General features: G+C 35.2%; 29 protein-coding genes and 2 long non-coding RNA genes across 58 annotated transcripts; 22 read left to right on the top strand and 9 right to left on the bottom strand.

Moving 5' to 3' along the window:
- Positions 1-2,779: 2,779 nt before the first annotated feature.
- Positions 2,780-7,844, bottom strand: LOC122300866 (pectinesterase-like). The gene is made up of 2 exons (XM_043111803.1): positions 6,711-7,844; positions 2,780-3,701 (listed from the first exon to the last, which is right to left on the bottom strand). Exons 1-2 carry the CDS (start codon positions 7,765-7,767, stop codon positions 3,010-3,012), a joined length of 1,749 nt encoding a protein of 582 aa, XP_042967737.1. The 5' UTR covers positions 7,768-7,844; the 3' UTR covers positions 2,780-3,009.
- Positions 7,845-10,891: 3,047 nt separating this feature from the next.
- On the top strand, positions 10,892-19,007 carry LOC122300864 (pumilio homolog 23). Of its 5 annotated transcripts, none has more exons than XM_043111797.1 (11): positions 10,892-11,049; positions 11,724-12,006; positions 12,128-12,491; positions 12,828-13,124; positions 13,838-14,005; positions 14,461-14,604; positions 14,941-15,060; positions 15,308-15,493; positions 16,505-16,653; positions 17,783-17,965; positions 18,215-19,007. In XM_043111797.1, exons 2-11 carry the CDS (start codon positions 11,738-11,740, stop codon positions 18,702-18,704), a joined length of 2,370 nt encoding a protein of 789 aa, XP_042967731.1. In that variant the 5' UTR covers positions 10,892-11,049; positions 11,724-11,737; the 3' UTR covers positions 18,705-19,007. The 5 variants fall into 5 exon arrangements, with proteins under 5 accessions (XP_042967731.1, XP_042967732.1, XP_042967734.1 ...); XM_043111798.1 differs by having other exon boundaries at positions 10,905-11,049; positions 11,731-12,006; XM_043111800.1 differs by having other exon boundaries at positions 10,921-11,049; positions 11,760-12,006.
- A 1,454-nt stretch (positions 19,008-20,461) lies between these two features.
- Positions 20,462-25,280, top strand: LOC122300863 (ubiquitin-conjugating enzyme E2 34-like). 3 transcript variants are annotated; one of them, XM_043111796.1, is made up of 12 exons: positions 20,462-20,601; positions 20,714-20,782; positions 21,375-21,446; positions 21,544-21,672; positions 22,108-22,162; positions 22,799-22,837; positions 22,965-23,028; positions 23,155-23,216; positions 23,318-23,357; positions 23,528-23,555; positions 24,093-24,184; positions 24,735-25,280. In XM_043111796.1, the coding sequence occupies exons 4-12, from the start codon at positions 21,616-21,618 to the stop codon at positions 24,997-24,999; spliced, it is 702 nt and encodes a 233-aa protein (XP_042967730.1). In that variant the 5' UTR covers positions 20,462-20,601; positions 20,714-20,782; positions 21,375-21,446; positions 21,544-21,615; the 3' UTR covers positions 25,000-25,280. The 3 variants fall into 3 exon arrangements, with proteins under 3 accessions (XP_042967730.1, XP_042967728.1, XP_042967727.1); XM_043111794.1 differs by lacking the exon at positions 21,375-21,446 and having other exon boundaries at positions 20,463-20,601; XM_043111793.1 differs by lacking the exon at positions 21,375-21,446 and having other exon boundaries at positions 20,529-20,782.
- Positions 25,281-27,380: 2,100 nt separating this feature from the next.
- On the top strand, positions 27,381-28,651 carry LOC122295194. The gene is made up of 2 exons (XM_043104307.1): positions 27,381-27,784; positions 28,022-28,651. The coding sequence occupies exons 1-2, from the start codon at positions 27,698-27,700 to the stop codon at positions 28,436-28,438; spliced, it is 504 nt and encodes a 167-aa protein (XP_042960241.1). The 5' UTR covers positions 27,381-27,697; the 3' UTR covers positions 28,439-28,651.
- A 2,173-nt stretch (positions 28,652-30,824) lies between these two features.
- On the bottom strand, positions 30,825-32,794 carry LOC122300862 (RING-H2 finger protein ATL3-like). Its single transcript, XM_043111792.1, has one exon. It carries the CDS (start codon positions 32,165-32,167, stop codon positions 31,253-31,255), a length of 915 nt encoding a protein of 304 aa, XP_042967726.1. The 5' UTR covers positions 32,168-32,794; the 3' UTR covers positions 30,825-31,252.
- Positions 32,795-38,910: 6,116 nt separating this feature from the next.
- On the top strand, positions 38,911-44,844 carry LOC122300861. Its single transcript, XM_043111791.1, has 7 exons — positions 38,911-39,188; positions 39,593-40,021; positions 40,128-40,180; positions 41,360-41,397; positions 41,636-41,954; positions 43,379-43,695; positions 44,041-44,844. Exons 1-7 carry the CDS (start codon positions 39,176-39,178, stop codon positions 44,651-44,653), a joined length of 1,782 nt encoding a protein of 593 aa, XP_042967725.1. The 5' UTR covers positions 38,911-39,175; the 3' UTR covers positions 44,654-44,844.
- Positions 44,845-50,440: 5,596 nt separating this feature from the next.
- On the top strand, positions 50,441-55,151 carry LOC122300859 (26S proteasome regulatory subunit 7A). The gene is made up of 10 exons (XM_043111790.1): positions 50,441-50,632; positions 51,442-51,523; positions 52,092-52,183; positions 52,268-52,345; positions 52,942-53,003; positions 53,381-53,525; positions 53,638-53,856; positions 53,951-54,132; positions 54,291-54,466; positions 54,712-55,151. Exons 1-10 carry the CDS (start codon positions 50,546-50,548, stop codon positions 54,867-54,869), a joined length of 1,281 nt encoding a protein of 426 aa, XP_042967724.1. The 5' UTR covers positions 50,441-50,545; the 3' UTR covers positions 54,870-55,151.
- An 832-nt stretch (positions 55,152-55,983) lies between these two features.
- On the bottom strand, positions 55,984-63,364 carry LOC122300858 (protein STRUBBELIG-RECEPTOR FAMILY 7-like). Its single transcript, XM_043111789.1, has 16 exons — positions 62,977-63,364; positions 61,977-62,109; positions 61,804-61,875; positions 61,652-61,717; positions 61,488-61,559; positions 61,327-61,398; positions 60,817-60,888; positions 60,664-60,729; positions 60,492-60,554; positions 60,099-60,397; positions 58,857-59,137; positions 58,431-58,702; positions 57,763-57,895; positions 56,819-56,955; positions 56,536-56,692; positions 55,984-56,384 (listed from the first exon to the last, which is right to left on the bottom strand). Exons 1-16 carry the CDS (start codon positions 63,074-63,076, stop codon positions 56,241-56,243), a joined length of 2,139 nt encoding a protein of 712 aa, XP_042967723.1. The 5' UTR covers positions 63,077-63,364; the 3' UTR covers positions 55,984-56,240.
- Positions 63,365-69,742: 6,378 nt separating this feature from the next.
- Positions 69,743-71,595, top strand: LOC122295188. The gene is made up of 2 exons (XR_006237883.1): positions 69,743-70,588; positions 70,903-71,595. It is a non-coding gene; the product is annotated as an uncharacterized LOC122295188 (long non-coding RNA).
- Positions 71,596-72,208: 613 nt separating this feature from the next.
- On the bottom strand, positions 72,209-88,220 carry LOC122300857 (ATPase 10, plasma membrane-type-like). Its single transcript, XM_043111788.1, has 22 exons — positions 87,953-88,220; positions 87,165-87,247; positions 86,952-87,071; positions 86,462-86,560; positions 86,226-86,363; positions 84,778-84,912; positions 84,397-84,576; positions 83,889-84,095; positions 83,495-83,614; positions 78,126-78,245; positions 77,892-78,014; positions 77,525-77,629; positions 77,212-77,356; positions 76,015-76,176; positions 75,311-75,549; positions 74,858-74,890; positions 74,673-74,754; positions 73,845-74,005; positions 73,534-73,707; positions 73,196-73,378; positions 72,925-73,088; positions 72,209-72,732 (listed from the first exon to the last, which is right to left on the bottom strand). The coding sequence occupies exons 2-22, from the start codon at positions 87,228-87,230 to the stop codon at positions 72,639-72,641; spliced, it is 2,850 nt and encodes a 949-aa protein (XP_042967722.1). The 5' UTR covers positions 87,231-87,247; positions 87,953-88,220; the 3' UTR covers positions 72,209-72,638.
- A 10,460-nt stretch (positions 88,221-98,680) lies between these two features.
- On the bottom strand, positions 98,681-100,413 carry LOC122300856 (mitogen-activated protein kinase kinase 5-like). The gene has a single exon (XM_043111787.1). It carries the CDS (start codon positions 99,885-99,887, stop codon positions 98,820-98,822), a length of 1,068 nt encoding a protein of 355 aa, XP_042967721.1. The 5' UTR covers positions 99,888-100,413; the 3' UTR covers positions 98,681-98,819.
- A 12,349-nt stretch (positions 100,414-112,762) lies between these two features.
- On the top strand, positions 112,763-115,414 carry LOC122300854 ((R)-mandelonitrile lyase-like). The gene is made up of 3 exons (XM_043111785.1): positions 112,763-112,966; positions 113,396-114,911; positions 115,115-115,414. Exons 1-3 carry the CDS (start codon positions 112,861-112,863, stop codon positions 115,161-115,163), a joined length of 1,671 nt encoding a protein of 556 aa, XP_042967719.1. The 5' UTR covers positions 112,763-112,860; the 3' UTR covers positions 115,164-115,414.
- Positions 115,415-115,952: 538 nt separating this feature from the next.
- On the top strand, positions 115,953-120,527 carry LOC122300855. The gene is made up of 6 exons (XM_043111786.1): positions 115,953-116,354; positions 117,069-117,402; positions 118,966-119,050; positions 119,240-119,326; positions 119,818-120,054; positions 120,194-120,527. Exons 1-6 carry the CDS (start codon positions 116,191-116,193, stop codon positions 120,268-120,270), a joined length of 984 nt encoding a protein of 327 aa, XP_042967720.1. The 5' UTR covers positions 115,953-116,190; the 3' UTR covers positions 120,271-120,527.
- A 12,034-nt stretch (positions 120,528-132,561) lies between these two features.
- Positions 132,562-139,477, top strand: LOC122300852 (myb family transcription factor PHL6). Of its 4 annotated transcripts, none has more exons than XM_043111784.1 (8): positions 132,562-132,973; positions 135,275-135,995; positions 136,326-136,533; positions 136,667-136,743; positions 136,844-136,883; positions 138,382-138,454; positions 138,609-138,678; positions 138,899-139,477. In XM_043111784.1, exons 2-8 carry the CDS (start codon positions 135,342-135,344, stop codon positions 139,229-139,231), a joined length of 1,455 nt encoding a protein of 484 aa, XP_042967718.1. In that variant the 5' UTR covers positions 132,562-132,973; positions 135,275-135,341; the 3' UTR covers positions 139,232-139,477. The 4 variants fall into 4 exon arrangements, with proteins under 4 accessions (XP_042967718.1, XP_042967715.1, XP_042967716.1 ...); XM_043111781.1 differs by having other exon boundaries at positions 132,563-132,973; positions 134,845-135,995; XM_043111782.1 differs by having other exon boundaries at positions 132,563-132,973; positions 134,833-135,995.
- A 1,976-nt stretch (positions 139,478-141,453) lies between these two features.
- Positions 141,454-145,569, top strand: LOC122300851. Its single transcript, XM_043111780.1, has 3 exons — positions 141,454-141,937; positions 143,140-144,955; positions 145,059-145,569. The coding sequence occupies exons 2-3, from the start codon at positions 143,221-143,223 to the stop codon at positions 145,436-145,438; spliced, it is 2,115 nt and encodes a 704-aa protein (XP_042967714.1). The 5' UTR covers positions 141,454-141,937; positions 143,140-143,220; the 3' UTR covers positions 145,439-145,569.
- Positions 145,570-150,079: 4,510 nt separating this feature from the next.
- On the top strand, positions 150,080-159,538 carry LOC122300850. 7 transcript variants are annotated; one of them, XM_043111774.1, is made up of 14 exons: positions 150,080-150,418; positions 150,998-151,100; positions 151,641-151,851; positions 151,962-152,067; positions 152,486-152,575; positions 153,814-153,927; positions 154,866-155,051; positions 155,917-156,045; positions 156,251-156,771; positions 157,371-157,470; positions 157,618-157,677; positions 158,522-158,614; positions 158,703-158,822; positions 158,920-159,538. In XM_043111774.1, exons 3-14 carry the CDS (start codon positions 151,811-151,813, stop codon positions 159,238-159,240), a joined length of 1,881 nt encoding a protein of 626 aa, XP_042967708.1. In that variant the 5' UTR covers positions 150,080-150,418; positions 150,998-151,100; positions 151,641-151,810; the 3' UTR covers positions 159,241-159,538. The 7 variants fall into 7 exon arrangements, with proteins under 7 accessions (XP_042967708.1, XP_042967707.1, XP_042967710.1 ...); XM_043111776.1 differs by lacking the exon at positions 150,080-150,418 and adding an exon at positions 151,327-151,426 and having other exon boundaries at positions 150,425-151,100; XM_043111773.1 differs by lacking the exon at positions 150,998-151,100.
- Positions 159,539-160,907: 1,369 nt separating this feature from the next.
- LOC122300848 lies at positions 160,908-165,151 on the top strand. 3 transcript variants are annotated; one of them, XM_043111770.1, is made up of 5 exons: positions 160,908-161,042; positions 162,236-162,502; positions 163,369-163,520; positions 164,427-164,563; positions 164,765-165,151. In XM_043111770.1, the coding sequence occupies exons 2-5, from the start codon at positions 162,243-162,245 to the stop codon at positions 164,930-164,932; spliced, it is 717 nt and encodes a 238-aa protein (XP_042967704.1). In that variant the 5' UTR covers positions 160,908-161,042; positions 162,236-162,242; the 3' UTR covers positions 164,933-165,151. The 3 variants fall into 3 exon arrangements, with proteins under 3 accessions (XP_042967704.1, XP_042967705.1, XP_042967703.1); XM_043111771.1 differs by having other exon boundaries at positions 160,921-161,064; XM_043111769.1 differs by having other exon boundaries at positions 160,936-161,091.
- An 8,136-nt stretch (positions 165,152-173,287) lies between these two features.
- LOC122301884 (protein FAR1-RELATED SEQUENCE 5-like) lies at positions 173,288-174,133 on the top strand. The gene is made up of 2 exons (XM_043113246.1): positions 173,288-173,483; positions 173,607-174,133. The coding sequence occupies exons 1-2, from the start codon at positions 173,288-173,290 to the stop codon at positions 174,131-174,133; spliced, it is 723 nt and encodes a 240-aa protein (XP_042969180.1).
- Positions 174,134-174,709: 576 nt separating this feature from the next.
- On the top strand, positions 174,710-175,579 carry LOC122301883 (protein FAR1-RELATED SEQUENCE 5-like). Its single transcript, XM_043113244.1, has one exon. It carries the CDS (start codon positions 174,710-174,712, stop codon positions 175,577-175,579), a length of 870 nt encoding a protein of 289 aa, XP_042969178.1.
- Positions 175,580-182,606: 7,027 nt separating this feature from the next.
- On the top strand, positions 182,607-186,665 carry LOC122300844. Of its 2 annotated transcripts, none has more exons than XM_043111763.1 (4): positions 182,607-183,932; positions 184,181-184,597; positions 184,825-185,030; positions 186,131-186,665. In XM_043111763.1, exons 1-4 carry the CDS (start codon positions 183,485-183,487, stop codon positions 186,377-186,379), a joined length of 1,320 nt encoding a protein of 439 aa, XP_042967697.1. In that variant the 5' UTR covers positions 182,607-183,484; the 3' UTR covers positions 186,380-186,665. The 2 variants fall into 2 exon arrangements, with proteins under 2 accessions (XP_042967697.1, XP_042967698.1); XM_043111764.1 differs by having other exon boundaries at positions 182,608-183,929.
- Positions 186,666-187,941: 1,276 nt separating this feature from the next.
- On the top strand, positions 187,942-190,760 carry LOC122300846 (reticulon-like protein B22). The gene is made up of 4 exons (XM_043111767.1): positions 187,942-188,451; positions 189,174-189,315; positions 190,282-190,351; positions 190,496-190,760. Exons 1-4 carry the CDS (start codon positions 188,222-188,224, stop codon positions 190,609-190,611), a joined length of 558 nt encoding a protein of 185 aa, XP_042967701.1. The 5' UTR covers positions 187,942-188,221; the 3' UTR covers positions 190,612-190,760.
- LOC122300845 (probable mitochondrial adenine nucleotide transporter BTL1) lies at positions 190,698-193,637 on the bottom strand. 2 transcript variants are annotated; one of them, XM_043111766.1, is made up of 5 exons: positions 193,213-193,637; positions 192,566-192,660; positions 191,904-192,237; positions 191,460-191,697; positions 190,698-191,355 (listed from the first exon to the last, which is right to left on the bottom strand). In XM_043111766.1, the coding sequence occupies exons 1-5, from the start codon at positions 193,372-193,374 to the stop codon at positions 191,105-191,107; spliced, it is 1,080 nt and encodes a 359-aa protein (XP_042967700.1). In that variant the 5' UTR covers positions 193,375-193,637; the 3' UTR covers positions 190,698-191,104. The 2 variants fall into 2 exon arrangements, with proteins under 2 accessions (XP_042967700.1, XP_042967699.1); XM_043111765.1 differs by lacking the exon at positions 193,213-193,637 and adding an exon at positions 192,763-193,027.
- A 5,186-nt stretch (positions 193,638-198,823) lies between these two features.
- LOC122300847 (auxin-responsive protein SAUR72-like) lies at positions 198,824-199,392 on the top strand. The gene has a single exon (XM_043111768.1). It carries the CDS (start codon positions 198,824-198,826, stop codon positions 199,376-199,378), a length of 555 nt encoding a protein of 184 aa, XP_042967702.1. The 3' UTR covers positions 199,379-199,392.
- Positions 199,393-204,664: 5,272 nt separating this feature from the next.
- On the top strand, positions 204,665-205,175 carry LOC122295677 (auxin-induced protein 6B-like). Its single transcript, XM_043104759.1, has one exon. It carries the CDS (start codon positions 204,665-204,667, stop codon positions 205,091-205,093), a length of 429 nt encoding a protein of 142 aa, XP_042960693.1. The 3' UTR covers positions 205,094-205,175.
- A 4,059-nt stretch (positions 205,176-209,234) lies between these two features.
- Positions 209,235-210,338, top strand: LOC122300843 (auxin-responsive protein SAUR72-like). Its single transcript, XM_043111761.1, has one exon. The coding sequence runs from the start codon at positions 209,480-209,482 to the stop codon at positions 210,032-210,034; it is 555 nt and encodes a 184-aa protein (XP_042967695.1). The 5' UTR covers positions 209,235-209,479; the 3' UTR covers positions 210,035-210,338.
- A 17,265-nt stretch (positions 210,339-227,603) lies between these two features.
- LOC122300842 (auxin-responsive protein SAUR36-like) lies at positions 227,604-228,254 on the top strand. Its single transcript, XM_043111760.1, has one exon. It carries the CDS (start codon positions 227,604-227,606, stop codon positions 228,156-228,158), a length of 555 nt encoding a protein of 184 aa, XP_042967694.1. The 3' UTR covers positions 228,159-228,254.
- Positions 228,255-229,158: 904 nt separating this feature from the next.
- LOC122300840 (pyrophosphate-energized membrane proton pump 3) lies at positions 229,159-239,128 on the bottom strand. Of its 6 annotated transcripts, none has more exons than XM_043111755.1 (15): positions 238,926-239,128; positions 238,196-238,370; positions 236,472-236,675; positions 234,851-235,002; positions 234,600-234,747; positions 234,391-234,523; positions 234,106-234,278; positions 233,125-233,245; positions 232,848-233,035; positions 232,204-232,641; positions 231,934-232,098; positions 231,654-231,809; positions 231,456-231,567; positions 230,541-230,760; positions 229,159-229,675 (listed from the first exon to the last, which is right to left on the bottom strand). In XM_043111755.1, the coding sequence occupies exons 2-15, from the start codon at positions 238,286-238,288 to the stop codon at positions 229,576-229,578; spliced, it is 2,403 nt and encodes an 800-aa protein (XP_042967689.1). In that variant the 5' UTR covers positions 238,289-238,370; positions 238,926-239,128; the 3' UTR covers positions 229,159-229,575. The 6 variants fall into 6 exon arrangements, with proteins under 6 accessions (XP_042967689.1, XP_042967690.1, XP_042967688.1 ...); XM_043111756.1 differs by having other exon boundaries at positions 238,196-238,373; positions 238,931-239,128; XM_043111754.1 differs by having other exon boundaries at positions 238,931-239,128.
- Positions 239,129-245,099: 5,971 nt separating this feature from the next.
- Positions 245,100-248,107, top strand: LOC122300838 (vacuolar-processing enzyme-like). The gene is made up of 10 exons (XM_043111750.1): positions 245,100-245,260; positions 245,378-245,557; positions 245,647-245,811; positions 245,937-246,093; positions 246,371-246,456; positions 246,565-246,764; positions 246,874-246,922; positions 247,203-247,412; positions 247,552-247,758; positions 247,843-248,107. The coding sequence occupies exons 2-10, from the start codon at positions 245,405-245,407 to the stop codon at positions 247,990-247,992; spliced, it is 1,377 nt and encodes a 458-aa protein (XP_042967684.1). The 5' UTR covers positions 245,100-245,260; positions 245,378-245,404; the 3' UTR covers positions 247,993-248,107.
- Positions 248,108-248,131: 24 nt separating this feature from the next.
- On the bottom strand, positions 248,132-250,530 carry LOC122300839. 3 transcript variants are annotated; one of them, XM_043111751.1, is made up of 4 exons: positions 250,388-250,530; positions 249,585-249,759; positions 249,160-249,260; positions 248,132-248,763 (listed from the first exon to the last, which is right to left on the bottom strand). In XM_043111751.1, the coding sequence occupies exons 2-4, from the start codon at positions 249,680-249,682 to the stop codon at positions 248,294-248,296; spliced, it is 669 nt and encodes a 222-aa protein (XP_042967685.1). In that variant the 5' UTR covers positions 249,683-249,759; positions 250,388-250,530; the 3' UTR covers positions 248,132-248,293. The 3 variants fall into 3 exon arrangements, with proteins under 3 accessions (XP_042967685.1, XP_042967686.1, XP_042967687.1); XM_043111752.1 differs by having other exon boundaries at positions 250,376-250,490; XM_043111753.1 differs by lacking the exon at positions 250,388-250,530 and adding an exon at positions 250,326-250,363.
- A 1,886-nt stretch (positions 250,531-252,416) lies between these two features.
- LOC122300837 lies at positions 252,417-257,982 on the top strand. Of its 2 annotated transcripts, XR_006240088.1 has the most exons (4): positions 252,417-252,930; positions 253,033-253,178; positions 253,259-253,872; positions 254,603-257,982. It is a non-coding gene; the product is annotated as an uncharacterized LOC122300837 (long non-coding RNA). The 2 variants fall into 2 exon arrangements; XR_006240087.1 differs by lacking the exon at positions 254,603-257,982 and having other exon boundaries at positions 252,424-252,930; positions 253,259-253,962.
- LOC122300836 (U-box domain-containing protein 35-like) lies at positions 254,170-266,747 on the bottom strand. Its single transcript, XM_043111748.1, has 10 exons — positions 266,295-266,747; positions 265,538-265,653; positions 265,270-265,388; positions 258,853-259,067; positions 258,718-258,766; positions 257,637-257,934; positions 257,150-257,251; positions 256,650-257,078; positions 255,071-255,826; positions 254,170-254,277 (listed from the first exon to the last, which is right to left on the bottom strand). The coding sequence occupies exons 1-10, from the start codon at positions 266,470-266,472 to the stop codon at positions 254,200-254,202; spliced, it is 2,340 nt and encodes a 779-aa protein (XP_042967682.1). The 5' UTR covers positions 266,473-266,747; the 3' UTR covers positions 254,170-254,199.
- Between the last annotated feature and the right edge of the window lie 18,206 nt (positions 266,748-284,953).

The raw sequence follows: 284,953 nt of genomic DNA, 5'->3' as shown, positions 1-284,953 counted from the left end.
ATCTCATCTCATCTTAACATATCTCAAAAATTTTTATCTCATCTCATCTCTAAAAACAAACACATATTTTATCTAATCTCATCTCATCTCAACATATCTCAAAAGATTTTATCTCATCTTATCTCATTTGTAAAAACAAACGAGGCCTAGTCTCGTGTAGAGTGTGACGCCCTCAACTTTCGTTTGGGATTGGACGGACATTTGAAGCGTCGAGACATGCAACACAAGGTTACCTGCCCCCGTTCATGACATATAAGATCCAATGTTCCTAACATGCATCTAATAATATGCAATATTCGCAGCGGATAAATTTTTTTCTTTAACAATACTATGCACTAAATTGAAAATATCTCAAATGCTTAAAACATACTTCATACATAAAAACCCATTGAACAACTAAGATCACAACACTAGTCCAAAATGGTTATGATCTAAAAAATACTAGAGATGCAACTCAATCGTACAAGTAGTAATTTACGTTAATTACTATATTAACATTGATGTCGCACCGTCACTTAGTCAACTGTGTCTAGTTGATCAGCTCTTGATTCTCTTTCAGGTCCTGTAACAAGATTTACCATTCGGTAGGAATGGTAGTTGGGACTACCAAAATGAGATTTGATTACAAATCTCAGTAAATTAACAAAAAACTTCCACACAAGCTAATGATGCATGGATGACAGTAAAAGCATAAATGCATAATCAAATTCATAAGTAATTAAAGCATAACTTAGCGTACAACATAGCATAATTGACATAACTTAAATTGAAACATGAACTGAACTTGACTTGACATGAACTTGATTTGAAACTTGACTTAGCATGAACTTGCTCTGAAACTTGAATTAACATGAACATGATATGAAACTTAACTTATCATGAACTTGTTCTGAAACTTGACTTAACATGAAAAATACATACTTCACAGTTGTTGTGGCCCCATGTATTCTACGTGTAAATACATACTCCACAGTTGTTGTGGCCCCATGTATTCTATACAAACTTGACTTAACATGAAAAATACATACTCCACAGTTGTTGTGGCTCCATGTATTCTACGTGTAAATACATACTCCACAGTTGTTGTGGCCCCATGTATTCTACGGAAACTTATTCTTTAACTGTTTAAATACACACTCCACAGTTGTTGTAGCCCCATGTATTCTACGTGTCACAATTGCTGTGTCTCACGTAGTGTATGCATAACAATTGCTGTGACCCCATACATAAGTAATCAAGATGAAATGCGACTGGAATACGAAAGGACTGAAGCCCTGACGTAACATAACGTGACTTGAACATAACTTGAAATACATGACCAACTTGAGATAGAAATATTTCGTAACATGGCATAACATATAATAGACAACATATTTAACATGACATATTTGCAACAGTGAATATTACATGACTTGACATACATGTAATAGATGGCATGCTTAGCATGACGTACTTATAAGGTACAGTATTACATGACAGAATATATTATATAATAGATAAAAAATTGATGACAGAATAAATTCTGTATAATAGACAATTACGTGATAACTTGGCATGGCATGACATATATGATAACACACATACATACACTGTAGTTCCTTTACTTAGCACACATACACAGTAGACTACTAGTAAGTTAAAAGCTAACTTACCTCGATCTCCGCGTTTCTTATAAAATTTCAAGTGCGACCACGAGGAAAAAAGCTTCGAAATGGGTGTGCAAAAGACCTCCTAAAAGCTGTCCGAGAGAGAGTGTTTGATATTCTTTCAATGGAAAGTGTAAATGAAGATAATTTCGTGGGGAGAGGTGGCTGGAGATACTTATGGATGAGATATGGAAGAGATGAGGCTGGAGTTGAGAGTTGAGTGTAGTTTTCTCCTACCCAAAATATCTATAAAAGATTATCTTATAATATTCTATCCAATAGTATCTACAAAAAATCAACTTAAGATATTTTTATCTAATAATATCTATAAAAATCAACTCAAAATATTTTTACCCAATAATATTCATGAAAATTACCTCAAGATATTTCTTTTTATCCAATAATATCTACAGTTTTGAATAGACGTTTTGTCCGAAGATATGAAAAAATGTTATTGCGCCATAAGACTTTAAATAACCCTCCGAGTCTAATGGCACAAACCATAATACATTTTGATACTTCTAACTATCTCCAATAATCAAAAACATACTTCTGATACTATAGTAAATAATAACACTAACTATGTAGTTAGACAAAAACCTATACGATTAATGGATTCGTGAAAACTTATGGGATTTTCACGAGATTCCTAAAGTTAATAGAAATTTCACAATTGAATTTCTAACGGGCTGTTACATAGAGAGACGCAGAGAATAAAACAATAATCGTGTTGGGTAATATCCGATTCGGTTCGGATTTCTATTTTGTTTTTCAGAATTCCAGAACGGAAGTTGGAAACTGAGATATGCCATTTTCAGATCAGGTTGGAAAGGCTCAAATTCAGGCCGCGTTGGATGAACAGTCATTTTTCCATGCTTTTATTTAAAAAAAATATAATTACAAATATAATTACATATTAATATATACACAAATCTAATATAATTGATTAAAAAATAAATTTTATTAAAAATAATACTAATTTAAATTTTAAATATAAATAAATCAATATTAATACATAATTTTACTTATATATAGTAAAATTCTTCTATTTTAATTGTTTTCATAAACCTGACGTACCAATTTTATTTCTTATTTTAGAAATAATATCACGAAATTACATAAGATTTCCCAAATGGCAAAATGCGCTCTATTGAGCTAATTAGCATTGAAAATTTGAAAGCCATACACTCTAGCTATGCCCGATCGAAGACAATTGATGATGTCGGGCGGACCTGATTCGCAGGCACTAATTCTTACGTCGAATTTATGGTAAACATTGCCACAGAGGACTCAGCAAACTAAGCCTTGCTACTTCTACCTCCCTTATTGGCACCACAGGCACAACAAAAACACAGGCTTTGGATCAAAGTCCAAGAGAAAATGGGAAACCGGTGGATCCCAACCAACTACTGCCAGCAAGGAAGCTTCCAGGAGTGTAAGCTTGGGCCTCGGTAGCGCTGGTGATCACCTTGAACCCTTCCCATGTCACCCTGTTCGCGGTTCCAGCGCCAGCCCCGGTGTTCTGATACTCCCCATAGAACAACGTGGCAAGTGCAAAAGTCCCGCTCCACTCGTGCCATCCGGCAGGGTGGATTACATCGCTTATCGCGGTCTGCATGATGACGGTCCTAGAGTACTCCTTCCATGGTCGGCCGAGATACGTGGGGAAGCTACTCTGAACGGGTAGAAGATCAGAAGTGGCTCCGATTCTGCTCTTTTGGATCACGATTCCAGTGTTCTGATTGGGGTCGGTTCGCCCTTGGGCTGTCACCATGTTCTTTTGACCGGAATTCGGGCGGCGTGCGTGAATGTCGCAGTCTTGGAGCACGGCGGCGGCATTGCCGAAGATGAAATCGACCGTGCCGGCGACAAGGCAGCCCACGTAAAATTGACGGTTTGAGTGCACGTAAAGAGTGTCTTGGTACGCAAGCATGTCGCATCGGTAGAATGCTGAGAGGTCAGCACCTACACGGAGAGCTACAGCTTGGTGCTTCGAAGGACCGGCCGTGTTTTCGAAGGTTATGTCACGGGCTAGGAATCTCTCGCCGACCGCGGCTGCAACAACATGCATGGAAACGTGATTAATTTATGTAAATCGATCAAGTTTATATATGAGATATTAATCAAGCAGATATATATGATCATATAAATAATAAAAAACTAGATATATGAACATGTGCTTTCAACTGCATCGATCATAAGTCCGGCCCCATGCATTCAAGAGCTGTCAGATGATGCTTATCCTCTAGGTAAAAGATGATCGTGGCTTCGTTTTATTCAAGCAGGCCCTGTAATGCAATGTCGAGGAAATCCGAAATTGCCACCAAAATAGTAATATTCATCATTAACGCGTCGTGCATCGTCAGAGTAGATTGTGACTGCTCATCTAGGGAGAACCAGGGATTAGGGATAAAGCATCGAGGCACCCCCCAGAGTTCAATGGCGGGGCCGTTCCTGTTGTAATCGGACTCCGAGACTTCACGTGATGGAGGAAGACTGGAAGAGGCAAATTAAGGGCAAAGGACAAATTGTTACGTGAAGAGAGGGCTGATGACATGTTTGGATTCAGAATTGACGTTTAAAGACTTTTACATATTATTTCATTTTCAAACAGTCTGAAATTAATGAAAAAACAACCTCATGATCTCCAATCATGTGTAAACAAATTTTCAAAAATTATATAATAAATATTAATAAATTAGTTATTAATAACACATAATATTATTGAAGTGACATCATACACGTTTCATACAAATTTGAAAGTCAAATTAGATGTTGAATGAGTGTTACCTTTTGATATCTCAACGTTCGGTTTGAAATTTAGAGTGCTCAGTTTAATCAATATTTTAAATTGATTTTAACATCTGAATATCTAATTCTCATATGATTAAATTTATTTTAATTTAAAATTTTTTTACACGTAAAAATTACAATCTTTTTAATTTAACACATCTTTATATATAAGATTTATAATCTTTTTTAATTTTTTATAAATATATCTAAACACATCTTAATATATAAATACATTTAAATTTATTTTAGACAGATTTTATAAAATTTAATCTTCTATATCAACTCATCACTATAAATAATTCAATTTAATATACAAATGGACCCACTTCTAAAATTCTACTAAAGATTTCAAATTTTCCAAAAAAGAAAATAAAACAAGGGAGTTCCCTAGAAGACGGTCGGCTTTTGGATCAAATATTTTCCACCCTAATAATTTTAAATTATAATAAAGTAATTTTTAATTATCCAAACATCTTATTCTAATGTCTCAATTAAACATTAAAAACTAATGAAAAACTTGACTAAACTCTCAAGTACGAAATTAAACAGCGGTCCGGTTTTCCCAGAATAAATTATTAGAATTAAAGGTCGAGGAAGCATCCATCGGCATGCTAGCTTTGATGCTTTTAGGAAAAGTCCAGATACCATACGCTTTTCAAAGTGAAAGCAACCAATGGACAGCTGTAAAGAATAGCACACTTGCGAGCGACGCTCCAGCATGTTAGCATTTGAATTCCAGATAGTCTGTTTGGTTATTAGAATTTTTTATCTTAAATATAAAATTTTTATTTTATTATTATAATTTTTTTAAATTTTTATATAAAATATAATAAATAATTCAAATTTTTTTTAATTTTAAAATAATAATATTATTAAAATATAATATTTTAATATTTAATTTTAAAACTTAAAATTCTCATTTAAAAATTCTAAATGCCCAATCAGAAAAGTAGGAGCTGCCGCCATTGACACATTTGAGAAGACAATGCAGTGTAGAACAAAGAGGTTGGTTCCTTGGTTTTTAGGTAATGTTCAGAACAGATAAATTACGTTGATTACACGCAACAGATCAGAGTGTTTTCTTCGTAAACGTGGGACAGCATCAATGGACGAGTGTTCCATCGTGTATATATGACCAGTTTTGATTACTGACTAAATTATACATACATTACTTGTGGTGTTCAACGAGAGAGATATAGCTCTGTCCCCCCCCCCCCCCCCCCCCCCCCCCCCCCGGCTTCGTCTGCCGACATTATTATCGGAACGATAATTCATTGAACTTTTTGTTCTGTTTTTTGACCTTTTTCAATGAAGCCCATGTGCTAGCTCTTCGATTCTTGTGGGCATCATATAATAAATATATTGAAGTTTATAGATATGAGTTTGACCCCTAGCTCGAATTATATCCATACTTCCTATTGAAGTATATATATCCTAACGTCCCGTTTGTCTAGTTGGTGGGGTTTCCGGATGCTGCCATTACGTGCATTATTTTGCACCAAAGGGCGGCCCCAACAGCTGGTGATGCCTCGACCCACCATTCTTTAGCTAAAATTGTCAACAGTTCAAAACTTTAAACTCTGTTCCAAGCCAGGAACAGAGGAACCGGACCCAAAAAATAAATTTTAAGCCTTCAGATTTTCTGTAACCAACATAATCTTAAAATTTTTTAGAAGTTACAAAAAGGCAAGCAATAGAAATGAAGAAATATTTTTAAAAAATAAATTTATAAATTAGTTTAATTTAATATATTCTATAAAATATTATAATTATGTCATATATACTGTTATGTTACATTTGCATATTTTTTAAATTTAGTTAAAATAATTATTTTATATTAAAAATTTTGATTTAACCCGTAGTAAAATACGTACGATAGTGAGTCCATATAAAATTTTTAAATTTTTATTTAACTGAAAAGGTAATAAGCAGTGGGCCTTTTGGCATTAATATTTCTGTCCGCCAGTTCTGACACTGACCCAGTCCTCACCATCATTTAATGGTAGCAAACGGCAAAACATACCCAACTTATCTCGAATTGCGCCATTTTTTACCTACGTATCCATATACTAAGAATTGTGCAATAATTACGTACCAATTACCTAATATTATTATTAGCCCATCACAGCATATTCCTTTACGATACTATAGCTATCTACCAGATTATTCAAACAAATTAAAATCCTGATGAACAGCTTAGAAATTTGAACAGAATTATTAAAGATGAGTAATTAAAGTACAATAATGGACAGTAGTGCTGGACATACGTACCTACTGTGGCGGAGTTGAAGGTGGTACTTCCATCCACCACGTTTCTGCTTGCTGTGATGATGGTGGTCTTTCTCCCATCTCCCAGAAACATGATGTTCTTCTTCTTTTTTGTCACGTCCACATTTTCCCTGTATACACCCGCCTTGATCCTGATCACGTACCTCGTGTTACTGTCATCCGGTGCAGCCGCCACTGCTGCCGACACAGTTTTGTAGTCGCCACTGCCATCTGCAGCCACCACCACGTTCGGTGTCACGGAAGATGATTGCAGAAGCCGCCTGTCCGCTGCCGACATCCACTCCGGCCACTTTATTTCATCCGCGTCGACCTCCTTAAGCTTCCGATTCGCCGTCTTACTCTCGTTGGCTATGTCGGTATCTGTCATGTTCTTGATCATGGCCAGCGCATTGCTACACAGACGTTCTACATGGATCTCACCTGCTAGCAAAACCTTCCGGACTTTTTTATCGGCTTCATCGTGCGAGAACCCGTCTAGGCAAGTTTCCTGGTTGGTTATTGCAGAGCTAATCAGGGTTTTGAGGTCATCAGCATGGAGGGACAAGGATTTCTTGTTGGGGTACTCTTGGAGTTCTTCCAAGGCCTTTTTGATCTCGTCCAGAGTTTCATCAATGTTCTCCAGGCAATCATTGAGAGCTGTCTTTTCACGCTTGGTGAGATTCTTCCTGGTTTTGATCAGCTTCTTTACGGCCAAGTAGTTGTGTTGAACGGCTTCTTTCGTGAGGTTCAAAGAAGCTTCAATGACGTCCCTTTTGCTGGATAATTTTGCGGTTGCGCCGGGGACAGAGGCAAGAGACGAGAAGCATAAATCAGGGTACAATGTGCTGCTACATGAGCTTTTAAGTAAGGCATGGGAAGCCGAGTGGACGCCGTCGTCGGAATCCTTTCGGGAATTAACTCCGGCGACGATGCCAACAATAGCAGCAGCAAGCAAGAGAGTTGCGAAAAGAGCCAAGAAGAGCTTCTTGTTTCTCTTGGCGACGGAAATGTGGTTGCCGGAGTGCCATTTCTCCGACAATAATTCCTTGACCTCAGTCATTATGGGCGGAAACGATATGACGGTAAGTAGCTGAAAGAGCTAGCCGGTGGGATGGAAGTACTGGAGGGATGTGAATGCTATATAAAGAAGCGATGGCACAGTCCACGTTGGAGTGGAATCTTCTCTGTATAGGGCTGCTTTTCAGTTTTCGTTGTGTATGTTTTATCAAAAGTAATATTTTATATATTTTATTAAAATATTTTTAAATGTATGAAATAGATTTGTAATAAATTTAATTTTTTATTAAAAATTAAAAAAAATTCCATCAATAATTATTTTAAAATTAATTGAGTTGATTTTAATCATCAAACACATTCTAAAAGTCTTCATTTTTAATTTTTTTTTATAATTTAATGTTCTGATAAAATTTATAACAGTTTTTTAATATTTTCTAAACTTGAATTAATAACTTTTCATTTGGTCAATGAAGTCTCTTTATACGAAACTAAATTACTATATATTAAATTGCTATTAAATTAATATTTCAATGGGGAAAACAATGGACGCACGTCGCACGCACAAGGTGGACGTACGTCCGCGTGGCAACCCCCTTCATGAGACCTTATTTTATTGTATTTTTCTGATCTGTAATAATGACATGAACCAACCATCATGAATGAAAACACTGCTACAAATTAAATTAAATTAAATATGTCTCTCTTTTTTCGTGGCCTGGATAACTGTCGTAGTCTGGCATTACTGTCACGCATGTTCCCAGCGTCATTGCCCTGTCTTTTGTGTGTGTGTGTGTTTTTTTTTTTTTTTTCAAGTTTTGGTTTTAGAATTTATTTTATTTTATTTAAAATTATCATCAATAGGATATTTTTTTTTGTGAGGAATAAAACATTTTATTCAAAGTACAGTGCTACAGATACTGCTGGTGGGGAGTCACTTTTAGTTAAAACAAAAATTTTGTTTTGTTTTTTTGTCAAATTACTTTTTAATATTTTTAAATATTTTAAAAAAAATATTAAATATTTATAATAATATTAAATAATTTTTTTAATCATTAAAAAAAAAAGAATTTGACGAGCGGTGACCTTAATGTTTTCCTTTATTCAAATAATAATTATATTGGATGAATACAATGGGAGAAAACCAGTAATGCTCTCCGTTAACTAAATTATGGGCCACATGATTACAAGTCCTAAGAATAAAACTGAACAGACTAATCTACATTTGCTTTAGCAGCTCTTTGAATTCACTAGGTACGGTTTGGTAATATAAACTGTTGAGATGAAAATTTTAAATTTTAAGAAGAAATATTAAAATATTATATTTTAATATTATTATAATTTTAAGATTTGAAAAAATTAAATATTTATTATATTTTATATAAAAATTTGAGAAAGTTATAATGATGAGATGAGAATTTTGAATTTGAAATGAAAATTTTCAACTACCAAATCGAACCTAATTATCATAGCTGATGTGTTCCAATTGTCATGGCTGCCTTGGATTTCATTAAACACCTGTTGTGCATCCCTGAATGATTTATTCCAATAGACTCAGCCAATTTTGCATGAGGAAATTTGTTCCTCTGGACTCTTAAAGAAGCCATGACCCTTCCATGCGAATCTCAGATTACAACTACAATGCCAATTCTGCAATGTACCCTATCCACAGCGTGTCCCAGTTTGCTTTGTAGACATTTGATGGAGGTGCTTTCCATTGAATCTCAGGGGGAGTGTTTCTGGTTTGCTTCCTTAAGGTTAATTGACTGCTTGTTGAGCTAGCTTTACCACAAACTCTGAAGTCCAAAATTTTTCTTCGAAGATAAGGTTATTCCTCCTTTTCCATACCTAATAAATTGTTGCAGCAACCTCAAGCATAGTTTCCTCATCTAATACTACAAACAAAATCATAGTCCAAATAAATAATCATATTCAAGAGCACGATGCTTAAAACATGCAATAAGACTAGAAATAAAAACCAATTAATTAAATATAAGTCACAACTAGAACATAATTGTATTTAATATTACTTTGTTTATACTACCTATAAAGACAAGATATTAAGGGGTTGTTGATAAATTATTTCATCTCATCATTATAATTTTTTTAAAATTTTCATAAAAAATATAATAAATAATTCAAAAATTTTAAAATTTAAAATAATAATATTAAAAAAATAATATTATAATATTATTTTATTTAATTTTTAACTTTTTTTTTTAAATTATCTTATCTCGTATTACTATCCTGACATCTCTAAGAGGAGAAGAAAAAATCCTATAAATGAAAAATGATATAATGAGAACTATGTTACAGTTGGTTTACAACTGAGTATTAAATAATTATTTTTTGCTTGTACCTTAAACTGTTGCTAGTACAATCATTTTGAATAAAAGCAAAATAAGATAATTTTTTAATATAAAATTGAAAATAAATTGTAGAATGAAAATTTTATATACTATATTATAATTTTATTTTTATTTCATTAAATACGATGTGATATATTTATTATTATTAAATGATCATTTATTACATATTTTATTTTTATGTAATGGTGATAAATTAGCTACATTTTATTTAATAAGATGAAAATAAGAATATAGTTTATAGCATTAGTCATTGTAGATAGTAGGTGATGTATTTAAAGGGACATGCTACGTCCATCGCTCAAGCATTTCAGTTCTTTCAAATACCTATACAATCTACACCGTCCAATGAATGCACCAATTTAGGGCAATTAATCTGTAGGCGTCTCCTCCCGTTGTTTAAACATTTAATTTTTTTTTTAATTATTTATTTGCAGACAGAAGTTAATGATTGGTAGGTGCTGGAATATTGTAGGTCTCCACCGCCAATCTCGCTTTATAAAATGCTTAATTCAATCATTTATAAGTTTATTATAACATATGGGAATATTTTTAGAATATTTAATATTATTTTTGTTTTAAACTTTGAAAAATTTAAAATTTTTATTGTATTTTGTGTGGAAATTTAAAAAATTTATAATTATTAGATGAGATGATTTGTGTAATTAAATGAGATCTTAAACAACTTGGGCCAATATTGGGACCATGGAGGCCAGCTCTGACGTTAGGCACAGCTTGATGGTTGGGGCCCAAATGATAGGCCCGAATCCGATCAGGAATAGGCCTATCGTTTGTTCAAACGAAGCCGTTTCAGGGTGGGGTGAGTAGCAGCGAATACACCAAGTTAATTGTGAGCTCTTTTGCCAATCTCTATCGCTTCTCGTTCTCTCCTCATCTGCGCGTCCGTCTCCGCACCGCTTAGCAGCCAGGTTTCAGAGCTCAAATAAAAGGGGGAACACGAAGTAAGTTTTGCTTCGTCCTCTTTGTTGTTTTTTTCCTGTTGTATGTGCGTGTACAATATATTATCGTCTCTCCTACGAAGCTGTACATCGATATTATTGGTACTTAATTTGTACTGTTTCTCCACTGAGAAGGCCAATTTGTTGATACTTCGGCCGAATGTGCTTTGGCCGTTGATACGTGGTTTATAGGGTCCTTAGTTCAGAAATAGTTCTCATTTATTTATTTTTATCATTATATTTTTCATTTTCCATTAACGTTAAAGCTACGAAGCTTGTATTTTGATTTTTGTTTAAAAAAAAGGGATTACCCAATGTAGCATCACAGTGACTCATGGACCCAATTGAATGAAGTGAGATCTTTCATTCAAATTTTATTTTATTTTTTTCCCCCAGTTACTATAAAACGGTGGCATGAATGGCATCATACCAAGATCACATGAAAAAGTTGATTTTTTAGGTTAGTTTTTCTTCGTGCAATATTGGTTGAGTTTAAAATATATTCTTTCATTTTCCAGACTCAGAATCAATTGCATGCTTAAGAAACCAGTTTTCATACCTCTCTCATTCACCGTTTTCACTTTAGTTTTCAACATGATGCTTGGCATTGCTTTGATTTTCACATTCTTTATGGTTACTTTGTCTATCTTACCATGGATTTTTTGGTCGTCAACAAGTTGACAGGGTGCTTATGGTTTCCATTGGTTCAAAAGCATTGCCAGCAAGAAGACATAGGACTTGTGGCTTTGTGGAGGACAGCTTAATGGTCAAGGAGGATGCATTATATGAACAGGGAAAAGGGAAGAAGGGTATGAATAGAAAGGATCGTGGAGAAAGACATGGGTTTGATGGGGGCAATTCCAAAAAAACTATATCTGGACGAACCAATGATCAATCTGTGGCAGGCAGAAAATTCTCAAAACATCAAAGTACCTCTGCATCACAAACAGCACACGTCAGGTATCATGACTTTATTTTTTCAAATGATTCATCTTTTGAAGCTTTGTTAATGTTCGTACCCTGCATGAGTTTCATAGTTGTGGTGCATGCAAGGATCATCCGACTTGACTACTTTTTGTAGGAAACAGGTTGACCCTGAAATGGCAAAGTACTTCTCTGAAGTGTCAAATCTTTTTGAAAGTGATGGAGTTGACATTGAGGAACGGTCAGTTATATGCAGTAATGCTCTTGAAGAAACCAGGGGAAAAGAATTGGAACTTGCAACAGATTATATTCTAAGCCACACTATGCAAACCCTTCTCGAGGGCTGTGATGTGGACCACCTCTGTGGTTTCCTTCAAAGTTGTGCCGAGGACTTCCCTTCTATTGCAATGGATAGATCTGGGTCTCATGTAGCTGAGACAGCTATCAAGTCTTTAGCTAAGCTTCTTGAAGACAATGATGTCTACTCAGTTGTTGAAGAGACTTTAACTATTTTATGCAAGGTATCTATGGGTTTTCATGTTTCTGTAGGATGTGAGTAGTGTGTGAGGATTTTCTCAGTGGAAATACATTTATTAGAAATTTGGTCTTGGTTACCCTTGAAGCATTTTTGGCTACAAACGTCTCAGTTAGTCACATTATGTAGCTTGGCAATTGAATGCCATTCTGCTCCCAAATAAAAAACTTTTTTTTTTTTTTTAAAATTACTTTTTTTTTTTTTGGTCTTGCCTTTGATATACTATGAGTTGACATCAAGTACAAAGATCTAACACTTGAAAAAAAAAAAAAAAAAAACAAATTAACACGCTCTTTCTTATGTCAATTCTTTGTTCTTTCAGGTCGTTGTCACCAATCCGGTTGATTTGATGTGTAGCTGCTATGGATCTCATGTTCTTCGTAGTCTTCTTTGCATTTGTAAAGGAGTTAAAATAGATTCAGACTTTCATGTCACAAAGTCGTCGACAGTTCTGGCAGAGCGATTGAATTTGACAGCATCTCGGGTTGACAGAGATTATTCACATCTTCAACAGGGATTCCCTGATTTACTGAAATTCCTTATGTCTGGAATGATAAAGCGTACTAGAAAAGAGATTAAGACTCTGCAAGTTGATCAGTTCGGCAGTTTGGTTTTGCAGGCATGTTTCAATTATTGTTTATATCTTCTATTTTTGTATGCTAAGTTAACATTTTTATTATTTGAAAGCAATAATGCTTGGATAGCTTGATATGTCAAAATTTGTATCTTGAATTTAATATACATAATTTGATTCTTGAGTAGTGTGTAAGACGAACCATAAGACAGCTTTCTGCTAGAGATTAGCAAAGCTTTTCTAATGTTATAAGATTTTAGTCGATGGGTCTAGGTCCGACTAGTCAATTAAGTTTATGAATAATTGAAAGACAACTCTTTCTTATTTCACAAGATTTCAGGTTGTGAATCTAGATCTGTCTAGCCAAGTAAGTTTATGAATTTTAGAGTGTAGAAATGTACTTCAATCTTTGTTTCTTTCAGTTCCGGTGGGTGTCTATATTTGTGCTTATTTTTCAGTTTTTATTTTGCTACTTGGATTTTTCTGCTCTACCTGTGTAGGTGGGTGCTAACATGCCACGGATGCATGCGCTTTCTCTTGTATATGTCCTATGTACTTGGACCAAGCCTACTTATTTATATCAATAAAGTTTTTGTTTACCCATCAAAAAGTATGCCATGGATGTAATGTGCTTTTACAATTTATTAACAACTTTGTTATTTCTATGAGAATTTTTTTATTTTTTTAAATTTTTTTTTTTTATTTTTTTTCAAGGAAGGACATGCTGAAATGCATTTGTATTCTATTTCACGTGGCAGACAGCTCTGAAGTTATTGGCGGGAAATGATGAAGAGTTGTTGCATGCAATTCCTATCCTTCTTGGCTGCAACAAGGAAGCTATCCTGGAAGGAAATTACATAAAAATGGATATCGTGCGAGATGTTGTTAAATTGATGAAAGAACCTGCGTTTAGCCATTTGATGGAGGTGAGTGACCGTATTGAGAGCCAAGGGTGGTGCATATTTGTGTCGAATACATATTATTTACAGGCATCTATTATTTTATGATGGGTTGTGTCTGGTCTCAGAATAGCTTACTTTGTATTTTTATTTGTAAGTATGAATAAAATAGCATACTTTGTATTTGCATACATGCATGAGTTTTCTTTTGAAATCAAGTTAATGTCATACAACACCACAAGTTTTTCCCAATAACTCTTACAAGTAGACATGCAAATGTTATTCCACTATAGATAATGGACTTACTACAAGTGTATCTCGAAAACGTGCTACTGTTCCCTAGAATTATTAACTCTCTTTAGCAATTTACAAATGCAGTCACAATGTTATCCATTCTATTCCTTTTTTTTTTTTTTATCTTGCTAACTGTTTTCTAATGTTAGCTTCTATTAGTTTTGATTTTCATTGTGTAACATTTGCAGGTCATTCTGGAAGTGGCTCCTGAAGTATTGTACAATGAGATGTTTACAAAAGTTTTTAAGAATTCCTTGTTTGAACTTTCATCTCATCATTGTGGGAACTTTGTTATTCAAGCCTTGATTTCTCACGCAAGATGTCAAGATCAAGTATGTGTCTTGACTTTTAACTATTGATACACTTATGTTTTGTGTGATTCTCAAGACACTCCATCCTACTTCAGATTAACTGTTTTTTGGGTAGTTGATTAAAAAAAGTTCAATTATCCAGTATTGGTGCCAACATCTATATGCATAGCTTAAGTGCGAATGTAGTTTAAATTATTTACGTGCATTTATTTATGTTGTGTTTTATTATTTTTGGCTCCCTGGGCATATTCATTTTACAACAAATGAATAACATCCCTTGCATTATTTTTGTTTTATTTTCTTTCCTTTTCTGCATTTGCTTTTGGTTCTTTATTAATTTTTTCATTTTACCACAAGATGGAGTTGATCTGGGAAGAACTAGGTCCAAAATTTGCGGTTCTTCTTGAAATGGGAAGATCAGGAGTTATTGCTTCACTTATTGCATCAAGTCAAAGGCTTCATTCTCACGAACATAAGGTTTATAACTCTATCTTCGTTTTTTTCTTATTTTTATTTATATACTTCATCATTTTTATTTTTTCATCCTGAAATAAAATTACGTCAAGAAAATTGAGTTTTCCTTTTCATTCAGATATTTAAATATGATTGTTACTTATGACTAAGAGTCGTGGAAAGTAATCTAATTGCAAATTTTCCTATAATTATGGCTCCATTATCTGAGTCCTCTTTCTGATTTTGGTCATGTTTGATTGTTCTTTTGTAGTGTTGTCAGGCCCTCACTGCTGCAGTATGTTCAGCAAATGAGTCCCCCAGATTCATTGTTCCTAGAATACTGTTCCTTGATAATTATTTCTTCTGTGAAGATAAATCTAACTGGAACTGGCCCAGCGGTGTCAGAATGCATGTCATGGGTTCTCTGATTCTGCAGGCGGTATTCCGATATCAAAGTGTATGCAACTTTGTTTGCACTTTTTTTTTTTATTATTATTTCATCACTTGTTTTTATATGTTTATGGTGGCTCGCTATTATCCCCACTTCATAGTTTTGCTCAGTCCAATAACTAAATCTTAAACCCTTCTTGGGAATGGTTATTTCCATATTGTAGGTAGAAGCTGTGAAATCAACTTACGCAATATGTAGAATATTGCATATTAGCTTCATATAATTTCTATTTTGTTGCTGTTGCAAATTGTTGTGGCTGGTGCTCTTTTTCACTTCTTGTTGTCTTAGAGAGGTTGTTTTCCTCATTTTTATTTTTTGTTTTACTGCACCACATAAATTTTTTTTTTCCATCATGAAACCTTGTTGAGCTTCTAGTGCTGTTTATGGTGCATTAAAAGGGGTTCCTTCCTCTCTGTGTGTGTGAGAGAGAGAGAGAGTAGCTGTCGGATCTTGCTGCGTTTTCAGCAACTTCTATGGTGTGAGTTGCCAGGCTGTTCTGTTTGAATTTTTAACCTGGTAAAATAGTCAGTTCTCATATAAATATTTGTCACCAGTAATATCTGGGCCTTGAACCTTCTGATCAGATTGATTTATATGATACTGTAGTCAGGTAATTTTTTTCCACGGGATGTGACTTCTATTTCTGGTAGAAATTCGGCCATGCTGATGATCTTTCTTTTTTTTTTTTTTTTTTTTTTTTTTTTCCTAATAATAAGTAAGCCGTGCTGATGATCTTTTAGAGGTAAAAGATAAAGATTAAGTGGAATATCATATATGGTCTAATATTTGCATTGTACATTCATATTATTATCTTATGAATGTACAACATACTAACATCTTAATCTTGTTCCTTATCTTGGTTTCGGTGAGGAAGAAAGAGTTTTCTGAGAAATATGTTCCACCGTTTCATACGATGACACTATAATTATAAATGAAGCTCATCTTGATCTACTGTGCCATTCATCATGATTTATGAGCTTATACTAGTACACCATATAATGCATTTCTGTTTCACAGGAATACATACAGCCTTATGTTACGAGTATCACATCCATGGAAACTGATCATGTACTTGAAGTAGTGAAAGACAGAGGGGGAGCACGTGTTGTTGAAGCTTTTCTAACTTCAAATGCTTCGGGAAAACTAAAGCGCAGATTAGTTATGAAGTATGTCTTGTAACTGTATTGGAAGCTTGTATTCTCTTCTGAAGTTCTTATTTAAGCTGCTAAGGTTCTCTTATTGAATGTAATTGATTGGGAAAGATGATGACATGCTTTATTATTAATTGTCCTTCGTATGTCACTCTGTCTCAATCATTATATTGACCGGTTTCAAACTTTGCCATTGCTATATATGTTCAACATCAGAAGTAGTGATATAAGCCGAAATATTTTCTATGTTCACATCCAAGGATTGAACTGTCTTTACCGTGCCCTAAAAAAGGAGGAATATGTCATAATTATGGATGATACCATCTCTATGTGAAACGATTAAGTCCTACAATGAATTAAGTATGGATATTTGTACAAGTGTGATAGACTTGGGTTGCAAGTAATAAATAATTACAAGGCTAAGATATTCTTATGAATACTTTTTTTTTTTTTTTTCTTTGATGATATTTAACATCAACGGCCGTGCTGGACTAGTTTGAGAATGCAGGGTAGTTTCATCATAGAGCCTCTGCTGTTTCATATAAAGGTTTTTGCTTCTTATCATCTCGCCACAGCCATTTACTCAAGGGTTTGAAGGGTTAATATCAAGATGTGCTTTGCTAAGCTTCAACAAATTGTAGTACTATAGGACTCCGATGGTGTTACTTAGCTCACAAAAATGGGAACCATTAGGAGAGAAAAAAATTTATTTGAGGCTATGATTACTGGTTATGGAAAAATTTTTTACTTGTCACTTGAAGTGATGGGTCTGGTTACCAATCAAAAAAGAAAAAAGAAGCGATAGGTCTGGTCATGCTGAAACATGGTCATTACTTTTGTTGCTTATTCACATTCTTGATCCTGACTTTTCTTCTGACAAGTATTTAGATGTTAAGAACAAAAACTCAGGTGGCTTTTTGCCCTGTTTAACAGCTGATATATCATTGGAAGCATATGCTTGTTTCAATCACAAACTATTTTATTTGTTATTTGTGTTTATAATGTTTTAAACCTGATTTGCTTTGCTATTAGGTCTTTTTCTGGAATTCAAAATGAAACTCTTGGAAACAGTTTTAATGCATTCTATTCTCAATCTGCTTTCTATCTACTTATTTGTTCCTTTTCTCTGTTGCTTGGTTTGGAGGCTTCGGGGACACTTTGGAGAGCTCTCAATGCACTCATCAGGTTCATTTACTGTAGAGAAGTGCTTCACTGTTGGTAACTTGTCACTAAGAGAGGCCATAGTAACTGAGTTAGTAGCTGTGCAAAGTGAACTTTCCAAGACAAAGCAAGGCCCTTATCTAATAAGAAAACTCGATGTTGACAGGTAAGCTGTTGGACATATTCTGTTTTTGTTTACTGAGAATTATTGTAGAAAACCTGATGGTAGGTTTGCATTGGTTTTTGCTTGTATCTATGTTAGTCTCCACAGGAAATTATCTTAGAAGAAAGGATAGGATAGGATAGTCGGTTAATTTGCACAAGTTATTCTAGCATTGCTTTTCTAAAAATGATTTTGCCAGTTTTTTGTTCTTCTTAACCATTGCGTGTTGATTCATTTGGCTTATTACAACAGATTTGCCGCCCAACCTGATCAGTGGAGGTCAAAACTAGCATCAAAACAAACAGCTTATGATGAGTTTTATGCTACGTTTGGCTCTGGTGAAGCCAAGCCACTTAAGAATGAGGGTTTTCTTGCCGACATCTCCAAGCATTCATCACACCCAAAAGACCTGAAGGAAATGAGGAAAGAGATCGACAATCACCTTTCTTCTGGTGTACCATTTTTGAGCACGTCTGGTTTTAAGAGCAAGCCAAAAAAAGCTGATCAGCACAGTAGAAAACATCCAGAAACCTCAGTGGACTATAATATAACCCAGGTGAAAAATAAGAACTTGAATAAGAGAAAAAGTCACGCTGGATCTGATAATGTTGCAGCAGTGGGTAAAATGACTGAAAATGTAGGCTGGAGCAAGGAACTGGACCAATCTGTCAGCAAGAAGGGAAAGAAAAGGGAAAGAAAAGATGCCCAGTTGAACACTTCCAAAAAGAAGTTGAAAGCATGAAGTTGTGGTTGCTCTACTTTCCGTTTTCAGGATTGTAAATTTTGACCGAAGCTAACTAATCAACAACTCAAGTTAAACATGCTGTGAAAGGATAATTTACGTGTGGCCTTTGATTTTGTGAAAGTTTCCATTAGCTTCATAGAAGCAAGAGAGGAAATTACTTTAGTTGTTTAGTTCTAGTTGTCGTTCTTGCATTTGAAAGAAGCTTCTGTTGAGCTTCTTGGTCTTTTGACCCCAAGTTTTGCGCCTTCGCAGACACGGCAGTTCTGTTACTTCTAAATGAAATACTACAGATTTTCAGCCGATAGAGGATCAAATTACAGCCAATATTACCAACAAAAGGGTGATTGCATTGCATGTTAGATCATTATTTAATGATACATTTTGGAAGTCAGACTGTTGAATGTACTCTCTATATTACTTACATGATAAGATTTGATTTGTAAAATTTAAAATTTAAATTTTCTCTCTCAAATTAAATTATGTTATGGAAACCTTTTAGTTAAAAAAAAAAAAACTTGGGACCTTGCCATCAAGACCCAGAAATACATTTCATACACTGGTCAGTTATCTAAAAATATTGCAGTTAACAAACATGGCCGATCCATTTACTAAAAAATTCCAGTTGAGAGAGCATTAATCCACAGCTTGTGTTATAAAAAAAAAAAAAAAGATTTGTGCAGTCTTAAAATGTCTAAATTTTGCACACTTTCTTTAAAAAAAGTGGGCAATAAATGGTGGGTTTGTTTATTTTTACAAAGAGTGTTTGAAAGTTGCACATCTTAAAACTATATTATTACTAAAAAAAAAATTGAGGATGTAAATTATCAATAATCAATTAAAGGTAAAGATAGATGTTTTTATAGTTTTCAATTCAAAATGTAATTTCACGTGCCAGTAAAACTTTAAAAGAAAAAAATAACTTTATATTTGCGAGAAATGTAACAAAGAAGTTTTACACCACACATATTAGTCTAATCAAATATGTTTCGTTATTTTTATTATTATATTTAAATATACACATATTTAAGCATTAAAATAAAATGAAAAAAATAAAAAATTATATATTGATTAGATAGAAGTGTATGTGTAAAACTTCTACATAGAATTTCTCTTTTATCTACTGGTTAGTTATCGGTCCTATTTGAAACTTAGACTCAACTGAAATCAATTTTGTTCAATTTAGTTTTAAGTTAAGTGTAACATCCAAATACTCGATTTTTAAATTACTAAACTTATGTCAACTCAAAACTTTTTTATACGTGAGATTAATAACTTTTTTTCAATTTAACATAATTTTACATACGGGATCTACAACATTTTTCAGCTTCCGATAAATACATCTCAACTCATCTTAATATTCAAATACATTTAAACTCATTTTAAATAGATCCTATAAAATTCATTCAATCAGTTCTGCTTGGTAAGTGAGATGAAAATTTTGAATTTAAGATAAAATATTAAAATATTATATTTTAATATTATTATTGTTTTGGAATTTAAAAAAGTTAAGAAAAAGTTAAATTATTTATTATATTTTATATGAGAATTTGAAAAAATTATAATAATGAGATAAAAATTTTAAATTTAAGATAAAAATTTTTATCTACCAAACGGAACCTAACTCACTGCTGCTCAGAATTTTAATATCCAAACGAGTGATAAACTTCCGCGGCAAGAAATGAAAAATTAAAATTAAAATGGGTTGTCGACAGAAGCTAAGCAAAGTCGTGTGGACGAAACTGACCGCACCTTACAACGGACGCGGACTCGGAAGGGAGTACCAGAAAAGGAAAAAGAGGGGCAAGAACGTCTTTATGAGAGTTTCCCTTGAACGAAGCCGGTTTGCCGAAACGAATCCTAGTGATATTTTCCTTTTCGATCACAGCTCTCACTGGTAACTGTATAAACTTTCGAAAACCCCTAATTCTTATGCATTGATTGATTCAATTAAAACCTAATCCTCATCCGTAACGGCCCCTTATTATTTTATCCATTTCGGAATATAGAGAATAATAAGAGAGAGCATCCAACAAAGTCCTGAATTTTGAAGCCCCGGCCAACCCGATCTCTGTCTGGTAAGAATGGTTTCCGTTTCATTTTTTTTTTCTTTTTCTATTTGGTGTGTACTTGCCTAGCTTTTATTGTTGGATCATGGTTTTGGCTCTTTGATATGGTTTCATTCTGTTCCGTTTATTGGGATCGAATTTACTATTATAATGAATCAGCGGGGAAAACATATATCGTATGTTAAATTAAGGAGTTTCTCTGTGATTTGAAGAATTCCATCATACAAAAGGGTTTAACTGCTGGAGAGGAAGGAATGAATGCTTTTTACATTTTATTTTGTGTCCCCCTATATGTGCTCCTCTGAGGGGCATCAAAAGGCACAATTGAATGATTGAATCTAAGCGAATTTCTAGAAAACCGGACGTGATTTTTTCCCTAATATTATGCTGGATTATTTTCTTAACTAAGACACTTTGGAGGAATCGTATTGCCAGTAATTTCTGGTACTATCACAAAGCCCGGATTCTATATTATGAGTATATGCGCCCAGAAAATCTATACTTGATACATGACCTTTAATAACCTTGATTGGATTGTTTGTTTATTTAGCTACTTCCCAAAAGCCTGTTGTCTCAATCGCTTTTCTTCTTTTTACATCAGGTCAAATAATTTGCTGTATGGTGGGCTGCTTGCTTTTTTTTCCCAACACACTAGAACCTGCTCTTTATCTTTGTACGATTGTGTTATTTTCTAAAGGTTCATAGTCTAAATATATTGTGGAAACATTTATAAATATCTAATAGCCTTAATCTGCTTTTATGTTTATCAGGCACAACTAGTAGATTTTGTATTAAAGAAAATATCAGCTAGGGCTTCAAAGACTATTATTGGTATTTCTGAGATGGCGGAAAAGTCATGTATCAAGCGCCTTCAGAAGGAATATAGAGCACTTTGTAAAGTATGTCTCCCTTGAATACATCTAAATTTTTATGTAATTATTGTCATAATTTTTTTTTTATGTAACTATAATTTTCATAGGTCCATAATATGTGGATCTGTAGAGTGAACTTTGTTCCTCTCCAATATACCTTGTTAAGCTTAAGTTTTGCTGGAGTACAGCTGAATCATCCATGTCTGAAAAATGTTTTGGCCTTATGGTGATCCACATCCACTATTTGGTAGATTCCATAGATTCAAACCAACATCTGACGTAAAACTAGCAATTGAAAGTAGAAAAAGAAAGGTTTAAGGTTTTACGATCATCTGTCAGACCGTCCATTTGTGAAGTGAAAGCTTCATTGCTATTGTTTTCCATTTCGAACTGGATATTCTTGGATAATATATGCCCATTGAAAATGCATACGATGTTGATTATATTTTCTATGACTTGTAGGAACCAGTTTCCCATGTTGTGGCCCGTCCTTCACCAAATGACATTCTTGAGTGGCGTAAGTTTATTCCAAATGCTATTTGTTCTGAACTCTACCACCACTTTTGTTTTTCTCTTTTGCATACAACATAAGGAGATGTTATTAAGGCTTTTGGCTAATTTAATTGAAGGTAAAGAAGATAAACTGTTAGACTGTTTGTCGTATATTCTCGATAAGATTGGCCAATAGGTAATATAAAGAATATATTTTCTAATTGTTTGGAATCTTTGGATGGATCCCTGTTCAGCTTTTAAATTTTTTAGCACCTTTGGGATGGAATTTACCAACATAAATAAAGGTTCTTTCTAACTGAATGTGAATGGTCCACAACTGCACTCTTTTGTAGCCAATGTCACTGACCTGTATCTCATGTAAGGAATAGGGTATTCCTTAACATATCATCATATCATACAATTTGCTTGGTAAATATTTTTTATAAGTAGTGTTTCCTCTTTCCTCAGGGTTAGCTCATATATTGTGACACTTGCTTCGCTGTGAATAGAGAGGGTTGCTACTGTATCTGGTGGTGGATTTATTTACATGATATTCCTTATCTGCTGATCTCACCTTTGCCTTTTTGTTCTCTTATTTAGGTTTTATCATTATACTTACATTTTTGTGACCTTGTTTTTATATTTCATCCTTCTATTCCAGATTATGTGTTAGAGGGAAGTGAAGGAACACCTTTTGCAGGTTTGTTAAGTTTATTATTGGAGTGTGAGATCAGGTTCTCAACATATTTTGTCCTATCTTCATAGACTCCTAATCATGGCATTTATCTAATTTTATTGTGGGAAACTTCTCTGCTCATTGTGATCAGGTGGATATTACTATGGAAAGATCAAGTTTCCTCCACAATATCCCTATAAACCACCAGGAATTAGGTAATCTATTATTCAGATTCCATAATTTTCCAAGAAATATGGTACTTGCAGCATTGGTATTCTGATTTTCTAAGTGCATTGATATTGATTGCTCCTAATTTTTATTCACCATTTTCTGCCTTGTAGCATGACCACCCCTAACGGACGGTTCATGACACAAAGGAAAATATGCTTATCCATGAGCGATTGTAAGTTTTTTCATGGAACTGGTTGAAGAAAACCTTTCTTTCTTTCTTTTTTAATCTTTGCTTACTAATTTTCTGTTTGCCTTTCGTTTTTTGTTTTGCAGTTCATCCTGAAAGTTGGAATCCAATGTGGTCTGTATCAAGGTACGACAGATTCCATTTCTGAAGTACTCTTTCCGTGTGTGTGTTCTCTATTACCATGCAATACTATTATTTGCTTGTTGACAAGCTTCATTGTTCCAAGGAATTGTTGTGGTAGACTATATTTCTTTTTCAGTCTTTCATTAATATTTTTTTCTTCCTCAATAATGCAGCATACTCACAGGGCTTCTTTCATTCATGGTGAGTTACAGTTTCATATGTTATGATAGAAGCTGGATGATACAAGTTCTGCTCCTTTACATTCAACAACTAAGACAGTTGGCTCGTGATTTTTTGTTTTGTTTTGTTATTTTCTCCATTGTGAAATCCAATTGTACATTTGGTCACCCTGATTAGTTGATGAGCAAGCAATTAATGGTAATAAATATCAATCAATGGAAGATTTGAGCTGGCTTAAGGCTTAATTGAGCTGAGTTGAGTTTTGTTTTTTAATAAATAATTTTTTTTAATTGAAAATTTGCAAAGGCATTGCTCAAATATATAGGACATATACAAGAGGAATAGCTAATTGCACATAGAAAAGATACTAGAAAATATATGAAAACTCAGCCCATTAAAACTCAGTTGTGTGAAATTGTGAATTATCTTTTATGGGCTGGAAGATTCCAGTGGTTAGATATCAACGGTTCTTATATTGGAATATACTTGAAGAAACAGCTGGAGTTCTCGTAGCTCTTTGACAATTTGTTTATGACTCGATGCATTTTCCTCATGCAGATGGACAACAGTCCTACCACTGGCAGTGTGAACACTACTGTTGCTGAGAAGCAAAGTCTCGCCAAGGCTTCCCTTGCTTTTAATTGTAAGAAGTAAGTAATTTGCACCATCTACATAGGACTTTTCTCGTCTTTTTAACTGTTCCAAGTCTCACTTGAAAGTCGTTTTTTGACCTCCACTTTTATGCATATACCATTGCGCACCGAAGCCCATGACATATGGGTGAATGGCCTATGAGTTACATTTGCGCATGTGAATGGGTCATGAGCAGATGTCCAGATACATCCCTTTTATCTCTTTCCAAAATGCTCCCTGAATAATATTAAATTGCAGCCATTTATATGGTAAAAGTGGTGCTTGGACTACAACATATGTTTGCTTGGAAGGAGGACTAAATCATGCAATATAAGGAATGAATAGAAGCTAGCTCTGTGCACCGCTTGCCACAATTGCTTTAAACTTAAATTGTAATTATATTTTTCCTTTTTTGCTGCTTTCAGACATCATCCACTCCTCGGTAGGATTGGTACCAGCAATTGGGGAATTTGCATCAGTTTTTTATTTTTAAAATGTTTTAGGTTTTTTTATGACAGATAGTTTCACTCCGAACCTAATTGGCTCTTGTTTTCTTTATCATAACAGCCCCACATTCAGGAAAATGTTCTCTGAGTATGTAGACAAGTATAACCAGCAGCAGCTGTCCAAGAAGCTTGCTGCAGAGCAGGTGACACCAGGACTATCTCAAGAAATTTCCACACCCATGAAACGAGTGGGAGAAGATGGGAAAAGAGTTGATGCTGTGAAGGATATGAAAATCGATAGGAAGCAGTCACTCCCAACTTGGTTGATGTTCTTGCTGGTTTCCATCTTTGGCATTGTAATGGCCCTGCCTCTGCTTCAACTTTGATATATAGGTGACAAGTGTAATATTTATAGGGGTCAAGTGACATAAAGGCTTCGCAAGTATAGAGCGTCCAACATAATTGTGTATAGTGGTGTTGGAGCAATCTTTGATGATGTTTTCTCGTTTTATGTCAATGCCAGTCAGGTTATCAGCTGATGGTCAAACATTACACGGCTGTCGTGTTATCTGAATAGACTGAGTTTTAGTTTTTGATCAAACAAACAAACAGCACACGGCCGTCACGCTATCTTAATTTTGTTGGAGTTTTATTTTTGGTGCTCTTACTTCTGTTTGTTCTTATTCTCTCATCAATTTTTTTTTTTTTTTTTTTTTAATTTTTATGTGGACTGCCATACTGTATTTGACAGCCAAGAGATAGTGTTTTTGCTGGAGCGTAAATACTGTAAATGGCTCAAGAAGTCTTCAAATTTTCAGTAAACCAGGGATGCCTCAACAATCATGAGAAGCTTTTCTGTTTTTTCTTTTGTTTTTTGGATATTAATATGGCCTAAATCATTTTGTGTTTAAACCTAGGAGCTTTATTTCTTAGTAACACAAAATTAAACTATCTCAATTTATCTAATTATTATAATTTTTTTAAATTTTCACATAAAATATATAACAAATAATTCAACTTTTTTAAATCCTAAACAAAATTAAGTTTAAAAATTATATTATAGTAATATTTTATTTAATTTTTAATAACACATTTTATTTAAATTGTGTAATCAAACCTATTTCCTTCTTGGTTCAACTTTTACCTCAGGGTTATTTTATTATGTTGATTACACAAATCGTATGGAAAACGACAAACATTATGATTAACATCACCATTATTGTAGCGTCGAAGGGAATTATTATATATAATTGGTGTTGTGGAATGAAATCATAATTCCTTTGGTGGGGTCGGAATTTGTTCTCTCTCGGCATTGTTTTGAATGGTGAGTCCCATAAAGAATCACTTTACAACCTAAGCACATACAACAAAAATTCTTAAGAGTAATGATACACGCTTAATCACTTTTATAACTATATTTTTTAAAAATTAGGTATTTAGATAAAGTAATATTACTTTTATAATTTATTTTATAAAAATATTTCTTTTTTAAATATAATTATATATCTATCATTGTCTAGAAGATTTAAATGGACTGATTTCTTGAAAACTAAATAAGTACCTAGATTCAACCCTGCTACACCCTTACAACGCCCCTTAAACCATGGATGCAGTCTCCCCCATTCATTTTAAAATCATGATAATAAATAAAGAGTAATGTTACTCATTATTTATTTTCTCATCATCGCATAATATGATATTAAATGATAAGTCACACTAGAGATATAGTTATATTAAAACACCACTTTATAGTTTATGCTTTGCTTGTTAAGTTGGGAGTAATGTTATTCATTATTTATTTTATTATTATCGATTTATTATTTTATAATATAATATTAAATGATAATTTATAATGAAAATATAATAAATATTTTTTAATTATTTAATATCACGTTTTAAGATAATAAGAAGACGATGAAAAAAAAGAAAAAGATAATGAATAAATAAATTTTGAAACACCCCACCGTGAAACCTTAAGGGGTCCGCAATTGTAGCAAGATCCCATGAACAAAAAGACAAAGTTTGCCCTTTGATTTCCTCTTTTTTCTATAAATAATATTTATATTACAAATTTTAAATAAAAATGTATTTCTTTAATTGTAGTTTTTTATTTAATGACTGGTGGGTTATTCGGTCCCATGAGGGATACATTTATATTATATTAATACACCACTTTTATAGATTATGCTTTGCTTGTTAAGTTTGGAATAAAAGGCTGAGCAACTCCATTCCATATCTTTTACTCTTTTAATTTGTTACTAGCTCTTACAGCAATAGGAGTGGTGTATGCACGTGCAAATGTAAAATGAGAAAAGATATTTGTAATCGTAAATTGTGTAATCATCGTATAATTATTTAAAAATAAATAAATAATGTAACTTATATAAAAAAATTAATTTTTTAATAACATACTATATTTTTTTTTAAAAGTGATTATTCAGTGTTTATGTACTTTATAGTTATATATAGAATAACTTTTTTTTTTAATTCTTTTAGCTCAAAATTATATAATTTAATATGAGAGTTTTTCTTAAATAACAAAGGTAATCTCTAAATAATGTATAAATGTCATATAATTATTTTAAAATATATAAATAAATACGATATTTGTGTGAAAAGAAAAATAATTTTTTAATTATATATTTTATTACATTTAAAAACGACTGCATGACAACTAGATACTTTACAACGACTCTGGTAACATTCTCCAAAACCATCGCTACTAGACAGATGACAGTATTCTTTCATGAGTAATGTAACATACAGTCATTTTTACGCACTCCCTGCGCACTCCACTGATATGATTGGTTGGATTAATTTTTTTTTAATACACAACCAATCATATTACTGGAGTGCACAAAGGAGTCTGCAAAAATGACTACACATAGAATTTTCCTACTTTCATAAGATAGTCATTTTACTCCAAAACCCTTTTCATGCTTCGAGTCATTATCTTTCAAAAATTGGAGGATTTATAATCTCAAGCTCTCCTGAACTGTATAGCCGAATGCATGTTTCTTTTTTAGATTCCTTTAACGCTTTGTTCTATGAGTGAGTTTTTGGACAAACTACTCGCAGGCAACGATGAAGAAATCTCCAGTATACCCGAAACATGAAACGAGTGCTTTCGGGGCCGATGAAATATTTGATCCTAATGTGGACTTTTCTCAGGTGATTGTTTCTAAATTCCTTGTTCCCGTCAATTTCCTGACGTTGCAGAAGAATTAAAAGGTTGAATCTTGGTCAGTGTATGATATTGTCTCTCTTTTCTCCCCTACTCTTTGTTTTGGTACTTTTACTGTCATTGTTAATCATCTATATTTTCATAAAATGGCTTCCACATGCAGTTTTCTGTGCGTAAATGCCATTTTTTAAAGATTTTAGTTGGATTTTACGTTTGATCGGCAGTTCTTGGAAGAAGCAAGGCACCACGGAAGAGTTGTAGATTTCCAGAGCTCACCACTTTACCCAGAAGAAAAAGGAAAGAAAAGATTGGCAGGAGACAAACAGGCCAGCAAGAAATCATGGAAAAACCATCTATTTTCATGGTGGAAAACTGAAAAAAAGAGCGAGCCTCGAGTGAAATCAACAAGCAGCTCTTACATGAATTCTCTTCCAAAACGGCATCTTGTTTCTGGTCCAATACATGGCAGTGGCAAGACCAAGAACAATGATGGCAGGCACGGGCGACCGTCATCCGGACCTCTCACCGGTCTTTTCAACCCCACAAAGAGAGTGGAGAATGAGATACCTTACATGTGTCTGGACGAAGTAGATAGACCTCAGGCCCTTCAAACCTATGGCCCTGTTTACCTGGTAACCTAAGTGCATGGAAATCATGGACATCAGCAACAAGTTTTTTGGCCCGAGCTTGAATGTGGTGCATCTGCATTTTCCACATTAAAATGTTCATTGATCTTGTTGCGGAATTGTGTGAAATTTGAGGACGGGATTTGCTTTCTGGACATTTTCTGTGATTCCATTTAAATGGTTTCGTTCTATTTTTTTGTTGATTTTGGTGTATTTTTAATAGAATTTTGAAGAGATTGAGGTGAAAAGACTTCGAAAATTTTAAGGACAAATATAGCCTATAAAAGTTAATTTCTATTATATTATATGATACAATATGTTAAATCATAAAATTATTTTTATTATAATAAAAATTTTATATGTAATTATTTTTATATATTCTATTAATGTAATTAATTGTATATCAAAAAATTAATGTAATTAATTATATTAATAAAATATATAAAAATAATTGTGCCTAACACTTCTTATATTAAAATAAAAATAACATTTAACTGTGGCAGTGGTAGGGCTGTACATCGATGGGTTCGGCGTATGTTTCGACGCTAAACAAACCTATGCCGAACCGAGACACCACCGACCTCTTCAAAGTTCCTATTAAACCGGCCGAAATCGAAGGTTGTGAGAGAAAACCGATTATATCGGTCTCAATTAGCGTCCGTGTTGTGGTCGGTCTACTGTCGATGTCTTCTGTGAAGGAGGAAGAGCTGAGGAAGAAGAATGAACACTGGTGCCGTCGTCTGCCATGGATGATGAACGAGTTGCAGAGAGGAATAATAGATGCCAGAAGAAGAAGAGGGGTGGGGGTATAAACTCATTTTGAAACGACGCTGTGTTGTTCTATTATATTTTTTTTAAAACATACATATTCTAAACAATGCTGTTTCACTTATTTAAGTAAAATGATGCCGTTTTATATTCATATATTTGAAAAAAAATAAACAAATCGGTTCAGTAATTTTTCAAGAGTTCAAAACCGGCACCGAATCGTCGATGTCGTTTTGCTTCAATTTTTCTCGCTGCCGACCGGTTCTTTTCTGTATTCGGCCGATTCCGTACTCTAACTGTCGGTCTAATCAATTCACGGCTAATTTGGTCGCCTGTACATCCCTAGTGGCACGCCCACCGGCGGGGCATTATCCTTAAAGTGCTGCTTTTGTGCTGACATGTTGTCAGAAACCAAATTTGTAATCCCTCGAAAGATGTGTAACTAACCTGCCGTGATCAGGCAGGCTTGCGAACGTGGAGAAACTTTTCTTTTTACGAGGAATGATATATGCATAATATATTTTTTCAATATATTTTACAATAATATTATAAAATAAAAATCCTTCGTTTAAAATATAATTATATGAAATATTATGAAAATTATTTTTCAGAAAGAATGCCTCTACAATTGTCCTGGAATGTCACTCACTCTCTCTCACTCTCTCTCTCTATGATTGGATACCTTGCTATCCAATTACAATTACTCTATGACTCTTAATAAAATAATATATTTTAAATATTTAAAGATATTGGATCAAAACAAAAGACAAACTTAAATTTTAAAAAATTTATTATTTTAATTATATAAATCGTTAACAAGTTGTAAGCTATCATTTTTGTCGATTTATACGTACGGTATCATCCTCGGCAAGTTGTTTATGCATGTCTAATTGTAAGTAAAAGTAACGGATCGTGTCGGACCAGGTCTAAACGGGTCAAAAATTTTCTTTTTGGAGGTTTAGCCCAAGCTTCTGCTCCATGGTTCAAACCTCGTTGAGAATCCATCAAAAAATCATAACGAATCCTTACTGAATCAAATAGTTAAATTGAACAACTACAAACACAAGTAGGCTACACACAAAGACGCCTAACAATTGTCACTCGCCAACTGCTGAGAAAAGAGTGTTGTATATATGCACTTTCTATACTTTGGAGACTTGCTCGGCAGTACTGCTGATTGGATCTCAACACTAAATACACTTGGAACCCACTATTGTAATCTATAATCATCAAACTATAGAAAGTATCTGGATCAAAAAATTATAAGAAATTCTTATCTGTGGGTGGACAGGGAAGGTGGGGGGTACTAGACGGTCATGACAAATCCTTCAAAATTCAGACCTACGAATTTTGGGAAGACAGACATTCATAATTGAAAGGAGCCAATTGTCTGTAGGCAACAATAGCATTGTGACAAGCGCATCCCAAGAACAGGCGCCCTTTATCACTCCACGCCATTTGCTTCAAGCTGCTTAAAGGTACAACTTAGATTTCCAACCAACAACCTTACCTGAAATTAAAGTGTATGAAACTTCAAGCTGATGATGCTTGAGTCCAATTACTCAAAGCTATGTATGGATCATGTAAATGCTACTTTTTTCTGTTCTTCACATGCAAATTTGCAAACTTCAAATGAGCAATGAGTTGGGGCAGGGGTGCTGTTGATATTAATCAACGAGAAAACAAGAATGCATCATAACAACTCTAGTTGTCCACCCTCTCTAAAACCCAGAAACCTATTTTACTTTCACGACAATATGGGCATTTCAAATAAAAGAAAAAACTGTTCACTTCTGTTCCAAGACAGATATACAAACTTCTTGTATAAAACAAGAGATTCAGATTGTTGAGAGAGCAACCTCGAGCTCCTAGGTATCCATGTCAAGATCAAGAATGAAATTGAAGAAATTAACCCGGGGGGATCTCCCCCAAAAGAAGTAGCAACTTTCAAGGATGGAAGATCTGGACTCCAATCATCTCTTCCAATAATCTTGAGCTGATTTCTCAGCAATACTCTGTACTAGCCGATATGTTCAATCTAACTATTAAGGGACTCGCTCTCTAGCTACCTGCTTGCTCAACATCAACAGAACCGGGAGTACGAGGACTCGTCCTTCTATCCCTGCTCAAAAGCCTCTTCAATGACCTGAGTCTTGCAGTCACCGGCGACTTTGATTCCTCCTCGGCAAACCTGCTTGCCGAAGGAGATAACGATGACAAGTTCTCGGTCATCTGCCTTGGTATATCAATCACCAGCATTCCGTCGGTCGGCCTACTACTACCAGCTGATGACGAAGAAGATGATGGATTAGGAAGGCATTGAGAAGGACCTTCCTCCAAACAAGCGCCCCTAGAACTTACCTGAGTCTGGTTTCCCCAAAACAAGACGTTTGTGGGGAAATTCGGAGATTCTGTGGAATACCCAGCAACTAAGTTCTCTCCTGATGACTCGAAATCCTCTGCTAACTCAGCACTAGTATCGTTGCTGGAATTGGAGCTTTCAGGAGCAACTGGGTTCCGGCAGAGCGGACAGGTGGAGTGGGACTGGAACCACATATCGATGCAATCTACATGGAACCCATGATTGCATTTGGGGAGCAGCCTAGCTTTCTCTCCTTGCAATAGCTCGGAGAGGCAAACCGCACATTCCAACCCTTCTTTGAAATCATTTGGATTGAATATCAATACGGGGAGTGAGCGGAGGACTAAGGGGTCGAGGCCTCTTCGCAGGGTGGCGGAGATCGCCGGTTCTTGGCCGGGGGCAAAGACGAAGCGGCGGCGGCGGCGGCGGGGATGAGCAGAAGGGTTGGCTTCATCGGTGCGCCACCATAACCATTTGGCGTAGAGATGGAGGAAAAGGACAAATACCACAACAACGAAGAGCACTATTACGGCTACCACCATTATTTTTCCTGTCAGTTCCACGGCCGGTGAGTCGTCCAATGCCGATCCACTCGGCCTAGAGGAATTCTCCATGATTGTCTATCAAAGTTGCTACAGAATCTTTTTTTCTTCCCACAGCAATGTATCAGCAACTCAAGATTCACTCGAAACCCAACACAAATTCGGATTCCCAAAACTCAGAAACTCGAAAAAAAAGGGGACTAAAACCCAAATGGGATTTCTCTTCCAATTGTCAAAACCCAGTGGTAAAAACTAGCCAGGACTCGTGGGTGATGAACGAATGAGCAATATATAGATTCTAGAAGTAGAAAGAGAATAAGTAATGGGAATGAGGAAGGGAAAGTTAGACTTGTTCTTCGGGTCGAGGAATAATGTAGGCAAAGACGCGAGAGTTTTCAAAGAAGTAAACCAAAAGAATCCTCCACTTCAGACTCAAAGACTTGACTTTTTTTGGAAGGAGATGAATGGAAACCGAGGAGGAAGAAGAATGAAGAAGAGCGAAGGCACACGACGGCGATGAAACGCGACAGTGGATGAGGAAAAAGCAAAATGGTCGCTTTCCTCGCGCCTTTACGTGTCTTCTCGGCGCTTTCCCTCATGACCGGTGTTATGGCCAAATTCCGTATTTTGATCCCCTCTCTCTCTCTCTCTCTTCCTAACCCATTTTCACTTCGGATTCTTCCCTTTGGTCTGGTACCCTCGCAATTCATACGCGCACTTTTAAACCCATTTTTCTCTTAGATTTGAATGGAAATTTGTTTTGTTGCTGACAAAGATTAAGAGTAATTACATGTTAGATTTTTTAACTGTAACTCTTTCTATTTAAATTTTACTATTTAAATTAAAGTAATCTCAGATAATTTATAAATATTAATTAAATAATAATAATAAAATAATAAATAATAATAGAGTGATCTAAACAATGAACAATCCACATAAATAAAAGGGTTGTTCAATTTTATTAAAAATAAATAAATGCGTACGATACTTCAAATATTTAATAAAATACTATAAATTTTATTTCCTATTTACTCTTTCTTTTTATATGGGAAGTCTAGAGGCTATAAAAAAAATAAAAATAAAAATAAAAAGGAATTATGGGAAAGCGTGGCCAAGATTTCAAAGGATTTGAGTGAATAATTTGAAGACAAGTAGAAGTAGGAATAATGAGAGAGTGAGTAGAGTGGGGCCATTGTCACATGCCTTATAGTTTACCATAATTTTTAACACAAATCTCGACATTATTAATAATTATTAATTAGCCCTTCTTTTTTTAAAAAGAAAAAATAGTAATAAAGGGAAAGAACTGATTAATCATATCCCGTGCCCGTGGAATACGCAAATTAACACCCGCTCCTGATGGTGATGTCCAATGCACAACAATTTCGCTCCTTCCATATTTTTCGAAGAAGATAACTCTACCAACTCTTTTATTTGTTACGACTTTTTTGTCCCAAACTTTAGACAACTAATTGATTATGCAAGAAATTAATACCATAAATGATATTTGTAATTATGAAATATACAAGTAGTACGTAATATTTTTTTTAAAATAAGTAAATATGAAACGTATATTAAAAAAAAATAATAGTGAACCATATTATTTTTCAAAATGATTACATTGCGTTTGCGTACTTCATAACTATATCAACCCCGCACAAGCAGGGGGCTATCCATATGAAAGGGACGCTACTGAGGCGGAGGATTTGCAGAGCGGGGCTAAGCTCCTAGCTCGTATGAAAGGGACGCTATGGAGGCAAAGGACGAAGGGGGCTTAGCCCCACTCCGTAAATCCCCTGCTCCACCCTTGCATATATAAGGGAAACCCCAACCACCACCCCCCAAAAAAAAAAACTTTAGTTTTCCTGAATCTGATTTTACAACTCTCTTCTTTCTCGATCTCTCTCATCTTTGTTTCTCTCCATCAAAACCCTCTTCGCAAATGATGTCTCTTGGTCTCTTGTCTTTGAGCCCCTACCAGTTCTAGTTAGATGAATCCACTGCTTCAACTCTCTCCATCTTCTTTCTCAAAACCTCCTCCTTCTGACCAGTTTCGTTTGCAAGGCTCTCTTTCATTTATAGATTCTTGGAGCTTTTGTTTTCCTTACATATATTTCAAAAGAAACCAGATTAATAAGAAATGGAAAATAAAGGGAAAAGAAGAAACTATCACATTCGCGAGTTCCACAGACTATAAAGGATAAAGCCTATTTCCAGATCTTCAAACGAGGTTGTTTTGCTCATTCGAGTTCGCTCAATGCTAAAATATTTATTTTTGGTCTTTGTTTTCACTCTCATTTTCCTTTGGGGAGTTTGATTCCGTCTACGAGTTTTGGATTTGGATTTGTTGTTGCTGTTGGAAAAAATGGTAGACATTGGATATGGTAGTAATCGATTGGAAAGGGGAGGAGAGAGGCGGGGGGTGGACGAATGGAGGTCCACCCTATACCTGGTGCAATGGACGGGGTACCCCACTCCCACATGGACAAGGGCGGATTGCAGGAAAAAAATCCCTATCCCACCCATGTGGGGGCGGGGTTGCGGGTAGCACCTCTATCTAAAATGACCAATTGGTTTTTTGTTACAAGCATAAGTAATTATTTTATAAGTGTAAAATTGTTAGATATAAGTTCAGGGTAGGTTTAGATAGTGAGATTTGAATTTTTGATTTTTAATTAAAGTTTAAAATATTATTTTTTAATATTATTGTTGTTTTAAAATTTGAAAAAGTTGAATTGTTTATTATATTTTATGTGAATATTTTAAAAAGTTGTAATGATTAGATAAAATGAAATAAAAATTTTAGGTCTCATCTCACTTGCCAAACATGCTTGAGTTAGATTTTGCCTTGTTCTATTTAAAGATAAAAGTGGTGTCTACCTTATAAATAAAAAATAAAAAATTCAAGTGAATTCCATTTTTTTTCCACGTAGACAAAGCAAAAATTTGTACTAAAAGAGAGCCCAGAAAACAAAGTTATATCCTTTAAAAATAAAAATAAAAAACGGAGTTGCAGGACCCATCGGACCCATCTTCCCATAGTTCTCCAGATTTTAGACCTTATGTCTAAATTTGATTTTTGACTATCCAACACATAATTGAAGCAGATTTTATAACCATAAAAATATCTATATTTAAATTATTTTAAGATAATTTAAATGATAATACTTAATTTATAAAATTTAAATTTTAAAATTTATTTTTAAGGTAAAATTATGACATATAAATAATTTATTTAAAATCATTTAATAATATAAAAGAATGGCATTACATTCTTGCATGTCTCGATAAATTTACAATTTTTTTTAATTGAAAGTCTGATTGGTTGATGGCATATCACTGGATTATTTAAATAAAAAATTTGGATTGAAACTTCCACTCTCTTTAATTAAAAATATAAATATATATATATATATATATATATATATATATAAAGATTTTCAGGATTTTGACGTTGTTGAAAGTCAGACTCCACGTCATTTTTGCCTCAATTTTGGGCTTTTAAGCAAATATGGAATTAGCACCTATATACTACTATATATATATATAAATTATATATATAGGTAAGAAAATTATATAAACAAAGACACAATGATTAACAGGGAATGATTTTTTTGAAGTAATGATGCCCATTGGTGTCAGCTTGGTAAAAGCACAGACAAACATGTACGAGTGGCACCGCCATAAGTTTTTACCCCCTCCAGCTTTTTGATAAAATGCCTGAAAGAAAGGAGATTGTAACTCACCAAATAAATATACAAACTGCTGCATCTTTGATTTGTTTTTGGATTGAGAAAGAAATGCCGCATTGTACTGCTACGAGGCAGAAACTATTGACTCTTTGTGCCGCGCCGCATGGCTTTCGTATTTAACCGATCAAGGTCACATGTGCCCAACCAGCCATACTCGTGACTCGCTTTTAAAATTCATAGGTAATCTTTGCATTATAACCTGCTTCAATTCATTTCAGTAACCAAAACCAAAATCAGAGTAAGTTTTTATCTCTCTCTCTGTTTTTTTCCCTTATAATGAATTAAAAAGTTGGTGGGAGGCAATCGGAGTATCTAAGCGTGATTATAGTAGCACCTTGCCTACTGATAACCTGACTATATAAGCTTAATTGACGGGAACTCACAAACAATCCCTCCATAAATAGTTTAAGCCGTAATTTAGACACCAAAAACTTGAGAGAATTGAATAAATCTTTAAACAATTAATATCAATATTCTAAGATTCCATTTAGATGTTAAATTGAATTAAAATGAATGGAGTTCTTTATAAATAGTAATGAGTTGATATGATGGAGTGAGTTTTGTGAGATCACTTAAAATAAATTTAGATGTGTTTTGATGTTAAGGTCAGTTTAAATATATTTATGAAAAGTTAAAAAAAAGTTACGAATTTCGCGTGTAAAGATATGTTGAGTTGAAAAAGATTGTAAATCTTATATATAAAATTTTTTTAAATTGAGATAAATTTAATAATTTAATAATTAAGTATTTAAATAGAAAACTCAATTTAAAATTATATTTAACTTTAAATTCCAAAAACATAACTTAAAATGAGTTCAAATAAAGTAGGTCAATGACTACTAAACCACTGCTTGATGATAAAAGTGGGCTCTACATGACCAGTAGGCAAGTACAATACTGTTTTATTTTTAGAAAAATATAATTACAAGCATAATTGTGTACTAATTTGTACACTAATACGATGTGATTGGTTAAAAAGTAAATTTTATTGAAAACAGTATTAATTAAAATTTTAAGTATGAATGAATCAGTATTAATACACAGATTAGTACGCGACTGTGCTTATATATAGCAAAATTCTTTATTTTTTATTTCTGCAGTTCTGATTTGGATGATGATGATAGTTGACACTATGGTCACAACATACGAGTAATGCACTCGAAGTAGATGAATTATGAAAAGCTGAACTCAATTAGGTCGCATGCGAATGTGTACGTGAAACTTAAGAGTGGAATGTCTTCCATTATTATGCACAGAACTTCAATTGACAGTAGAGATCAATAATAATGAACTACTTGGATTATCTACGCAACAATTTCATCCAAAATCAAGAAAGATGGCTAATGTAAGCTCTGGGGGTAAAGGATTTTCTATCCAACTACAAATCCTATGAGATAGAGAGCAACAAAGAAAGATGCCAAAGATTTAGGTACGGTTTGGTAACAAAATTTTTTTTAATTTAAATTTAAAATTCTCATTTTATCATTATAACTTTTTTAAATCTCTATATAAAATATAATAAATAATTCAATTTTTTTTTAATTTTTTTAAATTCTAAAATAATAATAATATTAAAATATAATATTTGATCTTAAACTCAAAATTTTCATCTCGCTTACTAAGCAAAACGTGACATTATTGGGTTGGAAGAGGGGCGACTCATGTCTTCCTATAGAGAGGTCATGAAAACATCTCAATCAAGAAAATAACTTCTTATCAAATACTTAGAACCTGATTGGTTGGGCTGCTTTGTGTCTGGTCTGGTTATATAGTGGTAACAACAAATACTCTGTAGTTTTGTTGACATAAGTACATTTGCAAACTATGTAAATCTTATATTATGTGTGATTGATTCTACCTTTTATTTTATTTTTTCTCTTATTGTTCCTAATATGAGACACCTACTTTCAACAAGCTTGTTATTTATCGATCTTTCCACATCTAAATGGGGAGGCATTTTTGGATAAATTTAGTGGCAACCCTTTTAGACTTTCTTGGAATGGAATTGTGGGGACGATAGAATTGACTATTAGGAGACTCTAAAAAGTTGAAAAACAGTTGAGATTAATCTTTCTGCTTAGACACTCATATTATCGATTATTCCTATTAAGAAAGTTGGTGCAGTCATTTAAATTAGAGTAATGATACACATAACACTTTTTATGATACTTTTCACGACATATGATACAAAATAAAGGTATTTTTGTAAAGTAATATTGCTTTTATATGGTATTTTACAATAATATTTTTCATTTTAAAACATAACTGTGAAATATGACGTAAAAAATATTGTGTGTTTATCATTTTTCTTCATATTAATGAAAGAATACACGTGTGTAAGTGTCACTTGTGTTTGTTATTGGTCAACTTGTTCAGAGAACATGCATTGGGCTAGTTGTTGCTATGTTAACCAATGCACATAATTCTCTGTAGCATCTGCGTCGAGGTGCCCAATCGTCCATTCAAACCATTTGACTATAGCAGTTAGGCACATACAACTTCCTAAATTATGCGTGTTTTCTACCCCTTTCTTTGGTTCATAAATGGGAATTGTATAAGTGGATTAGCATAAATTGCAAAAGTTGTCATCTTGACGTGTTAAGAATCGGAGGGATTAATTTGATCAAAGTTGTACAAAGACTGCTTTGTAAAAAAGGCAAACCAAAAGAATAGAAGTGACCTTCAAATTCAATCTATCATTATTTTCGTTTTAGAAATATTTTAATCATAAAAAGATCTCAAAAAAATAAATTTACAAACTTACCTAACTTGATATCATATATTAAATTATAAAATTATTTTTATTATAATATAAATCTATCGTATCATATAAAATTATATAAATTTATATTTTTATTTTTTCAATATTTCTCTCTGTCTATGACGCTATAGCATTACACTTCTCTTTTTAATTTTCTCTACGTGGACCTTAAAAACAAAAAGATAAAAAACTGAACACTGCCGGAAAGGCCTGCAATATCCTAGGTGTGTTACATAGCCAGCCCACGATCCTCATGGGTTGGCCTACCTCGCAAAATATCAAAGGTTTCTCTACTCTCCAGTTTTGTTGGTCTTTTGTATTGGGATTGTGGCCTTCGTTAGCGTCGCTCTTTCGTTATCCCGCGCCTGCATTCTGTGTGGCTCTCTAGCAGTGTTTCTTCTGGAGCCACCCAGATTGTGTTTTTGCCGGTGACCATCGTTTCGACAAGGAGAGAAGGAGCGAGTGTTATCCCCTATAAACGAAATGCTTTCTTAACAGATGCTATGCAGTCTCTACATTTCACCGAGCTATTGACATTAAAGCCTGGATTTGGCTGAATGAGCCCCCATGCCTTTACTGGGTACTTACCCTCTCCTCTACTTTATGGGTTCCTCTTCCATCTTTGTTTGTTTTTTTTTTTTAATCTGAAATCTCAATTATTACGTTCGATTTCTTGTTATTTCTATTCAATAAATTTTCTTTTTTTCCCCATTTAGTTGAAAACCCAGTAGCGAATTGTTCATTTTATCATGTCACTGGAGTATGCCCAAGAGGCTAGGTTTTCAAGCGTTGTTTTCAATTTCATCTCCACGAGTTGCTCTTAAATAAAACCAAGAGGCTGGGTTCATTTGTTAGTTATATGATGATGCCACGTGCTCCTCATAATTTAATACCTCATACAGCAACTGAATGTAGAATATGCTGTGTTCTTGCACTCCCCTCGGCGATAACCACTGAGATTGTTATGTTTGTATCTTTTGGTAGAGCTTGCTACTGCGCAGCCTGCCTTGCAAAGCCATTTATGCGCGCTCAGGGCTCAAAACCATATTCATGGTAAACTTTCACCAATTCCCATTACCTTTGCCAACGATAAAAGACTGTCCGGTGCTTGGATATGCTTGGGTCTCTCTAAAGAACTAAACTTCAATGTGAGACACTTAGAGGTACGAAGGGGTAGATTCCTGATCAAGGCAGTCGCTACTCTTGAACCCAAGGGTTTGGTTCAGAGTAAAAATGGACAGAAGCATTGCAATGTTTCACAAGATGTTGTCGATTCAAGCATACCGAAGATGGAACCTGAGTTTTCAAGTGAAGAAGGGGAATCTGATGAGAGAGAGAGGTTGAGAAGATCGAGAATATCCAAAGCAAATAAGGGAAACACGCCATGGAACAAAGGCAGGAAGCACAGTGCTGGTAATAATATATTTAGAGATCATGTCTTGTTGATCTATCATTCTGTTTCCATTATTTGATGTACCTTTCCATTTTTTTTTTATGTACTTACCAAAAAAATGTGCAGAAACAATTCAACGGATCAGAGAGAGAACAAAACTTGCAATGCAGGATCCTAAGGTGATGTCATGTAAGAATAATTTTACACGTTCCTTTGAACTGACCTTACCATGTTTAGAATGAAGAGATTATACTGGTGGATCCTTCACTCAATTTTTGAGTCTTGATCTTCAGATGCACCTGTTTCATCAATCAAATGAATAACGGGACCATGTACTTATCTTATGGCACACATGGAGGGTGAATGGTGATTGGTCATTAGTACATAATCCTTTTTTTTTTGTTAAAAAAAAAAACGTTAGAATATGAGCTGTGATGGATTGGTAAGTGAAAAATGCTGGGAAATCCTGCTGTCACTCTTTTAAGTCCCTGCCGGTGACTCTGAAAAGCCCCCTTAACCTTTTGCTTTGCTACTGGTGTCAGATATAGGGATGCATGGCACGTTTGTTGGCCTTCCTTAAATTCCTTTCAGTGTACTTCTGATCTGGAGAATCTATAATGATATCAAATGCTGGTGTCAAAGTAATGCATGTATCTAACAACTGTCATTGAATAAATTGAGTTTTCTTTACCCACTGCAATGAGATTTCCAGGTTAGTTATAAAACATTCCGATGCAGAAGCTAATTCTTTATGTTGGTTAAGGAGTTAGTGGCTGTTTGATATTCAATGGTAGACTCATTATCTGGTCAGTGTACACACTACACACTTCAATAAAAGCGTAAGCAGTTAATTCTCCAATTTCCCATATAATCTCTGGGGCTTTCCATCATATTACCCTTGTAAATTGGAATATGCTTTTTTGAGCCGGTAGTTTCTTTAGGCCAATGATATTTTAGATGGCCAAACCAAAGGATAGGATATCAATGGCATGATTTAGACTCTTAGGCTTTTGATGAGCACAAGAGAAGATGTTTTCCAATTATCAATGGAGAGAAAGGAACGAGAGAATTTTCGAGGATCATGAACGATCCTCGGAAGAGTTTCGGAGTTCCTTCTGGAAGACCTTATTTCTGTGGGCCATTGCTCTAGATTTTAATGGCCTAAGCTTCCATGATTTTCTTATTTCTGTTTCTAGTACTTAAATAGGTGTATGCTCATGTATACCTCCAGTGTACCTGGGCTATGCCCATCTTTTATTAATAAAGCTTCTTATTACCTATCAAAAAAATAAAATAAAATACAGTTCATTTAGACAAAATTAGAATTTCTTATTTCTTAATGGAATTTGACTGTGCAGGTCAGAATGAAGCTAAGTAACCTTGGACATGCTCAGAGGTAGGTCTTACGCCATCATGTTTATTTGTGTTTTAATTTACCATGAACATTTCCTCTTGTAATTCTAGCAAACTCCCCAGTCATCTAAAGTACTGTAATAGTCCTTATTTGGCTTATATTAGGGTCTTCATGACTATGGGAGAAATTCTGAGTTCACAAGTTTGTTTTCATAATATCCCCTCCATATCATTACATAATTTTTTGTACTTCATTTTCTTTCTTTTCGCTGACTGTACAGCACAGAGACAAGGATGAAAATTGCAGTTGGAGTACGAATGGGGTGGCAAAGGCGACGTCAGAAGCTGATTTTGCAGGAAGGTTGCTGCTTTGAGTGGCAGAATCTAATTGCAGAAGCAGCTAAACGAGGCTTTGTTGGTGAGGAAGAGCTGCAGTGGGGTTCCTACAAGATCTTGGATGAACAGCTCAAGGCTGAGTGGTTAAAGAGTGTTGAACAAAGGAAGATAATGCCTAGGCCAAAAGGTAGCAAGAGAGCACCCAAGTCCTCTGAGCAAAGGAGGAAAATTTCAGAAGCAATCTCTGCAAAATGGGCCGATCCTGTAAGTAGACAGAATGGTATCAAGAAGAAGTTGCATGATTCATGTTTTTTGCATTAACCTTGCTAGGCATGTCCTACCTTGGAACTTATGGATTATTTCTTGAAGGTCATGACTGCTCTATCTTGGAACTTAAAACAACATAGGAAGAGAGTGGTTGTGTTATCCTTAAAAATGAAGTGCCAGGAGTAAAACTTGGTCCATACCATAACATCTCTATTTCATTATGACTTCTCAAAATAAAATACTTTTTGTTTTTTTTAAAAGGAACTACTGCCAATCAACCCATGATACTTGTTGCATACCACAGCACCTCTATAAATTAGAGGATTTCATGGATATTATTCATTGTTTTTTGCTAATCCTATGAAACTCAAGTGTGAAGGCTGAGTTTCATTATAGTGTCTACATGTCCAAGTGAAAAGTTAGGCCCTTAAGTTGGGAAACAGTTAAAGGAGTTGTATTTGCAAAATCCGTTCTGAATTAAGTTGGTTCTGGAGATGAAAAGTATGCTTAATAAATTTTCCTTTTTCTCCAACCTGAACCTGAAATATTCCCCATTTTGTGTCCAACATTGTCTAGCCTATATAAGGGGAATTAAAACAGTGGCTCAATATCCAACATGTCAATTGCATTTGAGCTCGACATCTATGAGTTATATACTTCATTTATTTGAAGCTTATGTCCTACTAGAAATTTGGTCCTCAATCATGGTACTCCTGTGTACCATCTTGGCTTCGAACCTTATGGTCTGCTAAGGCCTTGTTTAGATAATGAGATGAGATGAGAAATTCTCAGAACTTCTCACAATTTCTTTCCCAAACATCACTTAAACACAAACACTTTATAATTTCAATTCTTCAACTTTTTCATCTAATTATTACGCAATAATTCAACTTTTACAAACTTCAAAACAAAACACGAAAATCAATACAACTTTTTCAAACTTCAAAATAAAAATTATATTAAAAAATTATATTCAAACAAATTCAACTTTATAATATTTTTTTCAACTTTTTCTCATTCTATTCCCAAAACCTAATAAATACATCTTAACTCAAACTGTTTCACTACTATTCACATATAATTTCACTACTATTCATAGAATTATGAGATACTCCTGGTGTACTTATCAAAAAAATTATGAGATACTCCAAGTGTCCAAACGAGTCCAAACTTTGGGCTGCTCAGTCATGGTACTCCTGTAGACTCCCTTAGGTCAATCATATATAGTTAGCTGGTCAGTTTCAGCTCAAAACCTTGGGCTACTTGAACTGAATCTTTCAATTTTTCTTAGAAGCCGAGTTCCACTTGACTCAACATGATGCTACTTGGTAGCAATTTTACTTCATATGCATGCTTTGTGCTATTAGTTGTTCACCTGATCAATTTATTCTCCAAATTTGTATTTTCCTGCATTTCACCAGGAGTACCGTGATCGGGTCTGCTCTGGCTTGGCTAAATATTATGGGATTCGCCCTGGTACTGAAAGAAGGTCAAGGACAAGGCCAAGTGGTGGTACGCGGACGTCTAGAAGAGACCCCACAAAGAAAAGAGCTAGTGATATAAAAAATTCTTCTATGGGTGAGACTAAAATCCAAAAAAAGCGATTAAGGTTGAGGAGGAATAATGCACCCTCATACAAAGATCCCCTGGCAAGTTCTAAGCTGGAGATGATAAAAAACATTAGAGCAGAGAGAGCAGTTGCAGAAACAAAGAAAACTGAAGCAGTTGAACGAGCAAGGTAAGTTCATGTCTCTACTCGAACACTTAAATTTGGTTAATGTAAAGACCTATAAAAAATGATTGGTAAAGAACCATTCAATTGAGAATAGAAGACATCTGGCCAGCAATTTAGCTGTAGAGGACAATTGGCCCACCAACATCACCTTGACTAGTTTAATGGTCTGATTACTGCTGCCACTGCTCACCTGATCAAAGCTTGAGCATCGGTACTCTTATATTACTAGTTGCCCAAAAAAGTAATGCTTCCCATCTGCTAAGAAGGTACTTATTTCTCATTCCTTTGATTGTTATTAACCTAGATGGTTTAAAATTATTGAAAAATCTTCACCTAAACAATCTGCAGGCTTTTGATTGTTGAAGCTGAGAAGGCTGCCAACGCACTTGAGGTTGCTGCAATGAGAAGCCCTATTGCTCGAGCTTCCCTGATGGAAACCAGAAAACTTATAGCTGAAGCAATTCAAACCATCCAATCCATAGAGACCGGTCAGATCACTTCTCATGAGAATGGCGGATACCCTTCAGCGGCATCAAATGGAATAATTAGCCAGGTTGAGAAGGATACAAGTTCAAAAATTGAAGTTTTAAACCAAACAGACCTGAGAGAAGTAAACGGGACCCCATCTATGCCAAGGCAGGATGAGGACTTCAACTTTAGCAAGTTTGCCCTACATGATTTGTGGAACAAGGAGGGAGAACTTCTCCCAACCAGCTTCAACGGCGATGACTCGTCTGGTTTTAGTTTTGAGAGTCTAATGAATCAATCTTGTTCAAGAAATCACCATGAGCAGACACAACAACCAAATTGGAACAGCGATAGTGACCATGGAAGACAGCTGCTGCCAAATGGGGAGAAAGTTGAGTCCCTGAAAGAGGAAACACAGTCTGCATCGGTTACTATAACCAAAAAATGGGTTCGTGGAAGGCTCGTTGAAGTGGCAGAAGGAGCTGAGTGCTAGCGCAAGAAACATCATCAAATTAAAATACAGCTTGTGGTTCAGTTTGTGGAACATGGGAATGTATAATGCAATTCTTTATCACAGCCGTACAACCCAATGGCCTTTCTCTGGTTAACACTTCTACATTCTATGAAGTGAGATAGGTTTTTCATGTTTTTGTCTACTGGTGAAATATAAGCTTCGTTCCTAAATGTCTTACTCCGATCCACACTGACACTTCCATGATAGCCTGAAGAGTGGAAAGAGACCTATAGCAATTTGTAATTAAAAGTTAGCCATAGTATCCTCACATATTTATTTATAAATTGACCTATCCTTATAGGTCGAATGGAGGACACATCAATTTATAATAAAATTTTATAATTTAATATATCACGTCAAATTAAGTTAATTTATAAATTTTTTTAAAATGTGAGAGATATGAAAACAGAAAGAAAAACTTCTAATTCTAGTTGAAATAACTTATATAATACAAATCTATTTTCTATTGGGATCTAAAAAAAAAATTATGCGAAAGTGTTAGGCCTTATTTGATTATACAGATGAGATAAAAGTTAAAAATTGAATAAAATATTATTAGAATATTATTTTTAATATCATTTTTATTTTAAAATTTAAAAAAATTGAATCTTTTATTATATTCTATATGAAAGTTTGAAAAATTTATAATGATTATATGAAATAAGATACGATGAAATAATTTCATTTGTGTAACCGAATAAGACTTTGAATGAATGATAAGTTATATATAATTCTTCTTTAAAAAATTTAAGGGTATGAAATATTATTTATCATCGCTTAAATCTTCATCTTCTTATATTATTTAAAATTTTAATAATTGTTATAATAATTTGTACAAATTTTAAATGGATAAATTTTATATAAATCTATTTAGTTTCATTTAATGATTAAAAAAAAAAGGAAGAAAGAAAGAAAGCAGAAAAAGAAAAAGGTCCACTATTGCATTTCTCATGTCATTTTCCATGCTCCGATGCAGATGGGTACCCCCACCGGGCCACCGTGTCATTTTCTTTCCTTCCTTTCCTCTCTTCCATCCCGATCACTCTCATCTTCTCTCTCTCTCTCTCTCTCTCTCTCTCTCTCTCTCTCTCTCTCTCTCGTATCATATGCACTCCGGCAATTCAAACAATAATATTAATTTCGGCGTCCTCACTCAGTAATTCTGTATCGCGTTCCTCGGTTGGAAACTTGGAATGTGATTTCCGGGGAACAGGAAGAAAGAAGTTAAAGCGAAATGGAGAGAGATTCATCGGCGGAGGACGAGGAAGACCGCCGGAACCTGATTTCACAAGACGAAGACGTCAAGCACCTCCATTCCCCCACTCGCTCGGCCTTCCGCATTGACGAACTGCATTCCTCGGTACGCCGCCGTTTTCGCCTCCACTTCAATAAGAGGTACCTACTCGCCATCCTTCTTCCTCTTCCCATCCTCATCCTCTACTTCTCCACCGACGTCCGCAACCTTTTCCCCTCTGACAGCAGATTCGATCATTGGCGCGAATCCGAATTGCGCGCTCTTTATTTGTTGAGGCAACAGAAATTAGGGCTTTTAAGTTTATGGAACAACTCCCAATTGGGAACCGAGAACCTTTCATCGACCTCATTGCTTGAAGATCTTAAATCCAACGTTCTCAAGCAGATTTCCTTGAATAAAGAGATTCAGCAGGTACTCTTGTCGTCCCACCGGTACGGGAACTTGTCCGAGTTCCAATCAGATTTTCAAGATCCTAATTTCGGGGGTGGTTATGGTTTTGGTAGGTGTAGAAAGGTGGACCAGAAGACGAGTGAACGAAGAACCATCGAGTGGAAGCCGAAATCGAATAAGTACTTGTTCGCGATTTGCGTGTCCGGGCAGATGTCCAACCATTTGATCTGCTTGGAGAAGCACATGTTCTTTGCAGCTCTACTCAACCGGGTTTTGGTCATTCCGAGCTCCAGAGTAGATTACCAGTATCATAGGGTGTTGGATATTGAGCATATTAACGAATGCTTTGGAAGAAAGGTTGTTGTTTCGTTTGAAGAGTTCTCTGAGGCTAAGAAGACTCATCACATGCACATAGATACGTTTATATGTTATTTTTCACTGCCTCAGCCTTGTTATGTGGATGAGGAGCGTATCAAGAGGCTGAAATCGTTGGGAATTTCGATGGGGAAGCCTGAGCCTGCTTGGGTCGAGGATATTAAGAAGCCAAACAAGAGGACTGCTCAAGAGGTTCAGTCCAAGTTCTCCTCAGACGACAATGTTGTTGCAATTGGAGACATTTTCTTTGCGGATGTGGAGCAAGATTGGGTGATGCAGCCAGGTGGCCCCCTTGCTCATAAATGCAAGACACCCATCGAACCGAGTCGTCTTATTATGCTTACCGCCCAGCGTTTCATTCAGACATTCTTGGGAAAGAATTTCGTAGCACTTCACTTCCGGAGACACGGCTTCTTGAAGTTCTGGTATGTTATACGTTTTCCCTTTCCCACTTCAATACTCAAATATTATGAATACGTGAAATTAGGTTTGACATCATGGAAATATGCAATTTTCTGATAGCTATGCTTGTTGTAATTGTTCCTTGACATACTGATTGATCCCTGAAACTCCAATTGATCTTTACCTCCTTGATTTTACCCCCTTGCGCAATTTATTTTCATCCAAAGGCAATCTGGTTCTAAAAATAATTTCGCATTGTTGCCTATTAGCTATGGTTATTCATTATATGCACCGTTTTTGCCAAGAAATCCTAGCTTAAGTCTGGGAGGAAAGGCAGATTATAATCTGGAAGCATTTGCTAGTGATTTGCATTTTGTTATGTTCACATCTTTATTGTAGATATTGCCACCACCTCCTTAGGCTGGACATTCCATTTATCCTTGTTGAAAAAGATGGAAATTCTGGGGTCTATTACTTACCTATATAGATTCTGTTTGACCTTCCGTTGGGTTGAGACTTGTCTCTGATTTTTTGCATTCATATGACTGATGGAGTATATTATAATCAGTTGGGATAAGCTATGCAGACCAATTTCTTCAGGTGGGTTAGGGATAAAGAACTTAAGAAAATTCAATCGGGCACTACTTGGGAAATGGTTATGGAGATACAATAGAGAACCGGAAGCATTATGGAAATTAGTAGTCGAGAGTAAACATGGCAGCTTATGGGGGGGATGGTGCACTAGAGAGGGGCCTGGGCCTTATGGGGTGGGGATTTGGAAGCATATAAGAAGAGGGTGGGGGTTGTTTGTCAACCATACGAAACTATTGGTGGGGGAGGGCACACGTATAAAATTTTGGAGAGATATCTGGTGTGGGGAGGAGGCTTTGAAGGATTCCTTCCTGTTGGTTTTTCGAGTGGCTTGTGATCCAGAAGCTTCGGTGGCAGATCTTTTAGTTCGTTCAGGGGATCAAGTCCATTGGAACGTCTCTTTCTGTAGAACAGCACATGATTGGGAAGTAAATAGCTTCACAGAGTTTTTCAGCCTAGTGTACTCTATGAAGATGAATGGAAGACATGAAGATAAGCTATGGTGGAAACTGGTGGGTAAGGGTACTTTCTCAGTCCGCTCTTATTATAAGGCCCTTACAAATATACCAAATCCTCCTTTCCCATGGAAAAGCTTGTGGAGGAATAAGGCGCCTTCCAAGTCACTTTTCTTCACCTGGACAGCAGCGTTGGGAAAGATCTTGACTACCGATAATTTGCGTAAGCGTCGGATCATCATCACTGATTGGTGTTGTATGTGTAAGAAAACTGGAGAGACAGTGAACCATCTCCTGCTTCATTGTGAGATAGCAAGAGCTTTGTGGTGTGAAGTTTTCAGTCGAGTAGGGTTAAGTTGGGTAATGCCGGAGTCAGTGGTAGAATTATTGGCTAGTTGGGTGGTGCCGGGTGGAGATTCACAAATCAAAGCGGTGTGGAAGATGATCCCTATTTGTATTATGTGGTGTATTTGGCAAGAGCGCAATGAGAGAACTTTCGAAGATAAGGAACGGACAAAAGAGGAGCTTAGTTCTATTTTTTTCAGTACTTTATTCCTGTGGACTCTAGCTATAGACTTTAATGGTTTAAATGTACATGAGTTCCTTGCAACTTCTATAGCGACCTAGATAGGTCTTATCTCTTGTATACCATCTTGTGTACTTGGGCTATGCCTTTTATTATTAATACTACCGTTTTACTTATCAAAAAAAAAGAAATAACGTTAAAGCAATATTTGTTCATGCTCCTATTAGAAGGAACAATATGAGTGATTGGATTGGGTGCGGCATGTTGGTTTTGAGCAAATGTGGCTTTTATTTGCATATTGTGCATGCACGTGTTTGTGTTTACTTGCTGAGAAAGACTTTAGCCTCGGAGTACCTCTAATAATTCTTGTTTAATTTTCTAGCAATGCTAAAAGGCCTAGTTGCTTTTTCCCCATTCCTCAAGCTGCAGACTGCATCACTCGAGTAGTTGAAAAATCCAGTGCATCAGTTGTATATCTATCAACCGATGCAGCACAAAGTGAAACTAGTTTGTTGCAGTCACTTGTTGTGCTAAACGGGAAGCCTGTGCCACTTGTTAAAAGGCCTCCTCGTAACTCAGCTGAAAAATGGGATGCTTTGTTATACAGACATGGCCTTGAGGACGACTCGCAGGTAAATTATGCTTCTCTTCTCCCATTCATACATCTCTTTAGCTAGGGTGATACTGGTTGATGAATGATAGGAGGAACACGGAGAATTGACCCCAGACTTCTGACCCTGTAGGGATTGCATTTTTCTACCAAGAAAAAAACCCATTTAAGTTTTGCACATCCTAGGTGTTATAGATCTATTGGATGGTGAATTGAACGATTCTATTTGTATGAATTTTCATATTGAAGGTGCAAGCTATGCTTGATAAGACAATATGCGCCATGTCTAGTGTGTTCATTGGAGCATCTGGATCGACTTTCACAGAGGACATTTTGCGACTCAGGAAGGACTGGGGTTCAGCATCTACGTGCGATGAGTACCTCTGCCAAGGCGAAGTCCCAAACTTCACAGCAGACATGGAATGAAATAAGACAGACACAAAACTGTCATGCTCTGTGACGTAAGAGGTCCATTTGTGTACGCAGAGTAGGCAGGCACCTGTGTCTTATGGTTTACACCAAAGTTTGTTAACATGTATTCATTATAGTGTATGATAATAGCATTTTTTTTTTTTAATTTTTGGTATTTTTTTGATGACGTGTTAACCTCGGTGCGTCCAAATGGTGCTTGTAAATCAATCTACCCTCTCTGTACGTCCGTTGTCTAATAAATTAGCACTTATTAATTACTATGTAATTAAAGAACTAGAAGATTAATGATCCTCTTCGACGTGAATTTCTCATTTTTTCGTAACACTAATTCTATAATTTCATTGGCTTATTATTTCATTTATTTTTTAAGATTCAATTAAATCGTGCTGAAGATATAAAACGGAAGAAAAAAAAAATGAAATGATATTTAAAACTGTGAGTGTATAAGTATCGTAATCATTTAAAAAAAAGTGAATAAATAAGAAAATTACATAAAAAGAAAATTAATTTTTTTAATAATAAATTATATATATTTTTAAGTGACTGTAGCACAACTAAATCTAACACTATTTTTTGAAAAAATAACAGCCAGTATCGTGGAGTGGTTTGCAAGCCGGTAGCCGGTCTGGATGTAATTAGCTCATAAAATGGTGAAAAGACCAAAACGGACACGAATGCTGGGCCCTGAGCTCCACTTTTAATAAAGGAAGCCCAAGGTTTATAGCTAAATAAAACCATTGAGGTCGGTTTGGCGAACAAAGCGTTGAACTCTCTCCCAGTTACCTCTTCCTTTCTTCTTCAGTTACAAGAAACACAGACATATCGGCAGATCCGAATGGCGCCTGAGCCCGAAGATGATTTCAAAGACGAGAAGAATCCTCGTCCGCTCGATGAGGATGACATTGCACTTCTTAAAACTTACGTATGCTTTCTTCATTTTCAAACCCTAGTTTCTGTCGTTTTCCAACTTTTCTCGATTAGCCTCCCCCAGATTCCTAGGCTTTCCGATTTATCTATTTACTACTTCCGGATCCCCTTTTAATTTTGGTTTTTGGTCTCCTTAGTTTTTTCACCGCTGATACCGGCTGTTCCTGATGTTGGCCTACTTTTTTTTTTCTTTGTAGCGATGATTGTCGATTCGAGTATGTTTAGAAATTTAAGCCTTATTCGTTTCTCCTTTGTTTTCTGTTTCCAAATTAAAATGGAAGAAGAAAATTAAAAGAATTAAAGGAAGTTTTATGGTCCGTATTCCACGAGTTTGCAATTGTTATTGAGTAGGAATTTATAATCAGGTTACTCCTTTTTTGTTTATGCTGAAGATTGGGTCTGTTTCTTCTTTTTCTGTCTGATTGATATGCGCGTTCATGATTTGAGTGTATGCTTTGTCTTTGCAATGGGTTCACGCTGAAGAACAATGCTGTCAAGCACCCTGAAGTTTTGAGCTTCGCGATTAATTCTGCGCACTGCCTCATTCCAGTGGTTCTCTAGTGTTAATCGCTAGTAATATATATTCATTGTTAGTCTTTAGTAATTTTTGACTTATAAAAAGAACTATCGAGTCTGCTCAATTCCATTTACAGGGAAACTTCAGACCAATTACGCATGGGATAAATGATATACCTTACTCTCTCACTCTCTCTCTTTATCCCATTATGGGGCCTGGTCCGTCAGTGTGTTGTATGTGATGATATTTTTTAGATTCGTTTTTACCAATCTTAATGCTTTGTGCAGGGTTTGGGTCCCTATTCTACAAGCATCAAGAAAGTAGAGAAAGAAATTAAGGAAATGGCTAAGAAAGTCAATGATTTATGCGGTATGCTTCCCCTTCTCTTTTTCGTGTAACTGACTTGTAAAGGGATTGGAATAAGTTATAGAATAAATAGTTTAAATGGTGTGCTTTAGAATATTGCAGATACATATTACATAGAGTTGTTTAATTTGTTAACTGGCAGATGAAAAAAAAACCTGTTAACTGTATGACAGTTATATGTGAGAGCTATGGAATATTATAGTACAAATTTGTTCTCTAGATGTCTTCTTCAATCCCCAATCCCTTAATTTGGTCTTCTTTTTAATTGCCTGATAAATGGGTTTCAGTTTTACTTATGTGTACCATCAATTCTTTTTGAAGATTCTTACTTTCAACTTATCTGGTTGCTGTATTTCATTTATTAGTTGTTAGGTTATGATTATCTTATAACATTGAACTTTTTTTCAGTTTTGAGAATGTGCTGCTAATGCATTCTTGGACATGTTTGCATGTCACAACTTGATCTGTGCCCCTTCTTTGTTGTTTTCTTTCTGTTCGGTGTCTTCTGGCCAGTCCAAATTATATAAATGATTAAAATTGTAATGTTGATCTGCACTTTTTTTTTTTATAGGTATCAAGGAATCTGACACTGGATTAGCTGCACCAAGTCAGTGGGATCTAGTATCTGATAAGCAAATGATGCAGGAGGAGCAGCCTCTGCAGGTGTGTGGTTTGCTTCAGGTTGTGCCTAGCAATAGAGTTTTCTAACTGTACAATCTGAGAAGCATTAAATGGGTTATCAATTAGGTGGCAAGATGCACGAAGATCATCAATCCAAACACTGAAGATGCCAAGTACGTTATAAATGTTAAGCAAATTGCTAAGGTATACTTTTACTCTCAAGGTTTCCTTTGTGTTACATTGTTTCTTTTTTCGTTTAAAATGCTTAATTTTCCAAAACACAGCAAAAATAAACTTCTCATTCGCAAGTTCTGTCCTATTTTCAAAGTTTGATAACTTTTCTAAAGTGTGAACTTGTCCAGAATTTGTACCAGTCTTTTGTTTTGTTTTTTGAAATATAAACAATGGATTTTTTAGAAATATATTTTAGAGAACTGCTACAGACATAAAGAGATTACACAAATGTAAACCCACAAATTGACATGGCTTCACGTGATGCGTTAGATCTACTTTACATTAAAAGTAACTTTACAATCTGATGTACTGCATCGAGCCACATCAGTTTGTGGATTTAATTTTGGGTAATTCTTTTGTGGCTAAAGTATTTCTCTATATTTTATGGTGCCTTTCTGAAATTTCTGTTTTATATTTTATCCCTTGCAAGCGTGCTAGAACAGGATTTTATGGGGATTCTTTGGAGTTTTAACTTGAGTAGACAAGATGCCATCTTGATTATGTTTAACTCATAATATCATGCCAGTAACAGTTTGAAATGTGATTTCTACTTTCCCAAACTGCAGTTTGTTGTTGGGCTGGGTGACAAGGTTTCCCCGACTGACATAGAAGAAGGCATGCGTGTGGGGTGAGTTTTTTATTTTTTAAATTTTCAGATTTATCTATAGAAGTTGTGTCATGCATGTTCTAGTGTTCTCTTTTAAAAATATTCCATTTTTGTATTCCCCTTATTGCATTCTTTCAGCATGAGTATCTAGAAGTTAGTTGCCCAGGGGAGGTGGTTTGTGACATTTTATTCGATACTTTGTGTATAAGACCAAACATATTGCTTTAAGATGGATGTCTGTGGTGTGGACTTCCAACTCCTTGGCTTGTTAACATGATTATCTTTTCTGTTTCTTCTCTTAAGGGATGTGGGTGACAAAGAGTTAGAACTTATGCTCCATCAGATTTGTGGGATGTATTTGTCTTCTCCTTTGATTGACCTTTATTCTGTCATTGCAGGGTTGATCGCAATAAATATCAGATCCAGATTCCCTTGCCTCCAAAAATTGACCCAAGTGTGACCATGATGACAGTTGAGGAAAAGCCTGATGTGACCTATAATGATGTTGGTGGATGCAAGGAGCAGATTGAAAAGATGCGAGAAGTGCGTATATAATTTTTACCCGTGTCATTTTTATTGTGACATTTCTTCTTTGTTGAGAAAGACTTTCAGGTGGTTGGCATGCATGCATTACCGATATTGATTGTTTTTCTAGGTTGTTGAGCTGCCCATGCTTCATCCTGAGAAATTTGTGAAGCTTGGAATTGATCCTCCCAAGGGTGTTCTCTGCTATGGTCCTCCAGGAACAGGTAAAACACTTTTAGCTAGAGCAGTGGCTAATAGAACTGATGCTTGCTTCATTCGTGTTATTGGGAGTGAGCTTGTTCAGAAATATGTTGGGGAGGGTGCTCGAATGGTTCGAGAACTATTCCAGGTTAATAATTGTGCCTGCTCAGTAGTTTCAAAACTTCTTATCATTCACATATTATTGTAAGTATTGTCATCTAACAAGTCTTTTTCTGCTGCAGATGGCACGTTCAAAAAAGGCTTGTATTGTATTTTTTGATGAAGTTGATGCCATAGGAGGTGCACGTTTTGATGATGGTGTTGGTGGAGACAATGAGGTTCAGCGTACAATGCTTGAAATTGTGAATCAGCTTGATGGTTTTGATGCTCGTGGAAACATCAAAGTTCTAATGGCTACAAATAGGTTGGTTAAGTTGCCTACCTATTGTTACAGCAGTTCTGGCCCTTAGTCAACCTTGGTTTTTATTTTTGAAATGGAACTGATTCTCTCGCTTTGGATGTATTTATGAGCTTATAACAATAGGCTTGCTTATGTTTTGGATTTTGTATGTCGTTTTTTAGGCCTGACACCCTAGATCCTGCTCTTCTACGTCCTGGACGATTGGATCGTAAGGTTGAATTTGGCCTTCCTGATCTGGAGAGTAGGACGCAGATATTTAAGATCCACACACGAACAATGAACTGTGAAAGAGATATCCGATTTGAACTTCTGGCCCGGCTTTGCCCAAATTCCACCGGTGAGAATTACTTCTCTTCCTATCCCGAAAGAGTTAGAAGTTCAATTGCAGTGCTATAAAATGCTTTTCATTGTTATAAACTGGTTAATTTGATGGAATATCTTTAGTATACCTTTAATCAATTTCCACTTCCTCCCTCCTTACTTTGTGCCATTGTCTTCTTCCATGGCCTTATTGTTTGTTATTTGTTCACAATGCCAAAAGTAGGTTTGAACATTGGTATTTCTGACATTTGTCTCTCTCAGGAGCCGACATAAGGAGTGTGTGCACAGAAGCTGGAATGTATGCTATCCGAGCACGGAGGAAGACTGTGACAGAGAAAGACTTCCTTGATGCTGTGAACAAAGTCATCAAGGGATACCAGAAGTTTAGTGCAACGCCCAAGTACATGGTCTACAACTGAGCATTGCTGTTATGCTTCTTTCCCTAAGAAAAAACCTTGAAAGCACTTGCCACACATTTTGAAGTGGGGATGATATGAACCACCTGGTTCATTTCAGGGCTGTTACAGTTAACATTTGGAACTTGCATCTGCTCGGACTATATAATTGTTCTCATGCTGCATAAATTATTGGCGACCTATACTTGTGTAGGTTTTGCCCTGTCAAAGTTGTGAAAGTGTATCAAGCTATGTTTTATGATTTTTTTGCCATTCGATCGACGTCTGAGGAATGGCCGTAACCTACACAATGTCCAATCTTTTTCTTTCCTTTTTTATCTGTTCACTGAATACCAGAATTTCGTTGACTATACCAATTGCTGCTAAAATTGCTATGCACAAGTGATCACTCCAAGACCAAGTCAGCCTTTTCACTTTGATTAAAAAAAAAAAAAAAATCAATATTCTTGTCTCGAATTTGCTTAAATGATGATGAACGTTGATCGAAATACTCTTAGATACAACAATAAATTCTCTTTCCTCGAATCCTTATTTTGAGGTCTTGTAACTGCAGCATGGCAACCAAAGTTATGATTCAATTATTGCTCAAAAAGATGGATCTTGAAGTGGTTGATGCAGATAATCGAGACATTTTGAGTCACTCTCCTTACCGCTTTCACTATCTGACCACAATATCAGTCTCTTAAAACGCTATACAAAACACCAACGGTGGACTCTCCAATTATTTCTACGGGCAATGTATTGACAGCCCTGTCAGCAGCTACCATTCAACTGTTGCTTTGAATCGATGAGACTTGTGCATGATATATATATATATTTATACATATATATATGGCTTTGGATTTTTATCCCACGACATGGAGAACAACGACAAAGCAACCATTCATGTTGTGCTTCTGGCAACTCGTTATTTCTTCCATATTTCAGAATTCAGCCACGAGGTGGCACCACTTACATCATTTTGTAAAACCCCATAATCCCAAGCCCGGCTTCCAAACCTTGTCCCCCTTTTAGTAAATAAAATGTTCAAATTGCTCTATGCTTTAGTCTAACACTCTCAATCACCCGCTCACTTCAAAAAGTAGAAGAAATCAAAAAAGAATTTAAGATCTCCACATGCTTCAAGTAACTTTCTGCGTCCAGTTCGATTTTTGAAAAACTATAGCAATGACAGAATTGTCAAACATGTAATATCAACAAGCATATTGCACAAGCTTCTACTTCTGGTATCAAAAGGTGCAGCAGGCGACATAAGCTCCATCCAGGGAGTAAAAAGGAAAAAGGAAAAAGGAAAATAAAAAAGGCAAACCAGGTAACTTTACTTTCCTGATCTGCTTTATCAAACAACAATTTTGCAGCCATTGGATGAATGGTTCACTCTTGCGTGTCTAAGTTTTCAGTTCTTGGGGATGCTCCTTGATCACTTCCAATTGTTCTCTTACTCATGTTTGTTCGTTGCACTAACCGAACAAGCGCTTGAACCACTTCTGACATAGGTGGTCGGAACTCAGGCTCCGGCTGCCCCATAAAAATGAAAACGATGATTAAAAAATTAAAATCAGTACAGATTAATTACTGTTCTTGTATCATTTCCTTTAAAGAAAGACATTTTGGTGTCCTTCCTGCTAATGAGGTTTAAACATGCACTTCATACTTTACTTTGCATTACCTGGACGCACAGAGCTACAACATCAGCAAACCGGGAGAGAGATTTAACTGGGTAGAGCCCTTCAAGTGCTGGATCAACCATTTTTCCAAGAGCATCAATATCATGGAGCTGAGGTGTAGCCCATCTAACCAAGGATTGCTCAGATCTAGGCCTTGTGCTGTCGAAAGTTTTCATATAAAAATCAGACAGATCACATATTAACTATATTTGCATTTTACCTCGAAAAGTATATATACTACTACATAGATCAGATAATGACATTATTGGCATCGCAATGCTTTACCTATCAAATGGTTTACGCCCACTAAGAAGTTCTAACATTACCACCCCAAAACTGTAGACGTCACTCTTAAGAGTATATTGGCCAGACATAGCAACTTCAGGTGCACTGTATCCAGACCCTGCATTCTGGTTCAAAACCTACGCGTGAAAGAAAGACATTTGAGCACTTGTCCACACAATTGACCATCAATACAAGTATTCAAAAGTCGATTGATCATGCAAAATGCACGCAAAGATACATTAGAAACGATTATTCTAGTTTTTTTTTTCTGCTACCATTTACAATCAATTGCCCTCAATCTGCATTTAGTAGGAAAACAAACGATATGAACCACACTTAAAAATGTCCCTACACTAAACAGTTGATTATTATTATAATTGTAGCAACTAAATTCTTAATTTTGAAATTAGCTCTTCCCTTGTGTATACTCCTTGTATACTTGTGCTATGCCTCATTACTTGTTTTAATAGTTTTACTTATCCAAATCATTTTTTTTTCTATTTTTGTTTTTTTGTTTTTTTTAAAAAAACAGTACATACGGTTTGAAAGACCAAGAACTGATAAAAGCTTAAAAATGTCTGTGCTACTACCACACGGCAGTCATTGCTGCCAGATATTAGACCTCCAGACTTAACTTTCTCAAGTGTAGAAAAACATAGATATTAGACCTCCAGAATCAACACTGAGAAAAGTTTTATTATGATTGATCATACAGGTGATGAGTTAACAATAAGTGAAGAAACACACGGGCAAATTTAGCGACTGTAAAATGTGACCCATCTTGACTTAAAAATTCATTTGCACTAGGAGAAGTCAGATCATGAGGAAGTTTCGATCAAGTCGCCTAATGCCTACTGAAACATGAAAGTCCTCCTTTTCATCAGTAGAAACATAAATTTCTTCCCGTTACCAATTTGTAAAATTATAAAAGGCTCATAATTCACCTGATCTGCATTTGGGATATGGCTTGTCAGGCCACAGTCTGACAGGTGAGGATTCAGTTCTGCATCCAGCAATATGTTGGCTGACTTGATATTTTTGTGAACTACTGATGGAGAACAACCTTCATGTAGGTACCTGAACAGTTCCTTCACGAGTATCAGGCAACTCATAGACAATAATAACACAGAAAAATGTATGCTATGTGCTGCAAAAATCTTGGTTGTCCTAGTTTATCTCTTCTGTATGGCAGAAGGCAACAAATTAAACCTCACACGGTGCAAATTATACTTGTATCTTAAATATAGTGGACACTGGATATGCCTTTGCCAAACGCATAGTGAGATGGCACTCCTTCCAAATATCATGCAAATATGTCATCCATAAAGTGACTAAGAATTGCCGGCCATTTTCTAAACTTAGTAATGGCAGTTAATGCTCTGACTTGGCTTATGGCCAACAAAGAAATGGTTTTTCAGGTGATGAAATTGCTGGCATTGGCACAGGTACTATTACTCACAATCAAAAGCAGTAAAGAATAATGATATAAGCTACAGTTAGTAATTTCCAATGCTTAAGGAAGGAACCAAAGACATCATGTACATCTCTCATTTTTTTGCAGTTTTAATGGGACCCATACTTTCTTATGCCCCTCAATCCACTATTAACTTACTCCAATGCACGTGCAGTTCCCAAAGAAATCTTGACACGAGAGTTCCATGTCAATGGTTTGCTGTAATCATCAGATAGATGCAGAAAGTCATGAAGTGAGCCACTTTTATGGAATTCATAAACTAGCAGGTGCTGCCCATGTTCTGAACAATAACCAACTAGCTCTGTGACATTTTGATGATGCAACTGTGAGATGTTTGAAACCATCTCTGTGAATTCTTCAGACAAGTCACCTGGAAGGGCAGATGAATCTATTTTCTTCACAGCAAGAACCTTTAACGTTGTCAAAAACAAGTAAAAAACAGTAGAGATCAGTAACATATAATAGACAAACTACAACTTCTTTACTTGAAATAAAGCAAGAATACAAATGTATGTGGCACTGAACAATTGACATGGCAAACGAAATTAGCAGCCAAGACTATACCTTGTTCTCAAATCGAGCTCGATAAACACGTCCAAAAGACCCCTCCCCGAGAAGATTTTCTACACTAAAGCTGTCAGTAGCCATCTGCAGGTCTGCTATCGAATATGATGTCGCATTTATAAGAGCTGTATTAGCTTTCTTGGCAACAATGGGCTTCTTTGGGAAATCATCCTCATCAAATGATTTGTGACGATCGATGGGTGGGGGTCTAAGATTTATTGAGGCAGTAGTATCAAAAGAATGTGTCTTGATTATGGATGAAGTTTGCATCGACTTCATTTCTGTAATAAAATATTAAAGGTAATTAAGAAGCGTTGAAAATCAGATTAAGAAATACACCAAAGCCATTGAAGCAGAATTGCTTGAAAGTGAAAGACAAAGTTAAAGCACCAACTTCAATATAAACCAGATTAGCAAAGTAGATATTGACCGGTAGGCAAGAAGTTTTAAATTCTGGAAAGTCCAAATAGGTTCAATTAAGAAACAGGCTAGTAATCACATTTCATAGTTATTCTCAGTTTTCTTGGTATTGCTGACTTCTAAAGGCTAAATGTTATTCCATTTACAAAATCCGGTTCAGTGATACCAGGTTAAGGTAAGTTAGTTTATGGAGAATTTGAATAAAATCCATGTACAGACAACAAAATGGATCAGGAGCAGGCATATTTCTCGGGAACTCTGTAGTTGAGCAATTCCTTAGTATTTGTAATTTCTTTCACTCTCAGGTATGTAAATCTAAATTCTAAATTTACATCTTGTGTCAAGTAATTAGCACCAGAAATCAGAAACTCTAAACCCAACTTATCAAAAGGTGGAAATCATTTTGAACTGCCCCAATCACACTTTATCTTCTTAAGGTCAGGTCAACTTTTGAAGGGAAAATCATTTAATGAACTCGTATGAAATCCATAACTTTCAGAAAATGCCCCTCAAGTATTTTCCAAAATCACCTCTTATGTTCATTTCTACTAAAAAAATTAGTAGATTAATCTAAATGGTACATCCCAAAAAACAAATAAGAAAAGGTGAACAGGATGGAGGGGGTAAAAAGCATGTACATATGAGAAGAGACCCTGATTTATTCTAATAAATGCTAAAATAATACTCTATTTCCCATTAGGATAGTCGAACAATTGCATACACCATCAAGCAACCTAATAAAACTGCACTAATAGCAAACTGAATCAGAATAGGAATGAATTTCCAATGGTGCTTAACCGACACGTGAGATGCAGATCTAACCTTGGACTTCATTTGAAGCAAGAGGGGCGAAGGGCTGATTATCAAGCTTTTCAATATCTGACAATGACCTCTTGGATCTTCTCTTAATTAAAAAGAATGCAACTATTGCCCCAACAAGCAAGATGGATATCACTATTCCTGCTATTGCACCACCCCCTATTCCTGACTTATTGCCACCTCCCGCACCATCTGATGGGCTGTTATTGCTGCCAGATTTGTGATTAGGATTTTTGCTGGCTGGTGGTGTACCAGGTGGAGGTGGAGGTGCAGACCCTGAATTCCATGAGTTGCCATCCTTACTGTGTCATGAAAATTGATCAGATTCAGATTGTATTAACTTTGTTTTCAAACTAAGAATTGTCATGACAATTGACAATACCGTCAGATGCTTACAGCAGATTAATGTTTTTCAACTGATCAGGAATCCAGCCATTGAAATGGTTGTTTTCAACATTCCTAAGAGGCATAGAGACAAATACTTTATCAGGATGAAATGCGGGTTGCTCCAAGGAAACATAAGTATTAGAGTTTCCTACTTGGCTTGAGTTATATGCTAATTACTCACAGAGTCTGCAGGGGAAGAGTAGCAAGGACATTAATGGGGCCTACAAACTGGTTGTTCTGCAAATACCTGTGTAAAGGTAGATAAGATAAACCGGAAAGGGTCAGATTCTTTACCAAGTACAAGAAGAAGAGATGATAATTGTTCAACACTTACATTGAGCTCATACTTGTGAGGGAGCTAAAAGTCTCTGGAAGGCTGCCCGACACAGAATTGAATGACAGATCCCTGAGGCAGGGAATAGACATTGTCACTGCCTCTTTTCAAGCAAAGGCAACTTGAATATTTTTACAGTACCTCACCACAAAAAATGAGGTGGTGACTGGACCTCATAAATATTTAAGATAATAAAAAGATGAAACTAAGAGAAAGAACAGATAACTCAAGCATGAGATAAAAAACAAAAGCTTCAAAAATATTCTGAATGAATATTTTCTAAGGAATGATGCCACTTGCAATGTAATGTTGTATGATTGTGTGCGCGCGCGCGCGCGCGCGAGAGAGAGAGAGAGAGAGAGAGAGAGAGAGAGAGAGAGAGAGAGAGAGAGAGAGAGAGAGAGAGAGAGAGAGCCAATTTGCTTTGAACTCTTCAGTTCAGCCAAAGTAGAAAATTATCTTGATTGGTTTGTTACAATTTATATTGTAGAAGGGAAGAGAGGATCTCACATTGTGGACAGAGAAGAAAGTTGCCCAAACATGTCAACCAGTTGGTCATGTAGCTGATTGTGACTGACGTTTCTACACTCCCATAAAACATATTAACAAAAATATTTAGTTTGAATGCTCGGAAAGTTACATAATTATATGAACAAGAGAAAACTACCCACAGGTATGTAAGAGAAACCATTTGAGAAATGGAATAAGGGAGACCTCCATTAAAGGAATTAGAAGCAAGATTCCTGCATACAAAATAAAAGCTTCATAATTCATCATATATCTTACAGGAAAGAGAGAACAAAAGACAGTAAACAAGTACAAATATGAAGCATACAGGCGCGTCACATTTGGAGGAAGTGAATAAGGTATCCCGCCTCCAAGATTATTGTTGCTCATGTCTCTGCCAGATTTTTCAAATCATCCAATCAAAACAATTAAGCTTAGAAAAAAATGGGTCAATATGACATATAAGACCTTTGATCTTACAGGTTGGTTAACAATGTCAAACTTGAGAGCTGGTACCCCATTGATCCAGAAAGTCCAAGCCCAGATAATTTACTGTATAAAATTATAACAGATCAGGGATAAAAAGATCAGCACTCGTATTGATGCCTCAGGGACAAAATGTATCAAGGGATGAAAGGGACTTGTAGAATCACATTTCAGTTACTCGATTGCCTGAACAAGTAACGCCTTTCCATGACTGCCCACATGGATCATCACCAGTTGAACTCCACTGGGTTAGCTGAGAAGGTGAATTTAAACTACTATACATACCCCTTAGAACAGCAGCTGTTCATAAAAAACGTCACAAGTTGAATAGAAATAAAATATAATCAAAATAAAATATAATCAAGTCTGCATTTAATTTTCAGATTAATCATCAAACATTTGATTTCTGGCAATCATTTGAAGTTTCATTTACAGTTCGATGAAGCTTTGATTTCTGCACTTTCAGTGTTGGTAATCATATTTGATGGAGATGTATAGCTAAAGGCCTATGCTTTGTGCGGATCTCCACCTCTCTCAAAGAACCCAACACCCCCCCCCCCCCCCCCCCCCCCCCAAAACAAAAAAAAAAAAAAACAACAAAAAAAGACGAATATTTCAATCCTAAATCCGTCAGAATAACGGTTGAAGTTCTGGAAAAAGCCCACACTTTCCGACGGGTATCAGGAAACTAAATATATTAAACAAAACGATAATAAGATTGAGAATGCCAAGAGAAGCAAATTCATTTATACAAATCTTATTTAGTCGAGTATACAGTATTTAGCAAAAGAACTCCTTCCCAACTACCATGCGTGAGAGATACGAGCTATGCCCGCATATATAGCCTACCAATCATATCAATACCCAGAACTTAAACGCAGGCCATACAGCGAGTGGTTTTGCAATTTAACTGAAAAGAAGCAACTTTCCTCATCAGATAACTCCTCTCCAATTTATCAACACCATTATATACCCCTAAAATCAGTACAAACACTTTACAATACGCATAAATGAAAAGAAAGGTGGAATCTCTACAATGAATCATTGTAATCCTAACTATCGTACAAGCCAAATGAAACCCAGAAGAAACAAGCAGAGAAGTACAAAAATAATGCAGATTTGATTCAAGATTAACATAATGGGTTGGAGATGGGGCGAGGCACCGACCGTCTGCTGGATCTGTGGCAGCATTAATGGAACTGGGCCTCCATCCCAAAATGCAGATGCAGAAGAACACCACAACCAGCCCCCTCCAGCTCTCCGACATCTCTTCTCTGAATCTCTCAGTCACACACTCTGAGCTCAGAATTTCCCACCCAGATGTTCTTTCCTCCCTCTTTTTTTCTAACCTTTATTTTTCTCAGATTTTACCTTGTAATCCTACATTTGCAGCCAACGCCCGAGAAAAGCTGGCAGGCACGATTTGCCAGAAGAATCCAAAGCCACAGAGAGCTTTCTTTATTTTTATTATTCTAAAATTTTTTTTATTTAATCTAAAATTATGACACCTGTTGCTTTGCTTTTCCTTTTCTTTTCTCATCTACGAAAATGAGGCCATGGCCATGGACATGGACATGGACATGGGTAATTTATCTTCCCCTTTAATGCCAAACCATATTATTCTCTTCCTCTCGTTACAAAGAAAGAATGTAATAAAAAAAAAAAAAAAAGTACTTGAATTAAGCAGCAACAGCAGCTTTCATATAAATTTTAACAGCAAGTAATCAGTCGCTTTCGTAGCAGTGAGTGATTGAGTGATTAGTTTGTAGCCATAATCGAGTCTTTCCTTCTTTTAAAACGATGAAGTAGACTTCACTTGACAGTGAATGGGGCGTACCCCTGATGTTACTGCCACTCACTCTTACATACCATTACATATCATCTATCTTTAATATTATATAAATAATAGTTGAAATATAACCGTTACTCTCAAAATACTAACAAATTACTTTTGAATAAATAATAAAAACTTTATGTACAATTAATTTTATATATTCTTTATATATTTTAGTAATGTGATTAGATACATTATTTTTTTAAAATAAAATAATTCTTTTAAATAATTAAATTAATAAAATACGTAAAGAACAAATAAAAATAATTATATCTAATCGAATTTTTTTTATATAAATCTTAGATTTTTTATACTATTACGAGAAGAAGTGCATATAACTTACCGTTTATAAGAGTGTATTTCATTATTCATAATATAACATCGATTAAAAAAAAAAAATTAGGAAAGTAGATGCAGAATTCACATGGCCATTATTTTAGAGATCTAACGGTTGTAAATGGAGAAAATGAAACCACAAAATATATATTATCTGTCGGCGAAAATGAGAGCTATATACGCGTATAAGGAAATAGGATGACAGGTGTATGTAATTGTAGGTGGGGAAGTGTGTGGAACTCAGCTGCCAACCACCACAAGATCATCCAATTAAAGATATCATGCATTTTTAAAGGAAATAAAATTTAAAAAATAAAATAAAATAGGTTTAAAAAATATATTAAAAATTTATAAATTAGTATGATTTTATATAATCTGTGAAATTTATTTTATAATAAAAATAATTTTATAACCTAATATATCACGTTAAATTAAATAAATTTGAATAATGATGTTATCGTTTGGTATATATTTATTTTTAGTTGACAAAAATAGGTGAGAAAAGTCAAGAGTTTGTTGGGTGCACGCCGTGTGGGTAGAGAAGGGACCCCACACCACCACACAGCTGGTCCGCCACTAGCCGTTAATTAGTCATGTGTCGGTAGTCGGTGTTGGCCTTTTCCTTGTCTCAGCTCTCTCTCTCTCCCCCCACGAAAAGAAGAAGAAAAAAAAAAAAAAAATACAAAGTTGATATATTGCCGAAGGGGGTTTCACATTATTTCTCTTGTATTTGGAGATGAAAATTTTGAAAGTTTTCTTTAGCTTTATATATGACCTTCTAGAGGGCAGGAGTCAAATAGTTACCTTTTGTCTTTAACAACGTTCAAGATATGGATTTGAACCAATTACTTAGACATATTGCCAATGAATTTACGGTCTACCCCATTAACCGCTCGGGCATCGATTCAAGAAGAATAAATTCTAAGCTTATTGATAATCTATTATCAGCTTCCTTTCATGGTACCTTACCTTCAGGGGAATTCGAATCCATGAAAGAGAGATGACAAGAAACACTAGAAGGTGGGGGCATATTTGCCCAATTGTCATCATATTATATTCATAGTATGAATAGTTTTTTGAAATTGTCAATATAATGTGGTATGATTAAAGCTGGGCGTCGTTTACTTTTATAAAAATATTTTATCTCATCTCATTTCATGTCAATATAATATGATATAATTAGATATAATATTTAATTGTTTAAGTTTTATATAATCTTTTTTGTAAAAAAATAAAATTTCCTAGGAAATATGTTTTTTTCTTAATGTTTTTTTAGGATGGAACCTATACGAAACCATTGTCATATCATCTACTTATTATAACTTTATAAAATTTTTACATAAAATAAAATAAATAATTTAACTTTTTCAAATCATAAAATAAAAATAATATTAAAAAATATATTCCAACCTTATAAAAACAAACGAAAATTATTATACTGTATTTTAAAATATGGGCACACAACATTGTATACTCTTTGTGGATATTATATTTTCAAACTATATATATATATACTTTTCCATATAATTATAACTAATTTGTATATCAATTTATTATCAAACCGAATATAGACTAATCCCGGCCAGCTACTATTTAAGTTTTTTCAATTGGCCGGTCAAGAGTGGTGAAGAATAAGAACCTTCAAGCAAAGAGAGTGATCAAAACGTACGTGCCTGCCTCCAATATTATTCGTTCGATCTTTTAGATCATGTATTCAAAGAAAAAAAAAAAGAGATTCTTCTGCATGCAGTAGTACCTCTCGACTGAAAAGTTTTTGTATTGAGGTAACAACTCAAAGTCAGCTAGCTGCATGTTTAAGGAAAAAAACAAGAGAAAACTCAAAAGTTACGTACGTATACGTGCTGATCGATCGGTCGACCTAGCTAGCTAGGTTTAACGTATGCATGATCATCATGTTCATATAGTCCATACAATCCATATATAGCCGGCCTTTGACTAGGCCGCAATCAAAGGCTTGTATGATCATTTTTTTTTTATTCTTTATTTTCTTCTTCTTTGACATCTTCTATTTCTATATTTTCCATCATGGAATTGGTCGTAGAGTACCCGGCGGTAGAAAAGTAAACTTGACTTGAATGTTCGATCTGCAAGTTCATTGAGGTTTTTTCTTCTATCCCCATTTCCATTAATAACGTTCCAAAGTCATAAACATCAACTAATTGTAGGAATTAAATGCCTTATTCAAGAGCGATGTATCCTAATGTCCCTTTTATATTGGTCAAAGAAACAATATTGTCTTCAGTTGGATTTAATTTTTCCAATCCAAAGTCGGAAACCTTAGAAACAAAGTTATCATCCAAAATAATGTTATCATGAGGCTTGATATCAAAATGTAAAATCGGCATATCACATCCTTCACGTAAATATTCAATCCCATGGGCCTCTCCTAAAGAAATATCAAATATGAGGATAGTTTTCTCCGACAAAAAAATATATCTGTTTAGAAATTCATTGGGCATGAACTCATATATAAGAGCAAAGCTAATGAGTTGCACTACATTAACATGGTGAATCATTCCTATGGTTGCAATTTCATTGATAAATTCTTGTCCATTTGCTCTATACTAGTTGCGCGTCTAACATCTTCATAGCTACAAGACGACCGCTTCGAAGCATTCTGTTAAATACAGTACCATAGCCTCATTCTCCTAATTTTTTCTTGAAAAATTTTGTATATTTTTAATCTTTGAATAAGAATACTTTATTGGCATGAGGTTATTATAACTTGGCAAAAACTCCTCAGCAACATCATACATTGATAAATGCCTCCTATGGCATTTATATATAAAAAAACACAACCACACAATATGGAGCTCCTAATATAACTTTCACTGCATGTGCAAGATCGAACATCATGACCAAAATAAAGACAAGAAAACGAAAATTATATCACACCAGTGTGGACCATTTTTTAGTTGAAGCATGCGTTAAAAAGTGGAGATAAGGTAGTTCTTACCAACCACTAGTAACCATGAAGAAGTTAAAATAGCTGTAAAAAAAAATATTAATATTAATTAACTGATATATAATTGAAGAAAGAGATTCAAATAATCTGAAAGTAAAGATAGTACTACAAGCTAGTCTACAAATATAGAAATACAAAAATTATATTTATAGCCACTTTTACGTATTTTTTGTACACTCAGTTAATGTGATTGGTTGCATTATAGAAATATGCCAACTTTTCTTTTTCAAAAATTAAAAGATATCATGGAAGTGCACTGGCATCATGTAAAGGAATTTATTGTTTTTATATTCAAGATAATTTACTATCTTTACCCTCTCTTTCCATTGTTTATGATATCTATAAAATAATTAAAAAAGGTCTATATGTATATATATCTATAAGTTTGATCAGATCGATCAACAAAAGTGATCAAGCATGCAGATGGAATTATTCCAGTAGTAGGACTTATATATGTCATCATCATCGGGCACAGCCCATGATCCAGTTATCTATATATCATTAATGACACCTTTGAACTCGTTTTTGAGATAGAGACCTCACCATTGAATAGTTAATACCCCATGTGAAATGTTAAGGTGTGACGCCCCTAAATTTCGTTTGGGATTAGACGGACATTTAAAGCGTCGAGACATACAACACAAGATTACCTGCCCCCGTTCATGACATATAAGATGCAATGTTCCTAACATGCATCTAACATTATGCAATATTCGCAGCAGATAATTTTTTTCTTTAGAAATACTATGCACCAAATTGAAAATATCCCAAATGCTTAAAATATACTTCATACATAAAGATCCGTTGAATAGATCACAACACTAGTCTAAAATAGTTATGATCCAAAAAGTACTAAACATGCAACTCCATTGTACAAGTAGCAATTTACGTTAACTACTATATTAACATTGACGTCGCACCGTCGCTTAATCAACTGTGTCTAGTTGATCAGCTCCTGATTCTCTTTCAGGTCCTGTAACAAGATCTACCATTTGGGGGGAATGGTAGTTGGGACTACCAAAGTGAGATTTGATTACAAATCTCAATAAGTTAATAAAAAAACTTCCACACAAGCTAATGATGCATGCATGACAGTAAAAACATAAATGCATAATCAAATTCATAAGTAATTAAAGCATAACTTGGCGTATAACATAGCATAATTGACATAACTTAAATTGAAACATGAACTGAACTTGACTTGACATGAACTTGATCTGAAACTTGACTTAACATGAAAAATACATACTCCACAGTTGTTGTGGCCCCATATATTTTACGTGTAAATACATACTCCACAGTTGTTGTGACCCCATGTATTCTACACAAACTTGACTTAACATGAAAAATACATACTCCACAGTTGTTGTGGCCCCATATATTCTACGTGTAAATACATACTCCACAGTTGTTGTGGCCCCATGTATTCTACACAAACTTGACTTAACATGAAAAATACATACTCCACAGTTGTTGTGGCCCCATGTATTCTACAGAAACTTATTCTTTAACTGCTTAAATACATACTCCACAGTTGTTGTGGCCCCATGTATTCTACGTGTCACAATTGTTGTGTCTCACGTAGTGTATGCGTCACAATTGCTGTGACCCTATACATAAGTAATCAAGATGAAACGTGACTAGAATACGAAATGACTGAAGCCCTGACGTAACATAACGTGACTTGAATATAACTTGAAATACATGACCAACTTGAGATAGAAATATTTCGTAACATTACATAACATATAATAGACAACATATTTAACATGACATACTTGCAACAGTGAATATTACATGACTTGACATACATGTAATAGATGGCATACTTAGCATGACGTACTTGTAAGGTACAGTAATACATGACAGAATATATTATGTAACAGATAAAAATTTACGACAGAATAAATTTTGTATAATAGACAATTACGTGATAACTTGACATGGCATGACATATATGATAACACACATACATACACTGTAGTTCCTTTACTTAGCACACATACACAATAGACTGCTAGTAAGTTAAAAGCTAACTTACCTCGATCTCCGCGTTTCTCATAAAACTTTAAGTGCGACCACGAGGAAAAAAGTTTCGAAATGGGTGTGCAAAAGACTTCCTAAAAGCTGTCCGAGAGAAAGTGTTTGATATTCTTTCAATGGAAAGTGTAAATGAAGATAATTTCGTGGGGAGAGGTGGCTAGAGATACTTATGGATGAGATATGGAAGAGATGAGGTTGTAGTTGAGAGTTGAGTGTAGTTTTCTACTATCTAAAATATCTATAAAAGATTATCTCATAATATTCTATCCAATAGTATCTACAAAAAATCAACTTAAGATATTTTTATCTAATAATATCTATAAAAATCAACTCAAAATATTTTTACCCAATAATATTCATGAAAATTACCTCAAGATATTTCTTTTTATCCAATAATATCTACAGTTTTGAACAGACGTTTTGTCCAAAAATATGAAAAAATGTTATTGCGCCATAAGACTTTAAATAACCCTCCGAGTCTAATGGCACAAACCATAATACATTTTGACACTTCTAACTATCTCCAATAATCAAAAATATACTTCTGATACCATAGTAAATAATAACACTAACTATGTAGTTAGACAAAAACCTATACGATTAATGGATTCGTGAAAACTTATGGGGTTTTCATGAGATTCCTAAAGTTAATAGAAATTTCACAATTGAATTTTTAGCGGACTGTTACATAAGAAATCCTCTTGGTTTGAGAAAGTACGTGCATGAATGATTAGTCAGTCTTTTAAAAATTAAAAAAAAAAAAATCCAATAATTCACAAAAGAAAGAAAGAAAGAAATCTGTAATTATAAATATGAATTCTCTTTTACTCACCATTAAAATTCAGACATGAAAGCTCAAAACCATACGCCATTACATTGTGGAAGTACGTACACGAGATCTAATTGAGTCTTCGTGATTTCCCGGCCAAGATCATGACCATACCATTTGCTCAATCCGGCACGAGTCCTCCACATCTGCTGCATTCATCTGGCCATCTATGGCAAATCTATACTTCTTTGAATGGGATGAAGAAGAGTTGGAGTAATACACTCCATCATTATAATCAAAGCAAGTAGAAGTGTTCGGGTAGGATGGAGAATTCATTGGCTTTCGCAGCTCACGAAAAGCACACCTCTTGATCGTGATATTGGGGTGTACGGATCCCAAGAACAAAGATTGCCGACACTTGTAAGAACATAAAGAGGGATGGTGGAGAAATTATTCTTCTGAAGTTCTGAGTCTATTACTCGGATTATGAAGTTATTGTAAAATTGATTATCCGTACGTGTTTTGTTGTTCTCACATGACAGCTTATATCTGGAGCACAGTGATGACTATCCTTGATACTGCAAGTTTGATGGACCATCGACAATAAGAACAATGAGGGCAGTGAGTGCTGCAGAGAAGGGCATTCCTCTGTCCCTTGACAGAGAGATCGATCAGACAGAGAGAGATGGGTATAGCTTCCAAAGCTGTTGACAAACATATTATAAGTGAATGTTAGAGAGTACCAAGAGCATTTTGCCGATAGCCCAAGTGCTATAGAACTTTTCCTGAGCTTTACTGATCATTGACCAAGGTGAGCTTGACTTTGAATAAGCGATTATAACGATAATGTCTAGTTCATTGACTTAATTTGGCTGCTCGGGCAAGTTTGTGAGTGATACGAGGCCGATTACTTTATAGGCCAACTACTTTGTTCTGAGAGTACATTGCGGATCATATCACATGCATGCTTTCAAGTTTCAACCCAGGCGTATACGAATTGTTTTTCCAATCCATGAGTTCGACGCATTAATTCCCACATCAAAGACGCAATCTTTTTATAATTAAACCTATTCATGCGACCTGTTGACTTATATTGTTTCTTCGTTTTCTGTGCGATCTTCTCAGATAACATTGTCTGCACATTTACAGTACTCGGCCTCCTTTCCCTGCTACGCCTAAACTGATGGCTGTATATCCCATGACCCATTTAAGCTCCGTGAGATGTTTGTGACTTTGAATCTTCTTTATGATCGAAATTGTTGCGTAGAAGATGAGAAAAAGCCGAGTAAAGTGGTAGGCTAGTTTGATATACTTCAATGAAGGTTCAGTAACAAGGCCCCAGTGGTGAGGGGGACGGCCAGAATCTGTGTTATTTACCCAGTTTCAATAATATAGTAGAAGCTGCAGAGTTTCGATGGCAGAAAGATATTTCACTCCATCGGCTGTAATTTTTTGGATGAAATGGAAAAGATAGATGGCAGAAATGTAATTAGCAATGACAGAAAGATAGATGAACATAAATAAATAAATGAAGTAAGCATTATTGCCATGTTATAGCACCCATCCTTTTAAGTTTTTTAGTAGTTGTTGATGAGTATTATCTTCTTAACTGTGCTGAATTGGTTTCTTCTTTGACGCATGCACATTTGAAGAGCGTGGATGAGGAGTGAACAGAAATTAACTTTGGAGTGAGAGATGTACTGATACCAGAGTATTTGAATGCTTGTTGGGAATCAAGTGTGAAGTTCTTGCCTTTGATAATAATTTCAAACAACTCCGATTATAACTTTACTAATCCTTTTCGGGTATTGATCTAAATGTGGTTTGAGCTTTCCTAGAATCTTTACAAGGCTCGGAAAAGGAGCTTATTATCAACATGTCCTCTTTCTAAGAAAATCTATTTTCTAAATAATGCTGCTCATAATGTACAATAAGAATGCAGTAATCAAGACGACCGGACAATGTTGCTTTCTCGTGTTATATGTTTAACAATTAATGTTACTTTCTCGTGTTATATGGTTTCTCCCCAAAGAATGCAGTCTCAAGTTTTATGGAAATGAGACTCTTAGCTCTTTCTAATTTTGTGCGGAAGCCCTCACTGTAAACGACTGAGATATTGATTACAGGGTGTCTATTACTACCTCTAAAATAATGATTATAGAGTACTGTCCATCAGGCCGTGTCAAAACAGAAGTCTTAATGATGAGGATTAAGTTGAATTAACACCTTTTCATGTAAAACGATTAGTCATTTAGTGCCGAAGTTATCTTCTTCTTGCCAAGAAAGATTTCTAGAATATATAAGTCAATTCTAACACCAAACCGACCTACTTTTCGAGCCAACTTCAAAGGCCTGCCTAATTATATCACCCAGCTAATGTTTCTGTTTGCATTACCAACCCATTTCCAGTATCATGCATGGCACATATGAATGCTTCTGGCAATACAATGAAATTCTCTCAACTCCAAACTTATATGAAGATCCATGAATTCTGGCAAAAACAACAGTCTGATTATCTTTATTTGTATGGGAGCTCCCTATCTATTACATCAAAGCTCCGCAAATAAAAGCAAGAATATCCAAAGCTCAAAGCTCAAGATAGTCCTCTTCTCTGTCAAAAAATTGCAATCCTACTAAGAAATGGCGTAATTTATATAGCTGAAGACCCCTTTTGTAATGCAATCCCGACCTTTGGAGCCAAAGAATTGAGAACCCTGCATGGATCACCAACGCCATTTCCAGAACCTTACATGATAAATGGTTTTTTCCTTTGCTGATTACAGTCGACATTAGTCACGTGAGCAATGCTGCCAGGTTTGCCTTCACTAGAGAACTGAATGATATAGTTTTTCTATTTTACATCAGATTGTATGAGCCGGGATCAAATTCAAGTCCAACTTCTTAAGCCTTACTACAGACTCTACATGTCCTCTCAGAGTGTGCATCTCCCCTAGCCTGCCAAATTCAAAGTTTATAACAAGGGCACTTCAGTTGACATGCAATGCCAAAATATTCAGTTAATTAATGCAGCAGGAAGGTAGAAAGATCTCTGCAATCTAACTAATTTCCATGGGATTTCCCCCACTCAATATAAATTTTGGAGGGAGGTCACGGTGAAGAGATAATACGATTAAAAATTTGTAGTACCTGGCTATTTCAGCACGCCGCCTAGCCTGTTCAGCAATCAAAGAAGATCGCTTCCCATTTTTCTCCAATTCTGAAGACATCAATCCTTGCAGACTTCTTTGAGAAAGTATCCACTTGGCTGCCCTGTCTTCCTTTCCGTAATCTTTCTTAGAAGTAAAAGCTGTCTGCTCAAAACAAAAATAACGACAAAGCAAAAGAATCATTCCAAGAAAGGTTATTTCTCATAGAGAGATGATGATGATTACCATGGAGCAATGAAAACGCCACTAACCTTTCTATCAAATAAGAGATTCCAAGCCTCTCCACTCCATGCGTAGCGCACTATGAACTTGATTATATCCAGCGGTACATAGAAGATCAAACTATATAACCATATAACACCAGCCCATCCCCATCCAATTCCACTAATGGAAGCAAAGCTAATATTTGCATAGACCGCAATTATAGTTGCCACCTAAACACGTAGAACTGCAAATCTCAGCTAATGCTATGAAACTCTGCTTGGTTTGGTTTAGTAGATTTATAAGAAATATCTATTCATGAGATCATCAAATTTGCTCTTGTTGGAAATATTTGAAGAGACACATGTCCTTTTTGCAAGAACCTTACCAGTTGAGCCACCACAAATGCACACATCAACAGAGTTCCGGGTCTCTCTAGAAACGACAACCCCTGACTGCGTGTAACAAATATGAGAGCCTGGCTGATGATGCTAACTTGCAAATATACAGCTGATGAAACTTCCTCACTGTTGCTAGATAAGGATCTTACGTTGAAGTGTGTCTACAGTGGCATGGATAATTGATACATGCAAGAATCAGGAATAGGCATAGCAAATAAAACAGTTATCTATTTCTCTACTCCCTTCATTCAGACTCTCCAGAAGAATGTTCATAAAACAAGTTTGATGAGTTTTATACCTCAAAAAAAGTGGTGTCCACTACAACCCAGTAAAACAGAACAGTAACCAAGGCAAGATATGTGCCAATGACAATTCCGGTTGCAAATATTTCATTGAGCTTCCAACTGTCAGGCATGGGAGAAGGCTTTACCCGATCTTGAGAAATTGTCATGATGGTCCCTAATTCAAGTACACAACCCTTTTGAGAAACAAAAAAAAAAAAAAAAAGAAGTTACAGTGTTCCCAATGGCTAGGCATTAATGATATAAAAAACTCTTTCCTATACTTTTTGTTAATAATATTGGTTTTTAATTTTGGTTTGTGAATTGTGATGAGAAACTTAAAGCAAACCGTATGCATATTCATCCAATTGTCTTTCAATTTGGTTATAATATTTTGCAAAAACACTTGAACTTTGTTCCTAAACTCAACAATATGTTTTTTCTAGAGAAATTGGAGAAGATTGTGTGCTGCCATTGACAGTTAATAATGAAGTTTAATACCACTTTATCGGAAAATTAAATTAAATTAGATTATAATTTTAATTATATAATGGTTCCAAAATAAATTCTCAAGACAAGGTAAAAAGATAACTAGGCAACAATGTGAGAAAATGCTTTAAAACCAGACGAGACATTTCTTATGTACAGCTAAAGTTGCTAAACAAATTCAATATTATATTTCCCTTCTCGTCTAGTTAATTTTTCTGTTTCACTAACTATCTGGTCCATTCTGTAATCAGAGTTAGTAAAGAATGGATGCGAAGAGTTCCAGCAAACAGAGGAAGTTCCTGAAGGTAAAATTCATTATTAATTAAAAAAAAAACATAGGCTACTTGAAATATTACCATCATTCAGTATTGCTATTATCAGAACCATGAAAGGTGGGAAGTCATATTCCCATATCAAGGCTAGAAGCACAAAACCTAGCTGCAAAAAAGTTGATTTTGAATAATTATATGATATTAAAGAAAAAATCAGGTCCAACATTAGCATTGGGGCTGGTGCAATAGAAAACAGAATCCTAACTTACCACAATCCTTATGGTTATGGAGACAGCATATATCTGCATATTTATGCAAGCTAATTAGTTTTGACATTAAACAGTTTGGAAGCAAGACCGACAAAAAGAAGCAAAAAGGAAACATTATGTATAAGTATCACGGTCGGTACTACTAAATTTTCAGATGTATCATAAATGCTTGTTGATCTTAGGATATCTCCAACCCCAAGAAAAGACAGTGATAGTATAAGAAGTTATACTTGTATGGGTGGTCAAGCCATTCTAATAGTCCAAAGCAAGTTAAAGGCAAGGTAGGATCTTAAAATCAAAATGGGGACAAACACAGTGAACTTCTAAAAGAAGAAATCGAATTTTCCAGGTTTTCAATTCTACCCTACAAGCACCTATTATAGACCTTGGTGCTGCAGATATAAATTATAATGAGAACATCATTATAAACAGAAGAAAAGATCGATACTCAACTGTATAATTCTTCATTCTTTGGAATATCGCTCTACTAGTTAAAACAGCACTGACAATCACACTTAAGCCAGGTTCAGTTAAGACTATATCGGAAGCACTTCTTGCAGCATCTGTAGCATCTGCCACTGCTATTCCAATATCTGCTTTCTTTAGGGCAGGTGCATCATTCACACCGTCTCCAGTCATTCCAACCACATGCTTTTTTTCTTGTAAAATTTTCACAATTTCGTACTTATGTTCTGAAAAGTGACGGGAAATATAAAATCATATAAAATCACCACGAGACATGACTATTCTATGAAATGTATGCATAACATTGTTTTTTCGGGCAACTAAAGAGATATTCATGAAATCAATTATCTATTTTTTTTAGCTATCAAGTATGCAAGGACAGTTACTTCTCTGAGGTCATTTTTATGATAAGTCAGTTGGAAATCTTGCCATTCTTAGTTCCTAGAATTTTGTAAATTTGTTGATACGAATGATATATAAGCCTAATACACATAATTAACTAGAAAGTTTATGCTTTATGGTTTCTGAGAGGCCTCAAGAAAATCAACTGACATGGAGGTAGAAGTTACTAAAAAATATAAGAGAGAAATAAAGAAAATACACTTTCATGAACCGATAAAAGAAAATACACCCAACAAGAAGAAGAAGAATAAGAATGAAGTTTTCAGGAGATAAGTATTAGATTTAAATACCAGGGAAGACACCAGCAAAGCCATCTGCCTTTTCAATAAGCTCATCCACTAGAAGAGGTTCATTTTCATCTTTTTCACGGCCCAGCAATGAAGAAGAGGGGTACATGTTTGTTCCCATACCAAGTCGTCTGCCCGTCTCCTTTGCAATTGCCAACTGATCACCTTCATGAGGACATATATTTACATATTAGTGTATCCATTTGACATTCCTGCCCAAAGCTTTCTGATATTAACTAGAAAACAAAAATGTTTACACAAATGTATAGCTACTTACAGCAACAGAGTTCTCAATTATATTTTAAGAGGAAAATGTGAAAGATAAAATGGGTTAATCACAAAGTGATGCACAAGTCCTAGCTATAATACTGCGAAGAAGAAATAATAGGAGTTGATGTTTTCTTAAGGATTTACATGTGTACCCATTGATGCTTAGAACCGATAGAGCCTGGCTGAGACCTGGTAAATGCTTCAGATTGCATTTCTTGAATGGCATAATTTTATTTATGTTTTCCAAATCATTTACGTGTCGAGAGGAAAAGTAGTGGTTGAATCACAGGTTTTTTAGTACTTTAGTGAGCCTAAGAGCTCCGGGCAGCATTCTTATTTCTATCAATTCATTGTCAACTGATAAAAAAATTTCTTTAAATTCTCCAAATCAGTAGCATACTGAGGGAAAATTGGCAAGCACTGGGGAGTTGACCATCATTAGTGAATCTTTGAGTTCTGGGCAGATTATCATTTGTTTCAACTCGTTCTTGATTTCCATGTTTCAGTTCATTTTCAGATTATAGCTCCTGATACTTATTGATACAGTAGAATGTTGATTGTTGGATGCATAAAGAACTGCAATTAATCTGTGTATTTATGATGCTTCACTGAGTTCTCCACCTCTGAGGTGATTTTCTTGTTAGCAGTCCAAACACCGGTTTCTTCTTTCAAAGTTTTGACACGATTTCAGCAGCCAAGACATGTCTAATGAAATAAATATCTACTTTTCTCATGCAGAAAAATTAGGGAAGGGTTAAAAAAAGAGTGTCCTCTATCTGCTCACATGGTGCGAGCTTCACTGAGTGGAAACAATCATATGAGAGAGAAAAAAATCGTATTAACACTTAAATGAGTACTATAAATAAAGACAGAAATGGATTCTTGGAAGTATATGAAGTCTTTATCATATCATTAGCAATTTACACGTACCTGTAATCATCTTAACATTGACTCCAAGGTTAAGTGCTCTGCGGATGGTCTCAGCACTATCATGTCTTGGAGGATCAAACAAGGGTAACAACCCACAAAATGTCCAGGGATCTCCAGGAGCCTCCTTAGTTCTTTCCGGAACTGCCTGGAAGGATGATCAGATGATTTGGCTTTTAAATAATTGCTCAAATGATGAAATGCTCTCCAATTTCAAGATTTTATCTTTTAAGTGCAAACTAACCTACGAAATTCACTAATTATTACAACATAACTTCGGGGATAAAAAATAAAAACAGATAGCAATGTCCTATACCTGATAAGCAACTCCTAGAGATCGTAAGCCCCTTTCAGCAAATTTGTCAATGATAGCATGCACTTTTCCAGCAATCTCTTGTTTCTCTTGGCAAAGATTTAGAATCTGACATTTAGACAAACATTATAGACAACAATTCATGTTCTCATACAGTTCCTGTAAGATAAATTATATTCCGTACACCATTACCAAATTCTTACGACTTGTGGTTTATTAGTAATAAACTGAGAAACCGTTCTTTTATAGTACTTGTCATCAATACAATGGTTGAAACTTCAGAAGCAAACTTTGCACTAAAAGGTCATGCGAGAAGGAGAAGAGCAGGAAACGTGAAATATTTGAGTGCATGTTATGAAAATATGGATACCTGTTCGGGAGCACCTTTGCTGGCACGATGCCAGTTACCATCAGAATCAATGTACGTAATTGCAGTACGTTTCTCCACTGGATTGAATGGAAGGAAATGCACTTCCTCGATATCTGAGCGTGCCTAAAAGTTGAGAAAGACTTTCAGTTTTATGCATATAAACATGTACACCCAAACAAAGGGATATAAGTAAGAAACTTCAGTAGAATTTAGATATCATATTTACAGCGCTACCTCTTTTGGATCAGAAAGCATGTTAATGATGGCCTCATCAATAGCGTCTTGATTTTCCAGTCTTGATGCTCTCGCTGCAAGCAAGACAACCATGTCTTTGTCCATATCTTTGTTAAAAACCTGCACAAGGTATGTATTAGGCTGTTAGGCTTATTAGGAAAAATGAGGCAATTGAATTCCTGGTTCTTCCTAGAGTTCCCTGCACAGAAATTCAGAAGCTTCTAATTTCCAGAAAAGAGATATCAGGAGCCTTTAATCACAAGGTAGTTAACTGTCTTTACTTGTGATGTTTAATATTTGAGGTTGACATATCCAACAGTAGAGATCTTTCAATCTGATAGATGAAATGCAGCCCATCATAATAACAAGCCATGAAACACAGAATGCTGTCTTTTCTTTTCTTACTCGGTGCCACGGATAGTTTTTCTTTTCACAATTTTACTTGGCAAAATAACCGTCATGCCTAGATACTACAAAAATTTGCCAAGCCCTGTGAGGACACAAGAATAAAAATGTAAAACATGCATTACTTAAAAGAATGTAGCTGACCAAAACAACTTAGCAAGCCTCTTCATTATTTCAATGAGCAGGCATTTTCCATAAAAAAGTATAACTCAAAGTGACTGATATTGTACAATGATTCAGGGTATAATAAAAATGAAAAATATGAATAAATTTGTCCCTCTTCTGTCTATCCTGAATAAAATTTTCAACTGAACGCAATGACATATAGTTTAATATAAAATTTCTTTCAACAAGATCAGCACCAATCTTCTTACCAGACTCAATAAATACATCTAAAAGCATTGTATGGTAAGCAAAAAAATAAATAAATAAATAATAAAAAAATAAAAAATGGTAAGCAACAAATGGAGGAAGTTTCAAGTTGAATATCATAGTGCCTATCAATTTGAAAAAACTGAACTTGCTTTCCTGAAGGAAAACTACTCATGTTGCTTAACTGTCCCAAAAATTACATTTATACTTCTGTCTTCTTTGATAAATTTTTGGGACAATAAAGGTGGATTTCCATGGTGAAAAGATCTTTGGGGTCATATTGATGGCACTGATTGTGCACCCAATCCTGATAAATCCAAGGATTGGGCTATGCTTGATGCTCGAATTATGTCTTGGCTTCTTGGCTCAGTTGAGTCACATGTTGTCACCAACTTACGACCTCATCGCACTGCTCAATTCATGTGGACTTACTTAAAGAAAGTATATCATCAAGATAATGCTGCTCGTTGTTTTCAATTAGAGCATACGATTACCATGTTTTCACATGACAATCGTTCCATCCAAGATTATTATTCGGCGTTCCTGACTCTTTGGACCGAATATTCTGATTTAGTTATTGCAGATGTTCATGTTGCCTCTCTTTCCACTATTCAAAGTATTCACGAGACTCGTCGTCGTGATCAGTTTCTTATGAAACTCAGCCCCGAGTATGAATCTGTTCGCTCTTCTCTACTGAATTGCTCTCCTGTTCCTTCTCTTGATGTTTGTTTTGGTGAGTTACTTCGTGAAGAACAAAGACTTAGTACTCAAGCCTCTTTGGAACAATCTCATGGTAGTTCAGGGTTCCCTCCGATGGCTTATGCTGCTCAACGACGAGGACCGCCTGTACATTCTAGCACCTTACAGTGTTTCTGCTGTAAGGAATATGGGCATATTGCTGCTAATTGTCCTAAGAAATATTGTTCTTACTGCAAGAAGAAGGGTCACATTATCAAAGAATGTCGTATACGCCCCCAAAATCGTCAGGTTCAAGCATTTCAGACTTCTATAGCACATGGCTCTTCCTCCGGTGCTTCCTCTAATATTGCACCTCCTGCAACAAATTATTGCACACCAGAAATGGTGCAACAGATGCTAATTTCGGCATTATCTGCAATGGGGTTTCGAGGTAACAATTCAACTAAACTTTGGTATGTAGACTCAGGTGCTTCTAATCACATGACAAATACTCCTACCGCTCTGTGTCATGTTCGGCCCTATGCTGGTCAATCTGCCATTCAGACTGCCAATGGTAGTTCTTTGCCAATAGCTGCTGTCGGAGATGCCTCTTCTCAATTTACTGATGTGTTTCTTGCTCCTCAACTTTCCACAAATCTTATTTCTGTTGGTCAATTAGTTGATAACAATTGTGCTGTTCATTTTTCTGGTGATGGTTGTGTTGTGCAGGACCAGGTAACGGGGGAGCCGATCGCGAAGGGACCTAAAGTGGGGCGTTTGTTTCCACTATGTTTACCCGTTCCAATACTTTCCTCAGTTTCGTCTATTAAGTCTTTTACTTGTCATAATATTCCTGATCTAAGAATGATGTGGCATCGTCGTTTAGGTCATCCCAATACTCAGATTTTATCTCATGTATTGCACTCAAGTTTTCTTGATAATGAAAAACGTTCTTCTTTATCTCTTCAATGTAATTCTTGTAAACTTGGTAAAAGTAAAATTCTTCCATTTCCTTTGCATGCTAGTAGAGCTTCTCACTGCTTTGATCTTATCCATAGTGATGTTTGGGGACCTTCCCCGGTTAGTTCACATGAAAAATTTAAATATTATGTGACTTTCATTGATGATTATAGCAGATTCACTTGGGTTTATTTTATTCGCTCTAAATCTGAAGTTTTTCGTACTTTCACTGAGTTTTTTGCGTATATTGACAATCAATTCTCTACGACTATTAAGACATTATGCACAGATTCTGGTAGTGTATATTTGTCTACTGAGTTTCAGGCATTCTTGGCTTCTAAAGGTATTATTCATCAACGTTCATGTCCTGCTACTCCTCAACAGAATGGAGTAGCCGAACGCAAAAATCGTCATCTTCTTGATGTGGTACGTACTCTCTTATTAGAATCCTCTGTTCCATCCATGTTCTGGGTCGAGGCTCTGAAAACTGCTACTCACTTAATTAATCGTTTACCTTCCCAAGTCTTACACATGGAGTCTCCCTATTTCCGCTTGTTTGCTAAACAACCTAGTTATGATAATCTTCGTATCTTTGATTGTGTATGTTTTGTCCATTTACCTCCTCATGAGCGACATAAATTATCTGCTCAATCAGTTAGATGTGCGTTCTTGGGATATAATGTGTGTCAAAAAGGATTTGTTTGCTATGATCCTACTTTACATCGTACACGCATTTCTAGGAATGTTATTTTCTTTGAAAATCAACATTTATTTCCTGTGTCTTCTATACCCTCTTCTTCTACTGTGGTCCTTCCTCCTTTTGAACAGCAGTTCTCAGATCTTCATCCAGTCAACTCTAGTTTTAAACCAGGTATTGTGTATACGAGACGCTCCCGCCCACAGTCTCTTCCGATGGCTCAACCGATATCTGATCCTATCATGCTCCAGGACCAGTCAGTTGCAGCACCTTCAGAGCACTTGTTACGTCGCTCTTCTCGAGTGTCAGTACCTCCGGATAGGTATGGGTGGTTTGCTTCTGCTCTTACTGCTGCATTATCCAATTTTGATATTCCCACATGCTACTCACATGCTGTCAAGCATGATTGTTGGCGAAAAGCTATGCAGGAAGAAATTGCCGCTTTAGAGGCCCATCACACCTGGGACATTGAGCCATGTCCTCTCACCATTGTTCCTCTAGGTTGCAAGTGGGTTTATTCAGTCAAAGTCCAATCTGATGGAAGTTTGGATCGTTACAAAGCTCGACTTGTTGCACTTGGGAATAATCAAGAATATGGTGTCAATTATGAAGAGACCTTTGCTCCTGTAGCTAAGATGACTACTGTTCATACGATTCTAGCTCTTGCTGCTTCTAGTGATTGGCCACTACATCAGATGGATGTTAAGAATGCTTTCCTTCACGGGGATCTTAAAGAGTGTATTTACATGAAGCCACCCCCAGGATTGTTCACGTCTCCGACTTCACATGTGTGTAAGCTTCGTCGCTTCCTTTATGGTCTCAAACAAGCTCCGAGGGCCTGGTTTGATAAATTCCGCACAACCTTATTACAATTTTCATTCAAGCAGAGCAAGTATGATACTTCATTATTTCTTCGAAAATCAGACATGGGTATTGTCGTTCTTTTAGTTTATGTTGATGATATTGTGATCATTGGTTCCGATTCTGTTTTACTTGGTCAGCTCAAGACTCATCTCTTAGAGTCTTTTCATATGAAAGATCTTGGATCTCTCACATATTTTCTTGGTCTTGAAGTACATCGTAGTCCCTCTGGTATTTCACTCAATCAACATAAGTATGCTAGTGACTTGGTGGCTACAGCTGGCCTACAAGAGGCTACTTCTGTTGATACACCTATAGAATTAAATGTCAAGCTTCGCAAAGAGGAGGGTGACTTACTTGTTGATCCCAGTTTATATCGAAAGTTGGTGGGTAGCCTTGTTTATCTCACCATTACTAGACCAGACATTTCTTTTGCTGTACAGCAAGTTAGTCAATTTCTTCAGACTCCTCGTCATCTTCATTTGGCTGCTGTTCGTAGGATCATACGCTATGTTCAGGGCACTTCTGCCCGTGGTTTATTCTTCCCGGCTAGCAACTCTACTCGTCTTGCTGCTTATAGCGATGCTGATTGGGCTGGTTGTGCGGATACACGTCGCTCCATCACTGGTTGGTGTGTGTTCTTAGGTAATGCATTGATCTCTTGGAAGAGTAAGAAGCAAGACAGAGTTTCTAAGTCATCTACGGAATCTGAATACCGGGCGATGTCTTTAGCTTGTTCTGAAATTATTTGGCTTCGAGGTATGCTTGCTGAACTAGATTTTTCAGAGACTGATCCCACACCTCTACATGCCGATAATACGAGTGCTATTCAGATCACAGTCAATCCTGTCTATCATGAGCGCACGAAGCATATTGAAGTCGATTGTCACTCTATCCGTGAAGCATTTGAAGCTCGTGTTATCATCCTTCCACATATTTCTACTGAACTACAAATTGCTGATATCTTCACCAAGGCTCTCACTCGTCATCGACATTGCTTCCTAAGTAGCAAATGGATGCTTGTTGATCTACGAGCATCAATTGGAGGGGGGCTGTCAATACTATACAGTCCATCTTTTATTTATTGTAATACTACACAGTTGTAGTAGTTTAGATTATATATATAGGTAGGCTAGTCAAAGCTGCTAAATAGAGGGAGGCTACATACGGCACTGTGGTCTCTACATACGGCGCTGTGGTCTAAACATCAGGCGTAATTGTAGGGGCTCTTCCCGCTCAAATTAGACAGTGTAAAAATGTTCTATATAAGGAGAATAAATCCTCAGAAAGAGGGATCGAATCCATTTGACACCAATAACTCAAAACTCTGTCATCACAATGTACTAAATGCAGAAAAACTACTTGTAGCAACAATCTCATTAGTCAGATTGTGTACCTCGATAAGGTTCCTATCAACAGTGAGGCGATTCAGCGTCAGAGTTCCAGTTTTATCACTGCAAAGGACATCCATTCCTGCCATTTCTTCAATTGCTGTCATCCTTTTTGTTATGGCACCCTTCGAAAATGAAAAAACAATCTCAGTATTGATCTTTTGAGTTTGATGCTGTGTTTGTTAACAGAGAGGGACAAAATCAAAATATCTTTCATTTGGTAAATATGAGTAAATATTTCAAGTGTGAATATTATGTGGACAACTTAAATCCATGGGACAATTTTGGCACAGATATGCTTTGATTTCCACTTCATATTATTTGCAACAGAAACTTTGGTAGTATAAATTTCATAGTAGGTCTATCATATGATTGACTTAGGGCAATGATGACTTGCACCTGTTGAGATAGTCGATGAGAACCGATAGCAAGTGTCACAGATAATACTGTTGGCATAGCTATGGGTATTCCTCCAATTAATAGAACGAGAAGATTGTTGATTCCATCCCTGTATGAACGATGCTGTACAGGGAACATCACAATGATTTCAAGAATCATTCCCACAGCTATAGAGCAAATGCAGAAATTCCCAATGGCGGTAAGGACCTGCAGATATACAAGTTATTGATTTCATATTAAAAGTAGGATTCAAAACTTTCATAAAGCTATAAAAGTTTCAATAGAACTTTTAGAATGTGACAGCCTCATTGGTGAAGCAGCTTAACTAATTTTCTCTCAAGCAGATTTGAATTACAACCAGTAAGGTGGTTTGGGGCAATATCTCCAGCAATTTGGCAGTTACTGATGTCACATTCCATAAATATACTTTGTTCCTGTCCATTCCTATTCCAACCAGCAACAACCATGTATATAAATGCTGACATCTATTATAGAATTTCAAAATAACCTGCTGGAAATGGCCGACAACTTCAGTGCTGTCAACTAAATGTGCTGCTTTTCCGAAAAAGGAGTTTACTCCAGTTGCTATCACTACAGCTTCAATCTCTCCTTGCTTACACGTTGAACCAGAAAATACTTCATCACCAGTCCTCTTAGTGACAGGTAGAGATTCTCCAGTAAGGGCTGACTGCACAGAAATTTAGAACTACTATGTCATTAGTCATATAAGTTTATATTATTATTATTACAATATATTAGATCCATTTTTATGGACTATATTCAACACATTGAAGACATAGAAATAACCACCCAAAAGGAAGTTATGGATGCTTGTTGCGAGTGCAGTATTATAATATGGTTTCTTCGTTAACTTTTAAGAAGCACTTGCCTGGTCAATCTTTAGTGGGTCTCCTTCAAGCAGGCGAGCATCAGCAGGAATGATATCTCCAAGCTTTATGCTAACTATATCTCCTGGTACCAAGATAGCTGCATCTTGCTCTTGCCACTGCCCATCTCTGAGAACCTGAGTGAATAGACGGTGTGTTGATATTTTTGTTGGACATACAAGGGTTTTATTTTAAAAGATAAAGTAAAGGCAAAAATGAACCCAGAGAATGAGCATTCTTCAATGGAAATAAGGGAGAGTAGACACATCATTTAAATTTGCAAGGTAATCTCCACAGGGAATAAAGTGATCCAGAAGCTCACAAAAATAACCACTAATTTAACAGATATGAGATCCTTAAAAAGATCGAGGAAGCTGAGAAAGCCTCGAGGACCTCTTTGACAGCTTCATTTCCCACTGAATCACACTTCTTTACTGTATTGATTACTAGAAACATAAAGACTTCTTGAAAGTGTCTATCATTAGAATTTTCCTTCTTTCAAAATATTAAGCAAGGTAAAAGAATGAAATCTGATGTAGACCAGATTGCCCCATGGTTTCGTGGAGACGTTTGAGAGTAGGAAGGTCAATTTTTTTATTCTCGCTCGACCCGCTCAATCCCTGCTTAAACAAGTGCCTTTGAGAATTGCTTGTAACTTCCGCTCGACCTTTTGCATCTAACTTTCACTATTTGGGAACAGAGTACGCTTGAAACTCATGTGACAACTTACTCAAGCAAGCTTGCGATAAGAACCTAGAAAAAATTTGCTCGACCACACTAGGGTCGCTTGAGCTAAATTGTGATTAATTTTCAAAGCTGGGTTTTCTTAGGATTTTGTGCTAGGTTACTATTCAGGATTCTATTTAACCATCATAAGGCCGGCTTGGCCCTTGCAGTTATCATTGTTCATCAGTTGATCAATAAGAAAGATTCTTTTGAGTTTTTTTTCATAAATTCTTATGTTTCCTACTCTTGATTTCCAGGCTTGATTTCTAAACTTATAGAAGAGTTGTGATATCTTGTGTTCATAGATTCAACTTCACGTGCACCATGCTGCATCAAACTCTGATTTTAATTGCCTGACGTTCTCCATTTTTTTTTCCCAAAGCAAAGTTAGGCCTTATGTGCACATGCACACACGTTTGGGAGTGCATGTGCATGTTTTGTTCAGTAGAAAATTTAGAAACAGGAGCACAAACAGGAAGTAGCACTGGACAAGGAGTGCCAAAATACCATCATATATACACCATAAAATGCAAAATGAAAGACTTCATATGTTTCCTAAGATGCTTCAGTTCAATAGAGTTTCTGAGGAGAAGATATTGGTAAGGTGCCTGGTATTCCCCAAGTATAATAATAGGGAAACCAACGAGAGAAACCCAAATTTTGACCATGTTGAAAGCATTTTTAGCTATCCACCTAGCTGAAGGCATCAATCAGAGTGGCACACCTTTGTTTTAGGAGCTAAACGAGCCATAAGTGCTGCTGCAGCATTCCCTGCATTATTTTCCTCAATAAAACTGATTGTTGAATTGATTATCAGTAGGCAAATGATCCCTACAAAGTCCTGCCAGTCAGGACCCTGCCCCTGAATGTCATTTAGAAAGAACCAGAGAAGAAGGTTATATAGCAGAACGAACAAATAGCACTAAAGTGAAATTGCATGCTAAGATATATCCTACTTACTCCACCATTGGCAAGAACAATTGCCATTATTGCTGCAGCTTCCATAACCCATGACAAGGGATTCCACATAAAACTCAGAAATTTCAAAATTTTGTTCTCCTGCATTAAAAAAAAAAAAACAGTAGAATTTTAAATTTGGGAATTACTTTAACATGATGAACATCCTAAACCATAATATTAGTGCCAGAAAAAAACATTCTGGATTTTTGTAAATAAGTCACCAGCAATTTGTATTGGACGGTATCGAGTCAAAAGTGGGGGTAGGGGGGACCCAACAAATTCCTAAGCTCAATTCAATATTGAATTCATATTTGACTTTATAATGTCCAATAAAAAATAAATTCATTGCTGAATTGTGCTTAGAGATTTGTAGTCAAGAGACAAGCTGGTTATCTCTTTTGATATGATTTCCAGCTTTGATTGACTTTCTACTTGCTTCAAACATTAATCATGTTACAAACTACATATTTTTCTAAACTGTGGTACTTACTGGCTTCTCTTCCAGCATGTTTGGGCCAAAAATCTTCAGTCGGGCTTCAGCATCTTCTGATGATAGTCCTCGTCTTGATGTTCTAAGTTGTTCAAAAACTTCTTCTAACGGTATGCGCTCCTATATAACCATATTGTTCAGAAGATGTTATCATTACCATAGATGATGGATTTCAAAATGAGGTGCTTGCAATGTGGTTTTCACAAAACTTACCAAATCAATCCCTTCTCGATTGAAGTTCTCAGGATCTAGCAATGGTTCCGCCAAATCTTCAGCCATGATTCAAGTTTTAGAATCTGTAATTGCAGTCAAATAATGGATATGACTTCAATTTCTATTAAATATTTGAGAAAATTTTCATTATGAAGACCACGAGAAACTAAACAGAAAATTCATTAAAATTATCCATCTCCACAATGAGGGAGGATCTAGGATAAAAAACAAGTTTCTGCTTGTGTACTAATTCTGTGATTCCGACAGACAGACAATTGCGATTAGTGCCAAAGATCACTGTACTAAACTTATTCTAATAAAAAAATATGTATTCCTGTACTCTTAAATTGTGAGACCCTAGAAAGCCCTCCAAGACCAATGTCCTAATGTCGACTGACTTTGTCACCATTATCCATTTAACTCATCAACCAAGTTAATATAGTATGGTATAAGTAATTATATATTTGCTACATCCCGAGAAGATAAGAATAAGATTTATCCCGATGGTTATGAATAATGCCATCTGTAACAATACAAAATTCAAATTCAAAGTCCTTTTCTAAGTTGATTCTGAAATTCAACAGCAGCTACAGCAGACAAACTAGAAGGATCCTGCATTACATTAAGGATAATAAAAACCAAAGAGCTAATGTCGCATAACCAGAAAGAATTCAAAACTAATGTCATCAAGCAAAGCTCACAAGAACAGATCAAATTCAGCATGCGAAACAAGTACAAAACTCAAACAAAAGAACTAGGAAAATATAAAAAAATGTTAAATTACTCACCGATGCAACAAAGAAAGAAAATTGGGGAATTGAGAATATCAGAGCAGCAGAGAAGCTGCAGGAAGTGCAGGGTGAAGAGCCAGGTCCTCCTCCTCCTCTCCCTGTTGAAAAAAAGTGGAGTGAGGGTGAAGTGGAGCAAGGAAGCTGTGGCAGATATGAGTGAACAGATGAGAAAGTGTTTAGGAAGATATAGCGTTATTAGTTCCAAATCTAACTGATTTGGTGGCTGACCGTTTGTTAACAGTCCAGGACGAGCGGATGATGCATGTCCCCAATCCGGGTCGCACCATTTTTCCATGTCTTTAATTACTTCTGGGATTGGTTTCACACGCAGTGAAGAGTAAAATGATCGAAGAGACCGTTAGCTTAACCACCTTTCAAAGCTTTCCATTCGAAACAAACCTAACGTTCCCTCCAGGGTCGGCCACCGCTGCCGCTGTCGTGGACAAGTGCTACACGTACATGTGGCAGACGTGGAGATATTAAAGAAATTATTATATAGACAGAGCAAAATAGTCAAATTGGCACATTTCAACCCCACCTGCTCTGAATTGAATAAATAATGTCGGTTGCCCAACATAGAAGGTGTTGGCTCCCATGGTGCCGGTGCCGTCGGGGCAGCCATAATGGTTCCTTGTTGTGCACTATTTATTGGTTTTTTATTAAGGAAATTTTAGGATGGTTTGGCCAATATATTTTGTGAATATTTGATTTAAAATATTTTATTAATTTTTTAAAAACAACGAATAGAAAATTGAATAAAAATATTAGAAATTTTTTAATATTAATTTTATTTTAAAATATGAAAATTTTGTATTATTTTTTATATTTTGTTTAAAAGTTTAAAAATGAAGAGCGCGTGACTTTATTCCAAAAGACTGCTTTCACGCATTAAAAATAAATAAATAATAAAAATCAAGGAGTAGGATATTCTCATTGATCTCATACATGGACTTAGCTAGCGTATATAGTTAGGAGAATAATCTTTCTTCTAACTATAATTAGCGTATACGGGCTGGGAATCTTTAAAATGAATGTTGGATCTAGTATTTCTATATTCCTAGGAGTACTGTCCTCCATTTGATATACACTAGCTAGAACGCACTACATGCTACATGGAAAAAGCCGATCTTTGCCATCAAGAAAGGTGTTTGAAAATTTTCTATGTCCAAACTGATTTTAAGGATTTCGTTTTAGTTTTAATTTTAATTTTTATTTTATTATTGTATATTTCACCAACAATAACCTTAATAAAAACTTAATAGATAGTCATTTTTCTATATTATTTACGAACTCTACTAATATAATTGAATGCGTCATTTTTTTTTAATAAAAAATAACTTTTTAATCAATCATATTAGTAGAAAGTTTATAAAGAATACGTTAAAATAACTGTATTAGTCGTACTCATAACTTAATATGTTATAGATGTTAAAATGTGATTTCCATATATATCTTTTCATATAAGAGAGTACAAGATATATATATATATATATAAACAAAAAAAAAATTATTTCAGAAAGCTAATCTTTTTCTATACACTATCTATGGCTATAATTATCTTTGACCCTTGATTGTAGGGATTCCTACATCTAAGGTTTCTATAACACCGGTAATTACATGAGTCACACCAACACTCCTCCTCAAGTTGGTGAGTAGATATCTCCAACACCTAACTTGTCAAGTGAAATATGGAAGCTTCTACTGGAAACTGTTTTGGGAAGTATGTCAGCTAGTTGATCTTTAGATTTAATAAAAGGAAATTGAATTATCTTCTATTCCAAGTTTTGTTTGATGAAGTGCCGATCCACTTCCATGTGCTTGGTGCGATCATGTTGGATTAGATTGTGAGATATGTCGATGGCAACCTTGTTATCACAGAATAAATTTATTGCCAAACCATGAGGAAAACCAACTTCAGTTAGCAAGCTCCTAAGCCATAGAAGCTCACACAATCCTTTTACCATGCCTCATAATTCAGCTTTAGCACTGGACACCTTCTGCTTTTTGCTCCTCCATGTAACTAAATTGCCTCCCACAAATGTAAAGTAGCCTAAGGTAGACTTTCTATCCAAGATGTTCCTTGCCCAATCCGCATCCGTGTACCCTTCAATATTCAGATGGTCATTCTTGGAGAACATTAGTCTTTTTCCTAGTGATGACTTCAAATAATGGAAGATCCGAATTACTGCACCCATATGGTCTTCACTAGGACAATACATAAATTGGCTTACTACACTCAAGGCATAAGTGATGTTTGGGCGAATGTGAGATAGGTAGATAAGCTTCCCCACTAGTCTTTGATACCTTACTTTATCAGCTAGTACCTGGTCCAAGTATTCCCTAAGCCTATGGTTTTGCACAATTGGGGTATCCACTGGTTTGCACTCCAATAATCTCACATCTATCAATAAATCTAGTACATACTTCCGTTAAGAAAGAAATATGTCCATTTTTGACCTTGCCACCCCTATTCTCAAAAAATAGTGAATACTTGAGACCTCCCAAGTTCTTCATTTCAAATTCATTAGACAATTGCCCTTGTAGCCTAGAGATATCTTCAGCATCATCCCTTGTAATTATCATATCATCTACATAGATAATCAAAGCTGTCACTTTGCCTTGTTGGTGTTTCAAGAGGAGAGTGTGATCAGAATTACTTTGGTGATAACCATACTTCCTCATAGCTGAACTGAATTGGCCAAGCCACACCCGAGGTGACTGCTTTAGCCCATACAATGCCCTCTCCAATCTACACACAATTTTGGCCTCGGAAGATCCTATATATCCCGGCGGGACCTCCATGCATACTTCCTCATCAAGGTTGCCGTGAAGAAATACGTTCTTCACGTCTAGTTGATGTAGTGGCCAGTCCAAGTTGGCTGCAAAAGACAACAAGACTCTAATCGTATTCAGTTTGGCTACTGGAGTTTCTAAATAGTTGACGCCATACGTTTGAGTAAAATCCTTCGCAATGAGCCTTGCCTTGTATCGGTCTATGGATCTGTCAACCTTGTATTTTATAGAAAACACCTATTTGCATCCTACTATTTTTTTTTCCTTCCGATAATGAGACTAACCTCCATGTGTTTTTTTTTTCTGTAAAGCTTCCAGTTCTTCTTGTATTTCTTGTACCCACTTTGGATCGGATTAAGCCTCCTCAACGCTGCTGGGAATATGGTAGAAGGATAGTGCTTGAGTGAAGGCTTAAGAGGCCTGGATAGACTTTGAGTAGACACATAATTTGTAATTGGGTACTTGGTCCTTCTTTTTTCAGATCCAAGGTATATCTACTTGATGGTTTCCCATGATTGTATCTGAAAGGCAAGACATAACCAGCAGAAGAGTCTAGGACATTAGCATGCAAAGGTACAATGGGGTACTTACCTCAGGAACATTTTCAGGAGGAGGAGGGTCTTCGAGTATTGGGGAGTGAGGGGACTATATTTTCAGGTTCTCCATTTTCAGCCCCTTCATGTCCAGGTTCTTCATTTTTTAGCACTGCATATATTAATTTGGCATTTTCTAGTGATGCATCTCGTGGTTTAGCTTCACTAGCTCCAATTTCATGCTCACTCGCAGGAGCCATCAACCAATTAAGTTCTTTCACTTGAGTCTCCCCCTGAAGGGAAGAATTGGGTGCCAAGGAAGAGTAAAATGTCTCGGACTCAATAAATGTGACGTCCATGGTGATATAGGTTTGGTTGGTAGTGGGATCATAGCACCGGAAGCCCTTTTTATGTAAACCATATCCCAAAAATAAGCGCCTAACTGCATATGGATCCAATTTGGTATGTTGATTCTTGTGGAGATGGACAAAAGCAACACACCCAAAAGTTCTAGAAGGAAGCATCAATGTAGCATGCAGGGAGGTATGGGTAGAGAGGATTTGTAGGGGAGTTTTAAGATGGCATACGGTTGATTAAGTACATGATAGTAGCCACCGCATCCCCCCAATGGCGACTTGACACTTTGGCTCCAAGGAGTAATGCTCGAGCAGTTTCAAGAATGTGCCTATTTTTTCTCTCGATGACACCATTTTGTTGTGGTGTTTGAGAGCATGAGGTCTCATGGATGAGACCATGTTGCCGAAAATAGGCCTGAAATCTTTGGTTAATGAATTCTCCACCATTATTGGAATAGAGAATTTTTATCTTGGAGGAAAATTGGGTCTAAATCATGGCATTAAATGCTTGAAACATGGTGGAAAATTCATCTTTAGTTTTCAACTGGTAGAGCCATGTCATGCGGATGCAATCGTCAACAAAAATTACAAACCAATGGAAACCAGAGGGAGTAGTTATTGAGGATGGTCTCCACACATTGAAGTGGATCAAGGCAAATGGAATATTACTTTTATTCAAGCTAGTTGAATAAGAAGCTCTATGGCTTTTAGCCATGATACATGTATTACATTTAAAATCTATATGCTACAAACTGGAAAATAAAGCTGGCAATAAATGTTGTAGATAACCAAATGATGGACGCTTTAAACGCCGATGCCACAGCCAGATCTCCCTTTCTTTGCTATTGGTCTGATGGTGTGTGTGATGTGCTATGCCCGTGCTGAAGTCATCAAAATATTACAATCCCCCTTCTTAGTACCACGCCCAATAATCACCTTGTTGAGAATATCCTAAAGGAGACAGAAAGTAGAGTACATTAGTGTGACACAATTGAGTTCTTTCGTAACTTGACTCACAGACATCAATTGATTTGAGAGAGATGGAACAAGGAGCTTGTGAGATAAAGAGAGAGAGGGAGATAAGGGTATGGTTCCAGCCCCTGTGACCGGGTAAGTTTCCCCATTGGTATTGGCAATGCAAGTCCTTTTAGGTGGAGTTGTGTTGGAGAAGTCATTTGGATCAAATATGTCATATGATTAGTCGCCCCTGAGTCGATCATCCAGGCGCCATCATGCCAAGAAATAGAGGTACAAAAAACATGATCACAGTTACCTGGATCCGGGAGTGAAGTGGAAGATTCAGCCACGGGAACAAGTGATAGCTAAGGTTTTGTAATGGCCACCGCAACTCGACCCGTGCCATCCTCAATCACAGGAGCATCTCGTTTCTTAGGAGCTTGTAATTCATGCCACCAGTCTGGATAGTCATATAGTTTGAAGCACGTCTCTCGGGAATGTTTGGTACTGCCACATTGAGTGCACTTGGTCCCATCAGCGTGACCCTTGGGTCGTGAGGATGACCCAGACTTCACCAAGGTTTGTGACTGTCAGACTCCACACCTTTGGTGGTCATAGTAGTACTGCTAGCTACTGTCTCTACTCCTAATGTCATTACAAATTGGCGGATATCCTCCATTCGAACGTGAGCATATGCCTACTCAATGGTGAGGAAAGGCTTCAGTTGGAGAACATCACTTTGAACATTGTTGAGTTGATCATCTAGTCCATCAAGAAAAATATACACTCTCTCCTCCTGTAGAATTAAGTTGTATTTCTTTTGTGTGTTAGTTGCACATGCCATTGGATTGGGATAACAAAAATCGATCTTGCACCACAAACCCTGTAGATCATTGTAATATTTCTCTATCGATCCGCCTGCTTGTTTCATCCGAGAAACACGTCTTCAGAGATCATATACCTGTGAGGTGTCAGTACCATCAAAGTCTGTTGTGGCAACATAGTCCCATACCTGCTTAGCCATGGGGTAGCGAATAAAGTTCACAACCAATGAGTAGTCCATCAAGTTTATCAACCATCCTTTCACCATGGCATTCTCAGTTCGCCATTTACGAAATGATGGGTCAGTTTCTGGTGGTGGAGGGTAGTCTCCATTGATATATCCCAATTTGTCAACCTGGGATCATAAAGCTTGGTTGGAACCATCCAACTTGATGTTTATTGGAACTATCGGGGAATCCGTGATAGGTAAAGAAGAGGTTTGTGCCCTTGTCAAGACCTCCGTCCTTTTTAATGTCAAATTGTCAAGAATGGTTTCAGTGGTGTCAGCCATGGATGTTGAGCAGTTTGGACACCTGCTTGATCAAGAAACAATAAACCTAAGATCATGCTCTGATACCATGTCAAACTGTGATTTTCATATATATCTTTTCATAGAATAGAGTACAAGATATATAGATACAAGAAAAATTATTTTAGAAAGCTAATCTTTATCTATACACTATCGACTGCTATAATTATCTTTGACCCTTGATTGTAGGGATTCCTACATCTATAACAAGGCTAATTACATGACTCACGCCAACAATATACTGGTCCTATATTCAGAGATACCAGATACTCAAAGGTCAATACTATGGCAGCTTGCATGGTAAAACACTCTTGGACATTCACTGCATGAGGACCAAATAAAAGGAACTCGTTTCGATGACCCATGTTAAATGGTATTTTTAACATAATTGATCGAAGCGGAAAGCTTCTACATTAACGGTGTATTGGGTGTGTATATATATATAATAATAAGGCTTATAAATCGATTTTTTCTTAAAAATTTTGAGCAGGTCAAAAAATGTAAAAATAAAATACCATTTTTTTTCTCTCACATACATAAGATCATGTGAAGGGTACACATACATGCACTCCATGAGATCAGCGTAAATGCATGATCAGGTCGATTTAAACAATTAAATGAAAGGATAAATTTTCCAAACACGGGTTAATTTCATTTTCATTTATCGATCTCATGAGACCGAAAAAAAACAAGGGGAAAATAAATGACTCTCATGATCAAAAGGACTTCAAATGCTACCGTGTGATACCAAAAAAATTAAAGAGCGGTACGTTGAAGCCTTAAAGTTGAAAATGTTAATAAAATTCATTTTCTGATCAATCAGGTTGGATGAATGTATGTATTAATATATAAAATTGTTTATAACTAGATTTTTTTCTATTAATAAACAGTGTGAATTTTAAAAGAGTGGTGGGAATTCTTTCCTTTTTTGGTATTCTAGGTAGTCAAACAGGATAGAATCCAACAAAAACAACGTCCCCATGCATGGACTCTTTTTTTCATGCTCGCTACGCGTACTTTTAATTTGCCGCTTTTCTAAGTCATCCTTCTTCCATTTTGCACTCCAATCGATCTGATTTACATCGATAAGAACGAGCATTCTCTATATTATATTTCTGCCTTATAAAACTAATTCAAACCCATATTCACACACCCTTCTTCATAGAAAACCATGCTACCGAGGCTGCAAATCCCACAATACAACAAGGCCCCTGCAAAGAGAAAGGGAAACGCCTTCACGAGCAAGTGTGCTTCCTTAGTGAAGGAGCAACGTGCCCGTATATATATCCTGCGCCGCTGCGCCACCATGCATGCTCCTTTGCTGGTATATTCATGGAGATGACTAGCTAGATCACCACATTTTTACTAGTACTACTTCATCATCTATTAGATAAATCGACTTTTATGTTCGTCTCTTTTTTTTAAGGAAAAAAATCTATTCATCATTTTATTTTTTATCATCCTTTAATTATCTCATAACATGTCATTAGATAATAGGTTAACAAATAAAATATAATAAATAATTTTTAATCTTCTAATACTAAATAAAATTCTTTTTGAGGTTATCCCAAATAGATTAGCCTGTGATCTCCTTAAGTAGCTAGGCTTTCATGCTTTGCGTTGGTCCGGTTTAATTGGTTTTACGGGCTATGGCGAAATATATACACGACTTGGTGAGAGAGTCATATCCACCGCCAAAAAAGGGAGACTAATATATATATACATTCAGTAATTTTACATATAATTAATTTTATGTATTTTTTATATTGACTGTATTAATTTTTTTAATGTTTAATTAATCTTATCAATAAAATATAAAAAAAAATAAGTAAAAGTGATGCAAATAAAAATTTTGAAATATATATATTTATATATAACAGACCCTAAAAGAGTGACATAAACGAGTGGCAATGAGCCATTTAGTTAAAGATAAGCATTAAATTTTGATTTTTTTATTTATTTGTTGACGTCGTTTTTCCTTGTACCAATTGGATCGGATGTCAGCACTCGGGAAAAATAATATTTGTAACCGTGATTATGTAAGTGGCGCGCAGTCTCTTTAAAAAAAGTGAATTAATACGAAATCCACATGGAAAAAAAACCAACTTTTTAATCGTGAACCTTACTATTTTTCAAAAAAATTGCACAATATTTATACACTCTACGACTGCATGTAGTATTATTCTAACACTCGACACTTTTGAATAATTTCAAATTTTCAAGAAGAGTATGCTCTGTTGGAATGTTGAATTAAGTTAAGATATATTAAATTATTTATAAATAATAATGAATTGAGATAATAAAAAAAATTATATAATTTATTTAAAATAAATTTAAATATATTTTAATGTTAAGATGAATTTAAATTTATTTATAAGAAGTTGAAAAAATTATAAATTTTGCATACAAAAAAGTTTTAAGTTAAAAAAAATTATAAATGTTATGTATAAAGAGTTTTTAAATTAAGATAAATTTAATAATTTTAAATTTTAAATATTTAAATATTCGATTCCAAAAAGTGTTTTTACCCGCAAAGGCAATATAAGTATTGGGTTCGGCAGCAATGACATCCCCAACTAGGCCCCTACGTATCAAAATTAGCTGTCACCTCACCAGTAAAAGCGCACACTTCTACTGGTAAAATAAAAGATAAAAATTGATTGCTAGCATATTCGACCAAGGGTGATTTTCTTGCCAACTACAGATATTGACTTATTTTTTCAAAAATTGACATAGCATTGAAAAAACAATATAAAACTAAGAGCACTTCTAATGGTTTATCTATCTTATTTTTTAAAATATATCACTAAAATTTATTTTTTCTATTTTACATATTAATTTTTACAATGTACCATATATCAACTTATCTATTTTTTTTTATATCATTTAAATGTTATATTATTTAATAGTTTATTTGAGAAAAAGTACAAAGAGAGATAAATTAGTGTGGGTAACAAAGTACATGAAAAGAGAATAAAGAGATAAAATATTTTTACATTTGTGTACAGTTCATGCTACATGTAGCTGAACACTGTACCAAAATGGAAAATACATTTTCAAATACATCATCCGTTGGAAGCAAATTTAAGCTATTTTTATTCAAATTTTACATAAAAATGGATTTTACACAATCCATTGGGAGTGCTCTAAGAGCGCCAAGTACATTATCTGGACGAAAGAACGACCAATATAACTTCCCAAATTAAGCTTGTGACATAAGGGCTTAATTCTCTCAAGACATAGCCTTGACTAATTCATCACATACATCTAGCCATACATACCGTTATGGACCACCGACAATAATTAGTGACTTCTGCAAACTAGCAAAAAATAATAGGCAACATTCCAAACTATATAGGTTGTGTTTGGTTGATAATTCAACTCATCTCAAATTAATTATTAATGAGAACTAATATTTTTTTAACTTTTCATAAAAAATTTAAACTCATTTCAATATACTTAATAAATTTTAACCTAAAAAGTTTCTCTTCTCAACCTAAAAAAATTTAAATCCATCTCAATAAGACTCACAAAATTCTACTCTTCATAACTCAACTCAATATCCAAACTGGTAGAAATGAATGAACTCCATTATTCAAAATCAAAATCAATGAACAGCATCGGAAGCTAAATGCAAACACAGTTTTACAGCATATATGGGCCAAAAACTCAAATCAAATCCGCAACTATATAAGGAAAGAAATATGGTGGAATCCACTCACAAATTTGCAAGAATTGAAAGACAAATGCAGAGAGCTTTTGACTCAAGAAACTGTCTTCCAGAAAATTCAGTGTCTCTACAGGTGCCCATGACAATCTTGACGTCCAAATTTAAACATGGGTAGGCCCTTGATACATTTGCATGATGTTTCCTAAAATATAACCCATTCCAGAAGTACATTCCGTCCACAAAATCAAAGAAACAGACCTATTAACTGTCAAGGAGTATTATATATCGATAACACGTTCGGTGTTCCACACGATGGTTCTAATTGCACCGAACTTTGAAAAATAAAGAGGCTGAGGGACAGACCAATAAGATCTTGACAAGCCACTAATTAGCATGTTCCGCAAATAATTAAGAGGCTTTGGTACAGAAAACGAGTCTCCGCAAACACATGTAAGGGATAAGACACCTCATTTAGATCTACCTCATTTAGATCTCTAAATTTAATACTGCAAATTGGCCTTCAATTATTCCCTCTGCTAGGAATATTCCAGCCATTAATCAAAAGAATGTAAAGAACAAAGCAATGGGGAAAATGTTGGCACACGCAATTGACCAGTTAATACTGAGACCAGGGTATTCAAAGAGCGTTAAACCACCAGAGAAGAGAAAGCGAGAGAATATAAGCATCTTCGCCTTTTTGATTTTCAGTCTCTTCCACCATGATGACAGAAAATAGGAATTTAGGCTTTAGATATCACAATAACCATTAGTTGAAAAGGTTTCACATTCGATACTACCAAAAATTCCCCCGGAAGAATAAAAAGGACGACACTTTCCAAAAACACTTCACATTAATCTTAACCAATAGTGGCGAAAATTCAGCAACCCTCCAAAAAGAAAAAAACCCAACATCCTTTTTAACCAATTCTTGTACTAATAATAATCTCAGGGCATAATAGAAAGGCTGAAGAGAAAAATCGATAAAACTTAGGCCTCCTCAGTTACAGATTTTCCATTTTTTGTAAACATTATCAAAGAAAATGATTAAGATTGCGATAGCTCGACTGAAACTAGAAACATGCCCAGTTCTCCACCCAAATTTCTCCTCCTAAAAATTAAACTTGCCCATCGTATCAAAATTACACAAAATCTTTATCATTCTTCAAGTAACAAAAAAGACAAAAATGAAGAAAATAGAAGAAGACTAAGAAGAAAGCGGGCGTGGAGGAGGTAAAAGTTGATGGAGATTCTGATGAACCTGGCTCTGGGTGTGGTTTCTCTGCGTGACAAAAGGATGCGTCAACAACTGCGAGGCGGTCCAGCGACGACCCGGCTCCCTCTGCAAACAACAGGCAATGAAGTGCCGAAACTCTCTGGAAGCTGTGGGCGGGGCCTCGGGTGGTTGGGCCAGACAAATGGCGCACATCAAGGTGGCCCAATCACCCTGCCTCCCAACTGCGAAAGGGAATCTCCCCATATAAAATTCCAGGATGCTCACCCCGAAGCTCCAAATATCACCCAGGTACCCGTCGTATTGGCCGTGGTTTAGATCCGTGTTAATCCTCTCGGGGCTCATGTACGCAATGGTCCCCACAGCGGAGTTGCAGGGGTCCATAGTCTGCGAGAGAATCCTACCGACTCCGAAATCGGCGATCTTAACATGGTTTTGGGAGTCGGTTAGAAGATTGGAGGGCTTGATGTCGCGATGGACGATGTGGCGGCGGTGGAGATAAGCGAGGCCGGAGAGTATCTGGCGGGCATGATCCGCGAGGTCGGGCTCGTGGGGGATGTGTTTTCCCTCGAGGGAGCCGCCGTCCATGAATTCGAGGAGGACCTGGATCTCGCCGTTGTGGTCGAACATGTCGTGGCACTTGACGATGTTGGGGTTGTCGACGTCGCGGAGAATCTCGATCTCACGGCAGATCTGGAGGCGCACTGAGTCGTCGAGGTTGCCGTAAATGACCTTGAGGGCGTATAGGCGGCCCGTGGGGCGGTGGATCACTTTGTAGACGGTGCCGCCGCTACCGCTCCCGATGCGGTTGGCTCGCTCCAGCTCCGAGAAGTGGATCGTGTTGCAGCCGTTAGAGTGATTCGACGACGTGCCCGAGTTAGCGGAAGAATTAGAGGAGGATGGGGGTAGAGGGAGAGGGACGGCTAGTGATAGGTTCCGCTGTGGGAGGGGTAGGGTTAGGTCCTGCCGCCTACGTCCCTTTAGCCCTCGATGGCCGCTGCCGTTGCCGCCGACGCCAGGTGGGGGTTGGACCGGTCTCATGGCTCTGATCGACCAATTACAACTTCCTAATTCTTGAAGATCCTTCTATCTGTTCAATTGAATCGAACCTAACAGAAATAGGAAGAAGAAGAAATCGTCGTCAAGAACATTTAATTGGTTCTTCCTGATCTTGATCTTTCCTCTTGTTCTAGATTGGATGGAACAAGAAAAAACAAGTTCGGTTATTGATTCGTTGTATCAATTCATCCAGGGAAGAGGAGGAGAAGAAGCAGAAGAAGAAGAGGAAGAAGAAGACGACTTTTTGTAGAGAGAATCTTCTTGCTCTTGGAAGATGAAGACGAGAGAGAGAGAGAGAGAGATTTGTTGAAGCGTTGAGAATGGGTGGGGAGTGGGACTCACGCGGCTAGAGATTATGGGATACACTCCAATGAGATTAGACTGGGGTGGAGGACCAGCTTCCGGGACTCTAGGTTTTTGGTAAAACGCGCGTCAGTATTGTGGCTCGCCTCTCAAGACCTCTGGGTTTTTAACTTTTTTTACCTACGTTGGAACGTACCTTAATTTTTGCTAAGGTGGAAGGTTAGTTAGTATAAATACACTTGTAATGCGATTTTATATGTAGTAATCTTATATATCATGAAAAGGTCCATTTGTACCCGATAGGGAAAACTACCGCGTACCCACCCCTCCACTTGTACAAATAAAATTTCGTATGCACCAAAATCACTCTTTTGACTCTTTCTTCTCCCTTCGTCTACCATGAAAACAGAGCTGCAGCTAGGTTCGTCTTCTCATCTTTTTAAGAAAAGCATACTCTATAAGAGAAAAGAAAAGGCCTGAGAAAAGCAGACAAATCATCAACTTATCATTTCCTTCCGACGTTTCTTCCCAGTCTTGGAGTCACTTTTATGTTCTTTCGACGAAGTTGGTGACTTCCCCTTAGTACTTATAGGCACCTTTGCAGAATCAGTAGAATTATCCTTCATATCCTCTCTCTCTTTTGCCCTTGATGAATCGCTCGATTTCATCTTGCTAGTACCATTAACACTATACTTACCACCACCCTTAGGGTTTTTGTCATTAGAAAGGGAGGCATTCTTGGGTATGTATTGCTTGGATTTTCCAATTTTTTCGACATTTTGCTTGGACTTGGTGGAAGCTCTAGGTGTTCTGGTACTATCATCCTTGAATTTACGAATCTTGGGTGTGTTGGGTTATTTTTCTTGGATTTCCCTTTGGATTTAGGAGCAGTACCACCTGATTTCCTACCGCCACTTTTAGGTGTACGATTCTTCAATTTGCCACTATTGGCATTCTCTGATTTACTTTCAATCTTTGGATTTGCTGGAAGAAGCACCTCCACCCATAGAAGGTAATATGGAACCTTTATAAGCCAGCAAAAAAATAACACAAAAAAGTTTATCACTAACAGAGCACTCACTTTTTGGGTAAAGCATCCATCTTCGCTTGTTTACTTGGCTCATCAGAATTATTTTTTACTTTCTTCTTAGGGGCTTGCAAATAATGATGGAAACAGAGCAAAGCATATGTTATAATGACCAAGCAAGAACATTGTGAAGGACACAAATCAAAAAGCATCAGGCGCCAAACATATAAGCCATTTTGCATAAAAGACAAACCACTTTGCATCTCAAGCTGCCGGCGCACTCTCTCTTAGGGCACTGGCATTGGTCTCGGTAAAAGGAAGGAAACTTCAAAATTTGAATGATTTGGAGGTTAAAAACTGGCATTGGATTCATCAAACGGTAAAAGTCAAGCTTTGAGTTACAGTAAATTTAGTTTTATCTTCATCTTTGAAGACTCACTGTTTACCGTCTATCCCATTATTTTATTACAAAATCACTTTTTTCAACTGCTCTTTCTTTTTTCGCCCATGATTTCGTTTGTCTCTTTCTCACCCTTTCTCTTCGTCTGTCTTTCTTCTCTCCCAGATGTTTCTTTCGCCCCTGAATCCCAAAAAAAATTTCATTTCTCTCTTTCGATTTTTCCTCTCCATTTCCCTCTTCTTTTTATTTATTTATTCCTTCTTTTTTGTCAGCCAAACTTCCCGTTAATTTCGCTTGTTTTCGTCTTGGGTTGTAACACTTCTCTGTTTTGTTGGTTTTTCCCTCTAAGCTCTATCTTCCATTTTAATGGAGGTCAAGCTGTTAGGTGCTGGTTCTCATGCTTCCATTCTTGCAAGACCCATTTGCCCCATGGTCCTCCAGACCAGGCAGAGTTTTTCTTTTAGGTTCCAAGGCTCGAGCTTGACGAAGAGAGGCATTCAATCAGTACAAGCCGCAGCAACTTCCGTTGGGTACCAAATTAGCAACCTTTTTGTTTATTAGTGAAACTCATTTTATTATTGAAACCCAGCTCGTGATTCTTTGGAATTCATTATTGCATCTTAACCCTAGTCTACGCACCCACTTAAAAAAAAAAAAAAACCCCTAGTTTATGCACCTGGAGGATCAGCAGTAGAAAATGAGCAAAAATAATAAATCACACTGATATTTTTCTCCTTTGCAAAGTATCTTTCTCTGCTAATTATGTTGTCCCTTAGAAATTGTGAGTGAAACATCTCTATGTAGATTTTGAGCCAGGTTCTGTTCCTGAAATTATCATGTTTTGGTTTGAACAATATATTCGGTACAGGGATCAGTCTGGTTGTCAATCCTTCATGGAAAAATCCTTCTGGTGAATGGCATGTGGGTTGTAAGTTGGTGTATGAGCTATTTACGAAAACCTTGACCTCTCGATTGAAGGTAAGAATTACCTGTTAAGATCCATCAAGTGGATTGAGTGAATTTCTCTTTTTTATCTCAAGCCTGACCATGAGTTGCACCCCCTTTCTTTTCTCCCATTGACCGAAAGAAGAAAGAAAAAGTGGGATGAAAAGAACCAGGAAGAAATTGTTAAAGCTGTTAAGCATCTTGATGAATTCAACCAGGTTGTTGCAATTCCTTCATACTAATCTTTGTTAACTTAGATTTAAATAATAAGTATGCATGTATTATTCACTCAAATTTTGTTTTTTGAATCATACTTAGCATATTGTGCTCGTGCGAAATCTGATTGATTGGTATAGCTTATTGTTGCATTTTTTCATGTTGAACCAGTAAGACTTCCCTTTCATCTTCCCAAGGACATAGGTTTTCCGCATCTTCGAATATTTGGACCTTTTTTTCTTGTGGGGGTGCAGATTTTTTTCCTGTTGTTTAACTAAGATAAGTCTATGAAAATTAAACTACAGTTATTTTAGTATTTTGAGACAGTTCATTCTTTTAGCTGACAACATAGAATCATGGTTATTTTAAAATTAAAAATGCATCCATGGCCAGACTTATCTCTCAGATTAACTATCAAAAAGACGTATCTCTCAGATCATTGAAGTTTGTATGAGCATATTTTCAAACTCTTCAGCTGTCATGCTTCTAAATATGCTTCTGAGACTAGTGAATCTGGTGAGTTGATTGAATCAGATGAGGATTTTACTTCTGATCTGCTGTGTTCTATTTATCCAGGAATTAAATGGAATAATAAATCATCTGATTGGGTGTTGAGGATGGTGGATGAAATTAAGGATTGTGTGGGAATCTCTTGCGATGGATTTGAGGAACAATTTAGAGCTCTCCTTATTGCTATTGAGGCTGGATGCTGCTTCAAAGCTGTAGAGTTGGAATGTTATGTTTGTGTGGTAGTATGGTTGATGTGTTCTATTGTGGTTTATTTAACTTCAAATGTGCTACTATGTGTTCTATTGTGGTTTATGTAGTTAGTTTCAAACATAATATTTTATCTTGGATGAACAAATTGTATATGTGTTTGTTGTTCCTTAAATTATTATATATTTGATTGTTAGGTAGAAGAAGAGTTGATAAAATGTGTTTGTTGGTAATTAAGTTGAGGAAAAAAATTAGTTGGAAATCAATAATTTAAATATCAAATTAAATTATTAATGTACATATAGTAGGTTTAATTGCAAAATATGGAAAAAAAATATTATATTATTATTTTGATGAATCCAATGGCTAATCCAATGTGGGATTATGGATAGGAAGATATTAGAATTATGAAAAATTTGTACTTTTCATCAAATTTTGAAGATGGCTTTGATGAAGTCAATGTGAATGCTCTTAGATGGAACTCTCTCTCTCAAAATGCCAAAGCTCTCTATCCCAAACGACACTCCCTTTTTCTCTTCTTCAATTGGATTTCATCAATGTTTCACTCTGCTTTTGTGTTTTTTTTTTTTTTTTCAAATATATATATCGGCCATGTCAGCCGATTCCTCCAAAGGTACCCAACGCCGGGTGACTGTAGCAAAATTGATATACCGTACTCTCTCATTTTATTTTTATGAGTTTTACTATATACAAATGAGTTCGTATATTAATCTACGTATAAATACTGTTGCATTCATATTTAAAATTCAAATTAATATCATTTTTATTAAAATTTAACTTTCTAACCAATCACATTGAAGGTGTACGTATTAATGCGCAGAATTACTTACAATTAGATTTTTTCTATTTTTATTATACTAAGTAAGATATAGTACATTTATTGTCATTAAATGATAAAGAAACATGTAATAAATGATCATTCAATAGTAATAATTAAACTCCAAAAGATCTCCAAGATCTCCAAAAAAACTCTCTCCGTACATTTCCCATGCATGCAACCTACTCTCACTCCGGCGCCCCTCGCCGGAGCTGATCTCTCTTCCTCCACCCCCTTACTCCCTCATCATCCCTCCATCCTTTCTTTCCCTTTCCTCTCTCCCCATCTCTCTATCTCCCCTGTTTTTCTGCGATGGACAATGTTAGGCATTTTTCAGTGGAGTCCAAATCTTTTGCTTTCTCAAAGGTGGGTGCAAACTATTTTCGTATTCTTGAGAAAAGCAAGCGCATGGCTACCTTTCTTTTAGTCAATGAGGCAATGGCTGCATGGGTCGTGAAAGTGGTGGTGGAAGCCACCGAGACCAGGTGGTGCGAGAATTTCTTCAGGAAAATGAGGGTCGGTAATGGGTTTCTCACGCTTCATCTACTCAGAAACACTAGGGGCTGCTATCTCCATTTGGAGGAGTTCATCAATGGGAGAAAAAGAGGCTCTTTGATCATCCCCGAGGGCGTCAAGAGCTGTGGATGGGAGGGGTTCGCTTATAATCTCAAAAAGGTGGCTGAACGTGAGTCTCCAAGACGGGTTGAGGAGCTCGGTTTAAGGCCGTCTGCCTCGCCGCTGGTTTCCTACGACGCGGTCTTGTCTGGTACAGCGGCAGAGTGCAGCTCTGCCATGGAAAAGTTGGGAGACAAGGCTGGTTTTTGCTCAATGGGCTCGGAAGGGACTTCTGACAGTGGTACTAATCTAGGCGATATAGAAGGGGTGTTCTGGGATGTAAAAGCCAAGCTTACCGGTGTACTCCAAGATTTTGCCTTTTTGATGAATAAAGTTGATATGGGACTCGGCATGGTGATGGGACGGGGTAAGGGGTTCACGTCTACTTCTCTCCAGTTAGTTCCAGAAGACAGTCTTCCCATTACGGGAAAGAAGGACCCTGCAGGCGTAGAGAAGTATAAGGACTCAGGGGCCTTAGTCATCTCTCGGCCACTTGGGCCGTTGGCAGGCTCTGGGCCCAAGCCTCAGAGCCCTCCGAGGTTACAGAGCTCTCAGCCCCCCCCCCACGCGGGCTTCAAGCCCACGGCCTCAGGCCTTAGGCCCACAGTCGCGAGCCTCCTCACAGGCCGACCCCCTCTCTCGTGTTGGGTCTGGGACCCGGCAGGAAGGCCTCCAGCCTCCCCTCACACGGGCTTCGAGCCCACGGTCTTGGGCCCCTCAGGCCGGACCTCCCACCCGAGTCGAGCCCGTGACCCGGCAGCCTTCATCGCACAAGCCCTCCTTGTGTCGGTCCCGAGACCCTTCTTCCAGCACCGTCGTCCATACTTCGCCGGCACCTTTGCCGGCATCCACGCCAGCATCACAGAAGCGGCCGACGGACTCCGGCTTACCTACCGGCGTAGTCGATGCACGGTGTAGGGCCACAACGGTGGTGGTTTCAACCCCGGCAGTGTGGCCTGAGGTGGAAAACGACGTCCCAGTCGTTCCTCAAGCCTCCGGGAGCCCAACGCCAGCACAGATAATCCCGATCTGCCCCTTGGAGTCTTCTGGGCTTTCTTCCGGTGGCAATCTGCCCCCACGGGGTGGGGACCACCCCTTCCCAGCAACCTGCGCAGCTTCTTCCTTGGTGGTTTCAGGGCTTACTTCCAGGGTCCCTTGTACTCTTGAAGAAGAGGTAAATCACGGTTTTGGAGGGGAGGTAGAAGAAGTGATAGAGCTTGGCAATCTGTCCCCAACCTGCGCAGCCCCTTTCTTGGTGGGAACTTCAGAGTTTTCTTCCAGGGTCCTTTGTACTCTTGAAGAGGAGGCAAATCATGGTTTGGAAGAGGAAGGAGAAGAAGTGGTAGAGCCTGGATCAGGTTCTTTGGTCCCTTTCACTGTTATGGGCAACGAAGGGGATGATCCCAGTCCACTTTGCTCGTTGCCCCCAGCACTTCCGTGGTCTGACCCACAAACAAATTGGGTGCTAAAGAAGGTAGAGGACATTCGGCTTTGTGCAGGGATTTCTTGCGCCGACTTTGAGGATCAACTGACAGCACTGTTCACAGCCATTGCAGCAGAGCAGTCTCCCAACCTCCGATCCGCCAGCAAAAGGGAGAGGTAATTAAATAGACTCTCATGCTCCGTAAATTATGGTAGAAAAGGGAGCACTAGCAGGGAAAGATTTACTGATAGGGCGAACTTGGGTGATCCATGAAACCCAAGATCCTTTCATGGAACGTTCGGGGTTTAAACAACCCGAGCAAATGCCTTAGAGTGAAGAATCTAATCCGGGATTGGAAGGCGGACATCCTTTGCTTACAGGAGACTAAGTTGAAGTACGTAGACAGGAAAATTATCAGAAGTTTGTGGAATTGTGCTTATGCGGGATGGACCAGCTTGCCCTCCAAGGGCGCATCAGGGGGCATTATTGTGATGTGGGATAAGAGAGTTGTTGATTTGGTGGAAGAATTCATTGGCGAGTTTGTGGTTGCATGTTCCTTTAAATCTTTGGAAGACGGATTCGGGTGGGGTTTTGCAAGTGTTTATGGTCCAAATAATGATAATAACAGGAGGCTCCTTTGGGACAAGATTGCGGGTTTATGTAGCTGGAGGGAAGGTCCTTGGTGTATTGGAGGCGATTTCAACATCACTCGTTTCTCGAGTGAAAGGTCGGGGGACTCCAACTCGGGATCAGCCATGGCTGATTTTTCAGCCCTAATCTTCGAGCTAGACTTGATTGATCTTCCCCTAGGGGGGGCAATTATACTTGGTCAAATGGGAGGGCATGGTCTCGTTTGGATAGATTTATTGTCTCTCCTTCCTGGGAGACACATTTCCCCACTCTTTGTCAGAAGTGCCTCCCCAGGCTTTGCTCAGATCATTTTCCACTTTTATTGGATTGTGGAGGTATTCAAGAGGGATGGAGATATTTCAAATTCGAGAATATGTGGCTGAAGGTGGAGGGTTTTATGGACAAAATTAGAGCTTGGTGGTCCTCCTATCAAATCTCGGGCACCCCCAGTTTTGTTTTAGCCGGAAAACTTAAAGCCTTGAAAAATGATCTGAGAACATGGAATTTGGAAACCTTTGGAAAACTAAATGACCAAAGATATACTTTTTTTCAGGAATTGCAGCTTTTCGAGGATAAGGAAGCGACTTCGGCCCTCACGGCCGAGGAGAAGGAAAGGAAAACGAGGGTGATAGCTGAGCTGGAAAAAATCACGCTTATGGAGGAGATATCCTAGAGACAAAAATCACGAGCCCTTTGGTTGAAAGAAGGGGACAAGTGCACTAAATTCTTCCATCGTGTCGCCAACTCCCATAGACGAAGCAACGCCATTGAGGTTCTACATTCCGATGGGCGGATTATCTCCAACAGGGCAGCCATCAAGGAACACATTGTTCACTTTTACGATCATCTACTTAAAGAGCAACATTCCTGGCGACCTAAGGTAGATGGTTTGACATTTGACTCTATTGATGCATCAAGTGCAGCGTGGTTAGAAAGGCGGTTTGAAGAGGAGGAAGTTCTCAAAGTTTTAAAAGGGATGGTAAAAGACAAGGCTCCAGGCCCCGACGGTTTCACTATGGCTTTCTTTCAAGCTAGTTGGGACATCGTCAAGGAGGACATTATGAAGGTATTCCTCGAATTTCACACTTTCTTGAAATTTGAGAAAAGTCTCAATGCCTCCTTTATGGCCCTTATTCCGAAAAGGGCAGGCTCGGTAGAGGTGCAGGACTTTCGCCCCATTAGCTTGGTGAGTGGGGTTTACAAAATTATTTCTAAGGTGCTAGCCCAGCGGATGAGCACAGTTATGGGGAAGATCATATCGAAGTCCCAAAATGCCTTCGTGAAAGGGAGGCAAATTCTTGACTCCGTCCTTATTGCTAATGAATGTCTGGAAAGTCGGGTCAAAACCGGCATTCTCGGTATCTTGTGCAAGTTAGACATGGAGAAAGCTTTTGATCATGTTAACTGGGACTTCTTGATACACATAATTGGCAGGTACGGTTTTGGAGAAAGGTGGTGCCAATGGATAAAACATTGTATCACAACCGTCCGTTTTTCCTTTTTGGTGAATGGCACTCCCCGAAGGCTTCTTTAATAGTTCCCGGGGCTTGCGACAAGGAGATCCCCTATCACCTCTCATTTTCATTTTAGTGATGGATGTTTTAAGCAGAATGTTGCATAGAATGGTGGAGGGTGGTCACATCTCGGGTTTCTCAGTGGGAGGCTCCACCCACGGTAATTTCTCAATCTCTCACCTTCTCTTTGCTGATGATACTTTGGTCTTTTGCGAGCCAGATCCTGATCAGATCCGCTCCCTAAGGGCTCTATTGCTATGTTTCGAAGCTGTCTCCGGTCTCAGGGTCAATCTTGCAAAATCTGAAGTGGTTCAAGTTGGAGAGGTCGGTAATCTAAGTGAATTGGCTGGTTTGCTGGGCTGCAAGATATCATCCTTACCTATGAAATATTTAGGTCTCCCTTTAGGGGCCCCTCATAAATCCAAAACAATGTGGGATGGGGTGGTCGAGAAAATCGAATGTAAACTTGCAGGTTGGAAACGACTTTACCTATCCAAAGGTGGTAGAGTCACTCTTATTAAGAGCACTCTATCCAACCTTCCCACATATTTTCTCTCCCTTTTCCCCTTGCCTGTAGGTGTGGGGCATAGACTGGAAAAAACCTTCCGTGATTTCCTATGGGGTAGCTTGGAGGACGTGAAAAAGTTCCATTTGATCAAATGGGAAAAAGTATGCACACCCTTAACCAATGGCGGATTGGGGCTCCGCAACTTGAGAACTCACAACAGAGCATTACTTGGCAAATGGCTATGGAGATACCACAGGGAACGAGACGCCTTTTGGAGAGAAGTTATCGACAGTAAATATGGAAGCATGCGAGGTGGTTGGTGTTCCAACCCAGTGAGAGGGGCTCATGGTGTAGGTTTGTGGAAATTCATACGCAACGGTTGGGAAGTTTTTTTTGCTAATTGCAGACTTGCGGTGGGAAGGGGCAATCAAGTTAGCTTCTGGCACGACTCTTGGTGTGGCGAGTCTGCTTTGAAGACCACTTTTCCCTCCTTGTACAGGATTGCATCTGATAAGGAGGCCACAGTTGCTGATAATTTCGACAGTTCTTCTACCTCCACCCACTAGTCAGTAAGATTCTCTCGAGCAGCACAAGACTGGGAACTGGGAGTCATTGCTGATTTTTACAGCGCGTTACAAGCATCAACTTTACATGCCGATAGAGAAGATCATCTCCTTTGGTCGCCCACAGGAAATAAGCGTTTCTCAGTACATTCTTTTAACAAGGTACTCTCAGCACATCCCTCCTTTGTATTCCCTTGGAAGTGCATTTGGAGGACTAAGGCTCCCTTAAAAGTGGCTTTCTTCGTATGGCTAGCATCTCATGAGAGTATTCTGACTATTGATAAATTGAGAAGACGTGGCCTCTACTTAACGGATTGGTGTTTTATGTGCAAACACAATGGTGAGACAGCAGACCACCTTCTCCTCCATTGTGAAGCTGTCACGGCTTTATGGGATGACATCTTCACAAGACTAGGCTTGGCGTGGGTAATGCCTAGAAAGGTGATTGATCTTTTAGCTTGTTGGAGAGGAATCCGGGGTAAGGGCCAGATTGCAGATATTTGAAAAATGGTGCCACTTTGCCTAATGTGGTGCACATGGAACGAAAGGAACAGTCGCTGCTTTGAGGACAAGAAGCGATCTCCGGAAGGCTTAAGGGATTTTTTTTATCACACTTTAGTTCTATGGGCATCCTCTATTGTAATGAATGTCACTTCTTTTATTGAACTTTACGCTGCCCTTCGCAGCTCTTAGCCTATAGCAAGGCTCTTTGTATACCCCCTGTGTACTCGGGCCTTGCCCTTTCCTTGTTCTAATATATCTCTTTTTACTTATCAAAAAAATAATAATAATAATTATGTTAAATTCTACATAATGAGATGAAAGTTGAATGATAGTATAGTGTATAGAATTTACCTCTCATAAATTTATCTAATGGAATCTAAATATGGATTAAAATTTTATGCACTTTACGTATTTTAGGTGCATTTTATTAGAGTAATGTTATATATCACACCACCATCTTACTTGCATCTTATTATATATGACGTGACACATTTATCATCGTTATAAAGAAGCATGTAATAAATGATAATTCAATAGTGATAAATGTTTCACATCTTATTTAGTAAGATGTAAGTGAGATGATAGTATGGTGTATAAAATTTTCTATTTTATTATAATTAGTTGTATTTTTTTAATATGAAATACTTATTTTGATTAATTATGTTAGTAGAATGTATAAAAAAAATATGTAAAAATAATTGAATATAGCAAAATTCTTTATATATAAAAATTAATTTTTAAACATGAATTTTATTTTTTAAAAAAAGAATATACCATGCTAGCACATTCAATGAGGGTATCCAATATTACTCCTCTTCGCACTGTTGACATATTTATTTATAAAAAAAATATATACTTTCACACCGAGTAGTTGATATAAAATTTTTATATAATAATTAAAAAAAGGGAAATCTAAATGGTTCAAGAGAAGAAAATCAATCCCCTTTCTTCGTAGGTCCACTTTTCCATGACAATATTTAATAAATCTTAGATTTTTCATAGTTTTATGATAATTAATTCAAGAGTAATTCAACACAATCACATCAACAAAATAAGATAATGGTATAGTTTTTCTAACCCTTATTTTGTATTTCATGTGCTAATAATATATCTAGAAAAATGAGTGGGGCATGAACAATGCATGTATAGTAAGAATATTTTCCCTTCTGTTTTCAAAAAATAATAATAATAAAATAGAATATTTTCCCTTTGCATATCAACCTATCAAAAAGCTTCTGTTGGTGTATCTGTTATCGTATATGCAAAAATTTTGAAAATTTAATTTAAAAATGAGTTTTTAAAAAAAAAATTGTAAAATTGATGAAATTTATAAAAGACTTGTTTAGATTGAGAAAGATTGTTAGGTATGTTTTTATTGAGGTTTGAAAAAGATAAAATCCATTGAAAATATATTTGTGTATGTTTTGCTATACGTGATAATGCAATCACCATTGGCATATTTTTTATAACATAATTATTCTCAGATATTCTCAAATATTTATATATATATATTTTTTAAATATCACTCAAATATTAAAAAAGTCTTTTTCCTTCCCTTTCAGGATGGAGGTTGAGGATCGAACATGGTTGGTGCCTCGCCCTCGCCCTCATCTCTGTTATGAAGACTAGAAATGATGGAAATCCTATCGATAAAGAAGAGGCATAGGCATGGCCTCTCGATCCAATTCGTCTTTCTTGACTTTCTCATCACTCTCTTGATTGAGGGAAAATTTATTGACAAGTCCAAATAAAAAAAATCATCTGAATAGGAAAGGTGTGGTTAAAGTTTTGAATATTGTACCGGATGCTATACCAGTCAAAATATTGAAAGTTTCATGTATCGTTTTGAAATAATCAATATATGAATAAATTATATATAAAAATTATATTCTAAAATAATAGTCTATATATGAATAAATTATACATAAATGTATATATATATAAATTATAAATAGTATGGTATGAATTTGGGTCAAAAAATAAGCTTAAAGTTTGAATAAATGAAAAAAATAAAAAATAAAAATCGAAATATTAGTCGATATTTGAAGCAGTACAAAATAAGTATAATACCTGTACTGAACTAGTGGTTAGTATAATATATACTGACCGATATGGTACGATATTTGAAACAATGGGAGTGATTCATCCTCAAAGAGAGAATAAATACAGCGTCAATTGAATAACAAATAATTGTGATGTGAAGAAGAAAATATTATTTTAAAAATTAGCTTTTGAAAAGTATGTTATGATTTAATAGATATTTTGTCTTTTTTCAGAATTTTAATTTTTGGTAGTATTTTATTTTTTAAGAAAAAATTTATTATATTATTAAAATTTTTAAATCCAAACTTGGAATTGGATAAGGAAAAATATAATTATAAGTATAATTGTGCATTAATTTATGTACTAATATAATATGATTGGTCAAAATGTAGATTTTATTAAAAATAGTGTTAATTTAAATTTTAAATATAAATAAATCAGTATTAATATATAGATGAGTGCATGACTAGTTTTGCATGTAGTAAAACTAATTTGATAATTGCCGATTCATATTTTAGCGGTAATTGTTTGGGGGCAGATTTGTGCATTATCCACGGTGTATAACGGTCTCCAACTGAAGCTTCAACCAAAAGGCACTGCCTTCCTTTCTACTACATCTATCTTCTCAGTCTTCTCTTTCACTCTCTCGATTCACAAGAACCACCAAGAAAATTCTCTCCTCTTCAAGAAACACCCAGAGACCCGAACAATGGCGAGACCCATTGTCTCTTGCCTACGGTTATTTTCACTTTTGATGTTCTTTGGTGCGGTTGTTTCTAATGATAGACTACCACCACTACAGCCGCCTCAACAAGGTGACTCTTTCTTCTTATTCTTCTTTTTTCTGTTTGGTTTCCGCGAAATGTCGGAAAGGATAGAGAACATGTGACTGACTATTCATACAGACGGCCATCTTCTTTAATTTTCTTGAAAGCCAAAGCCCATCCTTTGAAAAAGACGATTCATTTTCTTAATTCGTTCTTTCAGTTGGGTTGCCGAAATTAGTGCAAGAAATTGTAATTCTCTGATCAATATTTGACTAACTATTCAAAATATCCTTTTGTTTTGCTCAAGTTTTCTGTGTAACCTAAATAGAATTCTCTTTCCCTGTAATTCCGTAGAACCCATATGTTGTCTCCCCATTCATATTTTGCGTTTGGTGGCTGAGGAAATGACGAAAAAGGTAGTGATCGATATATCTTTAAAAAGCCTAACATCATTCTCTGTCTCCAATCTTTGTACAGACCCAAGTTACCTCAAGTTTATGTTCAATGCTATCGAACTCCCATCCGAAGACTACTATGATTACATCATTGTTGGGGGCGGCACAGCTGGGTGCCCATTGGCTGCAACACTTTCGCATAAATACAAAGTACTGGTGCTCGAACGAGGCGGTGTTGCCTATGGAGAGCCCAATTTGATGAACCGCGAAGGTTTCTTGACCACGCTTATGGAAGCGGATGCGTTCGTCTCCCCTGCCCAAGCCTTCACATCTGAAGATGGGGTCCCCAATGCCCGAGGACGGGTTCTCGGAGGCAGCAGTGCGATAAATGCAGGGTTCTATAGCCGAGCTGATCCGGAGTTTTATCACAAATCGGGTGTGCATTGGGATCTCAAAGTTGTGAACCAGTCCTATGAGTGGGTTGAGAGGGCGATTGTGTTTAGACCAGAGCTCAAGAATTGGCAATCGGCAATTCGAGATGGATTATTGGAAGCTGGTGTTGATCCCTATAACGGGTTTAGTTTGGATCACTTGGTGGGAACCAAGATTGGCGGTTCGACTTTCGACAAAACTGGAAAGAGACACACTGCAGCCGATCTTCTGAGGTATGCAAAACCTTCTAATATTAAAGTTGCCGTTTATGCAACTGTGGAAAGAGTACTACTGGCTTCATCTTCAGCGCGCGAGGGCTCGAGGCAATCAGCAATCGGAGTTGTTTATCGTGATCGTCATGGGAGGTATCACCACGCGATGGTAAGAAAACAAGGTGAGGTGATCCTTTCTGCTGGCGCCATTGGAAGCCCACAGCTACTGCTGTTGAGTGGCATTGGACCCCGGCCTTATCTATCGTCCTGGGGAATTCCGGTGGCTCATCATCTTCCCCATGTTGGGCAGTACCTTTACGATAATCCCAGGAATGGCATCTCAATTGTAACACCAATTCCACTAGAACACTCACTGATACAAGTGGTTGGAATCACCGAGTCCGGGGCTTACATCGAAGCAGCTTCCAATGTCATCCCTTTTACATCCCCTCCTCACTCCATATTCATACGGACACCGTCTGCCCCTCTATATCTCCCTGTGGCTACTCTCATGGAGAAGATTATTGGACCACTTTCATGTGGATCACTGAGACTAGCTTCAACAGATGTCAGGGTGAGTCCAATTGTTCGATTCAATTATTTTCAGAACCGAGTGGACCTCGAACGTTGTGTGAATGGCACACGCAAGATTGGTGATGTGCTGAGGAGCCGGTCCTTGAAGGATTTCAAGTTTAGGAACTGGTTTGGTGATCATGATTTCAGGTTTGTGGGACCTGCATTGCCCGTTGACCAATCTAACCAACATCAGATGGAAGATTTCTGCCGCCGCACAGTTAGTACCATATGGCACTACCATGGTGGCTGTGTTGTGGGGAAGGTTGTTGATGGCGACTTTCGGGTCTTAGGTATCGATGGACTCCGAGTTGTTGATGGGTCGGCCATTGGAGTTTCGCCGGGGACAAATCCTCAGGCCACTATATTGATGTTGGGACGGTAAGGGAATGTTTTAAATTCGACTTACTATAGTTATAAAAAATAAGTTAAAATATCAGTCATTTTTAATACTCGCTGATGTGAGGCTACCATATCACTTGTATCAATTGTATATATAGGATTTTTTATTCTTCAAATTTAGTTGTCATTAATTAAGGAAATGTTTGTGGAAATGTTAGCAATTAGTTGGTTTCTTTTGGCAGATATGTTGGGCTGAAGATAATCAGAGAGCGGAAAAAGATACATAAATGATCAGAGCTATGGCCGGCTGTGCTGCTAGTCGGGTTGTTTTGGCTTGTTTTTACTTTGTCAAGGGTTGCTGTGTTCTTGTACATATTGATTCGGAGTAGATGGCTCTCCCAGGAATATAGGTGTTTCTAATCTGTCCAGCCAAAATAATACTCTGTGACGAGAATGTTGTCACAAAAACTGAATGTGGCATCCTTGAAGACCTCAGGCCCCAATAAAATCCCAAAAATAGAATTTGTACAGTTTGTGCTTTAGATTGCTCTCACTTGCCATATCATTCATATTGCCAGCTGATTCTTGTTAGATGATAAGGGGCGATTTCTTTCTTCAGATTGTTCTGACTGTAATTGACGCACGATGTTGCATTACGAACACTTCATTCTATTCTGTTTAGAGTGAACTCTTGGTTCCAAACAATCGACTGTTAAAGGAACATATCATGGAAGAAAAATGTTTGATTCCCAGAATGATTTCATAAAAATAAATCTATATTACAGACGAGTAACGGGTATTAATTCGTCCATAACTCCGTTATACGCGCTCCTATGTCACTCTGGCCTTGTTCCAAGCGATCGACATAATCGTTGTAAAGAGAATGGAGTGCTTTGGGAGAATATCTCAAGTGGCCAACTTTTGGGAGAATGATAAAATGAGAAGTTTGATGTTTGATGTTTGAAGTGAATGATGTTGGAAGCCAAGGAAGCAGGAGTTTGAAGGAGAAAAATATAGTTTTTTTTCTTCACCAGAAGAAAAGGTTAAAAATTGGAAACGTCATCGTTTGATAAAAAGCAGATTGCCATGCCAGCCCCAAAGGCACAAATCGACTATAATTTAGGGATCCGCCTCTACCACTCCCTTTCATCAACGTGACGCCATAAGCCTTCATTTCGCATTCTCTGGAATACATAGTTCGATCTTTTACCAGGAAATCTTCCGCCTCACTTCTTTTCTCTCCTTATTGGGTATGCTAACAGCTAAAAGATAAGAAAGTTCCTAGCTTTGTGATTGGTTTTAGATAGGAGGTACAACAATGGCGGGAATAGCTATAGTCCTCGACTTATTGCGGAAAAAACCAAGTTTATACACGGGACAAAGCCTCCACTCTTATGGGTTGTTGTCGGCCACCGCCGCGGCCTCTGCAGCTGCCGCCGCCGTTTCCGCTGGAACACCCTTTGCCTCTAGGGCGTTGTTCGGGTACTCTCTCTCTCTCTCTCTGTGTAAACATGTCTGTGTGCGTGAGGAATGGTTGGGGTAATCAATTGGCTTATAATGGTTTGGGATGTTTATGGAACGAGGATATAGTTACACCATGAGTATTATATAAAATTGTCTTGTTGAGTGGCAACAGGTACTTTAACGTAGGCAATGTGTTCTTTCATTCATATGGGTTTAAATTTTAGAGCTTTTCTATAATTTAAGCTGGATATGCCTCACTTATTTATTCTTGAGCAGATTGCATTGTGTTATGAATCATTACTATATATGATTTGATAGTTTGTACGGAGTGGCTCTAAGTTCTCTCTGAAATCTTTGGTATTAAATCATAGTAGCTAATGTTCAGCTGTATTGGGTGACAAAAATGAAATAAAAAAATAAAGACGGTAAAAAGAAGCTACATATTTTGGCCTGCTCAAATAAGGTTATTCACTTTTTCGAAAACAAAGCCATGTCTGATTGGTTGATCAGCAGTAAAAGACACCCCTCCCTCCTAACCCTCTCCACCCCATGCTGTTGTAATTAATTGTCTCTGTTTTATCTTTTGCAGATTTTTAATTTTGCCTCATTAGCTACTACATATGCAGTTTAAACTTCATAAACAACATCATTCTTTTCATTGCTTCCATTTTCTTTTGAAACAAGCTACTTGGTTTTGTTATTGTACACTTCACTTTCAATGCTGTAATTCAGGATATCAGTCGCTCACTGTGATGCTGGAGCATCATTTTCTGAAGGTTACATTTCCAGTATACGAAGTGCAACTGCAAATTTTTTTCAGCACGATTCTTTGAACTACAGAGCGAAAGAATACAAAATTGTGTTAAAACCTTTATTCTCAGCTTTTGAATTAAGGGCATTTGCTATGACTTCCTTAAGGTCATTTTTGATGTTCTATTTGCCTCTTTTGGAGCCTCATTCAACAACGGAGGATGATGATGATGAGTTTCTTCAGGACACTCGAGAGGAGAGCCATGTGGATTTGGTTATTCCTTTCAAAAAATCAATGAAGCAAATCATCCGTGAGGTGAGTTGTATTGATATTTCTCATATCTGTTTCATTACGGCTTAGGGGATACTTGGGGAATGAGATGAGATGAAAATTTTGTAAATGGTAGTCAGATGGTTTTTGAATAGTAGTGAGATAGTTTGAGTTAAGTATTTTTTGGATTTTGGAAAAATAGAAAGAAAAAGTTGAATAAAAAATATAATAAAATTAAAATATTGTTAGAGTATAATTTTTTAATATAATTTTTGTTTTGGGATTTGAAAAAGTTGAATTATTTTTTATTTGAAAGTTTAGGAAAGTTGTAATGATTAGTTTGAAAATTTTGTAATTATTAGTTTGAAAATATTTGTATTTGAGTAATGTTTGGAAATGAGATGAGATGGGGTGAGAATTATTTCCAAACATCCCCTTAGGGTTCAGCTCTTGTGCTTACAAAGATTCTCATAAGCAATTTTGTAAGCATGAGAAATTCTCATGGGTGGTAAAACATAAAGATACGAAATCCTAGAAGGAAAAAAAAAAAAAAACCCTGCTTGGCCAGTTACTATAAATTTATCAGCACTCTGGAATCTAACATTTGTTGACACAATTGTGTTGCCTTTTCATTGAGAAGCCAATGCAAGATATGTGTGTTTTCTTCTTATTAAAAAAAAAAAAAGGTGTGTGTGTGTAGGAAAAATGAATTCAAGATTAGTAATTTGCCAGATCTTGTGTTTCTTCATTATGCACTCACATGTCTGTGGATCCATCTCTTTTGGCATGTTCCTTTTTGTTATGTTGCATTCTCACATTTTTTTTTTCAATCTATGTGCTTCACATCTTGTCCTCATGCTTGTGTTTTTTCAGACGGTTGTGTGGATAATTTGTTTTTCCACTAGGATAAACGAAGACCATATCTTGATACTCAATGTAATTTTTTTAATGAATTACGATTTCTGTCTTTGTGCTTCTTATTCTGAGTGACCCCATTTGGTAAGATAGGGATTTCTGTGAACCACAACAAGAATGCCTGGATTCTGTGAATGAATTTTGTGGACTTCTCCCTGTTCCCACTGTTATTCTTTTCCCTCTGTATCGTCAACTGCAAGATTCCTCAGATTTGAACCAAGTCTATTTTGGCCAGACTTGCCTCTTTGCATTAACCTTCCATTATTTTGTATGGGGAAGAATTGATCTAAATCATTCTTCCTGATATTCAACAGTTCGCCATGTTGCAATTTATACGATAACTGACTCCTGTCTCGCAACATTATTGTCCAACAAAATATTTGTTTTGGTTAAGGATTTTACCAACATTTGAAAAACTTTGATGTTGTTGTATTTGAAGCCTTTTGTTGCTAATCTGGTGTTTAGCTTTAACTAGTGCCGGCAAGTTATTCTGGTTGCTTTGACAGCGATTACTTCATAAAATTCACTCATCCAATTATCTCACTTAGCAATCTTGTTACTCATATTTGTGTACTGCAAAGCTTTGCATCTTTCTTGTCGTTTTGCATTGGATGATTGTAGAAAGTTAGGAAATTCAGCTTGTGCCTTTTAAGAGACTAACTTAATTTAGTGATCTACTGCATACCATTATAGACAACTGTTGTAACCACTCGGCGAGTGCTTGAACGAATTGTTGTCCATTATGTTTCACAGAGGATGGCATGGAAACTCCTGAAAGGTACTTCAATTTTATTTTATTTTTTTAATGTAGCAAATATTCATTTTTCACAATTCATATGACGTAGAAGAAGAATCAGGGGACATTTGACATAAAATAGAGGAGATGAGCTTAGTTATGGCTGGAAGAGATATTGATTGTTATGTATAGGTCTGATCAGCCTTCTGATTACATTTTTTGTCTGTGCAGATGTTCCAAAATCTGCTGTGCGCAAGTCTGCAAGACGGATGCCTACATTGGTTTACTTTTTCAGTGTTAGCAGAACAACTTTCAGAGGTTAAGGCAAAGTTTTGAAAAAAACTTCAAATTTTTTCTTGCAAAAAAAAAAAAAAAAAAAAAAATCAACTTCAACCCAAATATCCTTCGATCTAAGAAAGATTTTCTATTTCAACTTTTTATCCAATCATTTTCCTAGACTTTAGTAAAAAGTAGAAAGCACAAAAACTAAACCAACTTTTTACAAAAATCAAAACAATAACTACACTGGAAGGGTATATTCATTCACTTTCATAAACCTTGATACATAGTTTTGAAAAAATCTTATTCAAAATTTTCTAACGATTTTCACAGAACCCATTAAATAATAAATTTCAAAATTTGTGTTCTCAAACATGCCCTAAGCCTTTTATATTCAAACTATCAATTGTTCTCAAAATTTCACTTAAGTAAACATACACCTAAGCCATTTATATTTGTGTTATTCCCATTTATTGTTATAAATTATTTGAGCTTCAACCCATTGAATATTGCCACATTTTGATATGCAGGACACTTTCTAGGGGTTGCAGCATCATGGCTTGTCCAAGTTGGCATTGAAATCTACAGATACTTTGGTTCTACAATTGAAGAGGAGAATGATGATCTTGATAAAGCAGAAAGAGTTAAAGTTCTGGGGAAAAAGGTTGCTGGCGCTACTGTGAGGTGTAGTGCAGCACTGGTTTTTGCTTCCATTGGGGCAGGGATTGGTGCCACCCTCTTACGTCCTTCAGCTGGCCAGTGGATTGGTAAGCTGACTGCCTGGCAAGAAAGCTTTCTAGGATTATTATTATTATTATTAACAAATTGAATCTCTTGTAGATGACAACAGTTCATGGTTTTAACGTGTGTTTATGGTATGAACTTTTTATTTTTATTTTTTTGCAGGCTGTGCTGTTGGGGATTTGGCTGGCCCCATTATCGCATCAGTTTGCCTCGAGAAAGTTCTCCACGTAGAGCTTTAAGCACTGGGGTTAAATTATTTGACATATTCTTTGCGTCTGCTTAAACTTGACTGGAGTGCCTAACTGCTTTATACAACAATGCCGAGTGAGGTCTTTGATGATAATGCTACATGCTGCTTTGGAGTTGCTAAAAGCACAAGCCACTATGGCATTTCATCAGAAATTTTCCTCTGTATCTGTAAGGCCATTCTCATCATCCCCTTCGTTTTTTTTGGATGAATTTTCCAAGTAAATACATTTCTGCTGGTGACTTACAATCGTTTTGGTTTTGAACTGCTCCTCGGAGCCAACCAAATTTACACACCCAACAACCAATACCAGCCCAAAGACTAGATACTGCTGCAGGGCGTTATGGTAATTTCGTATGTCGTATCCCCTCCCTCATTCACATTGGGCCTCTCAAAACCAGCCCATATCAATTAAAAAGCTCCTGACTGCAGTTTCTGAATACGGCGTTGGGTCCGGCCTATCATGTACAGCATGCATACAGCACGTTGTGTAACTAACAGTCGTCGTCCTCCTGCCTGCACTTAATACCCAAAGGGAAAAATTTAATTACAAGTATAATTCTGTATTAATATTTATATTAATCTAATAAGATTGATCAAAAAGTAAATTTTATTAAAAATAATACTAATTTAAATTTTGAATATAAATGAATCAGTATTGGTACGGAGATTAATAAATAACTTTACTTGTATGTAATAAAATTTTATCCAAAAATTACTCCCAGAATTAGATCAAGAGCTCTTTCCGTCGTAGCTTAATTAGGTAGTTGGAGGCCAAACACACCCTTAACATGAAAGTTATATATATATATATAATTTATGTATAGTTATTTTTATATATTTTTTGTATATTTTATTGAGGTGATTGGTTATGTCTTTTTTTTAAAAAAAAAATAATTGATTTGATCAATTATATCAGTAATTAGTGAAGTGTATAATAAATTTGAAAAAATGATTTATACGTAACAAAATATACATATATATATATATAATATACACCTACATGTACGTTTATAAAACTCCTACCATCAGCGTCAACCTACCTTCTCCAAATCACTAATTCGACAAACCTTTTGGTGGGGTTTTCTTTCAGAAATTATGGACCACTAATGCTCGTTTTTTAAAATACCCCACCACTAAACGACATTATAAGAGACAGACAGTTCGTCGAGTCGTCAGTTCCTGTTTGCATTGCCGCTCTCTCACGCCCGTCCCCACTCTCCAAGAGCTATTATAATTTATAACCAGCTGGCCCTTTCCTCATACGTACTTCCTCAACACACTTCCCATCTCTTTCATTCGTTTTCCTTTCATTTTATTGATTAATGATATCTACGCTATACAATTATTTTTATGATTATTTATATAATTACGTATTAAAATGAGAATATTTTATAATGTTACTTCATAAATTATTATATAAAAATATCCCTATTATTTTATATTTTATCTTTTTCAATCATAATGTATATAATAAAATAATTTTAAATCTCTTTTGTTTAAATAGAAAATTACTGAAATTTAATTATATCAACTCCGAACACGTAAATTGCACCCATAATTATTACCTAAATAAGGAACAAAAAGAAACAAGCAAATCGAACGACAACTCATGATTGTTTCATTGACACGATGCGTCGTTAGATCAGCCGCAGTAAGTTGATTAGTATTATTTATTTTTATGTACAAGTTGTTTGGAGTTTGATTGTATTAGGACAAAGCTGTGGGCCAACCATAAATCAAGTTGGTTGTTCATATTTTGACTTGATCGTCGTCTCGTCTGGTCCACCATCATTCGACTGCGTGCAGTGACTGCAGTGGGCTGGGGCTGCTGACGGAGAGAAATTTATTTGTAGTTATATTATATATATTTTTTAAAATAAATTAATATGTAAAAATTTTAATTTTTAAATATTAAATCTATTTTAATTTTTAAAAAAAAGTACATAATATTTATACCTTCTAAGACTAAAAATTCTCAACGCATACGAGGTTGTTGTTCAGCCAGAAAAGTCCAAAATAATAAAGCCTGTTGATGCATACGTCGTCATCATTTCCTAAAATGTCCTCATAAGTTATTGGTTTTAATCAATAATTTGTTTTTGTTTTTTTTTTAATTAGATGAGCAGTACTCATTGAATCACTGCTTGGAGTTTAATTACGCATTTGCCAATTAAGGCAACTTGCTCTCTCTCCTGTTCGTTTTTGGGCAATTGTGGGTTGGGGGTTTCAATTCATGAATCTCGTGTGGCCTGAAAATGACATTCATCCACAGCATAGCATGGGTTGTATCTTTTAGATTTTCGTAGGGTTTTTCTAACCATATCTTTGAATTTGCATCTTCCACTCATTTTTGTTGTTTTCGTATCATTAATGATCTAATGTGTATATATATATATGAAAAATACTCTAATCACAAATAGATTATACAAAAATAATTACACAAATTAACATGACTTGATGTGATTGTCAGATTATAAAATTACTATTGTTATAAAATTATTAAAGTAGATCTAATGAATCTTTTTCAGTAATTAAATTCATTTATTTTCCTTGACTTAAATTTTTTGAACAATTGGTAATTTGACCCTTGTTTCAATGGTCATGTAAAATATATTTGGAAATGATGTTGGTAGGGTTAAAAAGTGGTTTTAGATATATATATATATATTCATATATTTTTAAGTTGTTTTAGATATATTTTACATGTTTTTATTTATTTTTAATGAAAACTTATATCAGATGCCAAAAAAATAAATAAATAAATCCTCGAAGAACTGGAAAATAATTTTGGTATGGAAAAGGTACTTAATTAGATTGAAAGTTAAAAAAATATATATATATTTTATTATTTTTCAAGAGAACAATAAAAGCTTTTTGTTGTAGGCGAAGATTGTGACGTTTGCATTGCATGGACAGGGTGCTTCAGCCCCTTTCTAACCCATCAATTAACGTTAACTTTATGAGATGAAGATTGGAAGAGATATTTCAATCTTCACAATTTTAGTTAAAAGATAAAATTAGAAAGATATAAAATAGATCGGTTTATTCTCTTAAAAAGAAATAGACTCAGATCCCTAATAGGAGATAGACTCATACTCTTAAAAGGAAACTATTTCACATGACTTAAACTCCTAAAAAGAAAAGGCTTCGCGAGGTTAATTAGACTTCTATCATTTTAAGGAGATAACAAATTCTAAACTTTATCTTCTACATACTCTCATTCTTATATTATTATTCTGATTTTGACATCGGAGTTTTTTCAAGGTAACCAGTGCCGCCCCTTCATTTATGGTGGGTGATCCTTGTGGTAAGTGGTGGTGAACCACGTCCTTAACAAAGATCACACAAGTTAGTACAACTCTTTTTCTAGCTTTTCTATTTTTGTAATGCTATGTAGTTTATTTAAAAATAAATAAATAATATATTTAAAACAAATGATATCTAAAAATATAAAACTAGGAAAATTAAAATTCTAACTATCCTCTATCTCTTTTATATTTATATTTTTAATTTTTTTTATGAGCCAATCACCTCATGGTGGTGCTGCATTAAAAGAGCAAAGTGAGCAATATAACTCGAAGGACATTGTAGCAATTATATTATTTGCTTTGTTGTATGCTGTGTTATGTTCGCTTTTAGTGGAAATTAATTTTTTCGGGAGCTAAGTACCACTGCCTATGGTTTAAGGAATCAATGTGATAGCAAACATACCTATTTTGCAAAGCATGTGTTTTAAAATAATTTCAAATGTCGTCTCTCGGGCCAAAGACCCAATACGTAGGCCCAAATGCATAGGAAACCCAGGTCAGCCAGGCAATCTATTAGCCTATCAGAGAACCCAAACCTTGGAGCAGAAGTCGGTCTATGACTCCAACCATGAGGGTAATCCACCATGATGCAAAGGAGGAGGGAACACACCACCTCATGTAGCCCTGAGTGAATAGGTGAGTACAAGTTGCACGAAATCCTTGATCCTTTGACAGATGGAGAAGGTAGAGTCTAATTGTGTGCACCCAAATGATGAATAGAACAATGAGCCACGCTATATTAATTGTACCATCTCACAAGTCACATCGCATTAAAGAAACTTGACTGGCAAAACTACTAAGGGGACTCTACCTATTCATAGAAATCGGATATAAAAAACAATATCCAAGTACTAGAAGCTCTCTATGAACTTCTTATTCTATTGCATTAAACATTAAAACGATACTAATTTTGCCATCAGAAACTCCATAATCACCTTCTCACGGTGTTTTCTTTATATTCGTAAGCCCAAGACCAAAGACTTTAGTTGTTGAGAGTCCGTGCCAAAAATATGCGAAACAAGATATTAACGCAATAAATATTATACAAATTGGAATTAAAGGTCTGAATATTTCATATTCTTTCCTCCATATGTGCTATTTTTAATTCCTCTCTATGTAATTTATCAAAATTAATAATTGAAAAAACAGGTCGTATTCAAACAGTTTCACAATTAAATATATTAAAGAAAGCTAATTGTTATAAAAATTGATGAGGAGTTTCCTAAGCCTAAGGCTAAAAGTAAAACTCGTGCTGGCCCAACTTTATTTTAAGCATATTAAATTTAGTATATTACATGAAGAGGTACATCGATTTGTTTTGCAGCAGCAGATCATGAACTTTGTGTACGGGGTATTTTAGTCATTCCAACTTGTCATCATGATGATCAAAATACATGTTATTTCATACTAATCAATAAATATTACAAAGCAAAATGATAAAATAACTACCCATTTATAATTTTTTTACAACCTTCCAAAAAAATAGTAATTTTTTAAATATATATTTTAATTTTGATTTTGATTTAATGTGTTTGAAATTTTTTAAAAATATTATTCTATTGATAAATTGTAGTTAGACTGGAAGGCTATCATCTTCCTTCTTTGAAAGGGAGACGATCCTCTTCCAACAACGAGAGAATTAGATTATAATTTTTTACAAATTTTTTCAAGTTTTTTTTTTATAATTTTAAAAACACTTTGAAACTATATATAGGTAGACTTCTACACGATTTATAATAATTTTCGGTTCAGATATTGTGTCTACTTAAATTATAAATTAAAAAAATATTTACGATATATATACATAAATAGAGTGGGACATGCGAAAGAGCCTATAATGGGCCTGATTATGGTTGGTCACCATACAAATTATTATTATATATGTGTGTGTGAAGAGACCCACATTCACACACACTCGTATGCTTTAATCATTTCATTTCATGATTTTCCATCTAATTGCTTTCATATGGCGAAATTTCTAATACAATATGTTAAGTGAAAATGGCGTGTGTTTGATGCTCGTTTGTGGTCAGATTGGACGTGGACTATGGAGATGCTAAACCTGTCCATGTATGATTAAAGTTGGCAGAATCTCAAACTTTGTTAAGGAGTTTTTAATTTGTATTTTTCTATCAAATAAGTTTAACTGAACTATTCTATTAGTCATTCAGTAGAACATATTATCTACATAACTTAAATATTAATATTTTATAATTTATTTTTCAAATCAAATTATGTCATATAAACATTTTACTTCAGTGTGAGAATACACTGATTTGATAATATAATTTTTCTATAATATTACTCTTATTTATAAGATATGTTGGACATTATATTAAGGGGATTGATACCTCATTTGGTTTAGAGAACATTTCATCTTATCTTATTATTAAAACTTTCTCAAATTTTTATATAAAATATAATAAATAATTTAATTTTTTTAAATCTTAATTTAATTTTTTTTAATTTTAAAATAATAATAATAATAAGATAATATTTTAATTATCTTATATCATTTCATTTTTTGACCAGCCATGAAGTCTCTTAGAGAGATCCTAACTTATATATATACTAGGAAATGCAACGTCCTTCGGACGTTTGCCTACTGGGGGGCATAAATTTGATTGTTAATCAAAGAAAATGATGAAAATATAAAATTGTATACCCTTTGACACTAAGTTGATAAAATCAATATTAATAAAAAGAAATCTAAGAATTTTTGTTGGACTAAAAAATTATAAATGTTAAATGCTGTGGAGGTATGTAATAGAAGTTTAAAGTATTATAGTTAGATAGCCCACTATATCATTTTGTAGAGTATAACAAGTACTACTACAATATTGGTATATAAATTTTTATAGATATCCATTTGCCTTTTTTATTTTAACACGTAAAAAAATTTTTAAAAAACTCAACACTGGAAATATATATGTGATGCAATGGGTCACAGTTCAAACAGATCAATATTTACTCAATTAATTTGTGGATATATTTACTCAATTCAAACAGATTAATGTTTAATTTCATAATCATTTAGAGGCTCGCATAATTAGTCAATATTATTCCTAAGAGCTATATTGGTCTCAGAAACAAATAAGAGAACTATCTTCAAAGTGCAACAAAAGCAATTTTAAAATTTCAGAACAATTAAACGGAAGCTACCTTTTACATATGGCCTTCAATGATAAACCATTTGTTTCAAACCCAGCACTAAAAAAATTCACCGAAAACATGTTAAGATAGTAAAAACAAACTTTTTTATTGATGAGATTAAAAAAAAAAAGTTTAGTTTGTTCGGCGCATGTCGATACCATAAACATACAACTCTAAATTACGATGCATAAAAAACACCTAGATTTATCTGAAAATTATTTCCCATCATTCAAACTATAGCGCCCAACAACACTAATTCAAAACCTTATGCTTTATTATAACTCTACCTATCTGTTATGCAACTGCCTTTCAATCATATATATCTGCTCCTCAGCAAATTGATACCAACCAGATTAAACAATCAAATAAAAACAAAAGCAACAAATCTGTAAAAAAAAAAAAAAAACATACATTAAAAAAAATATTCTAACAATTAAAAAAGATGATATAAATAAATTCTAAATTTTTTCATTTAATATATCAATTTTACATAAAATTTTATTAAAAATTAAAAATATAAAAATTGTATTAAGAATTAAAAATATAAAAAAAAAATTTAAAATGTTTTTTCAATTAATCCTTAACTTGTTAAGAAAAAAAATTGTGTGAGTTCTTATAATTAGGTGTTCGTTTGAAAGCAAATAGCAAAAAATTACTTTACTTACTAATCACGCTATCATTTGCATTGTTTCTAAATAAAATGGAAAATTTTCACAAATTATGAACAAAAAATGATAAATATTATTATTAAATTTGCAATAATGATTAATGTATAAATTAAAACAAATCAAATTAATATCATCAATTTATCCTAATTACAAGTGAACTTATATGAATATAAAAAATTGAATAATATTTTTTCAAATGAGATAGAAATGAACATACCAGGAAGTGAAGCATAAACAGAGGAATAACGTGGGCACAACGAATTGATACCAACCAGATTGATGAACAGTCAAATAAAAGCAAAAACACAAATCTGTAAAAAAAAACATACATAAAAAAATATTCTAACAATAAAAAAAATGATATTAATAAAATATAAAAAACAAAAAAGATAGAAGGCTATAAAAAAACTACAAAAAAATGCAAATGCTATTTTGTTTTATTTTTTATTACAATATTTGTGTTAATAAGTTAATGTTTATCAAAATTTTAAAATTTTTCAAACAAATTTTTAAAATAAAGAGACTAAGTACTATATTTATGTATAAAAACTCAATAATCATAACTTTGAAGTGATTAGTAAGTAAAATGGTAATGGTGTTTTACTATTTAATTCCAAATAAACAGTTAATTATAAGAATTCATACAACTTTCTTATCATTTTTGTAAATAAAAGATTGTAAAAAAATCACAAAAATAAAGAATATAAAAAAGATGACTTTATTTTTTTTTAATTTCCTTTATAATGTTTATATTAATCAATAATTGTTTATAAAATTTTTAAAAATTTTGAAAGAAATTTTGAAAAAAATAAGACTAAATATTTGACTCATGCACACAAATTTACAAACCATAAAATTTCAAGTTATAATTATGCAAGAAATTTATAACACTAAATTAATATGAGAAAATTTTATAATGCAAAAAAAAAAAAAAACTTTAATTTATTATTAATCCACTACTGCACAACAAATTTTAGTTTACTGTTATACTTGAAGGTATTTAGTCAAACAAGTGTAAATATAAAGTTTATGATTATTTTATTCTTACAAAAATGGTCATTATTTTTATTTTGTAATTAACTTATATAAACCTTATATTTTCTTTAGAAATAATAATAACTGTAACATCAATGAAGGAAAAAATTAAATAATAATAACATAAAAAAATACAACATGCATATTAGTCAAAGACATTCAAAATAAAAAAACAGTTTTGATAACAATATTCCAATTAAACTTATTGTAAATCAATTATGTGGTCGAAAGTTTAATTTTATCATATTTTATTATTTCTACTTTTATGTAAAAAAAAAAAACAGTTTTGATAACAATGTTCCAATTAAACTTATTGTAAATCAATTATGTGGTCGAAAGTTTAATTTTATCATATTTTCTTATTTCTACTTTTATGTAAAAAAAAAAAACAAAATATAATAAAAATATTTATTATATAACATTTTTATTTTCTTTTATATTTCAATTTAGCCTATTTACAATTTATTTTTTCTATTTTCCCCTACTGCATAGCCAGTCTCAACTTACATTATTTTTAATATTTTTTTGGACTTACATATTATTTTTAATATTTTTTCATAACACACCACTGAATTGAATTTTTTATTTAAATATTATTATTAAATTTGCAAAAAGTATTATTGTATAAATCAAAAGAAATAGAATTTTAAAACATTTTAATTTTTTTTACATTTTAAATTCTCAGCAAAATTTTATTTATAACTCATATATTAAGCAAAAACATTTAAATGAACTGTGTACTAATATCTAGATAATAAAAATCTTTTATAAAAATTATTATTAAATTTTGAGTCATTATTAATGTATAAATTAAAAAAAAATTACAGCATTTTAAATTTTATTTATTTATATTTTTAATTCTTAATATAATTTTATATAAAATTCATATATGAATTGAAACAATTTAAATGAATTATATGCTAATAGTTAAATAATGAAATTTTTTTTATAAACATTATCATTAAATTTACAAAAAGGACGTGCATTGATGAACTTAAGCCGATCACCCTCAATACACTTCTAAATGTTTATCCACATCTCCATGTAAGAATTATCGTTTCAGAATTCTCTAGATAATAATGACGACGAGAACTGATGAAAGGTGTAGGTGAAAATTTTGTTTTATATTTCTTAGTCAAAGCAAAAAGTACTTTATTTTTAGTAAATGATTGAGAAAAATTATGGGGCAGTAAATTACCAGCTGTATTGCTCATATTTATCATGATTTTACTTCACAAATATCTCATCCTTCAAGTCTTTAGAAAAGTTGATCCGATAATCTTGAGAAGGGTTTAGAGTTATAGGTTTGGTGGCAGGTCTACTTTTGTATCTTTAATATCATCATTCTGTTTTATTTGATTCAATAAAACTTATTACTTTTTAATGCACCGTAAACGTCATCTAATAAAAACCCTATCTATAAATTAATGCAAACCCCCTCTACCCGGTTCCAGATGCTTCTCGCCGCCCCCCCTCTCTCTCTCTCTCTCTCTCTCTCTCTCTCTCTCTCTCTCTCTCTCTCTCTCTCTCTCTCTCACCTTTATTCTTCTGCTTCTTCCATCTTTTCCCTTCAGATCTACGCCGTTTGTCCTCTCTCATCTACACCGTCTCTCTTTCCTCCTCCATTTTCTTTTTCAAACCTTCCAAGTTTTACTTTTTATGTCTTGGATATGCAGATTTTTTTTTCCCTTTCGTTTAACGTATATTCTTTTAAGTTTTTGTTTCTTTCATCTATTTGTGATGGGATTTATTTAGTTGTCGGTTTGTGGTTCGATTTTTTTCTTTCTTGTTTTGTTTGTTATTGCGATTGAGGTTTATTTTTTTGTTTCGTTTGTTGTTACAGGTCTGAACACATCTTTGGTTGATTTTCTTGCGTTTATTTACATATATGAACAGATCTTAAGAGATCTGTTGGTTCTTCTCGCCCCTTCCGTATTTTTCTTGTACAATATTTTTTTTTAAAGTTGCACTTGTTGTTACACCCATGTAGAAATTTTTTGTTCTTGCATTTCATGTATATTCGATTAACATTTTTTTTTTCTTGCATTTCAGTTCAAGTAATTTTTTTTTGCACACTAATTGGTATATTTTTTTTTAAATCTCAGCAGAAACGTTCTTTGGTAGTTTCTCACGTGTAAAGCGCCAGCAAATCAGAAGGCAAAAAAGATGGGATTTGTTTGATTTGTTTTTTTTGGGATATTTTTTGTAAACCACAGATGAAAAATATGCATACCCATATAATTATAATGTAATTATATATGTACTGAAATATTTGATTCATGCTATACCGAAAAAATAAAGAATAAGAAGCGTACCTACAACTGTTGAGATTGAGGAGTCCACGAAATCGAAAGACCTGAGCCATTTTTTTTGTGTTTTGAGAAAGTGAGAATACGGTAATTCCGAACACTAATTGAAATGAAATGCAAGTATCGAGTTTTAAACTTGTGGCCGGACGAAAGGATAAGATTGTAAGTGTAAAAAGACAATAATATTTAGTCGATTGAGTAAAACGACAACAAAAATAACTAATTAAACAATAGAATGAAGGGGCAAAATTGAAAATAAAATAGTGGAATAAAAGGTCAGGCGGTAACAATGTGGAAGGACCAAAACCTCTTGTCGGCAAAAAAAGAACAAACTAAAACGAGCGTAATTGTCAAATAAAATCAAGGATAAAATAGAAAAATAAAAGTTAAATCAAAATACTGTAGATAAGCGATTGCCACTTTATATATAAGTACAGATATAGATATATACACATAATATATATAGAGCAATGTTATATACAGTCACTTTTACGTATTCCCTGTACACTCCACTGATATGATTGGCTGGATTAATTTTTTTTTAATATCCAACCAATCATATCACTAGAATGTATAAAAATAACTGTACATAAAATTTTTATAATATGTAACATATGTACTATACTTAATTGATTGGATGTTAAAAAAATGTCTTAATAGAAAAATAATTGAGACGTTAACTCAACAGTTTTGAGACGATTGGAGTGTGAAAAGATTGTGGTACTATTCAACGATTTGGAAAAATTGACCCCCCTAAATAATTAGGAACATGATGACGTGTATTAATTAATTATGAAGGGTCTCGTTACAGTTCAAAGTGTCACATCACACACTTATTAATGAAATTAAAATAGATTCCCCCATGTAGGGGGGACTAATTAATGGCTACACAAATTTACACATGGGATTTTCAAATGCTGAGGTTGCATTCATCTTCTTTTCAATAAGTTACAAGCCCTTTCTTTCCAGTCAGGCATTTTCGAGAAATGAAAATTTATAGTCATAAAATATGTGATAGGTATTTTTTTAAAAAAAATAAGTAAATATAAAATTTACATAAAAATTAAATTTTTTATAATAAATTTTATTTTTTTTTAAAAAATACATAATATTTACATAATTTATTACTATATTTAATATTTCTTAACATCGTGACATCAGACATTTCAAAAAGAATTTCATTGCAATTGTGGAAGATTTCGTTGTCACGACTCACATTGACAGATTGTCACTAATGAGAAATTTTATGTTCAGTTTGGCACATAAAAATTTTTAAATTATTATTATAATTTTTTAAAATTTTTATATAAAATATAATAAATAATTTAATTTTTTTAGAGCTCAAAATAATAATAATATTTTAATATTTCATATTAAAATTCAAAATTCTCATTTCAAAATTCTTTATTACTAAACTGAACCTAAAACATTATTAATTTGAAAAATATTTTAACCACAAAGTTTTTTTATAAAGATAAATATACAAATATAGATCGATATCTATATTTATAAAAATAAATATATAAATTAATTTTATTATAAAATAAATTTAAAAATTATATACAATAAAATTACATGTATATGTGAATTTATTGATATAAAATTCTCAAGACTTTATTTAGCTGATTGGAAAAAGGATAATTTCATAGAGAGCTCCACGGGAGAAGAAATGGAGACACCCCCATCGTAAAAGAACTCTTGTGAAAAATGACGGACGACAGCGTAGCTAATTCAGCTCCCATTGGGACGTGGCCGACCCAGCCCGATGGAGCGCGTCTACAGAAACTGTGGAAACTCCTCTGATAATCATCTCATCTGCCATTATTTCTGCTTTGAATGATTTGGAGCGTCAGCCAACCAAAGGCAAAAACAGGAAAAGGAAAGGCTAAGGCAAGCGCAGCCTTCTTTCGAGTCGAGAAACAGTTGCACGGTGGTATCATAGAAGAACAGGAGGACATTATCGCCGGAGTGAAATGTCAAACGTTGTCACATATTTACATATATTGCTCTCCGGGACGCTAAAAGCCAACTGATAATTTGATTTCAGATTCCGAATCCTCAAATCCTTTTGTTTTGTTTCGCTTCAGACGTTGTCAAGGTTGAAGGCCGCCTCATGTTTACAATATACGATACGCTTGCCTCTCTCTATCTCTCTCATCAATCCTCCATACCACCACATGACTCTCCGCAGAATTCTTAAGAACGAGATCCGTATCCAGGTCAGTCTATGTTCTCTGTAATCTCCTTTTCTCCGTCAGTCTCATTTTCTTATACCTGTAATCTCCAGGTTCGTTTTGCTCTGTTAGCTTGACTTGGTAACTCCTCAAGTTCAAAAATTTCGCCTTCTTCTTCTTCATTGTCATAAATCTATGTTCTCTGTTTTCTTTGTATTTATTTTCTTTGCGTAATTATTGTGTGTGTTTTGGTTAATTTCAAGAAATCCACTTCTAAAGGTTTTGTTGGCGTATTAACCATAATGGGCAAGTAAATGCTTATATGCTAGTGATTTCTGCCTTTCATTCAATTCTATAACTACTTCGAATAGGCTTTTAACTTCTTCTTCTTTTTCGGGTATCGTTATTTTCTGTTATTGTAGGCACTTTTGCTACGTGGTTAATGTTTTGATTTTATTTTTTTGAAGAAAACAAAAACAAATCTCACCGTTTGGCGAATGAAAATTTCGGTTGTGATTACCCTTGTCCCTTTATTGGATTGAAGACTGTGAGTTCACCAAATGCTTCAGCAAATAAATATTCGAACTTTTTTTTTTTCCCCAAGGAAATATTCAAGTTGATTTTCAATTAATGGATGCAGTCGACACTAGCACAATCTGGGAACATCTGAGTGTCAGGAAACCTATCCGACAGTTTTTGGCCAAACGATTAATGAACCTCAATGGTGTAAATTTCTTTTCTTTGGACAAATTAAGAGAAAATGCGTCTTACTTTTATGTTTGACTGTTTGAGGTGGCAGAGTGTTTTCAGTCTGGATTATCACTGCACCGAATTTTTAGTATTTTTCTTTTATTAAAAAAATACTCAGTATTAATATCATACGAACGTTAGAGGTGCGAGGACGGTATCGAGCTACAACTGTTTTGTGAATTGTTTCAATGTGGAGTTCCCGAAAGCTCAAGAATATCCAAGGAATATTGATTTGTATGAATTGACACAAAAGGCTTAAATCCTAATGGAGAGGTTTTAAATGTCAGTGCTACACCTATAGTCAGGGGTGGAACCAGAAAATGCAATTTGGATTAATTTTTGTCAAGTTTAAACTTTGGGTAGTGATAGGGTTACTGCCCTATTATTAAACCATAATAAGGTAAAAACCATAAAAAAATGGGGATGTTTTGAAAATTTTGAGGAGGCTTCACGCATAGGTCTGCCTCTGTTTACAGTTATTAAACAAGTTGCAAAGCCAGATTCTGTTAAAAAAAAAAAGTTGGCTTCCAATATCATCGTGGTTCTCTTTAATCGTTGTGTTCGTACATAAGCCATATAGCATTGCCTCCAAGAGCAGGCAATTCGCGAGTGAGCATGCTATCCTGGATGAAATGTATAGCTCGGTTAAATGGAAACATAATTGATAAGAGCTTTTCAATATCACATCAGGCCTTTGTCAAGTGGCTCTAGTTTGGGTAGCCTCTTTTCAATTTTATCACAAATGATATATGCCATTCAGATTCAGTGCTATTTCACAAGCTAATCATTAATTACCACAAGTGAACACGTGATAGTTTCATTGACTTTTCTTGTAAACAGGGAAGGGGTCTTGTGGCGGCTTGCTGATAAGTGATCATTACCCTCCTTTTAGGATTTGGATAATGAGGAACTTTAGTGCGTTGCACTGTAAAAATCTGATAATAAGCTGTACTTGTATCTTGAGCAAATTATAGTAACTGCTGAAGTGATTTTGTTGACCAGTATATTACCCATGAGATTGTTGGTATGTAGATGATTAATATACAATACTGTATCACTTTTTTATAACCTGATCTTTTAGCACTAATTGTCAACTGTTTCTATCTCATGTGCTCCTGGTGAAATCAGCATATGGCTGATCATTCAACTGGTAGTCTGTTTTGCAGGTCTTGGTATTTCTTTGTATTCATTAGTAGAAGAACTGGATTTGACCAGGTTCCTTTGGTCTTCAAATCAATTGTTACTTTGTGATTGGTCGCATTGTACCTGGGAAATGAAAAAGTAACTGTTTGAGGGTTTTTAGTTGATTAAATAAACTAATACCCAATTCCTCTATGGAAATAAGTAGCGTAGCAGATTCTTGGCATTGAGATGTGACTTCTTTTGAGGGGAAAAAGAAGGAAAAAAATTTCTACTCAGAAATGTAGACTGTATGTGACCGTTTTAGATGTTCTAAACTAGTTGAAACTTAGACTTTGACTGCTTGTTGTTTCCTTGTAATCCCCATATATCTCCTGTTTCTCACCTCAACAAAGCCTAAGATTGTTATCTCATCTTAATTTTTAAAATTTTCATCCTAAAAAAATCATCCCGCAGAATTGTGCCATATTGAAAGTTGTCAATTTCACTAGTGGATGAGGTTGGGTTGCCATCATCTAAGACCATGAATCGCAATGGTATCATATCTGCCAAACAAAGCAAGGCTAGCAGTGGAGTCACACAGTCATATCATGATACCCTTTCCCCAGTGCATCGTTTTTCGACCGCGGAATCAGAAGTCAAAAGTTTATTGGCTAGTGAATGTTCATCTTCACGTCCATCGCCTTTCATACGAACCGAATCTCTTAGTTCTACTCCTGGCCAAGCATCTCAAAAGTATTATTTAGAATCTGGACCAAGTAGTCCTCTGTCTCCTGGTTCTCATGTCCAAAATTCTAAGAGCACATTTTCACGGTCATCCTTGTTCTGTACCAGTTTATACCAGTCTTCTTCGTCAAGTTCTGAAACCCATCGGCAGCTTGGGAATCTGCCGTTTCTTCCACATCCTCCATCCTACAACCAGTCCATTTCTGCTGTGGATTCAACAAAAGCTCCCTTGCTGTTCAGTGGGGATATAGAAAATCAATATGATTTGGAGCATTCAGAGGCTCTTATGAAAGAATTTCTTAATCTGCCTGGAGATGCTTCTGATGGTAGCCTTCGTGGGGTAAACTGCACAAGTGATGTTCTAGAAATTACAGAGCAACTGGATCTGCAATTTTTGTCTGATGAACTTGACATAGCTATCACTGACCATGGAGAAAATCCCAGGCTTGATGTAAGTGCACTGCGACAATCCATAATTACATAAGTTATTCATGTACAACCACTCACATAAACATATTTACACCAATAAAAGTTTCATTCTTCTGAAATTACTTCACACTATAGAGCATTGTAGTGGCCAAGTGACACTGCATCATACTGAACCTAAATCGTTCAATCAAGTTATGTTTTGGAACTTGCTTCAAACTTTAATGAATGATATATGGTTCCTCTTTTTTAATCAAACAAAAATATGGAGGGGCAAATTTACCAGTACATCATTCTATTGGGTCATCCATACTTCTACTCACTAATCCTTGCTCTGGGTATTATTGTTGCCTAGGAAATTTATGAAACACCACAGGCTTCATCAAAACCAGCCATGGGTTTGACATGCAGTCAGAGTTGTTGCTCCATGGTGCCAACTCCCGATGATGTTTCAAGTCAGCCATCTCCTGGGTCAGCCACTGCACACAAGCCAAGAATGAGATGGACGCCTGAGCTCCATGAGTGTTTTGTGGAGGCCGTCAAAAAGCTCGATGGGGCTGAAAGTAAGCGAACTACTTGGTCGTTCTACTATACAAATGGGGCTGTGTAAAAATGCTCAGTCTAATCAACTATATGGAAATTTGAATTTCTACCAACTCTTTTATTGCAGTCTAATTCATTTTATTTGAAATGTAGAGGCTACTCCAAAGGGTGTATTAAAGCTTATGAATGTTGAAGGTCTGACCATCTATCATGTGAAAAGCCACTTACAGGTACTTATTTTCGTTTAAATATATCTGCTGAATCAAGTGTGATGTCTAATGAGCCACTATTCATATTGAGCCTATTTTCTTATCTTATATGTCTTTTCAGAAATACCGCCTCGCAAAGTATATGCCAGAGAAAAAAGAAGGTGAGGAACTTCATAGGGAAAAAATGATGCTTGCTCATGTTCAACATTACCCTCATCTGTCAAAAGTTGTTGACAATGTGAATATAAACATTTCATTTATCTACTTTAAGTAGCTTATATGGCCAATGAGTCCTATATCAAATGAAACCTTCTCCCTCAATAAGAATAGGAAGGATGAGGATGTCATTGGTTTAAGACCCATGTGGTGCTGTGTAACATACCGGTCAAAAAGTAAAGAAAAAGCCCAGCAGATTGTTTCCTATTTTTACCTGTAAAATTCATTGATCTCATACCTATTACAAATTGGAGTAGGTGATACATATTTTTCATGTTTGTATCCACGCTTTTATATGCCTGTGATTTCTCTTTACCATATAACATAGTAGGTGTAACATTTACTATCAGAATCATAATCAGGAGAAACTATGATAAGGACATATACTGTGGATCTAGAATGGATCCTATGATAAGGACACATACTGTGGATCTAGAATGGATCTCAACCATTTTTACCATATTGGTGAAACTCTATAGGTTGAAGATTTCTGAATGATAGATAGCAAAGTGAAAAAAAATCCTCATACATACTTACATATATATAGGTACACTAACTTTTCCTCTATCTATACTGCTAGCTAGCATTCAAATACAGTGATACATGTAGGAAAAAAAAATCGTTTGGATCCACTAGTTTGAACCAAATGGAAAAAATATGTATTTGTACTGTTGATAGTATACAAGAATAGGTTATACCATAATGATGGTACTAAAAATAGTCATAACACAACAACAACCACCAACTTGAAAAGGAAAAATAAATCAATGAAAAACCTCAGGTTTATATATAAATATAAACTTCTTTTAATATCTTCAATAGATTCTACAGACATTAACTATCAAAAAAGATTCTACAGACATTATTCATGTTGAAATTCTGATTTCTTCTTCAGATGGTGTGGATTCTCTTGCGAATTGAGTGATGTTTCTTTATGTTATGAGTGGTTGGTTCTGCTGCTAGATCATGTATAACGTTGTATCTGTAATATTCATTATTCTTGATTATTCCACCCGATCACCTTTTTGTAGCATTGATGACACACATCTTGTGTACTTTTTATTTCTTAGCTGCCCACATTTATGCTACTCTCTCTCTCTCTGTGCCGTGTTGCCCATCCTGGAGAATACAAAAAGCAAGTCAAAATAGACACCCATTTGACCATCTCCTTGATTGGATAACTCACAAAATGTATGGTTGTGCGTCTAAATCCACATTGGCTGTCAATTTGGTATCAATGTCACCACAGTACTTAATATGCTGGTGTCATTTCAATATGAGCTAGTAAAAGCTTTGATCTAGATGGTACCGATAAAAAAAAACTTTGATCCATACTTTACCAAATAGAAGCTTTGGTCTATATTTGAATATGGCAGTTTAACGTCACTAGCAGATAGTTTCAGATAGTTTACTTCTGTTGTTCCCCATTTTTTCCCCTTTCAGAGAGGAAAGCTTTTAGCTCAGAAGAAAAGAAAGAATCTTCAACCAGCAATGAAAGTGATGGACGTAGGAAGGGGTAATAATTGTCTTCATTTTTGTTTCTAATACTTATTGTGTGTGGGTCTTTGCGAGCGGTTGTATATGGGTGTGTGTGTATGTATTTTTTTCTTCTATTATTCTGTCAAATAATGGGTGAAAGTTTCTGTTTTGGGTTGTGAATTTGGTTGTAGGAGCATTCAAATCACTGAGGCTTTGCGCATGCAAATGGAAGTTCAGAAACAGCTGCATGAACAGCTTGAGGTACATTTATGCTTATTTTTAAAATCTAGGATTCTGAGTTTTGAATTCTGACAATTTATAGTTGCACATGTCTGTGTTTCTTTTTAATTATCTAATAAACTTTCATATTTTATCTTTGTATTTAATTTCTCCCTATATCGATGTATCCTGCCCTATAGTGCATTTAACTGTATGGGTCTGTGGTAAATATTTTCCCGGCTGTTTCTATATCTCTGCACAGGTCCAACGGGCACTTCAGTTACGCATAGAGGAACATGCAAGGTACTTGCAAAAGATCTTGGACGAACAACAGAAAGCTGGCATTACCTGGGTTTCTCCCCAAAACTTGTCATCAAAGACTGATCCATGCCATGGTCCTGAACTGCGGCCATCTTCTTCGTCACCCCCACATGCTGCTGAATCCAAAACTGAGGCATCTTCACCTCTAGCATCCAAGCATAAAGCTACAGATATCAGTGATTCAAATTCACAACTATGCTCTAAAAGGATCCGTCTGGAAGAGAAAGAAGAATCAGGTCCAGATAGGACCGCAGTTGGAGATGCTGTGCATTGACTACATCAGTTCCACTGCTTGCTGTCTCCATTATTTTGAGTCGTCCCTAGAATGATTCAGCTTCTGTGAGTCTGTGAATCCCATGTAAAACTTGTAACCGAATCAATATTCGGTTGATTTGTATGTCTCGACATTTTTAGTATTTTGAAATTAGGAAGAGAAATTCAGTTCCTTTGGTTGAAAGTTGAATTAGGACATTGTGTTCACTTTTGAAGCGGCATTTCAAATTTCGATCTTTCAGCTGAACTTCAGTTCACTTTTGAATTTCTGTTATGAATAGAGTATGATCCTAATCCTCAAGATACGTACAGGTTCCTCTCAAAATTCATGCCAAGCTCCTTCCTGAATTGTTCAATTTCTTTGGCACACATATGAACTCGAAATCAGCCACTCAACGAGATGACACAAAGGAAAATCTACAAACTAATGTGAATTCAAGGAATTCGTTAGATTTATTTTATAATAAAAGTAACTTTACAATTTGACGTATCACATCAAGTTACATCAGTTTATAAATTTACTTTTATATAATCCATTTGTGGCTAAAGTATTTTTCATATCAAATACATGAGCTAAATAGTAAATACTCTCTTTTAAAATTACAAGTTGGTAAGTATGTAATGTAATGTAATCTATGCATCTAATTATTATCTATTCATTACAATTTTCTCAAATTTTTGAATAAAATATAAAAAACAATTCAATTTTTTTAAATTATAAAATAAAAATTATATTCTAATAATATTTTAATTTTGTAATATTTTTTATTCAACTTTTCATCTCTTCTTTTTCAAAATCTAATAAAATAATTTAATTCAAAATATTTCTCTACTATTTATAAACTATTTTACTAATATTCATAAACTATTTTATTACTAATATTCAAAAATTTCTTATCTCGTATTATTGCCGTACAAAAGTATAAAAATACTTAAAATTTTAAGATGAAAAGTGTATTTATTGTGGGGCCATTTATAGAACTTAAAACGGGAAGTCTCACATTTTTTCATCGAATGGCAGTTATGGAGTGTCACTACAGCTAGAGAAGATTCTTTAAGAAGAAAATACGTTACAAGCCATGTGGCCTTCGACAAGCGTGGAAGACACCTAACTTAATGGGAACACCAAACAAGCATGGCAAATAGACGACATGGTCTTCTTAAAAATATCATAATATTTAAGTAAATAGTGGAAAAAAATCCCTCAACTTATTGCCCAAAATTGAATCTCAAGTGGGAGATGGTAGATATATCAAGTGAATCCTACGACATTTATTACTTATTTAATACTACTTGTAATATTGATTCTATGTATCAATAAATATTAAAAGGTTCGTTTGATGTGTTTTAATTCGTAAATAATATATAAGATAACTTGGTAAAACGACGTCGCTTATATCTATTTGACTTTTTTTGATTGAAGTGTAGATGATCAATTCTATTTACATGATAATATTTAATTTATAAGATAAATTTAAAATAAAAATATATTACAAATAAAATTCTATCATATAAAAAAATAGGAAAAAACTATTATGTTGCCTGGGATTGATCGATCATTTTGACTGTTGGTCAAATTTTTACTTTTATTTAGTGATTAAAGAAGTGGTTTTAAGTGTATTGATGTATTTTTTTATTTAGTGATTAAGAAATAGATTAAAAAATGTAAAAAGAAAATTTGAAAAAATAAAAAGAAAAAGCAATGTGTTGTAACTTACAGCAATGAACTGCAGGCAGCAGAGTAACAAGATAAAAAAAAAATTACAATATTCATTTCTCAATTTGCATTGTTGATAGAGTGGAAAAGGACTCGTTTGGTTGTTGAATTTAACTGAATTTAATTTAGTTCAGTCTAATTTTAAATTAAAGCTAACATCTAAATATTCAACATCTAATTCTTAAATTATAAAATTTATTTTAACTCAAAATTTCTTTATACATAAAATTCATAAATTTTTTTAACTTATATTAATATTTAAATACGTTTAAATTTATTTTAAATAAATTTTACGTAATTTTCTCTACTAATTCAACTTATTACTATTTATAAAAAATTTAACTCAAGTCAACTTTACTAAATTTTTTTTTTTTGATAGCAAACTTTACTAAGTTAAACGTAGCCTAAAAAGCTACTTTTGAGTGCATGGGAATTTCCAAATTTAAAAAAGGTGAAGAAGACTTGCAGCATTGAAGAATTTGCTCAAAAAGTGGACCTTTTGCATTGGATTAGACTGACCCACTTCACTGCCAATCAATCGCAGAGAGACTGCAGCAGCGTAGATCTCACATGCTGCGGTGCCCGAGATCTCAGGCTGACGCGCTGTCGGATGCGAGTGGTGTTAGAGGGATGGTGCCAATAACGTGAGGTTTTGGGAGGCTGATTATTCAGGCAAAGCACGTGTCAATGGAGAATCCAGTCGGGAGACACTTCCAATGCCGAAATAAGGCACGGACCCGGAAAAAGAAAAAAGGAGCAGAACACAAGAAAATATGATGCCAAACACCAAAACGCACATAGAGCATACTAGAAGCGGCTGCTGGTTTGTGCTACAGACGACCTGGTCATCATCATCGTGATTCGTTAATCTTGGTGACAATTTGAGGCGCTCGCTCTCTTCTCTCCCTCGCTGTTGTGTAAACTTAAAGGGGTCCTCTTTTTCTCAGTTTGTCTGTCTCAAGACTTGAGCTTTCTTAGCTTCCCTTACAGGTAGACTTTCCCCCACTTCTTACTATTTTTTTTTTTCCTTTCTTTCTGTATGTCTGTGATTTCTTTTGTTCCTTCGACTTGTAATGGAATCCCGCTAATCCATTGTTTATATAGTTTTCCTTTTTGTTTCGCATAGAAAGAAATTCATGATATCTATTATCTGCGAAGAAAAAAGACGAAAGACATTCAATATATCTACGTTTTTACGTTTCATCCTTTTTCCTTCTCTATTCGATTTTTGTTTTCCCTTTTATGAGTCTTTGCAAGAACCAGCAATAGGGAGGAGAAAGGATTATATTTCTCGTCTCCCAGTTTTTGTTAGTTTGTTAATAACTTAAGTCAACGTTGAAATTGGCAAATGAAAAAATTGGTTCTGGCCTAACATGTAGATGGATATTCGTAAAACAATACCAGATTTTTCCTTTCTCTCTTTGTTGTACCCCAAGTTCTTTTTTGTAAATACGAAATATAAAACTGGTTCACTGCATCTGTCCATTGTCTCTGTGCCAAATCAGCTAGCCTCTTCAAAGAACAACGGCATAACAAACCTTGGAGTTTTCCATGTTGGTTTTCTTTTTTTGGCTAACGAGAGAGTTAATTAAAAGATATGACGAATTTCTGAGCTTGGGGCTTTTAAAAATTCCATGGAAAGGTACAAATTCTTCTAGTATTAACATTCTCAAATCACTTACTATTGCTCTTTGCATTACCATCACCACTATTATCTTCATTACCGTCACCGCCATCATTGTGATCACCACCACCCCCCGACAACGTCACCACTGACGTTATTACACTATAAATTGTTATTACAGCTCATTGCTCCAACAATTTCATCATTGTTGTAACAACCATTATATTCTACTTTTTATTTTATATATACGAAAAAAATTAGAATTTAGATTGATGGGATTGGGATCCTGTTGATTCGTATTCCATAAATTGCTGAAATTATTGTTCATTCAAACACTACAGAACTTATTATCATGATATATATATTTTTTTCAATGGTTGTGCAGTTCTCGTACTTTTGTCTCTATACTTCCATTTTGCATTGGATTTTTATTTAATTCCATATGCATATCAAGCCAAAGTGACAAATATATCAGATCATATATATCGCTCTATTTTTTTTGGCCAAAACCTGGACATTGTCCCCCTTAGTTGTTTTATGTTTGCTATATTTTCTTGTGGTCCTGCAGATCAAGCTTGCTGACAGCACTTGATGTACAGAAAGGAATTTTTGGGACTTTTTACTTTTGAATAGAAAAAAGGAGATTAAAATGGCTGCTACCGAGGGCTTCATTGATGTTCGTGATCATGGAATGTCTCTTGACAAGAAAAAGGGTAGAGTGCAATGCAATTATTGTGGTAAAGTGGTCAGTGGTTTCTTCCGTCTAAAGTGCCACTTAGGAGGTATACGTGGTGATGTTATCCCTTGTGAAAATGCTCCTCAAAAGGTGAGGGAACAGTTTAGAGACAGTTTGCTTGAAAGAAAGACAGAAGGCTTTTACAAGGAAGTTGGAGAGCCCTATCACCTAAATCTTCCTCAGAAGAGGAATTGTTGTCCTAACCTGAACACTGTTGAACATAAGAAGCATGAAATCTCCCTAAATGGCAGTTCCTATTTTGCGAGGCATGTTGATACAGACTCTTCTGCAGAAGACACTCTGTTGGACACTGCTCCTTGTCCCAATGGAAGTATAGGTTCCCAAGCAGCCATAAATTGTGAATCAAGAAAATATTCATCATCAAGTGAAGCCCAAAAATGCATTGCTAGATTCTTCTATGAAACGGGTGTAGATCTCAGTGCTGCCAATTCTCCTAGCTTTAAAAGAATGATAAATGCCACACTTGGTCATGGTCAGATGGAGTATAATATCCCTAGTTGTCAGGAACTAAAAGGGTGGATGCTTCATGATGAGATGAAGGAGATGCAAAAGTATGTGAAGAATATTAGGCATTCATGGGCAAGCACGGGGTGCAGTATTTTGTTAGATGGATGGATTGATGAAAAGGGTCGACATCTGGTTAATTTTTTGGTGGATTGCCCTCAAGGCACTGTTTATCTTCGGTCGTCTGATGTTACATCCCTCATTAGTGATGTTGATACATTACAGTCGTTGTTGGATGGAATTATTGAGGAGATTGGAGTTGACAATGTCGTTCAAGTGCTGGCATGTTCTACAAAGGGTTGGATGGGAGATGTAGGCAAGCAATTCGTGGATAGATGCAAGAGAGTAGTGTGGACTGTGAGCGCATCCCATTGTATTGAGCTTATGCTAGAGAAGATTGGGATGATTGAATCTATCAAAAGGATATTAAATGAAGCCAAGACAATTATAAAGTTTATTTATGGCCATGAAACCGTTTTGAGCCTTTTGAAGAAACATACTCTTGGCCGCGACCTAATTAAGCCCTCCAAAACGAGATTGGCAATGCCCTTTATGACTCTAGAGAATATTGTATCCGAAAAGCATCATTTAAAGGATATGTTTGCCTCATCTGAGTGGAAAACATCATTCTGGGCTTCTAGAACAGAGGGAAAGAGGGTGGCTGATTTGGTGGGAGACCAATCTTTCTGGAATGGAGTTGGGAATGCCTTAAAGGCAACTACACCACTGGTGCGTGTTCTATTTTTGATCAATCAGGCTGATAAGCCACAGGTAGGGTACATATATGAAACAATGGATCAAGTAAAAGAGACAATTAAAGAGGAATTTAAAAAGAAGAAACCCCATTACATGCCTTTCTGGCAAGTGATTGATGAGATTTGGGACACCCATCTCCATAGCCCCATCCATGCTGCAGGGTATTATTTAAACCCAAGTCTCTTCTATTCAAGTGATTTCTTTGGTGATGCCGAGGTTGCATTTGGCCTTTTGAGCTCAATTGTCCGCTTGGTACAAGATCAAAGAAGTCAAGATATGATATCCCGACAACTTGAGGAGTACAGACATGCTAGAGGTAGTTTTGAAGAGGGGAGTACCCTTGACCAAAGAACCAACATGCCTCCAGGTAAGGGAGCTCTATATTTTCTCCTACTCCTTAAAACTGTTGGTTAATTTGAGCCTGTGAAAATAAAATATTTTAGAATTTATGTGTGTAAATTCAACTGCAGCCCTGTGGTGGTCTCGTTATGGAAGGCAACATCCTGAGCTACAGAGATTTGCCATTCGTATTTTGAGCCAGAACTGTGATGGTGCTTCAAGATACGCCCTCAAAAGGAGTTTGGCTGAGAAGCTAGTCACAACTGGAAGGAATCCAATTGAGCAGAAACGATTGAATGATCTGGCATTTGTGCATTATAATTTGCAACTGCAGCAGTTTCAGTCAGGCACAAAGCTTGACATTGTGGCTGAAGAGATTGACCCAATGGATGATTGGATTGTTGATGAAGCACCAGAGACTGTATCTCAAAATGGTCTATTTTCATTGATAAACTTTGATACTAATGGGGAAGGACCTTCTAATATTCGGGCAAAGAAAGAACCCTGGTAAGGTTGGGAAAAGGATAGGATAGCAATATAATTTTCACAGGATTCCAATAGATGCTTTAGAATCAGTGTTACTATAATGTACATGACATTTTTGTCTCCTTTATGTATATATTTGTTATCTAGCTTCGCTTATGTGCATTTACATCCATCATCTTTTTGAACTCACAGCCCTAGAGTTAGCAATCAGTGTATGTATGCATGCACGCATGCATGCTTCTGAACTTAGAGGTGATTTTGTTACTGATCATAACTTCTGTTACTTAAAGCGTCTGGCTCCATGTTTAGAAGTTGTAACTTTTCGTGATCTCAACACCCCATATTTGAAATTGGTTCATCTTCGAAGGCATTTCGTGGATGCTCATTATATAACCTGGAATGGCGACCAAGGTTTGAGAACTTGAACCGGATTGGGTGCAGAGGTTGAACCAATAACTTGGGCTTAATTTGGGTCCAATCAGACACTTATACATATTGTGTATATCTCCCCTCGAATTGTAAAAAATATTTTGGACAGTACGCAATTACACATCAAGTTTGAAGTAAATGAGAACCATTTTTCCTTCTATCCCTCACCCTTCCACTGGAGCTTCAAACTTCAGAAATTGCGAGCCATGGTCAGTGCTCGGATTCCCACTTCTAACCTAAAAGATAGATTTGGGTCTAACCTAAAAGATAGTTATTGTTTAAAATTGTATAACGAAGAGGCAAAAATATATGGAATGAATCTAGTTCTTTCTAATAGGTTCTCCGTTTATTTTACCTAAAATGGATACTATTCATTAACGGCAAAAACATTGATGCCCCCTATCAAAAAAAAATAAAAAAGAAAAATACATTGAGGGCCTGGTTTGGTTAGCCAAATTATCTCATTCGGGAGCTGTACGATTAAGCCCTAAAGTTGGTACTGGAGCTAATGACCATTCAGTGTCCAATTCATCTCCAAGGTTTCGAAGATAAAGGATTTCCTAGGGAAAGAGGATGGTCCAAGAAGCGCTATCACCGCGTCGTAAGAAAGATTTTGATCCATTCCCTGCGGCAATTGAGGAAACTCGAAAAACAGGAGAATAAGAGAAGGGGAATGATGCTACGGGGGAATGGACGAAGGAGGACGACATTTTCTCTCAGTCCCACGTGAAAATGCAGCATTTAATTTTCTGCCAAGTCTTGTTTCGTCCGCAAGGTGTGCTTGGAAACACCTGTCTGTATTCAGAGTTTTTCGTTAAATAAAAAAATTATATGAATTGAATTTTGTTACGAATAAGTTAATATGTGTATTAATATTAAGTTTTTTATATTTATAATTTAAATTAATATTATTTTTAATAAAATTTATTTTTGATCAATCACATTAAATTAATGTATATATCAATACGTAGTTATATTTATGACTAGATTTTTTTATGTAAATTATATATTTACTTTATATTTTTTAAAAGAAATAAATTTATTAATTATTTTTATATATTGATATATACTGTAAGAGATGATAAGTAAAAGTTTTTATTTTAAAATTTAAAAGTTGATAAATCATACGATCAGGTGATAGAGGAACAGAACAACGACGCATTGCATAGAATTTTCCATTTTACGAGTCTATTCTGGACAATCGTCATCGTCTTTTTTTTCTTTGTTTTCATACGTTTAATGCCGTATCCGAAACTCGAAAGCCCACGCGATTTTGAGCATTAAATGCGTCGAGAAAGTCAAGCGCGAGTGCAACAATTGCCAATCTTGCCTGCTCTCATCTTTTGCCCTCACTAGCGAGCACGCCATTGTAGTCAGTGTTTGAAGGTCACGTTAGACTTGTGTATTCAAACCAATCTTAACATTCGCGGATGAAAGGAACTTGGAAGGGTGGTAACAGCAGTAATGTACGGTTCACGCATTTCTACGTAGACGCAAATAAATCATCTCTTCTAATTATAATTATCTCATTTTATTTCACATAATTATTATAATTTTTTGAAATTTTTATATAAAATATAATAAATAATTTAATTTTTTAAAATCTTAAAATAAAATTAATATTAAAAAATTATATTATAATAATATTTTATTAAATTCTTAACAAAATATCTCATATGTACTGCATGATCAAACAATTTAAATATGCAAAACAAACATATTATAGTTTTGAAAACCCAAATCTTAAGTCGTAGTCTTGTGTGTATATCTTGGACTTTGGTGCACATCCTGGTTAGAGCATTTTTATTAGATTATCTAAATATAAATGAAAAATTTACATAATATGACATGATTTATATTTAGTTATTCCACTTAAAATTTATTATCCATCTATTAGTCAAAATAATAATAAAATATTATAAATTTAATAATTTTTTTAATTTTTTTTTTCTAAATTAAGAGCTTATATGGAAATACATTATTAGCTTTTATTAAATAATATGAAGAAATAATATAGGATGAAAAATGAGAATGGGGAGGGAGAATAGAGGAAGAGAGAGTGTGTATAAAGATATTATTTTTTATTCATTTATATATGAAATAGTAATAATCAAATTTGGTTCCAAACCTTGATTTTACTATAGCTAAAAGTCAGAAATTTTGAAATTAGATAATCCAATATAGAGCATTTTTAAATTCTATTAGTTAAATTTCTCATTAGATTTACATTTGCATAATCCAATGAGGATGCCCTAAAAAGTAGGAGTGTCAAATCGTGTTAACGGGTCGTGTTTGTGTCGTGTCAAAATATGTATATTATACTATATAGCTCAACCTTAACCCGACCCGTTAAGCTTATCGTGTCAAAATCTCAAACCCTAACACGACCCATTAACATAACGGGTCGTGTCATGTCAACTCGTTTTAACCCATTAGTAAATATTATAAAATAGATTAACACGATATAATACGATCCATTTCAAACTATTTATGTAAATGGGTTGAATAGACATGAAATTAATCAGTTTGACCTGATTAAATTTAGTATAATTTTATATAAATTTTAAAATCACAATATTTATAAAAATTATAAAACTAACTACAAGTTTAAAATTACAATCCAACAATAAAAATATCGAAATTGAAATTTTAACAATTTTATTTTTAGATATAAGAATATAATTGTAATTTAACTTTCTTATCGTGTCATAACGGATTAACCCGTTATCAACCCGTTAAGCAATCATGTCTTAACGGGTCAATTCATTTTGACCCGAAAACTATTAAGACTAAACCCTAACCTGCTATTATCGTGTCGTGTTCGTATTGGGTTAACGGGTCGTATAACATATTGCCACCCCTACTAAAAAGTATCACTCTTTGCTTTTCTAAGCTTCGTGCACAAACAGACACATAACTCTCATTTCTAATTTCTGTTATTCTAGTTTTTGTTATTCAAAAATTCTGTATTCAGTTACATCTGTATATTTTTTACATATTTTATTAATATAATTGATTGTATTATTTGTTTAATATAAAATAATTATTTTTATTAATTACATCAATAAGATGCGTAAAAAATATATTAAGTTGTTGTATATAGGGAAAGGAAGTCTTTCTTATTATTGTTTCAGTTCTTCTACGGGCAGTCAAGTTGATGCACACTCTACGCACCCCCGCTAACATGGCAGGGAATTTTTGTAAATTGCAAAAAAAAAAACAAACAATCTGCACTTGAGAGAGAAGAAGACGTATGGGACCGATCCTATAGCTTGCTTGCCCTCTTGTTTCGACGAAACTAGCTTGTTCTGATGCTTTTATGGCATAGTTTTATGGGTGATGTACTCATACATAGTTGGCAAAGCTTATGGTATAGTTTTGAGAAGAGTATTCTTGGAGATACAGAGAAATAGAAAAGTAACAGGTTTTTTTTTTTTTTTTTTTTTTTTTTTTTTTTTTTTTTTCTCTCTTTTTATTATTTTCTTTAACATGCCTATTTTGCATGTTTTCACTCTCTTTTGTTCCCCCCTTCTCTTCCCTTCCCTTCTTTTTGCTAGCAATTTCATATTTTTATACCTAATATATGTTGTAAGCTATAAGTCCTGGTACAAAAGGGTGTAGATGCCGTATGGCAAACACATGAAGCACAAACACAATTTTTTTAAGCAATATGTGGAGGCTTGTTCTTCCGCCCCTTGCCGGAAGTGATCAATTATTTCTCTTTCTATTTACTTTGCTTTAATTTTCTTGCTTTCAACCCGATAGGAATTGTTGGTTTCTTTCAACTGATATCTATGCCGTGCGAGGTGAAACAGTGCGCGGTGGTGCAGCATACAGTATACTGAGTATAAAAGGTGCAGCAAAAGAAATATGTTATCGTGGGAATCTGAGGAGGAGTGCCATGGGGTGAATCAAGAATGAGCTTGCGAGGAAATGGGAAAAAATGAAAAGGGTTGGGGAAGAACGAGAAGGGTTAAACCCACGATTTTAATTTGGCCTTCAATTTTGTTTCCCACTTAAAGCAATCTGCACCGTTTCATTAAATTCGTTTCATATCAGCACGGGTTCACAAGGGGTGCCCAAATTTGACTACGAATAGAGTTTTTATTATTGGAAAATTTTATACATAAGCTTCATATAACATACATAATTTTTTTTATTATTTTATTATTATTTATTTTTATTAAATATGTGGTATATTATCATATAATGAATAGACAAATTCAAATATTTTACTTTATTGTCTGGGAGCAGTTATAGATTGCAGTGCCTCAATTGTTTATTTGTTTTCTGCTGTTTGAAAATTGAAATCCCTCCTACTGAAATCCCTCTAAGATGCTCCACTCAACTGCATATTTGTCATTTTCCCCTTTTTTGGAACGCTCGAGCTCATAGGCATGACACTGCCCCGTTGACATCAATTACAGTTGGAACTTGGAAGTGTCTATGTTTGATTTAAATTGATTTGCATGAGAGAGAGAGAGTGAGAGGCATTTTCAAGAGAGAGACGGAGTTTCTCGGCAGCTTGTTTTTTACGGAGGATATTTCAGTGCTTGATGTTCTTCGTTTATCTAAGGTCTCTTTTCGCATCCTTCTGATCCCCCTAGTTCTTTTTCCTTTTTTCGTTCCACACCTTTCGTCACTTCAAAGTTCAAAGGCAATACGTTTCGTATGATAACTGGTTTTCTGTTAAAATGGGTTTTTAAAGCAGGAACAGTGTAGTTTCAAATCGCTCTTTCTCTCCATCTTCCATTCTTTAAGTTTGTGGGATCTGCAACTCTGTTTTGTGTTCAACCAAAGAGTGGGGTAGCGGGTCCGTATTTTTTGTTTTCTTCTATTATGTTTTTGGGTTGAAGATTCAGGAAAATATATATTCACTGAGGGGCCAGATTTTTGTCGGTGGACTACTGAAGGGAAGGAATGGGATTCGTTTGGAAAACAGGGACCACTAAGATCTATCATCTGGATTGTTCTTTTCCCTCTTATTTGTACATAAAACTTCATCATGTCCCATAGATTGGATGCTTATGTAAACCACATCCCATTGCTTTACTTGACTTATACTGGTCTCCCCAACCCACTTTTCAAGCTCAGAAATCCCAAGCTTTCTATCTGTGATTCTGATGAGTGTGAAACTTCACTTTATTCCTTTTAGGACAACCATCAATTTTTTTTTAGCATTTAAGATTTTCAAGGGGAAGAAAGGGGGCAAAAGCAGCTAGTTCTCTCTCCGAACCATGTTTAAAGACTGTACAAGGGTATGATTCTGAAATTCTGTCCTTTTATTTCACAACGGAGACAACTTTTGACTTCCATGTGGGTAGTGAGGTACCCCACGTTTTGTTTTTCTTTGTTCTTTGCATTATCAATGTGCAAAAAGCCCTTTGCTCCTGATATGGTCATTTCACCTTTTCCTTTGTGGAGACAATCATTCCCTCCTAAGCTCTTGAATTTAGTGTTTTTTTTTTTTTTTTTTTTTTTCAGCTCTGAATTTCATGGAGAGAAAAATATAAATGAATGGTTAATGATGCTCTTATGCAATATTATTCAATTTTCTCCGTCTCCTGTTGACGTTTCTTGCCAGGTTCGTTGGTTGTCTTAAATTGGATGTAGAAATCGATTGGTCTCACGAGCTGTGTTGGTAATATTTGTAGGGACGTGTTGAAAATGACCGGTAGCTGTGCATTCATGAGTTTTTTTGTCTTTATTACATGTTCACAGGGCTCACAGTGTTTTCCCTCTAATTCTACATCTCATATGCCCCTTCATTCAAGTTATTCTACGATTGTTGGTTTTAGGTTTCCCACTCAAAATGCAACGGGGCCAGATATTTGATGGTTAAAGTGAATGTACTGGGGTTAAGATGATTGTTTGCACATTGGCATTATAGTTTCTGGTACTGGAAGCCAAGGTTTCTCAGGGATTTCAGTTTGTGTGTTAAGTGATAAATGCCAAACCCCGTTATCAAATGATGCCTACCTCGCCAGTTGTGGAATCTGCCTTGATCCAGTAAGCATGTAGCATTCTTAATTCTTTGTTCACATACAGGAGTCTGGCTCTTCTTTATTTATTGTTCTTTCCAATGATTTCCTTTTCTTCTTTCCGAGTGCGCTTTGCAGGAATGGTTCTCTCTCTACGCCATCGGGTTCTACTGAGAGTTGTTGTGATGCAGAAATACATCTCGCTAATGTGGATGAAATTCGGAGTGATAACTTGTCCTTAGAGGTGAGCACTGGTGGAGCTTTCTTTTTAGGGGTTGATTATCTTGAAAATCTTGGCTTCAAAATCAAGGGACTAGTTTTCAATGGAAGTACTTACTTTATGTGTTGTCTGACAGTAGAGATTTATTGGGCTATGCCACTATATGCATAATGGAACTGGGAAAAAAAGTTACTTTCCTCCTCCTCCTTTTCACAGTAATTCATTTCAACTCGCTGTTCTGCAGATCTGATGATCTGAAATGGTTCTGTATCAGAACACTAGTCGCATCATTCTCCTTAAGTTACTTCCAGCTTGGAATTACTGTTTATTAAGTTTTCATTGAAGTGTCTTTACAGTTGTCAATAATGATACCTAATTTTTGTTGTGATGTTCAAATTGTATATTTATTGAAAGTAATCATGGCAATTTCTTTAATCTTTAGGAGAGCAATCTTGCAGATGAGGATGGAAATCTTGGATCGTGCACTAATAGCAAAAATGACTATCCTTCCAGGTTTCAGCTTGAACAAGACGTAATCTTCTTTTCCCTTACTTTGAGGTGCAATAGCAAGACTTTTGTGCTGATTGCATTTTAATATGTAATTTGCATGTCTTTGGGTGGGTACATTTAATTTTCAGAACTAGGAATCCCTGAATAAATTTTGAAGTTGTGTTTTATGTTTGTGAATTAGATATTAGTAAATTGGTATTGAAAGGAACACGGGCGGTAGCCAAATTTGAAGTTTCAATTTTAACTGGGAGTTAGTATCTGGTGTTAGATGACCTTCTAGTGTTGAGTGATTGGAGCAGATAACTATTTCTGTCACTTTGCTCAAGTGGTCCATATGCAGCTGAACAGTAAGTGGCACTTGTTAAGCACTTCCTTCTTCAGTCGCAAGGACTTCTGCACCATTTGCATGGTTTCACATGTTTATATAACCATTGCTGAATGTTTTGTTAAGTATGGGTGGATTATAATGTCTTGTTCCCATTTCTGTAGAGGCTTTTGTTTAGAAAAGGGATACCATGGGAGCACTTGTCACTTAAGTATATGAAGAAGTGGTGGATTCTGAGTGTGGGAGTATTCCAAATTCATGCTATGCCAACTTTGAAAATGATGCTTGTTTTAGCAGGTGCATATAATGCTGTATTGGTAGTTTGACAATAAACTTGTGTTGGTTCAGTTTTTTTCCCTTTTTTCAAAGGACATATTCTCCCAGGTGATGACATCTGGGCATATTTAAAAAACCCTGTGGACATCCTAAAAGGCAAATGGAAAATTTGAGGCAGCTTTATACACATTGCAGAAGGAATGGTGTTCTACTGCTTCAAGGCAGTCTTGGGATTAAACATTTAATCATCTAATCATTACAACTTTTCCAAATTCCAACTCAAAATATAATAAACAATTCAATTTTTTCAAATCCCAAAATAATAATAATATTAAAAAATAATATTCTTACAATATTTTATTCAACTTTTAACTTTCATCTCAATTCAACTTAACTCAGCTCAACATCTAAACACAGCCTTAGCCAGTTAAAAGTATCTCAAGTTATTATCCTCAAGATTGGAACTGGTATAGGATTAATTTGTCAATCTTCAATGATGTCAATGGAAACTTCACATATCAATAATCTTTCAGATAGCTTATGAAGTATGAACAACTTATTTGTCATGTAAGAAGTATCACATAAGAACGAGACAGCTTTCATCAAAGGCAACTTGCCTGTAGCTAATGTACACGAAAATGGATGTGCCTTTGTGATAGGTACAAAGATTACAGCAGCAGTTACAAGAAGAGATGGAACTACATGCTATCCTGGAAAAAGCTATTGAGAAGAATGCTTCGAAATTCTCAAGTTTTTCATGTCTCCCTCATCAGGTTTGTTATCTGTTATGTTTCTTTTGGATTCAGTAACATATGCTTTGGGATGGAAGTGATACCATGAACAAATTTGAAGAAACTGTCCTGAAATTTAAAATTTTTGAAGCAGATTTCACATGTCCAAGTATTTTTTTGGTTCAGGCTAAAAATGTATTATCATCTACCCTGTATTAAGAGCGCCTTCTTGTTCATTAGGGTCGTGTCTTAAAAAATGGAATGTAGGATGGGGTGAATTAAACTTCTCAGACTCCCACTTCCTTTAATGAGGATATGGGTTGTTCAAGCTTCTTGATTTTTCTCATTGATATTGCTCATATTTTTTTTACGCCGGCATTTTAGCGTTTTACCATAAAAGGATAGTATGGCAGAATTATGTCACGGGGACTGCTGGACTTTTCTGACAGGCAAAAACCTTTACTCCCTTATTTTAGTTTCATTGTTTGTGGAAACTAAACAATATAACAACTTGATAGTTCAGAAGTAACTCAATGAAGTTATATGTGTGGGAGATGGTCCCTGCCTGTATAGTGTGGTGTATTTGGAGGGAGATAAGTGATAGAAGTGTTGTGGATCGCAAGCAGACAATGGAAGAGTTTAAAGTTTTTGTTTTTCAGTACTTGTTCCCTTGGACAGCCTCTATAAATTTTAATGGGCTGAGTTTTCACTATTTTCTTGTATCCTTTTATATTTTTAGTTTGGTGTTTCTATTGTATACAACTTGTATAAATGGACTACGCCTTTTGTTTTTTAAGAAAATCTTTGATTACTTGTGAAAAAATTACTTTACAATAACTTCAGAGGAACTTGCCTATTATCCCTGTTGACTTGTTAACTTTCTAGGTCTCAAGTAAGTAGAGATCATAAACTTCACTCGTTGGCTAGGTTTTAATATGGATTTGATTTTATGATAGTCATATGTTTTCATATTAGTATAGGTTCAGGAGCTCCTATCCAATATTGCATTATTGGAGGTCAACGTTTCAAAACTTGAACAAGAGATGGTCTCTTTGCATTTTCAACTTAGCCAAGAGAGAAATGAACGGAGGCTTGCAGAATATCGTTTGAGGCATTGGACATCTCAGTCAACATCTCTTTGCTTGTCTGGCATTATGGATACTTTGGTGTGTTATCTGCTTTTATTTACATCTAAAGCCTTCCCAATTGGAACAATATTTTTATCCTTGAGAAAGAAATGAATTCTTTTTTATCTTGTGTGTGAATATCCATTTTGTTTCCTTCTTAAAGCTGTAAAGTATCCTTGGACAATATTCTTGCATTGATGCAAGGAAATTGGGTTTTGGCATAAAAGAAATCACTTGGGTATTATTCACTTCCAGTCCTTCATTTTTGTTCGTGTAAACATCGAATATTTAAGTGTTTTGAATTGGTGAAAAAATTCAAAGGCATTGAAGTCAAGAATTCAGAGGTACAATCGCCTTGCAAGTGACAAAGGCTAGAGAGAAGCATAAAGTAATGTGCATAGAAATATTGTAGAAGGATATGATACATCTAGAGGTGACAGAAAGTATGGAATTAGCGAGAGTAACTTGGATAAAAAGGATATATATGGTTGACCCAGTTAGTTTACTAAAACCCTTTCCGGAGCTTACCATAACCAGTTCCAATTAATGGTTGGCTTGATTGAGTTGATTTTTTAAGTTTAAAAGCATCAATTTTGGACTTCCAAGTTTAGTTAAAAACCCATTGCTGGACTTCTCCCCATATTTGGAGGAACGATGCATGGTCTTGTGTATCTGTGTTACTTTCATATCACGAGGACAACTTAAATACACATAGGCAGCTAAATACTACATGCTTTGATATGCTGAGATTGAATTTTTAATTGCTATACTTTTCTACTGCTGGTATAATCATAATGGTTATGAGATAACTCATGCCGTCTTCCATATGGGCAATTCACACACAGTTGTACTGTATATGTTCAACTTTTTGCAATATGGTTAAACTTTTTCTTGCATTATCCAGAGTTCACCTTTGAAGTGTTCAGAAGCTTCTGTTTCTGAAGTCAGCGATTCCTCTGAATATAGCACCTGCCAGGAGCTGAGAGATCAACCATTAGAATCTACTAACAAATGTACAGAGTCGGTAATAGAGGTATCTGTCTAGTGTTTCTCATACAGGTTTTGATGGCTTTAGTTTGTTATACTCGTGAGAATTCAGTTTGACCCAAAGCCAATGTGTTAATTATCCCTTGTTGAATTGATCCTTATATTTTGTTCAAAAAAGTGGAAATGTTGGTTGAATCTTTAGTTTTATAGTCAACAATTAGTAGGAATCTAACATATGATGCTTCCATCAGAGTGTAGTGGACTCAAGTGCACTTTGCCTTGACAAGAAAATGTCTATGAAAATGGATGTCAAATCCTGTCGACCTGTAGATCTCACAAAGCTTCCTAAAGGGATGCCACCGGATGGTCTTTGGGATCAACCTAATCAATTATCTGAAGAGATGGTGAGATGTATGAAAAGTATATTCATGTCTCTGGCAGATTCTGTGATACCATCCAAATCATCTGCATCAGAGATCCACTGCTCACCTCTGTCACCACGTGGAACATCGCCACGTGGTCATCTTTCTGGTTCATCTTGGTGGTCCTCATCTGAAAGGTCAATCATTTCATCATGGGTGCAGAGCCCACAAATTGATATACAGAACAACTGTGAGGTGTTGGCTTCAGAGAATGCCTGTGATCCCTATTGGGTGCGGGGGAAACTAAGTTGGGCTGACATTGGAATCTATGGACTGGCAACTGAAGTTTCTTGGATGTCAGTTGGGAAGAAGCAATTAGAATATGCTGCAGGGGCACTGAGAAGGTTCAGGTATTTCATTTTTTTTTATAAGTAAGAATTTTATTCAACAAATGTAATAGGTGAAACCCATGTACACAGGACTTCATTTAGTTCTTTTGGTTTGGATTTCCTTCTCTTTCTCTTGGGCAGACTACACTTATGTGAGAATTCATAAATTTCAAGAAATGTGACTTAAATATATTAAGAGAAAAATTACAGATGGTAGTTGAGATTGTTTGCATTCTTTTAAATTGGTTGCTTGTTTCAATCTAATCTACTTCTGGTTTTGTTTGCATGTGACTTCTTGACATTTTTATGTTTGATTTGACTTGGGCCCTACCTACATGCTTTTTTCCCTCTATGCATGTTAATTACCTGGTTCAGTCATTCGATCTTCTTTTCTTGTCGAGATTGTGTATTGATATAGGAGGCATACCCATGGTATTGAAAGGTCCCTGCAATGGTATTTATAATCTGAAATGGCCCTGTTGCATGCATTTATTTCTCTGATAACATGGGTCTGACAAGTATAATGATTAGAATACTCTGTGAATCTTGAAGTCTTGCATTTGAATGGTTGATTTGTTGCTTGAACATAGAGTTTATTTGTTTGATTTTTTTGAGAGCAGGGCACTTGTTGAGCATCTGGCAAAAGTGAATCCTATCCATTTGAGCTGCAATGAGAAGCTTGCTTTCTGGATCAACCTATATAATGCTCTGATCATGCATGTGGGTTGCAATATTTTCTATCACACATGTAGTTTACAAAAAATAAGCAAGGCACTGCAAACACCACAAAAAGCACTTCCAAAACTTGTGAAGCTTTTATAAAAAACAGGTTAAAGTTTTTGTTCTCTTGTGGCAAAATATGAACAGGCATACTTGGCATATGGAGTCCCAAGAAGTGACTTGAAGCTCTTTTCTTTGATGCAAAAGGTTTGATTCTGACACAAGTATTCCCGTTTTGTTTCTGTGCATTTAGAAACATTTGTTTTCTGAATTGAATATGGTTATCATATGACATTGTCAATATGTCATGCATCGCGGAGCCCTAGCCAGGTGCTTAGGTAGTTGGTTGCTAAGTTTTGAAATGTCACTTGGGGATCCAAGCACTTTGGAGAGTTCTCCAGTTCTTCAAACCTCACATGGGGTCAAATAGAATTTGTTGGATTTGTTAACAAGCATAAAGTAGGCAATGACACATGAGTGGGGCCAGTTCATTCTCCATTTGTGGCAGAGTTTGCTTCTGACCTATTAAGGTTCAGCAAAGATATTAGTATAAATTCTTAACCAGTACTCTGAAAGATTAAGCCGAAAGAGGATGGTTAAATTTATCTCCTACAGTTCCTCTCACACGTGGCCCCTCATGCATGGCCATCGACATTAGGACATGTGGTTGCTAATTGCATAGACATACAGACAATGGTTGGTTCTGGTACCATACCAAATGCTATCTAGTTGTTGTAAGAGCTCTTTTTTTTTTACACCGCCTTTTTATGCATGTCTATGTCATGATGTTAGAATCCAACTTCATGACTTGGTATGGAATGAATGACTCAGCTAGCTGATCTCCATTAAAATAATTGATTAGATGTCTCATAATTCTCTTGTTGATGATATGGTGATTGCATGCTGTGGCCAAGTCAGTCAAGGATAGATGTTCTATTTTTAATTTTCATATGACCATTCCAAGGATAGTTTTGCAGATGCAATTGACGGATGAGTGATTGTTTGTGGTTTTTCATGCTTGGGGCATGTCGATTGATGATTATTTTTCCAGGTAGCATACACTGTTGGGGGACATTCTTTCAGTGCAGCTACTATTGAGTATGTGATTCTAAAAATGAAACCACCACACCATCGGCCACAAATTGTATGACATGCTTTTGTAATCTGTTAGATTCGTTCTCTCTTTTTTTTCATCATTCCCCGGTTAACGTTTATATGCAAACTATTATCAGGCTTTGCTTCTTGCCCTTCACAAGCTGAAGGTATCGGAGGAGCAAGGGAAGTCTGCAGTTGATACACATGAGCCGCTCGTAGTATTTGCTCTCAGCTGTGGAATGTACTCTTCACCAGCGGTAACCTCACACTTTCCACCAAATTTTGAATGGGTTGCTTTGTATTTAGTTCTCCTGTATGCTGGATCTTTATTTTACATGACTTGGGGAAGTGCAGGTAAAAATCTACACTGCTAAGAATGTGAGGGAAGAGCTTCAAGAATCACAGCGTGATTTCATTCGAGCTTCAGTTGGGATTAGCAGCAAAGGGAGGTTGTTGGTCCCCAAAATGCTACATTGCTTTGCCAAAGCCTTTGTGGATGATGCAAATCTGGCTGTATGGATATTGCATCACCTTCCGCCTCATCAGGCTGCCTTTGTTGAACAATGCATTTCACAGAGGAGGCAGAGCCTTCTTGGTTCACGCAACTGTGGCATTATTCCATTTGATTCACGCTTCCGTTACCTATTCCTGCCGAACAAAACTCCTCTTTGGTAATGTAGCAGTGCCAAGTTTGCACCGAAATAGAACTGGATTTCCTTGCCCTGGGAAAGCCAATACGAGAATAGTGTCAACTGTAAATGACGCTGGAAGAAAAATTACATTACAACTCTATATGAAGCTTAGCCTCCTCGAGAAGGGTGGTGGCAGTTTTTGTCTCCTGCCTTATACCCCCCAAGTGTGTTGTACATTTTGTTCATGGATAAAAGGAGTTTACATACAGTGCTTGTAGGTGAAGAGTTGTACATTTCTTTAGCCCAAAAGTTCAAATAAGAACTACATGTTTCCTTTGCTACTTACTGTTCAGAACTAATTTTGTTGTTCATGTTGCACAGCATCTGCATTAAGGAGGATGCCTGTATCTCGAATTATATAAAGTTTGCTGGTATATAACAGAATAAAGGACCTCTAGTAAACAGCTAGTAGTTGGTCTTTCAACAAGTCTATATATCCAGCCACTATAGGACTTCCTGCAGGAATCCACATAATAGGAGTGCTATTATGCAGGAACATGGAGATCAGTCATAAGTTTCTCGAGAAAAACCACAATTCAGCTACACTCCAAAATGATTAGTCGGTCATTTCATCATAGTTGGCAAAGTTAACAAATTTACAAAACATTTTTCTAAAGTCAAAACCACATGTGAACTTGTACTCCTAAAAGACTTTTGGGAACTCAGTTATTGTCATGATAGATAATTAAAGGGGAAATGGGAAAATTCTTGGACACATCCTCAATTTTGATGACATTGTGAATGGAGCATTTTACATGAGCATAAACAGTCGAATTTCCAGGAGCCGGATGCCATATCTGCTGCACTTTGGGATGGTCGATAATGCCTAAAGGCTAATTGGATCTGCATATTACATATTTTACCACCAAAAATAAACTTCAGTCCTCTTCTAAGAATTAAGTTCAATCCCCAGACCTTACAAATAAAACCGACTGTATTGTTAACGAGTAATGTTATGTAGAGTTGTGGAATGTGCAAGTACAATGCAGTTGTTTTAAAAAAGAGTGAACTTTACTATTAAAAAATTAATTTCTTTTCATATAGATTTCATATTTATTCATTTTTTTTAAATGATTACACGTCACTTACGCACTCACGACTACAATAATCATTTCTCATTCTTAACTTCTATTCCTTCTTTGTCTCAACTGTGGATCCATCAATACATATCAGCCATTGTGCTGAAATAAACTTTCCCAAAGGTATAAACACTTTGATGCACTTTGGTGAAACATAGTCACTATATATATGTCTTATAGAAAAAAATCTATTTTTAAGACCGTATCTTTTATAATTTGATTTGAAAAATAAATCTTAAAATTTAAATTTTATTAATCAAATCTTACCATTTAAGTGATATGAAAGACGCGCTTTACATACTGGCTTGAGACTATAATAACTATTTTTTAATACAAATATTTTGTACAATCTGAAAAGAGATACAATATGTGGACCACACTATATTAAATGTTGCATGTTAAGAACATGGACTCACATTAAATTAAATACAGTAAAATCAACCTGCGATATCTATCTCTTCAAATCAAAAAAGTTGTTTGAATGAACAAAATTAGAAAATTTTGATCGATATTGCTTACATCTACAAATTAATATGATTTTATTGTATTTAATAATTAAATATTGATTTTAAAAAATAAAACCACCAAAATGAATTAAGGAAAAACAAAAAAAAGAAGAGCACAAAGCCACACGGACTTCCCGAGCTACCGACTCTTCAGCTCGTTTCTCCCCGCTGCAGACTCTCCGCTGAAAACTCGAACTCCCGTAGCGTTTTCCACTTTACATAGTTGGTTTCGATTTTATTTTCTATTTGGTTTGTGCTTCAATTATTCCTGAGCTCAGTTATTTCAGTTTATGCTATTAAGTTCATAATAATTCAATGGAGTCTGTGAACTTTTGTTTGTTTTTTCTTTTTCTGTAGACTTTTCTTTGTGGGTAATATTAATGTGCGGCGTATGGTTTTGAGTTTTTTCCACTTTTCCATGCGACTGCAAGAGTTAGCTCTGTTCTGTGGATTGTGTAACTTTAATGGCGTTTTCTGTTTTGTGATGAAACCTGTGGTGATTGCGTGGAAAAGTAGCAAAACTTGATTGAATTGATCAAACAAAATTAGGATCTCTACGATTTATTTTAAACGCCAGCGGTGTATTTGTTGGAGGTTTCATATTCTGATAATTATAATAGAGAATATGTTATTCTAGCTCTCTGTTAATCACCTTGTTCTTACTACTTTCCCCTTCATTGAAAAAATGACAAAAAAAATCACCTATATTCAATATTATTTTTACAAGCTAAATTTTAGATATTTTATAGAATGAGTTAATCCAGTGTTAAGTTCATTTTCATTCCCGGCTGCTCGAAATGATAGAAGAATCCAATTATTGCAGAATCCACATAAGACTGTAACGGTGCAGTAGTTCATGTGTTCCAAATTAAAACCGAAATATAAATCTATTTGCTGAGGATTTCCTTTCCCCCCCCCCCCCCCCCCCCCCCCCCCCCCCCCCCCCCGCCCTTAACTCAGCTGTAGCCAGGTCTGTAATTGTTTTTATCCAATGAATTGGGATTAAGGCCTAGTTAAGTTGACAGCTGTCTGGATCTTCTTTTCATTGATATAATTGTGCCCTTGTGAAGCTTTGGAAAGGAAATTTAGTCCCAATCATTTTCTTGGAACTTTGTAAAATGCTTGATTGTTTTTCTTTTTCCTTCACATTCATTTTCATGGAAAGTGTATTCTCATTTTGGTTGATACGGAAATTCTATCCATTCAATCTTCTTCTGTTCTTATTAAATTTATCTCAACCATCTTCTTTCACATCTTGTCTCACGTTCTATTTTGATAATTATATTCCTAAATCCACCCTCTACACTGTTTGAACTTGCAGTAAAATTTTTCGTTTGGCACATTAGCACTCTCTTTTTGAAATGCTTCTGATGCTTTGGCTCTTGCTTTGCAGAATTCTAATGACAGATAATGGTAGAAATGACGATGGCATAATAACATCGGTTGATACCTCTGTTGAAAAGCTTCCCAATCATCTCCTGATAGAAGTTTTCATTCGAGTTCCTGTCTCAGATTGGGTACAAGTATCTTGTGTGAAAAAGGAGTGGGCCAATCTGTTTTGTGGAGAATGCTTGTGGCAAGCTGCTCTAGTCAAGCTTTACCCTTTGGCTGGCCAAACTAAAAAGTGGCCTGGACCTATCCCTCGAGGGCCAAGCAGAAGGTAAAGTGTAGCCCCTTTTTCTTTTATATTCGGAGAACATTAGTTTCTCAGAGATTCGGGTAGCAACATCTAGTTTTTGTGAAGGTGTGATACCATGGAATACAAAGGCATTGTGGCAAGTCTAACATTGAGTGGGTGATATTAGCATTGGTTGGCTACTAGGTATAATTGGGTTCATAACTAATTCCAGTGGTTTGGGGACCTGGGGTATGGCACAAATGTGACTTGTGTTTCCTTAGGTCATGACATCAGCTTAGGGAACTAGAAAGAGAAGAGAAAAATGAGCGTTAGTTAAGACTTAAGAGCAAGGAAGAGGGTTTAAAAGATATTTGAGGGGGTTCTTAGGTATCACTTATCAATCAAAGCATCCACATTTTTTGATTTCCTCATTACCTCCACCAATATCAATTCATGACTTATAGGCTATCATCTAACCTGCTGGCCAAGTTTCTTCCTGTCAACTATGAGTGGACTCAAGAGTAAGTTCAAAAGAGTCACAAACCAACCCAAGCTAGCAATTAATACCACAAAATAAACCTAAATGTGGACCAGTCCAAGAAAAATACCATAATCCCAACACAAAAGATTATGAAAAAAGAACACACACACACACACAAACAAAACAAAAAACCCCAGGAACTATGTAAGCCCTCGAATAAATTTTTCCCCTCACACAGGTTTTACTGCCGTTCAGTTGCTGCTCGCATCATCATCTAATCTTTGAGTACCATGTATTCTGTCTATGGACCAATCATATGAAATTCATATGCCCTCTTGCATTGGTTTCAATGTCATTAGGTAGTTTCTTTTTACTCACTGAAAGTAGATTTACTTGGCCTTCTTAAAGTCTCATTAAATGCCTTCAGGAGATTCACAGCTTTATACATGAGTAAACACATTTTTGCTCTGGATGGTGAGATAGACGAGCTTGTGGGCCACATTTATTTGTTTTTGAAAGAGCAACTTGAGCTTTCCACTACGCCACCTCCTTCAGGGATACTTCACGGAACAATGATAGGTGTGTCCTCTATGCTTGATCATTTTCTCACTTACGAATTTCTAATTGTAGGAGAATATCTATCTTTATTAATGAGTGAGCAGACTGCCAATTCCCTTCTCGCATTTCATCAGTAGAAGAAGGTATATAAACATCTTAAAAGAATCCTTAGGGGTTGGCTCAAGTGGTAAAGGCCTTGGTTTTGGTGATATGCTCCCTCCAAGGTTCAAGGTTTGAATCCCATTGGGTGCAAATAATCTCTAAGGGCTATCGGACTGGAGGGTTTTCCCCTTGAATTATCCAAGGTGCACTTGCAGAAAACTATTTGCCAAGGGCATGTGCAACCCCAGGATTAGTTGGGATGCTGTTCCTAGACACCCGGTGCCAATAAAAAAAATATAAACATCTTAAAAGATGACCCCTTTTACTTTTTTTTAATTGAGCCTTGAAGGCAGGCACTTGCCTGTGCTTGATGAACACGTCTACAATTTCAGTCTATGTGGTTTTGAAAGCCCATTTTTTGTGCCTTTCACATCCTGTGATGTAGTTACACTGCGAATGTCCTAATTTTCAAAGTTTGTTCCTTGGATGTCGGTCTTGTTAAATTCATACTCCGTCTGTTCCATATAGCATAGGTGAGACTATGCATGATGTAGCGTTGGTGAGGCTATATTTTATGTAGAATTGGTGAGATAATGTTTTATGTAGCAAGAAATATGTTAGTCCAAGTCCATTGGTAGAACCCGGTCATCATGCTTAATCAATTGAACTACTGAAACTGCAAATAATACTTTACCTGATTTCACGCAACCTTTTCATCTCAAGTAATGCGATTGTGATCAGCAGTCATTAGTTTCTTGTTAGAGTTCCCACAACTTGGGTGTCCTCCCCACCAACAAGATCTTAACTTAATTTGTGTTTTGGCAGATCAATTTATTGCTTGTGGCAAATCAAGTGACATGGCCCATGAGCTAGCTTCACAGATCTGGCTGGCCGTTGTTGACGGTTTGGAGGAAAATGAACGCACGTTTTGCTTGCTTAAAAACCTTGCACTGGAGGCCGATGTAAGCTAACACCATCCATTAGTTTGTCTTCTGTCATCCGAAAGTACAGACACAAACATGCTCACACATCTATTCTGAACCTACGTGTCTTCTACAGTCTTAATTTACTGGATGCCCTGGCCCATCTAATTTTCTTTCTGTGGCTATCATTCCCATATGTTGATAATGGTTTATCCATTGGCCTGCCTCTACTATTTGCAGGTTTTTCTTCCATTCCCATACTCTATATCAAGCAAAGTCCAATGGAGGGTGTTTGAAAAGCTGTTCACCGATTTCCGTGACTGCTTTAGTCGTGTGGATTACTATGATGTATTGGCATGCGCCAAGAACAAGTTTCAGCCGATACCATCAGCTTGGTTAGGTTACTAGCCCACCTGAGATGCATATCCCGGGCCACATCAAGTGTTTGTACATAGGAATGTAAGTGTTGCCTTGCCTTGGACCTTGCTATTAAGTTGTGAAATTCTCTACAGAATGTAAAGGATAAAAGGAAACTGTATATTGCTCTTCAAAATTGCTTGGTAATGACAACTTTAGCTATCAAAACTGACACATCAAATAATAAGTCAGTGACAACTCATTAGAGTACCTGAAGGACTTTTGCAACTGAATGATTCTCAAGCTTAGGACAAGGGGAGAAAACAAGTCAAAAAATAGAATGGCTGTTTGAGTTTTTTTTTTTTTTTTTTAAAAAAAAAAAAAAGTAATGACACAGGTACTTCATAATCTTATTTATTTTTAGAATGTATGGGAGGGGCCCAACAGAGTCAAAACCCTCAGAGCTCCTTACCCGATTCAATGTGAATTTAGTATTTACCTTTAATATTGCATAAAGTTGTATACTTTTTTTTTTCCTTCTTCTCTTTACTTAAGATCTGGAGTTAACATTATTTTATCAGTCTGCAAGATTTGGTGGGATCATAGGTGTACGAATGCTGAACTTTTTAGGTCAGTAAGAGATTACTTTATTGTCTACAAATAAGAAAGGACAGTGACTGGTTTAAGCTTAATCAACGTGTCTCAATTAATTCACCTCCCCATTTTGCACGGAGCCATCCTTTATTTGTTTTTCTTTTCTTCTTTTTACTTTTTATTATGTTAATCTCTTTTGTTCCAAGCGGCCTTGAACTTTAAACCAAAAAAAAAAAAAAAAGAAGTAGCATTTGGTCCGTACTGTCCTCGTTGAAGTTATTAAAAAGACAATCATGTCCTTGCCATGCCACTCAATTTGTTTAACTCAAAAAATTAAAATATACTAGAAGAGAGTATTTTATTTTATTTAATTATTATAATTTTTTTAAATTTTTACGTAAAATATAATAAATAATTTAATTTTTAAAATTTTTAAAATAATAATATTATTAAAAAATAATATTTTAATAATAATTTATTTAATTTTTATCTAAAAGACAAACTATCTTATCTCATTTTTAAATGCAAAAGAGCTCAGCTTTCTAGAGTTCTAGACTCGTCCACTTTAATCTATGTAGACTTGTCTACTTGATTTATTCATTTGAGTAATGTATTTTATAATTTTAAGATGTGTAAGTTTTGCATAAATTTTAAAAAATAATGGAGTCTGCTGTTAAAAAAAAAAACCTTTTTTATATGTCTAGATTTATCTATTTTTTAAAAGAAAGTGCATATCCTAAAAGTATAAATATCAATTCTCTATTCATTTTGCTGGGATAAAAAAAAGATTTTCCACATATTATGACTCAATGAATGCATTTCTTAAAAATATATTTGGTGTAACGGATAGATTTAGATTATTAGCAGTGAACTAGCTACTCTTTAGTCAAAATTTGTTTTGAAAATATATATTTTTTAACTTTAACTAGCCACTTTTTACTATTATTAAATAACAAACTCTAAATCTATCCTCATTTTATTTAAATATTCATATCTAATATTCATTTTTACTTTTTTTTTTAAATTCTTACAGTAATTCTCTATTTATTCTCATGATAATTTATTCCCTATCAAAATTCACACATTAAACTCTTCAAAATAGCACATTCTCTTTAACTGACTGTTAATAAATGAGAAAAAAATAAAAAATAAATAAAACAAAGCAGGAAACTCCAACGAAAATGTCAAAATGACGGACTATTGAAGCACTCGATCCTTCAGTTGTGAATTCTCCAACAGACTGCAGTAGCAAGCACAAGCAGCCCACGACTAGCCTAACAAACTCCACCACAGCTGTCAAGAACGATGCAGTGCCATCTGTCATACTCTAGAATCTTCTCTTATAACCACCTGAACAATTGTACACCGTCTGATCTATCTACACGTGAATTACTTCTCTTTCCAAAGGTGTATAAATGCTCACTGTGACTGTAATGAAATACAATGAAAAGAAATAATATACAGAGTCTTCTTGAAGGACTTTTCTCGAATGACTCTTGTGCCATTTTGTTCTAATATGGTATCTAGAGCCATCACGGACTAACGTCCCTCTCATTTTTTTTTTTTTTACAATGACCATTCTCGACACTCCCCTAGTTACTACAGAAATGGAAAATCCCATTGTTACTCCCCGTAAATACCAACTTCACTCTTTTCTCCCCACCACCTGCTATCAATCCCACTATCATCACTGCTTCCTCTCACTTTATCACTCTCAAACTTAGCCATGACAATTATTTACTATGGAAGGCACAAATTGTGCCGTTCCTCAAAGGACATTGCCTATTTGGCTTTGTCGATGGCTCATATCCTTCCCCCCCACCTGTGATCAACAACTTGACTAATCCGGATCATCATGCCTGGGTTTTGCAAGATCAGTTGCTCATTTCCACCATTAATGCCTCTCTTTCCGATCCCATTCTAGCTTAGGTTCTTAACTGTGGTACCTCACATGCCATCTGGCATACATTAGAAACTATGTTCTCTGCCCAGTCGTCTGCTCACGTTATGCAGACTCAATTCCAATTAGCTACACTTAGAAAGGGATCGGAATCCATCACCTCTTATTTTAATAAAGCCACGGCTCTTGCCTCCACTTTAGGTGCTGCGGGCCACCCTCTCTCCAGCTCCAAATTTATTACGTACCTATTGGCTGGTCTTGGCAGTGATTATGAGTCCTTAGTCACGTCGCTCACCACACGTCTCGAACCATTATCTACTCCTCAAGTTTTCAGTTATCTACTGAATCATGAGTCGCGCCTTACACATCAAACTAATTCACTTCTTTCAGGCACTGCTATTACAGCCAATTCCACGGTTCGAACAGCGACTCCCAGTGTCTCTGGAGGACGTGGCAGAGGAAACTTCACTCGAGGCAGGGGACGTGGCCGTGGTGGATATCGTGGTGGTCGTCCTCCTCAGTTTCTACATCGCAATGGACCTGTATGTCAAGTTTGTCAGCGCCTAGGCCACTCTGCACTTAACTGTTATCATCGGTTTAATCATGCTTTTCAGACTGCTCCACCTCAGACAATTGCTGCCAACTTCAGCTCTGCTCCCTCTACGGCTTCCTCTTCCAACATATGGTTCCCGGATACAGCAGCGACAAATCATTTTACCTCGGATTTTGCCAACTTAAATTTGGACGCTGCATCGTACACAGGTTCCGACCAAGTCAGTCTTGGAGACGGCAGTTCCCTTCCCATTCACAACATCGGTTCCGCTCATCTTGCTTCTTCATCTGGCAATTTCTTACTTCATAAACTTCTTCATGTGCCTTTAATCACCAAAAATTTACTTTCTGTACGTCAATTCTGTCTCGACAATTCAGTCTTTTTTGAATTTCACTTTGATTGTTTTCTTGTGAAGGATTTGCGCACCCAGCTCCACTTCTCCAGGGCCATGTTAGAAATGGTTTGTACGAGCTGCCAACTGGTGTCCCTACTTCATCACTCACTGTTTCCCCTCAAGCCATGATCGGCGAAAGAACTACCTCACCCAACTGGCATGCTCGTTTGGGTCATCCAAGCTCACGGATCACCAATTTTACTATTAAGAAATTTCATCTTCCAGTCAGTAATTCTAGCTCGTTAATAAATTGTTCAGCTTGTCCTTTAGCTAAATCTCACTCACTTCCGCATCCTCCCACCTCTACCCGATCTCCTAGACCATTTTATCTTTTGTTTTTAGATATATGGGGTCCTGCTCCTGAATTGTCAACTAATGGTTCTCGTTTTTATCTCTCTGTAGTTGATGATTATTCGAAATATATCTGGCTGTTTCCTTTACCATCCAAATCCAATGTTTCCCAAATTTTTGTTGCTTTTCTTAATTTTGTACGCAATTTCTTTTCCTCCAATATCATCTCTGTACAAACTGATTGGGGTGGTGAATTTAGACCGTTACATAAGATTTTTCAAATCCATGGCATCTCCCATCGTGTAACATGTCCATATTCTCATGCCCAAAACGGCACTGTAGAACGTCGACATAGACATATTGTGGAAACCGGACTATCTCTTATGGCCCATGCATCCCTCCCTCAAAAATATTGGGCCGAAGCCTTTTCCATGGCAGTGTTTTTGATTAATCGCATGCCTACTCCGATCCTCCAAAATCAATCACCATACCAATTTCTCTTCCTTCAGGATCCTGATTATCAATTCCTTCGTGTTTTTGGGTGTCAATGCTGGCCTAACTTACGACCTTTCAATCGTCATAAAATGGATTTTCGATCAAAGCCTTGTGTCTTTATAGGCTACAGCCCAAATCACAAAGGGTACTTATGTCTACATCCCTCCACGGGCCGAATCTATACATCTCGTGATGTTCGGTTTCACGAAGGCATTTTTCCTTTTGCAGATACAGCTCTTCTGTCCTCACGAACTTCCTCTTCAAGCCCGTTACGTCCAACTTCTTTTCCTGCACTAAGTCTTATATTCCCAGATCCCTCACCCACTTCCATTCCGCAAGATATTAGGCTCTCGGACTCTACTTTTTCAGCCCCTTCCTCTGCTAATTCATCTCGGTCCACTCCTCCTCCTTTGACCCAATCTGATTCCTTTCCCTCTCAAAGCCCATCATCTCCCACTCACAGCACGGCGTCGTCTTCTCCTAGGTCATCCTCTCCCATTTCGTCTAGGTCATCATCATTTGTTTCGTCTAAGTCTTCCCATCACAACACTGCGCCGCCTCCTACTTCTTCTTCCATCCCACCATGTCATCCCATGGTTACAAGATCCCGAAATCACATCCACCAACCTCTACTTCGCACCGATGGAACCATACCTTGGCCTTCGGTCAAATCGACCTCCAATCCATCCCTCCATCTCACCACTTCGTCTTCCTCCACCATACCCGAAGAACCGTCCTGCTTTACTGAGGCATCAAAATACCTGGAGTGGCGTGCTGCCATGTCCTCCGAGTTTGATGCTCTCATCTCCACTCATACATGGGATCTAGTTCCCCCTTCCCCCTCCTTCAATGTTCTCGGCTGTAAGCGGGTTTTGAAAATGAAATGGCGTGCTGATGGGACTCTTGAACGCCGTAAGGTGCGCCTGGTTGCAAAGGGCTTTCATCAGCAAGCCGGCGTCGATTTTACCGAAACATACAGCCCTGTGATTAAACCTATTACCGTTCGGCTTCTCTTGTCCATTGTCGTGTCATCTTCTTGGCCTCTGCACCAGTTGGACGTTCAGAATGCCTTTCTCCATGGAGATCTGGAGGAGGATGTTTACATGCATCAGCCGCCGGGGTTTGCAAATCCGGATCTTCCCTCTCATGTCTGCAAATTGCGTAAGTCAATCTATGGCCTTAAACAAGCCCCTAGGGCTTGGTTTTCTAAATTGAGTTCCAAATTACTGTATCTTGGCTTTGTTGCTTCCATTTCCGATCCTTCTCTGTTTATATTTCGCAATTCTACTGATACCATTTACATGCTGATTTACGTTGATGACATTATTGTCACCGGTTCTAGTCAAGTTCTTATTTCTCAGTTAATTGCATCTCTGCGTGTTGCCTTTCCGGTCAAGGAATTAGGACCGCTGCATTACTTCCTAGGCATTGAAGTTTCTCGAAATACCACTGGTCTGTTTTTATCTCAAAACAAGTATATTACTGACTTACTCAAATGCACTAACATGCACAACTCAAAGTCAGTATCCACCCCAATGAGCCCTTCTGCAAAGCTCGCGGCTTTAGAGGGTTCCTCCTTTGAGGATCCTCAACTATACCGTAGCATTGTTGGAAGCTTACAGTACCTCTCCTTCACCCGTCCTGATCTTTCATTTGCTGTTAATAAGGTCTGTCAGTATATGCATAATCCTAGGATTTCACATTGGCAGGCAGTTAAACGTATTCTCCGTTACTTACGTCTCACATCTCACTTTGGTTTATATTTTTCTGTTTCTTCTCCTCTTACTCTCACTGCCTTCTCTGATGCGGACTGGGCCGGATGCCCTGACGATCGCAAGTCCACCGGGGGTTTTTGTGTCTACTTTGGCTCTCACCTGGTTTCCTGGGGCTCTAAGAAACAACCAACAACTGCCCGTTCCTCTACTGAAGCAGAATACAAGGTTGTGGCCAACACCACTTGTGAACTCCTTTGGCTGCAATCTCTTCTTGGCGAACTTGGAATTTTTTTGGCTGATCCACCAACACTTTGGTGTGATAACCTTGGTGCCACTTACCTCTCCATGAATCCCGTTCTTCATTCGCGGACCAAACATGTTGAACTTGACTACCATTTTGTTAGGGAAAAAGTTGCTGCAAAAACACTCAAAGTTTCCTTTGTTTCGAGCAAAGATCAAATTGCAGACATCTTTACAAAGCCACTCTCCGCTACGCGCTTCACCTTACTACGATCCAACCTCACCATTTCTCCAGTGCCGCTTGAATCGCAGGGGGCTATTGAAGCACTCGATCCTTCAGCTGTGAATTCTCCAACAGACTGCAGTAGCAAGCACAAGCAGCCCACGGCTAGCCTAACAAACTCCACCACAGCTATCAAGAACGATGCAGTGCCATCTGTCATACTCTAGAATCTTCTCTTATAACCACCTGAACAATTGTACACTGTCTGATCTATCTACACGTGAATTACTTCTCTTTCCAAAGGTGTATAAATGCTCACTGTGACTGTAATGAAATACAATGAAAAGAAATAATATACAGAGTCTTCTTGAAGGACTTTTCTCGAATGACTCTTGTGCCATTTTGTTCTAATACGGACTTTTGTTATTTTCTCGTTGAGCTCCAAATGAGATGAAGCAGTGCAGAATGTGAAATAAATAAATAAAATCGATGCAAATGTTGATGCTAGTGGTGCGCAAAAAATAAACTAATGATAGAGAAAGTGAATAGTAAGCTAATTTCACCGGCTAGATTTGACTAATTCAAATAATAATAGGTAAATAAAACCCTAAAGTAAAGTTACGTATTAATCTACATACTAATACTGATTATTTTATATTTAAAATTTAAATCAATATTATTTTTAATAAAATCTATTTTTTGACCAATCATATTAGATTGGTGCATATATTAGTATACAATTGTGCTTGTAACTAAATTTTTTATATTTTTATTTTTTTTGTTGGATCTTCCATCTTCCTTTGTATCTTTATATTTACAAAGCCACTTCTAAGCGGTCGGGCTGACAACGGGCTGTTAACAGCCAGCCAATAAAACAAAGACACGTCAGTTGTTACACCACAAAGGAAGTAGATCCGGTCACACACGATTGAAGGGAACAACAACTACAAACCCGAGTGAAAAAGCACAGCCCCGCAGCAGCCCCCGTTTCTGAATAAGCTCACCCCGAGCACCTTCCACCTGAGCGCCGTCCACCTCCCGACGCCACCTCCACCAGTCCACCACCACGATTTTGAGGCTCTCACCTCCACCACAGTGCCTGAAAATACACCAGCTTTGCCCACGATTTAGTCGTCCAACGAAGTCGATATTCCCACGGCTCCAGGTAATTTTTTTTCTCCCACTTTGGTTTTTTTTTTGGAATCGGTTAACAGAGGAGATAAAATAGCTGGGTAAAATCGGATTTGTTGGGTGTACTGATTTTCCTCTTGGATTTCTCATAATTCCACCAAGAATCGACTGGACCGCTTAGATGCGGGTTTGTTGATTATTATGTTGTGTGTTTTTGGCCTGTTTACGCCAAAAATATTTCCCCTGTAACCTCCGATTAGATTTCCCTGTATATGTGTATAATATTTCCCCTGTAACCCACGACTTTTAGTGTGTGTGTGTGTGTCGTATATAATTGGCCTTTCTTAACTCAAACATAGTGTTAGATATGTCGTTAAGCAAAGCCTTCTTTGGATGTGACTGAGATCACGACTTTAATGTAGTCTACAATGTTATTTTACATATATTATCTTCTAAAATGTTCCACCTTGCCTTTATTCCGAATAAAGCCACTTCACAATGTAGTACCTCAAACCTTTTATTTTATCTTGGTTTTTCAATTTTTGGGTCAACGGCTTTAGGTTCTATCTTGATTGGTTGTCGAAGAATAATGATAGCTCATTTCAAATCAAATTCCACATTAGAAGGCAAAAATGATACGACCAAAATATTTCCCACGGCTTTGAAATATAAATGTAGTTTAAGATGAAATATACGACCAGATGAAAGCCTTTTGTTTTTAATCTGAAGCTTATTGTTAAGCTTATTGTTAATATGCAGTTTGTATTACAAATATTAAGATGAAATATATTTTTTTTTATTGTAAATATAACCATAGAAATAGCCCGTGTACTGACTTTTATTTCTTACTTTGTAACAAAAGACGAAACAATGAGTTATGACAGTGATGAAGTTGAGATATTGATGAGTAACACAAGTGTGCAAGGTGGTGTGAATTTAGAAGATGTGAATTTAGAAGATGTTGTGAATATGAAAGATGGAGTCCAAGTGGAAGATGGAGCCAATGTGGATGGAAGAGCCAATGTCATTTCCTCGTCGAGTAGTGGTCCTTCGGAGCCATTCATTGGTATGTTATTTGAGGATGTGGAAGACACCCAAGCATTTTAAAAGGCATATGCAAGACGAAAGGGTTTTGCAATTAGAACGAATCATACTCGGTTGTCGAAAGATGATAAAATTCTTTGTGCAGTAGACTATGTATGCACAAGAGAAGGATTTCGGCGAGTAAGTTGGAAAGAACAAGATCGAACTATCCCTGAACCAGCTGAGACGAAAATTGGATGTAAAGCAATAATGGGAATAAAAAAGGATGGTGAAAAGTGGATAGTCAACAAATTTGTGGTTGGACATAACCATATTTTACTTATACCTAGAAGTACTAGTTTTCTTCGTGGACACATGGGAGTTACTAAAGTCCAGAAAAAGCTTATTATGACTTTGAATGAGTCCGGTGTACCGATAAGAAAGATTATGTCGGTCATGAGTAAAGAATCTGGTGGTGACTTTAATGTTGGTTGTATTGGCAAGGATGTTGAAAATTACGTTGGAAACAAAAGGAGAAAAGTTTTTGAAGAAGGAGATGCACAAAGGTTATATTCTTATTTTGTTGATCGACAACTCAAAGAACCTGGGTTTGTTTTCTCCATACAAGTTGACAAAAATGGGTGTATGGAAAGTTGTTTTTGGGCTGATGTGCGATCAAGGGCTGCATACTAGTATTTTGGAGATGTTGTTACATTTGATGCCACGTACTTGACTAATATTTATAAGATGCCATTTGTGCCATTTTCTGGAGTTAATCACCATCATCAAACCATTATGTTTGGTTGTGCTCTGTTAGTTAGTGAAACAGCCGAATCATATACATGGTTATTACGAACATGGCAAGAGGTAATGCTTGGTCGTGCTCCTTCAACTATAATTACCGATGATGACAAAGCGATGGCAAAGGCCATTGGAGAGGTACTCCCGAATACAATTCATAGACTGTGCTTGTGGCATATTTTACAAAAGTTTCCCGATGCTCATGCATATAACAAATATCCGGACTTTCAAAAAGATTTCCATCATTGCATCCATGAGACAATTACAACTGAGACGTTTGAGCAGGAATGAGCTTTGATACTAGTGAAGTATGAGTTAGGAGAAAATGGTTGGCTGCAAAATCTTTATGCCCGACGGGATAAGTGGGTTCCGGCTTACTTGCGTTCAATATTCTGTGCTGGTATGTCAACAACTCAAAGGAGTGAAAGTATGAATAAATTTTTTAAAGACTATGTCAAATCAAGCACTATGGTTAGTGACTTTGTGCAACAATATGAAAAAGCTATAGATGCACGTTATTTCAAAGAGAAAGAGAAGGATGTGAGGACAAAATCTACTCGGGCGATAATGAAGACACCTCTTAAAATTGAAGAGGAGGCGGCAATGGTTTATACAAGAAAGTCCTTCATGATTTTCCAAAATGAACTTTTCGATAGTCTACGATACCAAGCAAGAAAATTATCAAAAGAGGGTGAGACCAAGACATATGGAGTCAATGCTCACGGTAAAGAAACACCTCTTTACCATGTGACGCTTGAGGGTGATGAAAAACATGCAACATGTATTTGCCATAAGTGGGAGTTTATGGAAATTCTTTGTAGGCATATCTTATGTGTTTTTGGCAAGAAAATGAAGTTAGATAGATTGCCACAACATTATGTGCTAGAAAGATGGACTATTAATGCTAAGAGTCAACCAATTCCTGACATACCATCTCCTGAAGGGCATGTTCGAGAAGGACTAGATGAGCCTACGATGAGAAAAATCAAAACGATGTTACAACTTTACGACATTGTCGAACTAGGGTCACAGTCAGCAAAGAAACATAATCACCTCACAGTTGCATTAGAGAAGGTTTACAAAGAGTTACTTGAGATGGAGGATAATGTAGAATGTTCACGAGCACGCGAACCAACCAATGATGATCACAACATGGGAAGTCAAGTTATATCGAACTTCTCACAAACGGTCCAGGATCCTCCAAGGGTGCCAACAAAAGGACGTCCAAAATCTTTGAGAGTGAAGAACTCAAAAGAAACACATGTGATGAAGAAGAGACACTATAACATTTGCAAGAATGAGGGGCATGCTAAAAACAATTTTTCAAGTGTGAGGTAATGTTGATTTATGATTATTTTGTCATTTTTTAGTTTTTAATTGAAGAAGGTAATAAATTTGGCTATCGAATTGGGTTGTTTATGTAGGGTTCTTGGGCAAAAAATTGACAACATATCGCAACACGTTGATCCATAGTGGAAAATTTATGGTATGTGACTTATTTGTCTTTTAACATTATGTATTGGTCGGTATTGTTAATTTAATCCGCTTTTATTGTTAATGTGACAGGGAGTAATGTGGGTGGAAGCTTTGGAAGAGTGGGCATGCTGATTTCGAGCTAGTAGTAGAGTTCTTGGCAAATTTTTTGTTTATTGGAAGCTTTGTTAAATTTTGTTTATTGGTAACTTGGTTGTTAAATTTTGTTAAATGGAAATTAAGTTAGTAAATTTTATTTGGGCGGAAGCTTTGTTAAATTTTATTTTTTGGTAACTTGGTTGTTAAATTTTGTTAAATGGAAACTAAGTTAAATTTTATTTGGGGGAAGCTTTGTTAAATGGAAACTTTGTTAAATTTATTTATTGGAAGATGCATATAACAAATTTTATTTTTTGGAAGCTTTGTTAGCTGTATTTATTGGAAGCTTTGTATGGAGAAAATTGAGCTAAGGCCATGCAGAATTTAAAGGGTTGAGAGGACATGCAGGTTGTTATTTTTTGGAGTCCGGCGACACCCTTATGATTATAAGGGCTGAGAGAACATGCAGAATTTTTTGGTCAATTCTGTATGCATCACAATCTTTTTCTTCTTCTTCTTTGGGTTCTTTTTGGGGGGGTGGTATCTAAAATGAGTAAGGGAAATAAAAAGCGCAAGTGAGCTAACACAAACTACTCAATTTCCTCAAAGGAGTCAAGCTGGAAGCCCGTTTTCATCCAGTTACATAAACTAACCAAAACATCCAGTTACATAAACTTACCAATTTACATCCAGTTACATAAACTAACCAAAACATCTCTTCAAGTTACACTAACTAACCAAAACATGTCTTAAATTACACTAACCAAGTCGTCTTAAATTACAGCACAAAAAAAAAAAAATAAAACCATGAAAAAATTAACACAATCAAGACTCTATTGTACTTCTTCTCCATTGATTTGAATCTAGTTTGTTCGATGCGTAGACGCTCATGAAGTACCCTCTCATTCCTTCATTCCGCTAACTCCAATGTCATCTTACAGCAGTTGTTTTGGTCACTTTGAAGATTAATCCACTCAAAAAATTCACATTGTTGCTTCATCTTATAATTTGGACAATTGTAAAATCTTCTACCAAAACTATTGGATTTTCTTGAAATCCGTAGCGATGCTTGGCATCCATAATAGCAAAATGGTCGCTCAACACACGCTTTGTGTAACAGCCCACTAGAAATTCAATTGTGAAATTTCTATTAACTTTAGGAATCTCGTGAAAACCCCATAAGTTTTCACGAATCCATTAATCGTATAGGTTTTTGTCTAACTACATAGTTAGTGTTATTATTTACTATAGTATCAGAAATGTGTTTTTGATTATTGGAGATAGTTAGAAGTGTCAAAATATATTATGGTTTGTGCCATTAGACTCGGAGGGCTATTTAAAGTCTTATGGCGCAATAACATTTTTTCATATTTTTTGACAAAATGTCTGTTCAAAACTGTAGATATTATTGGATAAAAAGAAATATCTTGAGGTAATTTTCATGAATATTATTGGGTAAAAATATTTTGAGTTGATTTTTATAGATATTATTAGATAAAAATATCTTAAGTTGATTTTTTGTAGATACTATTGGATAGAATATTATGAGATAATCTTTTATAGATATTTTGGGTAGGAGAAAACTACACTCAACTCTCAACTCCAGCCACCTCTCCCCATGAAATTATCTTCATTTACACTTTCCATTGAAAGAATATCAAACACTCTCTCTCGGACAGCTTTTAGGAGGTATTTTGCACGCCAATTTCGAAGCTGTTTTAAGTGTTTTATCATAAAGTCTCCTTCATATAAGTTGTTCCTTTTTTAGTATAGTTTACATGGATATCTTATTTGCCCCATTGGAAGATCATTTGGTCAGTAAAATATTGTATAAACTATAGAAAGGTCATTCTGGGAGGTAAACTGGAGAATATGTTATAGTTTGGAGTTTTTGACCAAGCTAATGGATAGATATTGGTCCGAAATTTTTATGGAGTATTGTTAACATGTATATATGACTATTGGTTGAGGATTTTTGCATGATTAAAGGTTTTGATGAAAGATTTTCTTAGATTTAGAAACTTAGAAACTGGAAGAGGAAAAACAGTTTCTGTTTTGAGAAAGTTTAACTCTTTGGTGGTCTAAACCTATTCTAATGACTTTGATAATTTTATTGGAGGATCCTAAACATCTTATATACATGCTATATTATTATTTTGAAGATATTTGATGTTAGTTTCAAAGATGTGAAATTTTATGTAAAAATATATTCAGATAAGCCAAAGTGTGGATATTCTTGGCTAAATTTATGTTTTGATTAATTTCTAACTATGTGATCTTGAATTAGAAGCTTGTATATGTTTTAGGACATCTTTTTAAACCATGTAATGGTTTGGTTTGAAGATCATATATTTATAAGTCATAGATCAAGAGATTTATCAAAACTAGTTGAGAAAAAAGTTTCTGTTTTTGGACTAAGTGTAAAACCAAAAACTCCAAATTTTATTTTGTGATTTTGGTGACTTTAGTTTGATGATTTAAAGCATGGTTGATGTTAGGATGATATTATGAATATGTTAGAAGTAAGATTTGATTTTTGAAATTCTTGGAGATGTTTTGATTTAAGGTCAAAACTTGTGATTCAAGTGCTTGGATTTTTTTACAAAAAAGTTTGGTGTTGATTATTAGATTTTTCTAAATGGATGTTTTAAGTATGGTTTTGAACTTAGGATTGGAAGATGTTTGTTGCAAAATTTTGGTTTAAGCATGAGTTTTGAAGTTGGAAGGAATTGTAACAAAAATAAAGGGAAATGGCCTATGGATGTTTCAACCATAGTGTGTTCTTCATAGTTGTGTTTTGTTTTAAATTTTTCTGAGTTGATATTTAAGTTTATGACAAAATTTACATGAGGAATGTAAATTTTAGAAACTTTTAGAGTTAGTATGCAAAATCCTTAAGTTATGGGTAAAACGGTCATTTTTCCACATGTAGAAAGTAAAATGAAAATTTTACTCTTTAAGTTAGTATTTTCCATATTTCAAATATTTAGTGATTTAGTTCTAACTTTTAGAATCACTAATTACAGTTCCTCGTGGTCGCACTTGAAGTTTTATAAGAAACGCGGAGATCGAGGTAAGTTAGCTTTTAAGTTACTAGCAGTCTACTGTGTATGTGTGCTAAGTAAAGGAACTACAGTGTATGTATGTATGTATGTTATCATATATGTCATGCCATGCCAAGTTATCACGTAATTGTCTATTATACAGAATTTATTCTGTCATCAATTTTTATCTGTTACATAATATATTCTGTCATGTATTACTGTACATTACAAGTATGTCATGTTAAATATGTTGTCTATTATATGTTATGCCATGTTACGAAATGTTTCTATCTCAAGTTGGTCATGTATTTCAAGTTATGTTCAAATCACGTTATGTTACGTCAGGGCTCCAGTCCTTTCGTTTTCCAGTCACGTTTCATCTTGAATACATTCAGTTTGTGTAGAATACATGGGGCCACAACAACTGTGGAGTATGTATTTACACGTAGAATACATGGGGCCACAACAATTGTGGAGTATGTATTTTTCATGTTAAATCAAGTTTGTGTAGAATACATGGGGCCACAACAACTGTGGAGTATGTATTTACACGTAGAATACATGGGGCCACAACAACTATGGAGTATGTATTTTTCATGTTAAGTCAAGTTTCAGATCAAGTTCATGTCAAGTCAAGTTCAGTTCATGTTTCAATTTAAGTTATGTCAATTATGCTATGTTGTACGCCAAGTTATGCTTTAATTACTTATGAATTTGATTATGCATTTATGCTTTTACTGTCATGCATGCATCATTAGCTTGTGTGAAAGTTTTTTGTTAACTTACTGAGATTTGTAATCAAATCTCATTTTGGTAGTCCCAACTACCATTCCCCCCGAATGGTAGATCTTGTTACAGGACCTGAAGGAGAATCAGGAGCTGATCAACTAGACACAGTTGACTAAGCGATGGTGCGACGTCAATGTTAATATAGTAGTTAACGTAAATTACTACTTGTACAATAGAGTTGCATCTTTAGTTTTTTTTTGGATCATAACTATTTTGGACTAATGTTGTAATCTACTCAATGGGTCTTTATGTATGAAGTATGTTTTAAGCATTTGAGATATTTTCAATTTGGTGCATAGTATTGCTAAAGAAAAAAATTATCCGCTGCGAATATTGCATAATGTTAGATGCATGTTAGGAACATTGCATCTTATATGTCATGAACGGGGGCAGGTAACCTTGTGTTGCATGTCTCGATGCTTCAAATGTCCGTCCGATCCCAAACGGAATTTGGGGGCGTCACACTTTGTCTTCCCCTTTTCCAGTACACTCACTTGAAGCAGAAGAGGAGGCCATTCTCTAGAACTTGCTGTAAAAAAGAGGCATGAAAATTTATGCTAAAAACGAACTAAGCAGCTTAAAAATTTTACTAAATGTTAACACAAACTAACCAAGCAGCTTAAAAAATTCTGAGAATGTTAACACAAACTAACCAAGTTATTTGCTGGTCAGCCCGAACCTATTCAGTGTCAAAGCCCTCTCTCTGTCACTGAAAGCTCGCTTAGGGTATGCCCTCACCTGTACCTTTAATGACATTAGAACATATACAATTAGGGAAAACTCTTTATAAAAATAAATAAATAAATAAATAAAATGTTTGTAATTTTCTGTAATATTAGCATGCATAGACAAGTTAATGCCTACAAGAACTTATCCTTGTAACCTGAGTAAGTTGTAGTTTATAGAAGCATGGGATTTGCTAGCAGAACTCAAGAGGGAATAGAGTATAAAATAGAGTACTTACCAATCTGTAAGATCCAGGTTTGACAACTCTACCAATATCTATGAAGTCAAAGAGAAACTGCAAAGCAAATAACAATGCATGTTTAGCGAAGAGTCAAGTAATTAAGCAAAACAATATTTCCTTCACATGGTTCACCCGTGGCAGAGAAGCCTCTTTTGCAGCTAGTTGTCTCTCCAATTCTTGCCAGTAAGAATCATACAGACTGCAGCAGTAAACAACTTGGAAAATCTGACAGGTTATTTTTGTTTATGTAGCTTGATAATTTTTCTTGACAATCTAAATAGATAAACTAATTAACAAACCTAGATTCTGAGATCCAATTTCAGTAATTTGGGGCAAAATTTCAAATTTTAGATCGAGACTACAAACTCTAAAAGTTTCATGACTATTTCATAACTATTTGTATATTCACGAAATTGAAGTGTGTGTGCGTGAGTGGTGAGAATCTGAGTGTGAGTGAGTAATAAGAAAGAGTATGAAATAAGTGGCTGTAAAAGTGCTTATCGGCGTCGAAATTGCAAAGAAGAAGACACTGTGGGTTGTGGGTGGGGGAGAGTTCGGCGAAGTATTTCTTGATTCCGATAATCACCTGCGACGGGGATGGGCCACGATTTAGTCTCGCTTACGGGAAGGGGTGGGGTTTCAGATTCAGATTACGGGAAGGGGTGGGGGGTGCTGCGAAAGGAAGAAAGGGGTGGGGGTTTGTTTCGTCGGCAGGAAAGGGGTGGGGTGCGGTGGTAATCACCTGCGACGGGGATGGGCCACGATTTAGTCTCGCTTACGAGAAGGGGTGGGGTTTCAGATTCAGATTACGGGAATGGGTGGGTGGGGGGGGGTTTCGTTTCAGATTCAGGGAAGGGGTGGGGGGTGCTGCGAAAGGAAGAAAGGGGTGGGGGTTTGTTTCGTCGGCAGGAAAGGGGTGGGGTGCGGTGGTTCCCTTCGTCGACAGGGAAGGGGTTCTAACAGAGGTCTAGGTCTCGTTGGGTGGAAGGCACAAGCACGGGCACAGGCACGGGCACGTCCAAGGGTAAGGATGGATTTCACTTAGAGAATTATATTCGGTGTATCAAAAGTCCACATTAGTTCAGGTGAAAGTCTTACGTGTCTAAATGTTAGTGGGTGGCTGTTAAATGGGGAAAGTCAGCCCGACCAGCTAAAAGGAATTCTCTTATATTTATTTGAAAAAATCTAATTACAAATACAACTGTGCATTAATATGTATACTAATTTAACGTGATTAGTCAAAAAATAAATTTTATTAAAAATAATACTAATTTAAATTTTAAATATGAAGAAATTAATATTGATACGCAGATTAATATGTAACTATATTTATACGTAACAAAACTCTAATTATTTTTAATACAAGTTTGATTAAAAAAAATCTACAATAATTCAACAATCCCAACCATAGCACTAACTAACATTAATGGAAGATGATCGTTAACGTGGTGAATAATTTTTTGAAAAATTTAGTTGTAAACAATTTTGCACCCTAATACACCTATCCAATGTGTTTAGTCTGAAAGTCAAATTTTAATAAAAAATAGTATCAATTTAAATTTTAAATATTAAGATAATAATATTAATATGCAGATTGAATTTTAAATTTACTTGTAAGTAACAAAACTCTTTTTAAGATTTGTCATATTAAGATTCTGTTTGGCTACTGAAATTTTTTATATGAAAATTTTGAGTTTTAAGATTAAATATTAAAATATTATATTTTAATATTATTATTGTATTGAGATTTAAAAAAGTTAAAAAAAAAATAAATTATTTATCATATTTTATATAAAAATTTAAAAAAATTATAACGATAAAAAGAGAATTTTATTTTTGATAAGAGAATTTTAAATGACCAAATAGTAGATACGACAGTAATTACTGACTTAATTTGGGGTAAGGGGTACTATTGTCTTTCCAAGAAGTTTAGTTGGGGTAATATACCGTCATAACGGGGGACGAGCACAAATCAAAACCCCTCAAAAGCGCGGCCTTTCTTTCTTTCTTTTATGGTTTTGGGGAGTGCTTTGTTTCTGACAATATTCTCTGTACGAAGGAGGAGCAGTCAGTCTACTGTTGTGTGTTTTCGTGCGCCCAATCTCTCCCCATTTTCCAGAAAAATGCAACGCATTGCTTCTTAATTAATCGGTTTACACTCCCAATAAAGCTAAAAACAATAAATGGTTCCAGTAGTACACCACCCTCCATCTCGAATCGGAAATCACAGCAATTTAATGCTCACAAATCACGCCACATGAACATTGACTGAATAGCATTTTTTTCCACTAAAATCACTCCTTTTCTCTCACTCTTTAGCTCTGCTTCTGGTATCACTTTGCATACACATATCTTGATGTTATCAGATTTTATGTGTTTTATTTTTTTAATTTTTTGCGGGGGAGAAGTCATTAGTGTTTTTGCTGTTTCGAGCTGATCGCTACAGTTAATGGGTTTTCATCAGATCTCGCTTCTTCGCGAAAAGAATGTGATTTGAAGCTGATCTAAGCTTCAATATTTGTGTTTTGTTGTTTTAGTACTGCGTCGCTGGTTTATTTTCAGGAGATGGATCTCCATTTCGAAGGGTTTATGCTTGCCAGATTCTGGCGTCAACTGGTTTCAGTACACGCAACAGATTTTCGACCAAGGTCTTCGGGGGGTTCTGTTAGATTTTGATTGTACCATCTCACATTGGGTCTATGAATCGTTCGGGATAGAAGGAGGTTTTTTCTTTTCCAGGGAAAATCATTCTGTCTACAGAGTTACTTACTAGTGTGCTTTTTGGGATTCTGATTTGTGATTTAGCGGAAACAATCTAGTTGGTACTCTTGGCACCAGAAAAGCTTATCAGCAAAGCATCGATAGTGGAACATGAATTTCTTTAAAGTCAAAAAATTCAGCAAGGCCCAAAAACCAGGCACAGAAAAAGATTTAGAGGATAAGCCGGTGCCCCAGCCCGAGGAACCAGAGATTGAGAATGGTGGTAATGATTTGAGTAAGTCTGCTACTGCTGATCCTGCTGCTGAAGCTGAGGAGGATGATGATGATGATTTTATTACGAATGAGGTGAAGAGGAGGTTAAAAGAACTGAGAAGAAACAGCTTCATGGTGTTGATTCCTGAAGAAGAGTCATGTGCTGAAGAGGAAGAGGAAGAGGAGGAAGAGGAGGGCGAGACAAGGTCTAGTGACTGGAGGGATGTGGAAGCAGAAGCTCGGCTGTGGTGGGGAGGCTTTGATGCTGTGTATGACAAGTACTGTGAGCGAATGCTGTTCTTTGATCGGATGAGCGCGCGGCATCTTAATGAAGTTGGTAAAGGTAGTTGCTTTAACATATTTTGTGTATTTTAGTATGGCAAACTCTTGTACTGTTGGACAACCAACCAAGCTTGTCAATCTGGTGTTTGCTTGTTATGCCCCGGTCACCTCTGTATATCTTGTGCTTACCTCTATGATATTAATGTTTATAAATTCTTTGTTCTTTTTTCATCAACGATTTCCATGCTTTTTAATGGGCTTCCATAATGGTTGTTGCGTAATGACATTCTTTAAATCGTCTCCACAATAAAGGTTGTCTAACGGGCTCTCAAGCCCCTGCAACTCCATCCCCGAGATCTGCATCTAAGAAGCTTACATCCCCTCTTCGCTGTCTTTCTTTAAAGAAGATTGAAGAACCTGATGACGAAACTGAGCACCTTCAGCAGCCGCGTCATGATCCATACAAAGATATTGAAACGGCTTATGTGGCTCAAATCTGCTTGACGTGGGAAGGACTACACTGTCAATTCGCTCAGTTGATTCAGAAAATCAGATGCCAACCTGATAATCCGACCGGCTATAATTACAGTGCTCAGCAGTTTCAACAATTCCAGGTTCTGTTACAAAGGTTTATTGAGAATGAGCCCTTTGAGGAGGGTCTGAGGGCAGAAATTTATGCTCGATCAAGGAATCTGTTGCCTAAACTGCTTCAGGTTCCTAATATAAAAGGTGAAATTATTGTGCATTAATTCACTTAACTTGGACAATATTGATTGGAGAATATGAAAAATCTTTGTCGTTTCACCATGTGTGATGTACCTAGATCATGCGTACCTGTTGTAGTAAGTCAGTATATTTTACTTTATGGAAAAAGGAAAATGGACTGCCTATTAAGGTTCTTTCTTTGCTTGTGAAATTTTGCTTTTGTGTAATTTGCTTCATTTTATCTGTTTCAGGATTGGATAAAAGAGAGCCAGAGGAAGAATCAACAGATCTGATTGTCCTTGCCCCTGATCTCATAAGGATCATTGAGAGCTCAATCCTTACTTTCCACTCGTTCATGAAGATGGAAAAGAAAAAATCAAGCGGCCCTCGTCACCTATTTGGAAATCACAACCAGATTGCAACCTCGCTTCAACAGGTTCAATCATCACTGGAGAAGGTAAAGTTTCTATAATTGACCTTGATTTTTAACTTTCTAGACTAGCATATTACTAAGGCATAACCAGGAAACGAGTCCTTTCAGTAAATTATAGTTGCTCATTAAACCTTCCCATTCATATCTGGATTATTAACTTGTCTGCCGTCTGTTTGGGATCCACAAATAAATTATCACCCTTTATTCCATCCACAGGTTTTTGTTTGTGGCTGGCTTTAGACTCTTGTCAATTTACATGCAACACCCACCATGGACCGACAACTGAAATAAAATTTACAAACACTATAGTGCACGTGTTTATATTAATGTTTAATATCCAAAAATTCTCCCTGCAGTGCTTTGAATAATCTTATAAATAATGTTGCAATTTGGTTTTGGTCATGGAGACTATGCAAAGAAGTTTTATCCGAGAATCCTGTTGCTGTTGTCTACCTTGGGTTCTTACTCCAAGTATTGCTGTACACATACCTGTGGTTTGATGGTACCATGCACTGGCTGATGATTAATGAATGTAATGTGGATGCCAGGTCTAGTGTTTGTGTTTGTTAGGTTTAATGCGGACAACACAACCTTGTTTGTCATGTTGCATGCTGTGTTTAGTAACTACTCCGTTGCTTGCAATAATGCCAGGCATCCTTGTGGGAAGGGTTTTCTACCCAAAAAAGATAGATTGAAGTTATTACTGATGGGAAATGATAGAAGTAGTTAGAAACCCCCGTGAATTCTTCTTTGAACCAGTTATGCTTTAGTTATAGACTCCATTAGAATTTGTTTATTTTTTATTTGAAGTTGAATGATGTGCTGGGCTTTTGAGGAATTGCCGGGTTGGGTTGGATGAAAATTTTCAGCCCTAGTATTTACTTTACATTACATGGATCTGGTTACATAAGTCTGTCTTATATTCATGTTGAAGAGATTTACCTCTTAGCTTATGGGACAGTTGAGGATTTAACATGGTATAAGAACAGTGGCACTGAGCTCAAACTTGACCCTACTGTTTAACCCCAATTTCCTATATTATTACATTATCTGATCGGGTGCCATTTTTAATCCCCATTTCTTATATTATTATATTTCTCCGCTTGTGTCCCATTGGACTGCAGAAGGGGATAAAACTGAAGGAACTGCGCAAAAGAAGTAAAGGCTGGAAGAAGAAATCGTGGCCCCAAACAGATGAAGCTGTTCAGCTATTTTTCTGCCTAATTGATGTGAAAATCTTATCCAGAGTTCTCAGAATGGTGAGGATCACCAAGGAGCAGTTGTTATGGTGTGAAGAAAAGTTGAAAAAACTAGATTTATCAGATGGCAAGCTGCGAAGAGATTCCTCTCCCATCTTTTTCCCTTGTCAATAACAGATGTTGGGACGGATGAAGGAAGCATTCAAGCATCCCCCTCTCTTTTCAGCCTTTTTGCGTTGTTGATGCTGCTAGGAATTGATGTCCTTGTGCCAGGAATACCAATATGCTACATATAGTTTGAGCCTAATGGCAAGAATTCCTTGTTCTCATTGACAAGGATAAAGAATTGCAAAATGGCTCTCTGCTGTATGTTATTTTGTTACCCATATTGGTGCTGCCAGATTAATTGTTATGAATACTTATTTTATTATCCTAATGTGTAGGATTTTCATTTCCTTTCCTTTTCTTTTCTTTTCTTTTGTTTTTTGGAAGTTGTTCCTTCTGTATGATAATTATAATAGACTTAAAGTCTCCAAGTGTCACATATTTTCAAGAAAATGTGCTCTTCTTAAAATCTCTTAGGATAAAAAAAAGTTGGGTTCAAATTTATGGGTAGTACGGGCGGATAAAAGGATGATTTTTTTATTTATTTTTTATTTTTTTTCCCCTTAATAGCACCCGAAAACAATTTTTCATTTAAAGGAAAAAGGTTGAAAACATAGGTTGATAAAAATATGGTTGTGTTTCCCTATGATGATTTATATTTTCCAGTCACTTGAAACCTTAAAATCTTCAGTGGGTTGCTTTGATTGTAATTTTAAAATTTTCTGGAAGCTGAAGTGTTACTACATAACCTAACTTAAAAATATATTTGTTTTTATTTAGAAGAAGCGCCAAATACAAAAATTTCTTATAATTCAACTTAAATAATTTATCACTTGTGAGTTTATCTAATAAGGCCTATTAAATATAATTTAGATCTAATAAAAATTATTAATATTTTGACTTTATAATTATTAGATCGGGTAGTCACATTAGAGCTCATTCTTCATCTTGAATTCATCATTCTAATTACACCAATTAGGCAATTAATATAACAAATTAAATTGCACCGGTTGATGTGGTGCAATTTAAGTAACTTTTCTTTATTAACTATCTAAATAAAGAATTATGTATAATTTGTCAAAAAAGAAAATAATGCTATATATAGTTTTAAAATGCAGTTTGACAGTTTCCGTATACTCTCTTTAAAAAAAAGAAAATGATAATATAATTTTTAAATATGTCCACCAAATATGTTTACTCATGTATTTTTATTTATTTTTTCTTAATGATTAAAGAAGTGATTATTAATAAATTTATATTTTTTTCTTAATGGATAAAGATATTTAAAAAAAAATTATATCATATTTTTGAAATTGCATCATAGCATTGTCCTTAAAAAAAGTGAGAGCTATCATTAAAAAAATATTTTTTACGAGGATCTCAAATTTATCACATTTTTCAGAGGAAGTACGTGATGATTGCATACTCCAGGATTATAAATATTATTTTTGATAAAAAATAGAGAAATATTATAATTACAAAAAAATTTAATAAAAATAATTTTAAAATTTAACGTAATTTATTAAAAGTTTATTAATTTTTATTATGGCTAAAGTATTTATCTTAAAAAAAAAAACATAATTCATATATATCGGTGGTTGACTGATCGGGCTAATAAAGCTTTGACTATTTTCTTTCCAGAAAGTTTCATACAACTTTTCAACAAATCCGTTGAGAAAACTGAACGCAATTTTGTGTTGAAAGAAGAAGACACTTTTCTTTTGAGAACGTTCGTGTAACCTTTTCAACAAATGTGGCTGACAACAGTCAACGTAGTTTTGTGTTGAACGAAAAACAAGAAAACGAGGAAGAAAGAGAGGGCGGAATAGCAGATGAAGAAAGGCATAGAGGACGATACAGAATTATGAAGATGATGGAAGTGGAATTGTAGGTGGATCTGATAGTTGTGAGATGGATAGCAATACTGATAGCAAGAACAACAATAACAAGAGCAAAGAGAGCAGACAAAGGAGGAAGAGCCAAGTTGGGATGACATTGATTCTGCTTATAACTGGTACCTTGGTGTACTACCACTGCGCTTATCGGAAAGCCAGCTTTCTCTCCTTAGTCTCCGACGTCCTCATCGTCCTCCTCTGCTCCCTCGCCATCCTTGGCCTCCTCTTCCGCCAAATTAACATCTCGTAAGTCGTAATTGCTATTTCTCATCTCTCTCTGTTCGTTTAAAGACTTTTCGAAACGTTGACACTGCAAGTCATTGGTTGTTCTAGGTTGACATGATTGAATCATTACCGACAATTAGGGTTTTTACTCCGAGGGTTTCTGTTTGGGGTTTTCGTTCTAGAATGGTTGAGAAATTAGGGTTTTCAGTTTCTGCTATTTTTATTTTTTTATTTTTTTTGATATTGGGGGATTTGCAGAGGTGGATCAAATCAGGACCTCTATTATGGAGGTTGGGTCTCATGCCATCTGAGCTACATGCTCTTGGCCAGTTCCTGCTATTTTGCTTGGCTTTCATTTTTACCCTTTTTTATTTATTTCCGTAACTTACCCAATGAACAATTTTGCTCGCCTCATCGAGTAAATTGGACATTTCGTAATTCAACTCTTTCCCTCTCTATTCAAGTTTTCTTATTTCCTCTGGTTGAGTAATTTGTCTCCCCCCATATGGTGATGGTAACTATCTTGAATTCATTCATACACTTAATTATTTGTGGGTTTGCTCATCATAAGAGAAAAAGAAAAAGAAGAAGAAAGAAAGAAGGAAAGAAAGATATTAGTGGAAGAATGGTCTCTAAGATTTAAGAAAATGCTAGAGTCTAGGATTTGCCCTCCATGTTCCTTCGTTAAGTAGGTGTTTCCATGTCTACAGAATCTAACTTTATCGCAAAACGTTGTTTTATAGCGTACCCGTGGATCCACTTGAGTGGCAGATTTCTCAGGACACTGCTAATAGCATTGTCGCGCGTTTAGCTAATACCATAGGAGCTGCTGAGTCTGTTTTCAGGGTTGCTGCAACGGGGCATGACAAAAGGCTATTTTTCAAGGTAACACTTTTCAAGTTTGATTGTTTCCCTCTTAGTGCATGTTTATGATTGCAGTGAAAAATATAGCTTATAACTTTAGGACTTATAACTTATAACTTATGTAATAAGTTCTACTCTTAAAAAGTTATTTACTATTTGGTAACCATATATTTAAAGCACTTTCAAACGTGTTACGTTTGTTTGAAAACAAATTAAAAAAGTACTTTTTGAGGTAGAAATGATGATTATTTGAATTTTTAAAACTTATGATCATATTTTTAAAAGTTTGAAAGTTGTAATTATCTTAAAGTTGTATGGATATTTTCATCCATTGATAGTCTTATTAAAATTCGAATTACGTTCCACATTATCCAAAAAAGCATGTTTGAGAAAACAATCAAAATGATGTTTTTCCTCTAATGTACTTTTTAGCTTATTTGAGATTAAAATTGCTTTAATATGTAACACCCAAATGACCTAATTTTTTCATTAAAGAGCTTTTAAGAATATTTAAGTACTTTTTAAGACTCTTACCGCAACTCCAAACAGGTCCTTGGTCTTTTTGTTTTTGTTCAAATTTTCCTCTTAATCTTGAAGGATATTTTTGGCATGCTAAAATACCACGTTTAGTATGGTTATACAAGTAATAGTTTTTTTTTTTAATCATTTTTTAATTTATTTTTAATTTTTTTTATAGTGCATTAAGAACCTGTTGGTCACCATTTACCTAGTAATAAAAGGAAGCTAGACATTGCGTTTTGGTGCCTGAGGAGGGTTTTCTTTTTTTCAATGCATCCTTAAATTCCCATCTTACAGAATAGAGAATTTATTCCATACCCAGAATATATCATCCCTGTCAGATATAGGTTCATTTCATATTTAATATCATGGTTATATAAATCAGAGCCAGAACTTAGTTCCCTTTTCTATGGTGTGGTTTTTACATACAAGTTACCAGAGAAGTAATGCATGATGTAAATCTTTCAGGTGGTAGCCTGTCTTTATGTTCTATCAGCTTTGGGACGATTAGTTTCTGGTGTTACAGTTGCCTATGCTGGTATGTTTCCATTTCCCCTGCACATGATGCATTTAGGTCTACAGTGTTTCTAAGAACTACTTGTTTGGACATCTCATAGATGATAGGCATATCTAGTCTGAAATGTCAAGTTACTCGAGTGAATTATTTTTCTTTGTGAGACAGGGTTGTGCTTGTTTTGTCTGTACCTGTTGGCAGTGAAGTCTCAATCAATCGGCCCTTGCATGTCTCAGTTTGCAAGGGGAAGAAATGGCACTACTTCTGAGCCGGAGATCATCTAGCCTATCCGATTTGTAATTCATCATGTATGGCCTCCCCTGTTATCTTTGCTACAACTGTTATGGTGACCTTTTTGGGCTAATTGTGATTAAAAGATAAAAGAACAAGTCGAGAATAAATAAATGCAATTACACGATTCTTTTTGTTTCAATTCTTATTAGCACATAGAATATTATATCTGGCTGAGCCGCATGGCCAGTTGTAAATCAAAATGAGCAGAAAAAACAGCTGCAGGAAAAGAAATGGCCAACCATTCCAATACTCACCAGGTTTTTTGGTCGGAAGTGTCAACAATGGTGTGGATACATGGGGTAGCTCTTTGCCGAAACCGTGAACTTCTCTGGGTGTAAGGTTGGTCTCGGGAGCATCTCGAATCCCTAGGCGGATTTTGGTGAGCTAGTTAGTTGGTACCTTCAACCTTGTAATTTCCGGTAAACCCCCCAAACAGTAGTCTCAACTAATTACCAACTTATGAGGAATCTTGGCGGATGCATGTCATAGATGACCTTTTCCAACTAGCAATATGTCTTTCCAAGCTTCATAAAACATCCAGGTGATGCCAGAGGATGGCATGACCTTTAAACAACTAGCACCCCATCCTCTGTAGAGTCCCCTCAGTCCTTCCTCTCGGATGACTTCTGAGAGTGCTGCTGCCATGTGGGGTGGGCACTTGCCCTCTAGAGCTCCCACCATTAGCCTTTTCCTGGCCACCTCCAGTGGAAAACTAATTGTACTGGCAGTAAAACCTGGCAAATTAGATTTGAATGGGGTCTTTTAAGCTTATGTGACAAGAAACCAATAGAGATCTTTCATAAAGGTTACATGACATTGTCGAAGCAACATTTCTCACCTGCAAGAGCTCCAACCAGGAGCATCTCTGGACGATTTAAAGACTTCTTATTTTTGGCTTGGCAGTAAGATTTCTTCAATTTATCATATATGAAATAGTAACAAGTACTGTACGGAAGCATGCCGATCAGTGTAGGAGAGATACCGGCATAAAAGGCACCTATCCCACCATCATTGTAAATTTTGCTAATTGCAATGCTTAAACTAGGGTATACCTCACGGCTGACAGTCATCCGATCCTGTGACATTAAGTTTCAAGGAAAATAATCACTTTAGGGGTAATATTTACGTGCAAAAGAGGGAAAAAAAAAAAAAAAACTTCTGCATTCATCATTATCAACGAGTTACAGCAGAATTTTAGATCAAAATCTACTCAACATGAAAGAAGCCCCTGAACAGATTCTAAAACTTGTATTCTCATAAGATTGTTCCATAGTGCAAATACCTTTAAAACTTCAAGGGGATGGCACACAAGTGTGCTTACAATTCCAGCAGCTGCACCGGCCACAGCCACTGGAGAAATCCAGGAGAGTGAAATATTCAAGCTGGCACGACCAATATGCACCCTCGGGCATTCGGATTGATTCCATTTCTCTTGTGCAGATGTCATTGCTCGTTTTACGCATTCAAATGTCCCAAGCTCAATTGCCTGGGTAGGGATTATACGGAGCATATTAATTGCATTCCCAGCCCATAATCCTTGCCAACCATGCTGCTCAATCACCTCAAGGAAACTACCGGCAATGTGTTTGGATCCAACACCAACCACCATTCTTGTCCTGAATATTCCACATGGTTAATAATTGGTATTTTTTTTTTTTTTTTTTTTGTAATATGTCAAGCTACCACCGCCAACCACAAAAGGAACTTCAAAGCAACAAAAGTGAGATTATGCAACATAAAGAACCATATCAATATGCACAAGTACAAAATATGCAAAGCCAACATTCTTGGCTTACTGGGTAAGCTTTGAAAGTGGCAGATCTTACCTTTCCCAATCATTGAAGTAAATTTGTAAAAACATGATAAATCAAATGTATTGGAAATGTACAAACATGAAAATGATGAAAAAAAAAAAAAAAGGATAAAAGATAAAACAAGGCCAACCTGATGGTCTCAAGAGGAGCAAGTACAGCTTTGGTCATTGCTCCTGCTAAAGCCCCACTAACAAACTCACCAACTTCCCTAGTCCGCAAGAAATCCTGATGTCAATAAGATAAAAGCAATTGAGAAAGGAAAAAAAAAAGACCATGAACACAGTCAATCAAAAATTATAACAGCAAAGGAATTGAAGAGGAAAAAACCAGTCTGAAAACTCCAAAAACAAGAATGGGAGAAGTTTTTTTGTTCTCTTTGCAGAAAATCCAATTTAGCAACATATTTACTGAAGTGAATCCAATACAAGTACTTTCCATTGATGTAGTCGAATCATTCTTTTGTGGGCTTTGGTTCACTTTATCAGCAACCAAGCACAGGGATTTGAAACGACACAGAAAACAGGGTGTCATGAGTTCATTTCCTCTGTAAGTGTGCCCAACACAGGCGTTTCTCTCTTCCTTTGGTCTCAGCTTTTCCAGAATCATTTTCTCGGCGACAAAAGAGAGAAAGATACTAAAAAAAGTACTTGGATTTTATCAAAAAGAATATCTGAAAAGTAGCGTTTCTTTCTGTTCTTTTCTTTTTAAAACTTTCCCATTATTTTTCCCGCAACCAAGCATAAGTCATGCGTAAGAAAATAAAGAACTGACACTCACGTTGATGACAACCCGCCCGAAGTCCGGAACTTGAAATCCAAGCTCGAAATTGCTCTCCTTATCGATTTCCATCTCTTTAGGAAGTATCATCATACCGTACAACACGTCTCCAAAAGCCCCGGCGGAGCTCTTCTTCTTCAGCGACTGCGATTCAAATGCCATTTTGTTTTTTTTTCCAAATTAAGGTAGCAAAGAGAGAATAAAATTAATTTTCAGAGAAATACTCAGATACAATATGGACATTGCTAAAGCTAAACACACATATGCACGTCCACGAGAACAAACATGTAGGCCCATACAAAGAACAGAGAAAACGACAGAGATTACTCAAGAACAGGAAACAAAGAGAAAAATAAATGTGTTGTTCAACGAGAATTCACGTGCCTCGGAGCGAGACGAGGATTTTGGGCACATTTGGATTTGAGACAGATTTTTTTTCCCCTCTTTCGGCTTTGGGGGACATCTTTATCTTCTCTTTTCAATTTTTTTTTTTAAATTTTTAAATATGATGAATGATATTCTTTAAATTTGAATACCTAAAAAAAAATGAGATATTGATAAACAATTTAATTGCCCCTTAAAAGTTTCGTGCATAAAAAATAATTCCAATCACGTTATCACATATCTATCTACGTGATCAATCAATGGGGTTGTCTCAATAAACAACGTGACTTTATAATTATTTAAAATTGATAAATTACACAACGACATATAAAATATTCATAAGTGCTATAGATGTATAAAGATTATACCAAAAAATAAAAAATCATAAATTGACGTAATCTCATGTGATTCATTAAATCTATTTACAAGAAGAGCTCTTTATAATATAATGTACTATATCAAGCTAAGTCACTTTTGTGAACTACATTCTCAAAGGTACGAACACTTTTTTCGAATCGCCAAGTCATCAATTATAAGAAAATTCTACATGTAAGTAAGAGCTAGGTTTGGATATAAAAATAGTTTCAACTCATTTTATATTATCATTATAACTTTTTAAAATTATCACACAAAGTATAATAAATAATTGAAAATTCTCGAATCTCAAATAATAATAATATTAAAAAAATAAAATTCTAACAATATTTTATTTAATTTTCATCTATAATCATTTCATCTCATTTCACTATCCAAACATCACTTTACACTACAGACTTTCACTTAATCATTCGTGATTTGTTATTTTTCTCCTTATATTTTAATGTTTAAATATGTTTGTGTTTAAATAAAATAGTAAAAATGACAAATCACATATTAGTTAGATGGAGATGTGAGACTTCTTTATAGCATTTCTCTACCGAGTATATCTCTATTCAAACATGATTTTTCAATGGAAAAAGCTAGGGATCCCATTGGAGGAGGATCCCTATCCAATTGTTTTTTTTACTTTTTCCTTTTTGTTACTTAGTGATTAAGAAAATAATATTTAATAATATTGTGAATTTTTTTATTTTTTAAAAATATTTAAAAGTGTTAAAAAAATGATGCAAAAAAAAAAAAAAAAATTGCCTAGCAGGAGCCTCCAATAGTGGGTGTAGACTCACCCTTTTCCAATCTACAAAAAGGGTACAATTTTTTTTTTTTTTTCAACAATGAGAATATCTACTTTCGGCCCCTTTAGTCAACCAAAGATGAAATTTGAAAAAACATGTAATGAAAAAAAAGAATTTTTGAGTCTCCAACAAATTGAGCCTCGCTCGATTTAGGATTTCTTCCGTTCAAGTGGGCTCTTCGTCGCTTGAAAATCGAGTTGGAGACATTTTTCTTTCACTTATACGGGCGCTCCGTTGCTTGATAATTGAGTTGAAATGTCTTTTTAGTCTGCTAATTAAGAGAGAGAGTCCCACAAATTACTTTTTGAAGAGAAATATAAAGAGAAAGTCACTGTGTCCCATTACTTTTTGAGAGAGAAAAAAAGAAGAAAGAAAATCTGAATTTTGTTAGTAGTTTTGTTAGTGGGTCTTACGAATTCTCAAAATGAAATGGTCTAACTGAATACTCAAAATATGTTTGAATGTTAAATGAAGTCTAAAATTGAACTGAGTTGAACTACTTCTAACATCCATCGAGTCCTAAAACTATGTTGTAAGCTGGGACACTTGAGCAACCAAAAAGAAATGAATGCAAGTTAAGAAATAGCACAACAAACAAATCGGGAATGTTGGGTCTCACTCAGGGGCCAAAACCCACGTGCTTTTTCACCGTTTTCTCTCTCTCTCTCTCTCTCGACTCTATCCAAAGATAACCATCTATCTTTGGAGATAGATACTTGCATGGGGATTAGCAGGACCACTGAAAAAAGAAGCTTGCAAACAAAGCAATAACCATCGATGGAAGCTGAAAGATGGAAAAGGGCCTTCGTCTTCATTATGCGAAGAATATATGTAGCTATCATTCAAAAAGTTCTGAATGCTACTAATCGAATTGAATGTGTTTTAGTTGTATCGTATCATTTATTAATGGTCGTGTGAAGTAAGAAGTTAACACTCGTTTCAAAAATTTAAAAGGTAGATTTTTTTATTTGTATTATATTTTTAACACTCGTATTTTAATAGTATGTGAAATTACCATTTATTCTAAAAGATTAAGCTGATGGAAATAGTAAAATTAATTATTTATATCCTTTCATGGGCTGAGACATAAACAAGCAATTTCCATGTATCATAATCAGAACCCAACTGATAGTGCGTTGGTATTTTTGGGATTCCATTGAAATTGTTGGTTAACAGCAAAAATATTAATACCTTCAAAAGTAATTAGATGGGCAGAATTTGAAAAATAATCTAAAGAAGTGAAAGAAATCAGAAGAAGGAGAATATGAATTATTATTATTATTATTATTATTTGAGAGAGAGAGAGAGAGAGAGAGAGAGAGAGAGAGAGAGAGAGAGAGAGAGAGAGAGAGAGAGAGAGAGAGAGAGAGAGAGAGAGAGAGAGAGAGAGGTTGACAATCCTTATGTTGTAGGGGCCTAACAGATGAAAATGGGTAGAAATCACGATATGCGAAGCCTACTTAAACTAACTAACCCGCAAAGCCCAAAATTTCTCAAGGACGTATCATTCGTGTAAGACATGGGCTAGTGGCCCAAGTCTCTGCTCCATAGCCCAAACCTCAATGGGAAAAGCTCAAGAATGGGAAGGAAGACATAAAGAATAAAGAAGTTGGGTGGGTGGTAAACAATAATATTATATGTAGTAGTGTAGTGTCAGTCTGGATTTCATAATTTATTAATGAATAGCTAACTCTGATCCTTACCAACAAAGTCATGATGGATCAGCCCTATAATTTGTTTGGTGAAGGTAAAGTTGCTGCAGGAAGGAGGTCTATCCATCCATCCACTCATCATTCAGTGCCACCCCCCCCCCCCCATTCAATTCACTTTGCTGCTTGGGTTTCTGCTCCCTTTCCTCATCATTCAGTGCCCTCCCATGACTTGGCTCTGCATTATGGAGCTGCACCCTTCATTCCGCCACGCCCATCTTCTTTCATTCCCAACATTTGTGAAATTTTACTTATTTTTTCAACTTTTTAATTATGTTTGTGACCGTCCCACTACCCTTCTCAATTATGTTTCGACACTATGGACATTTCCATGTATTCATGTACACACAACGAAGGTAATCATCAAAGAGATACATATATTCTCGTGCTGTTTGTATTTGGTTTTGGGAGACTAAAGCTAACTAGATAAAGTATTAGGTGTATAAGTCTACTATATTTAATTTTATTTTATTTTTTAAAAAAGGGTGGATCCCACTATTAAAAAATGAATTATTATTATTTTTCATGTGTATATAAGTACATAACTCTTTATATTATAGGTATACTTTTTATTAAAAATCATATCATATACATACACTTAAGGTCGAGTCCATTAAATCTTTGTGATATATTTTTTAACATTTTTGACCTCTTCTTTTCTACTGTTATTCTGTATAGAATCATGTCACTATAATGTATGACTATAAAGTATTTTCGGATTGCCTTCTGCTTAATTGAATATGCCTGCTCCTAGCTTTTGACCCATTACGGATTGTATAATATGCATGCATGCATGCATGCACCTACCTTCTGGAGACACCGGGAGCCATAGTAATCTTGTCATTAAGATATTGGGAATCATTTGTCCCAATGCATGATAGGGATCATATATATATATATATATATATATCTATACCTGTAAACAAAATAATTGGAATTTAATGTGCTCTTAAACCAAAGTGTACGATATATTATTTTGTCCATCTTCTAGCTACCCACATCGTAAACTTCACATTTATAATTAATTTACTTAATATTTTAATGTAATTTGCAATCTTACCATATTTATTTATTTATTTCCATAGTTGTAACTCTCCATGAATTATTTTGCAGTTGCATCTGGGATGGACTTGTAATTAAAGAAAAATAAGGGGGGAAAAAAACACCACCAGTCAACTGCTTTTAAATTAATTAAGCCTAAAGCATCATCAGTCTACTCTACATGCTAACCATATGCAAATGTATGTATATATATAAGTTTCCTTTTCCATTGAATATGAATATATAGTTTGAATTATTATAATTAATTTTGATTCCTCTTTTCTCTAAGAATTTTCTCTCTTCTTCCACTTTGCCCCGAAGAGTGAAGAGGTTGAAGGATCAATTTGGTCATGTTTTCATTTATTCAGAACTTATTGAAAATTCAAGTATATAATAACACCATAATTTTCTTAAATAATCATTAATTAATTCAATTTTAGTCCATGCATTGAACGAAAAGGATGATGTCCATGCATGTTCACACCCAGTACTAAGATGTCATGAACTTGTGTGCTAATTGCGTATGTATTTTTTTCTCTTTCTTTATAGAAAGATTTTGGCGTTTCATATGGAATTTCTTGAGTGTATCTTCCACGTCCTTCTAAGCACACCGGAATTCAATAAATAAAGACTACCCATTGACTAAATACCATTAATTATTAGTCATCAAGATTTCTATAAAGAGACATCAAGACACGTCAAATATCTGTATTATAGTATTATATATTTCAGAAAGCAAAACTTTCAATTTTGAGTGTGAAAGGATGTCGTACTTTGCTGCAGGACAATCATACTAAATTATATAAAATAAAATATCTGATTTCGAATTCTAATTCTGAGCTGTATCTCACTTAATTAAATATTTCATAAATTTGAATTTGTATAAAATGAAAGAAGTATATATGGTTAATTTTATTTTTTATTTTTTAAAATAATAAGTTAAAAAAGAGAGTACGGAATCCGAGAGAGAAGTTGACATCTAGAAGTTCATGATCACCCTGGGATTAATCATCACTAATTAAACAAACAAACAAAAAAAAAAAAACCCATTGATGGGATTCGATTCCATTAACTAGTGAGTGCTGGGCAGTTGTGGCACCTGCATTAACCGAAGTCGGTCCCCTAAAGTTAATGATTTATATATAAAATTAAAAGTAAACTATCAAATAATGATTAATTAATAAAATAATTATTTTCAACTTCTTTAAATACTTGCACCACCATCCACTTGAGGAGTATCTGAGTTAGAAGAAATTAAAATCCCAGCAGCTGATCTTAATTTTTCTGTAGCAATCACTAACTTCAATGGATTCAAACAAATCCAACAAGTCTAACAAGATCAGAGATATTGTCAGGCTTCAACCGATCCTCAAGAAGTGGAAAAAGCTTGCAAATGCTACAAAAAACAGCTCTAATTCTATTTCTTCTGCTACTTCCAGCAGTAGTAGTAGCAATACCATTAGCAATGGCAGCAAGAGAATCAAATTCCTGAAGAGAACACACTCCTTCTCAGATGTTTCGGGGGCTTCCAATGATGTCGTGCCAAAAGGCTTTCTTGCCGTTTGTGTAGGGAAGGAGCTGAAGAGATTCATCATCCCAACACAGTACTTGGGCCACCAAGCATTTGGGATGTTACTGCGAGAAGCCGAAGAAGAATTTGGCTTTCAGCAAGAAGGAGTGCTCAAGATTCCCTGCCGAGTGTCTCTGTTCGAGAAAATCTTGAAGGCGGTTGAAGAGAAAAGAGAGGCACTTTACCTGCATGATCAGCTTGGTTTCGATGCAGACAAGGAAAAGATTGGGTGCTACTCATCGGATCATTGTGAGCTTACACCTTCTCAGCATCCTCAAATGTGTAGATGATTTACTGATCTTGATTTTTCATCCTGATCACCAGATTTTTTTCCTTTTCTTTTTCCTCGATATTGTGTGAATGCAATGTAATGAGAAGACGAGAGAACTGAGATCAGGGAGGGGAAGTTCTTAGAGAGGGGAAGATCTTAGAGATAATAAGATAGATTTCTTTTTCATGTCTAAGTTTTGGTGTATCTGCCATTATTTAGTGCAGAGGACATCAAATTTTTGTTCATCGTATCGATTCTTTATCGATTCTAATTTTAAGAGTGGGAGATAACATTGAGCATCCCACTTCTATGATACTTTTTATTTTAAGTCATGATAAGAGTATATATATATATTATTTAAAAAAGATGTTATTACTCTTTGTAATGATTCCGATCAGATTTTAATTATATACTAATTGAAGAATAAGTCATGTGACTTGCACATTCAATTAAGACGCTACACCCTAGTTCACTTTATCAGCAACCAAGCACAGGGATTTGAAACGACATTTTGACCTTTTCTTTTCTGCTGTTATTCTGTATAGAATCTTGTCACCATAACATTTGACTTTATAGTATTTTTAGATTGGAAAAATATAATTATAAGTATAATTATATATTAATCTGTATATTAATATGATATGATTAATCAAAAAATAGATTTGATTAAAAATAGTATAAATTTAAATTTTAAATATAAATGAATCAATATTAATATATAAATTAATACGCGACTGTATTTATACATAGTAAAACTCTTTCGGATTACCTTATGCTTAATTGAATATGCCTGCTCCTAGCTTTTGACCCATTACGGATTGTACGATATGCATGCATGCAAGCACCTTCTGGAGACACCGGGAGCCATACTAATCGTGAGGTTTGTTTACTTATTTTAATGTATAAGGAAGACAAAAACTTATACATAATATTATTTAAAAAAAAAACGAAAAATATCACTGGAAAACTAGTTCTCATTTTGAACTATCAGCATGGTTCCGCCATGATCATAAACACTGCATTACGATTTTTTTTTTTTTTTTAATGTTAATTGATATGCTTCGGTTTCAATTATCTGTTGTATATGTCAATAAAACTAACATCAATACTCCTGATTAAGATATTGGAAATGATTTGTCCCAATGCATGATAGGGATCATATATATATATATATATCTATACCAATAAACAAAATAATTGGAATTTAATGTGCTCTTAAACCAAAGTGTACGATTATTTTGTCCATCTTCTTGCTACCCACGTCGTAAAGTACTTCACATTTATAATTAATTTACTTAATATTTTAATGCAACTTGCAATCTTACCACATTTTATTTATTTATTTTCATAGTCGTAACTCTCCATGAATTATTTTGCAGTTGCATCTGGGATGGACTTGTAATTAAAGAAAAATAAGGGGAAAAAAAGAACACCACCAATCAACTGTGTTTAAATTAATTAAGCCTAAAGCATCATCAGTCTGTTCTACATGCTAAGCATATGCATCTGTATGTATATATATCATTTTCCTTTTCCATTGAATATAAATATATAGTTTGAATTATTATAATTAATTTTGATTCCTCTTCTCTCTGAGAATTTCATCTCTTCTTCCACTCCGCCCCAAAGAGTGAAGAAGTTGAAGGGTCAATTCGGTCATGTTTTCATTTATTTGGAACCTATTGAAAATTCAAGTATATAACAACACCATAATTTTCATAAATAATCATCAATTAATTCAATTTTAGTCCATGCATTGAATGAAAATGATGATGTCCATGCATGTTCACACCCAGTACTAAGAGCACTGACATTGAAGCCAATGCATCTTCAAAATTTGATGAATATGGATAAAATTCACCTGCATTGGATTTGGCAAAGGGTTTCATCTCAAGTTTTGAACTACAATATTTCTTTCTCTTCCTTTAAATTTGAAGGACTAATGTTACACCTTCAACCATATATTTTATTGTAGGTTTAATATGCAACGACTTTATTTTATTTCATTTCTCTCTCTCCTTTCCCTCCCCTCGTCTTTCTCTTCCCCTTTCTCGATCTCTTTCTCTCATTTTCGATCGAGCATCGATTCTTCATCTCTTCTTCTCATTCACGTAGAATCAGATCAAACCCACAGTTTCTCTCCTCAAATCAGGTGCACGCAATCTTCTCCTCCTTTTCCTCCCTCATTTTTTGCTCTCCCCCTTTCTCTATTTCTCTTTGTAATGGTAGTTCCATACAAATTCTTGCTCTCCTCTTTTCTTCATGTAGAAGTGGACTGACACTCCATACTGGGTTGCTTCTTTCAACACTTGGCACGACCTTCTTCTCCTTCAGGTTCGTCTCCTCTCCAAATCTCCTGCAACCTTAGTTTGATGAATCTGTTATGCAACTAGTCAACCTCGATGGGGCTTGTGTTTGATGAATCTATTATGTTCTCGGTGAATCATTTTGACTTGAGGGTTTTGTGTTTAATTAGGACAATCCAGATTGCCTTGTTCTAACTCGTTTTATTTTTTATTTTATTTTGGCTGATTTTATCAGGCACACTCAATTTCAAGTAACCACCATTATCGGGTATTGTGTTTTGCATTTCTGTAATATATTTTGATTTTTGTATATTTCTAGATTTGCATCCCTAGTGTGTTTCTAATTTGTATGAATTTATTGTTGGTATATTTGATGATTTGCATCCTAGTGTATTTGATTGAGCAAATTGCAATGATCATGCAAACTGTAAATATGAATGAGACTGTAATGTATTGGTGAGATTAGATTAGATGTCTCTAAACACATGGTGGTTCATATTACATGCCCTGTTTTAGCACCTACACCATCAATTATTTCCGATTCACTATCCTGCAACAGATTAAATAGTAAGAAATTGCAACAGGCACAACAACTAATAAATTAATCTCAAGACTATTTTATAGCTTGTAGAAAAGAACCAATAAATTCTCCAATGGTGTGAAGTGGCATTGCAAACATCAAACTTTTTCATTACCACTTTGCCAGCATGTTGCTACTTGCAGCAGATTTTTAAAAGGAATAAAAGCAAATTGTATAATTGCAAGAATTGACAAGTTACTTTAAACACCAAAATATAAATGACTGTTTATAGAAGCTTACTTTGTCGTCATCATATTCACATGATGATTTGGTTTGTGTGCTAAACAGAGTTCCTTTCTATATAGTTGACTTCCAATGCATATTGATGATCCTATTGAGTTCCTTTATGTGTTATTATGTTGCTAATAACACTCATTATATTTTAATTGTTTACTGAGAGTTAATTATAGGTGCTAGAAATCTTAATATTCATTTTATGAGACTGTTGCAACATTGAAACTGATAATTGCAGTGGGAATTTTCAGTTGTTGGCTCATTGTTGAATGGCAAATATGAGTTTTGTTATGTATACATATCTTAGATGTAGAAATTCAAGAGTGAATATGAAATTACAAACCTTGTTTGTTGTCTAGAAATGGGCATTTTTCTGTTTGCTGACCTAGAGAAAAATACTAAAAACATATCCCATTTGATTTTCGTGTGTGAAGATATGTGTGTAAATATGTGTGGAGATATGTGTGAATTCATGTGTGAAGATATGTAAAGATACTGTGGGAGAGGAGAAAAAAAGGCCTTGGTAGGGTAATAAAGCAATCTGCAGGTTTTATATGTTTTATCTTTTTGTTTCTTCTATTTTTAATTTCTTTGTTTGAATGCCTGATTCGACATTCTTTCAAGGATTAAAAGAGTTATTGTCGTTAAATAATTTTTTTGTTTTTATTTGATGTGTTTCTTGCCAGGTACTCTTGCACTGGGTGGCACCAACTAAAGTCATTACAAATGAAAAGGCTATGAGAAACAATTTGCTCAACTTAAAAGATCTCGAGAATTTGAAGCTTGCAGACGGTTTGGCTAAAATATGTTTTGAGATGCATTTATAGATGTCACAAACTTTTGTAAACTAGATTAGTAATTCAAGGAGGCATTTGTACATCTTACTTTCTTAGCTGGGCCTTAAAATCCTTGTGAGATTTGATTACAATTGCAATTTTATTGGAAGTGATATTATAGAGTAATTTGGTAGGTTCAGACACATGCATCTATTTGTATATTAGTATTATAGTATTCTAACGGATGTGGTTAAGATACCTATGTTAATATTAGTATGAAGTGTTAATATTAGAAGAAGGGTTGGCAAAATGTGTTTATTGGATATATAATTAGGTTGAGGGAAAAAATTAGTTGGGAAACAATAATTTAAGTATCAAATTAAATAATTAATTAACATATGGTTAGTGTAATTGTAAAATATGAAAAAAAATTTATAAATATTATTATTAAAAAAATAATATTATATTATTATTTTGATGAATCAAATAGTTAATTCAATGTGGGGATATGGCTAGAGAGGTTTTAGACTTAAGGAAAACATATAATTTTCATCAAAATTTGAAAATGAATTTGATGAGTCTAATGCTAATGCTCTAAGATGTCATGAACTTTTGTGTGCTAATTGCGTATATATCTTTTTCTCTCTTTCTTTATAGAAAGATTTTGGCGTTTCATATGGAATTTCTTGAGTGCTATCTTCCACGTCCTTCTAAGCACCCCGGAATTCAATAAATTAAACTACCCATTGACTGAATAATTAGGCATCAAGATTTCTCTATAGAGACATCAAGACGGATCAAAGATTTTAATTATATTTCAGAGAGCAAAACTTTCTATGGCCAGTAGGGTTTGGACTGTGAACTCATACCGTACTTTGATTCAGAACAACTCATAATAAATTATATAAAATAAAATATCTGATTTCAAATTCTGATCCTCAACTGAACTGTATTCCATTTAATTAAATATTTTATAAATTTAAATTTGTATCAAATGACATAAGTATAATGCACGACTAATTTTACTTTTTTTTTTTTAAATAATAATTTTTTTTTAAATAATAAGTCAAGAGTACAGAATCCAAGAGAGGTTGAAATCTAGAAGTTCATGATCACCCTGGGATTAATCATCACTAATTAAACAAACAAACAAAAAAACCCCATTGGCGGGATTCGATTCCTTTAGCTAGTGAGTGCTGGGCAGTCGTGGCACCTGCACTAACCGACGTCGGTCCACTAAATTTAATTATTTATATATAAATTGAAACAAATAATGATTAATTAACAGAATAATTATTTTCAACTTCTTTAAATACTTGCACCACCATCCAATTGAGGAGTATCTGAGGTAGAAGAAATTAAAGTACCAGCAGCTGATCTTAATTTTTCTGTAGCAATCACTAACTTCAATGGATTCAAACAAATCCAACATGTCTAACAAGATCAGAGATATTGTCAGGCTTGAACAGATCCACAAGAAGTGGAAAAAGCTTGCAAATGCTACAAAAAACAGCTCTAATTCTATTTCTTCTGCTACTTTCAGCAGGAGTAGTAGCAGTACCACTAGCAATGGCAGTAAGAGTATCAAATTCCTGAAGAGAACACTCTCCTTCTCAGATGTTTCGGGGGCTTCCAATGATGTCGTGCCAAAAGGCTTTCTTGCCGTTTGTGTAGGGAAGGAGCTGAAGAGATTCATCATCCCAACACAGTACTTGGGCCACCAAGCATTTGGGACGTTACTGCGAGAAGCCGAAGAAGAATTTGGCTTTCAGCAAGAAGGAGTGCTCAAGATTCCCTGCCAAGTTTCTGTGTTCGAAAAAATCTTGAAGGTGGTTTAAGAGAAAAGAGAGGCGGTTTCGATGCAGACAAGATTGGGTGCTACGCACCGGATCATTGTGAGCTTACACCTTCTCAGCATCCTCAAATGTGTAGATAATTTACTGATCTTAATTTTTCATCATGATCACCAGATCTTTTTCCTTTTCTTTTCCCTTGATGTTGTGTGAATGCAATGATGAGGAGACGAGAGAACTGAGATCAGGGAGGGGAAGATATTAGAGATAATAAGATATATTTCTTTTTCATGTCTAAGTTTTGATGTATCTGCCATTATTTGGTGCAGAGGACATCAAATTTTTGTTCATCGTTACGATTCTCTATCCATTCCAGTTTTAAGGGTGGAAGATAATATTGAGCATACCATGTCTATGATACTTTCTATTTTGAGTCATGATAAGAATAGAAGGAATATGAAATTACATATTGTTTAAAAAAGATCATGTTCTTATTCTTTGTAATGGTTCCAATGCGATTTCAATTGTATACTAATTGAAGAATAAGTCATGTGCCTTGCACATTCAATTAAGACGCTACACCTTAGTTTAGTTTATCAGCAACCAAGCACAGGGATTTGAAACGACATTTTTGACCTCTTCTTTTCTGCTGTTATTCTGTATAAAATCTTGTCACTATAATGTATGACTTTACAGTATTTTCGGTTTGCCTTTGCTTAATTGAATGAATTTTGTTATATACAAACAAAGTCACGTATTAATCTGTGTATCAATACTGATTCTTTTATATTTAAAATTTTAATTAACATTATTTTTAATAAAATTTACTTTTTAATCAACTACAATAAATTAATACATATATTAATATATAATTATACTCGTAAGTAGATTTTGCCTGCTCTTAGCTTTTAACCCATTACGAATTTTATGATATGCATGCATGCACGTACCTTCTGGAGACACCGGGAGCCATAGTAATCATGAGGTTTGTTTAGTTATTTTAATGAATAAGAAAAACAAAAAATTATATGTACAAGATGAGAAATCATGTTTTGTAAAATAGTGGACTTCATTTTAAAATAATATTAAAAAATATATCTTATTTTTTAATGAAACGTACATTTTTATAAATAGTTTAGCAAGATTTATCTATTTAAAATTTATACGTATGATTATTTAAAAAAAAAAACGAAAAATACCACTGAAAAACTATTTCTCATTTAGAAATATCATGGTTCCGCCATTGATCATAAACACTGACATCACGATTTTTTTATTATTTATATTTTATGTTAATTGATGTGACATGCTTCGGTTTCGATCATCTGACATTGTATTTGTCAATAAAACTACTTGTATATAAAAATCGATGCTTTGAATAATGTTTGCGAAGAAAGGAATTAGACCTGAGTTTCAGTCTAGAGGAAGGGAGAAAGAATCTAAATTTTCTTTTTTTTTATAAATATTTTATATGTGCCAATTAAAAATTTACACTTGGCATCGGTTGATTCTCGGTCCAAACTCTCGGTTCGGCTAGCATTTTCTACAGAGGAAGGGTATCCACGAGAGTGGTGCAAATGGATCAGAGCAATGCCCCTTTAAGAAACCCATTAATTTATAGAAAATGATAAATTAATAGGAATTCATAGTCTATAATAACATCTTCAATGGATTAGTTAAAGTTAAAGGATATTTTTGATAAATATGATATGAATTTAATTTTTGGTTATTCTATTCACACAATCCCCACATTGAATTATCTATTTATTTTTTATATAATAATAAAATATTATTAATTTAATATATTTTTTAATATATTTATTTATATCATATTTTACCATTATATTAATTATATATTAATTAGTAATTATATTCTAATTAAATTATTGGTTAAAAAATCATGTTGTTAATAGTCATTTAATATTAATAATCACAAATGTCTAATTAAACTTATCTAAAATTCAATATAAATGCCAAAGAATAAATTCAATATAATGCTAATAACCCTTGTTGACATTAATTGCTACAGTAAAAATCAAAGAAACTGACAGTTTTCTAAAAAAATGTTGAGGGAAGAGAGAGAGTGTTACCAAAAAAAAGTAATAAATTAAACATTTGGTCATTGAACAGTTTATACTAAATTTAACTTTACTTTTACAAATATTATAGTTAAAAGCTAAACTTTTTGACTTTACATAATCCATTACAGCTAACTTTTGATCCGTAATAGCTAAAAGTAACTCTTTTTTTACATATGCATATTCCATTAAGAGTGCTCTAAATGAAGCAAACTTCATGTGCTAAGTAATATACTGATTAAGGGAAAATTCTAGTCTGTCTCATGAGTTTGTTTTTTTCATTTTGACCGTTCATATATTTATTTATTTATTTTAAATGTTTAATAGTTAAGAAAGTAATTTTTAATATATTGATATATTTTTTTTAAATACTTAAAGATGTTTATTTAAAAAATGTGAAAAGAAAAGAATAAAAAATAAAATGTAGACTTTATACCGGTGGGCAGCATCAAAGCTACGCGAGACACTAACATTAGTACTCCCGATTAAGATATTGGGAATCATTTGTCCCAATGCATGATAGTGATCATATATATATATATATATGAAAAATGCTTCTTGAACAAAAAAAAAATGGACTGACAATCTTGATTGATTGTATTATTTATTTTTATTTTTACTTAATTATTAAGGAATTGATTATTTGTGAATTAATATTTTTTATTGTTTAAAAATGTTTAAAGATGTATAAAAAATGGTTGAAAATAAAACAAAAAATAAAAAAGTAGATTTATACCATTCGGTCTACAAATAGAAAAGTAGATTTGTAGTATATATGTATATCTATACCAATAAACAAAATAATTGGAATTTAATGTGCTCTTAAACCTAAGTGTACGATTATTTTGTCCATCTTCTAGCTACCCACATCGTAAACTTCACATTTATACTTAATTTACTTAATATTTTAATGCAACGTCTTGCAATCTTACCACATTTTTATTTTATTTATTTCCATAGTTGTAACTCTCCATGAATTATTTTGCAGTTGCATTTGGGATGGACTTGTAATTAAAGAAAAATAAGGGGGAAAAAAAAACACCACCAGTCAATTGTGTTTAAATTAAATAAGCCTAAAGCATAATCAGTCTGCTCTACATGCTAACCATATGCAAATGTATGTATATATATAAAAAAAAGTCTAATTGTAAGTGATTCTACACACTAATACGTGGATCATCTAATATGATTGGTCAGAAAATAAACTGTACTGAAAACTGTATCAATTTGAATTTTAAATATAAATGCATAAGTATCAATATGCAGATTGATATACAAATTCGCTTGTACGTAGCAAAATTCTATATCATTTTCTTATTCCATTGAATTTGAGTATATAGTTTGAATTATTATAATTAATTTTGATTCCTCTTTTCTCCGAAAATTCCCTCTCTTTTTCTCTCTTCTTCCAATCCGTCTCGAAGAGTGAAGAGGTTGAAGGTCAATTCGGTCATATTTTTATTTATTTGGAACCTATTGAAAATTCAAGTATATGACAACACCATAATTTTCATAAATAATCATTAATTAATTCAATTTTAGTCCATGCATTGAATGAAAAAGATGATGTCCATATTGCATGTTCCCACCCAGTATTAAGATGTCATGAACTTGCGTGCTAATTGCGTATATATCTTTTTCTCTCTTTCTTTATAGAAAGATTTTGGCGTTTCACGTGGAATTTCTTGAGTGCTATCTTCCACGTCCTTCTAAGGACCCCGGAATTCAATGAATAAAGACTACCCATTGACCTAAATAGCATTAATTATTAGGCATCAAGATATCTCTATAAAGACATCGAGACGGATCAAAGATCTATGGCCAGTAGGGTTTGGACTGTGATTAGAACAACTCGTAATAAATTATATAAAAAAAATATCTGATTTTGAATTTTTCTGAACTATATCTCATTTAATTAAATATTTCATAAATTTGAATTTATATCAAATGACAGAAGTATAATGCACGAACTAATTTTATTTATTTTTAGAATAAAATAATAAGTTAAAAGAGTACAGAATCCAAGAGAGAGGTTGAAATCTATAAGTTCATGATCACCCTGGGATTAATCATCACTAATTAAACAAACAAACAAACAAACAAAAAAAAAAACCCTATTGCTGGGTTTCGATTCCTTTAGCTAGTGAGTGCTGGGCAGTTGTGGCACCTGCACTAACCGAAGTCGGTCCCCTAAAATTAAAAGTAAACTATCAAATGATGATTAATTAACAAAATAATTATTTTCAACTTCTTTAAATACTTGCACCACCATCCACTTGAGGAGTATCTGAGGTAGAAGAAATTAAAGTCCCAGCAGCTGATCTTAATTTTTCTGTGGCAATCACTAACTTCAATGGATTCAAACAAATCCAACATGTCTAACAAGATCAAAGATAATGTCGGGCTTCAACAGATCCTCAAGAAGTGGAAAAAGCTTGCAAATGCTACAAAAAACAGCTCTAATTCTATTTCTTCTGCTACTTCCAGCAGTAGTAGTAGCAGTACCACTAGCAATGGCAGTAAGAGCATCAAATTCCTGAAGAGAACACTCCCCTTCTCAGATGTTTCGGGGGCTTCCAATGATGTCGTGCCAAAAGGCTTTCTTGCCGTTTGTGTAGGGAAGGAGCTGAAGAGATTCATCATCCCAACACAGTACTTGGGCCACCAAGCATTTGGGATGTTACTGCGAGAAGCCGAAGAAGAATTTGGCTTTCAGCAAGAAGGAGTGCTCAAGATTCCCTGCCAAGTGTCTGTGTTCGAGAAAATCTTGAAGGTGGTTGAAGAGAAAAGAGAGGCACTTTACCTGCATGAACAGCTTGGTTTCGATGCAGACAAGGAAAAGATTGGGTGCTACTCACCGGATCATTGTGAGCTTACACCTTCTCAGCATCCTCAAATGTGTAGATGATTTACTGATCTTGATTTTTCATCATGATCACCAGATCTTTTTCTTTTTCCTCAATGTTGTGTGAATGCAATATAATGAGGAGATGAGAGAACTGAGATCAGGGAGGGGAAGATCTCAGAGATAATAAGATAGATTTCTTTTTCATGTCCAAGTTTTGGTGTATCTGCCATTTTTTGGTGCAGAGGACATCAAATTTTCGTTCATCGTTATGATTCTCTATCCATTCCAGTTTTAAGGGTGGAAGATAATATTGAGCATACCACTTCTATGATATTCTCTATTTTGAGTCATGATAAAAAGTAGATTGTATATGAAATCACATTTTGTTTAAAAAAGATGTTATTACTCTTTATAATAGTTCCAATGCGATTTCAATTGTACGTATTCTAATTGAAGAATAAGTCATGTGAATTGCACATTCAATTAAGACGCTACACCTTGGTTTTAAGATTAGGAATAGATGTTTTGTTGATTAAAAACCGAAATGTAGAACTTCTTAATTGTTATATACATTGTATCAGCCATCAGGCTCTTACATTTTGACATATGATTTTTAGATTTACATACTCTTTCCCATGCGGCTCGAACAGAACTTGCAGATCCTTACAATGTATTCGGCATTACTCATAGGATGCTACATAAATCACGAAGTTATGGAGGGAGGAGGGTTTTAGGATGTGAATGGAATGAGGAGATCCGTGGAGATTATGGTAATGGTAACTTACGACGAAGCCCCTAACCCCCCACCAAAAATAAATAAATAAATAAATAAAGCAAAACCAATGAAATGGAAAAGGAAATGTTCAAATCAACCAACCTCGTAATGGTAACTTCCGACGACACGGCCTCGTATTGGTAACATCAGACAGATTCACAAACGAAACAAGCGGTCAAATAAATGAATAAAAAAAAAAAAATTCCAGACACTTCATACCAATCTTGCAAGAAAACCTAAAATAGAGAAGTGAAACTTAGAGAGAGAAACAAATACAGAGTAAGAGAGAAGCATACCATATTCCTAGAAACTTCATGTCCACCCCAGAAATGGAACTCTGCCGACTAGTTTTTGCCAAAAATGGAAGTGGAGCTCTTCATAAGTTCAGTTTTGCATTTTCAGCCGAGCGGGAGGGAGGCGTGCGAAGAAAGGAATTTAGACCTGTACTTTCAGCCGAGAGGGAGGGAGAAAGAATCTGAATTTTCTTTATTAAAATATTTTATATGTGTCAATTAAAAAATTACACGTGTTATCAGTTGATTCTCTATCCAAACTCTTGGTTCGGCTAGCATTTTCCAAAAAATAAGGCTATCCACGTGAGTGGTGCAAATGGATCAGAGCAACGCCCTTTTAAGAAACCCATTAATTTATAGAAAATGATAAATTAATAGGAATCCATAATTTGTAAAAGCATCTTCAATGGATTAGTTAAAATTAAAAAGAAATTTTTATAAATTTGAAATGAATTTAATTTTTGACTATTCTATTTATACAAGTCCTCGTATTGAATTATCTATTTATTTTTTATATAATAAAAAATAATATTAATTTAATATTTTTTAATATATTTATTTATATCATATTTTACCATTATACTAATTATATGTTAATTAGTAATTATATTCTAATTAAATTATTGGTTAAAAAATTATATTTTTAATGGTCATTTAATATTAATAACCACAAATGTCTAATTAAACTTATATAAAATTCAATATAATGCTAATAACCCTTGTTGACATTAATTGTTACAGTAAAAACTAAAAAAACTGACAGTTTTTTAAAAAAAATGTAGAGGAAAGAGAGAGAGTGTTACCAAAAAAATAATAAACTAAACATTTGGTCATTGAACAGTTCATATCAAATTTGACTTTACTTTAAAAATATTGTAGCTAAAAGTCAAACTTTTTGACTTTACATAATCCATTGCAGCTAAATTTTGATCCGTAATAGTTAAAAGTGACTCTTTTTTTTTTTTTTGCATATGCATATTCCATTAGGAGTGCTCTAAATGAAGCAAACTTCATGCGCTAAGCAATCTACTAATTAAGGGAAAATTCTTGTCTATCTCATGAGTTTGTTTTTTCATTTTGACCGTTCATATATTAAATTTTTTTTAAAGAAAAAATTGTTTAATAGTTAAGAAAGTGATTTTTAATATATTGATATATTTTTTTAAATACTTGAAGATGTTTATTTAAAAAAAATAAAAGAATAAAAAATAAAATGTAGACTTTATACCGATGGGCAGATCAAAGCTACGCGACACACTAACATTAGTACTCCTGATTAAGATATTGGGAATCATTTGTCCCAAGGCATGATAGTGATCATATATATATATATATGATCAAAAATAACTATTTGTCAAAAGAGGTCTCCTGGTAATTAATTACCAGGAGCCGAAAAGAGGTACATTTATCAGAGCCATCTTTTCGGCTCCTAGTAATTAATAGTTCGTAATTACTTCTTATCATTTCACTTGTTTTGTTGTTCTACAAACCAAAGACCGAGCTCCTACTCTGTCTAGTTATCCCCAGACTTGTCAAGAGACCTACTGTCCTGTAAGACCCGTTGCTAGGTAAGCGTAGGGCATTTGGACACCAGGGTGAGATTAGCTTTGAGAGTACCTGAGACTTCTGAGGTGTGAGGCACTGTTTTGTTTAAAAACAAAGTAAGTAAAATGTATAGATCTAATTCAACTATTAGTTCCAGTTCCAGGATTGAACCCATTGATATCATTAATGAGGAAGATTTCTCGGTTGAAGAAACTGATCCTTCTGTTAACTAGAATCAATGGACGATTCCACGTATTCAACTCAGTTCTATTTATCAAACAAGTTGGTTTAAGTCTAATTTCAGTTTTAATTCAGAATTCAAAGTTAAAACTGTTGAACAAACTTGTAAAGTCTCCAATGTTCAAGAAAAATATTATCTTTTCACTAAGAAATCCATACAGGAATTCCTGTCGAAAGGTTATAAGTTTCTTCATATTGGATCTGTTCAGATCGCTATTAAACCATTAACAAGATTGGGAATTAATGCTTCTATTCTTCTATGCTTAAGAGATGCTAGACATAATCAGTTTGAAACTAGCATTCTTGGTATGATTCAATCTTCTTTGTTCAATGGTCCTGTTTACTTTGATTTCTTTCCTGATTTACCACTTGTTTTGAATGATCCAAATATTCTAAAAGCTTTAACTTTAAACATTGCTACCTCTGGTTATGATATAATCAAAGGAAGCAAACCCCTTGCTGTTATTTACCGAATCTATTACAGGGTTTTAAAATCAACTTTAAATCCCAAAACTGTTCTGAAATCTACAGGAGGAAAAACTTTGTTAATCCAAAGTTCTACCCCTGATGCCAACGTAAAGGTTCCAACAATGATTCATTGGAAAGATATTTCTCTTCCTAATGAATGGATCCTAAACCAAGAAGTTCCACCTGCTCCCATCTTAACTGTCAAACCTGATCTTGATTATATTCAACAATATTTAGATGGTACTGTCAAAATTAGATTTGATTCAACTCCGGCTACAAGTTTCAGAAGAAACTCTTTTGCTGGATCTAGATCTTCTTTTAATCCTGCAGCAGAAGACTGTGAAAGAAGATATCAAAATCTCAATATCTTTCTTAAGGATTCTGCAAAAGCTGCTCAACCTGTTTTAAATAATTCTGATTTAAAAATGAAAGGGCTTTCTACATCCTCTCAAATTACCTCTGCCTTTTATTCAGCCAAAGATGTTGAAACATCTAAAGGCAAATCCATAAAGGAAGAAGCTAACAAGGATGATGAAGATACTTCAACTTTGTCTCCTACAGCTTCAGATATGGTTGCTTCCATTGCTCATTTACCTAGTCAGCTTAATGTCATTAACAAAAATTATTTTGAAATAGATTTAATTTCTCTGTTCAAAGATTACAATTCAAAAGAAAACCGTGATAAGAGAAAAACTTATCATGCGACTTTTTCTAATCTTGAAAAATCACTTGTTAAACGCAAATGGAAAGAAAAGATGAACACCGAACAAAAACATATTCTTTTCTTTGATTTCCTTGAAAATTATTATGTTTCAAAAAATAGTTTGAATGTTTTAAAAACTGATTTTGTCAAGGAAGAATGAAGGACTACTGTTAAGTCCAGTCATCCTCCTTTAGAGGCAATTGTTATTTCTCATTTAGGTGTTGATTTAACCGCTTCACCTTTTAAAGTACCCAATACTGAGTTCAATAATCAAGAAATTAACACAGTTTTGTCCGAAACAAAGAAAATTATCCAACAGAATAATTTTTCTACTACTTATCTCCAAACCATAGGACAACAACTGGATAGGATAGAAGAAAAGATAGAAAATCCAATTTCTATCCAATCTTCAACACCTGTTTCCCAGTCTACTAACAAACCTTTGATTATTTTACCAGAAAAAAGGCCAATCTTTGATCCCATAACAAAACAAACCAAAACTCTTGATCAAATTAATCAAATGCTAAAAAATATCAAGATTGAAAAACCTTCCTCCAGTAAACCTGAAAAACCTTCAACTAGTGTTTTAACTAACAAAGAGGAAGAAGATGGTTTTGTTCAAACTACTGACGCAGACTCATCTGAAAGTGACTCCTCAACTGTTCGAAACATTGATTTACTCGAAAAGAATTTTCACCAAGATGATTTCAAACTTGCTGGTCTTGAATCCAAACCCAATCCAATGAGTTTTACAAGAAATTGGTATTCAAAACCTACACCCCCTGATTTACAATTCGAAGAAAAAATCTTTCAATCTCAATCCTCTTATTCAGCTGATAAAACTTACGAATGGAATATTGATGGTATGTCTGAACAAGAAATACTAAATACCATGAGTAAAATGTCTTTAGTTGCAAATGCTTACATCAATAATAATATTAGAGAACCTGATATTGTTGTTATCTTAACCACTGGTTTTACTGGAATGATCCGTAATTGGTGGGATAAACACCTTTTTCCGGAGACCAGAGAAGCAATCCAACATGTCGTCAAAAAAGATGACAATGGACTTCCTGTTTTTGATCCCTCTATTAACTCTACTCCTTTCGATGGTGTTAATACCTTAATCTATACTATTATTAAGCACTTTATTGGTACTCCTTCTAATATTACAAATCATGTTTCTGATTATTTAAATAATCTGCGATGCCGTCAAATGTCTGATTACAGATTGTATCAAGATGTTTTTACCTCCAGAGTAATGCTTCGGGACGACAATCAGAAGCCTTACTGGAAGGAAAAATTCATCGATGGTTTACCTCATCTTTTTGCTCTCAAAGTCAAGGATGAACTCACTGATACCTCAGGGTTTCTTAATTATGATAATTTCACTTATGGTGATATTTTCAGCGTAATTAAGAAGCTGGGTATTAGTATGTGCAATGTTCAACGTATGCTTCGTCAATAGTTGAAAAATAGTAAGAAAGCCAAGTACAAAATGGGAACATTTTGTAAACAGTATGGCCTTCCTCCTATTGCTCCTTCTAGACGAAAGCCCAAGCAGTTTAAACAGTTTTCCAAACCTCGTGGTGGTTACAGGAGAAAACCCCGTGATGATTTTTACAAAAAATCACCTAACAAGAAATCCTTTCCTAAAAAGAAGAATTTCCAAAATGCTTCAAAAGGAAAATGTTTTAATTGTGGGAAGAATGGACATTTTGCTGATAAATGTACCCAGAAACCTAACAAATTCAAAAATAAGCTTAATACGTTGAATATTAGTGTCATTGATCAAGAAGAATTATTCCAACTCATGAAAATAAAAGTTTCTTCCTCTGACATGAGTGAATTCAGTTCTAGTGATTCAGAATATCACTCAGAAACTGAATTTTCTGATTCTCCCATTATTAAGCTTGGTTGTAACTGCACTGACTCTTGTTGCAAACTTACAGGAAAAACAATTAATGTTTTATCCAAAGGTGAAGAACAAGAAAATCTTTTATTAACTATGATTTCACAAATTCAGGATCTAGAACTTAAACAAGAATACCTTCTTAAGCTCAAGAAGACACTGACTCATCCTGAGTCAGAGCCTCCTAAACAAATGATTAATTTTCAAGAAACTTTAGAAATGTTTCAGAAGAAAAAACCTAAAGAAGTTTCCATCCAAGATTTACAAAATGAAGTAAATCTAATCAAAAAAGAGATTATTGAACTCAAGACTAAGGTCAATAAACTCAAAGATTCAAACTTTGCTTTACAGCAAGAGCTTTTATGTGTTAAAATTGATAAATAGTTTGATCATAACATCCCTTCTAATGATGAGCAGCCTTCTAGTTCTGAGAAAACTGAAGAGAAATCTTCAGAAAATTAGATTGCTTTAATTCACCATTCCATTCCCCCCAAATAGTTTTCACGTGTTAACATTATCATTGCTCATGATTTCAAATTCTCTGTTATTGCTATGATTGATTCCGGATCGGATATGAATTGTATCCAAGAAGGATTAGTTCCCAGTAGATATTATGAAAAATCTACTGAAAAGCTATCTGCGGCAAATGGATCTAAGATAAAGATCAATTATGAGTTAAGCAATGCTCATGTTTGCCAAGATAATGTTTGCTTCAAAATCCCTTCTGTTTTAGTCCGAAATATGTCTGATAAAGTCATATTAGGAATCCATTTTATCTCTGCTTTATATCCTTTTATTTCTGACAAAGATGATATCACTACTGATCCTTTTGGACAGAAAGTAAAATTTACTTTCACTACAAAATTCGAAATCGACACTGACAAAAGCTTGAAATCCTTGCTTTTGGCAAAAACCCAGCATTTGAATTCCCTTCAACAGGAAATCAAATACAAAAAGATCTCTAATCCTTTGCTCCAATAAAAAATTGCTGATTTTAATCAAAGATTAATTTCTGATATTTGTTCTGATCTCCCCAATGCTTTTTGGCATAGGAAAAAACATGTTGTTTCCCTTCCTTATGTTAAGGATTTCTCTGAGAAAAACATTCCCACTAAAGCTCGCCCTATTCAGATGAATAGTGAAACTTTAGAATTTTGTAAACAAGAAATCAAATATTTGCTTGTTAAAAACATTATTAGACCTAGTAAGTCTCCATGGTCTTGTGCTGCTTTCTATGTCCAAAAAAATGCAGAAATAGAAAGAGGTACTCCTCGTCTAGTTATTAATTACAAACCTTTGAACAAAGTCTTAGAGTGAATCAGGTATCCCATCCCCAACAAAAATGACTTAATACAGAGATTAAGTGATGTAGTAGTCTTTTCCAAATTCAACCTTAAGTCAGGATTTTGGCAAATCTAGATCTGTGAGTCAGATAAATACAAAACTGCATTCACTACTCCCCTTGGTCACTATGAGTGGAAAGTGATGCCCTTTGGCCTCAAAAATGCCCCTAGTGAATTCCAAAATATCATGAATGACATTTTCAATGCTTTCACCCATTTTACCATTGTTTACATTGATGATATTCTCATATTCTCCAAATCCATTGATGAACACTAGAAATATTTGCAAACGTTTCTTGATATCATCAGAATAAATGGTCTTGTTGTTTTTGCAAAGAAAATCAATTTGTTCCAGACCAAGATTCGTTTCCTTGGTTATGATATTTTAGAAAGCAAAATTAGACCCATCAATCGGGCTATAGAATTTGCTGACAAATTTCCTGATGTCATCACTGATAAAAATTAATTACAAAGATTCCTTGGTTCCCTCAATTATGTTGCTGAATTCTATCAAAACATGAGAAAACAGTGTAAACCATTGTTTGATCGTCTGCATACTAATCCTCCTGTTTGGACAGATATCCATACCAATCTTATTAAGCAGATCAAGACATATGTCAAAACTCTTCCATGCCTTGGTATTCCTATTCCTGATTCCTTCAAAATTGTGGAAACAGATGCCTCATACATAAGCTATGGCGGCATTCTGAAACAAAAAGTTTCACCAGACTCTTCTGAGCAAATTGTTCATTTCCATTCTGGAGTCTGGAACCCTGCACAGCATAATTATAGCACTATTAAGAAAGAAATATTTGCTATAGTATTATGCATATCAAAATTCCAAAGTGATTTATTAAACAAAAAATTCTTGTTACGCATTGATTGCATGAGTGCTAAATATGTATTAGAACAAGATATTCAAAACATTGCATCTAAACATATTTTCGCCAAATGGCAGGCTATTTTAAGTGTTTTTGACTTTGATATTGAGTATATTAAAAGTTCTGATAATTCTATTTCTGATTTCCTTACTCGTGAATTCTTGCAGCAACCATGAGCAAAAAACGAGATAAAGGAAAACAAATTGTCCCCGCCCCACCACCACCTGTTTCAACCAAACCGGCACCTCCTATGGAAATTGCCAACCGATTTACTACCTTGGGTAATATATCAAGACTTCATTCTTTTGCTTCAACTGTTTTAGCTCCATATGATCCATATGCCAAACCTATTGCTTCAGCAACAGCAAGGCCTACTCAATTATTCCTCCCTGCTTCAAAAACCCAATACATCAAAAAAATGTATTCTTGGGACCTATTCTACATTGAATCCAATCGATCCATAGACACAGATCCCTACAAAATAGCTACCCGCTATTTTCCCTCCAATTTCCATTGGATCCCTGAGAATCCATCCAAAAATCTCCAGTTTTATTCTAGTATCCTGATCCACACTGATTCCTTAACCATTAAACCTATTTATGATAAAACAGATGATTCCAAACTGATTTATCATAGTGCTTATATTCTCAGATTCATCACTGAAGAAGATTGGGGTACACACCCCTCTACTTCCAAAAAACTCCGTGATTCAAAAATTGGTTACAATTATTATGACTACATTGATGCCTGGTTCAGGTTCATGCTTTTTCCAGACACCTGATATGTCACATTCGTGGTTTTTTAACTTTGATAAGAATTTCAAAGGAAAATTTCCACTATGGTTCAATAAATGGTAGCACCAATTTGGACTCATTCCGGACATTTTCCCAGAAGAACTCCAACGGGCCTACAAATCCTTTATTCAAGCAATCTCTCCAAAGTTGGATGCATATGAGACTAAATTTCCATACTGCATTCATTTCAGTAAAAGATTCAAACCTCCATGGATCTTAAAATGGTCCTACGAGAAAAATTGTGATATTCTACACATGTTTGCCTTTGTTAAATGGTGGGACAGATTCCCTCACATGGCAAACATGATCAATACTATTTCTAAAGAGTTTGGTCAGACTACCCTTAATCTGAAAAACTCTGAAGATTTCCCTGCTATTGACCGATCAGCGCCTGAATATCCATTAATCTAGGCACCGACCAGTTCGACCACTTCAAAGAAGAAAGCAACTATTTCCTCTTCCCATAAGTATGTTAAATCCTCCAAGTCTAAGAAAAAGAATATTTCTACAGGACTAACAAAGAAGGATTTAATTTACCTACTTCAACAATCGCTGAAGGAAACAGTTCTGACCCAGAATCAGAAGCCTCCTCTGAAACCTCCTACAGTAACACATTTGGACATAATTCAGAAGACACTCCAAGACTATCTGATGACTGATCCATCATTATTCAGCTGACAGCCAGCTGCCTTGATTCACGGGATTGAATACACTGTTCAATCACGAGTGACATATTTACTGTACCTCTACTCATGATTGTGTACAGTACCATTTACTTTTACTTTCACTGTATCTCTACTTTAATGATTGTATACAGTTCTTCCTTACTTTATAAAAAGAATGCCTGACCTCAGCATTAGGCACAACTTATTTTTTAGAGCTTCTCCCTCGACTCTAGGTACTACACCCAGAGCCTCTCTTCTCCCTCACCTTCCTTCTCTTCTTCTTCATCCCTAACCTCTCCAGATATTCTTCTGTAATCTTGTTAAAACTTGTTTATTTTACTAAACTTGTTTATATTCAGTATTTGCTTTTTTTTATATATATTTTCCATTATTTATTTTCTGCAATCATATTCATATTTATTTTCTGCAATCATATTCATATTTATTTCCTGCAATCATATTTATATTCTGCAATCATATTTATATTTCAGTACTGCATACATGCATAGTTCGGCTGAGCCGCAACATATTCTTGCTCACGTTTAATTCTTGCCATTTATCTTTGTACTTATCTTCCTGCTCTTTTCTTGATTCTTCTTCTCCTATTTACTTCCACTCTTTTCTTGGTATTAGAGCCATCTTTGTGCTTATCTTCCTGCTCTTTTCTTGAAAAATGCTTATTGAACAAAAAAAAAAAAATGGACTGACAATTTTGAATGATTGTATTATTTATTTATTTTTTATTTTTACTTAATAATTAAGGAATTGATTATTTGTGAATTAATATTTTTTTATTTTTAAAAATGTTTAAAGATGCAAAAAAAATGGCTGAAAAAAAAATAAAAAAAAAATAGATTTATACCATTCGGTCTACCAATAAAAAAAGTAGATTTGTCGTATATATGTATATCTATACCAATAAACAAAATAATTGGAATTTAATGTGCTCTTAAACCAAAGTGTACGATTATTTTGTCCATCTTCTTGCTACCCACGTTGTAAAGTACTTCACATTTATTATTAATTTACTTAATATTTTAATGCAACTTGCAATCTTACCACATTATTTATTTATTTATTTCCATAGTTATAACTCTCCAGTAATTATTTTGCAGTTGCATCTGGGATGGACTTGTAATTAAAGAAAAATAAGAGAGGGGGGGGGGGGGGGGAACAACACCAGTCAACTGTGTTTAAATTAATTAAGCCTAAAGCATAATCAATCTACTCTACATGCTAACCATATGCAAATGTATGTATATATATAAGAAAAAGTCTAGTTACAAGCGATTCTGCATACTAATACGTGCATCATCTAATGTGATTGGTCAGAAAATAGACTGTACTAAAAACAATTTGAATTTTAAATATAAATGCATAAATATTGATATGCAGATTGATATACAAATTCGTTTGTATATGATAAAACTCTCTATCATTTTCCTATTCCATTAAATAAGAATATATAGTTTGAATTATTATAATTAATTTTGATTCCTCTTTTTTCCGAAAATTTTCTCTCTTCTTCCACTCTACCCCGAAGAGTGAAAGGTTGAAGGGTCAATTCGGTCATGTTTTCATTTATTCAGAACCTATTGAAAATTCAAGTATATAACAACACCATAATTTTCATAACTAATGATTAATTTATTCAATTTTAGTCCACGCATTGAATGAAATGGATGATGTTCATGCATGTTCACACCCAGTACTAAGATGTCATGAACTTGTGTGCTAATTGCGTATATATCTTTTTCTCTCTCTCTTTATAGAAAGATTTTGGCGTTTCACATGACCTTCTAAGCACCCCGGAATTCAATAAATACAGACTACCCATTGACTAAATACCATTAATTATTAGGCATCAAGATTTCTATATAAAGACATCAAGACAGATCAAAGATTTTCATCTGTATTATAGGATTTTATATTTTAGAAAGCAAAACTTTTTATGGCCATTAGGGTTTGGACTGTGAAAGTATGACGTACTGTGCTTCAGAATAACTCATAATAAATCATATAAAATAAAATATCTGACTTCGAATTCTGATTTTGAACTGTACTATATTTAATTAAATATTTCAAAAATTTGAATTTGTATCAAATGACAGACGTATAGTGTAAGACTAATTTTTTTTTTTAAATAATAATAAGTTAAAAAAGAGTACAAAACCCAAGAGAGTGGTTGAAATCTAGAAATTCATGATCACCGTGGGATTAATCATAACTAATTAAACAAACACAACAAAAAAAATCCCATTGATGGGATTTGATTCCTTTAGCTAGTCAGTGCTGGGCAGTTGTGGCACCTGCACTAACCGAAGTCGGTCCACTAAAGTTAATGATTTATATATAAAAGTAAAAGTAAACTATCAAATAATGATTAATTAATAAATATTATGAACTGAATGAGAAAAGAGAGAGTTTCAAAGATAGAGAGAGAATGATAGAGAGTCATTCTTATTGATTCATATCAAATGAACTTAGATACACCCATATATATAGGGTTACAAAAGTCTTAATTGACGACTATGACTTGGTCAATTACGACGGCTAAATGTGGTCATACAATACAAGATGGTTTATAACACTTCCCCTTTGGATGACCATATTTAAAGAATATGTCTCGTTAAAACCTTGCCAAGGAAAAATCCTGTGGGAAAAAACCAATAGCGAAGGAAAAAGAGTACAGTATTCATGTGTATCGCCGAGTGCTTTAGGATTGCCTCATTAAAACCTTGCAAAGGAAAACCCAGTGGGATAAAACCTTAGCGAAGGAAAAAGAGTACAATCAGCACAAGTCTTTAAGACGAAAAAGAGTACAATCAGCACAAGTCTTCAAGACATTACTTCCCCTGAAAAGTGTATGATAACAGGTCTTCAAACCTCCGCATTCCAATGTTCTGCATAATCTTCTTAAATGTTGCAATTGGTAATGCTTTAGTGAATAAATCTGCCAGATTTTTACTTGACCGTACCTTCTTGATATCAATTTTAACTTTCTTCTCATGAATTGCAATGATTTTCTTGTGTGTATCTGAAAGATAACTTGCATCTGTACATCCAACTAACTGTGAAATTGATCCATGTTGATAAAATAATCACAACTGGATCTTTCTGCTCATCACTACTCTTCTGTAGTTGTACTCTTCTGGAGTTTTTATAAATAACACAGTTAGTGGAGAATTCATCAACATTAAACTGCTAACCTCATTTTTCAATAAAAAAAAATGGTGGCCAGCCTTTTAAGATCAGACAAGAACCGCGGATTTTCAACTCTTCTGTAGGTGTCAGGCGTCCTGTCAGGCACCGCAGCTGTCAGGCGTGCTGTCAGACACCGCAGAGCTATGAAGTTATATTCCATCTCTTTTCTCTTGCTTCACGAGAGATGCTGTATCATAATTTTCTCTATTAAGGAGATATTCAGCTCATCTTCATTCGCATCTCATCTTATTCACTTTTCTGTAATTATACTGCATTTTTACTCTGCAATCTCTTTATGCATACTTATCCTGCAATCTCTCTCTGCAATGGCTCAGCAATATTCTCAGGGTCAATATATGAGGTATTCTGCACCTCGTTCATCAACTGTTCCTACTTCTACCACAGGTGCTATCATGCAATATAATGATCTGACTCGTAGGTCAGATAATGAAGCTATCTATGAGCTTGTGAGTCTTGGAACCCGATACTCATCATCCATTGTCGCATTTTCTCAGTGACTGCAATCCAAAACTTGTGGAGTTTACAATCTCCACGAGAATATTGCTATACTTCAGCGACTTCTTCTGGAGTCCAACATGAAGATAGAATCAATAAAGAAAGAGAATAGGAATTTAAAATCCTTACTTAAATCTTCTTTTCGATTGCCCACCCCTTTAGATAGGGATGCCATGCAGATTCTTGAAGAACAAGAGCGTTTAAAGAATGAGGCAAAGTGCCTCAAATTTCTGTAATTCTTGCTTCAAGATAATAATATTTCACAAATATTCATATTTGTGTTTCTATCTTTTGGTAGATGTTCTGTGTGCTCCCTTTTATTTCTTCTTTAATAATGCAAACTTCATATCAAACTCATAATATGAATCTGAAATACTAATTGTATTAAAAGATGGTATTTCATGACTAATAACATCATCCATCTTCCCCTTGAAGCCGCAAGGGTTTCAGATTTATATTTCAAATATGTGCAGTTTTTATGAGCTCTTCTGGAGCCTCAATGACATTTAAATCATATATATAAACTGCAATAATAGCTTGTTTCCATTTGCGTTTGGATTGTTTTAGATCATATAAGGATCTTTGAAACTTGATAGAATACATATTTCCAGATGTATTCATATTAGAAGCTTCAGACATTTTCTATCATTTAGGGATTTTCATATATATATCATGATCCAATGATCCATATAAATATGCAGTTAATCATGCATATCCAAACTCTCGGTAACTTTCAAGCTAATAAAAATTTCAATATGATTTCAACCACTTTAAAATCATATCAATATTGTTTCTTCGAGAAATTCACTTATGATTTCTATATCACATTTTCATATTAAAAGATTCAGACTTTTTATATCATGTATATAAATATCCACTGATATTTAATAAAAATCACCTCTTTAGGTGTTTGGACTTCAAGTCCATATTTATCACATTTTACTTTGTGATATCAATTCTGCAAGAATTGAGAAACTGATTCGTGATTTATATATCACACTTTTATTTCCTTTCTATAAATACCCACTGACATTCAACAAGCATCACCTCTTTAGGTGTTTGGACTATAAGTCCCGATGCATCATATTTTACTAGTGAATCAATTCTACAGGAATTGTTTCTTTCAAATTTGGCCAATATTTTACGTCGTATTCTTCGACGGTTCTTGATTCACTTTTTCCATTACTTCTGGTAATGTCAATTGCCATCTCATATGGATATATGTTGTCGACAACGATTTTATTTCTATCCATAATTTCTCCATTATTCATGAAATGTAACAAGATCTCGTTATTTTCAGGTACCTGTCCCTCTTCAAAGGAAGACATTTTCATGAAAAATCTCTTCAGGAGGCACTCTTCAGGAGATTTATACTCTTCAAGAGTTTATATAGGAGAATTTTATATAGAAAATTTGGATGGACTTTATTGATTGTTCTGTGGGTATGGCCTCTTCAGGAGCACCAAATTATTTGTGCTTTTCTCTTTTGAGATGCTCTATCTTTTGTATCAATACGTCTCACATGCCTTTAAACATGTCTTTAGACTGCTGAATTTCTTAATTGTCCTACAGGGACTTCAATCCTCGCTGGGATTTTAGTAGCTAGAATATGAGACATTTTTATCTTATTGTATCCAAAATTTAATTATCATCTAAACTTCTGGTTCACATATGATAATCAAGATAGCGTCGAATTATTTCATCTTATTTACTTCTGGCAAATTTTTCTTTCCACTTCTGATGGTAAAACTTTATAGTAAAAGAATCTTCTGGTTCTTTTATAGACGTCCATATGAAAATCATTCAACTTATCGTAATTGATTTTGGATGATCAAGATAACCATGAAAAGATACAAATATTTTGAATCATATCACCTTTTGATGTATCTTAATATTTGATTCAATAATTTGTATAATATCATCTCAAAGATAAAGCTTACAGCTTTTCCAATACGAGCTTCTGGTCTGAAAAGATATTCATTATCAAGTCTAATCTCTTAGTTTCTTTGAATGAAACGCATCATTCTTTTTATTTCAGGGAATAGAATGATATAAATTCATTATCATTCACTTCAGGAAATGATGTAGATATAGTAAGACGTGACTAATGATTCTCATCAAAAGCTCATTATTTTGATCAGTCATTAAAAGACCATATATAAATTTAAAATATATTGTGAACGTTTGCATTTCATATTGCTACTTCAGGAGCGTTTGCATTTCATATTGCTACTTCAGGAGCATATTCGATATTGCTACTTCAGGAGCACATTCGAGACGTTCATTCAAAAATATATATTATTTCCACAATTTCAATTATGCAATTTCAGGTGCATAAATCATAATGAGCTTTTGGTACAAGTATCAATCATTTAAACTATGAGATACTCAAAAGCTATTATTGATTTAGGGCGATCCTTCAGGGTTGCTCCATTTTCATTCCAAGATGAATCTTATCATCAATAATTCATAACAAGTATAAATAAATAAAACTTGTATATAAACTATGTGAATAAAAATTAATCACAGATATAATTAAAATATGAATTATAAAAATTTTAATTCATCAATACACACCTTAAATATTTCAAATGATATTTTAAAAAAAAAAAAACTTACTTGAAATAGAAGATTACAATCTTCATATAATATGAACTTCGTGCACTCTATCTCTTATAAAGAGGGACCATCAGACTGTTGCCCGTAAAGATGTCTCATTTATCCATCAATGGTCAGACTCCTCGCTGTCAAAATTATGGACACACAAATAAATACACTTCCTTTAAGTTGATGCCATAATTGCTCCTGCAGAGGCTACCTACTAACAAGTCATCTCTAGAATAAGTCTAAGAAATTGTATATTGCTACTTTAATAAAGCTACGGCTATTCCCTCATGCCATTTTTCATAAATTAATGTGCAAAAGTCATACTTTTTAAAAGCCTCATCAACTTGTTAGAGAGAGATAAAGAAAACTAAGGTGAATCAAGGAAACCAACGTTAGTGGATTAAGGAAAAATTCTAAGATGTCATGCGGCTTTTTCCAACAACCCATTTTTAACTTTTATACCAAGTTCATTTTCTACCATATTTAATTAATGAATCTGGTCACAACTTTGAAGCTCGTGTTTGCCACTAAGTTGTGTTTGAAACAACTGGTTCTACGTTGACAAATCATGAGCAGCCACCATCATCATGTCTCGCTAGAAACCTGTTCATCTTTTCTTCTGCAACTCTGGCCCAGAATCACGCTTCCGATATCTCCTTCAAAACGAGAGTAGACAAAATAATTAGCCAAATTAAAGGAAGAAACTAAAAGAAAACTGACGTTTTCGTGAGCTTCTTCCTGGGCGACGTGGGTATGCTCTGGCTTGTTCTATGCGTTTGAGCCACCACAAGACCCACCGACAACGTCCTCTGAATCAGCCCAAACTCCGGCGCTCTCTCCTTCGAGATCCGGTCAAATTCAAGAATAAATATCAAAACAGAGACACCAAGCGGCATGGAGTGGTTCTCGGTGAGCTTTCAGCATCTCCTTCCTCTATTTTCCCTTTTCAGCACATCTTCAAATCTAAATCTGAAGAAGTCAACACCTCTCTGGCTGGTCTATGATCTCTGTCGGAAGTATTGTGCGGTGGCTACTCATCAGATCGTCGTGACCGACTCGGCGACGATCTGGTGCATCGTGGTTACGTCGTGCGAGCACATGGCCTCATAGAGGGCGAGAACCACCCTTTGATTACTGAAATCGGTTTCCTCCAGTTCGTCGAGTCCCTGAAGCATGGACAGCATCGTATCGGTGATTTTGTGAAGTCCAGAGATGAGCTCTCGAAGAACATGGCCATGGAAACTGGCGTGCCTTGCCGGCAAAAAAAAAATGGCCTTTAGAGATGGGCTAAATATTCTAGAGACAGAGGAAGAAGATGAAGTTGGGAGAGACGAGGAAGAACACGAAAATCGTGCTGATAACGTGTTATGAACTGAATGAGAAAAGAGAGAGTTTCAAAGATAGAGAGAGAATGATAGAGAGCCATTCTTATTGATTCATATCAAATGAACTTAGATACACCCATATATATAGGGTTACAAAAGTCTTAATTGACGACTATGACTTGGTGAATTACGACGGCTAAATGTGGTCATACAATACAAGATGGTTTATAACAATAAAATAATTATTTTCAACTTCTATAAATACTTGCACCACCATCCACTTAAGGAGTATCTGAGGTAGAAGAAATTAAAGTCCTAGCAGCTGATCTTAATTTTTCTGTGTCAATCACTAACTTCAATGGATTCAAACAAATCCAACAAGTCTAACAAGATCAGAGATATTGTCAAGCTTCAACCGATCCTCAAGAAATGGAAAAAGCTTGCAAATGCTACAAAAAACAGCTCTAATTCTATTTCTTCTGCTACTTCCAGCTGTAGTATTAGCAGTACCATTAGCAATGGCAGTAAGAGAATCAAATTCCTGAAGAGAACACACTCCTTCTCAGATGTTTCGGGGGCTTCCAATGATGTCGTGCCAAAAGGCTTTCTTGCCGTTTGTGTAGGGAAGGAGCTGAAGAGATTCATCATCCCAACACACTACTTGGGTCACCTAGCATTTGGGATGTTACTGCGAGAAGCCGAAGAAGAATTTGGCTTTCAGCAAGAAGGAGTGCTCAAGATTCCCTCCCAAGTGTCTATGTTTGAGAAAATCTTGAAGGTGGTTGAAGAGAAAAGAGAGGCACTTTACCTGCATGATCAGCTTGGTTTCGATGCAGACAAGGAAAAGATTGGGTGCTACTCACCAGATCATTGTGAGCTTACACCTTCCCAGCATCCTCAAATGTGTAGATGATTTACTGATCTTGATTTTTCATCATTATCACCAGATCTTTTTCCTTTTCTTTTCCCTCGATGTTGTGTGAATGCAATGTAATGAGGAGACGAGAGAATTGAGATCAGGGAGGGGAAGATCTTAGAGATAATAAGATAGATTTCTTTTTCATGTCCAAGTTTTGGTGTATCTGCCATTATTTGGTGCAGAGGACATCAAATTTTCGTTCATTGTTACGATTCTCTATCTATTCCAGTTTTAAGGGTGGAAAATAACATCAAGCATACCACTTCTATGATACTCTCTATTTTGAGTCATGATAAAGAGTAGATGGTATTACATTTTGTTTAAAAAAAGATGTTATTACTCTTTGTAATGGTTCCAATGCGGTTTCAATTGTGTACTAGTTGAAGAATAAGTCATGTGGCTTGCACCTTCAATTAAGACGCTACACCTTAATTTTAAGATTAGGAAGAGATGTTTTGTTGATTAAAAACCGAAATGTAGAACTTCTTATTTGTTATATACATCGTATCAGCCATCAGGCTCTTACATTTTGACATATGATTTTCGGATTTACAACCTCTTTCCCATTCGGCTCAAACAGAACTTGCAGATCCTAACAATGTATTTGGCATTACTCCCTATTAGATACTATATAAATCACGAAGTTATGGAGGGAGGAGGGTTTTAAGATGTTAATGGAATGAGGAGATTCGTGGAGATTATGGTAATGTTAATTCTCGTTCCACTGCTCATAAGTTTGTCTTTTGTCCTCCATCCCCTTCCTTGTTTCCCTCCCTCCCAGAATAACGATTTTACTGACTTAAACTCCTATAGGAGTCATTCTCCCATCCCAAGTTTGCTTGCTTGTGCGTGTGAATAAAGGACAAATTTAATAAAATAAAAAAATAAAAAAATAAAAAAATAAAATAAAAAAATGTAAGTCCAACACCAAGAATAGCCTAAATACACTACAGAGAAAACGCTTAAATACAAAATAGAAGCACATGCAAGAAAATCATGAAAACTTAGTTGTTTAAATCAATAGCAATTGCCAAAAAGTGTGCCTATCTGTTACAAGGCTATAGACACATCACGTTCACGTGGTCAAACAGCCAAAGAGGAAAAATGAAACTCTAGGAAAACAAGAGGCTCAAGCCGATCACATGATTGTGGATAACTCGATACATACACTAACAGATATATTTTAAACCAATTGGCACTAAAATGAGATGTTAACTAACATGTCTTATTTGGATTAAGCAAAAAAGAAAATCTGTATGACTATGAATCGAGCACCCTTGATATACATGAAAATACCTACCATCATATTTGCAAAGTAGCTACGTATCCAAGGGAGGTGGGTGCTGTATGCGGGTGAGAGATCACAAGGTGGGGTGAGACTCAGGTCATAGGTCTTAATAAACGGTAAACCTCACAGAAAAATTGGAGCCATGACAAGCGTAATGGTTGCAAGCATCTTTATGAGGACATGAAGAGAAGGTCCAGCCGTGTCTTTGAATGGGTCTCCCACACTGCAGGACATGTAAGAAATATCAAAACAAGTTACAAGAATTCAGAGATTATAATGAAAGGAAGCATTAAGTAATCCATATTATACTAGAAAACAAAAGGCCCACACAAAATTCTGGTGTATTCAAAGTAGTAGACTAAGCCTTCATATTTAATAAGCAACTTAGGGAAACTGAACTCTTCTTCAGCAAATAATCCAGATACTTCGATTTTCTAATACTATTTTACCAAGCCTGATATCAAGGGTGCAAGTCACGTGAACATTTGGAGAAATAAAACCTAATACAGTACACACTTCCGTTAAAATACGAACTCTTTGATCAGCAATTGAAAAATAAACCCCAATACAGATGAAAGGAGAGGAGAAATGGAGAAAAACTGTGGAAAAATATCATGAAACCACTGCTTTCACCTCGTGTCAGTGACCTGCGCATATGGGCCAATCAGATTCCATGTCACCCCAATATTCCTAACCTGTTGTCTTGTTCTAATGGTACTTGTATTTCTTCTTTCTTAATTATAAGCCATGACGAAGCATCTCCAACTAATTACATATCAAAAGAATTATTAACCATGATGAAAGCTAAGCATCTTTTGTTTTGTTTTTAATTTTTGTTGCGGGTGAGGGGGTCTGCCTGATACATGTATCTGACTTTACGCCAATCACAGAAACTATTCCATGATTTCAGGTAATTAGTTTTTTTTTTTTCTTTTTCTAATTAAAAACAAAGGGTAAAATGGTAGAATGAGTTCACAAAAAACCTCCCCTCCCATTACTATCACTACCACTACTAGAAATACCATAGGTAAGGCTAAAAACAAAACAGTAAGAACAGCAACAAAAAAGAGGACATCAACAAGACTTACGTATCTCCAGTAACTGCTGCTTTATGACATTCACTCCCCTTGCCTCCGAGAGCCCCTGTTTCTATGTACTTCTTTGCGTTATCCCAGGCACCACCGGCTGTGTTCAGGAAAAGAGCCATAAGAATGCCAGAAACTGTGGCAAACATAAGCATGGCGGCCACTACTTTAGCCCCAAGTAGGGGATGCCCAGTATAGTAACCCAAAATCCGGAACGAGAGACCTGCAGTAAGTTTCACCGTGTCATTGATGGTATAAGATACAAAATTAAACAGACTACTTGAGTCATTATAAAGCACTTTCAGATTTTAAAATGATACCGCAGCCACCACAACTGAAACCTGCATAACCACAAATGCTACTACTAATTCCAACACTAGGTACTATCACCATCGATTCCAAACGATATGGGTTTGTATAAAATAATAGACATTTTAATAAAATAAAATAGATACAATAATGTGTAGATATTCGTCATTACACTCCACAGCTGGAGTAAGTACTGTATAACCAGACACGGCCATGCATTGACTGCTGTGCATATTTGCTGACAAGCCTTATAACAGTATAAATTAAAAGAACCCATATGTGAATCACAAAGCAGCAGCTCTGGCAGCACTGAACATGATGCTCGCCAAAGCACTTAGGGCAAACTTCAATGTAAATTACAAAAGCATGTCTTCCCTGAAGCCATGTATCACTCAACCCATCTAAAAGCATCAATTACACAAATCATGAAAATTTGATCTCTTTGCACTTAAATAATTAGAATAATAGAACCACGCAATTACCATGACATGCACAGCATATTCATTATTTCCTTTTCTAAAATATATTGTCATGCAAAAATAAATAAAAATTGATGTGCATGGAGACACTGGATGAAAGCAACAATGAGAACAAGAGCAATCAACCCACCAACAACAATAGGTGAAACAATAGCCAAAGCTCCAGGTTTTATCATCTCCCTCAGAGAAGCCGATGCTACAATAGCAACACAGCGACCATAATCTGGTTTCTCCTTGTAGTCCTGCAACAAGCAGTTAAAACAATTGCATCACTTAGAAACATGAAACTAAAGTACAAAGCAGAAATTACTAACAAATTTATTCTCACCATTATACCAGGCCTCTCAATAAACTGTCTCCTTACTTCATTCACAACCTCTTGAGCAGTTCGGCCAACTGCAGAACAGGCCCACGCACTAAATAGAAAAATAAGCATGGAGCCCAACAATCCACCAACAAAAACTTCTGGAATGGCAATATCAACCTGAAAGCCAATTGGAAATCACAAAAACTATGGCAGGATGCAACAGCACTTATAGCAGATAACAATATATATGATTATGTAAAACAGAAGCAGATAACTAAAAGTGGAAGCACATTTTTCATACCTGTTTAAAAGGTTCCTGAGCAAATGCAGCTACCTCATCCATATAAGCACTAAACAGAAGGAAAGACGCAAGGGCCGCAGAACCAATGGCAAATCCTTTGGTTGTAGCTTTTGTTGTGTTCCCTACTGCATCAAGCACATCAGTGATCTCGCGAACACTTTCTGGCTGTCAGAAAAATAATATACGCTTACATCATATCTCGAGGGGGAAAAAAAGGATTTCCTTCATTATTCAAGGCAAACCATGAAAGAATTCATCAGTCAAAGGTACCTGCTGACTCATCTCTACAATTCCACCAGCATTATCTGCTATTGGACCAAACATATCCATGGTAAGAATATAGGCAGCAGTGCTGAGCATTCCCATTGTTGCTACAGCTGTGCCAAACAGCCCGCCAGTCGGATTTCCAGCTTCATCCAATAGACCGGATGTCTGACCCAGCCAGAAAGCTGAAATAATAGATAGACTAATGACAAGAACAGGAAGAGCTGTTGATTCGAGGCCCAAACTGACTCCAGCAATTATATTAGTCCCATGACCTGTGGAGCTCGCAAGGGCTAATGTGCGTACGGGCTCATGCTTGTAGTCAGTATAGTACTTGGTAATGCAAACGAAAACATATGCGGTAATGATACCGACCAACCCACAAAGAGCAAAGTTGAACCACGCAGAAGGAGCTCGTTCAGTGTAAAGCAACCAACGGGTGGACTGTAGAGATTTCAAGCCACCAGTATAACCATGTATCAGAATGTAAACAGATCAAAAGCAAAAGTAATGTGGTCTCCAATGCTTGAGAATTTAAGATTTAAAGCCAAAAATGTTTACATATGATGAAGGAAAATGCTAATGATCATTGTAATTAGATTTTGTTAAAGTTATGGTAAAAAAATGTAACTACAGAATATTAGTATTACCAAACCAAATGTCAGAACAGATAACACTATCGTTAGATTATATCCTTTTTGAAGAATTGCCATTGGATCTTCAATAGGAGACTTTGAGCCAGAGTTCCTTGTACCCCTGATTGACAGTATTCCAACCGATGAAATCACAAGGTCAAAAGAGTGAACAACAAGAGGAAACAAGATGAAGCCTGATGGATCTGCATAAACAAATGGACTATGAATGAGCTACACGTATGCACACTCACAACCACACACATGTACATACATGCTCCCACACACAACTTGCCTTCAATTTTACACTGCTTGGCCATTGTTCCCCCAAGTATCATAGCACTAATTATTTCAGCTGCAATACTTTCAAAAAGATCAGCACCTCGAGCCGCACAATCACCCACATTATCTCCAACCTAATAGCAAAAGTTAAGTAAAAGTGCCTTAAAAACTGACAAGAATGTAAATAACCTGAAAAACGAGAGTAGAAGTTTTTTTTTTATGAATAAACGAGAGTAGAGGTTAGAAAGGTTCAAACTGATGCTTTTTCAACTTCACACTTCTCAACAAAAGCAAAAAATACCAAAACATGTCATACCCTTTTGGGTAAGTTAACTTATAATCCCTTCACAATTTTATTGGTACATTTAACAATGCAAAACAAGCTATTTATCACTATGATAGGTGTCAAAAGTGCAGAGGCATTGTAACACATCACCCGTGTTCCTAGATATAACACCGCCCTGGGTAAATATAAACATTAATTTATACAGCTAGCATTAACTACATTGCTTGATATTGTGATTTTCATTTTAATATTTCCTATTTTTAGTCACCTATCAAAAAAAAAATTCCTAGTTTTAGTCATTTACAAATGGAAATCCAAAACCCAAAAGCACACTGAATACCTCCAACTTGCCTCAAGGGATGTAAAATGCTTTACCTTTCACTTCCACCAATAAAATATCATCACTCAACAGAAAAGGTTCAAATGAACTTATAACACATGCATCACGTGATTCAGTCTAGCATGAAAAATAGAAAACATAGTTATAACGGTATTAAAAAAAAAGGTGAAACGGAAACCTTTGACTTTTGATGTGCACACTTATAATATGCTCATAATTAACTTCCAGCTCAACTTTCACCCAAAAAAAAAAGGATCATAGAGTGCAAGGATGAACCATTGAGTTTTTATTGGAACCCCAAACAAGTTCTGAAAGTAAATATACAGTAACTTAACAGGAAAAATCAACAAAGGAAAATGGATAACAACCAGATCTGCAATAACAGCAGGATTCCTAGGATCATCTTCTGGTATTCCTTGCTCTACTTTACCAACAAGATCAGCCCCAACATCAGCTGCTTTTGTGAAAATTCCACCTCCCAACTGAGCAAACAGGGCAACGAAAGAAGCTCCAAAACCATAACCCACCAGGAGAAGAGGCACTGAAAGACCGATACATAAAAGTCAACTACTGGATCATATCATAGAAACAATGAGATCTATGCACTATGTTGCATAATAATAAGTGAAGGAATCAAGGAAGTCAACACATACAATCAATAACCTTCATTGAGCCCGGCGAATCCACCCGCAACCAAACATAAAATGTGGAGTAAAGGATGGCAATGCCAATTACAGCCATACCAACAACAACCAAGGCAGAGAAACCACCAGCACGAACAGCTATCTGAAAATGATACTTTCCAGTTATGGCATAAATCTAAAACTGTTCTTTTCAATATTGAACTAGGAAATGAGGCAACCTGCAATGCTTCCCTTGCAGACCGTCTTGCAGCACTAGAGACTCGTACATTTGCACGAACTGACACCCACATCCCAACATACCCTGCAATACCCGAACAAAGAGCCCCCAAAAGAAATGCAGCAACAGTGATATATGCAGAAGTTGACCTGCACCAGCAGATTTAAAACTGTGAATTATAGTCACCAGGGGGAAAATGAAAAACAGGACTACGCAAAGTGCTCTATAACAAATATTAAGTTATGTTATCACCTTCCTAGGCCGGAAGATTCTTGTTGGGGAGTTGGGCTGCGAAACAAATATATGGACAAGATAACCAGTGCTAGTAACAATGCCATCTTGGAGATAGTCCCATACTGGGTCCTGAAGAATCCTTCAGCTCCATCTCGTATTGCATCTGATATCTAGAAAGTGAAATGATAAGCTCAGGACAAGTACATGACAAATTGCAAAATCAGAGCCACAATTCAATTCCCTCCATAATACTAGTTGAAAAGATAATTTTATTCAGGAAATTATGAAAAGTCCTGGGAAATACTCTCTAGCTCAGATGGCACATCTATCCCCCATAAGAAAGAGGTATACATTGATGTTGTGAGTTCAACATAGGTGTGTGCAGGAGTTACCAATCAAAAGAACAAAACAAGAAGTTCAGAACAAATGCTATATTCTGCAGAAAGAACGTTCAAATTCTACAGGGAAAGGCAATTATGACATATTCCATTTGTCTTACATTCTCATCTAATTCAATTGTTGGTATGGTAAAAAAATTACTCTTCCGCGAATACTAATTATAAGGAATAATTTTTTTTTATAAGTAAAAGTAACATTTTATTGATAGGAAAAGGCATAGCCCTAGTACAAAGGGAGTATACATCGAATATACCTAATTACCACTAAGAACTAGTGAGAGATCACGCAAATCATGAAAATTGTCCTCATTACAAGTAATTTCCAAAGCCCAAGAGAGTAAAGTGTAGTAAAATAATCTCTTCAGCTCATCCAAAGAACATTCCATACCTTCAAAGCACCTCTTGTTTCTCTCCATCCACAAACACCACATAATACAACGAGGGATCATTCTCCACACAGCGGCAATGTAGAGATTTCCCCTAATACCTGTCCAGCATTTAAAAATATCCAGAACTCTTACTGGCATAACCCATGCCACCCCGGTCCAATTAAGGATCTCATTCCATAAACACCGGGCCACTCCACAATGTAACAAAAGATAATCCACTGATTCCCCCATCTTTCTTGTACAAAAACCACCAATCCATAATGATAAGACCACGTTTCCTCAAATTATAAGGAATATTGGTCCAAAATTTTCAAAAGTTTAGATACATGTCAATGTTTACAGTTGAGTCTGAGACCAAAATTTCAAGGTTTAGTAATTATTAGAAAAGACCGAACCCTGAAACAATGAGATTTCAATTGGAACATTCAACAAACTTATTTAAGATATTGCGGGTGCTTAATGATAAATAAATCATAAATAAGTTTGGGTATCAATCTAGAAAATGACACAACCAAACTCCAATTGTTCAAAACACCACCAAGCTGCCTAAGTCAGAGACTGTAAATGAACATTAATTCCAGTACACCTATCTTTTTGCTGTTTTTTCGATTGTATTTTGCTTTTTAAGAAAAAAAATAAAGAGATCATGTCGACATAATAAATGGTAGTGTCCATGCACATAGACAGCAAAAAGAGGTTACAGAAACATAAAGATTGAATTGTCCCCCAAGCTAGAGTATATAGTCAATGTGAAATTGAACAATATGCGATGCACCATAAAAAAATAGTACTGCAAAAGATAAAGAAGCAATGCAAATAACATTATGAAATATAGATTGAAAGTAGATGTACCTGAACCATCTCAGGAGGCCCCTCATCCTTTGAAAGTACCCACTTTGTAAGATATATGGACAGAAGGAAGCTGATAATGCACACTGAGAAGACAAACACAATGATCGGGGAAGTTCTTGCTCCAATGTAAAAGATCACTCCAAATCCCAAGAGTAGAAGTGTCAAAAGAACACGAACATTTATTCCCATGAGAACTCGAAAAATCTGCAAAAAGGAACAAATTAATTCTGCCCACTCAAGGGAAAGCCACCATCCACACAAGGGAAAACCAAACAAATAGTTATATGTGATGAAACAAGATAAGACTAAAATGCTGCAAAATGACATTGTAAAAAGCAAGAATTTTATAAATCCTGCAGTTTAGAAGTAATAATAAAAATTGACATGAACCAGTACTTCATTGTCATAAAAAGAAAGTAATATACATTTTCAACAGTCACAAATGTAATTATATTGGACCATAATTATTTTTTTTAATAAGTAAATTTTTTTTTATTAGCGAGCATAAAAATAGATAAATGGGTGGCATACATCAAAAGCTCCTAGTTCGAGTAAGAAAAAAAAGCCAGAAAATCCAGAAAACTTAAACTAGAAAGACATAGAGTGGCTTTGTATATGTCCCTATACCTGGGCTTTTGCCTATTGTTTATGATCAATAAAATTTCGTTTCCCGATAAAAAAAAAAAAAAAAAAAATGAAAGACATAGAGTGGCTGACAGCTAAACTAGATATTTTAGAACTAGCTCACTTATTTAATATAACTCTGACGATGCAAAGTTGCAATTCCAGTTCAGAGCTATGAAAGGTTGTGCCAGGTTGTAATTCTATCTGTGAAAAACTTGAACAATATGAGTTCAGAAAGCCCAAATCCACCCTTCAAAGATAATTTCGTGGCATTACTCAAAGCACTGCAGTGACAAGAGCCTGCTTGCCCAAGAAGGAATGCAAGTCTTCCAGAATTAGAAGCCTAAAAGCATGCCCAGGAAAGCTGACTTTTGCCTCGGAGAAGAAACGATAGCCAAGTTGCATTGTCAATGAAATGGTTTATTCTAAAAAAATCCTTTTTCTTTAACAACTCCATCCAGATAGATAGTGGAGGCTAAGAATAAGTTTTTCACATGGAAAATTACTACCCCATCATTAAAAGTGTGCACAGACAATTTGAATACTGATCAAATTTATCAGTCTGTTACTCATCTAAATTGATATGTTCTACTTTTCTATCAATGTTCAGTTAGTCACACCCCCACTGCATTCCCATGCAGGATGTAGATTCCATTTAACACAGGATATTGCAATGCAATATGGTTTCTTGAAGTTAAACTAAATAAGATTACCACGATGGCATTTACAGCCATGTAATGCAGTAAATTTCTATTGTATCAGTTACAAATAAAAAGCACAAGAAAAAAGTAATTGCTTGCTGCATCAACAGAAAAGAGGGAAAATAGATTGCACTCCAAGAGGTACCAAAAGCTCACGTGAACTGTACAAGGAAAAAAATGAAAATATGTAATCATGTTACAATTGAGCAGATATTAAGCAATGTGCAGTCAGCCTATTACAAAAAACAAAAACAAAAAATCAAAAAACATATAAGGGAATGGGTGGGATCCATATAGGTGCATGAGTTGTACTCATATTATTACAGTCATACAACTCGACATATATTAATTCAGAATGAGACAATTTTACACGAAAATGAACAAGATTAAGGTCCTTACCAACGGGTTATAAGCCTTATTACGCATGTTAGGGAAAGTCCTTGGCCTGTCCACGTAAGGCCTGAGATTACCACTCTCCAATTCGTCATCCATGCCCAACGGAAGGGTGCTTGAATTCACCTTCCGAAACTGGGGCAAGTCGCCCCCTGAACTTGGCCGCTGAATTTTGAATGTTCTGCTTGAGGCAAAAACAAGTTCCAAAATCAGACTAGATTAAATCTCAGTTTCATTAGAAAATTCATACATGCATGAGTAAATTCAGAACGTGTGTATTAAAATCAGCAACAGTGACAGAATCTGATTGCTCCCTTTGGTTTCCCTGGAAAATGTAGACAACAGAAACGAGAGAGAGAGAGAGAGAGAGAGAGAGTAAAAGATAAAAAAATTCAATTGTTTAGTGAAAGATTAAAAAAACCCAGACGAAATGATCCACAACACAGATCATACATTCTGTTTCCATTCAAATGATCGTTACCTAAAACCTCATCTTTTCCCAGAAATCAAAAGGACCATAAGGCACCGAAACCCTAAGACCACGAGATTTTTTTTCTTTCTTAAAAATAAAATCTACTTCGCATATAATGTAGCAAGAAGTGGAGTCAGCCAAGGGAGGCCCAAATATCAACCAAGATCAAGTTTCAAGATCTGCTAACACCTGAATTGCAGAGAGAGAGAGAGAGAGAGTGGAGGATCTAAGAAGTAAAACGGAAGCGTATCTCACACAGACTACCTTAACAGTCAATAAGCTATCAGTCGGAGAGCAAGATGCTTCCGAAACCGATCCGATACGAAACGAAATCTCCGTCGCCTCTATCCCCTAGCCAGAGTTTGCAGTGACAGAAATCAGACACTTTTCCGATGAAGACTTATCAGAATTTTCACTCTCTCTGGTCTTATATTTTTTATTTTTTCCTGTTAATTTATTATGAAAGAAAGTAAAATAAAAATTAAAAATAAGATAGACGCCTTTGGTTTGCATATTCCCTCTCTTTCCTTCTAATCTATACTGTACACGCTGACTGCCATCCGCCACGTCCGCTAGCCAATCACATTACGCCAAGTAATGTGCGTTTGGAGCAATTTATGGAACCTCTAATTATGAATTGATGGATAAATAATTTCTTTTCCTATCGTGAGATTAGGACCGTTTGGATAAGAGTTAATTCCAACTCATTTTATTTTATTTTATTTTATTTTATTATTATAATTTTTTTAAATTCTTATATTAAATATAATAAATATTTTAATTTTTTTAATTTTAAAATAATATTATTTTTTTAAAAATTTCATATTAGATATAATAAATAATTTATTTTTTTTAAAATTTAAAATAATAATATTTTATTTAACTTTTAACTTTAATCTTAGTTCATTATACAAACTTACCTAAAACAATAGTATGATATCTTAAAATGTTCTTCTTATCTTAATTAATGTGACAGATTTTACATCTATTAATATTTAACATTAATAAATAATTTTTCAATAAATTAAAATTTATTATACTTCTCACACTCATAATTTGGACAAGATTTTGTTTTTTAATAATTTAAAAGTATATTACAAGATAATCATTAAATTATTAATAGCACGTCCCATCTTTATTTTATTTTTTAGTTTTGTTAGAACTATTTGGACCAACCTTTATTTTGTCAAACAATATCAATTACAAAAATTCTACTCTTCATCTTTACATTATACACCACACTTAATTTTTATTTTTTTTCTTACTAAATATGTAGTATATGGATTATGAGTAGAATAACTCAATTAGTTTAAGAATATTAAAATAAAATAAATATATTATATGTGGTATGTGAGGATGATGAATAACAAAATTTTATATATTATAGTAGTCAATGCCAGTACTCAATATTACGCTCTAGGCCAAGTTTGGTTTTATAAACATTTTAATTTATCTCATCTCAACATTAAAAATTCCAAACATCATTCAAATATAAAAAAATTTCAATTTTAAACGTTTAAATTTGTAACTTTTTAATCTAATCATTACTTAATTATTACAATTTTTTCAAACTTCTAAACAAAACACAAAAAATAATTCTACTTTTTCAAATCTCAAAACAAAAATTATATTAAAAAATGATATTTCAACAGTCTTTTAACTTTATAATTTTTTTATTCAACTTTTTCTTTTTCATTTCTCAAAAATCCATAAAAATCTTAACTCAAACCATTTCACTATTTTTATAAATTATCTCACTATTATTCACATATGAAAAGTGCTTCGGAACAGCCCAACTGTTTATAGGATAAAAACAGCCCTCCAATAATCATAAGACACGTAAGAAACTAGTAAAATTTCACAATACACAATCACACAGTTGATTTAAACCCAAAAGAGAAAAAGACTTACTCGGTCCCATCATCTACCCACGAATCCATACCCGGCCTTCCACACTGAAACTTAGAATTGTAAATGAATCAGTCTGTTCGATAGCCCGCTTGGTACTCGTTTGGTTAAATTCGAATCGAACTCAACTCGTGAAAAAAAAAAAAAAAAAAAAAAAAACTCATTCGTAAAAGCAGATACCTGCTCAATTTGTAAATGACACACACCCGACAAAACTCAACTCGACTCGGTTAAGGCTCATTTAGGTTCACTCGTTTATACTCGAGTCGACTCATTAGCTTGACTCGATTAAAACTCATTCATATATTGATAAATATATACATACACCTATGCATGTATATATGTATTATCTAATAATATAATCATACCACTTTTATAATTAAATATATAATATGTATTCTAATTACTCATGTCTATATAGTGAATATACTTCATAGGTATATTTTATAATTTGTATAATAATTAGTATATAAAATTTAATAATTTCATATACTAGTATGTGGGAATCATATATGAAATAGATATATCCTATCATATTAAGTGTATGTATTAATAATATATGTAGGCATATAATATATTGTTATTTTGAATAAATATTAACTAGTTAGATATTAATTATTTATAAATTTTTTAAAATTTTATAATTTAATAAAAGTTCTACTTATTAGTTGTATAAATTCAATATTAGCTCTTTTTTATTTATTTAATTTATTAATTATTAAATCTTATTAAAAAAAACAATTCAAGCTCGAGTTGAGATTTTAACTTATCGAGTCGAGCTCAAACAAAAATTTAAAAAAAATCTCGAACTCAAGTATTTTGAGTCGAGCTGAGCTCGGCAAGCTGAAAACCGACTCAGCTCGGCTCGATTACAGCCTTACTGAAACTCCTTCTCCATCATTTCCAAACTTGTAGAGAATCTTCCGTGGTATCGTGGCCTAATGTGTCTGACTCAATATCGACCTTGTTCCAGATTGCATATTCCGGTGAATTGTCTGAGTTTCCAAGTTTTCTATCCAAGCAAGTAAAGGATTTGTTGGATAAGTGACTGAGGAGAAGTCCAAAGGAGGAATGGACAACTAGTCAACGTCTTAAATGTTGCCCAGATGACTAACATAAGAGGGGGTGAATTGAGTTGTATTAAAAAAATAACAATTATAAATTAAATATATAATATAAAATATAAACAAAATATGAAATAACAATAAATATAAAGAGTAAGGGTAAGAGAGAAGCAAACTCAGTATGTTAACGAGGTTCGGCCCCACTGCCTACGTCCTCGCCTCAAGCTACCCATTGAGGATTCCCAAATTCACTATTCAACATCTTTCAGGTGGAGATAGAAATCTATTACACATTTGAACAACACCGCTACAAAGGATCCGTGTAGAACACCCTCTACACTTGCAATCACCTTACACGTGGTGATTCAACTATTCCCCGTGTAGAACACTTTCTACATGCACAAGGGTTATACACACCATTTTTCTGATACAAGAGTTGATAGTGGGTAGGTTATCAGAAAACACTCCTCAATTAGTGAAATAAGAACAATACAGCGCAAACTATATCTCTCAAAATGAATAAGGATTAAGGCTCAATGCTTAGAGAAGAGAGAATGAAAACTTTGAATGAATGTTGTATGCTCTTGGTGTTGTGAATGTGAAATTCTCAAATGATCTATTTATAGGCATATGAGACTTCATATTCAAATTTAAAAAAATTCATATGTCAAAGACAACATCATTCACTTTTTCAAAAAAATCAAACCTAATCTTTTACTTTTGGCATATGACAAAAGGAGCACACTTTCATTTTCAAAAAATTCAAACCTAATTTTTTACTTTTTGCATATGACAAAAGGAGCACACTTTCATTTTCAAAAAATTCAAACCTAATCTTTTACTTTTTGTATATGACAAAAGGAGTACATTTTACTTTTTAAATTTTTCAAACAAAATCATTTACCTTTTATATAAGTCTAAAAAAGCATCAATCACTTTTGAAAATATTCAAATAAAGCATGCACATGTGAAAGATGACAATCAATTATTTTTAATATTTTCAAAGTTCAACCCTTTAATCAAGGCATGCATATGTAAAAGATGATAATCAATCATCTTTCAAAATTTTCAAATTTAATTTTCAAAAATATTCATGCACATGTGGAAAATGTATTTTAATGTTTTATGATAAAATATTAATTTTAAGCATTAATCCTAATTTCGAATTTTGAAGAGATTTACAACATTACTCTATAACTTTAATGTGAACTTGTTCTCTTCTTGATCATGCTTATTTCCTTGATGTGCTTGACTCCATTGTGTAGACAACTTGAGCTTGAGACTTCTTTATTCTTTGAATTCATTTGTTATTATCAAAATTCATGTGTAGATATATAATTATACAAAATTTAAAACCTTGGGTTCAACATTAAACATCCATTTCTTATGGAATTCAATTCCAGTGTGAAGAGAATTCAAGAATCCAATCATGCAACTTCTCCTACAACTGTTCTTGTAGATCCAGAAAAGCCATGAAAACTGTTATGAGATTTTGAAGGTTGCAGTAGAACTAGTGGAGCAATCGGCCTTGCTGCTGTTTTATCTAATAATTTCAAGAAAAATCCAGCTTGGTGGTGATAGGATTAGACGGTTGTCGTTGCTTTAAGAGGTAACTGCCTCTTTTCTATTGCCTTTTTTATTGTGGTGTCATTTTTTTATATTGTTTCATGGTGAATGATACCCATGAGAGCTATAAGTTTGGAAGAGAAAGAGGGCTGGAGTGGAAGACGAGTTGCCGTCGGGGATGAGTGTGACTGTGTGGGGGTTGAGATCTCAGTTTACGGGTTGGGATGGAGTGGAAGACAAATATGATGGAGGCATGGGAGGGTTGGGCTGTGATGATTTATCAAGTGTAAGCAACTCTACAATATGTTAAATAGAAGGCTAACGTGGAATAATGGTATTAGAGGGTTGTTTATTGGGTAAGACCAGCCAGACTGTTTTTCAGGTTTTCTCTTCACATATTTCTCATATCATCTCATCTATGTAACCAAATGATGTCATAGTACATACATGGTAGACTACTATAATTTAAAAAAAGATTTAAAAAGAAAAAGAGATTGCTGTAACTTTTTTGAATAATGTTAAGTATATGTTCAAATTGTGCAAGTCCTATGCACATGCTTCATAAAGAAAGTAATGATACATGTATTTACTTTTATATACTAGATCAATTTTGTCAATTTTCCTTCAAAATTCAAATTTCTTAATTTCCCAAATATCAATAGCTAATATACTGAAAATTAAGTTTTTTTTTTTTAAGTTTTTCTTAAATACAATTAGCATTTTCTTATATATATAAAAAAAAGATCTTATTAAAAGAATAATATTTTTAATAATAGACTCTACTATTTTATAAAAGAACTGCTATCATTACTTTTAGATTTGAAGAAAAGTAAAAGGAGATAGTTGCCTTAACAATCTTTCTCAAAACATAAATTAGGTAATAAAAGTACTTAGATATAATTTGGAAAGATATGAAGAGTTTGATTTCCCTTTTATGGATTTAATTAAGATAATAAATAGATGACGTAGTTCATGTGAACTTGATTTGTGTTTTTGTTGTTCTTTTATTGTTGGTTTGCACTCTCTTGCGTTAATGTCAAATCAAGCAGCCACCAAAAAAAGATAAAGGTGGGCAAAGAATGGCAAATATTAAAGGAAAATGATATTATTATTATTTAATTATAATTTATTTATTATTTTTTTGTATTTAATTTTTTTTAATTTTTATTTTTTTTAATAATTAAGAAAGTGAGTATTAATAAAATTATATTTTTTTAAAATTTTTTTAATGATTAAAGATGTTAAAAAAATACTTAAAAAAATAAAATAAAAATAAAAAAATTTAAAATACACTTAAGTGATAGATAGGTAGTAATTGAATGGTAACTCTATCACTACCCAATATTAAAACGATTCAAAAATACGCTTATTCAGTCCGGATACGCATGGCATTGATCATATAATTTGAAAGATTTTAATAATTTAATTTTAAATTATCATATTTATAATATAAAAGTTTTAAAATATGAGAAATCATATTTGTAATTACGAGTATGTAAGTATCGTGTAATTATTTAAAAAAATAAATAAATATAAAATATACATAAAAAAAAATAATTTTTTAATATTAAATAAACTCACTTTTTTTATAAAATAATTATATAATATTTAAACTGTAATAAACATTATCCTTAAAACAGGATGCAAAACACGACTGCCATCGTGTAAAAAGACAAACTCATGAAACAGCATCGGGAGACTCGTGTACGTGGTCATTAATTAATGTAATCAGAACAAACACGTCAAGGTTCATGATTTGATTGGTTTAGATAAGGTTTGAAGTTTCCGTTTCTGTTGCAAAGTTAATCGACATAAATGAAAAATGGATTCTGTTCATAACGCCCCATGCATGGCCTAGTACTACTACTTCTCTGGTCTCTCTCGCCCATATCGAAGATTGAATCTAAACCGTCCATGTTTAGCTCTCATGTTCTATTAATAACCTTCCTTTAACTTCTGATAGCGCGCAGTACGTTTTATTAGGAGTGCTTTGCTTCAATCATTAGGCAGCAGTACAGTTGCAGCTAGCAGCAAATTTCTAAGTTTTGTGAAAGTGTTTCTGTAAGTACTACTGCATGTCTCTGTTCATCATTATTCAGATATATCTTCTTCATGATGCTAATTCATTCATCCGGCCTCTTTATAATTCCTGTGTTTAATTTCTACATGATGGGCCAGTGATCGATCTGAACCACAACAACGACGATGAATCCTGGTCATGGAGCAGTACTGGCGTTTGTGTTTCTCACACTTTCCTGTCTCGTTGATGGCAACAACAGTACCGTCGACATGATCCGCGGGAAGAGATGGGCGGTTCTAGTCGCCGGTTCACGTGGTTATGAGAATTACAGACATCAGGTATATACGTACGCACGTACGTAAGTAAAATCCTGCAAAATGATGATCAATCGGCCGCCATTTGAAGTTTGGTAATTTTGGCTGTGCAGGCTGATGTATGCCATGCATACCAGATACTGAAGAAAGGAGGGTTAAGCGATGAAAATATCGTGGTTTTCATGTACGACGACATTGCATTCCACTCGAACAACCCAAGGCCTGGTGTCATCATCAACAAACCAAATGGTGATGACGTTTACGAAGGAGTCCCCAAGGTACAACTGGAGTAGTTTTCTTCCATCGATGATCTACATGCATGCCTGCCAGACTGCCATTTCAAATATATTTGACCTAATTAATTTGCTGCTGCATGGCTTAATGTTGATCGATGATCTTGTAGGATTATACAGGACTTGATGTTACTGCACATAACTTTTATGCTGTAATTCTTGGAAACAAAAGTGCTGTTTCTGGAGGTAGTGGTAAGGTTGTGGATAGCGGACCAAAAGACTCTATTTTCATATATTTTAGCGACCATGGCGGTCCTGGGGTACTCGGTTAGCATTTTCACTAATTTCTTCCTTTTTTTTTTCTGGATAAATTACATAAATTTTAAGTGACTTTCATAAATTAACGATCGATTTGATAAAAAATAAAAATAAAAATAAAAAGTAATACTTTTCTTTTAATTAAGTAGTTCGATCCGGTTATAAAATAAAATCACGTAAAAGAAAAAAAAATTATAAATTTTCATTATTTATATATTAATGACTGAAATAAATACTTTAGCATATATGCCACTAATTAATGATTATCATCTTGTACTTGTGTTAGGGATGCCTACCGGTACTTATGTTTATGCCAAAGATCTTAACGATGTTTTGAAGAAGAAGCATGCTGCAAAAGCATACAAAAGCATGGTAATACAAAAGCATCTTATCTATTTAATACTAATAATCTTTTTTTTTTTTTTTCTGGGTGGAAATAATTAATAAATGTTTTCCAAATTATAAATATGAGAAATAAAGGTATTTTACCTCGAAGCTTGTGAATCCGGGAGTATTTTTGAGGGCTTTCTTCCCAAAGATATAAACATATATGCAACTACAGCAGCAAATGCAGTCGAAAATAGCTGGGGAACATATTGTCCCGGTGAATATCCTAGTCCTCCTGAAGAATATGACACCTGTTTGGGAGACTTGTATAGCATTTCTTGGATGGAGGATTGGTACGTACGTACACATGATAAACTTGATCATGATCTCATAAACATTCAAAACTTGCACCATTTTTTATGGGCTGTTATGGTAATTATTGGTATTGATTAATTTCCGCAGTGACAAACATGATCTGCGCAAGGAAACTTTGGGTCAGCAATATAAAGTGGTAATTTTCAAATTAATAAATAAAGGTTACTTTCATGCCTAGCTAAAGATTTTTTTTTTTTTTGATACAGGAGTAGGGGTTTCGAACCCTGAACCAGGTTCTCTATTTGGAGAACCGAATCATACTATTAGGCTCTTGGCTACCTAGCTAAGATATTGATGTCAAAGTATTGTTAGATATTTTCTTACAGATCAAGTTTGGTCGTGTCAATCGCGCTTGTTGAGGGTGTAGCACACGTCCTCAATGCTAATTTGCAAATATAATAATATTGCCATTGCAGGTTCGGAGGAGAACAGCAGCAGAAAATGTAGGATTTAGTTCTCATGTGATGCAATATGGAAGTGCAGGACTTAGTCATGATCCCCTCTTCTCGTACATAGGTACAAATCCTGCAAACGATAACTATACTTTTGCTGAATATGCCTCTTCACCATTGACTTTGGGGGTTGTTAGCCAACGTGATGCAGATCTCCTTCATTTCTGGTACAGGGTATGATCATCATGATCTTGTCTTTAAATCATTTATGTTTCTGATAATTTCTTTTTAAGTCCTCAGACTTTACATATATTCTTTTTTCTTGATATGTATGATATTGGAGAAATCTTGTTTTTGTATTTTTTTTTATCAGTACCATAAAGCACCAGTGGGCTCTCAACACAAGCTTCAAGCTCAAAAGCAACTGTTTGATGAAATTTCCTACAGAAAACATGTGGACTACTCTATAAGTCAAATTGGGAAGCTTTTGTTTGCAGATAGTGATAGCTCAATGGTGTTGGAATCTGTTCGGCCAATTGGGCAACCTCTTGTGGATGACTGGGATTGTTTGAAGATGATTGTAAGTCGGTCCTACTTTTGTTCTGGTTTTGAGGCTCTGCATAAATTAATGTGAATCTCTCACTATTTTTCTTTTTTCATGCAGGTAAGAACCTATGAGAAATCTTGCGGATCGTTATCAAATTATGGGATGAAATACACGCGAGTTTTTGCCAACATGTGCAATTTTGGGGTTACCTTGGAGCAAGTACTTTGGGCATCAATTCAAGCTTGTTCTGTGCCGCCCCCTCCTTAGAGTTTCTTTCAGAACATAAGAAATGGATGAGCCATTTCTGTATGAACTTAACTTGCAACGCATATCCCTTAATACTAAATAAGTTAATGGAATGGATGCAGCTGTGGGTGTAAAACAGATTGGGCATGTGACCTTCGAATCCAAAGTGCAAAGATTAGGAAATTGTAGTATAAAAGAGATTATATCCTTGATAAATCAACCCAAAATCAAAATTAAGGGCTTCCACAGATAATTTGCAGCTAAAGAAACATTCACTTAAGCTAGTGATAATGCCAAAATAATATGTCTAATGATGATAAAGTCATCTAAGCCTCCTCTTCTTAAAATTCCGAGCCTCTCTTTGAGCATTTCTTACCTTACTCAATTGGAGTTGTCTCGAGCTCCTTAATCGTTGAGACCCACCCTTAACATGAGTGGATATATCCCTAGTATGATGGTGGTGGTGACTGTGGTTACTATGCCTACTTGGAGGGTAAGGAGAGCTCCGAAGCCGATCCTTTTTTCGCTTTCTTTTGACATTTAAATGATGATAATCGTCTGAAAAATCACTTTCATAACTTGAACTGGAACCTAGTTCAACATCTTGGAAACGTTGTCGGCGGCGGCGGCGATTTATCCTCTTGGTGTTCTTTAACTTGTGCCACAATAAACATGTAATGTCTTCTAAAGCAAACCAATATGTCTCACATGCTGCCCAACACATCTTACAAAGGCTTCTTGCAATGCATTGGCAGATCCCCACCTTTAACAGCAAGTAGAAGAACAATAACACTGAAAACAGAGAAATATAAATGAAATCAGCCATTTCCTTTCCTTCAACTAATAAACAATACTTTAAAATTTAGCAGCAAATTTTATTTTGTGATTTTTATATCAAGAACTTGACGAAGAATATGAAGCCTTTATGAACAAAATGCAGTGACATGCCAATTTTTTGGAAAACAATTGGCAAGCCTAAAGCTCTGATCAAAAGATCAGCCCTAGGTAAAACTACAGAACCAGAACCAGAACCAGGTAAAGTGGTGGAAATGTACACAATGGTAGGAAAAAGAAAAGGACTCTAAAGGCCATCAGATAATGTTATGTTTCCAAGCCTAATCCTGTGAAGCTAGTGGAGAAAAAAACGAAGGTTATAACCATCAAGAAAACCAAGGAAAGAAGAATTACTTATATAGCAAAGGACCAAGATCATCAACAGTTTCACCAGATTGGAGACACATAAATGCTCAATGAAACATACCACATCCCAAGGTCCTGAACAAACACCCCTGCAGATCAACAAGATCAAGTCAAAACAGAAATGAAACTTAATACATCCATGGCTGTGAATAAGCATTCTTGACGAATTTGCACCATGACTGAAATGGGGCCCATCTGAGGTTATAAAAGTTTAAGTTCATGCATCTTTAACTGCATTTAGAGCAACTCAGATTGGTTTGCTTAAAATGAAAATGGACAATTTTGTCCCGATATAAATCGACTAGTTGCTTGTGGACTAAGATGGCTTGGAGTTCAATATTCATTTAAACCCCGGCCCAATTAAGGGGACAGATGCAAACCATGAAAGATAATAAGAAGGGAAGTATTCTCACTCGCATGAACCGCCAAAGATAGTCCTAATTGGAGTTAAGAAAGCATTTCCCAGAACACCTCCAATGCCATTTGCAGCTTTACCGATGACACCCCCCATAGTGAGATAAATCCACGGTCACGGTCTCATTCAAAAGTTCATATTAATTGATACTAGCTCCATAGCATGCAGTTGCACTGACGAAATAACATTGGGGAAAAATATTAGGCACAAAATGAGAATTCTGAAAAAGATTATAGATGGGCAGTGTGACACCCAAGATTCCCAATGTATCAAATGTTCAAAACCTAGTGTATACAATATGCAATATTTTCCAACCGCACATGAACTGCCAGAATGCAAAGTTCAAATCTGAACGAAAATAAACATTTTCTGAAGTAAATAGTCATAATGCACCGTCAAAATTAGGCTATATATGAGAATTTTGAAAAATAATATGGACAAAGAGGTCGCGCTCAAAGAAGATCAAAAAAGGAATGAAGGGCAACATATTGCAACCCAAAAGTTCACAGCCAAACCATATATAATGCATTTGGATATTAATTTGAAGACGTTTTCCATTATTCAACAGCATAATCAAAGAATTTCACAACTTCAACATCGGACCCATGATTTTAACTTAATTGTTGTACACATTCAAACACGTTGACTCGTTGTTCCTATAGAATACTTTGAAATGGAAACAACTATTTCAAAAAAATAAAAAAACAGAAGAGTCCATTTATTCAAAAACAAACCCTACAATGAATGGTAGAAAATCAAAAAAATGATAAAGCAGAGTTTCCCACAAACCTATACGCTAACCTTGATTCCTTTTATAGAAGCCAACAAGTTTTCCGTGTTTGCGCACCCTTTTGAGTATCACACAGAGGAAACGGTTTCAACGTTCGGGTACATAATTATGAAGAAAAAGACACAGAGGGCAAGAATGGGCCCGGTGCTCAACTTGGGCCTCCATAACTCGATCTTTTTTCCATTCTAATTGGGTTATGAGAATTTCACCCTTCTCATCTCTAAAATTGCTTTTAATAGTTTAATTTTTTTAAATTTATGTTTAGTAAATTTATAAAATTTGCTTTAAGAACCTAATAAAAATAAATAAAAATTCACTTTTTAAGAAATACCAAATTAAAACTTTTGTTAAAGAGCTCCTCTAGATAATGATTTTTGAAAAACAATCGTAATTAGCTTTAAAAACATTATAGATATATGTTTACTAAATAATAAATTATGATTTTTTAATAATAGAGTTTTTTTAATAAAATTCTACAATTAAAAGCACTACTATAAAAAGATCTAGCTTTGCTACCGCAATTTCAAATATGCACTTAGAATTAGTGTCATTGGACTAAAAGGTCTTTGGTAAACCCAAAATTTGATTGAGTAATGCTATATTTAGTTATATCGCGTAAGTGTTGTGCATTTCTTTTGAAAAACAAAGAGATTCACAATTAAAAAAAATTACTTTTCCATCTAAGTACTAGATCTATTTATTTTTTTTAAATGAATATGCGACGCTTGCATACCCTATAATTGTAAATATTATTTCTAAAAGGCCTAGAAAAAAACTGTTGAATGATTATCTTATTAGACACAATATACTAAAGTTTTAGATAGGATAAATCCACAATCAGTTTTTTTTTTTTTTTTAAGAAGAGCACAGTGCCCAATTTTATTAATAAATCTCATTTGTGGTTGGGAATATTGTGGTTATAACCAGAATACCTGGAGTTACAAATACTCATAAAAACCCAACCCAAGTATTAAAACCTGTATTAAAAAACAGTCTAAAGATTAATTTGCCACTTCTTGATTAAATTGATAAGCAAAATGATTAAAACACTTGATCATGATGTTAATTATATGTTCTAAATGCAAATGGAAATGCTTTTTGTTTCCCTCAGCTTGGGGGACTTCGATATTTGATGAGTGTGGAAAACAAACACCAATTAACCAGAGAGTGCAATTATATATCCAAACCCCCACAATCTGAGATCCTGGCCCGAGTCTTCTTTTACTTCTAATTAGTTCTGACAAAAACCTCAAAAGTAATATATATGGATTCATATGATATTGATATGAACTATTTTGAGGTTTTGGCTATCAGAATTCGCAAGGGGCAAGCCAACTGCATGCTGCATGCATTGATATTTGTCCCAGACGACGACTTGGCTTCAAGACAGGAGTACATGCACGCATGAGATCAGAGATAAGAAATTAAACGTACATATTTTTCGTACATTGTAGAGTTTTCGTCAGAAGGCAGGTATGAATTCAAGCTTGTTTTGGCACCTGGATGTTCTCTTCAATAATTTATTTTCCTTTCCCTGTCCACCAACCTATCTATTTGGACTAAATAATTTGTTCCATCCAGATCTCACATGCTTTTAATTCCTTGTTCAACAAACTCACTTAAGCTCCATACATACTGCTCCAATGGCGACAACTGATCGGGACCTTCTTTTGCTTATCTAGGCTTGTACTGATATTAGCAAGTAACTTGGTCAATGCAGCAGAAGCAACCAGAAACATCAACACAGACCGATATGCACTTTTAGCTCTCAAAGCTCACATTGTTGAATAAACCTCCCAAGTGTGAAATGGGTTTAGGTTTGCGGCCACCCACCCCATACTCACCAACCGTCCACCAACCCGCTCACCTCCAGAGACGCTTCGTGGGTGTGTGTCCCCCCATTGCTCTCCTATAAAAGGAAAGCTCTGTTAGTGTAATTGATGCAGTGGGTAAAGAGAGAAAGAGAGACATGAGAGAGAGAAATAAAATTTTATAGAGTGTTTTATAAATCTCGTACAAATTTTATAAAAGAGGCTCCAGTGGACGTAAGCAATTTATTGAATTACTTTAGAATTATCTTATGTGATTTTTAGACAGGCCGGAGGCACAACACACATCACTCCTCGGGACCCACAACGTCTTGGCAAGCAACTAGTCCTCCAGTGGCGCCCCAGTCTGTAACTGTGTTGGCGTCATTTGCGGTGCTCGCCACCTTAAAGTCACAAATTTGGGGGTATCTTTCATGAATCTTACGGGCTCCATCCCTCCACACCTAGGTAATCTCTCATTCCTTGCCTTCCTGCACGCCCGTAACAACAGCTTTCATGGCTCCCTGCCGAATGAGTTGGCTTGTTTGCGTCAATTGAAGTCTATCAGCTTTGGATCCGACAACTTGGAGGGACAGATCCCGCCATGGTTAGGGTCTTTGTCAAATCTTCAAAACTTTGTCTCTATACAATAACCGTTTTAGAGGTCACTAATTTCCCAAATCCCACCACCATTTTCAACACAGCTTCACTGCGAGTACTTCATCTCAGCGATAATCCGCTTTCAGGTACATTTAACTTGCCACGGCCACATTTTCGATTAAATTTGTCTTCGTTGCAAAACATTGTTTGCAACTGATGATGCTGACTCCCAATAGAATTAATGATAGACGTCGCATCAGCATTGGATTTTCTCCATCATGGTCTTTCAACACCTATTATCCATTGTGATTTGAGGCCGAGCAACATACTACTGGATGAAGATCATGTGGCTGATTTGGAGTGGATTCCATAACACAGAGTACCATGACTCCAGGTAGTTTCTCGTGCAAACTTATATTTCCTTGTTTTTGACAATAATGTCAGACAAGTTGTCGATCATTTTCTTATGTGCAGAGTATGGATTAGAAGGAAGGGTTTCTAGAAAAGGTCACGTGTACAGCTATTTCATTTTACTTTTGGAGACTTTCACAAGAAAGAAACTTACAGATATTGAGACTTTCACCGGAGACAGATCAGCAGTTTTCGGTTTAGTCTATCATCAATTATAGGATTGGCTCTTGCTTATAATGTCTCAAAAAGATCAAAACAAAACTTTTGAAGGATGTTGCACGGGCTTAAAGTGAGCGTTGAGATTGTTTATGGCTTTTCCTTGTTGGAAACATTTTACTCGATCGTTCATTCTGTTTCATCATCATGGAGTAAACTACAAAGATTCATGACGTGGGAAGCTACAAAGATCTATACAAGTGTTAACTTCGCTATGCCCAACCTCGTTAGATGAGCTGCAACCAATAATGTTATTGGATGCATTCCCATTCAAACTATCACATCCCATCCCACGTCTTCATCCAACACCTTAGGTCAAAACCCAGAGCTCTGTTTGAAAATGGAAATGGATGTGTTGGTTGAGGAAGGCATCGGTGAAATCAAGAAATGATGATACATGATGATCAGTACAATATACTACACAACTTTGTATGGCAGTGATCTCAACACATATGGAAATGGTATGTGTTGGTTAATGAACACCTCCTATTTTGGCAATTCGTTATGGAACATTATTTACAGAAAAACAAAATTTCAGTTTGTAACCTTCACCATGGTAGGATTCAAATTCCACCACACCTAAGAGGAAACCTTCTGAACCTCGTCAAATATGTGAATATAGATAACAAAAATGAACCATCTGGTCTATGTGGTTAGTCGAACAACTTCACATACTGCCGTGGACCAACTTTGACTAATTGACCTGCTGGCATTACCCTGTTATCAAGGTAAAAAGAATCTGATCTTCCTGCTTTTTGCCAAAAATGGTTACCAACCAATATTTGATTTTATTCCTTCAAGGACGATGTGCTTGATCTGCTCTTTGAGATTTCAGAGTTTACAAGTTCCGAATCACTCATAACATCCTGCAAAATGTCCTTCAGCAATGTTATACATTCATAATTGTCGAAGAAGCTCATAACTTTAAAAAGTTTTTCAATCGGTTATTGTGCAGACTAAATAATATGCAATAATGATCTTTTTCCCGTAAAGTCTTAATTTATGGAAACAAATAACAAAATAGAGGAATCATGCAATTTAAGGTAACCAAGGATGGCCTTAACTATAATTGAATGGTTTCCTCCTAATGAGTCCTAAGTGGCATTGGACACCGCCTAGATGATTCTATCATCCAATTTATGTACTTTTTCAGGATGTTGCCAGTCTTAATGACAGCTGACATTTGTTTAGGTCTACTGGCTGCTGGCTCAGTTATTCTTGATGATCTCTTAGCTTGCCTGCCAAAAGTGCTACAGGAAAGTCTTTGGAAACCATTGTAGAAGGCCAAGGATGACTCCGTGCCAGAGTATATAACTTTCAATAGATATTTTGCATTATGGATAACACTTTCAATCTTTCGCATAGATGGGTGTCCTTCCTTTGCTAGTTGCCTTTCACTGCATTTGAAAGACCCTACTTGTTTTTCTCAATATGCAATAATGTTATACAGGGGTCCATTGACTGGCCTTGTTTTTCTTTCCAAAAAACCCACGCTAGGAGCGCAAAGAGAACTATTGTTTTACTTTTTTATATGGTTCTTTCTTGATCTGGGAGTAGATTTAAGAATTTCCATCAAAGCCAAGGAAAAGTTTTTTGGAACGGTATCATGGATCATTCAGTGTGCAAATGCTCTATATAATTTATATTTTCAGAACTTACCAGTTGCACTAGAGCATCGCTGTGATTGGGCGAGGGGTAAGCACTGCCACCTACGAGGATGTGGTTCATCTTTTCTTCCGCTAGTTCTTTCATTCTGAAAAGTTCTGGCAATACTTTGTTGCATAGATCTGGCCTGTCTTTTCGTCTGAGCTCTGCACATTGTAGTGCTAACTTTGCAAAGCGTAAGGCTTCTTCAACTGGCCAATCAGGCACAGCTGGGTCTAACATCTCTGTGAAAGTGCCATTCTCAATAGAGTTTTGAACCTGGTGAGCCAGGCCCATTGGGGACTTGGCTGTTAACAATTGTAAAAGCACTATTCCTAGTGAATAGACATCAGATTTTACTCCAAGCATCCCTGTTTGTTGATATTCTGGATCAATATAGCAGAAAGTTCCGGCTGTTGATGTCATACAGCATTCTGTTACATTTTCAGCTACTGCAGGTACGAGCCTGGCCAATCCAACATCACTAATCTTACTGACAAAATTGTGGTCTAGCAAAATGTTTCCTGGCTTGAGGTCACGGTGAACTAACGGCTCTGGCTTGGTCTGATGGAGAAAGAGTAGCCCAGTGGCGATTTCTGAGGCAATTTTGAACCTGAGTTGCCAAGAGAGAACTGGACTGCTTCCTTTCCGGAAAAGGCGGTCATCTAGACTCCCGTTAGCCATGTATTCATAGACCAGGATGCCAAACTCAGGACAGGCTCCAAGAAGGAGTACCATATTGGGATGCCTTATGCAGCTAAGTACGTCAATCTGCAATGGATAAAGGATAACGTAAGAATCAACTCTCAGTCCTATGTTGGTGACTTTCTTGACCTGTGGAGAAGCAAGCCCTTAATAAAATGAAGTTTCTGATCAAGTATTTGCTTCGCAAGCTCTTTTGCACCCCATGTCAAGTTGAAAATGAAATCATCATCATCAATATGATGATCAATTACATAGTAATAATTGTAAATCCAATTTTGAAGAAACTATTTGTGACATTCACTGGTTTCCTTCCCATATATAACACATGTTTTGCAATTATGCCTGCGCTGACAACTGGTTCATAGTTAGAAAATCAAAATTACGTGTATCTATGTGCAAATCAATAGATATAAAGCACCTATGGAGCTGTTAAATTAGGATAAATCACACACGCGCGCACACACACAACATGTTTCCTTCAGAACTAGTGCTGTGAGCTGGGATTCTTCTGTCTCGTATAGAATCTTCTGCCATTTATGCCTATTGTACGATGTAAAAATTCTAGAATGAAAATTGTTTTACTTTGTTTTAACCATCCAGTTGGTCTTGTAGAGGATTTGTGTAGCAAGCTACTGCTATCTTCCATTTGTAACAGCGTATCAAGTCTTTGGAAGGCTCTTTGAAACTGTAGTGAAGTTTTCTAAAACTAACATATACGTTGCTCATTAATAAAAATCAGAAACCCATGTCGTAATGCATTGTCCTGTCATATACTGTTCCATATGATTTTTTCGTTTTGGTTTAAAGTTGCTATTTTGATTTTTGAGTGGGTTATGTTGTCTTATATGTATTCATGACTATTAGGTAAATTAGATTCTTGGTTCCTCACCTCTTGTTGAAACTGTGATCTCCCTTGAGCAGCATCTGGACGCAAAAGCTTTACTGCAACTGGTGTATGATCAAGGTGACACCTATAGACTGGGCCATATCCTCCTTCCCCAATCTTGCGAGATTGAGCAAAGAATTCTGTTGCCATCTCAATCTCCTCAATAGTGTATATTCTGTATTTGAGGTCACTTTGGGCTAGATTATCCAAAACCTTCCTTATTTTATCTGCTTCTCTGAGAGCTTTGATTTCTGCATTTGCTCTTCTTTGTGACTCCAACTCAGCAATCCTCTTTGCTGCTTCAGCTGCTTCCATGGCTGCCCTACATCTAGCTCTCTCTTTCTCTGCTATTGCCAATGCAGCTTCCTCGGACAGTCTTGCCTCTTCTAACTTTCTCTCCTTTTCAAGTCTCCCATGTTTCAGTTCCATTGCCTATGATAAACATAACATCAGGAATTATCTTTAAATGTTGAGAATACACAAAGTACAAGTCTTTTCAATACGTTTTGTTTTGCTGTAAGTGCTTCTCTGCATGCTGTGCTGTACACGTCCATTGTTTGCTTCAGCTCCAGCTTCAACCTTCTCATCTCAGTTTCCACATCATCCTGCATGTTTTTACTATCTATTAAGTGGAAAGTTTTCTGGCTCAAAGAAAACCTGGAAGTCACTGAATGACCTATACATAATACCACATTCATGAGATTTATTGTGAGAAATGGGACTACTGAAAGTGGCTCGTCTTCTGTTGTCTCACAAGTAGCCACTTCACTATTTTTATTGGACTCGATGTAGTGAGCATTTTAGAACAATACAATGAAAAATTTCATTCAGGATATATTTTGGGGTGAATGGATATTTTTTGTTAAAAGTTTTATGACTGGACATCAGACTTTTCTTAGCTCTATGGTTGGACTCGGTTTGCATATGGTTGCTTGCTGCAATAGGATAGTGTATAAAAAGAAATGTTGATTAAGAAGAGCATGCCCTTACCAAGTTCTGTGACGACCATGAAGATGATGTCCTACTGCTCTCCGAGAATGATGATAGATCGCCCAAAAGGTTGAGATCATTGAACCTAGATCCTGACCGGATTGATCCAAGGCTTTGATCTGTGCTGGTTGAAAACCGAGAGTTTTTGTCCAAATCACTAAAATCATAGAGAGAAGAAGACGTCCGGTCAGTGCTTGACCTCCCGGAGCTTACAAATGATATGTCAGTATCTGATTCTGACATGTCCAGATGGGGTTTTGCATTCGAAGCTCTTCCTCCTCCTCTTGTGACTCGTGACCTGTGTTCAGTCATGTCATTCAAACTGTTGTACTCTAAAACTGTTGCATTTGATTATTGTTTCTTCATACATATATCCATAGATATTAGGTTAAGGTAGATTAACCAAATGCTAATATTGGCTAACCATTTTTATCTAATGTACTCTAATAATTAATCAAAATAAAAAAGAACCCAACATAATCTAATCAAATCTAATGATTTCAATAAAACAAATTCAATTTAAAAGTTTTGATGTAATCTGGTCATGTATTTGGATTTTAAACAGCTAAAATCAAATCAATACCGTAAACGCAAAGCACCTAACTTGTGGAGAAGATAAAGAAACTGTTCATGAAGCTTTTGTGAAAATATCAGCCAGTTGATGCGCGAGTGTAAGAGGTAGTCAAAATGCTATATGCTAATGTTTCAGAAATAAAGTAACAATCAAACTTGGATATCAAACAGCTAGATAAAAGTTTAAACAATGGAGATCTAAATTAGCATCTTTCTTTCTCTTTTTCATCCTCATATAAGAAATTACACAATGATTTACGCAGGAAATATATCAAAGTAATTTTACTTCGTTAGTTCTACAATTTGTCGTATTAGTTAGTGAAAATATCCAATGAACTTAAGCCCTCTTCTGTCGAAGTTCACAGAACTTTGATTAAATTACAAAGATTTTATTTTGTCAAGCTAGATTTAAACCTTGCAACCATCAAATTCCTTTTTAACATCAACAGCTACAATACTCAGGCATTGAAAGTTCACTGTCACATGGGAGAAATCTGTCGTGACTGACCTGACTGAGTCAATGTATAAGTTACGAGGCTTGAATGATGATTTCTTATCTGTTGCATATACAAGATGAATATTTGGGATTAGTACTCAATCAACATAAGTTGAGAGAGTAGCTTTGTAATTAAGAGGAACTAACCTCTTATATCCATCCTGCGTTTGGAGAGATTGGGAGAAGATGCCACAGAGCTGTTATTTAGTCTCTGGATGTGGTCAAGTAGTGGGGAAACATAGGGGGCCGGACGAGAAGCATTTCGTACTGAAGAAACCTTCCCTTTGGAGACTGCATATACAGTGCAGAAATCTGGTGCCCCTTTTGATACACCACTTCGGATGCTTGATGCAGTCTTGAATCTGCACAACGAAAACAATTGAAACTGAGAAAACTAGCATTAATCAACATATACAGATGTTCCTGAATTTTGGATGTATTTTCAGAATTTCATCTTAATATTCTCTTTCTTAAATTTCAACTATACTATTGATTAGTTTAACTGTGCTAATCACGGTATTGGGCCTGCTGCTTCAATTAAAGATTGCTCAAAAGTGTGCTTCAGTGGATGTAATCCATTCAGAATAATATGAAACTAATATTTGAAAATTGTTATTCAATTGTAGTAGCTTGAACAGTTTTCTCTTGCAGAGTAGGATTCCTGTACTCCAACAGAAAATTTTGGAAATCATTAGCAATCTGAGTTCTAATCCTGTTGTTGAACTAAAGATTGGTTTTTCAATAAGGGGTTCCCTCAGGCCAAAAGTTTCGCTGATAGATATCATATCATACCTAGTGCTTCCATCAAAAGGAAAATATTGATCTATATACTAATGCTTCAGTTTGAAGAGTCGAATGATGAGTTTTGCTTTCTTTCATTTTTATAGTTTGCTGACTTCCATTTGTTTGCCTTCCCATATTTTATTTGTCCCATTCCTGGAGATAAAAATATCATTATGAATTTATTAATTCATTTCATGAAGTCAATTGGTTTTGTTCTAGTGACTTTATTTTGTTGAAATCAACCCAAGTGTAAGTGTGAGTGTGAAATGAGTTTGGGTTTGCAGCCACCAACTCATGCTCACCCACCACCACCCACCACCACCTACCATAGTTAGGCCACCCACCCTCTCCCAAGTCAGAAGAAGCTGCAACAGGTGGGCTGCTCTTCTCCTATAAATAGAAGAGAGCTCTGAAGATAAAATGCAGTGGGTAAAAGAGAGGAAGAGGAACGTGAGAGAGAGAAATAGAATTTTGTAGAGTGTTTTGTAAATCTCATACAAATTCTATAAAAGAGGCTCCAGTGGACGTAAGCAATTTGCTGAACCACTTTAAAATTGTTTTGTGTGATTTTCGGACAGACCGGAGACACAACAATTGGTATCAGAGCTCTGGTTCGAGCTGTCTGAAAATTCAAGTTGTTCAAAATCAATTTTTGACAACTCCAGGGTGTTCCTCGCGTTGAAACGAATCCGTTGCCGCAAACGGAATCGAAAACGGAGGTCGGAGTAGCTCACACGCGCCCCTAGAAGGTCCGCGCGTGCACTGTTGTCATCCACGCGCCTCCACGCGCGTCGGAGGAAGAAGACGACTGAACCACACGCGCCCACGCGCCCTCACGCGCTCCAGAGGTTGAAGACGCGTGGCAGACACGCTCCTCACGCGCTCCCACGCGCCCTACAAAGGTTCAGCGCGTGAAGGACACGCGCCTCACGCGCTCCCCACGCGCAGACAGTACTGTAGCCCGTGTAATCCACGCGCCTACTCGCCGCCCACGCGCACTGTTCAGCGCGTGCATCCCACGCTCCAGACAGATCACAACCGTCCGTTTTTCAGATCCAATTTCGGCTTGATCTAAGCCATTCGGAGTCCGATTTCAACAATCAAATAGTGCTTTCTTACTATTTAGATCGTTCCGGACTCATCCGTACGGTTAGAATTTTGAAATTTTGAGTCTAAATTTTTTAAAATTCAAATGGAAGGATCTGGAAGAGACAGGAGCTCTGAACATTCCAGTAGCTCGGGACGTCGGTCCACTGTGTCAAATGCCAAGTTTGAAGTTGAAAAGTTCGATGGAACAAGCAACTTCGGCATGTGGCAATGTGAAGTCATGGACGTGTTGATCCAACAAGAGTTGGATATTGCGTTGGGAGGAAAGCCAGATGATATGACTGATCAGGGTTGGAAGAAGCTTAGTACTCAAGCTTGTAGTACAATCCGATTATGCCTTACCAAAGAACAAAAGTATTTTGTCATGAGAGAGACAGATGCTAGGGTACTTTGGCAGAAATTGGAGGATAAATTCATGAAGAAGAGCATTGAGAGCCGTTTGCACTTGAAGAAGAAGCTCTTCAGATTCCAATTTCGTGAAGATGAAGATAAGGCTTTACTACTGTTGAATTCCTTGCCTGATACATATGAGCATTTAATTACTACTCTATTGTATGGGAAGGAAAAGATTAGTTTTGAAGATGTATCTAGCTCTTTAATTAGCAATGAGTACCGGAGAAAAGATAAACAGGTACATCAAGATACATCAAGTGAAGCGCTAACAGCAAGGGGGAGACCACAGTCAAAGTATCCCGGAAGGAGGAAAGGTTTTCATTCGAAAACCCGAGCCACATCGCGTGGTTCATCAGTCGGCAGAAAACTCGCCAGAGATGAGTGTTCCTTTTGTCACAACAAAGGACACTGGAAGAAGGATTGTCCCAACCGGAAGGGACAACAGCAGAATCAACCCAACACAGCCAATGTTGTGGACGGAGATGACGAGTCAGATTTTGCCTTGGCAAGTTCATCATCCATTTGTCGTTCCGATGAATGGATTATGGATTCCGGATGTACCTATCATATGTGTCCCAATCGGGACTGGTTTACTGATTTCACAAAGATTGATGGTGGAGCAGTACTTATGGGCAATGATAGTGCCTGTAAGACTCAAGGAGTAGGTAGCATTCGGTTAAAGCTGTACGATGGCAGCGTCAAGACTCTGACAGAAGTTCGGTACGTTCCGGACTTACGGAAGAATCTCATCTCACTGGGATCTCTGGATTCAAAGGGATTCAGAATCGCCATTGAAGATGGAACTCTCAAAGTACTAATGGGAGTTCGGGTGGCAATGAAGGGTTTGAGGCGAGGAAACTTGTACTTCTTGCAAGGAAGTACTGTTGATGGAAGAGCTTCCACAGGCTGTGAGAAGCTAGATGAGACTGATGCCGACACCACCAGTCTTTGGCATATGCGTATGGGACACGCAGGAGAAAAAGCTTTGCAAACACTGGTGAAGCAAGGCTTACTCAAAGGTGCCAAGACATGTAAACTGTCTTTCTGTGAGCACTGTGTATTGGGGAAGCAGAGGCGGATCAAGTTTGAAACCGCAGTACACAATACACAGGGAATTCTTGACTATGTGCATTCCGATGTTTGGGGACCTACCCAAAATGCATCTTTGGGAGGTAAACATTGGTTTGTAACTTTTGTTGATGATTATTCTCGTCGTGTGTGGGTGTATACGATGAAGAACAAAGATGAAGTGCTGAAAATCTTCCTTGATTGGAAGAAAATGGTTGAGACTCAGACCGGCAGGAAGATCAAGCGGCTCAGATCTGATAATGGAGGTGAGTACACTTCAGACCCCTTCATGGAAGTATGCCGGAGAGAGGGAATTGTCAGACATTTCACGGTACGAGGTACACCGCAGCAGAATGGTGTGGCAGAACGAATGAATCGTACTTTATTAGAGAAAGTGCGATGTATGTTGCTGAATGCTGGATTCAGTAAACAATTTTGGGCTGAAGCTGTGACCTATGCCTGTCACCTCATTAACCGACTACCAGCAGCTGCCAATAATGGGAAGACGCCCATTGAAATGTGGAGAGGTAAACATGCTACTGATTATGATTTTTTACACATTTTCGGATGTCCTGCTTACTATCATGCTAAAGAAAGTAAGCTTGATCCTAGAGCCAAGAAAGCAAAATTCTTGGGCTTTAGTATCGGTGTAAAAGGGTATAGACTCTGGTGTGTAGAGTCCAAAAAGGTAATCATCAGTAGAGATGTTACATTCAACGAATCTGAGATGCTTAAGTCACATAAGCATAAAGATTCCAGTGAAGGCAGCAGTGATGGCGAAACATTAGATGATTCGCAGAGTGTGGAGTTTATTACTTCAAAGAAGTTGGGAAAGCATGGACAAGATGAGGTTGATAATCCAGTCATAGTACCTCCAAGTCAACCTGAGTCAATAGCAACCAACAGACCGAGACGAGAGAAACGTGTACCGATACGTTATTCAGACTATGTGACATATGCATTACCAGCTGAAGGGGGTGAGATCCCAACCACTTACAGAGAAGCCGTACAGTCCAGTGAACAAGTTGAATGGACAAAGGCGATGAATGAAGAGATGCAGTCTCTTCACCAGAACCAGACTTGGGAGCTTGTGCCGCTTCCAAAAGGAAAGAAGACAATTGGCTGTAAGTGGATCTTCAATCAGAAAGATGATCAAGCTGCTAAAAATGGAGTGAGATACAAAGCTAGGTTGGTAGCCAAGGGCTACGCTCAGACAGAGGGAATTGACTACAGTGAAGTATTCTCTCCTGTTGTGAAACATTCATCCATTCGGATATTGTTAGCTTTGGTTGCACAATATGATCTTGAGTTAGCACAACTTGATGTAAAGACAGCTTTCTTACATGGTGATCTGGAAGAGGAGATTTATCTGTCTCAACCAGAAGGATTCAAAGAAGCTGGCAAAGAGAATTGGGTATGCAGTCTGAAGAAGTCTCTCTATGGCTTGAAGCAGTCACCTCGACAATGGTACAAGCGTTTCGACCGCTTTATGTTGGATCTGAAATACACTCGTTGCCAATACGATCATTGTGTATATTTCAGAAAACTTGCAAATGGATCTTTCATTTATTTACTTTTATATGTAGATGATATGTTAATTGCATGTAAAAGCAAGGGGGAGATAAATCGCTTAAAAACTCAGTTAAGTAATGAGTTTAAAATGAAAGATCTAGGAGAAGCACGAAGAATACTGGGAATGGAGATCAGCAGAGATAGGGTGAAAGGTATAGTTCACCTTACTCAGAAACAGTATCTGAAAAGAATACTGCAACGATTCAACATCGACTCAAAGACGAAGCCGGTGAGTACTCCTATGGCCCCATATTTCAAGCTCAGTGCATTGCAGTCTCCTAAAACCGATGAAGAGCGAGACTACATGAAGAATGTACCATATGCAAGTGTTGTTGGAAGCTTAATGTATGCCATGGTGTGTACACGACCTGATATCTCCCAGGCCGTTAGCTTGGTTAGTCGCTATATGCATAATCCTGGAAAGGTTCATTGGCATGCGGCTAAGTGGATTCTACGGTATATTGCGGGGACCGTAGATGTTGGTTTGAGGTTTGAGAAGAGTGAAGATAGTCTAGTAACTGGATATGTTGACTCAGACTATGCAGGTGATCTTGACAAACGTCGATCGACAACTGGTTATGTTCACTATGGCTGGAGGACCAGTTAGTTGGCGATCAACTTTGCAGTCAACAATTGCACTATCATCAACTGAGGCTGAATACATGGCTGTAACAGAAGCCGTGAAAGAAACTATTTGGTTACAGGGATTGGTCACAGATTTGGGCTTTGAGCAGCAAGAGGTTACCGTTTACTGTGACAGTCAGAGTGCAATTCATTTGGCCAAGAATCAAGTATATCACTCTCGAACAAAACATATAGATGTCAGATTTCACTTTGTACGTGAAATATTGGAAGAAGATGACATCAAACTTCAGAAGATTGGCACTGAAGATAATCCAGCAGATATGTTGACGAAGGTCGTCACAGGGATCAAGTTCCAACACTGTTTGGACTTGATCAGTATTGAACACTGCTGAGCACCCTCAGGTGCATTGGAGCGTATTCGATAGCAGAAGTCTCTCATGTCAAAGAATGTGGTGCATTCATTTGAAGAATGAATCAGTTTGTAAGCATCCTGGTATGGCACACTTGGGTGGAGGGGGTGATTGTTGAAATCAACCCAAGTGTAAGTGTGAGTGTGAAATGAGTTTGGGTTTGCAGCCACCAACTCATGCTCACCCACCACCACCCACCACCACCTACCATAGTTAGGCCACCCACCCTCTCCCAAGTCAGAAGAAGCTGCAACAGGTGGGCTGCTCTTCTCCTATAAATAGAAGAGAGCTCTGAAGATAAAATGCAGTGGGTAAAAGAGAGGAAGAGGAACGTGAGAGAGAGAAATAGAATTTTGTAGAGTGTTTTGTAAATCTCATACAAATTCTATAAAAGAGGCTCCAGTGGACGTAAGCAATTTGCTGAACCACTTTAAAATTGTTTTGTGTGATTTTCGGACAGACCGGAGACACAACATATTTCCCATTTCTTAGTTGATTCAGTTATGGCAAAGCATAACACCTACGAAACACAAGGCAATGTGCAGATTTTGTAAACATCTCAGTATCAAATTTGTGTAAAACAGTCTTGTAAGCACATATTGTAATATTTGAAGAGCAAGTTTGCTTGTACTGGGGAGGCAATTACCTAATAATTCCACGTCGTGATGTACCAAGAACCAAGTTCTCTATTGCAGCATAGGAAACGAATTCTGTTAATGCTTTTACTGTATCTGTATCTTCGAGTACAACATCTAGGAAACGTATCTGAGGCAACATTTTGCAAAGCATACCGTAGGTAGGGGAACAAAGCTCGAATTAGCAAGAGAAAAGAATATGACACTTTACATGCATGGTACTGGAAGACATTTTCTTCACGTAAAACAACAAACAATAATGAGGAATGCAAAACTTACATCTTTACGAGCACAGTAGCAATGGAAGATAAGGAACAGATCCTTAGTTTGATTCTCGAGCTTTTGTGTGCGTGGTGAGTTGTTGCTTTCACAAATGATAGAATGGCTTCCCCCATCTGTAACCATAAAAATTTCAATAATACAGCTTGTAATCTTGCATTCAAAGAGAATATTAACTACAATGGTAGATGAGAAGAGGGATGTAGTAATTCCAGACTGACACTAAAAGTTTCTTGTCGGATGCATTAACATTTTGAACTGGTTCTTATTGTTTCTATCGTTATTGTAAACATAGAAGTTGCCAAGCAACATGGTCCTTTCCAATTTAGAACACAAGGGTTTTAGGATTACTAATCTGAGTTGAACAAAACAAAAATTAACAGGGAAATATTTCTAGAAATATCTCTAGAGGAAATTTCCATATGAAGAACCATTAGTATTCCAAGATTGGTATTTTCAAAGGCTAGTTGAATGTAGTTAGATTTTATTTTATCAAGTATATATATGTAAGGCCATTGGCCTATGCAAATAAGAACAAAAACTTAGTTATTTGCATGTGTAGCAGCTCTCAATTTAAAAGAATAGAAAAGAAAAAAACAGAGTATTTGTCTTGTAATCTATTACCCTTTTATAAAATAATAACAATAATTGTTTCACCACCTTGCTTCCTGCATAGTGCATATGCCAACAAAATCGTTGTGGCATTTTTATGAGAAAATCAGAGATGTTTATTTTAGAGAGAGAGAGAGAGATTTACATGGAGATGGGGAAGCACGGGGAACGACATGGATTAGGACAATGGTCTGGCCCTTGGTGATAAGATTGTCAGCTGCCCACTTCAAAGCATTTTGGCTCCCCTTCTCATTGTCTATGGCAATTGCAAGGAGCCCATTTCCTTTTGTCTTGTTCAATTCAGCTCCTTTTTGAAGCCACATTTTCTTTATCGATACAATAAATTCTTACAGTGAAAAAAAAAGAAACCAAGCAATCTAAACAACCTTCTACAAAAAATTCGAGGTCGCCCAGAAACTCAAAACATCATATTTTGTTCTACGTGAAATTTGACTACCATTCTGACATATCATTTAAGAGAGTCAGCCACCTGAGAGGGTCAAAACTACTCTGTCAATAACAAATCCAGATGCCTTTGACCAGATCCTTTTGTATCTCTATTTTCTGTTACAGACTTTCAAAAAAGACCCTTGCAAAGAGTTCGTACAAGTGAGATAAATATAGTAAATGAGGCCCCAACATTTCTCCGTCTCTTCCTCCCCACCTCTCTCTCTCTCTCTCTCTCTCTCTCTCTCTCTCAATTTTGAAAAAGAAAAATGATTACTTGTTGATGATTCTAGAATATGTTGGTAAAATGGATGCTCTTTATTGGGACCCCATGAATAATTAGTGATGCAAAAAATATGTTGACAAGCCAACTATGGGACAACAAAAATATGATATTAAAAAAAAAAGAAGAAGTCATTTTTACATATATTTTTTACACTTTATTAATATGATTAATTAAAATAATTATTTTATATTAAAAAATAACATAATTAATCATATTAATAAAATATATAAAAAATAAATAAAGATAACTGCACATGAATATCAGAATAAAAATTTCATGCCGTTTTTAGTTGCCTAAGTTTAGTATATCTCTTTAAAACATAATAAGATTTATCGCTAAAAAATTAATGGTCTAGCCATTACATTACGAGTATCATTATTCTTTGAATTTCTATTTGACATATTAAATTAGAAAAATCTTTAATAATAAAATAGATTGAGACCTCATTTAGTTATACAGATAGAATGAAATAAAAGATTTGTAAATAGTAGTGAGATTATTTGTGAATAATGGTAAAATAGTTTGAATTAAGATATTTTATAAGATTTTAGAAAATGAGAGAGAAAAAAATTGAATAAAAATATTATAAAATTAAAATATTGTTAGAATATTATTTTTTAATATAATTTTTATTTTAAAATTTTAAAAAGTTAATTTTTTTAATATTTTGTTTGGAAGTTTGGAAAAGTTTTAATGATTAAGTTGTTGCCCAGATGACTAACACAAGAGGGGGGTAAATTGAGTTGTATTAAAAAAAATAACAATTATAAATCAAATATATAATATAAAATATAAACAAAATATGAAATAACAATAAATATAAAGAGTAAAGGTAAGAGAGAAGCAAACTCAGTATGTTAACGAGGTTCGGCTCCACTGCCTACGTCCTCGTCTCAAGCTACCTCTTGAGGATTCCCAAATTCACTATTCAACCTCTTTCAGGTGGAGATAGAAACCTATTACACCTTTGAACAACACCGCTACAAAGGATCCGTGTAGAACACCCTCTACACTTGCAATCACCTTACACGTGGTGATTCAACTATTCCCCGTGTAAAATACTTTCTACACACACAAGGGTTATACACACCCTTTTTCTGATACAAGAGCTGATAGTGGGTAGGTTATCAGAAAACACTCCTCAATGAGTGAAATAAGAACAATACAGCGCAAACTATATCTCTCAAAATGAATAAGGATTAAAGCTCAATACTTAGAGAAGAGAGAATGAAAGCTTTGAATGAATGTTGTATGCTCTTGGTGTTGTGAATGTGAAACTCTCAAATGATCTATTTATAGGCATATGAGATTTCATATTCAAATTCAAAAAGATTCACATGTCAAAGACAACATCATTCACTTTTTCAAAAAATTCAAATAAAATGTTCTTTTTTTTCAATTGTCAAAGACAACATGATTAATTTTTTTTTTTTTAAATCAAACCTAATCTTTTACTTTTGGCATATGACAAAATGAGTACACTTTCATTTTCAAAAAATTCAAACCTAATCTTTTACTTTTTGCTTATGACAAAAGGAGCACACTTTCCTTTTCAAAAAATTCAAACCTAATCTTTTACTTTTTGTATATGACAAAATGAACACACTTTACTTTTCAAAATTTTCAAACAAAATCATCTACCTTTTGTATAAGTCTAAAAAAGTATCAATTACTTTTGAAAATATTCAAATAAAATATGCATATGTGAAAGATGACAATTAATCATCTTTAATATTTTCAAAGTTCAACCCTTTAATCAAGGCATGCACATGCAAAAGATGACAATCAATCATCTTTCAAAATTTTCAAATTTAATTTTCAAAAATATTCATGCACATGTGAAAAATGTATTTTAATGCTTTATGATAAAATATTAATTTTGAACATTAATCCTAATTTCAAATTTTAAGAGATTTACAACATTACTCTATGACTTTAATGTGAACTTATTTCCTTCTTGCTCATACTTAGTTCTTTGATGTGCTTGATTCTATTGTGTGAACAACTTGAGTTTAAAACTCCTTTATTCTTTGAATTCATTTGTTATCATCAAAATCCATGTGTAAATTTATAATCATATGAAACTTGAAACCTTGGGTTTAACAATCTCCCCTTTTTTGATGATGACAAATACTTGATAGAACTTGAAATATGTATTAATACTTAAGCTCCCCCTGAAAATATGCGTTAGTTTTTCAACCAAAAGTATAAATATAATTCCAAGCATATATAACAAGTTTAGCAATTTAAACAATGTTAATGTTCTAGTCTAAAACTTCTCCCCCTTCTGGCATCATTAAAAAGGATCGGCAGCAAGTAAATGGACTGAAGAAAATGATGCGTTTAATAGTCACTGTAGATAGTTGAAAAAGGAGCCGTCCATGACCCGACAAATGCTGCAAAGTCTCGAAGCCTAACTCTATGAATTTAGTGCGGCTGGAGATTTAAACAATCGCCCGATGTTGTTGACAAACGTGATTGAAGGCTCTGAGTTGCTATAAAAAAATGATCATTTTCATCTATCGGATGCCAAAAAAATAATCGCTTCTTGACCTGAGTTCTGTTTTTCTACAACGATAGAATGGCTGAGCAATTCTCTTCCACTAATGTTCCAGACTTGAATCGGGAACCCTTGACGCATCAATCATCAATCTTCTCTCCTGAGGCCGTCAATACCATGATAAGAGCAGTGAACCGTTTTTCTAGTAAGGCTGATTCTGAGATTATTGAAGAATCAAGAATGCTCAGTAGTCAATATGCTGCCTCTGTTACGATCATGTCTCGGAGGTTAATGGCGAGAGTGAGTGAGATTGATCATCTTAACATGCAAATATTTGAGTTACGACAGAAGCTTGCTAATAAGGATAGTGAGAATAAAAGGCTAAAGCAAGAAAATCAAGAGTTGAAAAAATTTACAGATTGGTATGCTCATGATCTGCAACCACGAATAGAGGAGCTGGAACGAGAAAGGGTTCAGATACAAGGTCAACATCGGCAGATAACAGTAGAGGTTCATCGTTTACTAGAAAAATAGGGACAATCTACTGTTAATCTCGCTGGCTTAGTAAGAAAACTTTTGACAATGTGTGTCCAGCATATCTCATATTTCTTTTGACTAAATAAGATTTGAAAAGACAATAGTTTGTCTTATTCTTTATGCTATCTCTATAAAATCAGTCCTAAGTTCATCCAATCCGCATCAAATTTTCATCTCATCTCTATAACTCATCTGCATTCTTTCAGCATTCTCGTTTTAAGCCTTCTATTCCTTTCTCAATGGCTCATTCTTCTAACATTTCTCTAGATCCATCCATGAGGCATTCTGCATCTCAACCTCCTATCCTTTTTGCAGCTGCCATTGGTGCCATGTTGCAGCAAAAAAATAATAATCTGACTAATAAGTCAGATTCTGATGCTATTTATGACTTGGTGAGTCTTGAGACTCGCTACTCTTCCTCTATTGTTACTTTTTCTCAGCCGCTACAAGCCAAAAATCATGAAGTTGAAAAGCTCAAAGAACAAATTGTTGTACTTCAATGAATTGTTCAAGAGTCTCACACAAGAGAAGGAATCATTCGGCAGAAGAATAAACAGTTGAAATCTTTATTAGATTCTTCATTCCGCTTGCCGATTCTCATGGATAAGAATGACATGATATTGTATGAAGAGAATGAGCGTATCAAACATGAGGCTAAGAATCTCAAGTTTATGTAAAAATATTTAAAAAATCTATCTCTATTTTTATTGACTCTAGTCTATCTTTTAAGAGATATTCATAGCATGCATCATACCTATTTCTCTTCTGATCATACATAATCTATCTTCTGGTAAAGGCTTTGTGAAAATATCTGCTAACTGATCGTGTGTGTTTGTGAATTCTAATACTATATCGTCTTTCTGCACATGATCTCGAAAAAAATGATATCTTATTTCAATATGCTTAGTTCTAGAATGTTGTATTGGGTTCTTTGAAAGATTTATAGCACTTGTATTATCACATTTGATTGGAATGTGATTATACTTGAGTTTAAAATCTTCAAGTTGTTGCTTAATGTAGAGAACTTGAGCACAACAACTGTAACAGCCCGCTAGAAATTCAATTAAGGAATTTCTATTGACTTTAGGAACCTCGTGAAAACTCTGTAAGTTTACACGAATCGACTAATCGCATAAATTTTAGCCTGTCAACATAGTTAGTGTTATCACTCACTATGGTGCTAGAAATGCGATTTTAATTATTTGAGATAGTTAAAAGTGTCAGAATACATTATAGTCTACACCACTAGGCTTAATTAAATATTTAGAATTTTTCAGTACTAAGTTTATTACGTTTATTTTTGGAGTGAATAGTAACCTCGGTAAATGTACTGAGCGCATTGTTTTCAAAATCATAGTGTGAAATGTCCAAATTAGGATAGCGATATTTTATTTGGACACTTGGCAAGATCTTAACCACACATAATGAATAGTATTAGATACTTGGCACAAAGAGAAACCATTAGATGGAATTGTGAAGGAAATCAAGGTGTGAGATCATGACACCTAAGCAAAATACACATTTGGAAAATATCTTAAGAATAGAGATTTAAAATACACATAGAAAGATTTTAGCCACCTTACTCTTCCAAGTCTACTCCACATTTGAAAAATATATTGAGCTGATTTTTATAGATATTATTGGATAGAATATTTTGAGATAATATTTTATAGATATTTTGGGTAGGAGAAAACCACACTCAACTCTCAACTCCAGCCTTATCATCTCCCTTATCTCTTCCATAAGCATCTCCAGCCATCACCCACGAACTTATCTTCATTTACACGTTTCTTTAAAAGAATATCAAACATTCTCTCTCTGACAGCTTTTAGGAGTTCTTTTGCATGCCCATTTTGAAGCTATTGTAAGTGTTTTATCATAAAGTCTCCTTCATATAAGTTGTTCCTTTTTGAGTCTAGTTTACATGGATATCTTATTTGCCCCATTTGAAGATCATTTGGTCAGTCAAATATTGTGTAAACTATAGAAAGGTCATTCTGGGAGATAAACTGGAGAATATGTTATAGTTTGGAGTTTTTGACCAAGCTAATGGATAGATATTGGTCCGAAATTTTTATGGAGTATTGTTAACATGTATATATGACTATTGGTTGAGGATTTTTGCATGATTGAAGGTTTTGATGAAATATTTGCTTAGATTTAGAAACTTAGAAACTGGAAGAAGAAAAACAGTTTCTATTTTGAGAAAGTTTAACTCTTTGGTGGTCTAAACCTATTCTAATGACTTTGATAATTTTATTGGAGGATCCTAAGCATCTTATATACATGTTATATTATTATTTTGAAGATATTTGATGTTAGTTTCAAAGATATGAAATTTTATACAAAGAGATATTCAGATAAGCCAAAGTGTGGATGTTCTTGGCTAAATTTATGTTTTGGTTAATTTTTAACCATGTGATCTTGAATTAGAAGCTTATATATGTTTTAGGACATCTTTTTAAACCATGTGATGGTTTGGTTTGAAGATCACATATTTATAAGTCATAGATCAAAAGGTTGATCAAAACAAGTTAGAAACAAAAATCAATAGAAATAGCATATGAGAATTTCGGCCCTATGGAGTTTTAATAGTTGTGATTAGTTTTAAATTTTTCTAAATTGATATTTGAGTTGAGGATAAAATTTACATGAGGCATGTAAATTTTGGTGACTTTTGGAGTTAGTATGCAAAATCCTTAAGTTATGGGTAAAACGGTCATTTTCCTACATGTAGGAAGTAAAATGGAAATTTTACTCTTTAAGTTAGTATTTTTCCATATTTCAAATTATTAGTGATTTAGTACTAACTTTAAGAATCACTAATTACAGTTCCTCGTGATCGCGCTTGAGGTTTTATAAGAAACGCGGAGATCGAGGTAAGTTAGCTTTTAACTTACTAGCAGTCTACTGTGTATGTGTGCTAAGTAAAAGAACTATAGTGTATGTATGTGTGTTATCATATATGTCATGCCATGCCAAATTATCACGTAATTGTTTATTATACAGAATTTATTCTGTCATCAATTTTTATCTGTTACATAATATATTCTGTTATGTATTACTGTACATTACAAGTACGTCATGCTAAGTATGCCATCTATTACATGTATGTCAAGTCATGTAATATTCACTGTTGCAAGTATGTCATGTTAAATATGTTGTCTATTATATGTTATGCCATGTTACGAAATGTTTCTATCTCAAGTTGGTCATGTATTTCAAGTTATGTTCAAGTCACGTTTCATCTTGAGTACATTATGTTTGTGTAGAATACATGGGGCCACAACGACTGTGGAGTATGTATTTTACTACAATTGTGATGCGTAGAATACATGGGGCCACAACAACTGTGGAGTATGTATTTTTCATGTTAAGTCAAGTTTATGTAGAATACATGGGGCCACAACAACTGTGGAGTATGTATTTTTCATGTTAAGTCAAGTTTATGTAGAATACATGGGGCCACAACAACTGTGGAGTATGTATTTTTAATGTTAAGTCAAGTTTGTGTAGAATACATGGAGCCACAACAACTGTGGATTATGTATTTTTCATGTTAATTCAAGTTTCAGAGCAAGTTCATGCTAAGTCAAGTTTCAGATCAAGTTCATGTCAAGTCAAGTTCAGTTCATGATTCAATTTAAGCTATGTCAATTATGCTATGTTGTACGCTAAGTTATGCTTAATTACTTATGAATTTGATTATGCATTTATGCTTTTACTGTCATACATGTATCATTAGTCTGTATGGAAGTTTTTTGTTAACTTGCTGAGATTTGTAATCAAATCTCACTTTGGTAGTCCCAACTACCATTCCCCCCGAATGGTAGATCTTGTTACAGGACCTGAAGGAGAATCAGGTGCTGATCAACTAGACACAGTTGACTAAGTGACGGTGCGACATAAATGTTGATATAGTAATTAACGTAAATTACTACTTGTACGATTGAGTTGCATCTCTACTACTTTTTGGATCATAACCATTTTGGACTAGTGTTGTGATCTTAGTTGTTCAATGGATTTTTATGTATGAAGTATGTTTTAAGCATTTGGGATATTTTCAATTTGGTGTATAGTATTGCTAAAGAAAAAATTTATCCGCTGCGAATATTGCATATTGTTAGATGCATGTTAGGAATATTGCATCTTATATGTCATGAACGGGGGCAGGTAACCTTGTGTTGCATGTCTCGACGCTTCAAATGTCTGTCCGATTCCAAACGGAATTTGGGGGCGTCACAGGGTGGTATCAGAGCAATACGTCTCTGGGCAATAAATCCACATGTCCTTAGGAAATGCACCAAACATTAGGCTTGAAATTTTAGTCGTCAGTAAGCTTGAATTTCTTAAGGTACGAAGGGTAGTATGTGGTTTTAATATATATGCTCGTGTGTTTCAAGAAGGGACACATGACTCGTGATAGAATACCTCGGAATCCTAAGGGAGATAACAATCAAGAGGATCAGAATTTTCCCGATGGATGAAGAATTAGTTGAGGTAAACATAGTTAACGTTGATCTGATTGCAATTGATGGTAGTATTGCATTATTGTTATTTTGGAGTAGGTCAAGTCATTGGAGTTGGTAAATGGTACATTGTTTGATTCAAACGAGTCATTGTTTCTATTAATTGTGGTGCTTGAGAATTCAGCTTGGAAGTTAAATTGTTACCCTAGTGGTAAGAGTAACAATTGTCATTAGAAGTATTATTGTTCATACCAATGTAGATATAGAATACATTTTAGTAATATTAGAAAGGATATGTAGGATTGATGAATGGTATTCCACATATTTGGAGAATTATTTTGATTCTAAAAATACGATAGAAATTGTGTTTGGAAGAGTAATTTGATTAGGAGAAGCTTTAGCCTTAGTAGGATTCATTTATGATAATAGTATTACCACACCGCCAGTAAATGATTTCTGGCAAAGCACTATCTTTATGGATACATAGATAGATCTTCTTTTGAAGACTATTATATGGAGAGTAAAATATTGGTCTTGAGGATTTATGTGAACATTAGGAACAAATTATTTAGAGTTAGAATAATTGATAACTTATGATGGATAGAAGAGTAGAGTTAGAATAATTGATAACTTATAATGGATAGAAGAGTTATGACAATCATAAGAGAGAAAGTTTCAAGTTTAAGTTATTAACTGGTCAGTTATCAAAGTACCACCTAGGAAGATGACTGATTGTTGCGATTATAAAGAAGTAAGTTAGTCCTAGACCAGTAGAACTCCTTGAGGTTTTTATTAACTTGAAGATTACTGAAAGTTTGGATATGCATGATTAAATGCATATTTATATGAGTCATTGGATCATGTCATATATATGAAAATCCCTGAAAGAAATAAAATGGAGTACATAAAACATATACCAGAAGATAGAAACACAAATATGAATATTTGTGAAGTATTATTTTATTATCATAAAGCAAAATTACAGAAATTTGAGGCTCTTTGCCTCAATCTTTAAACGTTCTTGCTCTTCAAAAATCTGCATGCCTCTCCTATCTAAAGGAGTAGCCACTCGAAAAGAAGAGTTAAGCAAAGATTTTAAATCTCTGTTCTCTCGCTTTACTGCTTCTATCTTCATGTTGGATTCCATAAGAAGCCTCTGAAGCAGAGAAATACTCTCGTGGAGTTTGTCAACCCCACCAGTCCTGGATTGCAGTCTCTGAGAATATGCGACAATGGCTGATGAGTATCGAGTACCGAGACTCACAAGCTCGTAGATAAGTTCATTTTCTGACTTATTAGTCAGATCATTATTTGATTGCATAATAGCACCTATGGAAGAAGCAGAAACAACTGGGGAACGAGGTGCAGAATACCTCATGTTTTGGCAATGAGAAGATTGCTGAGCCATTGCAAAGTGAGTAAGCAGAAAGAGATTGCAGAGTAAGAATGCAGATTAATTTCAGAAAAATGAAGAAGATGAGACGAGAAAGAAGATGAACTGAATAATTCTTTTATAGAGAAAATAATGACGAATCACCTCTCGTGAATTATTTCTCTACAAGAGACAAGAGCAATGTAGTATCATAGTTGCGGTGCCTGACAATTACAGAAGAACAAAGTAGTGTCGTAGCTATGCGGTGCCTGACAACTACAGAAGACCTATAAAAATCACGCGGATCAGAGTTGTCTGGTCTAAAACAGAGTGCCACCGATTTTGTTAAAAAGAGAGAGAGAGAGAGAGAGAGAGAGAGAGAGAGAGAGAGAGAGAGAGAGAGAGAGAGAGGTTAACGGTTTAATTTTGATGAATTCTTTACTAACTATGGTATTTACAAGAACATTTAAAGTATATCACCTATGCTTTTCTAAAGAAGAGTTTCGGAAGATTATTTACTTAAAGTTTTAGGTTTGGAGAGTATGTCGTTACAACTTGGCCAACCTTGTGCAAAGAAGTATAATCTAATTGTTGATTAAAGTAAGAGAGTTAAGGAATGACATAATCTCAAAGGCATATATATATATATATATACGGGATAGACAATAGGTTGGTAAGCAACACCTCCTCATCAAATTGCTACTTCTTATTTAATTCGATTTCGAGGACGAAATTTTTTTTTTTAGGAGGGGAGATTGTAACAGCCCGCTAGAAATTCAATTAAGGAATTTCTATTGACTTTAGGAACCTCGTGAAAACTCTGTAAGTTTACACGAATCGACTAATCGCATAAATTTTAGCCTATCAACATAGTTAGTGTTATCACTCACTATGGTGCTAGAAATGCGATTTTAATTATTTGAGATAGTTAAAAGTGTCAGAATACATTATAGTCTACACCACTAGGCTTAATTAAATATTTAGAATTTTTCAGTACTAAGTTTATTACGTTTATTTTTGGAGTGAATAGTAACCTCGGTAAATGTACTGAGCGCATTGTTTTCAAAATCATAGTGTGAAATGTCCAAATTAGGATAGCGATATTTTATTTGGACACTTGGCAAGATCTTAACCACACATAATGAATAGTATTAGATACTTGGCACAAAGAGAAACCATTAGATGGAATTGTGAAGGAAATCAAGGTGTGAGATCATGACACCTAAGCAAAATACACATTTGGAAAATATCTTAAGAATAGAGATTTAAAATACACATAGAAAGATTTTAGCCACCTTACTCTTCCAAGTCTACTCCACATTTGAAAAATATATTGAGCTGATTTTTATAGATATTATTGGATAGAATATTTTGAGATAATATTTTATAGATATTTTGGGTAGGAGAAAACCACACTCAACTCTCAACTCCAGCCTTATCATCTCCCTTATCTCTTCCATAAGCATCTCCAGCCATCACCCACGAACTTATCTTCATTTACACGTTTCTTTAAAAGAATATCAAACATTCTCTCTCGGACAGCTTTTAGGAGTTCTTTGCATGCCCATTTCGAAGCTGTTGTAAGTGTTTTATCATAAAGTCTCCTTCATATAAGTTGTTCCTTTTTGAGTCTAGTTTACATGGATATCTTATTTGCCCCATTTGAAGATCATTTAGTCAGTCAAATATTGTGTAAACTATAGAAAGGTCATTCTGGGAGATAAACTGGAGAATATGTTATAGTTTGGAGTTTTTGACCAAGCTAATGGATAGATATTGGTCCGAAATTTTTATGGAGTATTGTTAACATGTATATATGACTATTGGTTGAGGATTTTTGCATGATTGAAGGTTTTGATGAAATATTTGCTTAGATTTAGAAACTTAGAAACTGGAAGAAGAAAAACAGTTTCTATTTTGAGAAAGTTTAACTCTTTGGTGGTCTAAACCTATTCTAATGACTTTGATAATTTTATTGGAGGATCCTAAGCATCTTATATACATGTTATATTATTATTTTGAAGATATTTGATGTTAGTTTCAAAGATATGAAATTTTATACAAAGAGATATTCAGATAAGCCAAAGTGTGGATGTTCTTGGCTAAATTTATGTTTTGGTTAATTTTTAACCATGTGATCTTGAATTAGAAGCTTATATATGTTTTAGGACATCTTTTTAAACCATGTGATGGTTTGGTTTGAAGATCACATATTTATAAGTCATAGATCAAAAGGTTGATCAAAACAAGTTAGAAACAAAAATCAATAGAAATAGCATATGAGAATTTCGGCCCTATGGAGTTTTAATAGTTGTGATTAGTTTTAAATTTTTCTAAATTGATATTTGAGTTGAGGATAAAATTTACATGAGGCATGTAAATTTTGGTGACTTTTGGAGTTAGTATGCAAAATCCTTAAGTTATGGGTAAAACGGTCATTTTCCTACATGTAGGAAGTAAAATGGAAATTTTACTCTTTAAGTTAGTATTTTTCCATATTTCAAATTATTAGTGATTTAGTACTAACTTTAAGAATCACTAATTACAGTTCCTCGTGATCGCGCTTGAGGTTTTATAAGAAACGCGGAGATCGAGATAAGTTAGCTTTTAACTTACTAGCAGTCTACTGTGTATGTGTGCTAAGTAAAAGAACTATAGTGTATGTATGTGTGTTATCATATATGTCATGCCATGCCAAATTATCACGTAATTGTTTATTATACAGAATTGATTCTGTCATCAATTTTTCTCTGTTACATAATATATTCTGTTATGTATTACTGTACATTACAAGTACGTCATGCTAAGTATGCCATCTATTACATGTATGTCAAGTCATGTAATATTCATTGTTGCAAGTATGTCATGTTAAATATGTTGTCTATTATATGTTATGCCATGTTACGAAATGTTTCTATCTCAAGTTGGTCATGTATTTCAAGTTATGTTCAAGTCACGTTTCATCTTGAGTACATTATGTTTGTGTAGAATACATGGGGCCACAACGACTGTGGAGTATGTATTTTACTACAATTGTGATGCGTAGAATACATGGGGCCACAACAACTGTGGAGTATGTATTTTTCATGTTAAGTCAAGTTTATGTAGAATACATGGGGCCACAACAACTGTGGAGTATGTATTTTTAATGTTAAGTCAAGTTTGTGTAGAATACATGGAGCCACAACAACTGTGGATTATGTATTTTTCATGTTAATTCAAGTTTCAGAGCAAGTTCATGCTAAGTCAAGTTTCAGATCAAGTTCATGTCAAGTCAAGTTCAGTTCATGATTCAATTTAAGCTATGTCAATTATGCTATGTCGTACGCTAAGTTATGCTTAATTACTTATGAATTTGATTATGCATTTATGCTTTTACTGTCATACATGTATCATTAGTCTGTATGGAAGTTTTTTGTTAACTTGCTGAGATTTGTAATCAAATCTCACTTTGGTAGTCCCAACTACCATTCCCCCCGAATGGTAGATCTTGTTACAGGACCTGAAGGAGAATCAGGTGCTGATCAACTAGACACAGTTGACTAAGTGACGGTGCGACATAAATGTTGATATAGTAATTAACGTAAATTACTACTTGTACGATTGAGTTGCATCTCTACTACTTTTTGGATCATAACCATTTTGGACTAGTGTTGTGATCTTAGTTGTTCAATGGATTTTTATGTATGAAGTATGTTTCAAGCATTTGGGATATTTTCAATTTGGTGCATAGTATTGCTAAAGAAAAAATTTATCCGCTGCGAATATTGCATATTGTTAGATGCATGTTAGGAATATTGCATCTTATATGTCATGAACGGGGGCAGGTAACCTTGTGTTGCATGTCTCGACGCTTCAAATGTCTGTCCGATCCCAAACGGAATTTAGGGGCGTCACAGGGTGGTATCAGAGCAATACGTCTCTGGGCAGTAAATCCACATGTCCTTAGGAAATGCACCAAACATTAGGCTTGAAATTTTAGTCGTCAGTAAGCTTGAATTTCTTAAGGTACGAAGGGTAGTATGTGGTTTTAATATATATGCTCGTGTGTTTCAAGAAGGGACACATGACTCGTGATAGAATACCTCGGAATCCTAAGGGAGATAACAATCAAGAGGATCAGAATTTTCCCGATGGATGAAGAATTAGTTGAGGTAAACATAGTTAACGTTGATCTGATTGCAATTGATGGTAGTATTGCATTATTGTTATTTTGGAGTAGGTCAAGTCATTGGAGTTGGTAAATGGTACATTGTTTGATTCAAACGAGTCATTGTTTCTATTAATTGTGGTGCTTGAGAATTCAGCTTGGAAGTTAAATTGTTACCCTAGTGGTAAGAGTAACAATTGTCATTAGAAGTATTATTGTTCATACCAATGTAGATATAGAATACATTTTAGTAATATTAGAAAGGATATGTAGGATTGATGAATGGTATTCCACATATTTGGAGAATTATTTTGATTCTAAAAATACGATAGAAATTGTGTTTGGAAGAGTAATTTGATTAGGAGAAGCTTTAGCCTTAGTAGGATTCATTTATGATAATAGTATTACCACACCGCCAGTAAATGATTTCTGGCAAAGCACTATCTTTATGGATACATAGATAGATCTTCTTTTGAAGACTATTATATGGAGAGTAAAATATTGGTCTTGAGGATTTATGTGAACATTAGGAACAAATTATTTAGAGTTAGAATAATTGATAACTTATGATGGATAGAAGAGTAGAGTTAGAATAATTGATAACTTATAATGGATAGAAGAGTTATGACAATCATAAGAGAGAAAGTTTCAAGTTTAAGTTATTAACTGGTCAGTTATCAAAGTACCACCTAGGAAGATGACTGATTGTTGCGATTATAAAGAAGTAAGTTAGTCCTAGACCAGTAGAACTCCTTGAGGTTTTTATTAACTTGAAGATTACTGAAAGTTTGGATATGCATGATTAAATGCATATTTATATGAGTCATTGGATCATGTCATATATATGAAAATCCCTGAAAGAAATAAAATGGAGTACATAAAACATATACCAGAAGATAGAAACACAAATATGAATATTTGTGAAGTATTATTTTATTATCATAAAGCAAAATTACAGAAATTTGAGGCTCTTTGCCTCAATCTTTAAACGTTCTTGCTCTTCAAAAATCTGCATGCCTCTCCTATCTAAAGGAGTAGCCACTCGAAAAGAAGAGTTAAGCAAAGATTTTAAATCTCTGTTCTCTCGCTTTACTGCTTCTATCTTCATGTTGGATTCCATAAGAAGCCTCTGAAGCAGAGAAATACTCTCGTGGAGTTTGTCAACCCCACCAGTCTTGGATTGCAGTCTCTGAGAATATGCGACAATGGCTGATGAGTATCGAGTACCGAGACTCACAAGCTCGTAGATAAGTTCATTTTCTGACTTATTAGTCAGATCATTATTTGATTGCATAATAGCACCTATGGAAGAAGCAGAAACAACTGGGGAACGAGGTGCAGAATACCTCATGTTTTGGCAATGAGAAGATTGCTGAGCCATTGCAAAGTGAGTAAGCAGAAAGAGATTGCAGAGTAAGAATGCAGATTAATTTCAGAAAAATGAAGAAGATGAGACGAGAAAGAAGATGAACTGAATAATTCTTTTATAGAGAAAATAATGACGAATCACCTCTCGTGAATTATTTCTCTACAAGAGACAAGAGCAATGTAGTATCATAGTTGCGGTGCCTGACAATTACAGAAGAACAAAGTAGTGTCGTAGCTATGCGGTGCCTGACAACTACAGAAGACCTATAAAAATCACGCGGATTAGAGTTGTCTGGTCTAAAACAGAGTGCCACCGATTTTGTTAAAAAGAGAGAGAGAGAGAGAGAGAGAGAGAGAGGTTAACGGTTTAATTTTGATGAATTCTTTACTAACTATGGTATTTACAAGAACATTTAAAGTATATCACCTATGCTTTTCTAAAGAAGAGTTTCGGAAGATTATTTACTTAAAGTTTTAGGTTTGGAGAGTATGTCGTTACAACTTGGCCAACCTTGTGCAAAGAAGTATAATCTAATTGTTGATTAAAGTAAGAGAGTTAAGGAATGACATAATCTCAAAGGCATATATATATATATATATATATATATATATACGGGATAGACAATAGGTTGGTAAGCAACACCTCCTCATCAAATTGCTACTTCTTATTTAATTCGATTTCGAGGACGAAATTTTTTTTTTTAGGAGGGGAGATTGTAACAGCCCGCTAGAAATTTAATTAAGGAATTTCTATTGACTTTAGGAACCTCGTGAAAACTCTGTAAGTTTACACGAATCGACTAATCGCATAAATTTTAGCCTATCAACATAGTTAGTGTTATCACTCACTATGGTGCTAGAAATGCGATTTTAATTATTTGAGATAGTTAAAAGTGTCAGAATACATTATAGTCTACACCACTAGGCTTAATTAAATATTTAGAATTTTTCAGTACTAAGTTTATTACGTTTATTTTTGGAGTGAATAGTAACCTCGGTAAATGTACTGAGCGCATTGTTTTCAAAATCATAGTGTGAAATGTCCAAATTAGGATAGCGATATTTTATTTGGACACTTGGCAAGATCTTAACCACACATAATGAATAGTATTAGATACTTGGCACAAAGAGAAACCATTAGATGGAATTGTGAAGGAAATCAAGGTGTGAGATCATGACACCTAAGCAAAATACACATTTGGAAAATATCTTAAGAATAGAGATTTAAAATACACATAGAAAGATTTTAGCCACCTTACTCTTCCAAGTCTACTCCACATTTGAAAAATATATTGAGCTGATTTTTATAGATATTATTGGATAGAATATTTTGAGATAATATTTTATAGATATTTTGGGTAGGAGAAAACCACACTCAACTCTCAACTCCAGCCTTATCATCTCCCTTATCTCTTCCATAAGCATCTCCAGCCATCACCCACGAACTTATCTTCATTTACACGTTTCTTTAAAAGAATATCAAACATTCTCTCTCGGACAGCTTTTAGGAGTTCTTTGCATGCCCATTTCGAAGCTGTTGTAAGTGTTTTATCATAAAGTCTCCTTCATATAAGTTGTTCCTTTTTGAGTCTAGTTTACATGGATATCTTATTTGCCCCATTTGAAGATCATTTAGTCAGTCAAATATTGTGTAAACTATAGAAAGGTCATTCTGGGAGATAAACTGGAGAATATGTTATAGTTTGGAGTTTTTGACCAAGCTAATGGATAGATATTGGTCCGAAATTTTTATGGAGTATTGTTAACATGTATATATGACTATTGGTTGAGGATTTTTGCATGATTGAAGGTTTTGATGAAATATTTGCTTAGATTTAGAAACTTAGAAACTGGAAGAAGAAAAACAGTTTCTATTTTGAGAAAGTTTAACTCTTTGGTGGTCTAAACCTATTCTAATGACTTTGATAATTTTATTGGAGGATCCTAAGCATCTTATATACATGTTATATTATTATTTTGAAGATATTTGATGTTAGTTTCAAAGATATGAAATTTTATACAAAGAGATATTCAGATAAGCCAAAGTGTGGATGTTCTTGGCTAAATTTATGTTTTGGTTAATTTTTAACCATGTGATCTTGAATTAGAAGCTTATATATGTTTTAGGACATCTTTTTAAACCATGTGATGGTTTGGTTTGAAGATCACATATTTATAAGTCATAGATCAAAAGGTTGATCAAAACAAGTTAGAAACAAAAATCAATAGAAATAGCATATGAGAATTTCGGCCCTATGGAGTTTTAATAGTTGTGATTAGTTTTAAATTTTTCTAAATTGATATTTGAGTTGAGGATAAAATTTACATGAGGCATGTAAATTTTGGTGACTTTTGGAGTTAGTATGCAAAATCCTTAAGTTATGGGTAAAACGGTCATTTTCCTACATGTAGGAAGTAAAATGGAAATTTTACTCTTTAAGTTAGTATTTTTCCATATTTCAAATTATTAGTGATTTAGTACTAACTTTAAGAATCACTAATTACAGTTCCTCGTGATCGCGCTTGAGGTTTTATAAGAAACGCGGAGATCGAGGTAAGTTAGCTTTTAACTTACTAGCAGTCTACTGTGTATGTGTGCTAAGTAAAAGAACTATAGTGTATGTATGTGTGTTATCATATATGTCATGCCATGCCAAATTATCACGTAATTGTTTATTATACAGAATTTATTCTGTCATCAATTTTTATCTGTTACATAATATATTCTGTTATGTATTACTGTACATTACAAGTACGTCATGCTAAGTATGCCATCTATTACATGTATGTCAAGTCATGTAATATTCACTGTTGCAAGTATGTCATGTTAAATATGTTGTCTATTATATGTTATGCCATGTTACGAAATGTTTCTATCTCAAGTTGGTCATGTATTTCAAGTTATGTTCAAGTCACGTTTCATCTTGAGTACATTATGTTTGTGTAGAATACATGGGACCACAACGACTGTGGAGTATGTATTTTACTACAATTGTGATGCGTAGAATACATGGGGCCACAACAACTGTGGAGTATGTATTTTTCATGTTAAGTCAAGTTTATGTAGAATACATGGGGCCACAACAACTGTGGAGTATGTATTTTTCATGTTAAGTCAAGTTTATGTAGAATACATGGGGCCACAACAACTGTGGAGTATGTATTTTTAATGTTAAGTCAAGTTTGTGTAGAATACATGGAGCCACAACAACTGTGGATTATGTATTTTTCATGTTAATTCAAGTTTCAGAGCAAGTTCATGCTAAGTCAAGTTTCAGATCAAGTTCATGTCAAGTCAAGTTCAGTTCATGATTCAATTTAAGCTATGTCAATTATGCTATGTTGTACGCTAAGTTATGCTTAATTACTTATGAATTTGATTATGCATTTATGCTTTTACTGTCATACATGTATCATTAGTCTGTATGGAAGTTTTTTGTTAACTTGCTGAGATTTGTAATCAAATCTCACTTTGGTAGTCCCAACTACCATTCCCCCCGAATGGTAGATCTTGTTACAGGACCTGAAGGAGAATCAGGAGCTGATCAACTAGACACAGTTGACTAAGTGACGGTGCGACATAAATGTTGATATAGTAATTAACGTAAATTACTACTTGTACGATTGAGTTGCATCTCTACTACTTTTTGGATCATAACCATTTTGGACTAGTGT

The sequence above is a fragment of the Carya illinoinensis genome, chromosome 2, assembly GCF_018687715.1.
Source record: "Carya illinoinensis cultivar Pawnee chromosome 2, C.illinoinensisPawnee_v1, whole genome shotgun sequence".
Taxonomy (NCBI): domain Eukaryota; kingdom Viridiplantae; phylum Streptophyta; class Magnoliopsida; order Fagales; family Juglandaceae; genus Carya; species Carya illinoinensis.
This window is presented reverse-complemented; position numbering and strand designations above follow the sequence as displayed.

Coding starts and splice junctions, on each gene's coding strand:
- LOC122300866 (XM_043111803.1), bottom strand. CDS start 7,767: ATGACTGAGGTCAAGGAATTATTGTCGGAGAAATGGCACTCCGGCAAC. Junction 3,702..6,710: donor CTTCAACTCCGCCACAGTAG/GTACGTATGTCC, acceptor ATGTTGTTGCAG/CCGCGGTCGGCGAGAGATTC.
- LOC122300864 (XM_043111797.1), top strand. CDS start 11,738: ATGGTTTCCATTGGTTCAAAAGCATTGCCAGCAAGAAGACATAGGACT. Junction 15,494..16,504: donor CGGTATTCCGATATCAAAGT/GTATGCAACTTT, acceptor TCTGTTTCACAG/GAATACATACAGCCTTATGT. Junction 16,654..17,782: donor AAGCGCAGATTAGTTATGAA/GTATGTCTTGTA, acceptor CTTGGTTTGGAG/GCTTCGGGGACACTTTGGAG.
- LOC122300863 (XM_043111796.1), top strand. CDS start 21,616: ATGGCGGAAAAGTCATGTATCAAGCGCCTTCAGAAGGAATATAGAGCA. Junction 23,029..23,154: donor TATAAACCACCAGGAATTAG/GTAATCTATTAT, acceptor TCTGCCTTGTAG/CATGACCACCCCTAACGGAC. Junction 24,185..24,734: donor CTTGCTTTTAATTGTAAGAA/GTAAGTAATTTG, acceptor TTATCATAACAG/CCCCACATTCAGGAAAATGT.
- LOC122295194 (XM_043104307.1), top strand. CDS start 27,698: ATGAAGAAATCTCCAGTATACCCGAAACATGAAACGAGTGCTTTCGGG. Junction 27,785..28,021: donor CTAATGTGGACTTTTCTCAG/GTGATTGTTTCT, acceptor TTTGATCGGCAG/TTCTTGGAAGAAGCAAGGCA.
- LOC122300862 (XM_043111792.1), bottom strand. CDS start 32,167: ATGGAGAATTCCTCTAGGCCGAGTGGATCGGCATTGGACGACTCACCG.
- LOC122300861 (XM_043111791.1), top strand. Junction 41,398..41,635: donor AACCTTGGACATGCTCAGAG/GTAGGTCTTACG, acceptor CTGACTGTACAG/CACAGAGACAAGGATGAAAA. Junction 41,955..43,378: donor CTGCAAAATGGGCCGATCCT/GTAAGTAGACAG, acceptor GCATTTCACCAG/GAGTACCGTGATCGGGTCTG.
- LOC122300859 (XM_043111790.1), top strand. CDS start 50,546: ATGGCGCCTGAGCCCGAAGATGATTTCAAAGACGAGAAGAATCCTCGT. Junction 52,346..52,941: donor ATGTTAAGCAAATTGCTAAG/GTATACTTTTAC, acceptor CCCAAACTGCAG/TTTGTTGTTGGGCTGGGTGA. Junction 53,526..53,637: donor AGATTGAAAAGATGCGAGAA/GTGCGTATATAA, acceptor TTGTTTTTCTAG/GTTGTTGAGCTGCCCATGCT.
- LOC122300858 (XM_043111789.1), bottom strand. CDS start 63,076: ATGTCGGAGAGCTGGAGGGGGCTGGTTGTGGTGTTCTTCTGCATCTGC. Junction 61,876..61,976: donor GGCAATCGAGTAACTGAAAT/GTGATTCTACAA, acceptor AATTTTATACAG/TAAATTATCTGGGCTTGGAC. Junction 61,399..61,487: donor ATGGTTTCTCTTACATACCT/GTGGGTAGTTTT, acceptor ATGGGAGTGTAG/AAACGTCAGTCACAATCAGC.
- LOC122300857 (XM_043111788.1), bottom strand. CDS start 87,230: ATGGCTGAAGATTTGGCGGAACCATTGCTAGATCCTGAGAACTTCAAT. Junction 75,550..76,014: donor CTTTGCTGGTGTCTTCCCTG/GTATTTAAATCT, acceptor GTCACTTTTCAG/AACATAAGTACGAAATTGTG. Junction 74,891..75,310: donor AAAGAATGAAGAATTATACA/GTTGAGTATCGA, acceptor ATAAATATGCAG/ATATATGCTGTCTCCATAAC.
- LOC122300856 (XM_043111787.1), bottom strand. CDS start 99,887: ATGAGACCGGTCCAACCCCCACCTGGCGTCGGCGGCAACGGCAGCGGC.
- LOC122300854 (XM_043111785.1), top strand. CDS start 112,861: ATGGCGAGACCCATTGTCTCTTGCCTACGGTTATTTTCACTTTTGATG. Junction 112,967..113,395: donor ACTACAGCCGCCTCAACAAG/GTGACTCTTTCT, acceptor ATCTTTGTACAG/ACCCAAGTTACCTCAAGTTT. Junction 114,912..115,114: donor ACTATATTGATGTTGGGACG/GTAAGGGAATGT, acceptor TTCTTTTGGCAG/ATATGTTGGGCTGAAGATAA.
- LOC122300855 (XM_043111786.1), top strand. CDS start 116,191: ATGGCGGGAATAGCTATAGTCCTCGACTTATTGCGGAAAAAACCAAGT. Junction 116,355..117,068: donor GCCTCTAGGGCGTTGTTCGG/GTACTCTCTCTC, acceptor GCTGTAATTCAG/GATATCAGTCGCTCACTGTG. Junction 119,327..119,817: donor TAGCAGAACAACTTTCAGAG/GTTAAGGCAAAG, acceptor TTTGATATGCAG/GACACTTTCTAGGGGTTGCA.
- LOC122300852 (XM_043111784.1), top strand. CDS start 135,342: ATGAATCGCAATGGTATCATATCTGCCAAACAAAGCAAGGCTAGCAGT. Junction 136,884..138,381: donor TATGCCAGAGAAAAAAGAAG/GTGAGGAACTTC, acceptor TTCCCCTTTCAG/AGAGGAAAGCTTTTAGCTCA. Junction 138,679..138,898: donor AGCTGCATGAACAGCTTGAG/GTACATTTATGC, acceptor ATCTCTGCACAG/GTCCAACGGGCACTTCAGTT.
- LOC122300851 (XM_043111780.1), top strand. CDS start 143,221: ATGGCTGCTACCGAGGGCTTCATTGATGTTCGTGATCATGGAATGTCT. Junction 144,956..145,058: donor AAGAACCAACATGCCTCCAG/GTAAGGGAGCTC, acceptor ATTCAACTGCAG/CCCTGTGGTGGTCTCGTTAT.
- LOC122300850 (XM_043111773.1), top strand. CDS start 151,811: ATGATGCCTACCTCGCCAGTTGTGGAATCTGCCTTGATCCA. Junction 152,068..152,485: donor GTGATAACTTGTCCTTAGAG/GTGAGCACTGGT, acceptor TTTAATCTTTAG/GAGAGCAATCTTGCAGATGA. Junction 157,471..157,617: donor ATAATGCTCTGATCATGCAT/GTGGGTTGCAAT, acceptor AAATATGAACAG/GCATACTTGGCATATGGAGT.
- LOC122300848 (XM_043111770.1), top strand. CDS start 162,243: ATGACAGATAATGGTAGAAATGACGATGGCATAATAACATCGGTTGAT. Junction 163,521..164,426: donor ACTTCACGGAACAATGATAG/GTGTGTCCTCTA, acceptor GTGTTTTGGCAG/ATCAATTTATTGCTTGTGGC. Junction 164,564..164,764: donor ACCTTGCACTGGAGGCCGAT/GTAAGCTAACAC, acceptor TACTATTTGCAG/GTTTTTCTTCCATTCCCATA.
- LOC122301884 (XM_043113246.1), top strand. CDS start 173,288: ATGAGTTATGACAGTGATGAAGTTGAGATATTGATGAGTAACACAAGT. Junction 173,484..173,606: donor TCCTTCGGAGCCATTCATTG/GTATGTTATTTG, acceptor TTCTTTGTGCAG/TAGACTATGTATGCACAAGA.
- LOC122301883 (XM_043113244.1), top strand. CDS start 174,710: ATGGTTAGTGACTTTGTGCAACAATATGAAAAAGCTATAGATGCACGT.
- LOC122300844 (XM_043111763.1), top strand. CDS start 183,485: ATGAATTTCTTTAAAGTCAAAAAATTCAGCAAGGCCCAAAAACCAGGC. Junction 183,933..184,180: donor TAATGAAGTTGGTAAAGGTA/GTTGCTTTAACA, acceptor TCCACAATAAAG/GTTGTCTAACGGGCTCTCAA. Junction 185,031..186,130: donor TTCAATCATCACTGGAGAAG/GTAAAGTTTCTA, acceptor ATTGGACTGCAG/AAGGGGATAAAACTGAAGGA.
- LOC122300846 (XM_043111767.1), top strand. CDS start 188,222: ATGGATAGCAATACTGATAGCAAGAACAACAATAACAAGAGCAAAGAG. Junction 189,316..190,281: donor ACAAAAGGCTATTTTTCAAG/GTAACACTTTTC, acceptor TAAATCTTTCAG/GTGGTAGCCTGTCTTTATGT. Junction 190,352..190,495: donor TGTTACAGTTGCCTATGCTG/GTATGTTTCCAT, acceptor TTTGTGAGACAG/GGTTGTGCTTGTTTTGTCTG.
- LOC122300845 (XM_043111765.1), bottom strand. CDS start 192,966: ATGACACCCTGTTTTCTGTGTCGTTTCAAATCCCTGTGCTTGGTTGCT. Junction 192,238..192,565: donor GCTCCTCTTGAGACCATCAG/GTTGGCCTTGTT, acceptor TGGAATATTCAG/GACAAGAATGGTGGTTGGTG. Junction 191,698..191,903: donor ATCCCCTTGAAGTTTTAAAG/GTATTTGCACTA, acceptor TTAATGTCACAG/GATCGGATGACTGTCAGCCG.
- LOC122300847 (XM_043111768.1), top strand. CDS start 198,824: ATGGATTCAAACAAATCCAACAAGTCTAACAAGATCAGAGATATTGTC.
- LOC122295677 (XM_043104759.1), top strand. CDS start 204,665: ATGGATTCAAACAAATCCAACATGTCTAACAAGATCAGAGATATTGTC.
- LOC122300843 (XM_043111761.1), top strand. CDS start 209,480: ATGGATTCAAACAAATCCAACATGTCTAACAAGATCAAAGATAATGTC.
- LOC122300842 (XM_043111760.1), top strand. CDS start 227,604: ATGGATTCAAACAAATCCAACAAGTCTAACAAGATCAGAGATATTGTC.
- LOC122300840 (XM_043111755.1), bottom strand. CDS start 238,288: ATGGATGACGAATTGGAGAGTGGTAATCTCAGGCCTTACGTGGACAGG. Junction 234,524..234,599: donor CTGCAAGGGAAGCATTGCAG/GTTGCCTCATTT, acceptor TATCATTTTCAG/ATAGCTGTTCGTGCTGGTGG. Junction 229,676..230,540: donor GCAGCAGTTACTGGAGATAC/GTAAGTCTTGTT, acceptor CATGTCCTGCAG/TGTGGGAGACCCATTCAAAG.
- LOC122300838 (XM_043111750.1), top strand. CDS start 245,405: ATGAATCCTGGTCATGGAGCAGTACTGGCGTTTGTGTTTCTCACACTT. Junction 246,923..247,202: donor TGGGTCAGCAATATAAAGTG/GTAATTTTCAAA, acceptor TTGCCATTGCAG/GTTCGGAGGAGAACAGCAGC. Junction 247,413..247,551: donor TCCTTCATTTCTGGTACAGG/GTATGATCATCA, acceptor TTTTTTTATCAG/TACCATAAAGCACCAGTGGG.
- LOC122300839 (XM_043111751.1), bottom strand. CDS start 249,682: ATGGGGGGTGTCATCGGTAAAGCTGCAAATGGCATTGGAGGTGTTCTG. Junction 249,261..249,584: donor ATCTTTGGCGGTTCATGCGA/GTGAGAATACTT, acceptor GTTGATCTGCAG/GGGTGTTTGTTCAGGACCTT. Junction 248,764..249,159: donor CTTGGTCCTTTGCTATATAA/GTAATTCTTCTT, acceptor CTCTGTTTTCAG/TGTTATTGTTCTTCTACTTG.
- LOC122300836 (XM_043111748.1), bottom strand. CDS start 266,472: ATGTGGCTTCAAAAAGGAGCTGAATTGAACAAGACAAAAGGAAATGGG. Junction 265,654..266,294: donor CCGTGCTTCCCCATCTCCAT/GTAAATCTCTCT, acceptor TTATGGTTACAG/ATGGGGGAAGCCATTCTATC. Junction 265,389..265,537: donor GCTACTGTGCTCGTAAAGAT/GTAAGTTTTGCA, acceptor ATGTTGCCTCAG/ATACGTTTCCTAGATGTTGT.